Here is a 218,145-nt window from a genome sequence, read left to right as displayed (position 1 = left end):
TCCTCTCAAGTACTCATAAATACAATAAATATTATCACTTTTAACAACATCTTCACATTGTACTATCTACTTATATTTTGTGTAATTTAAATAAAAATTTTTATTAAACACGCTCGAAGAAAAAAATTAGCGAAAATTATCACTAGAACTGTGATAAATAATCAGCGCGATATTTTCTCTCTGAGTGTTGTATCGCGTTTAATATTAAAAGTGTTAAAGAAAAAGTAATCTCGTTAAAAAAAATTTTTATGACACATAATGAAACTCGAATAGTATTGATTGGAACTGTTGTTAGAAATGCTGTTTATTGTAAAAAATAAACAAAGATAAAAAGATGTATGTCGCGAATTTAGCAGAATATCTTTCCCTCTAACTCTAAAGTATTTACAGAAACACAATAAACAGCATTTCTAACAACAGTTCCAATCAACATTCAGAGAGAAAATATCGCGCTGATTATTTATCGCAGTTCTAGTGATAATTTTCGCTAATTTTTTTCTTCGAGCGTGTTTAATAAAAATTTTTATTTAAATTACACAAAATATAAGTAGATAGTACAATGTGAAGATGTTGTTAAAAGTGATAATATTTATTGTATTTATGAGTACTTGAGAGGGAAAGAGTGAGAGAGAGAGAGAGAGAGAGAGAGAGAGAGAGAGAGGAGAGAGAGAGAGAGAGAGAGAGAGCTCTTACAGAAACACGGCATATACACACATCGCGTGTAGCAATTAGCTGGTTGCATCGTCCGACGGCCAACGATCCGGAACAACTTAGAATGATTACAATGATTTTAAAAAACACGTATTTCTAACATAATTCCAAGACAATCTTTTCCTTACCAAAATTTTATTTAAAGCATAATTTTATGTTATAAGATAAAATAGTTAGCGACTTACGCGGTGGTAATCACCCATCAGCTGACGCGGATAATCAGCCGCGCCCGCGTTACGCTCGTGACGCGCCGCCCCTGCCTGCCTTCTGTACTGGACGCGTAATTCGTTAACTATTTTGGCTTATAACTCAAAAACTACACTTCAAATAAAATTTTGGTAAAGGAAAAATCGTTTTAGAATTGCGTCAGGAATACGTCATTTTACGGACCTAATGTTATTCTGAATGACCCTGTATATAGAAAGATGCATGGTGGAGCCAAAAAAATTTATGTGCCCCCTCACCATTGTCAACACCACGGATAAATCAGTGGAAATAAATACGCCACTCGTTACCGTGGAAGATATAGAAGAAAATAACATACATCAAGTCTATGTGGTTACCCCCGAGAGGGACGGCAAGAAAAAACTTCCACGGGGGTGAGCAAATCTGACAACTATTACGCACACAACATCTCAACCCGGAAGAACGACAGGCACTCAATAGGTTATGCAACGATTACCAAGATATATTTCATCTAAGCGGAGAACCTCTGACGTGCACCTCGATTGTGAAACACGAGATCAGCACGCGGGCCGACACCGCACCGGTCAATGTACGGCCGTATCGCCTCTCCACTAAGCATAAGGAGGAAGTAAACAAACAAATAAACGAAATGCTAAAGAATGGCATTATCAAAACCAGCGTAAGTCAGTGGAACGCACCATTGTTAGTTGTGCCGAAAAAAGCTGACTCGACTGGACAATCGAGACTCCAAATAGTTATTGATTTTTGGAAGTTAAATGATTTAACAATAGGCGACTCTTTTCCACTGTCAAATATTGACGAAATTTTGGACCAGCTAGGAAACGCCAAATATTTTACGACGCTCAACTTAACGTCGGGGTATCACCAGATACCAATGGCCGAAAAAGATAAGCCGAAGACAGCGTTCTCAACGCCATATGAACATTACAAGTATAATCGGATGTCATTCGGGCTTAAAAATGTGCCAGTCACATTCCAAAAACTGATAAATTCAGTGCTTACTGGAATACAAGAACTTCGATGTCTCGTATATCTAGATGATATCGTAATATATGGCTCAAGTCTAAGGGACCACAACAAGCGTTTAGAAGAAGTATTACAACGTTTACGGGACGCCAACTTAAAATTACAACCCCTTTAAGGGGTTATACTACTCAGCAAAAAATTTTTTTTCCGTTTTTTTTTTTATTGGCTTAAATGATGCATAAACTATCTAAAAATGATATTCTAGCATAATTATAAGTGGGAAACATTAAAAAAAATTTTTACAACTTATTTTCCGAAGCGCCGCCGAGCGCTTTGAAATGTTTAAAAATGTCACTCCGTTACGCGCAGCATTTTGAAGCGTTGTAGTCAATTCGGTATTTTTATATAGGTAGAAGTAATTATACTTTCTCAAATTAAGTGTTAATTAAATGCGAACAAAAGTTTGAACGCCGTCGTTTGGATAGTAGCGCCGAAATCGGTATCAAGCGGCAAAACTGTTATTGATATAGCGACTAACGTTGCTGCAATCACTTATAATGATAGTTTTCAAGAATTACTTGCTATAATGAGTACACTTGAACTGAAGATTTGCCACGAATTTTATAATTATTGTATAGAAATCGATGAACGGCGCTGCAATCGGTTCAAGCTGCAAACTGCTCAGCATTAATAAACAGAAAAACGCGCGGAAGGACCTTACATCGCTTAGAAAGGAGGCTGAAGAACAATATTTCGACTTGGAAGAAATGTTTTACGGTCCTGGGATAGCAGAGTAAAGGTAAAAAAATCAGCAAGCCGATATTTTCAATTTTTCATATAGTAAACATGTTTTGAAACTTTAAACGCGATTATTTCAGAACCATGTTTTTCAAATTGGCGTGCAGCATAACTCGGGCAATTTATATTCAATTGACTTGAAATTTGAACTGTAGCTTCTTAGATAGATTATCTATCGAAGTACCAATGATTTTTACGATTAATAAATAATTACATTTTTTATAAACGATTTAAAATAAATTTTTCATCGAAAAAAGTAATTTTTGTTTTTAAATGCATGCCAAATTTGTAAAAATCAATATTTTTAAATAATCGTTGGTACTTCCAAAGAAACACTAATATAGAATATAAAAAAAAATTTTTTATCCCTGTAGATGCTGTATGAACATTGCTACCCTGCATGCCGTTTATCTCTTCGAAAAAAAAGCGTTCCTAAGTAACTTATTGCCACGACGCCATTTTGTACTTTAAATTAAAAAAAAATTTTTTTTATATATCATAAAACTTATATAATAAACCCTGTAAACTTTAGTTTGATTGCTTTATTAGTAGTGGAGAAAAAAATTCATAAAAAAAATTTCATTTTTCAGCACGCCTGGGTAGTATAACCCCTTAATAAGGGAGAAAAATTACAAATGTGAGTTCCTACGCAAAGAGATAAATTACCTAGGCCACATAATTTCGAAAGACGGGATAACACCCGACCCCGAAAAATTAAAGGCGATAAAAGAATTTCCGAAACCACGTAAGGTCAAGGATGTTCAATCCTTTATTGAACTCGCAAGATATTATAGGAACTTTATTAGCGACTTTTCAAAGATCGCTAAACCCATGACTAAACTGACCAAGAAAGCAGAAAAATTTTTCTGGGCCGCCGAACAACAGATTTCGTTCGAAACGTTAAAAGAAAAACTGACGACAGCACCAGTGCTCCAGTATCCGGATTTCACGAAGGAATTTAACGTAACCATGGACGCCTCTGACTTTGCCATGGGAGCGGTACTATCACAGGGACCGATAGGAAATGATCGTCCCATTGCTTACGCAAGCAGAGTATTAAACCGCGCGGAGGAAAATTACAGCACCACCGAGAAGGAGCTATTAGCCATCGTGTGGGCTGTGAAGCACTTCCGACCGTATGTATACGGAACCAAATTTAAAATCGTTACTGATCATAAGTCTCTCATATGGCTATTCAGTGTCAATGACCCCGGATCACGATTGATTCGGTGGAGATTAAAATTAGAAGAGTATGACTACGAGATCATACATAAGGCCAAGCGAGCGAACGCAAACGCCGATGCCCTGAGCCGCAACGTGATTAACATTTTTGTTTACGTGGATCTATGAAAATTAAATTAAACTCGAATCTTTTAACGGGAGCGTCCGAAATGGCTATGTTCGAAATGGCCACGCGTAAATTTGACCACGTTCGAAATGGCCACGTTCGAAACGGCCACGTTTGGAATAGCCACGTTCGGAATGGCCACGGGAAATATTGCACGTGTTTCAATTTGCCCATGTTTGAAACGGCCCCGTCCGAAATGGCCACCCTTAAGAGCAAAAAGTCGACTTTATGTCGACTTGTAGTCGACTACACCGTAACTGTGACTTGACAAAAAGTCAACTTTCCGTCAACTTTAAACATCAGATTTCAGTCAACTTTCTATGCAGGGGATTTATTCTGTACTGCCTACTGACAACTATCGATATCATTGCGCAGATATTTTGTATGGCAAAAAGCTTGCACCGATAGTTGTCAGCAGCAGCCGGTACAGAATAGAGCCCCACGTCGAAAACGAGAAAATTTTGGATGGAAGTATATTTTTAAGGTTATGAGTAGATGTTTAATTCGTCCTGTCAACTATGAGGAAAAGTTTTCGGGAATTATCGAAACGTCAGAGAAATAGACGTACTTTGCTGCTTTATCATCGTGATTCTGAACCTCCTGTTTCAAACAAATCATTATGGTGGTGATATTCTTATTCCTAAGTCATCTGCGATTTACGATAACTCAAAAATATTTTGGCAGACGTTTCGTTTTCTGATGCATTAGTAACTACGTTGATCGAGTGAGGCCCGATTGCGCACATAAGCGATTGGACACAGTAGTATTTTCCGATTGGACACGGACCCAATTGGATACGGACTCAATTGGACACAGACCCGATTGGACACAGACCCGATTGCACACGGACCCGATTGCGCACCGACCCGTTTACACACCGACCCGATTGCACACGACCCGATTGCACACGACCCGTTTGCACACGGACCCGATTGAACATGGACTCGATTGGACACGGACTCGATTGGACACAGTTTCGATTGCACACCGTCCCGATCGGACACAGTCCCGATTGGACACAGACTCGATTGGACACGGACCCGATTAGACACGGACCCGATTACACACGGACCTGATTGCACACAGACCCGATTGCACACGATACGATTCCGCATCGCAGAATAATGCAAAAACAACCTGTGGATAGCACAGAAAATTTAGAATAAATTTTTATAAATATTTTACGAATTTATTTTTAAAAAACATTTTTTAAATTATATAATCGTTTTCATAAATTAATTAGAAATTATTATTAACAATATATAGAATATATTTTTAAAATGTACTAAAAAATATTCATATATATATATAAGGTATATAAGCTCGAAATATTTTTGTATTTTTGTATAATAGCATAAATATTTATTTTTAATATTTTTATAAATATTTATCAAAATTATTTTATACTTGGCAAACTCAGACATAAAAACACGTACAAAATATTTATTATAATATTTTTCTTTCTTATACATATTTTATAGTCGCAAACCTATGTGGTGCAGAAAACGCTTTGTGCGCACACACACACACACACACACACACACACACACACACACACACACACACACACACACACACACACACACACACACACACACACACACACACACACACACACACACACACACACACACACACACACACAGGGAGTGCAAGGGGGGCTTTGCCCCCCTCCCGCATCTACCCCGTCCAAGTCGCTAACCCATGTACTATCTAAAATGCGGAATCGTATCGTGTGCAATCGGGTCCGTGTGCAAACGAGTCGGTGTGCAATCGGGTCCGTGTGCAATCGGGTCCGTGTCCCATCGGGTCGTGTCCAATCGGGTCTGTGTCCAATCGAGTCCGTGTCCAATCGGGACTGTGTTCGATCGAGACGGTGTGCAATCGAGACTGTGTCCAATCAAGTCCGTGTCCAATCGGATCTGTGTCCAATCAAGTCTGTGTCCAATCGGGTCCGTGTGCAATCGGGTCGGTGCGCAATCAGGTCCGTGTGCAAACGGGTCGGTACGCAATCAGGTTCGTGTGCAAACGGGTCCGTGCGTAATCGGGTCCGTGTGCAAACGAGTCGTGTGCAATCGGGTCGGTGCGCAATCGCTTCCGTGTGCAAACGGGTCGGTGCGCAATCGGATCCGTGTGCAATCGGGTCGATGTGCAATCGGGTCTGTGTCCAATTGAGTCTGTCCAATCGGGTCCGTGTCCAATCTGGTCTGTGTCCAATCGGGAAATACTACTGTGTCCAATCGCTTATGTGCGCAATCGGGATAGTCCCACATCGATCCTCTTTTTCTTGTCGGCTCGAGATCCTTTCCTGTCGGCCCAAGCACGAAGTCTTTTACGTTTAATGAATGACACAGATAGAGCACTGATAGCATATAGGATATATGCGCTTCCCGAACGCAGCCCTAGTCGACTGATTTTCCGTCAACTTCTAGAAGTGAATTGAACAGTCTTTAGAAGACTGTTTAGAAGTCGATATTTAGTCGACTTTCTGTCAACTGTGCTCTTAGGGGCACGGTCGGAATGGCCACGTTCGAAACGGCCACGTTCGAAACGGCCACGTTCGAAACGGCCATGTTCGAAATGGCCACTTTCAAAATGGCCACGTATGTTTTACAAAATTTCCAGTACAATGCACATGGGTTAGCGATTTAGACGGGGTGGATGCGAGAGGGGAGCCAAAGGCCCCCCTGCACCTCCCGTGTGTGTGTGTGTGTGTGTCTGTGCGCGCGCAAAGTATTCTCTGCACCACATGGGTTTGCAACTTTTCACGCAAACAAGAAAAAAATCATTCCAAACATGGCCGTTTCGAACGTAGTCAATTTGAACGTGGCCATTCCGAACGTGGCCATTCCGAACGTGGTCATTTCGAACGTGGCCGTTTCAAACGTGGGCAAATTGAACTCCGTGCAATATTTCACGTGGCCATTCCGAATGTAGCCATTCCGAACGTGACCATTTCGAACGTGGCCGTTCCGAACGTAATCATTCTGAACGTGGCCATTTCGGTCATGGTCGTTTCGGACGTGGCCGTTTCGAACGTGGCCGTTTCGAACGTGAGCAAATTGAACTCCGTGCAATATTTCACGTGGCCATTCCGAACGTGGCCATTTTGAACGTGGTCAAATTTACGCGTGGCCATTTCGAACGTGGGCAAATTATATCCACTCTCTTTTAACCTCAAATTACACTACCTCAATGTTTGTTCCAACAAGATACGTAAAATAATAATTGCAACGTAAGATTCATAACATTGGTATAATTGAAACTACTTTTGTATTTAATGTCATAATTCATAATGTGTGAGTCTTATGTACATGTGTGTATTCCTCATCTTGACAGCTACCAATTAAACATTAATCCTTATGCGATGTTGTCAACAGTTTTTGTGCGTAAAGTTCCAACATTCTGGTTTTCTAAACATATAAAAAGGATTCATAAAAAATAAAAAGTTTTTATTTTGATGCTGCAAAGAACCATGTAACATTTGCAATTATGGGATAGCAAAGCTGATTTTTTTTCAAATAAAGCGCATATCTTTGGTACAATCAAACGAACAGGCTAAATCTTGTACGTATTGAAATAAACAACTTCGCTGTGTACGACGTTTTACGTGTCCAAATAAACGTGTCCTGTGTAGAAATGAACGGTGTCGAACTGAACGGTGTAGAGATGTACGGTATACAACTGAACGATGTAGAGATGCTCGGTGTAGAAATGCGCGGTGTAGATATGCACAGTGTATAACTGAACGGTGTAGAGATGCTCGGTATAGAAATGTGCGATGTAGAAAAGCACGGTATACAACTGCACGGTGTAGAGATGCACAGTGTAAAAATGCACGGTGTACATTTGTAACGTGCTCAAAATTCATGTCCTGTGTGTCGAAAAGTTACTTTGTCCAAATGAACCGTGTACATTATTTTATGTGCATTTGCAACGTGTCTATTTGCACTGTGTCCAAGTGAAAGTCACACTATCCTGATAGCGCATATCGCGACAATACACATCCCAAAAGCAAGTTGACAAGTTATAAAACCTGCCATACCGACGAAATGTAGCAACATATATAATGTGTGCGTATTTTATGACATCAACAAGGTAATAGTTCCGAGATGATACTTTGTATTGAATTATTTGTGCTTTTGTTTAAGAGAATATATTCTCAATCAAAAATAAAAACATGACAGATATCATAAGTGAATTCCAGATGCGCACTGATCAAAATACCACCAATCAAATTCTATAAATTTATTTTAACTCTAATTAACTCAGCAATCTGATTGGTGGTGTCCATTTCGATCTGTGCGCATCTGTGACTCTCTCAATATCATGACCTGACGAGTCAACTTTAACAATTATTATCTCACTTTGTGAGACACAGCGACGCTTTTTCGGCCAGATTCTTTTGTTTCGTGAAAAAACGTGTCGAATGAGCATAGTTTCATCGATATTTGCACTGGCGTAGCTAAACTGAATAATTACCATATGCTTATATGACTAATGCGTGAAATAAATGTTTATTTAAAATTTATTCACATGCATTTATCTGATTAATTAAGTAGATAGTTATGTGGATTACTTCACTGCACTTATTTGTTAATCACCTCAATTCTCTTTTCTTTAATCTCTGAAGAATTTTACACGAATTCATTTCTATCTAATTAATATTTGGCCTGTTTTTTTAGTTGCATTGTTGCACTAGTGCAACAAGTTAAAGATAAATATATTTTTTCTTAATCTAACTTACTGCACCAGTGCAGCAGTGCAGCGAAAAAGAACAGACTAACTGTGTCCGTTTCGCACTGTTTCGATCTGTGTCTGATTGCAACCATAGTGGGTCCGTTTCAGTCTGTGCCCATTTCATTCAGCCTGCTGCGTCCATTTTGATCTGTGCGCATCTGGGACTTACTCGCGCCATCAGGATTTGCGGTATCGGGATGAACGCTACTGAGCTGTGCGCTATCGGGATACGTATTGTCGTGATGTGCGCTATCGGGATAATTCGGTTTTTACTTTGTGCGCTATTGGAATAATGGGAGCGTCCCAAATGCGCACAGAAATAAACGGACACAGCAGACTGACAAGGGAAGTGCACCAAGTGATAATCGTGAATAGATATGTGTCATACATCGTTCGAAAAGTCTTGTCAAGTAGAATTTATGTGTGAAATATTTCGCTTGAATGGCGCCTTTAAAGGGCGCTATGCGTAATGTAATTTACATAACTATTTGGGTTTCTATAGAAGCTAATTGGAGTTTTTGCTTCAAAAATAATATCAAATAATAGGTGTCTATTATAATTATATATAGTATAATTAGTTACACAATTTTCATTTAGGATATTTTATTTAATTCAGGATAAATTGCATTTTCTAATTTATTTTAAAAGTATAAAAGGGTGAACTTCCATATAGGTCGAACCCTTAATTTTTTTCAAATTACTTATTCTTACATATTTTGGCACGCTGATTACGAATATGATGAGTGAAAATTGGCGCAAATTTAATTTTTATGGCGAAAACCATAAAAATCACGATTTTTCTATTTATTTTTGTAAATAATGGAAATATCAAAAAATATTTTAGATAAAAGTTGTAGATTCTCATTAAAATACACATTTTATGTTCTATTAATTTTTGCCATAAAGACAATAGTTTTTGAGAAAAATGGTGTTAAATGTTCAAAACTTTATAAAATTTATTTAACACAATTCAAATTTTATTAGTTACTTAATAATGGTTTTGTTAGTTAATAATGGAAGGGGGTACGGCAAAGCCTGTTTTTCGCCTACGTGTTTTCTGTATTACATGAGTTTGCGATTTTCCACGCGTTGCGAGGTTCACCCATACCGAGATTCCCACAAATTCGTCATTTGTTCTGTGTATTAAATTTTTTCAAGAACTATTTTCAGGTTTGTGTACTTTTCTTTTATCACTACCGAGTGCGCTACAGGAGGCATTAGTATTGTGCAGCAACACTGCTTTCAAGCTTCTCTTAGAAGAATCGATGTATAGTCTCCACTCATCAGACTTGTAACATCCCGGTTCAATTGTTCATTAATCTGAACCTCCGAGAATAAAAGAGTTAGATATAATAGAAAAAGAGAGTGAATTTTCTACGTTATTCATTCACAGAAGCTCAGACTTGTCATACGTATTGAATTTTCCCCAGGTAATGTGGTTATGCAACCCCGCACGCTCTGGATTATACATTTGTGACCCAAAATGCTTTTATAAGGTGTTTTTTTAAGTTAGGAAAAAATGAGCTAATTCAGCAATTCTAACCTTGAATTTGGATTCAACGGATCAAAATACAAAAATGAGCAATGAAGAATCTTAACATTAGCAAAAATAAATAATCGTTTCTTCCATCTGCAAACCATACCGTAACACGTCTAGCACGATAAAGAATTATTTATCTTTTAAACCCAAAGGGAAGATAACCTACGTGATAGGTCGGATCCCTTCGATAAAATTAAAGGTGGAAGGAAACAGAGAAGCTTTCGACTCAACGTATAATTGGTCAAAAAGGAAAAACTTTCTCCAATAAGAAACCTTAGAATTCACCCACTACACAATCCTGAAAAAGAGTTCTACCAGTTAGAATATTTGAACCTCGTACATATGGATCCTCCCTCTGTAAGACTCTGTATATATAATACCAAATCTTGAAGAGAGTTGGTTAGTAATCGGTAACGAAAAAAAATAGTAGTTAGTTATCAAACAGTTACTCAGTTAGTGAGTCAGTTAGTTAAAGAATATAATCATGTAAAATCAGTGCGCGAATAAACTTTAGTGCCGTTCCGGTCAAGAAATTTCTTCGATTCCGACAGATTTATTCGAGTAATGAGTAAGTCCCATAATCACAATTTTTTTCTTTTGTTTACTCATCTACTTTCTTCCGTTTTAATTTTTAAGACACGCTCCTATTATTTATAAATAATTCCCTCACGCTCACACGAACTTGAAGATCCCGCGTGCAATTCTTGAGTTCCATCACACTCACACAAACTTAAGGATTCCGCGTGCAATTCTCGAGTTCCCTCACACCCGTGTGAACTTGAGAATCCCGCGTGCGATTCTCGAGTTCCCCATTCGCCGCTTCATTTTTTCTTTCTTTTCTTTTCTCCATCGTACTCCCCGATCAGTTCCCCGAATTACTTAAGATATAATGTCACTTACAAGCAAAAAGTTGCCTAGTAGTTTTACATTTTCGAAATTTATATTAATAACCCTTGTATATTTTTAAACCTTATTAATAACCCTTTGTTAAACTTTAAAACCTTTGTAAACTCAATCGAAATCCATATTTATAATCCTTTGCGTATTTGAAAACTCTAATAAAAATCCCTTGCGTATTTTTAAAACTTTGTAAATTCTTGTAAAATTTATTTAAAACCATTCTTGTAGCTTAATCTTAGTAAACTCATAGCTAACAAATTATGTTAAACATCGACTTCAGCACCTATTTATATTCTTATAACACTTGGAAGATTTAGAATGAATAGTTCGTTATTTCTTTTAATTTATTATATGAATTTCATCATTTATTTTAATTAATAACGACCTCCCCTTATCCTAAACAAAGATTGCACCTGGTCCGATCCCGAGTTAAAGCGATTCAATTCGTTGACTCGAAACTTGGACCGACGGACGCACGACTTGAAACGGGTTATAGCGGACCTATCGGCACGTTGATCTATATTTTTAAATCACAAAAAGTGCGTTCGACCCGAGACACTTACCCTCTCTTAATTTGTGTGCCTTGTTCTCCCTGAAATATCCTTCCGACCAAATAAATTGAGTTAAATCGTTGTTACATCCAGCCTTGTGGGATTTAACTTTTTTATTCAGAGGGAAGGATATTTCAGGAAGAATGGGTAAGGCAGGGAAGGACGTAACGAGACTTACCATTCCCGAAGACACGCAAGAGAGAGCGGGTAGGTGCCTCGGGTCGAACGCACTGTTTGTAACTCGAAAATGTAGGTCAACGTGCCGATAGGGCCCGCTATAACCCGTTTCAAGTCGTCCGTCGGTCCAAGTTTTAAATCAACGAATTGAATCGCTTTAACTCGGGATCGGACCTGATGCTATCCTTGTTCGGAATGAGAAGAGGTCGTTGAAATTAAATGCACAAATGAATTACTTAAAAATTAACAATATTTATTCTAGTATTAAAATTACAAATAGAGCTGAAGTCGAAATCATTATAATTTTAACAATTTATATATCCTTGACATGTGGTCGGTTCGATTAATACTGGATAAATATAAATATATACATGTGTTGGTTTTATTTTTAAGTTAAAATTTGATTATGAACAAAATTCCTAAATGTGATTCGGAGTGAGATAAGAAAGATGATTTTCGTCATTTTAAAATATTTTATTTCTCATTTATTACTTTTTATTATGTAAGCTTTTCTAGAATAACGGTGGATGGGGGGAAGAAGTTATAAAAGAAAATCTGTGGGAACGGCAAAAGGATCATAATAATGGGGAGTGAAGACAGGGATTGGATCTGAGGGAGCAAGTGCGGGGAGGATATCTAATAGGATTTCCGGATCTATTGCGTCCGGGTTAATTGCGAAATCGCGGTAATGTTGTAGTGAGGGGTCTATTTTTAATGGAAATTGTTCTAAAAGTTCTATTAACGACGTCTGAGTACCGTCATAGTAATAAAAACGCAGCCGGGGTGAGACTCGATCTAATTCGTCTATTATTTTTATTGATGGTGCAGGAGAAGATGGAGATGGAATATTTTCTGGGGGGGGGGAGGGTTCTGGGGAACTAATCGGAGAATAAATAGGAGAGGGCGGAGAAGACGGGATATTTTGAGGATCACGCAAGGGTTTCTCAAGGTTATGGGATGGTGACTGGATATCCTGAGGATCACTCGAGGGTTCCTCAGGGTTGTGCTGATGGGATATCCTGAGAATCACACAGGGGTTCCTCAAGATGGTAAGATGACGATGGAATTCTCAAGGAATCCAGGTACTCGGAGTAGGCAGCGTCGAGTGTTTCGCGAGCCCGCCTGATTTTTTCGGCTCTCCTGCGCCGGGACCGTCTTACGTTCTAACGATTTCTCTTGTGGAAAAACTGATTTTTCACTGCAATATATATATATATATATTCTAATTGTGTTCAAAGAAAGAAAAACTACCCGAAATAAAGGTTGAATAGTTGAGACTTACTACTTGTTGAGACGGTTCTGGCTGAGGGTGATCTGAATTCCTGGCCTCAGGATTAGCGGACGGTTCTCTGCTGGCCGCAGCAAGTCAGGCTCAAGGCTAGTGGGACCGGAAAGTGGTAAGCCACGGGAGGTACCCAGGTGCACTTACTTCACTGAATGTTCAGCACAAAAATGATCGGCACTGGATCTTCAATACGTAAGATTGTAATGTTCGGCACTGACTTTAATACGCAAGATCGTAACTTGATCGGAAATGTAGCGGACATTGGTTCTAGGACCTCGAGAGCACGTAGAACTTCGTGAATCTGGTGGTCGCGATCTCTTGGATCACGGTTTTATAGATTTTTTGAAGGGAAGGATTGGAGTGTAGGCGGTCTCATTTTTGGATTGGGAGGCCTTTCCAAAGCCACCAAATTTGGAGCTTGTCTATTGGAAAATTCATTTAGGTTACTCATTGCTTAGATGACCAATTGCTGGCTCATCCTTCCTGGTCTCCGCCCGAATTACTTGTGAGTATAGAGGTGGGAGGTTTACAATTTTCATTTTCTTATCTAAGGGACAGGCGACACAAAAAAAAGGAATTTATATTTGTCTGTAAATTATTTGTAGAGAGTCGCGCCTTCGGTTGTTATTTCAACCCAAACCGCGTTTTTGCTTGAGTAATAAATTTTATAGTTCCGGAAATTCTTTGTCTGATATATTTCCAATATTTTCCTTTTCAAGTTTCGATATTTCTTTTCTTTCTGTCTTTACTTAGGTACCGATCTAAAGCATTGTTGAGCACGGTCCTGTAATAAAGATAGCTGTTACGATATTTTTTATTCTAAATTCAACATTCCTTTAGACTTTAGAAAGAACTGAATCATATCTGACGGTCGTTTTTAGAAATTATTTATGGATGGAAACTAGAGTCCTTGTTTGATGGCTGTACTTTTGATTTATGTATTTGTTTTTTAGAAATAAAATTTTAAATTATCGCTATATCTCACAAACTTGTGACAATAGCGCGATCCTATGCAAACATTCTTACTATTATCAACCGTCAGAATATAATTTCTCTTATTTAGCTATTTTTTCTTCGAAGGGTCAGCGATAGGGAAAAACGTTAAGTCCGCTGGACGTAACATCGTATAAGGCTGGACGTAACAATTAAAGTTTTTTTTGAGGTTAAAAAAAATGTGCCTATTCAGCAATTCTAACTTTGGATTTGGATTCAGCGGGTCAAAATACACAAGAATAGACTAGTCTGATCCGCCGGAACAATATTAAAAAATCTTTTTGTTAGAAATAAATAAGCCAATTCAGCAATTCTGTTCTTGGATTCGGCAAGTCAAAATACATAAAGATAAACTAATCTGATCCGCCGGATCAACATTAAATAAAAAGGTTTTTTGAGGTTAGAAAATATAAGCTAACTTTGCAATTCTGACCTTGGAATCGGATTCAGTGGGTCAAAATACATAAGGATTGACTAGTCTAGTCCGCCGGACCAACCACTTTTTTCGTGTGTCTGTGTAATTAATAAAAATGTTTCTTTATGTACTTCAGCTGCGGCGAACCCTGAGCACAAAGGACTTTCGAAAACATGCTAAAACAAGGTATATTGTTCCAAAGAAATAATAAACGGAAAAAATTTTTTGACTAAAAAAACCCCGCACAATTTATATGAAAAAAAAGCTCGGTCAATTTCCTTGAATTTTTTATATATTGTAGTACTTATAGCCCTAATGGAAAATTACAATTTGTGCGACCTTTCTATGACTAGTTTCAGAGATAAAAATTTTTTAAAATCGCTATTTCAAAGTTTACTGTGTGCGTTTGCACTTGTCAATCTGCTTGCATATGTATATATACATATATATCTGTTTAAATGTTTGTGACACTGTATGTGTGTGTGTGTGTGTGTGTGTGTGTGTGTGTGTGTGTGTGTGTGTGTGCGGGAGCGTCCCAGATGCGCACAGTAATAAACGGACACAGCAGGCTGAGTGAAACGGACACAATAACAAACGAACACAGTAACAAACGGACACAGACCAAATGCGCACAGAGCGAAACGGACACAGACCAAATGCGCACAGAGCGAAACGGACACAGTGCGAAACGGACACAGTGCGAAACGGACGCAGACCAAATGCGCACGGACCAAATGCGCACACTGCACGTGCGCACGGACCAAATGCAATCCATGTACATTGCAAGCAGAGTAAAGTCCACATAGGTTAGCGACTTAGATGGGGTGAGTGCGGGAGGGGGGCCGAAGGCCCCCCTTGCACCCCCCCGTGTATGTGTGAGTGTGTGTGTGCGTGCAAAGCATTCACTGCATCACATGGGTTTGCGACTTTCCGTGTATGCATTTGGTCCGTGCGCATGTGCAGTGTGCGCATTTGGTCTGTGTCCGTTTCGCACTGTGTCCGTTTCGCACTGTGTCCGTTTTGCTCTGTGCGCATTTGGTCTGTGTCCGTTTCGCTCTGTGCGCATTTGGTCTGTGTCCGTTTGTTACTGTGTCCGTTTCGCACTGTGTCCGTTTATTACTGTGTCCGTTTGGTCTGTGTCCGTTTCACTCAGCTTGCTGTGTCCATTTATTACTATGCGCATCTGGGACTCACTCGTGTGTGTGCGCGCGCGCGCGCGCATAAATACTATTCTTGGCGTTACTCAGAATTAACGACGTGGACGTGGCAAAAATCTGATTCCGTGTGTATGTGTGTGTGTGTGTTATAGCAGAGATAAGCAAAAACCAAACGATACTACCAAATATACTCAATAATGAATAATAACGTTGTAATACGTGAGCTATTTGAAAAGTTTCCGGCTTTTTTAAGAAAAACACATATTTCAAAGCAAAACAAAATTTATTTCTCGACGTAGTCTCCTTTCAACTCGATACATTTGGTCCAACGTTTTTCCCATCCTTTTAGACCATCAGACAAAAATTGATTGCTTAAACCTGAAAAATACTGGTTTACAGCGTCTTTCACCTCAGCATTTGACCTATATTTTTTCCCCCCGAGAAATTTTTTCAAATTAGGAAATAGGAAAAAGTCGCTGAGAGTTAGATCTGCCGAATAGGATGGGTGCAGAAGCAATTCAGTTCAAACTTCAGTTCATTCCATTTTGACACTCGCGCGACATGTCCGCCCGTTCACGCTTTTGGTCGATCGTCAACAAGCGCGGCACCCAGCGCGCGGATAATTTTCTCATATCTAAATCTTGATGTAAAACCTTGTGCACCCATTCAGACGATATTCCACAAGCCTCAGCAATATTCTTAACAGTCAATCGACGATCTTCCATCACAGTTTGATGCACTAAATCGACCATTTTGTCAGTTGTAACGGTTTTTGGGCGCCCGGCACGTTCCTCGTCTAAAATGCTCGTACGACGTTTGTACTCGGCCACCCAATATTTGACCGTTGTAAATGAAGGGGAAGCTTCACCGTATACACAGTCTAACTCATTTTTTATTTCCTTAGTCTTTTTTTTCCTTTTAAATGAAGGAATCTTATCACTGCGCGATACTCAGTTTTCTCCATTGTTGACAGACAACGTCAGCTGACAACTTTGGAGGAGTGCCATAGACAAAGTAATGATCAGAATGAAATTTTTACGGTTTACATATATCAAGGCCGTCTATCGGACGGCAAAAGAATTTTTTTCTACAATTACTTTATATCAATAAAGTCGGAAACTTTTCAAATCGCCCACGTATTAATTAACACCCCCCCTTTCACACACACACACACACACACACACACACGCACGCACGCACGCACGCACGCACGCACGCACGCACGCACGCACGCACGCACGCACGCACGCACGCACGCACGCACGCACGCACGCACGCAGCACGCACGCACGCACGCACGCATCGCACGCACGCACGCACGCACGCACGCACGCACGCACGACCACGCACGCACGCACGCACGCACGCACGCACGCACGCACGCACGCACGCACCACGCACGCACGCACCGCACGCACGCAAGCACGCACGCACGCACGCACGCACGCACCCGCACGCACGCACGCACGCACGCACGCACGCACGCACGCACCACGCACGCACGCACGCACGCACGCACGCACGCACGCCGCACGCACGCACGCACGCACGCACGCACGCACGCACGCACGCACGCACCGCACGCACGCACGCACGCACGCACGCACGCACGCACGCACGCACGCACGCACGCACGCACGCACGCACGCACGCACGCACGCACGCACGCACGCACGCACGCACGCACGCACGCACGCACGCACGCACGCACGCACGCACGCACGCACGCACGCACGCACGCACGCACGCACGCACGCACGCACGCACGCACGCACGCACGCACGCACGCACGCACGCACGCACGCACATACAAAGAAAGAAAGTGTCACAACATTCATACAGATATATGTGTATATATATACATATGTGAGCAAGTTGATAGTGCAAACGCACGCAACAAACGTTAAAATAGCAATTTTCAAAATTTTTTATCTTTAAAACTAGATATAGAAAGGTCGCACAAATTGTAATTTTTTATTAGGACTATAAGTACTACAATATAAAAAATTCAAGGAAATTGACCGGGCTTTTTTTTATATAAATTGTGCGAGTTTTTTTATGACATGTTCATTTGTTACAAAAAAATAATAAACAAAGGAAATTTTTTTACTTAAAATTAATGACAGATTCAATTGTTACAAAGAAATATTAAACAAAGGAAATTTTTTACTTAATATGTATGACAGATTCAATTGTTACAATAAACAAATAAACAACAGAAATTTTGAAAATGTGACAGATAATTACCTCCACTCCTCTCCGGTGACATCACTTCCCCAATCCATTGTGTATATCAGAAACCCGCCTAGTACATCATTTACTCGAACGAAAAGTTTATCTTCTTATTAATTAATATCTCTCTTTTCCTTTTTTTAAATTAAAATTCGTGTAAGCCGAGTGGTAACTTACGTGGATAAAATCGAAAGAAAAATTTTATTATTTTCGTTGACAAGACGTAGAAAGGCGATGTCAAATTTTGCCTATTAAGACGGTGGTCGCGTGCTCAGAGTTATAGGCCCCCGTTGGATCGCTCCTGGTATTTGATAAAATCACGCAGGGTTTCTACACATTTCCTGCAATCGTGCATGGAAACGGGTCTAGATAATTGTACACGGCAATTTATGCAATATTCGTATCAGGACCGTATTCCAATGTGTAAATAATGCCGAAACTTTAGCGTATAATTTGAGCATTTTCCGGCTGTTAGTTGTGTGTAACAAGTTTCGCATAATATATTGTTTTTCTCGACTCGGTGTACGAACAATAGAGAGGCCAAACCTTTGGCAGTGGCTATTCACTTCAGATAAACAAGGCGTGCTGGATTAGGGAAAACACGTACTTTTAGAACGTAAGGATAAATGGAGCACATGTGCACAGTCTGGGCCGAAATACTTTATGTGACTCAACACGGAAAAAGGAAAGATAACAAATTGAGTGCGCGCTCAATGTCTTACTCGGCGGCTGTAGTGACTGTTTGAGCGATGGTGATAATCGCCGGTTTAATGTGATTATACGGATCATCGCCAGTCTAAATGTCTAAATAATTTAAAAAGCCGGAGCGCGTCGATGTGCATCAATTGCACATATAATACGGGCGTTAATTAGTTAATACAACGTAGCATTCGGAGCTCTCCTCGTACCGCTCCCGCATTTTAATATGCACGTAATGGCAGTAGACGTATTCGTATTGCATTGATTCTACGCGATCTAGCACTCGTCGCAGATAATAGAATGGGTCTCTCAATGTCTGTAGAAGAACGCGACAACGCAAAGGGCGATTTTGAATCAATTTCCGTACGGCCTTAAGGGGAAAAGAGTGCAATAGTTTTCCCTGAAAAGCGGGCTCATACCGTTCGCATTTTAATGATACTGGAGGACGTGAAATTACTTGGTTCGTGGCGAATGAAGGTTCAGTAATTGAGCATGCATACGTAAAGAATTTACGCACATGGAATCGATCGTCCCTTTCCATTGATACCAAAACAAGAGTGGGACTATGGTCTGCAAATATGGCAGCGGCGTCTCCACGTGCTGACTTTAGTTGCGTTGTCGAGAAGAAAATAAATTTGAATTGGCGATGGTTCGTTTAGATGTACGTCGTTACTGATTATCAATTAAATTTTAATTTCTATCCCGAGGTAGTGAGATTTCGCGGCGCGTTCACGACGGATCTGAATTCAAAAGAGACTTGCCGCTTCAACTACTGGCTTACACTTTAGCGGCAGGCGTAGAGCCTGTACCTGGGATCGTGCTTGCCGATGTCGAGCCAAGTTTCTTTCACGTGGATCGGAATGATGCGGCAGATCGATAATTTCTCGCTGGGGAGAGGATGCCTGATTGCGTTGGTTTCACACGTCTGTGTCGCCGAGGACGTCGGTTGACGCTGGTAAGGCGTAGAGCAGCTCGCTGGGTCACTCACTTTGTTAGTGTACACTTTAGATATCGCGTCGTGATTAAAATATGGGTCGCACGGATTGTTTTTCACCGAGTACGCCCAATAAGTCGTATGGCGGCATTAACTCGTGCAGGGATTGTAAGTGGATTTTACGGATTTGGTACTTTCTCCCACCGGGTTGCCCACGTCAATATTGGCCATGGTCCTAATTGGCCACGTCAATAATAGCTACGCGTCAATATTGGTCACGTGTCAATACTGGCCACGTCAATATTGGCCACGCGTAATATTGCCCACGTTCATAATGACCACGTCAATATTGCTCACACGTCAATATTGGCCACATCACTACTGTACATGGGTTTGCGACTTGGACAAGGATGCGGGAGGGGGAGCCGAAGGCCCCATTGCTCCCTCCGTGTGTGCGCAAACCATTTTCTGCACCATATGGGTTTGCGACGCTGAACAAAAAAAATGGATTAATATTGACGTGGGCAATATTGACGCGTGGCCAATATTGACGTGGACAATATTGACATGTGGCCAATAATGAAGCATAACCAATATTGACGTGGCCAATCCGGGAGTGGTTCACTTGGACACAGTGCAAATGGACACGGTGCAAATGGACACAAAATAATGTACACGTTTCAAATGGACACGGTTTATTTCGACACAGAAATTTTGGACACAGTAATTTTGTACACAGAAAAAATAAATTCTGGACGAATTACAATTTGGACACGATGAAAATATACACCGTGCAATTGGATACGTAAAATTTGTACATCGCAAAGTTGTACACCGCCAAGTTATACACCGTAAAGTTGTACACCGTAAAATTGTACACCGTTCATTTAGACACGTAAAAGTTGTACACCGCAAAGTTGTACACCGTGTATATTGTATTGGAAATCTGCAAACACATATAAACTTTACTTTGTTTGCAATGTACAGCATGGGTTAGCGACTTCGATGGGGTGGGTGCAGGAGGGGGGTCAAAGTCCCTTTAAGAGGAGATTGGATCTAGACGACAATTTGATGAGAATTGAGCTCTGCTGTGCTAGACGCGTAATTTTACGATTTTCTCCCTCTACTCTGTCTATGCTCTTCTAGGCATTCCACCCACTACGCTGCACACATCGCTGCCTGTTGCATGCGCTGCCGCTCGTCTCTTAATCTCTTACCGTTCACGAGATATAAATTTTTTAAATGTCAAGGACGACTGCCAAAAGACCTTTATAAGTACTATAGGCCTTGAAACACAAGTCTCTCACCTTGAGAATCGTCATGGTACATGAGCACCCTTGTGAAGGTAAATGTAAAATTACTGCATCACCACCATAAAATATTATTAACAGTAGAATATTCATAAGACCATTGTAGAAGCTTAAATAATATATAAAATGGTTTAAACAGTTAAATAATTATTAATATCAATTTTAGATTATTATTCCAAACATAAATATTAATTAACAATCTTTTTGCGTAAATACTAATTAACAAATAGAATATTATATATACAAACAATAATTTAATTATAATTAAATAAATACGTGCCATCGTTCCGGGCAGGTCTGAGTTTCCATCGGAGTTGGGAGTGCGTCTAAGTTTCAGGTTGCTATAGCAACGGTTTCGTACTTATGCTATCGATCGTTCGCTATATCTTGTGTTTATGTAATGCTAACTCAGAAGCACATTAATTTCAAAGTGCATGTGCAAAAAGAATCTTTATGCATGTTATTTGGAAGCAAAAAGGAAAAGAAACATATATATATATATATATATATATATATATATATATGTATGTATGCGCGTATACATATATAAGAACACAAATTAATGTGTTTTCAGAGGAAAATTAATACTACGCTATAATCAACGAAAGAAAATTAATAAAATAAGTCGGTGGCGACGTTACAACAAAAAGAAACTCACCGCATTAAACTTTGAATTTTTAAAATCATTGGGATTTATCATAAATATCTGAAATATCAGAAATATCTGAGATGTCTTACATCTTAAACATTGAAGGCGAGCTGATCTTTAACGATAGCATCGTCAAGATCGAGACTCACGCGTACAATTCGTACGCCAACACGACGCCAACGTTTAGATACAGTTATGAAATAAGAATACCCATACAACAGGAGGTCCAGAATGGCCACATTTGGATTGACTACAGCTATTCACAGGTGACTACTGTTATAGCTTTCCTCTTGTATCTACCAATTAGAAATTGTATTTTAAATTATCCAATCAATGTATGTGGCCATTCTGGTGCCACGCGTGCTACTACTATACAAGATTCAGCTCTAATGCATGCAACTGCCAACCTCCTTGCAGATGGCCCAAACAAGGCAAAAAGGAAAACTAGTCAGATCTCAGCGCATTGAGACAACGTTGAGCATCGCTCTTCCTCAAAACCGTCTCGCCATCCTTGAGAGAAATCCGATAGTCAATTAGGCAATTAAATATAAAATCTTCTAATTGGTAGTTTAGAAGCTACACACCGACCAATATGAATGGATATGTGCTAATGAGACCCTTTCACCATACTTGATCTCAACTTTAATATTAAGGAGTGAGGCTCAATTGCGCACATAAGCGATTGGACACAGTAGTATTTCCTGATTGGACACAGTCCCGTTTGGATACGGACTCGATTGGACACAGATCCGATTGGACACGGACTCGATTGGACACAGTCCCGATTGCACACCATTCCGATCGGATACAGTCCCAATTGGACACGGACTCAATTAGAGACAGTCCCGTTTGGATATGAACTCGATTGCACACGGACTCAATTGCGCACCGACCCGTTTGCACACGGATCCGATTGGACACGGACTCGATCGTACACAGTCCCGATTGGACACGGACTCAATTGGACACAGATCCGATTGGACACGGACTCAATTGGACACAGATCCGATTGGACACGGACCCGATTGGACACGGACCCGATTGGACATCGACCCGATTGCACACCGACCCGATTATACACCGATCCAATTGCGCACCGACCCGATTGCACACAACCCGTTTGCATACGGACCCGATTGCACACCGAACCGATTGTGCACCGACCCGTTTGCACACGGACCCGATTGGACCGGACGGTCCATCGCGGACGGGAGCGTCCGGAATGGCCACGTTTGAAGTGGCCACGCGTAAATTTGATCACGTTCGGAATGGCTACAAGAAATATTGCACGGAGTTCAATTTGCCCACGTTCGAAACGGTCACGTCCAAAACGGCCACATTCGAAAATCATCATTTCGATGTCGATTCAACGTCAAATTGATGTCGAATTCATTATCGTTTTTGCTGGGTTTCTCAATTGATATTTACGCATTTTTGTGTAATATCAATAGCAACGGCTTGTGCTAGACAGAGCGCTTGTGACTAAGAAGTATGACGATATGACCGCTGCGCATGCTCAAGTAAAATATACGTGGCCATTTCGAACGTAGCTGTTTCGAACGTGGCCATTACGAACGTGGTCGTTTCGAACGTAGCCATTCCGAACGTGGCCGATTCGGACGTGGCCATTTCGAACGTGGGCTAATTATATCCATTCTTCGCGGACTGGGTGAACCGGGCTCACGGGCCCTTCACGTTTAGGCTGATACAGGTGCTCATCGGGCACGGGTGCTTCGGTGTGTACCTGCACCGTATAGCGAGAAGGGAGGTCGACGATGCCACAATTGCGGGGTGGCTAGGGACACAGCGCAGCACACCCTTGAGGTGTGTCCCGTATGGGCGGACCAGCGCCGTGTTCTAACCAACACAATAAAGAACGACCTCTTGCTGCCGGCCGTGGTGGCGGCGAGGAAGCGTGGGGGGCGATGGCCTCCTGCGAGGATGTGATCTTGCGGAAGGAGACGGCGGAGCAGGATCGGGAGTCGAGCCCAACTGCCGATCCCGTCCGCAGAGAAAGCGGCGGGCGAAGGAGGGCAGCGTATGAGAGATCTCCCTAGCTGCCGTCTTCGCCCGTCCCTTGGGGCCGACCCATAGGAGAACATGGACCGGCCCATCGAATGGCGGCCCCGAGTCGGAAGTGGGAGGACGCATGGTTGCGCCCTCTCGCTCTCTCATAGAGATGTGGTGGGATAATCGGGCGGGGCTCCGTCAGAGGCTCGGTCCGGCCTCCTTTTAGGAATGGGTTCCCCCCTGGCACTTTCCCGTTCGGGACTTGAAAAGTCGGAGGGGGGGGGGGAGAGTATTCGGGGCTTACGGCGAGCCGCGGTGTGTACTAGATTAATCCTGTGGCCCGCCGACTTGCCCCGGAGACAGGCAACCACCGACGGGTTTTGTGGGTATGCCATCTGGCCTTTGCGGTTGCTAGGCGGTGTCCCACATAACTCTTCCCCGAGGCGGGGGTATGCGTAAGGCAGCATTCCCCTCGTAAAAAAAGGTGCAGACGTCTCAGTCCTGCCAAGAAAGTATCTAGTACAACGGACTAAGCTAACCAACCTCAAAATATTTACAATAAAAAACGATCATCAACACCTACGGTGAGAAAACGGGAGCGGTGCATTTGCACGCTGTGCATTTGGACACAAAAGAAATTTTATTAAAAATGTACACCAGTTATATGTACACGTAAAATTTGACCACCGGATATTTGCACACAAAAAAATGCCCACCGTTCACTTCCCAGTGAGAAATAGTACATCGAATCGACATCGAAATGATGATTTCGATGTCGATTTGACGTCGAATTGATGTCGAATTCATTACCGTTTCTCGCTGGGTTGGACACGTAAAAGTTGCACATCATTCATTTGCACACCGCTCACTTGCACACCATTCACTTGCATACCGTTCACTTGTTAATTACTCATTTGCACACCAAGAAATGCGCACCGATCATTTGCACACGGAAAGATGCACATCGATTATTTGCACACAAAAAGATGCGCACTGATTATTTGCACACGGAAAGATGCGCACTGATCATTTGCACACGAAAAGATGCACACTGATCATTTGTACACGGAAAGATGCGCACTGATCATTTGCACACCAAAAGATACACACCGATCATTTGCATACCGTTCATTTGGACACGGTGCTTTTGGACATCGTTTATTGCACACCACTCAGTTGCATACCGTTCAATTGCACAACGTTCAATCAAACGCATATTAAATATTCATACATTATGGCTGCGTTTGCAATGTGTACATGGGTTAGCAACTTGGACGGGGTGGGTGCGGGAGGGGGGCCGAAAGCCTCCCTTGCACCCTCCCCCGTGTGTGTGTGTGTATAAAGCATTCACTGCACCACATGGGTTTGCGACTTAAATGGTGTGCAATTGCTGATAGCCAAGCGAAATTAAGCATATCAGGCAAATTAATGCACTGCATGTATGTTGTGAATTTGCCCACAATTTGCTGTCGTTATAATTTAACGTGGAACGAAGTTAACATCAGGAGAGCAAATAACCTTCATGAGTTTATAAAATTATAAGTGCATGCATTGAGGAATAATAAATTTGTCACATTGACAGCAATTGTGCATGCATGTTGATAACTTGCCGTCAGTTTGTTGAATTCTAATGTCGAATTGTGGTCAATTGGGACGTGATCAATCGGGGCGCTCCCATTACAACAATTATAACTTTTTGTTAATTAACAAATTGTAATATAAAAATGTGCAGATCTCCGATATAATACAATAAATTACGCGTATTAAAAAAAAATTTGTTGCAATCGGTTGAGAATTCAGCCGTCGAGCAATTTTTGGCCATAAAAAGCAACTTTGTGCCCACTGTGTACTATTACCGCCGGCCCTTAAGGCCACTTTAGAAAATTGTTTATATTATTAAATAACAAAAAATGCATTTTTACAGGAAAAATTCTTGTCAGAATAAACATTAAGTAATATTGATGTGACAATTATAATCTAGGGATTTTTGGGATCGCTGATTATGAATACAGCGTTACCGCAAGATGATCCTCTAGGTGAAGAACACCGAGGGCACGCCACCGGGCTGCAGACCGGGGGAGCGGCCGTATCACTACCAACCGCCCGCTACTAAAATCGGCTCGGTCGCGACCTGGCCAGCCGAACCAGCCGAAGCGGCGGGGCACGAGAGATCTCGCATTCAAATATCGACTCTAGTTCTGGAAAATTGCGAGGGGTGAAGCGGCGCTGCGAGAGATCAAGGATCCTGCGAGGCAAGCGGATCTACCTACTGGAAATCGAAGCGCGCACGCGCCTGCCGGCGTAGGACCGGGGTTTTTCACTGTTCGGCGAGCTGTGCTTCCATGCGTATCAGCGAGGATTTGCCCTGACGGAATCGTCCCAGTGGACCAGGATTTTCGTTGTAAGGCCATCACTTGGCAGCCCTTCAGGAATTGCATTATATTTGGGTAAGGCGGTCGACTCTCGTGCGAATCCGGATAAAGAATACCATTTCTTTTCGTGTTATCGATAATTCGGAATCCGCTACCGTTGCTGTTATTGCTTTTGTGAAATTCGAAATAAGGAGTACCGCATGAGAGGTGGGACCGACCGGCTCCGAATATCGATTAATTGAGTGCGTTCCTCTCGGACAAAGCCGGCACCGACAGTCACCGTTAGTTTAAGAGTAAAGTTTATTGTTATCGCGATTACTGTTTCCGTGAATTAATGTACTTGTGGTTGTTCGAGCGGAGAGTCTCGTCGGTCTCTCGCATAGTATAATAGATTTTTGAAGTTTCTGCATTTTCTCTGTTCTTAGATTCTTGTCTCCGTTTCCATCGCGTAAATCTGTGAATCTATCGTGTTCCGAGAACTTGAGTAATATGTCAATTATTTCCGATTGTTACTGTACTCTTTAATCATTCGAAATATACGTTTTCATCATTGTTACTGATTTGAAAATTATATACTAATTCTATTCTGCGATCTGTCTCGATCTGAAATCTCCACACTTTCAATTTACTTAAGAACCACGCCCTTCTACCGCTTCGGATAAAGAGCTACCGGTATATTTGTAACGCTTTTTCTTTGGCTATCGAATTATCGTAAACTATTGTGTGGCGCGGAAACCGCGCCTGGCGCCCAAAATATATAATATTTCGAAGATACCGTTTTCGCGAGTTATCGATATCGTTGAGAGAATCTTTTCAAGCAATATTTCGAAGATATCGTTTTCGCGAGTTACCGATATCGTTGAGAAAGCGTTACCAGTTAACATTAATAGTCATTATCGATTATTTGGACATAACCCCATCGGACCTGACGGTTTCCGAAGGAAAGCTACGTCGCAAACAATAATTACAAATCTTACATCAGTTTTCAACTTATTAATTTATATTATTATAAAGGAGGATATTAAAAAAGGGTCGATTTCGGCTCACACGTAACCTAAACAAACTTTACTTTTTTATTTTATGGGTTACATGTGTTATAAAAACAATGGTTATGAATGTTCATTATAGTAGGAACACTTTAGATTCAGATTTAGAGCAAAGTAACTCGTATTGAAATAAACATTCTAGTGTGTTGCGTGAAAAGCGATGACACCGCGGTTTGTCACATTACTTTACGACTCCAAACGCCTTTTTACGTATATACGAATGTCTAGGTGTTATCTAGGTTTTATTTCAAAAACTCCTAAAAACTAATATTTATTGACTTTAAAAAACGTAAAAAAATATTTAGCGTGCTACATTAGATCTACCCTTTTAAATTAAAAAATTTTTTAATCAGATTCGTAATCAGGAACCCAATAAATTCCTATACCAAATTTTAACAAACGCCGTAAACTTAAAAATCTTATGATTTGCCATGTTGAATCCATTCTTTTTAATTTTAAAATTCTGATACCAGATTCGTAATTAGCGATCCCAAAAATTTATTTACATGGTGTTTGTGTTTCATGAATGTGTCTATAAAAATTCGAATCTCAAAAAGTTAAATTATTTCGATATAAACATTTTGATTAAAAAATTAATTTTTGTTAAAAACTACGTTTTTTTTTTAAAAGGTAAGCAATATTTTTGGATATAATTTTTATGAATATTAAACGACGGATTCTGAAAGATTATAAAATTTTACGTAAGAAATGATCTTAGTCAAATTTTTTGAAAGCTGAAACATACTGAACAATCTCGATAAATAAAGTACTATAATTACGTTCGTTTGGACATTAAAGAGTTAAAATATCTTTCAGATTTCTTTAAGATGTCTTTTAGACATCGCCAGATATCTAAAAGATATCTCAAACTGTTGCATAAAACATCTTTTAGATTGTGAAGATATCTTTTCATTAAAAAATGCAAAACATCTCAAGAAATCGCAAGATGTCTTTTAGAAATCTAAAAAAACATCTTACAATCTTTCTTTGTCTACATGGATAGTTTAATATTCTTGGATACTGAATACAAATTCATAATCAATAAAAATGTTAAGAATTTTCCGTTTATAAATTAGAATTTTTGTCTGTTTATAAATTAGAATTGTAGTATTAAACAAATCGACTAATTTGGACAAAAAATTGAGTTTATTTAATAAAACTAATGTCCTATAAAATGTTTTAATTAATTGTAATTAAACAAATATAGATTCTTTAATAAAAAGAATGACAATGATTACCATTACTTACGTGCATAAAATATTGTAAAAGATTCAGGTATGACAGGCATTTTTGGGAGAGAAGGGAAAGGAGAACATGAGATAAACGTATATTTATATTGTATCCAATGCATCCTAAACAATTTATTATACGAAATATGCTGCCAATTGTGCCATTTTGTCCTTTGGTGGCTTAGGTTTGCCTCGATTACGACTCTTGGTATGACCTCGACCACGCGTGACGACTGGTTTCGAAGCTACTGCCCGATGCTTTTCTACTAACGCGACAAAAGCTGGAGTGCAAAACACGCAGCCGGACATCTCGGTCGCCTCATTAGGGAGTTTACTTTTATCCTGAAGTCAAAGAATGAAAAAAGTTTAGTTTAAAAAAAAGATGTAAAAGAAAATTTTCCATACAACATTCTTTAATTTTATATAAATTTTATTTATTAATATATTTATACAGTAGACGCTCGATAACTTTCGATCGGAACTATTTTCTCTTAACACATACGCTCACTAATACTAATATCGTGTCCCCACTACATCGTTTGTATGGAGATAGAGAGTCGCGCTGCTCGCGCCGGCGCGGCGCTGGTATTTTATAAAACACAGTGAAATCGGTTATGTAAGGTTATGTATTTGAGGTTATGTGTGTGGTGGCGCTTGTACAATGTACAATGTACAGTGCGCATGCACACATAATTTTAACGCGCCTGTGCCAGCAGAACAGAAGCCGAGGAGTAGTGGCATTCGATAACATTCGTTTTCCAAGAAATTCCGCCCCTACAGCTCCTAAACGTGAAAGTTTACGAGCGTCTACTGTATATAAAATATTAATTTTATTTAACAATCCATATTGTTTTTTATATAATTTTTCAAAATTGCAACATTTTTCATGCACATATTTATGTCGTGTTCTTAAACCTAAAAACTTCTTGGAAATTGTGTTAAAATTTTTTTTCAATTTTCCTCTTTTTAAAAGGTAATTTTCTTTATTTTTACTAAAAAATTAAGTAATTTTGGAATTTTTTAAAATAGAAATTATAAAAGCTACAAGGATTTCCGTTTCTGGTACGATAAATAGTGTTACGTTGTGTAAAGTGCAGTTTTTGTAGAGTGGAATAAAGGAGTTGAGAGAAGGTAGTGAAAGTGAGAATGCGTGAGTGAGAGAGCGAGAAAGGTAGAGAGTAAGTGAGAGTGGAGGAAAGGGTGAAAAGTGCATGTGTGGAGGTATTTAAGGAGAAAAAAGAATCGGGATCTGAGAAGGAATCTGTGAGAGAGGTCTGTAAAAGCACGAAGTATAGAGCGGAACAGTGTGCGATCTCTTGGACGAAAAGCATAGGATAAGTAGAGATAAGATAGGAAGTGGATAGGGGTCAGGAATAGCGTAGCAGGACTGAGGCCTGTTTATAAGGGGCGCAATAAGTGGTAAAGGGAAGTGGTTTTTTGGTATTGCGTTTTGGTATTGCTTTTCTTAGTCAAAGCGAAGTGGAGGCAAAGTTACAGGGAAGAATCGAGGGGGAGAGATAGGGGAAGAGTTGCGGCAGTGTAAAGGAGTGGCAGAGAAAGATGAAGAGGAAAATAGAGGATTCGAGAGGGGGAGAAGGCTGAACTGGGAGAAGGTTCGGGGGAACTGACAGGAGGTGTGGAAGAAAGGATTATGAGAGGCAATGGCGGGACTAAGGGGGATGATAAAAGAAAATATTTCGGAAATGAAGAAGAAATTGGGAAAAGAAATAAGAGAAATAAGGGAATAAGAAAGAAGAATAAAGGAGGAGATAAAAGAAATGAGGAGCGGTTTTAGGCAGGAAAAGGACAATAGGAAAACAAAGAATGGAGAAAATGGTAAACAAATTAAAGGAGGAAGTAGAGGAATTGGTGAGAGACAAAAAGTTAAGGGAACAGCAGAAAAGAGGAGAGTAAGGGAGCCGGAGGAGGTGAATGGGGAGGTTAAGGGGATGAAACGGAAGTTGGAGAGGAAAGAGAAGAGAAAAAAGAATTTAAAAGATTTATTAAAAAAATAGGAGTAGAGGCGGAAATCAAGGAGATTAGAGGAATGGGAGATGAGAGAAAGGATGGAAGAGAAATGGTAATGTGAGAATAAAGAGAAAAGATAAAAAAATTCTAAGGAAGAGAGATTGAGGGGAAGGAAAAAAAGGATAGAGAATGACTGGACGTGGAAAGATAGAAAAATGAGATGAAAACTGGAGGAGATAGCAAGAGAGAAGGAGAGTAAGGAAAACAAAGCGTGGATAAGTTATGGCAGTATCAGAATTAATGACACTTGTTAGTGGAGATAGGAAGAGCATTAAAAGTCAAATCCATTCATATATAGTAACATATGGATTCCACCATTTCCAATTATTGGAAAACAAGATGTTATAGTTATAATCCCGTGTTATAGGCGCTGCGCTAGAAATAGTGTTACGTTATTTCTTTAGTTGCGTCATATTCAGTAATTGCCTCTTCTGCGTATATTTTTATATTAAAACAAAAACGGATTAATCTTAATTACATGATACCCAACGTATTACATGATATAAAGCATATGCATACATACACTGGCGCAAAAAAAAACGAGACAAAAATTTTGACCGATTTTTAGGCAATCTTCAAAGTGATGCAACTTTGCGAAAAAACATCCAAATTACATGTACTTTTTTTTAAATTAAAGGACAAAGACTCTACTTTAAGAATCCTTAGGCCAAAGTTTGATTTGTTAAGTGCGAACCTTTTGTATCGCATGAAACCAAACATGTTTTTTTTAATTGAAAAAAGTAAAAGTTTGTTATCATTTTGCACAAGTTTCTCGTTAAAATCTGGCTAATATTAATCCAGATTCTTAAAGTTCATTTTTTTCTAAGCAATTTAAAAAAAATACATGTCGATACGATGTTTTTTGTTGATTGCACACGAGTTTGAAATTTGCACTGCATTTTAGGGTATTTTAGCAAATAAACAAGGTATTTTTTGAATATTATGAATTTTAAGTATCAATGTGATATCGCACATTGATTTTATTCGTGTTGAACTTAATCATACCGCCGCCATCAAAGTGACCCGATGTACACGACGTGGAGAATGACGGTCGGATTTTGTACATCATCGACATGTATTTTTTTTGAAAAGGTACATTGTCTGCTGGAAAATCTGTCAAGGAAAGAATTACTTGAGAGGTGTTTAGGTGGGTGGCATACACAAAATGTCAATGAAAGTTTTAATGCAATGATTTGGCGACTTGCCCCAAAACACCTTCATTACGGTAAAATCATTGAAATTGCTGCCTACATAACTGCTGGAATTTTCAATGAAGGCTATTTGTCGGTTCTAAGAATCATGTCATGCATGGAAATAGTTATTGGATCAGTATGCAGAGATGTTGCGGATAGAATAAACGAAAATCACACTAGCTAAAATCGTCGTAGCAGATCTGTTGCGCAGGAAACGCGTACTTACGACAAACAACGGCTGTTGGAGAAGAATGAATTGTATGGGGACACCGAGAACATTTTATATGGAGCAGGGATAGCAGATTAATCGAAAAGTACAGATAAACAATCATTAGCAAGCTTTTATCAACCTTTTTCTTTGATCGGAAACTTTAAATGCGTTTTTCTCGAAACTACGTGCATGATTAAAAAAAAAACTAATCGACGGATCCACTTCTTTTTTTATAATTAAACGTTATTAAATTAACTTCTGTGTAAACCTAAAATATAAATTAGAAGTCATATAAAAAAAGTTATTAAAAAAGTCAAAAATTTTTCACAAAAAACCAATTTTTTTCAAAGCGCCATTTTATAAATTTTTTATAATAAATGTATGGCTTTTTTAGATTCACTTAGAAGTATATTTATACTTATAAATCCCCCAAAAGTTTGGTATTTTTCTTTCAGCCGATTCTACTGGATGTTATCATACACACAATGTGGAAGAAATTTTTCAAGGTAGTGCATTTTTGCTTACAACTTGTAATTAAATAAATACAATTTTCTAATAAAAATTGTTTTGAGTGCCTAAAGACATGAACAATAAGTGACAAAAATTGCAAAAAAATCCATTTCTTAGTTCTATTAGAAAAAAAATTATAAAAAAGTGTTTAATTTTGACCTCTTAATGTTTACGCCCCTTAATATAAAGCAAAATATATTTTTAATATTAAAAAATACAAATATAATGTAACAAAATATCATATCAAAAGAAAAGTATAAAATATAAACTGCAATAACTATTTGCATAATTATATTATTTACATTATGTGTACATAGCACACTTTGATAATAAAAATAATATAATATAATTTAATTTAATAAGTTTGAAGTATTAATTAAAAAAAATTATGAAATAAAAATGAAAGAAAAAATAAAGGAAAAGGGAAAAGAAGTTGAAATAATTGTTACAAACATAATTTTATACAAATAAAAATTTTTATTGGGCAAAAGAATATTAATATTTGTTGAATGGGTAAAGAAAATTCCTAAAATCTTACCAGTGTTAATAATCTAAAAACACATCTTTTTTAAAGAAATCAATACAGAATTTGTTTATAAATGTCTTCCATTTATGGCACATATTCATTACAAAGATGATGTTCGTGGAAAAAATGTGTTATACAAAATGATTTTCTACATCAAGAACAAGTTATTATGGCTATTTTGTCACAAAGATCGCATTTTACTTTAAAATTCTTTTTAAAACAAAAGTCTACTAGTGTTTCAAATTCTATCGGTATAGCCTGCAGGTATTCATCGTATACATTCTGTACACGTATCCACTTTTAGTCCACACATATTTAAATACATTTTGAAATCTGGGCGACGAGAATTGATGATGTGTTAATGACTGTAATTTCAAGATATTATTTCTATTATGAAGATCTAAAACCAGATCCAACATAATAGTATCAGAAAAGTATTTAATAAAATTCTTCCACAACTGAAATTCGTATACGTCGTATGGCTGTATTTTTCCAGTTGTACCGGCCGGAATAATTAGGAAAACAATATCTGTTGCAGAATCTAATTTAGTTTCTGAAATTATGTTAGGACAATGTTCACTTTACGAATCTTACAACAATACTTATTGTGGTCCGATATTTGGAAAAAATACTTCCTTTAGCCAAGTTTTTACATGATTTGATGTTAATTTGAAGACGTAACAAAGATATTAGTCGCGTTGAATAATGTTTCTTGTACTCTCGGACCAAATGTTCTTGTAATTTCTTTTAATACTATAAAAAGAAGTGATAATAATCTACCATCAGCCGAAATAGTCGATTGAATTGTATAGCTATGCGTGGTTGCTGATATAGACTGTACTACGGATTCTACGTTTTTAATACCTTTTTAAGCTAAAGTACGACCAGAATGAAATTCTAACTGAAATCCACTCTGATCCGAATTATAAATATTTTCCACACCATATCGATTAATATAATATTTTACATTTGTAATAAACGTATCGCATTTATTTTCTAAATCAGGTTTTGATAGTAGAGACCTTTTTGTAACAAAGTTATTTTTCTAGACATAATATTATGTTTTTTTTAATCTTTGTACCCATCTCTCTGAAACTTTGAATCCTGTCGCATTTTCTTTTTCTTGTGCTTGAGAAGCCCATCGAGCGATGTCATGTCAATGTCATGAATGATGATTTTTCTTTCAAATGCTTTATTAAAATGATTTAATGTGTATTCAGAATTTTTTTTAATTTTTCTAGCCTACTACCACTTTGAACAATTTGATTTTCCCATCGTCGTATCAATGTAACTTTTTTAAATTTTTGCCTAACTTCTTGAAGCAATCTTGGTTTTGTCTTATTGCTTTTCCAGTATTCCACAGCTTGCCTTTTATAGTCAGTTGATATTGTTTCTTCAACTAAATTGCAAATCACTTCTTCTGGAAAATAGATTTTCTTTTCATCCGTCTCTAATAAATCCACTTTTTCTGCTTCTGGAACCTCATCGTGAAAATCTAAAGTTTCTTCTTTTTTCAAATTGAAATTGCTTATTATTTTTTATTTCCAATAGCATATGTTCAATTTTTATATTCATTTGTCCTTTCTGCAAAGTTATCGGAGTATTCGGATAAATCATACCATTGAAGGTTATCATAAGTAAAAATATTACATTATATGGATTAAATTGAAGCATGCTGAAATATTAAAATTAAATATATATCTCAATCATACTTATAATCTTTATAATCCTTCTTATAATCCTTCATACATGTAATATCTGAAGTATTTCAATAAACGAAAGAAGAAAACCACCAATTCGACTAACATAAAATTTAAATTTAATTTTTCATATCATTATAATGAGTAAGGATGGGCACTTTACGCGATTGCATAATTGCATAATTTCTCCAAATCCATTAAATTGATGAAATATCAATGTTTTCTGTCTTGTACCTTTGGCAATGTGTTTTTAAAGCGCATAATTTCACATAATTGGGGTTTTATTGCAGCATAACTCATATATTGCATACTACCCTGGCGGAAAAATTTTCTACAAAATTCTAAAAAACTACAAAAATTTACAAAAGTGTTCCAATTCTAGCATTTTTCTGTAGAAACTACAAAAAAATGCTAGAATTGGAACACTTTTGTAAATTTTTGTAGTTTTTTAGAATTTTGTAGAAATTTTTCCGCCAAGGTAATCGCATAATAGACTCAAACCCGCGCAAAATTCGTTTCTGTTCATTCCTTTAACGTGAAACAAACGCGTGAGATTACTTTCGAATTTCCCGCGTTTTGGTAATCCTAATCAGAGGGCTTGGAATTCAGCTCGTTGCTAGGGGGGGGGGGTAGAGAGAGGAGAAGTGGGTAACCAACCGAAATCGACCGCAGCGTTTAAACGTGTGTGTAGTATTGTCTTTGAGTATATATACATGGAGGAGGAATTGCTATGGTTTCATGTAGACCGAAAGTGTGTCCAAGATCTGTGCGAGAGAGAAAGGTATATCATGATACTCGCTTTCTCTGCGCATGCGTTAATATCATTATCTGCACCGCAGTTTCAACACTTGTGCACTTCTTGTGCACTTTTGTACTTATTTACGAATTGTATGTGTGTGTGTGAAACATACAATGCCAGCCATTGTACATATAGCGTTTGACGCATGCGCAGAGAGAGCAAGTATCATGATATACCTTTCTCTCTCGCACAGATCTTGGACACACTTTCAGTGCTGGCATTCCTTCTCCATGTATATATACTCAAAGAGTATTGTGTGGTGAGTGAAGAACACGTGATCTACATTTCAACATCTGGATTGCTGATAGGCCTTTTAGCGATGTATGTATCCAATTAGGTCTGCATCTTACCCGGCAAATTTATTTTATGAATTTATGATTTGTTTCATTGTTTAATGGAATGTTGTTATATAAATTAGTGGTGAAGAAGCAAAGCATCAACGTTATTTATATTTTATTATTATTGAAACATGAAAGGGAGACAAAAAACAACGTCGTTATCATCGTGTGTCAATAATTATGCAAAGGAAGGAATGTACATTTTTTGCAAAGAAAAGAAACTTATGGCATGCAAGCACTGTGACGTACGCGTTAATTAGGAAAGAAGGAATGTAATTGACAATCATTGTAACTCTGAAACGCACAAGAGAAGCAAAGCTCGGGGCGAAAGTGCATCTTCTAGTAAAAGACAGTCTTCCATATCTGACAGTTTCGAAAGCGCTAAAAAAACTAAAGAAGACAGAGAGACTTTCATAAAATCTACTATAACCGCTTTCATGAAAGCAAATGTTTCGTTGCACAAACTTGATCATCCTAATATGCGCAAATGGTTGAACGATTATGCACCAGACGAGTTTAAAAGCTGTTACCTTAGTTGCTTGCATAATAATTTTGTGTATAATAATATATGAGTAATTGTTTTGTTTTTGTTTTGTTCCTATAGGTAGCGGTGATTTGCCTAACGCCAAGTGGCTGAGGCAACACTATCTCCCTCAGATAAAGGAAGATTATAATAATCAACTAAAGAATACTTTAGTGTGAAAGAAAATTGCTGTATTATGTGATAAAACAACCAACATAAAAGGCGAGGCTTTTATCATTTTGTTTAAAATTCTCCCAACTGATAATCCTAAACCCCTTCTGATAGTAACTAAAGATTTTATCGGCGTGCACTAGAGACCAAACATCCAAAGCAATACTTCAGATTATTACTTTGGAGTACAATGTGTGTTATCTTATCTGAATTTATATTTTAGGCTGTTCTTTACTTTTACTAAAATATAAACATGTTTTGTTTTCATTTTTTTCTTCCAGACTCTTACAGAATTTAATATTGCCCATGACAATGTAGTAGCTTTGGTGTCAGACAGTGCAGCTTATATGAATCTTTGTGCCCGCCTCCTATGTAAACTTAGACTTACGAATATGTTTCATATCCAGTGTTGGGCGCATAAATTGGACAAAATTGCTAGTTTTCTCTGACAAACTTCTTAGACTAAATAAGTGTGTTGCAAACACCACAAGATTGTTTAAAAATACAAGGAAGAGGAAGCACAAGTAACTACAGTATTTAAAGGACACTTATTCTTTTTCTAAAGAGCCCAAATTGTTCCCTCTCCCAGTAATGACTCGGTGGGGTTCGTGGAAGAATTCTGTTGTATATTTGCGTAATTACGTCGAGGATGTTGCTGCTAAAACAATCCTTGAATCTAAATCAATTAAACCTGTAGATTATTTCAAAAAATTAAGCAAAGAAGATATAGCTATTATCGAAGCTGAGGCCACTTTTGTTGTTGAATACTGTACTCCCGTTTCAGATTTACTAGTTTGAGTAGAGGCTTCAAAGGTACCCTTGTGTCACTTATTGTATGAGAAAATAAGAGATGTACATTAGATTTTTTTCAATTGTAAAAGATGCTAAAGAAAAACTGTGTTGTTAAAACTGTGTTGCGGACACAAATTCTAGTCTCAATTCTCTGTCTGATTCTAAAAGAAGAAATTTGGAGGATAGAATAAGGTTCAAAAAATGTAATAAACTTTTCTCTAAGTACCTGTCTAATAATAGTGCTGTTTCTTTGTTTAAATCAGTATAAAATCTTTTTGATCCATTTAAAATAGTGTTGTGAGTGCATCACACTCACATACGGCATGTTGCAAGCGATAGAAGGTGTCAAATGATGCCTCGCGCGCGGACATCGCCCGGCCTACATACCGGGCGTCGCACCGGGAAATGCACCCGGTTGTTTAAGCAATAACACCCAAAATCATCTGATTTTGGGGTGGAATCCGCGTAGCCAGCACTCGCTGGCTAAGCACGTACACTGTCCAAAGGTCTGTGACCGCGGAAGTATCTTCCCCGGTCATACGCCCAAAAACGGTGTATATAAACACCGAGGTACAGACAACGAGCGGGCTTTGCTACACGTTATACAGCGACGAACGTATGTCGCTCCGTCTTGTATATTTGTCACGGGTATTATCGAATTAAGTCAGTGTAACTCAACCAATAGAGAAAATATATACACATTGATATACGACAATTGGCTACAATCTCTCAAGACACCTGATCCGAGGAGTAACGACAGCGATCCCGAAATACCGTGTCTCTTATCAATAATGGGCACAACAATAGTGATGAGATCTGTTACTGATACTGAAGTTGTGCAGGCTAAAGAAAATTGACCTCTGTTAGCAGCAATACCTCAAACTTTAGGATGTACGCTTTATTAATGCTGTATGCTTTATTAGTAGACTCTGTGAAAGAAATAGTAAAATCGAAATCTAGTGTTAAAAAGGAAAGTGATGATGATGCTATTATAAATGTTTCATTGTCTATGAAGGCCAACTACCTTATATTTGTGTCACTGTGTTTGCAAATGCTGCATTTTTCCTATGTCGAATGTTGATTGTAAACAAGGACTTTCCGCTTATAGTGATGTACTCAAGCAATGTTGAAATTATGATGTGTCTTTATTTTGGTGACAATTTAATAACAATAACAATGACTACAATAAGAATAAATAATGATAAATGAATGATTTGTTTGAATAGTCTGCTTTTCACCATGGATATGATACAAACAAGATACAAATTCTGACCAACTAATGAAACTGTAAACATCTGTGTTCTTTATTTTAAGCAACTTTTAATTTTTAAATTTGTAACTTGGCTGTTCTACTTTAGTACTTTTTAGTTTCTTAAATTATAACCTAGCTAGGCTAAGAAATTACCAAAGATTTATTAATTTCATTTAGTTTGTCATTATTAATATTATCTATAGTTTGATTGTACTGATTACAATTTATAACAATGTATAAATAAGTAAATAATATTCGATATAAAGTAAAGGGCCAAAATTAAGTCAACATTTTTCACACAAAACTGCGTAAATTTTAGTAAAAAGGCACATAATGGCCGCATAATTTTTCAATTTTGGTTGCATAATGGTCGCATAATTACACATTTTTTTTACTGCATAATTAAGGTATTTCAAAACGCATAAATCCTGCCCATTCTTAATAATGAGAAAAATGTACAATTCCTTTTTTAATGTGTAAAATACAGTTTGTACTTTGCGAAAATTATTTACTCTATCGAATATATATTCGCAGAATTTTTTAAAAGCAAAAATAAAACCAGAGAGGCACAGTAATCAAGGCTTTTACCCTAACTATTTTAATTCTTGCTCCATTCGTTTCTGTTTTCAATATATTATTATGTTGCATTATATGCATATATAGTAATAATTTGACGTATTTTTATAATTTCAATAATATTAAAGAAAGACAAAAGAATAAAAAAGTAATACAAATTAAAAACAGATACATGTTCACAAAAAAACAATACCTGTGACAATACACTATCCAATATACTTGTTCACATTACAAACTACGAGTTGGAAAAGCAGCTTCCCGTTATGTTTATATACATTTATACGAATGTACATTTTGCACACGACACGGATGTACACGCACCGGCAGAAATGGTGTCCCTCGGAGTCCAACACGGCGATCACCCACACACACGAAGCGCCGTACGTGTGCTAGGCGCGCGGTGAAGTGGAGACGTGGGGCGAAAAAAGTGCGGATCGCGCCGGTGTTACATCCTTCACCAACGCCGCACGCTCAAGAAGGATAGAGTTATGATAAGTAAGAAGACGTAATACCGATTCACCGGTGTCCAATATCTGTTTCACTCGCACTCGACACTAATGAATCTTGCTTGAGTGCGGGTGAAACAAATATTGGACACCGATGAATCGGTATCACGTCTTCTCACTCTTCATAATTCTATCTTTCTTAAGCGTGTGGCATTGGTGAAGGACGCAATACCGGCGCGATCCCCAATTTTTACGCCGAGGGATACCATTTCTGTCGATGCGTGTACATTTTGCACACGACACGGGTGAATAAATGTAACATGCAGAATACACACACAACACACACACACACACACACACACACACACACACACACACACACACACACACACACATATATACAGGGTGATTCAAAATAACTATATGTCCTTGCATAGACGTATTCTTAGTAATATTCTGAGTCAACTTTTTCTTTCGCAAAAAATTATCCAGAGCTTAGATTTCTAGATATAATAAGAAATAGTTTACGTATCCTGAATCGGATATAAGAGGTAAGCAGAGGTGGCACAACTCACCGTTGCTCGCGGGCACCACGAGCACCGCGAGGCGTCTGCTGCGCTCAATAATCGATAATCATCTCAATTATTTTTAACGATGGTATTTAATATTTTAAATCACCCGAATATTATGTAATAAAAGAAGAAATAAATAGGTGACAAAGAGAGAAAAAGAGAGAGAGAGAGAGAGAGAGAGAGAGAGAGAGAGAGGGGGAGAGAGAGAAGAGAGAGAACCTATTCGAACCTCTTTACGCACGTACCATCCTGCAATCAATTGAATGTTCTCACCATCCTTCAGTTTATCGGATTAAAAGTACTTTTTTCTTTCTTCTTACATTTGATCACTTCACTCATTCACACACACGCACGCACGCACGCACGCACACACGCACACACACACACACACACACACACACACACACACACACACACACACACACACACACACACACACACTGTTCACTCACTTGACCGAATTTATTTACACATCAAAAAAATAGTACGAAACATTTAATTATTAAACATTACTAACACTCGACGCGTCAAAATTATTCGAAGAAAAAAACACGTATTTACTCGACGAACACACAACGCGTGTTTACTAGTTACTCGATGTCAGCTGACATCGAGCTCAGCTAAGCAAGGTTTATTGGTTATTGTGTGGTAACACTGTCGAATATGTATCTGGAAACACGGCAACTTAAAAATAAAAATATTGATTAATATGATTTACTATTACAATTTGTTGAGGAATATGTTGGAAATGCATACACGGAGACACGGAGAGCAAAAAATTTTACATTCTAGCAATCAATTTGAATATTCTACGTAATTATTTAGAATATTTAAATAATAGAAAATTAATTTTAAATCTGTATTAAAGATCTGTGTTAAAGATAATTGAGATGATTATCGATTATTGAGCACAGCAGATGCCTCGTTGTGCCCGCGAGCAGCGGTGAGTTGTGCCACCCCTGCATACCTCTTGTATCCGCTTCAGGATACGTAAACTATTTCTTATTATATCTAGAAATCTAAGCTCTGGATAATTTTTTGCAAAAGAAAAAGTTGACTCAGAATATTACTAAGAATACGTCTATGCAAGGACATATAGTTATTTTGAATCACCCTGTATATTAATATGCATGTGATAAAACTATTTTCCTTTGTACTTTTAACACTGATTGAATTGATTAATCTTTGTGCAAATGCTACCTCGGAAATATTTTTTTAATGTAATTGTTCTTGCAGAAGTAAAATCATCTGTATTCTAATTATTTTAATTCTTGTAATACTGTACACATACGTACATATTACTCTTGTTATATATATGCATTTATGCTTTATATCGTGTAATACGTTGGGTATTATGTAATTAAGATTAATCCGTTTTCACGTTCTAATATAAAAATATACGCAGAAGAAGCAATTATTAAGTGCAACGCGACTAAAGAAATAATAAGGCGCAACACTATTTCTAGCGTGGCGCCTATAGCACAAAATTATTATCTCGTTTTGTCAATAATTGGGAATGGTGGAACCCATAATAACATATATATGTTATTATATATGAATAGATTCGGCTTTTAATACTCTTTCATTTTTGTCCTTAATTTTCAAAATGTTGCAAAAAAAGGTGTGGAGGTGAGAGTAAATTAAAATTTTAAAATTTTTATAAATATAAATATACCATTGTAAAGAATATAAAATGCCATAAAACTTTTGTATGAAACTTTTTTTTATAAACCTTATATTTTCGAAGATATTTGTCAGAAACGAAAAAATGCTTTATTTTAGAGGGGTGGTTTCAACCCCTAAACATCAAGATACGCCTCTAAAAAAAACATGGGTCTAATATTTTTTTATGTTCTACAACATATCCAAAGCGTATTAAAATCGGTGAGGGACACTTCCGTCAGTTCCCTTGTCAGTAGACATGAGGGTGTTAATAAAAATGATGAGAGAGAGGGAAGTGAGAGAATGGTTGATAGGGAGAGTGGAAGAAGTTCTAAAGAAAACGAGAAGTAGGGTGAAGGTAAAAAAGGAAGAGCTTTTCGACAGAAATGGTTCGGCAAGATAATAGATAAAGATAAGGAAAGGCAAAGAGAGGAAAGATGAAAAGAATCAGGGAGTCAAATTTCAATAGATGGTATAGAGAGTAAAAAAGGAAAGAGGTATACTTGGATACCTAAAGAAAGGATGAAAAGAAAGTAGGTGGATGGAAGGGTCACTAGATTAAGGCTAAGATGTGAAATGAAGGAAGGAAGATATTGAGAAAAAAAGGAAAAAAGAATGTGCAGATTGTGTGGATTGAAGAGGAAATCAGGGAGCACATATGGGAATCCTGCAGGAAATGGGAACAAAAGGGTGTTTCAACCTGACAAGAGGCGGTAGAGGGAGTGTTGGGTAAAGAGAGAGAAGGGGAGAGTTGGTTGAAAGAATTGGAGGAGGAAAGGAATAGGATAAGTGGAAGGTCTGATGTGGAGGTAAGGAAGGGAGAGGGAACGGATAAGGTGGATGGAATAAATAAAGTAAATGGGTGAGAGAAAGAGAGAGAAAGGAAGAAAGTAAATAGAGGCAGGTATGAGAAAAGCGGTATGTAGAAGGTGGTTGGAAATATTTTAGCGGGGTTAGTCAATTTAGCCTTTTTCTATTTGTTATTGAAAACAAGAAAAAACGAGCGCGCGCGTGTGTGTGTATGTGTGTGTAGATGTGAATGGAGTGACGTGAAGACGTGAACACGGTCCTCGGGACGATTCAAGATAATTAGTAAGTTAGGTTAAGCTTTAGATAAAGCTAGCGTAAGTATTTTATAATCCCAAGGGAAACAATAAAAATTTTACTACTATAATATTATAAAAGCTATAAATTGTAATTTTTGTTTTTTATTACACTTTAAAGTGTTTATAAAAACTTTTGTAAGATTTTCTTAAAAATATATCCGCAAATGCTTATATGATTATGACTCCGCGCAAAGTGCAATAAAAAACATAAAATGTACAAATTTATAGCTTTTTACCGCAATCTTATTATTAAAAAATTCTTCAAATAATCGATTTATCAGTAAAAGAAATTTCCTCTCAATTTTGCGTCTAAATATATTTTTTCATGTGTCAGTGTCTGAATACATAAAACTATTACGCTACTTTTGTTATTAAGGTATTATTGAAAAACTTAAAAAATTCATAAAACATTTGTTTTAAAATTGTAGTTAAAAATTCTCGAGTAATCAATTTCCAAACCGCCAGTAGTTTAAAAAAAAAAAAGACACATTTATTTGTTAAATTCGATCAACACTGGCAATCGTACATAACAAGTGAAGTTGTACTACGTTTCGGCCCGGGATTTCCATTAAATCTGTATAGATAAAAGAGTGATTTAACGTGGTGAGATAAAATCAATTATGTTAACACAATAATCCCTTACCTATAATTACATTATACTAAACGTCTAGTTCTTCGACCACGCATTCATTCTACGCGCTTACCAAACCACTAAAATGCTGCAAATGACGTATAATAAGAAATAGAGAACGGAAATCAATTCTGAACATATGTAAGTATACAGATGGTTGCTGAGTCAATAATAAGACAATGAATAAATAAGCAAACATTGAAATAAATATAAAATTAAAAAAAGAAATTAATGTAAACGTTAGAAGGATACTTACATGGTCAATAGAATAAAAATGAATAATAGAAAGGTATAAAAATGAATAAATAGATCAATATAAAAATGAATAAATAAATGAAAATAAATGTAAAAGTCCATAATGCTTACATGGTTGGTCAACGAAATTAAAAACGTAGAGTTAAGCTCTCTATGTCTTTTCACCAAGTCAGTAGATGTGTAATAAATCAAAATACAATTAGTCACAAAACAACAAAATATTGGTATGAGTGGATAAGCTGTAAGAAGCATCACGAACAAAGAGCTGTGTCAAACTGGTGGTTGATTGAAACATCGCAATGTCACACAAAGAAATGGCAACGAACAAAAACATTTCAAAATAGTTATCGCGCTTGTTTGATCACCTTGTCGTATATCGGATTCAAATTTTCCGTGTCGTGTTTCAAGTTGATTGTCTTATTCTGTTTTTTGATGAAATACATTTCAGCGATCTCTCTCTTCCTTGTGTTTCTCATTATGTAGTATGTCGACTCTCGACCAATCGAAATCGTATAGACACGTTGTTCTGTGGCTGCTTACAACCGAATAATTGTTCTCGTCTTTTTTAATATCATTGCGATGTTCTTTAATTCTTGTTTCGAGATGCCTCTTTGTTTGTCCTATATGATACTTTACAATCATTGCAATTTATCCTATATACTACATCTGATCTCTTCTCTTTATCTAATTTATCTTTACTCTTTTTTATAACACTGTCTAATTTTTTCGGGATCTTATATAGAACGTCGAGTCCACATCTATTATGGCGCTATTAAGCGCCTGACGAACGTTTTCGGACATTCCTTGAATGTATAATAACGGTATATATCTCTTTAAATCAAATTTCGCGGTGTCCGAAGCATTATTCGTATTGTCGAGAAATTTAAGTTCTTTCAATCTCTTCTTAATCACCTTATCGATAATATGTGTAGGAAAACAGTTATTCTGAAGGATTCTTCTTACGATTTTGATGTTAGAGACGTGAAATTTTTTGTCCAATAAAAGTATCGCTCTGTCAACTAGACCGATAATTGTATTTAATTTATATCTTAGTGGGTGATTTGACAGATAGTTAACATACCTACCCGAAAATGTAGGTTTTCGATACCAATTAGTAATTAGTTTAGTCTGATTCCTAATTACAATTGTGTCAAGAAAGGGAATCGAATCATTCTGTTCCATTTCATGTATAAATTTAAGTCTCGGGTGGTAAGAATTGAAAGTGTCAAGAATGTCTTGACATTTTCGACTCGCCTCCTCGGCACAACCGCGAAAATGTCATCGACACATCTACGATAAAAGGGGATATCAAATCCAAGGGCCTGTAAACAGTGCGACTCTAGGTCTGACATCACTGTACCTGCCAAAATCGGTGAAAGTGGAGATCCAATTGGGCTTTGTAGTTAAAAATTTTAAAGTTTTAATAAATATAGTTTATTAAAATTTTATTTCTAATAAATCTTGGAGTATAATTTCGTCTGGTATTTCATTCTCTTTATAATATAAGAAAGCGACAGTTTGTTCAATTTTTTAAGGTATTTTAACTAAAAATAATAATTAGCAGAATTGTTCCCACACAGCACGGGCAGCTCCCGAGGAGCTCACAAAATTTTTCATAAGCTTCATTTAAGCTTCCAAAAAATTCGCGCGGAGTTCCCTGGGAGCTGCTATGTCCGCTTTTGAGAGCTTCATTTGAGCTCGCAGAGAGTTTATAAATCATGTTTTAAGAGCTCCCTGCGAGCTTCAACGTAATTCCCGGGAAGCTTTTATACAAGCTTCTTAAGAGCTTCATCTAAGCTCGCAAGGAGTTCAGAAATTATGTTTTAAGAGCTCCCTGCGAGCTTCAAAATAATTCTCAGGAAATTTCTATATAAGCTTCCCGGGAGCTCTTATGTCCGCTTTTGGGAGCTCCCTGAGAGCTTAGATGAAGCTATCAGGGAGCTTAAATAGAAGCTTCACGGGAATTATTTTGAAGCTCGCAGGGAGTTCTTAAAACATTATTTCTGAACTCCCTGCGAGCTTAAATAAAGCTCTCAAAGAGCTCTCAAAAGCGGACATAGGAGCTGCCGGAAAAAATTTTATTTTTATATTTTCTCAATTTTCGGAAGCTCTCTCTGAGTTGCGAAGGCCCACGAACTCTCTTCGTGTAACAAAAACAATATACTACACTTTGCTGCTAGTGAAATACTAACTGCTAGGTAAGCCATGAGTGATGGTTTTCTTTTATAAGCCTCTTGGAGTAAATTTTCTCACGAGAAGGAGCGCCGTGCCTTCGTCTAGTGGCGATCTTACGAACTACTCGCGGCTATATGACGTGCAGTACATTAATTTACCCGATATGTTCAATCTCTGGGAGTTTGTTTCGTCGAATTTTGTAAACTTCTTGAAAACTCAGCAAAACGAACTCCCTGGGAGCTTGTTTTGTCAAATTTTGTAAACTTCTCGGGAGTTCAGCAAAATGAACTCCCTGGGAGCTTGTTTTGTCGAATTTTGTAAACTTCTCGGGAGCTCAGTAAAATGAACTCCCTGGAAGCTTGATTTGTCGAATTTTGTAAGCCCCTCGGAAGCTCAGCAAAATGAACTCTCTGGGAGCTTGTTTTGTCGAATTTTGTAAGCTCCTCGGGAGCTCAGCAAAATGAACTCCCTGGGAGCTTAATCGGAGCTTTGTGCTGTATGGGTTCCTTGTAAGAAAAAGTTATATGTAGATCTGACACATCTGTGCAAAAGAGGGCAGGTTGAAATTTCAAAAAGTGTTTAAATCGAAATGTAATAGTGCAAAAAAGTTGTTACATTTTAAGAAAATCACAATAAAAACAAATTTTTTCAAATTGGACAATATCTTCAGGTCGTGCATGATGTTCAAATTTCGAAATATTTGACCAAATTTAAGCTTTTTACGAAAATTATGAAACGTAGCTGACAATGGTCGGATTGCAATCAAATTCGATTTGTGATATTATAAACCTACCAAAAATCTGTCATGATCCAGATAGCTACTTCCAAAGTGCTGGGGATGGGGGATTGATTTTTTATACAAATGGTGGAAATCGTGAAAACATTACATGTGGTGGTGCGATGTAAGATAAGAAAAGCAGACAAATCGGAAAATATTAAACTTCTACTCTTTCACACTTTTTCTGCTTATTTTTTATATTTTATCTTCTCGTTTACAAGTGCTGTACAGCTCTTTGCCCGTTCGCACATAATTTAATTTAGTGGAAAAGATTCAGAATTCATCACGTCAAGGTGGTTGCACTTTGAATTAAAACTTACGGCCTTCTTAATTAACCAACCATACTTTGGACGTGAAAAATCGCTTTTGTGATTAAATATACACTAAGCTGCAACTTCCTTTTAAATTTGGGCATTTAAGAGCGAGAAAGCAGAGTTGCTCTAATGAAGCTGTCCCTTCTTTTTGGTTCCCACCTTGGATGCCACCTCTGTAACTAATTTTATAGTGCGTTCAACTACCTAACAAGAAACCGTTTTATATTGTAAAAGTAATATAAAAAAATTAACGTTATCAGTCGATAGATCACGTTTGAAATAGGTATTTTAGATGGTTAAATCTTGGAATCCCTTGAATTCTGTATCTGACTTGGGTATCTGAACGTATTTAGCTATTTTAACATAAACATCAAAATATCTCAAAAGCAATGTATTGTTAAAAAAAATATTTTAAGTAAAAGTTGAGAGTTAGAAGAGGGCCATGAATTACTTAAATTTTGGATCCAGGATTCATTTTGGGCCTAATAAACCCCAGGTTGATTTTTTGGTAACGCCTGTTTCATTGTAGATTCATATTTTATAGAAACATTCTTTTCAAAAATACATTGCTTTCAAGATATTTTAATGTTTATGTTAAAATGGATAAATACGTTCCGGCCTAAGTCAAGTACAGAATTAATAGAATTCCAAAATTTATACCATCTAAAATACGTACTAATTTCAAACGTGATCTTTCGACTGGTAACGTTAATTTTTTAATATCACTTTTGCAATATAAAATGGTCCCTTGACAGGTAGTTAAACGCACTGTAAAATTAATCCCAGAGGCGGCATCCAAGATGTAGGGACCAGAAAAAAAGAGACAACTTTATTAGAATACTTTCTCGCTCTCAAATTTGAAAATAAGTCGCAATTCAATATATTTTCAAGCACATTATAAAAGTGATTTTTTACGTCCAAAATATGATTTGTTGGCTGGTAAGGGCGTAGGTGGAACTTAAAATGCAGCCATTTTCACACGGTGTGTTCTAAGTCTTTTCCACTTAACTAAATTATGTGCGAACAAACAAAGAGCTGCACAGCACTAATAAACGAGAGGATAAAATATAAGAGATAAGTTAAAAAAGTGTGAAAGATTAGAAGGCTACTTTCCGATTCGTCTACTCTTCTTATTTTGTATCGCACCTCCACTATATAGTGTTTTCAAGATTTCCACCATTTCTACAGAAAATTGACCTCCCATTCTCAGCACTTTGAAAGAAGCTATTTGAATATAAATATCCAATAGATACTTCGTTTGGTAGGCTCATTACACAATGTCACAAATCGCAGTTGATTGTAATTCAACCATTTTTGGCTGACCATGTTTCATAATTTCCAGAAATAGCTCAAATTTGGTCAAATTTTTCGAACTTTGAACGCCATGCACGACTTAAAGATATTGTCCAATTACAATTTTTTTTTTATTGTAATTGTTTTGAAACGTAGCAACTTTTTTGCACTATTACGTTTTGATTTAAACACTTTTTGAAAATTCAACCCGCCCTAGTGCAAAAGTACTCGCTCGGCATTCAGGACTGCATTTATTTTTCGTAATGACTCAGAGGCCCAATTCTTGAATTCGTACAAAAAAATTTTGCATATGATAGTAACGCTGTTCATTGACTGGTATTCATTACATACCTTTTAGATATCAAATTGTATACCAATTGGTGAACGCGCAGCATTACTTTTGTTGCAAAATTTTTTCATACAAGTTCAAGAATTAAGCCTGAAGCTCTACTATGTACTTTTTCTAAGGAAAGGAATTAGGCGCGCTTGTGTTGATTTTAAAGTTTATTAACAGTTATCATTTTGCCGTAGATTCATGTTTAGGCGGAGGATTAAGATCTTTATATAAACAGTTTTATAATATTTTATCACATTTAATATTTTTAATAAGCAAATGATTTGTCAAAAAAATCTGGCTGTATTTCAAAATTCATTGCCAGTAATAAAAATCTATAATTATTATGTGTACGATATATTTTCAGTGCTGGTAGTGAATTTCGGAACACAGTTTCTGTCATTAATAGTCGTATTTCCCCTTTTTTAATAAAACAAAAGAAATTGTTTTTGTTCTCAATCTTTTTTAAAAATATTAAGAATTTTTATGCGATGACAAACGTTTAAGTTTGTGCCGGCGTAAATCTGTTTTCTTACTTGTTTGTATTCGACGGTTACCAATTGTGCGCCACAATCACATGTATCTGTATCGACTGTCACTTTATGCGCGTTCTCAAATAAATGGATAATAACGTCGCAACGATTACATCCCAATTTCCACTTAGGTGCTGCTGAAGGATCAAGAACAAGTATACCCAAATCGCATTCCAAACAGCTGGATAAACCATTTGAATTCATACCATGCGGGCATGTTGGATGTGTGCATGAATTGCAACCGCTAATTCCTTTTTTCATGTCCCTGTAAATGATAAATAAATATTTCCTTTCTTCTTTATTACTCATATTATATATTACTCATTTAGCATAGTACATTAAAAGGACACAATAATGTTAAAAATTAATGTCTAAATGTTTTATCGTTGAATCAATATTAATTTTTTAAATTAATTGTTAATGTTGTAACGGTAATGTTGTAACGATGTCAAACAAATTATTTTTGTTACACAAAAAAAATTTTTTTAATCAAATTTTTTAATAAATAAAAAAAACGTTTAATTCTTTGTTTGCAATATAAGTCATTTCTACATAAACAAAAAGACTCTCGATTGCTTTCAGCGAATAGTTTATATTTAGTTTTTTTAATTGTTTAAATGTAGTTCCTAAGTTCACTCTATTCACATAAATGCATAGTTACATAATTATATGCATAAAGAAGATTATTCAATTGTTCATACTTGTCTGAATAAGCGCTAACTGATTTTTTACTTAGAATTTTCTATTTGTAGATTTTTTCTTTTATGTAATACAATTTTAGTTAAAAAATTAGAAAGTATTTCAAATTTGTTCTATGTTGTGTGTGTGTGTGTGTGTGTGTGCGCGCGCGCATGCGTGTGTGTCTCAAGTTTATGTGAATAAAGTGAACTCTTAAAGCTGATATTAAGTTGTCTTGATTGTCCTTATATACCCTTCAGTAGTTCATTGATATACAGCGCTCTCATAATCTCTGAACCAACTTCTATGAATTGGGAATTAAAATATCTCAATCAAATCTTAGCAAAAAATGGATATAGTAAAAACATCAATCGAACAATCCAAAAATTGAAAAGCAACATTTCCAATTTCAACAACATTGAGACACCAGATAAAGAGAAAGAAAAAGAAAAAAAAGAGAAAAGGATGGCTTTCCTTCCATATCTCCAAGGTACAATGGAAGGCATTAGCAAAATTTTGCGTAGACACAATATCAAATTTTCAAATCACATTTTTTAGTTACTTCCTAATCCGAAGGATCAGAGACCTAGCACAAATAAAAGAAAATAAAATAGTGGTTAATTAAATAGAAATATTATTTTCGTGGCATCAAGTTTAGTAATTTTCCGACGGTACAATAGGAATTTCAGGTCAGAAATAAATTTCTAACAAGGGAACCTCGCGAACCCGAAAATTCTGATTTTAATGAAACTTGGCATAAATGTAGAAGAAGTAAATACATGAATTTAGAAATTAAAAGTTGGTGCTTATAAACGGTTTAAAGGGTTGAAACCACCCTTCAAAAATGTTGAGTTTTTGTCTTTTCTCGATATATCTCGTAAACTAAACAAAATATTAAAAAATGTTTTATACAAAAGTTTTACAGTATAAATACCTCTATTTAACTATGCTATTTATTTTTTCAAAAAAATTTTTTTTCAAAAACTAATTTTTTTTTGAAAAAAAAATTTTCTTGAAAAAAATAAATAGCATAGTTAAATAAAGGTATTTATGCCGTAAAACTTTTGTATGAAACATTTTTTTATATTTTATTTAGTTTACGAGATATATCGAGAAAATGCAAAAATGTCTCAACTTTGAAGTGTGGTTTCACCCCTTCAAACCGTTTTTGAACCAAAATAAAACATTTCTAAATTAATATATCTACTCCCTCTACATTTATGCCAAGTTTCATTAAAATTAGAAAATTTTTCGATTGGGCTTATAAACGGTTTGAAGGAGTGAAATTACCCTTTAAAGATTGAGATATTTTTACCTTTTCTCGCTATATCTCGTAAACTAAACAAAATAAAAAAAAATGTTTTATACAAAAGTTTTACAGCCTAAATACCTTCATTTAATTACGCTGTTCATTTTTCAAAAAAAAATTTTTTTTTAATTAAAATAAATTTTTAATAAAATTGACTTTTATGTATATAGCATTTATAAAATAATTATACTATCTTATACTACGTTCTCTTTATATCATCTATGTGTATATTATGTATGTTATATTTTATCTATGTTATAATACTATACATTTATATTATCTGCATCCCTATATGTATTAGTTTTCATCTAACAGTTGCGCAGTATTAGAGTAGTCACGTTGCTTTCACACAGTTCATTCCGTCTACGTCACATATTTCACATTCAAGTTTTATATTTGTCATATCACGGTATATATCATATATGAAATGGAAATCACGTATTAAAGTTTGATATCTTTATTAATAATGTTACGCGTCATTTTCACATCTGTATCAAGTCTAACGTGTGCTTGATCAGTACATCAGTATCACATCTAACGTGTGCTTGATTTTTCTGTTAGATTATTTAATTAAGCGAAGCATAATGTTACACGTAAATGTTGCGAATGTTCTTAATATGTTAATTATTTTATTTCAAATTATACATATTCCACCTATAAATGAAAGAGAAATACAATTACGTGATGTAATAGAGGATATTATAACAAATGATATTATAACAGTGAATGTGACTTATCATTTGATGTACACACTGATACTGCTTTAGAATTTTAAAATTATTGGGAAGTGGATTTACCTGACACAGAATATGTAACAAATGATGAGGAAGAATTTTTTTAAAATGATAATTGTGGTAGGGACTTCACCTTTCTGAAGCGACGTTGCACTCCTAAAAGAGAGTGTCGGCCTTTTATCACTTCTCCAATATTCGACGGCTTTCCTTTTATAGCTACTATTTAAAATTTCGTCTTCTGATTCACAATTATATTCATTATCAGGTTCATAATCAACATTATCATTTTCTAAAAATTCTTCCACTTTATCTGTTACATATTCTATGTCAGGTAAATCCACTTCCAAATAATTTTAAAATTTTAAAGCAAAATGAGTGTGTACATCAAATGATAAGTCATTCACTGCATTTGTTATAATATCCTTTATCACATCACGTAATTGTATTTCTCTTTCATTTATAGGCGTTGGTGGAATATGTGTAATTTGAAATTAAATAATTAACATATTAAGAACATTCGCAACATTTATGTGTAACATTATACTTCGCTTAATTAAAAACAATCTAACAAGAAAAATCAAGCACATGTTAGATGTGATACTGATGTACTGATCAAACACACGTTAGACTTGACACTGATGTGAAAATAACGCGTAACACCATTAATAAAGATACCAAACTTTTATTAATACGTGATTTCATATATGATACATACCATGACATGACGAATATAAAACTTGAATGTGAAATATGTGACGTAGAGAGAATGAACACTGTGTGAAAGCAATGTGACTACTAACATTGCGCAACTGTTAGATACAAACTAATACATACAAGGATGCAGATAATATAAATGTATAGTATTATAACGTAGGTAATATATAACATAAATAATATACACGTAGATGATATAAATAGAACGTAGTATAAGATAGTATAATTACTTTATAAATGCTATATACATAAAAGTCAATTTTATTGAAAATTTACCTTAATTAAAAAAAAAAAATTTTTTTTCCGAAAAATAAACAAGGTAGTTAAATGGAGGTATTTATGCTGTAAAACTTTTGTATAAAACATTTTTTTTTTTTGTTTAGTTTACGAGATATATCGAGAAAAGGTAAAAATATCTCAACCTTTGAAGGGTAGTTTCACTCCTTCAAACCGTTTATAAGACCAAACAGAAAATTTTCTGATTTTAATGAAGCTTGGCATAAATGTAGAGGGGGTAAATACATTAATTTAGAAATGTTTTATTTTGGTTCAAAAGCGGCTTGAAGGGGTGAAAGCACCCTTCAAAGTTGAGACGTTTTTGCATTTTCTCGATATATCTCGTAAACTAAACAAAATATAAAAAAATGTTTCATACAAAAGTTCTACAGCATAAATACCTCTATTTAACTATGCTATTTATTTTTTTCAAAAAAATTTTTTTTTCAAAGAAAAAAAATTTGTTTTTGAAAAAAAATTTTTTTGAAAAAATAAATAGCATAGTTAAATAGAGGTATTTATACTGTAAAACTTTTGTATGAAACATTTTTTAATATTTTGTTTAGTTTACGAGATATATCGAGAAAAGGCAAAAACTCAAAATTTTTGAAGAGTGGTTTCAACCCTTTAAACCGTTTATAAGCACCAACTTTTAATTTCTAAATTCATGTATTCACCCCCTCTACATTTATGCCAAGTTTCATTAAAATCAGAATTTTCGGGTTCGCGAGGTTCCCTTGTAAATAACAAAGGACGAATTTATATTCTCAAAATTATTTTTGAAAAAAAAACTCGAAAAAAAGGTCCTTTAAATTTTATCTGCTGCCCTTTGGGCCATTATGTACTTCTGTGCAACGTCAAAAAATTTTTTAATGACAAAAATACACCACTCCAAAAAAAAATAGAAAACACTTTTTGAATATCGAAAATTTAAGCTATTTTCAAACCGCTGGAACTCAGTGAAAAATCATCGTAGAAACAAAATTCAAAAAGCGTCTTAAAGCTTCAAACTTCTTCTTTCAAACGATTTTTGGCGATTTTAGTTATCTTTTTTTCACTAATGTGGCACAATGATGAGGCTTGACCCGTTAAAATAAAAATTTTTAATGCGAATTTGCCGCGCTGCATCTTGCGTGAAAAAAATCATAGAAAATTTTTATTACTTGCATCTTTGAACGGGATCTTTTTCCTTTATTTTGAGTGGTTGTTCATTGCTGCACGATTTTTTTTTTGACTGAGTTATTGAGATTTAAAAAAAAATGGTCATTTTGACTTTTATCGCTTGTTACTCGTGAACAAATCAACGTACAGCGCTCAGCAAAAAAGCGTTGGAAAGTTTGCACTTTTGAATGCTGTTATTAATTTTTCACAGATTTATTTTTTTTTTAACAACAAATTGCATTCAAAAATTACATAAAAAATCGTATATTTATGGTTTTTATTTAGTTCAATGTACTGTTGTAAAGAAAGATTCAATCACATTGCTAAAGCAAAGTTTTATAGTATAGTTTTATAACAATTACTCCCCAGTAATAAACACTAACGTTTATGGAATAAAACATATTTATTCCACATGTTTATTATTCTTGAAATTGCTAAAATTGCTCTCAACGTTTTTTTAACAACTTTTCTACACTCTTTTGACCAAGTTTCAAAGTCAATCTTACGTTTTTTTTTTAAATGACGTTTACCGTCGGCATTAGCGTTATCCAATGTGCACTACGTGGAGGATGCATATCGCGCGCGCACGCACGCGCGTATATATGTGTGTTTCACAGCAAAAATAAAGACATCACGCGCGCTTGCGGCTGTTCCTTGTGACTTCTTAAATGTCGTTTTATGTCGTTTTAAATGCGTACAAATGTTTACGCGGCATTTTGAAAATTGCGTATACAAGCTCACTCTTCGTACACAACTCTACCAAAATCGTCTGTGTGTTAAACATTTGTTTTAAAGTCTCTATACGTAAACATTACATGTAAACATTACGAGAACGCACCTACTCACATACATGCTGTAATATTTACAAATAATGTTTACGTACAAAGAGACTTTAAAATAAATATTCAGTACACGGACGACTCTCGTAGTTTATTGAGCTCGTATACAAAATTTTCAAAATGCCGCGTAGACATTTGAACTCATTTGAAATGACATAAAACGACATTTAAGAAGTCGCAAGAAACAGCTGCAAGCGCGCACGTGACGAACCGCGGGATCCTTATCTTTGCTGTGAAACACATACACACACACGCACGCGCACGCGTGCGATGTGCACAATCCAACCGGCATTCTCCACGTGGTGCACATTGGATAACACTAATGCCGGCGGTAAGCGTCATTAAAAAAAAATATGTAAGGTTGACTTTGTAACTGGTCAAAAGAGTATAGAAAAAAAACATTGTAAGCAATTTCAGCAATTCCAAGAATGATGAACACGTGGAATAAAAATGTTTTATTCCATGAACGTTAGTGTTCATTACTGGAGAATAATTGTACTATAAAACTTTGCTTTAGCGATGTGATTAAATCTTTCTTCACAACAGTACATTGAACTAAATGAAAACCGTAAAATATGCGATTTTTTACGTAATCTTTGAACGCGATTTGTTGTTAGAAAAAGAAAATCTGTGAAAAAATAATAACAGCATTTAAAAGTGCAAACTTTCAACTTTCCAACGCTTTTTTTGCTAAGCACTGTACGTTGATTTGTTCAAAAGTAACAAGCAATGAAAGTCAAAATAACCATTTTTTCTTAAAATCTCAATAACTGGGTAAAAAAAAATCGTACAGCAATAAACAACTACTCAAAATAAAGGGTATTTGCATCTTATAGCGGAAAAAGATCCCGCTATAAGATGCAAATAACAGAAATTCTCTATTATTTTTTTCACGCGAGATGCAGCGCAGCAAATTTGCATTAAAAATTTTTATTTTAACGGGTCAAGCATTTATTATGCTACGTTAGTGAAAAAGAAATAAGTGAAATCGCCAAAAAGCGTTCAAAAAAAAAGTTTCAAGCTTTAAAACGCTTTTCGGGTTTTGATTCTACAATAACTTTTCGCCGAGTTCCAGCGGTTTGAAAATAGCTTAAATTTTCGGTATACGAAAAGTGTTCCCTATTTTTTTTTTAGTAGTGTATAATAATACAATTAAATTTAATCTTAAAATTAAAAACCTTGCCGATAAGAATCTTTTATCACAAAAAAATGTGTGTATATACAGGGTGTTAATAAATAATAATGTTTATACCATGGTGTAGCCCATGAAAATTGAAGACGAAAAGCTCTCTAAATTTTTTCGATTTCATGCGTACAGCCCTTATAATTATTGTCAAAAGATAGTGAAATACGGCCAATGTACGCACGACTATAACGGAAACACCAGCACGGTGGGAAATAAGACGATCGTCGTTGCGTGAGGGAAGATATCGCAATGCCGTTCGTAGCGGTCGGCGATGGGGACTAAGAATGCTTGACGATAGCTTATAACTAAAATTTACACACAAATTCTTAAACTGCACTACATAAATTGTAAAAAAAATTAAAAGCTTAACTGTTTAATGTATAATTTGATGACATCTTTTGACAAAATTGTTTTATAATTTAAAATTATTTAACAATATTATTTGAATTACTTTAAAAATGATTAATAACTATAAAATTACTCTTAAAAAAAAAGTTACCATACCAAACTTTTTATTATTGACAATTGTATTGTCACAAATCGTAAACGTACACAAAACGTAATATTCATAAAATGTAAGTAGAAATTTTTACGAATGCCAGACTTTACAATTTTTAGAATTTATTCCAACATGCAAAATTACCAAAGCAAATAGGAAACAACTAATTGTTCACGAATTATTCGCTTTCATTTATTTAAAATTTAAGTATATCAATGAAATTAATGATATATTCTCTGGAAGCTATTAAGTGGTCTGCAAATATAAAAAATGTGGTCAAAAATATTAATTTTACATATTTAATCAATAAAGTTGGAAAATTGCGAGAAAAAAATCGGAAGCGGGAGACTTTTAACAAATTATTCGGTTTTATTAATTTAAAACTGTAGTTTATTATTGAAAATACTATGGCGCATTTTCTGAGAGCTGTAAAGCGACCTGCTAGTATAAGGATAATAACAAAATATATTAATTTTACATACAGTTCTGATAAGCTTTCAAAATTACGAGAGAGTATAAGCTGTAGTGAATTTCCAACAAATTATTTGCTTTCATTAATTTAAAATTCAAGTATATCAATGAAAATACTATGAAATAATTTTCTGAATGTTTTCAATCAACTTTTAATTTTTTTTAGCTTCGCAATTTACGTAGTACAGTTTAAAAATCTATGTAAAAAATTTTAGTTATAAGCTATCGTTGACTTTCCTTAGTCCCCATCGCTGACCGTTACGAAATGCATTGCAAATAGTAATAAATTTTGTTTGCGCTCTCCTCGCCTCATGACAAGCAACGGCACGGATATCACCACTCACGCGCAACGACGATCGTCTTGTTTCCCACCGCGCTCGTTTCCGTTATAACCGTGTGTACATGGGCCGTATTTCACTATTTTCGAACAATAATTATAAGAGCTGTACGGCCTGTACGCATAAAATCGAAAAAATTTAGAAAGCTTTTCGTCTTCGGCTTTCGTAGACTACACAATGGTATAAATATTATGCAGAACTTTATTAACACCCTGTATGTATGTATGTGTATATATATATATATATATATATATATATATATATATACAGGGTGATTCAAAATAACTATATGTCCTTGCATAGACGTATTCTTAGTAATATTCTGAGTCAATTTTTTCTTTCGCAAAAAATTATCCAGAGCTTAGATTTCTAGATATAATAAGAAATAGTTTACGTATCCTGAATCGGATGCAAGAGGTAAGCAGGGGTGGCACAACTCACCGCTGCTCGCGGGCATCACGAGCACTGCGAGGCGTCTGCTGCGCTCAATAATCGATAATCATCTCAATTATCTTTAACACAAATCTTTAATACAGATTTGAAATTAATTTTCTATCATCTAAATAATTACGTAGAATATTCAAATTGATTGCTAGAATGTCAAATTTTTTGCTCTCCGGGTCTCCGTGTATGCATTTCCAACATATTCTTCAACAAATTATAATAGTAAATCATATTAATCAATATTTTTATTGTTAAGTTGCCGCGTTTCCAGACACATATTCGACAGTGTTACCACACAATAACCAATAAAGTCAGTTGTCTGCTTGCTTAGCTGAGCTCGATGTCAGCTGACATCGAGTAACTAGTAAACACGCGTTGTGTGTTCGTCGAGTAAATACGCGTTTCTTTCTTCGAATAATTTTGACGCGCCAAGTGATTAGTAATGTTTAATAGTTAAATGTTTCGTACTATTTTTTTGATGTGTAAATAAATTCATTCAAGTGAGTGAACAGAGTGTGTGTGTGTGTGTGAATGTGTGTGTGTGTGTGTGTGTGTAAATGAGTAAACCCAGCAAACACAGAACATTGCAGTAACATTGCGGCAATGTTGTAATATTGCTGTGATGTTGCTACAATGTTATAACATTGCCGCAATGTTGCTGCTATGTTCTGTGTTTGCTGGGAAGTGATAAAATGTAAGAAGAAAAAAAAAAGACTTTTATCCGATAAACTAAAGAATGGATCGTGAGAACAATCAATTGATTGCAGGATGGTACGTGCGTAAACAGGTTCAAACAAGTTCTCTCCCCCCTCTCTCTCTCTCTCTCTCTTTGTCACCTATTCATTTCTTCCTTTATTACATAATATTCGGGTGATTCAAAATACTAAATACCATCGTTAAAGATAATTGAGATGATTATCGATTATTGAGCGCAGCAGATGCCTCGCGGTGCTCGTGGTGCCTCCGAGCAGTGGTGAGTTGTGCCACCCCTGCTTACCTCTTGTATCCGATTCAGGATACGTAAACTATTTCTTATTATATCTAGAAATCTAAGCTCTGGATAATTTTTTGCGAAAAAAAAAGTTGACTCAGAATATTACTAAGAATACGTCTATGCAAGGACATATAGTTATTTTGAATCACCCTGTATATAATATATATATATATATATATATATATACACATATACATATACACACTTTACAAAATAAAATGCTTAAAACTATAAAATGCATAATATTCAAACAAAATTATCTTTAAAAAAAGGTAAAAGTTTTAAAAAATGTGTGTTGTGTGTTTATGTTTCTTTAAAGAAAACGCTATTATATTACATAAATATAAGTAATAACTTTTTTATTTTACATTGCGTGTTTTCATTTTTTTACAAGATAAATGTAAATGTGTGAAATCACAAGAAATCATATTTTTAAATAAAAGAACAAAAATTTATGTTCTCTGCAAAAGTAATATCAAATAATAGAAAAAGAATACCAATTATATAAATTATTTAAAAATTATTTATTATTTAGCTATCGGCACACGATGCTTGTTTTTGTGCAAAATGGAAATGTTCTGTTTTAGTGTATTTTTATTTATCTTTAGAAATATATCAATTAGAAAAGAGCATTTCCATCCAGCAAACAATCCTGTATAATTTATCCATTATTTTTTAATATTAAAATGTTATGCTCAATATGGTTCTGTACATAGTAAAGTATTTTAAGCGTATTAATTAAGCGTACATTCTTGTGTAAATTTTCGAAGAAACGATTTTTGTATTATATATTTTGAACTTAATTATCATTTTATTTAAGAAAAAAACGTGTTTTTCTCGAAACGCTTTTTTTGACGGTTGACACGATTTCAGAAAAATTAATTATTCGTAGATTGATTCGCTATTGTCTAAACTAGAATAAACCGGTTTCACTAAAAATTAATTTTTTATCAAACCTTTTTGAGCGAAAAAAGGCGTTTTTTCGTTCTCAAAAACACATGTCAACTCTCAAATTTTCAACATTTTTCAAAAATTCTAGTTTATGCGATAAACACGCAAATAAATTTTAAGAAAAAAAATTGTTTTTTAATTTCAGGCTATTGGTTCTTGAGATATCGTATCAATCTTTTGGTCATCTCATTTTTTTAACGCTGCGCCTCTTAACTAATTTCTTGGAATTTTTGAATAAAATATTGCTGTAAATTTTTTTCGTATCTGTATATTAATGGTGTATATTAATAAGTGTGTAAAAAATTAGAATCGTATGCCTTATAGTTTTTTTAATTCCGAAAGGTCTAATTTTTTGTGCGGTTATACGAGAATGTACTCTTAAGCCGTTAACGCAAATGACCATTTCATTTTCCTTCCCTATTTTCAAGATCAATTTTTCAGAATAAAAGAGTAGAATATTTCAATAAAAATACAGTTTCCTACAATTCTTGGCGTCGTTCTTCAAAGTGCCGTTGTCAAAATTTTATTTTGTCAACAAGGAAGTCCAATATGGCGCCTCAAATGGAAAAACTGCCAAAAAAATCAGTATTTCTTTATAAAAATATTAATTTTACATTAAAATATATTCTCGTAACACTTCCGGAAATATTTAATCGGTGTGTTTAATAGTTGTACTTCCTGAAGCATTTTTCAATTTTTAATAACAAGGAGTCAACTTCACGCATTCTCCGTCACTGACTTTCTCTTGTACCTCCGCGCTTATTGACTTATTACAATGATGAATTAAGGCGAAACTATTTACCGGATCGAAAAATATTAGACATTTCTTCTTGGATTTTCATTCTCTATCGCATGGTGCTAAACAAATCGGATGCTTTTGTAACACCCTGTATATATGTATTGTACATACAATATATATACAGGGTGTTCCAGATTAACCGGAGGAGCCGGTATGTACGTATTCCTCATGAAAAACTGAGTCGAAATGTCAATAGCAAAATTTGAGTAGTTAATAGTTTTCAAATGGTGCGCACTTGAAATGTTCCAACCACAGGCCGTGAAGCTCGCGCTGTTAGGCGCGGTGCAACTAAGCGGCCGGCCGGGCGCCGCTTTAACGAGTATCGCTAAACGGCATGGTGCCGAATGACTATAGCACCGTATAAATCTGTGAAATCTCTATTAACATTTATTGCTGTATTCTTAAATCGAGTCCAATTTAATTGACAAAAAGTAATATCAGTTGCAAATTCGATAAATCATCATTTATATCAATAAAAAATATGTTTCTAAAATACTTTTTATGTATAAATAAATTAATAAATAAAATCAATATTAATTAAATTATTCAATCATATAATGTTAAAAACATTAGTCAAACATTTCCAAAACTTCTTTTTAAAAAGTTCTGTCACAAACAATATTAGAAAACATTTACATTTGAAATTCGCATTTGATGTAAATAAATATTTTAGATTTAGGAAATGAAATAAATGAAATTCCAAATTATTATATGAAAGGAAAAGAAAGTAATACTGTGAAGGAATCAACATAAGCTAATAATAAATATTATTACTACAAATTACATTTTGAATAATATTTTAGAAACTCTTAGAATTAGACGTGCTCAGCTTTGTATTGAAATGGGTGGTGGCCATTTTGAACATCTACTCTAAGAGTTTCTAAAATTATTCAAAATGTAATTTGTAGTAATAATATTTATTATTAGCTGCACCAGTAATATACTAGTACATATACTATTATAAAGAAGGAGCGGCTTATCATTTCTACATGACAGTGAAACTAAGAAGGGGGTGTTAGAGCCCAAAGTGGCTTCTTATACTCTTTCTTGAAAAGAATAAAAATCGCTACTTATTATTTGCTTACGTTGATTCCTTCACAGTATTACTTCCTTTTTCTCTCATACCATAATTCGGAATTTCGTTCATTTCATTTCCTAAATATTTAATTACATTAAATGCTAATTTCAAATGTAAATGTTTTTTAATATTGTTTGTGACAGAACTTTTTGAAAAAAATTTTTGGAAATGTTTGTCAACTGATGTTTTTAATATTATTTGATCGAATAATTTAATTAATATTGATTTTATTTATTAATTTATTTACACATAAAAGGTATTTCAGAAACACATATTTTTTATTGATATACATGATGCTTTATCAAATTTGCAACTGATATTACTTTTTGTTAATTAAATTGGACTCGATTTAAGAATACAGCAATAAATGTTGATAGATATTTCACAGATTTATACGGTGCTATAGTCATTCGGCACCATGCTGTTTAGCGATACTCATCAAAACGCCCGGCCGGCAGCTTAGTTGCACCGCGCCTGACAGCGCGAGCTTCACGGCCTGTGGTTGGAACATTTCAAGTGCGCACCATTTGAAAACTATTAACTCCTCAAAATTTTGCTATTGACATTTCGACTCAGTTTTTCAGAGGAATACGTACATGTCGGCTCCTCCGGTTGTAACGAACCGTTTTCCCCAGATCAGTCTCGTCGAAATTTCGATGGGAAAGGTTCTGAGACAGCAGAACGGTTACTTGTTTTTCTATCTAGTGTCTATATTTTATTCAACAGGTACTTACAGAGTATTTACATGCTATTTAAATTAAGCGGCGCGTATCGTTCGGAGATCAGCTGTTTCGATCGCGTGTGGTGTTCGGAGATGCTTGCAAGCGCGCGGTGTGTCGGCGGTAATATCAGGCGGCGTTCGCGTGCGTGTGACGGTGGACCGTGTGCGCGGCGCGGTGGGTTTATTTTCTGCCGAGCTCGCGGGCTCCTCGATTTTGCTGACGTGAGGCTTGCGCGGCACGAGACGTCGCGGATCGTTTCCTAGATTTGTATGGGCGGTTCGGAGAATTCTCTCCGCGGCTCCTATATATATATATATATATATATATATATATATATATATATATATATATTTTCCACCCTCTCCCCGTATAATAATATTTATATGTGTATATTATATATATATGTATATTATATACACATATAAATATTATTATACGGGGAGAGGGTGGAAAATAGAAGCAGAGGGAGAGGAAGAGCGAGGAAGGAGAAAAGAAGGCAGAAAGAGAAAAGGCGGAAAGCGGACAACAAAAAGAGAAGTCAAAAGAAGCAAAGGAAAAGGGAGGAGTTAAAGATGGTACGAAGGAGAAAGAAAAATGTATGAAAAGGGAAGAAAGAAGAGACGGCGGAAAGAGGACGGAGGAGATGAGGAATAGCGCGGAGAAGCAAGTGAGCAAGAGAAAAGCAGAAGTGGAAAAGTTGGAAACGGAGATAGTGACGGACGGCAAGGGACAAAAACGGAGGGAGAAAATGGAGGAGGAAGTGGCAGAAAGAAGAGAGAGGTGCTGCGAGAAGGAACAGATAAACAGATGGTTAGGGAGGAAAGCAGAGATAGTCAGGTGGCAGGTAGAAGAAACGAAAGAAGCAGAAAGAGAAAGAGAAAGAGCAAGAAGAGGAACAAAGAAAGAAAAGAGGAAAAAGAAAAAAAAAGAAAAATGGATGATAGAGCACAGGAGGGAAAGCAGGAGGAATCAAAAGAAAAGAAAGAAAGCAAAAAAGAAGCGGAGGAGGGATGAGTAGAAAAAGTCTGGCAGAAAAGAGGCGGATAAAAAAAGGGGGCAGTGAAAAGAGAAAACAGGAAGGAGATAGAAAACAAGCAATACACAAAGGAACAAAAGAGTGGGTGATAGCTAAAGAAGACAACGAGGAGAGAGTCGGGCAGAAAGGATGGAAAGCAAAAAGAAGAGCAGGAGAATCAGGAAAAGGAAGCAGAGAAAATATGTAAGAAGTTGAAGAAGTTGAAGAAGTTAAAGAAGGAAGGGAAGCGTAAGGAGAAAAGAAGGGGTGAAAAGAGAGGAGAGGGAGGTGAAAAAAGAGTGGCAGAGCATGATGAAAGAGGAGGATAAAGGTAAGTGGGAGAAGAAACAGAGGGAAAAGATCAGACGGAGGAGGGAGATGGAGATAAAAGCTAGAAAAAGGATAGAGAGAGCAGAGAGGTTAAAAAGAGAAAGGGGGAGAAAAGCGACAAAAAGGGAGAGGAAGCTGCAGGAGGAGAAGAAGAGAGAAAAGAGAAGATTTTGAAGGAGAGACGATGCTTGAGAGAGTGATAGAGAAGGGAGTGAGAATAAGAGGAATAAAGGAAAAAATAGGCGAAGCGGGAAAATGGGTAATAATTACAGAGTTGGAGAATGTGGTAAACAAAGAAGAGATCTTCGGGAGAAAAGAAGTGAAAAGAAATCTGGAGCATTTGGGTAGATGAGAATTTTAGTATGAAGAAAAGAAGGAACAGGTGGAGAATGATGGAAGCAGTCAAGGTAGAGAGCTAAGCGGAAAAAAGTGGTATTAACCAATAGAGAGTTATGGGTTAAAAGAAGAAGGTAGAGTTGGAACAAGGGAGAAAATGATGGAAGAAAGAAGAGGAAGAAAATAAGGGGGATTAGCAGCAATATCACTCAACTACGAGTAAATGTCTCACGTTTCCACAGCCTTTTTTTATTATAGATAGATTAAGATTACTATTTTTTATTATTTTCTATAGCAACGCCAAGTTTTTTGTAATAAAACGTTTATCTTTACTATATGCTTTTTTTTTCGTTTTTTTATATTAATAATTAAAACGCTTAAAACACTTTATTACATACATAACCATATTATCAAATGTAACATTTAAATATTAAGAAGTAATAAATAAATTTTCTAGATTGCATAAATATCCATTCTTATAATTTGCGTAGTTTTTTAATACCATTACCTTTGTACAGAAAATAAATTTCTTTTCTTTTAAAGTTTCTTGTAATTTTACAGATTTACATTTATCTTGTAAAAAAATAAAAACTATGTAAAATAAAATATTACCAAATTTATATAACACAATGACGTTTTCGTTAAAAAAGAACACGCATGCACGCATACAATTGGCACCTTTTTTACTTTTTCGAAAATGGTAATTCTGTTTGGATTGCATATATTGAATAAATGTTGAATCAATATTGAACAATGCTTTTAACCCATTAATGTCCAAGCGGATGTATTTTAAACATAATTTTCAGCAACTTTATTTGCAATGTTATAGGTCTATAAAAAATTTACAAAGTATTATTTCTTACGTAAAATTTTACTTTTTTTCAGAATATATCGTCAAAATTTGTATAAAATAAAGTCCAAAAAAGTTATGATGACTTTTAAATACAAAAATGCGAAAAAATTGCAACAACTTTTTTAAAATACTTTTTTCACATCAAAATAATGTGAAACTTCAACTCTTTCCGCAACCATTGATACACAAAATAGTTGTACTCTAGGGTATATTTTTTTAAATTGTCAAAATTGTCTTTTTTATTGAAAATAGCAGCTAAATCGCAAAAATTTACGAATTGTATTTTTTTACAATAATTCATAAATTTCGGATAACTAACAGCTTTATTCACATATATCACTAAAAATAATGGGATTGATATTCATAGTTTAGTTTTTGTTCAAATACACAATTTTTAATATAGCAGATTTAATATGGTGACCAAAAAAGTACAAAAATCGTCAATTTTTTTCTACATTTTTCCTAAATTTCTCCATGAATTTTTTCTCAAAAGCTGTTTTAGATCTATCATCAGTTTATGAATTTACTTATTAGTATATTAAAAGACACGGTAGTGTCTCGCGCCAAGTGAACGCACAGCGCGAGACCACCGTACATTTACGCAAGTACGCGACTTGCGAGCACCTGAGATTATCAGATCTCAATAACGATTTAACCGATCGAGTTCTAACTAGGTTCAATCAAAAGCTTTGGTTTGATTTATAAAAAAAATGTTTTCATTTTTTTTCTGCGTGCTCTACGAGCGGAGATATAGCGACACAAAGTCCAAAATGTAAATTTTTCATTTAAGATACGTCGTCGGTCTTTGTCGAGTACACAAATTCAACACGAGAAGGCTCTTCTAAGATTTACCTCTGACAGTTTCTTATAAAATATATACTGCATATTGATATGATGATAAATCGCTGTCATTCGTGATATGATCGTTTTGTGAGAGTAAAGAATAAATATTAAGTGATATATCTGTAAATCGTACGGTTAATAATTTCTTATAAAAAAAGTCTCGTAGATCCGATGAGAAGTGCGCGTTCGTAATCGAATATACTTTGACGTTAGCAGACGAGTCCGCGGCGAATTTCACGGCGATAATGTGACAGTTCGGGATTAATGATGTGACGTGCGCGAGGTTAATGGCAAGTTTTTATTTAGTTTCTGTACGCATATTACATTGCGAAAGGAGATTATAGTATAACGTACTATCCGTTATACAATCAGATAAGTATATTATATAAAATTTTTATTTTTTTTAATGAAAATAATTCTTTTGAGGTAAGTCAATATACTTTGTGCCATGTTTTATTTTTAGTTATATTAAAAGAAAGAGAGGAAGAAACACTGTATTTGAAGGTAAAGTAGAATAGAAGAAGAATAGATAAAAGAAAGAGTCGGTAAGGAGAGAGAGAAAAAAAAATTTTAATAATTAGAAAAAATTAAGAAGGAAAAGTAAGAATAAAATAAAGTAAGTCACATATATACACATATAAATAAATATAATTAATGTATGTTAAAAAGAGTGTTATTGTCAAATTGAGAGAAAGAGAGAGAAAGAGAGAGAAGAAGAAAGAAAAGAATAACATTGTGTAATAATATATATATATGTATGTAGTAGGTATATAAATTTAAGTATGTATATGTGTACATATATACATACATACATACATACATACATACATACATACATATATATATATGTATTGTATATGTGTATTTTATTCTTCTTTCTCTTTTTTTGTGTAAGTCATGTTTTTCCCTGAATATTATAAAATATTGTTTTTATCTTTTAATAGTGAAAACAAAGAATATTTTAAAGATAAATTTGCCTAGAAATATCAAGAGAAATAAGAGTGAGAAAGAATGAATACGAAAAGAAAATTGATACAGTAAATAGAAACAAGAAAAACTGAAAAATATAAGAGAGAGGAAGAGAGAGAGAGAAGGAATAAGGAAGAATATTAGGTACGTGTAACAACAAAATAGAGAATAACCTTGCTAATAATGTGTTTATATGTTTATATGTATTTATTTTTATATGTATGTATGTATGTACATATAAGGATGTACGTATCCACATGCGTGCGCGCGCGCGCGCTTGTGTGTGTATTTTTTATCTCTTTTTCTCTTTTTTTCTTTATATAAATAATGCTTTCCTTTTTTTTCCTTATGTTATACATAGTTCTAATAATTATTCGTTATTACTCGTATACTATATTTATTACGAGTAATTATTTAAATTATTAAAACTATGTATAACATAAGGAAAAAAAGAAGAAAAGCATTACTTACACAAAGAAAAAAGGGAGAGATAAATAAAATTTACAAATAACACACACACACAGACACACATACACACACATATGTAGATATGTACATCCTTCTATATACATACGACATATGAAAATACATACTTATATATATAAACATACTTATATATATAATTTAGACAATTAAAGACATTATTTTTTCCATAAATTAGTATGTAGAAATATAATAAGTATATATGTATACGTATTTTTTTTTTTGTAGAAAAGAACTTTCGAATTATTGTGGCTATTTCTCGATTATCTGTTGAAAGAGAAGAAAAAAGAAAGAGAAAAAGAGAATAATAAGCACAGCCATAAAAAACCTTTTTTTTTTAATATATAGCAACAAAAAATTGACAAATTACAAACAGAAGTTGACAAAAGTAATATAGAGAATGAAGCTCTACAGGAAATTACAAAGCATGCAGTATTAGGTAGTTATATAGTAACAAATGCTTGTTGCTGCAGTTATAAATATTTAGAGTCTATGTATAAAACAATATAAAGTTATAAGTGTTGAACAATTACAAAAATTTGATCTATCTGGCAAAAGTAATAATATAGAAATACTTTTGTTTCTCTATTTTTAAAAAATAATTTTGCAAAGTGCCATCAAAGTTTGTGAGGAATTCAAGAAGCTACGCATATATCAAGCCAATATATCATTGTTAGACATTTAGGAAGACAAAAATTTGGTACATTATTTACTACCGCATTTTACTCTCTAAATCTTAATCAGTGGATATTCACTGATTCGCAGTGGCATACTTATAACTGTGATAATCAGTGAATATTCACTGACGCGGCCTAAATAAGATGCTTAATACTACAAAATGCGTGATATCCGAACAAAATTACCTTTCTTAAAAAAAGGTAAAAAAAGGCGCCAAGTGTGGGTATGTGCACCCTTAAAAAAAAAAAATTATATTAGGTAAATTGTCTTACTGTCCTATTGTTTTATTGTCTTTTCTACACAAATAATAATATAAAGTAAATGCGCCAATTATAAAAATATTTGTACAAAATTTATTAATTATAACTTTTTATTACAATATTTAATAATAAACGGGCTTGATGATCAAATAATTAAATGATTAAAATCAACCAACGGGATTATAGTAAAGCAAAAACTTGGCGTGCCCGGCTCGTTGAAACGCAGTGACCCATCAATGTTATACAATATGGAAATTATTTATAAAAATAAAATAATGAAAAAATAATAACCTACTAAAAACTTTACCAAGATAAAAAAGATATGTCAAGTACACAAACGTATTCAAAAATAATACGAATACAATTAGCCAAGTATATTTAAAAAAAGATTTAGAAAAATTCTATAAAGTCTATTAAAAAATTATTTTAAAAATGGAAATTAATAACAAATAATGAAGCAAAAACTGATAGATAGTAAAACAATACTTAAGCCACATTAATTTCATTCTTGTGTATATATTTATTGATATCAATAACATAGAGTCTTCGAAATATAGAAAAAATGCGAGCCGGGTACGCCAAGTTTTTGCTTTACTATAATCCCGTTGGTTGATTTTAATCATTTAATTATTTGATCATCAAGCCCGTTTATTATTAAATATTTTAATAAAAAGTTATAATTAATAAATAAATTTTGTACAAATATTTTTATAATTGGCGCATTTACTTTATATTATTATTTGTGTAGAAAAGACAATAAAACAATAGGACAGTAAGACAATTTACCTAATACCCACATAGCACATGATATTATACGAATATTATATACTCATACTGAAAGTACTGTAGTCGTACGTACCATTCCTAACATTCTAAGTATATTCGTATAACATCTTGATCAGTATATCATTTTTCATATGTTCTTAAGTTCATACTCAGAATGTACGAACAAACTACGATGCTTATACTGATTATCCGTACACTGTGATTATCCGTAATATATGAGAACATAAATAAGAACCTTGCGGTTATCTCATGTATAAAAATTTACATCGATCGCGCACATCGATTCACACCCAAAGCGCTATCATTACCTTATTCTCCCTTGTAAACATTAATCTGAGCGTAAAACTGTCAACGTATATTCTGCAGAACATACTCAGTTTAAGCGCTACCTACGGCAGTGTCGGCGGTTCCCACAGTGTCCCTAGCTGTTTTGTCTTTCCGATGAGTTTACGTTTGCTGGGTTGCACGATTTCGCAAGAGATTCTTTATCCAAGGTAATCTTTCCCTTATGTCACGCAATATTGATATTTATATTGAATACATTACTACAAATACTTACAAAACTAAATTATGTAATATTTTTTTATATATGTAATGATTTTCTATAAGTCTTGTTAATAAATTTGAGGTTATCTTGGTTGCTGCTGAGATCTCAGAAAGAACTTATACGATGAATAATATTGTCATTACCTACTAACAAATATTGATAACATAAATCGTAAGCGGTTAATGTTTGTGCATTAATGAACAACAGGGCTGACAAAGCATGTCTTGCAAATTAATTATTTCTATATCTTATAATCAAAGATGGGGTGAGGAGGGAAAGAGAGATAAAGAGAAAAGGTTGCGAGCCACGCTCCATCAGCTCTGTTGTTTATTAATGCACAAACATTAACCGCTTACGATTTATGTTATCAATATTTGTTAGTTATGACAATATTATTCACCATATAAGTTCTTTCTGAGATCTCAGCGGCAACAAAGATAATCTCGAATTTATTAACAAGACTTATGAAAAATTATTACATAATTTAGTTTTATAAGTATTCTAACTGTACGTTATCAGAATTATGTTCTATTATTCGTAGGAAGCAGCCGAAGAACTGCCGAGGTGTCTCAAATTAGTTTTATATCCGGACGATGTAAAACCGGATAAAAATATTAAGGACCAGTTAAGGAAATATTTAATTTTTTCAGCGTAATTGATTGTAATATTGTTTTGTAATATGGTTGGTTGCAATATTGTTTTGTAGATTAAAATGAAATAATAAATTTATTTCAAAATTGCATAAAAAAATTCTTTTTTAATAAAATTCCACGGATACGCCTATCTAACCTATAAATCTGATTCGATGTGAGCGCGCGCGCATAGGCGTGTAAATGTATGCGTGCATATACATGATCGACCATTCCCTGACGATTCACATACTATACAGATACTGCGGGATATTCGCAGGTACGTACTATGCCGTAGGAGAAGCGAGACATAGGAAGATACTTAGTTTGTACTGTAGTATATCTCAGTACGTATCTCGATTGTTCCCAGTATCTACGCAATCTACTGTTCCGATATCCTGCGGAACGTTCTCAGAATCCACGTGTGCTATGTGGGTATAATATTTTTTTTCTTAAGGGTGTACATACCCATACTTGGCGCCTTTTTTTACCTTTTTTTAAGAAAGGTAATTTTGTTTGGTACCAATGAATATACATTTTTATAAAATTATAAGGCAGCAAACTTAAAATAATAGAAATTGTTGGTTATTAATTCTTTGAAGTATACATTTTTTCTTACATGCGTTTTTTTATGAAATATTATATACATATGTTTTGGGGGTCACTGATTACGAATCTCAAGTTAGAATTGGAAAATTTTCCAAATTAAAAATGGCGGATCCAATATGGAGGAAATAAATAAATAAAAGGCCAATTAATTTCAATTTGAGTATTTAAGAGGTTTCGAGGTTCATAAACTGATAATAGATCGTGCATAAAACAGTTTTTAAGAAAGGATTCATGGAAAAATTTAGAAAAAATGTAGAAAAATTGACAATTTTTGCATTTTTTTGATCGCCATATTAAATCCGCCATATTAAAAATTGTGTATTTGATCAAAAATAAACTGCGAATACCAATCCAATTATTTTCAGTGATAATAAGGTGTTAGTTATCCAAAATTTATAAATTATTGTGGAAAAAATACAACAGTTCGTAAATTTTTACGATTTAACCGCCATTTTTCAATAAAAATGACCATTTTTGACATTGGTCAAATTAAGTCTAGTTGTTCATCAATAAAATCTGATAAAAATTAAATTTTATGTAACGGATAGTAAAAGATTAATAATAATATTAGCATTTCCTAAAATAACTTGGACTTAACATATCTAGAGTCGTTGAGAAAGACAAAAAGATGGATTATATTGGTACTGACAATAATATAATCGCTTGTATATGCAGTCATAATATTAGATACAGTTTTTGGCCATTGCATCATATGAAAAAGATTAGTAGATGAGTAGTTCACATAATAAAAAGACTATCCTGGTGCACAAAACACTAAATGCTAAAATACGTTTAGAATTTTATTTCTCAAGTATTGCCAACAATAAGTCATTTTGGGAAATGTTAACATACTTTCTATTACCCATCACATAAATTTAATATTTATTAGATTTCATTGATAGACTGGAGCCGATGTATTTTTGGTTAATGTCCTTTAATTGATAAACATAAATTTTCTGCAATGATATTTCAACGTTAAATCTGTATTTAAACGTTAATATTAACAATGTTATAATTCAACGTTTTTAAACTATTAATTCAATGTTTGTGTTAAATGATAACAGAATCCATTTAATACGATCATGACATACCTGAATGGAGGATTGTTGTAACAGTACGGACAAAATGTATAACTTTTTCCTCGCGTTCCAGTTGACCATGAAAGCAGTTCAAAATCGTCTAATGGACATTTCAATTCTTTGTATATTCGTATGTTTCCGTTTTGAGGTAAATTGTATGTTTCGTTACAATGGGCACAATGCATTCTAGACGGTTTGGTTTGTATGTATTTCATGTATCGACGACATTTACCGCATCTGTAACAGATACACGCAATAAAAAAGTAGAGTAAATAAATATAGAGAGTTTATATAAAGATTTCGCGGATTTTTATTTTATAATTGTGCGGATACCTAGAGTGTGCCTTGCCAGATGCCGATAATGGTGAAAACGAGACTTCAAATAACTGATCCATAGCTTCTATACTTTGTACAAAATAATGAAATTTTTGTTTAAAAATTTCTACGGTATGATGTAATACGGCATGAAAGTCAGCTCGACCTAATGCTATTAGATTTAATTGTTCTTCTACTGCAGATCTCATTGTGGGCAAAACTAATTCAGGATCTATCTAATAAGAAAGAAATGTATTATATATGTGATAAAAAGAGTATGTTTTATAGAAAACATTGTTATTTGTATTGCATCAAGAAATTGAAATCAAAGATACCTTCTGATATCCGTGGACCAAAACAATACCAAGAGAAGTAGGTATTAATTTTCTACCTGCTGCAACAGTAACATAATTTCTAATGCAGATATTATTTATATGCACAGGAATTGAAGCGTCTGTTCCGATGCCGTGTTTTTCCATGAGAGATATTAATTCTGCCTCTGTTAAATAATCCGGCGGTTGTGTATAACATTCCACTAATTTCGCCTGTAAGTGAAATAAAACATTCAACTGTATATTGTCGCATATTTTTTTTTAAGAAAGTATTCGCTTTCGGTATCATTTGTATACTCTTTTTTTAGGAATTTTAGAGGAAACAGATATTAAAATGTACATTTAAAACTTAGTACATTTAGTCTTTGAAATTTAAATGGATAAATATTTCAATAAAAAATGTCAGCTCTGATAGTCTTGATATATATTAGCAAGGTTACCCTCCTGAGCAATGTTTGAAAGATTTTAGCTGTCATTCTTTATTAAACAAACACTACAATTAAAATCCAAATAACAAAAATTTTGTTTTGTTTATAAAACATTCTTTTAAATAATTTTTTTAACGGATAATGAGTGACAACTAAAATTTTTTAAACAATACTGAAAAGTGTGACCTTGATAATAATGCTAAGATTAAAATTATTAACAAAAAGTAACTCCTCTTATGGAAATATTATATTAAATGTTCTTTATAAGTTTTTTAATCATTAGAAAATATATTTTGGGCATTTATATACAAATCCATAAGCATGCCAAAAAAATATCAACTGTTGCCAAGATTCAAAATGCATAATATAAAACAAGAAATTAATAAAAATTTTTTATTAATATAAATATAGTTCTTTATAAATATAGTTCTGGCCTAAACTAAAAAGAAGACGCCAATATCTGCTAACTCTACTTTTGAATGAGCCATAGTGCATTCAAAATAAAAGGTAAAAAAACCCGTGCTTTGACCTTTGGGTGAATGGAACTTAGTTTCTGAAAAAAATTGCATCTAAATATGCGTATTTTCATTCGGTAAGGTAAGTATAATGAAAAGTCACTTCTCGGCATAAAGCGCGGTGGCCGCTGGTGCCAAGTGCGCGCCTATTGTTTTGCTACCCTGCAAGATGGATTGGAGATCAGTTGTAACAATTTTTTTGAAAGTTTGTCATTTTTCGAAGTTTATCATTTAATTCTTCGATGTTCTCAGGAGGCCGTTTGTAAATTATTTCCTTGTAGTAGCTCCACAAGAAAAAAACCCAATGGATTAAAGTCTAGAGATCTTGCAAGCCAATCATATCGGACCATATCGGTCCATCCAACGTTCGGGAAATGACTGATTAAAAAAATTTGTGACAATTTTAGCGTTAAGTGGACCGTCTTGTTAAAATATAATTTTATCTCTATTTAATAATAATATTTCTTTCAAGAAATCAAGCAAATTTTCCGCAAAAAATTGCATTTACGATGGATCAGTTAGTTTTTCCGAAAGAATAACTGAGCCCAATGTTTTTGTATTCGTTAAATTTACAGTCTCCTGAAAACATAAATGATAAACTTTATCATGCCATTTTTTCACTTAAAGACGAAATTATGGAGAAAGTTCAAGAAAATTTGTTGAGACGTATGAGAACTCATTATAATGAACATCGGACACTTCAAACATGTATTACAAAAACAAAATTAATCTTCCCTTTTCAGGGTAACCAAATATTTTATCTACAAGGAACATTCTTTTTGAGTTCGCAATAAATTATTCTTAAAAATCACCTTCGATGTATAGGCAGACGCTTGATATTTTAACATTATCTATTTATTAACTTATATTATTTTAAATTTAAGCGAGATTTGTCTTTCTTTTTTAAACTAAAGACTGATACACATTTAAGTCTTGCTTAAGGGGATGCTGGACTGCCTGGACGATCAAACTTGATCAAGGTCGATAATGTAGAGTCATTCGTGCACATCATTAATGAGATTTCGTATATATTTCTTCTATAGATTTAGAAATTCTTTTCCAGAATTAAAATACATATATTAATATTAATTTGTGAATTAAACTAGTGCTCTATTTCTATCCTCGGACCGCCTCGGACCGATTCCTCACTCACACATATATACGAAATTTTCTCTGAGGCTTTCTTCTTATACCAAAGCTTTTAGCTCATTTCTGCAAGCATTTTATTATTCTTTCATGTAATAAGATTAGTGCGTACTAATTATTTGTATGTACAGAATCTTTAAAACTTATGTGTTACAGATGTAAGACACGACACGATTGCACAAAAGTATAACTTTTTAACTTTTTTCGTTTTTTACATGAAATTGTAGGCAGGCATTATTTGTTATTGTCTATACTTTAATTCTAGAGAAGGATTTTTAATTCTATGAAATCAGTAAAAAAATAGGCCTAATTAAAAATAATAACGTTTAATCGGTAAAACAGATGACCAGCATCCCCTTAAAGATCAAATAAAATTGGCGCAATCGAACGTTAGCAATACGTATAATGCTGTGAAGCGTTCCACTGCCGATTAATAAATACTCTACATTATCATGGTATCAGAGTGATTGATTTATCGACTGCAGTTATTGATAAATTTACACTTAATGCTCTTCAAGAAACATTAACCTCTCGTTCTGTTGACATTGAGTCTCCGCGTCGGGTTACGTGCGTTGTGTAAACGCGTTTTCTTTGAATAATTTTCGGTCGCTAAATAATTAACCGGTAGTAATTAATAACAACAAACAGACAAATTTGTTCCTGTGTGTAAATTTGTAAAAGTATTGATACGTGATACATTTTGTAAAAGACAACAATTTTCTGATTAATTACTGTAATCTAAATTTTTTCTTAATAAAAATAAGCCGCGGAATTATTTACTCGGTAGTGCTTAATGTGTAATAAATCGACAGATTTATAAATCACTTGATCAAGTGTGAGTAAATTCGATGCGTATTGTGACTAGAAAGAAAAAACTTATGACTTAAAGGTATTTCTGGATTTGTTACATGTGAAGTATTACATGTACAGTGTTGTTCATTCTCGGTAAAATTATTTATTCATCAAGCAGTATAAAAATATCGCATTTTTAAGCACCCGTGTTGGATGAATTGTGCCGCTCCTGCCCACCTTCTCTATGCCTCCCGTGATTCTCGGTAACTATTTCAATAATTGATATTGAAAATATCAATAATAATAAATTGTCCTAGCTTGCTTAGAAGCCAAGATAATTTTTTAAAAATCACTATTGCTACAGTTATGAATATTAAGAGCTAAAATTTTGACATCGTTTTATTAAATAGTTAAAGTAACCCTTCCCAAAAGTTTGAAGCAATTCATGAAGATTGGCCACTGTAAACGTGCCTTAATAATTGTGCGCGCAAATGCATTGCCGACGGTGTACGTTCGCGCTGAATGCCGGAACCGCTCAGAGTTGAGCGCGGAGGGCTTGTTGCGCGAATCCGGAGACTCGCTGGAAAAAAGGATGAGCACAAAAAATGTAGACCACTCAGAAGTTGTTTCGTTTAATTCACAGTCACTCTTTTTATTAGTAATAACACACACAAAAAATGTCAATGTACAGTAGTGCTATAGAGACCGGGTCACGGATCGCGATAACGCTCGGGAGCGACAGATCGTTTCGGATAGCCGAAAATCTTCTAGTCGAATGCTCGGTTCCTGCCTATCGTCGTCGCGACGGAAATCTTGCCGGGCGCGTGTCAAAACGCCCTAACGGGATGAAAATCTTGAGCGCAAACGAGACGGAAGAATTGATCATGAGGCAGATGTTCGATCGCGAACGCTCAATGTCGCTTCTCGCAAAGTTAGCACTATGCACTTCGCACGCGCGATTCGCGACAAATCTACAATACAAAAGAAGGAAATCTTAAATTCAAAATGAGTTGAGTTCGAGTTTGATACTTGAGACGAGGAATACCGCCGAGTAGCGGATGTTAGAGTTTTAGAGAAGGCAAAAAGCCGAAAAAAAATTGTGTGTTGCTTGGCGGGCAAGAGCAGGCGCAAGACTGACGATCGGTGATCGCGCCGAAACGTAGTGCGATCCGTAAACGAGAAAAATCATGTGGTCCTCGGATGATACGCACGGACTAACAGAGTCTCGGTTCATGCCGGGAGCAAGTGATCGCTGTGTTACCGTTCGCTCATCGCCGAAAGCTGTTGACACGGCACGTTGACAATGCGCGAGATAAAGCAGCGAAAACTCATGTTTAGAGCTCGAGCTCTAAACAATGATAATAATTTATTACAGACAATTAAGATGTGCGCTATCGGAATAATGAGCTTTTTACTTTGTGCATTACTGGGCTAATATGCCTTTTTTACTGTGCAATATCAGGACGTGTGCTATCGAAAATTTACTAAATCTTTGTGTGCAATCGGGATATGTGCTATCGAGTGAAGTCCGATTGTGCACATAAGCAATTGGACACAGTAGTATTTCCCAATTAAACACAGTTCCGATTGGACACGGACTCGATTGGACACAGTCCCGATTGCACACGGACCCAATTGAACACGAACCCCGATTGGACACGGACCCGATTGCACACGGACCAGATTGCATACCGACCCGATTACACACAAACCCAGTTGAGCACCCATCTGTTTGCACACGGATCCGATTGCACACCGACCTGATTGCGCACCGAACCGTTTGCATACGGACTTTTCTTATACATATTTTACAGTCGCAAACCCATGTGGTGCAGAAATTGCTTTGTACACACACACGCACGCACGCACGCACGCACACACACACACGGGAGGGTGCAAGGGAGGCTTCGCCCCCCTCCCGCACCCACCCCGTCCAAGTCGCTAACCTATGTACTATCTGCAATGCGGAATCGTATCGTGTGCAATCGGGTCCGTGTGCAAACGGGTCGGTGAGCAATTGGGTCGGTGCGCGCTCTCTCTCTCCCCCCCTACCCCCCCTCTCTCTCTCTCCCCTTTCTCTTCCTGACCTTTTCTTCATTTTTCCTTCTTTAATCAAACCAGAGCCATCACTCCACCTGCCACCTAACTACGGCGCCATTTTTCAATTATATGTATAATTGTATAAAACATAAAATGTGTCAACGCGTCATCGCGTCAACGCATGGCAAGGCAATTTTTCGAGAATCTCAAGGTTCGGGCTTCGGGTCGCAAGCTTTCGAGTCTCCGACAACCGGGCGATTAGCGCTAAACGCAAACAGTATGTGCATCGTCTCACACTTTATCGTACTCTACTTCTTTCCACTATCCGGCCTGCGTAGATGCAATCAAGTCGGATCTGGAAGCACTACACTAACTCGCTTCAAAGTGTCATTAGCTTTCGAGCAGTACAGACATAAAGTGAGAGTAGGATAACGTTTGTGTCCCTCAGTTTGCCATTCGTGTTCACATTTTGTTCAAATATTGCCATACAAAGCACGGTTTTCTCGCATCAAAGCAAATTTTTTCATGCATCTTAAAATAATGAATAAGTTTACATATATTGACTTCGTATTATTAGTAGCATCATTGGTTAACTATTGAAATAAAAAACTTTTTTTTAATTTAACGTATTTTCTCTGCGCTAAATTAAAAGAAATATTTTTCACTATTTTATAGCAAAATAAAAAACATTATCCTTTATTTACACCTAGGGGTTTATCAGACCCCAGTAAGATTTCGGGTTCAATTATCTTTAAGGTGCTAATCGAAAATTGAACTTAGCGCAACATGTATTAGTAGTTCGAAGTGCCCTTGACAAGTTAAAGCTATAAGCTTGTCCTGCCCGCGTTAACAACGTCAGTATAATAATGCATGTAACGGACCGTTCTCCTCGCGGACTTAGCTCGCCGAGATGCGGATGGGAAAGAATCCGAGATAGCAGACAGATCGTCGGTTTTATCAAAGATGTCTTATATTTTATTAACTATTGAATTTGTACACTATTTACATGAGTAAACCGTTGGTTCTTACGGCAATTTGTTTTTTTACAATTCGTAGCGTGTGACGCGTTGCGATCAGCTGGCCTGCGTCAGGCGATACGGAGCGTCGAAAGTGCTCGCGGGAGTTGCGCGGTGCCGGAAACGCAGCCCGGTGGTGAAGCGATCAAGATTTCGTAGGTGTGGCGGAAGCGCGACGCGGTGCACGGTAATTGTTCGGTCTCGAGAATGTGGTAGCGTGCGCGGTATGAGACAGTATTTTTCCCCGAATTTCATCCGTGTTTTTCGGAAAGTTTAGCGGTTGTTGCGACGGCCGTGTTTCGTGGAGACCTTATGACGGACCGGTGCCCGTAATACGGCCCGACGGCTGGTCGGTCGGGCCGGTCGCGGTTGGTGGTCGCTAGGACGAGAGTTCGTTACATGCAAAGTAGACGGTCTCGAAGCTTGGGGTATATCAGACTTCCTAGGATAAATTTGGAAGTTTTTTTAAACAAAGTGTGATATTGCTTCCAATAGAAAAGGCTTCCGGATTATTCCGCGTCCTGGTACAGCGTTGCGTTGACGTTTCGCAAATGTTGCAGTTTGCAGCAGGGCTAAGAGCTCCGATACTAAGCTCTCTTAGATTGTAACCGTTCTTATATACCCAATGTCCTGGTAGTATAGGGTAGGGATAGGGGTGAGGAGAGAGGACGGATTATTCGTCCAATAGCAGCACAATTTACTGGCCTACCATTGGCCAATCTTAATACAATATTTGTTTACTATTTGCCAATTAATATGTGCAGTTCAAAAATGTTTTTAATTGATCAATTAAAAAATCAGGAGGACAGTGTGCCAAATCGGGCTTATCTGATAACCTTTATCACGATTAAGGTTATCGGGATGTTTCAAAATTTCTAGACTTTCACGATGTGGCAAAGTAATCTTGAAAAAGTTAGCATTGTAGCTTTTTCGTATTGCACCGAGTGTCCAGTATTCCATCCAGTGTTCGGCTAAGACTGATTGAGAAAAATGGGCGTATTTGGTACACCGTTGATGTTCTTTTATGTGTACTAATCTTACTCCCGGTTTCTCCTACACATTTCCGCAAGAGCAAGGAATTTTGTATACAAATGATAATACTAAGCGTGGTTTCTGATCCTTTGGATTAGGAAGTAACTGAAAAATCTTCCTTTGTAGTTGTTTGAAGATTACTTTTATTATTGTGTCTGCGCAAAATTTTGCTAATGCGTTCTATCATACCTTGAAGATACGGAAGAAAAGCTATCTTGTTCTGTTCTCTTTCTTTTTCTTCTTCTTCATTCGGCGTCCCAATGTTGAGACTGGAATTTTTGTTCTTTGGACTGTTTGACTGATGTTTCTATTACTATATCAATTTTTTGTTAAAACTTGATTAAGATGTTCTAATTCCCCATTCAAAGAAGTAAAGCTCAATTGCGCATATAAACAATCGGACACAATCCCGATTGGACACAGACTCGATTGGACACAGATCCTATTGGACATAACAGCGATCGGACACATAACGTTTGAATTGGACACAGAATCAATTGCGCACAAACCCGTTTGCACACGGAACCGATTGTACATGACCCGTTTGCACACGGACCCGATTGCGCACCGACCCGTTTGCACACGGACCTGATTGATACGATTCCACATCGCAAAATAATGCAAAAACAACCGAGATAACAGAAAATTTATCATAAATTTTTATAAATATTTTACAAATTAAAAAAAAAATTTTTTTTTTCAAAGATTATATAATTATTTTTCATAAGCCATTTAAAAATGATACAAAAATTATTATTAACAATATATAAAATATCTTTTTAATGTACTGAAAAATATTTATGGTATATAAACTCGAAATATTTTTTATAATTTTTGATAATAATAGCATAAATATTTATTTTAAATATTTTCATAAATATTTATAATTTTTTTATACCTGGCAAACTCAGACATAAAAATATATACAAAATATTTATCTTAAATATTTTTCCTTCTTATAAATATTTTATAGTTGCAAACCCATGTAGTGCAGTGTTTTGCACGCACGCACGCACACACACACGAGGGGAGGGGAGTGCAAGGAGAGCCTTCAGCCCCCCTCCCGCACCAACGCCGTCCAAGTCGTTAACCCATGTGCTACCTGCAATGCAGAATCGTGTGCAATCGAGTTCGTGTGCAAACGGGTCGGTGCGCAATCGGGTCTGTGTACAATCGGGTTCGTGTGCAAATGGGTCGGTGCGCAATCGGGTTCATGTGCAATCGAGTTCGTGTGCAAACGGGTCGGTTCGCAATCGAGTCCGTATGCAAACGGGTCGATGCGCAATCGAGTCCGTATGCAATTAATTCTGTGTCTGATTCAAACGCTGTGTCCGATCGCTGTTGTGTCCAATAGAGTTTGTATCCGATAGGGATTGTGTCCGATTAGGATTGTGTCTGATTAAGACTGTGTCCGATCGGGGCGATGCGCAATCGGGTCTGTGTTCAATCGGGACTGTTTCCGATTGGGAAATACTACTGTGTTCAATCGTTTTTGTGCGCAATCGGGACAGTCCCCTTCAATGAGGTTGGTTCAGAAATTTTAAGGACTCTATATACCAATGAACTAATGACTGAATTCTTTTGCAAAGAATGATGATGAGGGATAACGTGAAGATATCGATCTGTGTGTGGTTTTCGATAGATCTGATGGCTTAAAGTACCATCTCCGTTCCTTCTAATCAATACATCTAGAAAAGGAATTTGGTTGTTTTATTCTACTTTTATTGTAAACTAAATGTTAAGATGCTGAGAGTTTAGGAAAGCAAAAAATTAAGAAAGGGTATCTCTACTATGGCTCCAAAAGTATCATCAACATATCGGAACTATATAGATAGTTTGAGAGGTGCGTTTTTTAGAATTTGATTTTCAAAATGTTCCATTAAGATATTTGCGATAATGGATGAGATAGGAGAGCCCATTGCTGTTTCAGAAGTTTATTCAAAGAATTCTCCTTGAAATTAAAAATAAGTTGACGTTAAACAGTGTTCTATTAATGGAAGGAGGTTCGTAGATATTCTGTCGGATTTCCTGATAATGTTCAAAGTGTCCTGGACTGGAACATTTGTTAATAATGAGACTATATAAAAACATACAAGGATATTATTAGTTTTTGTTTTAATTTTAGTCATTTCGTTCACAAAATCTATTGAATTCTTAATATTAAAATTATTGGGTCCAGTAAGTTCTTGGAGAGGTTGAGATAGCGGACTAAATTATAGGTAGGTCTACCTATGCTGCTAACAATGGGGCGTAATGGCACTAATTTTTTATAAATCTTAGGAAGGCCGTAGAGTCTAGGAGTCGAAGATTCTTTGGAGATTAAATTTATAAGAGGAGAGATTGAGGAGGAAAATCTGCATTTCTAAGAAGAGAGATCGTTTTCTTCTCTGTAGTAAAAGTCGGGTTGCGTTTAAGTTTTTTATAAACTTTGTGATCCGAGAGCATGGCCTTGATTTTATTGCAGTAGTCTTCCTTATCCATAACCACCGTGGTGTTCCTTTTGTCTGCTGGTAAAATTAAAATAGTTGTTTTTTTTTCAGATTTCTAAGTGCTAAGCGTTCTTCTCTGCTTATTTTGGCTGGGGAGTTTTGCCTTGTAAAGGATATTGGCCGTCCATCTTCTAATGTCGTTGCTTTCTTCAGGAAAGAGATAAAAAATAGTCGTTTCAATTTGGCTGATGATTTCTTCCCCAGAAATGCTAGTAGAGGTGACTGCGAAATTAAATCCTTTAGAAAGGACAGAAATTTCAGATGGAGATAGAGCTTGACTGCTAAGATTCTTTACTGTATGTGTGGAAGTTTGCACTTGAGAACTGATCTTATCATACTTACTTGTTTGTTTCCGTGTTCTTGTCTCAGCGGCACTGTTGGCTTGTTCGTATGTTATCTTATCCAGTGTTTGCCACGATTCCGAGTCTAAAGAATTGGAGAGAAAAAGATGTAATTCAAATAATTTCCGAGAAGTCTCAGATACATCTTTTTTAGTTGCTAGGATTCTCTCTTTAACTAGCTTCAACGATGCTTGTCGAAGAATGCCTTTCGCCCAGTTTGAAGATGTCACAAGGTTATTTAATCGAAAGCATTTTGGTACCACTTGATGGTCACGGCACCATTTTAGAAATGCTAATAAGCACAGTTGTAGGTGCAAGAACATCTTGAATTTAATTGTAAATTGATTAATTGACCCTAGAATAGTCTCTCTTTGTAATTAAAAACATTTCCAAACAGCACATATTAATTGGCAAATAGTAAGCCAATATTGTATTAAAATTAGCCAATGGTTGACCAATGGTAGGCCAATGAACTGTGCTACTATTGGACGAATAACTCCGTCCCCTCCCCTCAACCCTATCCTTACTAGGGCACAAAGGGTACATAAAAACAGTTACAATTCAAGAGAGCTCAGTATCGGAGCTCCTAGCCCTGATGATGCAAACTGCAACGTTTGCGAAACGTCGGCGTAACGCTGTACCAAGACGCAGCATGTATTCCGAAGCCCTTTCTATTGGAAGCAACGTCAATAGCCGTGAAAGTTTGAAGTCTAAATAAACATGTAATATTTATTTTTTATCCATATCAGAGACAAACAAAAAGTGGTTTGTGCATCTATCTAGGAGCCACATCTCGGAAACAGTCTCGAATCTACTACAATTAAGTAGTAATTTTTGCCTTCCTCCTCGATTCAATAAAAAAAGTACCGTCCACGAGGTCATAAAGGATATAGAATATTTTAACAAATATATGGACCTAGAAGCAATAACCAAAATGAGAAGTGCGGTCATTCCACAACTATACAGTTTTCTAACAAAGGATCATATAGTCAACAATATTAATAAAGAGCTGCTAAAATTACGTAAAACAACCTTTGAATTTTGCAAGGAGAATCCTAATGTTATTTTTACTAGAGCGGACAAAGGTAACGTCACTGTCGCTTTGAATAAACAGAAATATATTACAAGGATGGAAGAAATTCTGCAAGATGAAAACACTTACACGGTTAAAAAAGATCCGAGTTGCATGTTGGAAAGAAATTTAAACAATATGTTAAGGGAGTGGTTACGTAAAGGGTTTGTTCAGAAAGAAATCTATTGGTCGCTTCATTCAAGCGACTCCAATTTACCTAAGGCTTATGGCCTTCCTAAAATTCACAAACCAAACACACCTTTAGGAATTATTGTATCATTGGTAAACACTGCCTTATACTCACTTACGAATTACATACATAAAATCATTAAAAATAGCCTACCCATTTACAATAGGTACGCCATGGACAGTTTCAGATTGTACGACGCTCTCTCGGGTAAAACTACACCGTCAACACATATTTTAATATCGCTGGATGCAACTTCATTATTTACAAATATACCTCGAGATCTTGCGATAAAGAGTATTAAAAATAGGTAGACATTTATTAAAAATAATACCTTCATTCCGTTAGACAATCTTATACATGCTATTAATTTCATTCTTTCCTCAATTTTTTTCACGTTTAACAATAAAATAAGCAAATATTTGGAACTCCGATGGGCTCACCTCTGTCACCTATTATGGCTGACCTAGTGTTGCAGGACCTCAAGGACAAAGCGTTGAAAGCATTAAAATTCGAAATTCTGATTTATTATCGATATGTAGATGACATCCTATTATCTATACCCCTGACAAAAACCACCGAAACTGTCAACATGTTCAACAGCTTCCATGTGAGACTTCAGTTTACTTTAGAACCTGAAAAAGACCGTTGTCTTTTTGGATCTTTTGTTGAGAGTAGAGAACAACAAGATCATAATTGATTGGTTCCATAAAAATACGTTTTTGAGAAAATATTTGTCGTTTTTCTCGCATCATCCTCATTGTCACAAAATAGGAACAATCAATATATCTAATAGATAAAGATGTTATGTTGTCAGATCCATTTTTTTGGCAAAAAAATCTAAAATTTTGCATCAATATATTACTGGACAACGGTTATCAACTGGATTTTTTTTATGAAATTAATAACAGACTTAAGAAACATTTCAATAATAAAAGTGAACTCACAGACTCTCAAACTAATCAGGTTAAAACTGAAAATCAACGCATAAAGAAAAAGTATTTTGTATTACCTTATATCAGACACATATCTGAAACAGCCTCATCTTTTATTAACAAAGATTTGTTCATGGTTGGCTTTCGATGCCTCAATAAATTGAACATGTTCATCAGGGTGCAGAAAGATATAACCGATATAAATCTAATAAATAATATTGTCTACAAAATATATTGTAAAAATTGTAACGCGTCATATGTAGAACAGACAAAAAGACATTTAAGTACCAGGATTAAAGAACATGCGAATAATTTTTAATTAAAATCGTCGACACTCCGTGGTAACAGAACACATGCTAAAAAATAACCACGTGTTTGATTGGAATAACGTTAAAATATTAGATCTTGAATCAAAATACCAAAAAAGATTAATTTCAGAAATGATTCATATTAAGAAGCAAGTTAATGGCATCAATTTACAGAAGGACACGGAGTGTCTTGACAATTCTTATTATTGTTTGTTTGACATTTTGTCAAAAATGACTAACGGAAAATAAGTCTCGCTCATTCTGCCTTTGACTATCGAACATTTGTCTCTAGCGCTTTGTCGAATACTGTGTTGTTGCTTTTTTTAATATTGTGTTTTAAGATCTGCAGTTTTCTACAATACGCATACCAATTTATGTTATTCATAACACGGTTTCTATCTTTTTTGATCTTATAAATGTATTTTAATATGAAAACCGACTTACAAAAAAATTTCATTATTTTTCATTTTATTATTCATTTAATTGTATTATTGATTGGTTTACGTTTTTATTTATTATGACACAATTTGATACGCAATAAGCTGTTTTATGATTGTTCAATAGTCATCATTTTTAACCGTTTAATTATATTTTCGTGTCCATCATTTCATTCATGTTTAAGTTCATACATATTGGTAATTCATTATGACTGAAGAGGACTAAAAATAGTCAAAACGTTTCAACAATCTTTAACACAGTGTTATTAGTCGCGTTTATAATTATATAATGTTTATCTAATTAATTATAATGTATTAAGAAAATTTGTCTTGGCTCGATACATTAACCTGTTTATCATATTATTTTTGCTTAGCATTAACAAGCCCTTTATAATTGTTTGTATTGTTATTTATTTTTTGTTATTTTTGGTTGCAAATTTTTCTAAATAACTAAGTATTATTAGGTGATTTTTGGCGATCGTTTAGTACATGTACCAAAGCGTACCAAACTGTACCAGAACCAATAAGATATAGGTAAACTTTTATCTTATTGGTTCTGGTACAGTTTAGTACATGTACCGAACGATCGCCAAAAATCGCCTATTGTAAAAAAAAAAAAAAAAAAAAAAATTAATAATCCACATATGTGTATTTTGCATATGTTTTGCATCAGAGTTGCAATAATAATTTAATAATAATGTATTGTTCATTGAAAAAATAATGAAAGATGAATTTAAAAGCATTGTTGACTTAATCCATTACTAAAGTAATGAATAATGCAACATGGGGACAATTACTGATTACTAAAGTAATTCATTGAAAAGTGTCATGCATTACTTCGGTAATAAAATCCAATATTCTCAGCAATTGTTTCTGTAATAGATCCTAATTGACTGGCTCATTATTTATCGATGCCCAGCCTAGACCCCTAAAGCTAGAAACATAAAATTTCGTGAGAATATTCCTTTAATGACGTAAGCATCCTCTAAAAAAGATTATTTTATTGTTCAATTCTTAAAGGGGGTAAAAAGAAATTTACTCAAAGGTTAACAATCACACTTGATCAATTTGACCCCAGAAAAAATTATTAGTAACTTGTAATCGCGTTATATAGAAAACAAATGGGAAGAAGGCATTTAAAGAAATAATCAACATCCAAATTTGTCTAGAAATGTTTATAAAAGATTTATTAAAGGTAAATGTTTAATTAAATAATATTACAAATATTAACATAATATCGCATTATTTAATATTATACAAAAAATAGCCATTTTTATTGCAATTTAAAGAAAGAAAAAACCATAAAAATAAATATAATTTAATTTTAATAGTACAGAAAATTAATTCTATCAACAAACTAAAGAAAAGAATCGATTGTAATATTTTTACAATTAACCTTCGTCGGTCCACTAATCCCAAAAGGTAACGAACGAAAATGTTCACTTGTTTAGCCACAAGACTGGTGATAGACGAAGCTTGGCAAAACACCTCTATTGCGGCCGCAAAATGATTGAAATTGCTGCCTACATAGCTGCTGAAATTTTCAATAAAGGCTATTTGTCGATTCTAAGAATCATGTCATGCATGAAAATAGTTGGATCAGAATGCAGAGATGTTGCGGATAAAATAAACGAAAATCACACGACTAACCAAAATCGTCGTAGTAGTTCTGTTGTGCAGAAAACGCGTACTTACAACAAACAACGGCTGTCGGAGAAGAATTGTATGAGGACACAGAGGACATTTTATACAGAGCAGGGATAACAGATTAATCGAAAAGTACGGATATACAATCATTAGCAAACTTTTATCAATCTTTTTCTTTGATCGGAAATTTTAAACACATTTTTATCAAAATAACTTTCTTCAAAACTGCGTGCATAATTTAAAAAAAAACTAATCGACGAATCCATTTTTTTTTAATTAAAGGTTATTAAATTATGTTCTGTGTGAACCTAAAATATAAATTAAAAGTTATGTAAAAAAGTTATTTAAAAAAAGTCAAAGATTTTTCAAAAAACCGATTTTTTTTTTCAAAGCGTCATTTTATAAATTTTTTATAATAAATGTATGGCTTTCTTAGGTTCACTTAGAAACTATACTCATAAACTTTACAAAAAACTTTGCGTTTTTTCTTTTCAGTCGATTCTACTAGATGTTATCACGCACGTAGTGTGGAAGGAATTTTTCAAGGCAGTTGTGCATTTTTGCTTACAACTTATAATTAAATGAATGAAATTTTGTAATAAAAATTGTTTTAAGTACCTAAAGACATGAACAATAACTGATAAAAATCGCAAAAAGATTCATTGCTTAGTTTCACTAAAAAAAATCATAAAAAAGTGGTTAATTTATCCGAGATAGTTTCCAGAAAAATGTGAAATATTCTGACAAATTGGAAAAAATACTCCACTTTATCGCATTATATCTCGTAAACTATTGATCTGAGAAAAAAAAATGTTATAACATAAAATGTGGAAAATTTTATGCTTTACATTTTTTATAATAATTATTTTTTACGTATCTCACACCGGAGACGAAATATTCGTGAAAGTGATTTTTTACTTCATTTTTTTAATATGGCGGCGCGAGCGGCAACGTTTCAAGGTCAAAAACTCAGAGTATTAATATGCTAAACCTAAGAACTATGCCAAGTATAAAGTTTCCTTAACCTTTTGCAAGATAAAACTACCTATTGCCTGGACTAATATGGCGTGGAAAATATGTGTTCCCCAGGGGGCATTCATGCCATATGGCGCACATCGTTTATTTTTTAATTGACTGGATCGATTTGCATTAAAATTAATATCCAAAGATTTTTTTGTGTCGCTGAATATGAATCCAAGGTCCAAACTCCAAAATTCAAAATGGCGAACCCAAAATAATCAAAATTTTCCAATTATTATGAAAGCTAGTATCTAAAGGTTTTTTGGGTCGCTGAGTACGAATCCAAAATCAAAACTCCAAAATTCAAAATGGCGGACCCAAAATAACCAAAATGTTCCAATTCTTATGAAAGCTGGTATCTAGGGGTTTTTTGGGTTGCTGAATACGAATCCAAAATCAAAATTCCAAAATTCAAAATGTGGACCCAAAATGAACCCAAATTTAGCAATTCAAAAACTCCTGTATTATAAATTTTATCCAAATAAATTAAATTAAAATATTTTCGGTCCGCCATATTAGATCCGCCATTTTGAATTTAAAAATTCTGATGTCTGATTCGTAATCAGCGACCCCAAAAGCTTTTAGATACAAAATATCTTTGCGACCCCAAAAGCTTTTAGATACAAATTACTTTTTTTTCTTGCCCACAGGGGCACGAACAGTGAAATTTCGCCTGCCGACGAAGTGGTTAATAAAATTGACAATTTATTACCAAAGTAAATTTTTTTAACACTGTTTTGCGTGTTAAGAGCATGTTAGAGTCGTCTGTTTTACCAATTAAACGCTAATTAGTTTCGGATACGCTTTGCTCTTAATTGATTTCATAGAATTGTAAATTCTTTTCCAGAATTAAAATATAGATAATAACAAAGAGTGGGTAATTACAATTTTATGTGAAAAACAAAAAATTAGAAAATTATACTTTTGTGCAGTCGTCTCGTGACTTTAATCTGCAGCACCAAGTTTTAAAGTACGCCTTTACACGTACAAAATAACTGTTATGCACTCTTGTCATTACAGAAAAGAATAATAATGTGCTTTCAGAAATAATCTAGAAGCTTTTGGTATAAAAAAATAATGTATCTGAACATTTCATATGTATGTGAGTACGGAATCGTGCGAGTGCAGTCCGAGGATAAAAACAGAGCACTAGTTTAGTTGCAGAGTAGCATAATAGGTGATGTGTACGTTCGGTGAAAAGCATTATTGGATCATAGGATAATATCGACCTAATTAGACTTGTAGCCAGTTTACATTTTTTGGTCGATTTTCACGAATATCCCTCTCATTTCGTAGCTTTCTGACTACTTGTGGAAACAAAAGGTAAAATGAAAGCGGGTGTTTGGCTAGCGAGCTGAGTTTGAATCGGTTTGAAATATACACTCGAGCACACGCACACATCCACACGCGCGCATGATTTTGAAAATTTTAACAGAACTGCAAAAATCGATAACAAAAGTATGTTCTAATTTTTTTCGTTTTTCAAATGAAATTGTAATTACCCGTTTTTTATTGTTTAGACTTTAATTTTGGAAAAGGATATACAATTCTGTAAACTCAAGAAAAAGATCTGAAAATTTTTCTTACGTCTTCTGTTACGTGCAAGATACAATAAAATTTTCTTTTAAAATATTTGCGACTAATCATCACGTACTAACACTATGTCATAAAATTATCACAATACATCACCCTAGATTCTTACTCGTTGATAACCACCTTTTTTTATCTACGGCCTTTTTAAACATAACATTTCTCTGTTACCTCGTCCTGTAAACATCCCTGCATTCCATCCAAACTATTCTTTACGACATATCAATTGTCAAATTCTTTCCTTTTCTAAGAAATCAACCAATAAATATTTCCGCTGTGAGAACACTTCCAATAATTGGACGATGCTTTACTTGTTCCGATTTCAATATAAAGAGTCTTGATTAGAGTCAGTCTCTGTCTCAAGCAACTAACAGTTAGTCTAAAGTCTGTTGCTGTAAAACATTGAATAAAATACGTTGAAATACAAATTACGATCACTTCTTCAACATTACGTGCATTTCACACGTAACACTTCGCAAGTCCTGGAAGTAAGACTGCCATGTAGGATCGTCTGTGCAATGTAGGACCGCTTCAGCGCCATGGACACAATATGTGTGGCATACGATGCATACTCGGGCGCCAGAATTGGCAGTTCTGAGTGAAAATTACAAAATAAGAAGAGTAGAAGTACTTGTGAAAATCAGTACAAATTGACTGCAAACGTAAATGCGATTAGGTCCTAACTAATGAAATAAAGTTATATTATTATTAAGATCAGGGTTGTGTAAATTTCAAAATTATGTATTAGGATTATTAATATTATGTTTATACAATTTTTTTTTCACGTAGACAATTTAAGCAATGTAAATTTGATAACGGTACAGAAATGGCGCCGCTAAACTGAATTATTTTAATATATAAATTAATTTGTAAAAAAACGATTTTGTATTAAAACAAATTATTCGGTTTAGCGGCGCCAAGTTTTTGTAGTAAAATATTTATTTGTAATATTTGTAATTTATTTGTATTGAAATACTTATTTACCAGTTCAATATTATGTACTTTATTTCTTGCTAATATGCTTCCTGACAATTGTTTTTTTACAGGCGCGCAGCAGTCTTGCATGGGCGCACAGCAGCCAATAATTTAATACGAAAAGTTGATATTTACAGTTTGATCTTGTATTTAAGATTTTCTTAAATTTATAATTAAATAACCTTTGTAGTTAACGAAATTGTATCTAAAGACGAACCTTAAGACAATCTTAAAGCCAGATCAGACTAAAGATTGAGATTGATATTGAATTAAAATTTGACCGTTTTCTGTTTTCCAAAAATTACCGACTTTATACATCAAAATAAATGTCATTTTTAAACACACTGTGGGACTTCCGTTTCCGATGACTGAGTGGATGACAGGCGTGAGAGAAATGTGCTGGTATGTGAAAAGAATAAAGCAGTTAAGTGAGAATGGAATGGTAAAAAGGCAGAGGAGAAAAAAGTAAACAAGAAAATACAAAGGAAGAATAAGGATGATAAAAAAGAAGCGTGGAACAAAAAAGAGAAAAAGAAGAGAAGAAAACAGAGAAAAAGTAAGAAAAAGAGAAAGCGGGAGAAGAAAAGATAGAGACGGAAAAAGGAGAAAGGAAGAATACGGAGGTAGAGAAAAAGGAATTAGAAGTGCCGAAAAAAGAGAAGTAAGAGAAAAGAAAGACGGAGGAAGAAACACAAAGAACAAAAAAGAAGAGGTAAACAAGGAGGTGCAAAGGAAAGAGGATAAAGGAAAAGATGAAAAAGAAAGAAAGAAGTAGAAGAGAAGAAAACAGAGAAGGAGAATAAGGAAAGGAGAAAACGGGAGAAGTGGAAGAAAGAGGAGGAAAAAAGAGAAGGGAAAAAGAAAACACGGAAAAAAACTGAGGCTGGAGGAAAAAGCAGTGAAAAAGATTAAGAGGCCTAGAAGAAATAGCGAATAAGCAGAAAAAGTGCAGAAAGGAAGAGAAAAAGTGCGGGCTTCGGAAAAGAAAAATAAAAGAAATCGATAAAAAAAGGAAATACATTGTATATTGTAAATATATTGTATTGCTGTAAACACATACATACTTACATACATAAACATACTGTGTTGCTAATTTTTACCTTAAAATGTAACATTTCTAGAGTATAACCACAAAAAACTTTTTTTAATTAAAAAAATACATTTTCGTAAAAATAAACAAATTTTTGAAATTTACCTTACAAAAATTCTTTTTATTAACTTACAAATAAAATTTCTTAAAAATAACTGTGCTACTTTATTTTAATAAATTCAGAAAACATTCAGTAATTTTTTAGAATTAAAATAATCAATAAATTAAGCGTATTTAAAACCGTTAGAGTTTGTCATACCGACAAGGATGTTTATAAAATTATTTGGAGATGGAGTAAATAAAGGTTAATTGTATCTATTTTCTTCTTTTATAAGCTATTATTTTTTTCAACCTTTATTTGTTAAAATAATTATACTTTTTAAACAAAAATACATTTTATCCCAGCTCTAGGTCAATCTTTCACTTTTCCAAAACTTTTTTAATTTGTTAAAAATTAACAAAAATATAGTAAATTAAAAAAACTCATTTTATAATTTCTTCAAACATTATTTTATTTAAATTAATTTTTAACCTATTTAATGTTAATATTATTGTCAATTATTGTCGCATCGTCTTCGTCATCAAAAAAATGAAGAGATTCATGAAGAAACACAGTTGTGTCACGCTAAGTAAAAGCGCAGCGCGAGCTCGACCGTGCTCTTTTACGCGAGTACGCGACTTGCACCCGGATCTCAGAAACGGCTAAACCGATCGAGTTCTAACTAGGCTCAACCGAAAGCTTGGGGTCGATTTATATAAAAAAAAAACTGTTTTTATTTTTCCTCTACGTATTCTATGAGAGGAGCATCACGACACAAAATCCAAATGTCAAAATTTTCATGTAAGATACGTCGTTGACTTCAGAACATGTCACTTTCACACTTTTAATACAAGAGGCGCTTGTGTGCTATGACTTGATGAACGCGCATTCAGGTTATTTAGGAATCTGTCATACCGACAAAATATAGTGGCATGAGCAGCGGTCACATTCGCATGCTTCTTGGGCAACGTTCCGTTTCACGCATAATGTCTAACGTTAATAATCACCTGCGTAATAAAACGGAACGCAGCCATTTGCATCGTCACTACGGCGTTTGCATCATGTATATGGATTATGTGAGTTGCCAGGGGTTTGCGCGAAGTGACGTGCAGTGTGAGATTATGTTGTTATGACAGTTTCGTGAAGTAGTTATGTCTATAACAATGACTGATGTGTCTTTTAATTGAAACAATAAGTGTTACATTTTAAGAAAGGTCCAAGTTTCGACAGGCATGATACTGATTCGCTGTAAGTGACATACGCAACGTGGGACAGTTGGAGACCAAACAGAAATCTCTTATTTGTATTAAAATACACTTCTCGCAAAAATTAAAGGAACAAAAAAATTTTCTAAATTTTTTGCCAATTTTCAACAGGCTGTATTTTAGTGAAAAATGGTCGTACAGGAAATAAAAAAACATAGCTTTTGAAGCTTGAAGACTCTAGTTTTAGAATTTTTTGGTTAAAAATTTTTTTGAGCACCGGTAGCCATGCAATTCTTGGATAAAGCACGAAGAAAAAATTTTCAAAATTTTTTACATTTTTTTTTCGCTCTACGGGCATGAAAAAAATTTTTCGAGCTAAACCAATGCATAGGTCGCATAGCCTGTTCATTCAGCTTCAATTTGCTTTTTTCGAAAGTCAGATACGACTATTTGTCTTCGAGATATCGAATTTTGAATGCAAAAGGACCCTTTTTCACTCAACTGCCGATATCTCTGAAACTACTGGTCGCCTAGCGAGCTGACGAGCGGTTTCGTTTTCTGCAGAAAATTTCCTACAAAAATCTGTCATGGTTGATTGAAAAAAAAAATTTTGTTTCACCTGAAACGGTAACGTGAAAAAAGAGCAAAAAATGCCATTTTCCCCTTTTTTGGTAAATCGACTGTGTCTTCGACAATATTGGGGCAAAAGCTTAGGTTAGAAGAAAATTTTACAGTCTAATGTACCCCAAAGACCCCCCTAAATTTTTAGATCGATCGGTTTAGCGGTTTCCCTGGACCAATTGATTGAAATTTTGAAAAAATTAAGGGAACAAGACTTTGTTCCTTAAATTTGACCTAATCTTTTTAAAATTCAATAATTTCATTTTTTTTTACTTTTTACTCAATTTTGAGTTTTTTGAAGATTGAGTAACAAAAAAAATCTAAAAAAATTTTTTCAAAAATTTCGAAAATTTCCAAAAATTTTTTTGAAAATTTAAAAAAAAATTTGAAAAAAAATTTCTTTTTTTTCGTTTTTAAGAAATTCAAACTTTCTGACGAAAATTTTGATTGATGATTGATTTACCGCCGGCATTAGCGTTATCCAAAGCATACCACGTGGAAGTTGCACGGTCGGATTTACGCTTCTTTTGTGCTTACGCACGTGTGTCAAAATTATCCGAATCTGAATAATTTGGCAGCATTAGAGAACGCTTTGATAAGAATTTGGCGTCAGATCCCTCAACAGATGATCCGAAATTGCATTTCGAATATGCGACAAAGATTGCAAGCTGTGATTAGGAGTAGAGGCGGGAACACTCGATACTGAACACGAGACACATACACTTTACACACGCACGCACGCACGCACGCACGCACGCACGCACGCACGCACGCACGCACGCACGCACGCACGCACGCACGCACGCACGCACGCACGCACGCACGCACGCACGCACGCACGCACGCACGCACGCACGCACGCACGCACGCACGCACGCACGCACGCACGCACGCACGCACGCACGCACGCACGCACGCACGCACGCACGCACGCACGCACGCACGCACGCACGCACGCACGCACGCACGCACGCACGCACGCACGCACGCACGCACGCACGCACGCACGCACGCACGCACGCACGCACGCACGCACGCACGCACGCACGCACGCACGCACGCACGCACGCACGCACGCACGCACGCACGCACGCACGCACGCACGCACGCACGCACGCACGCACGCACGCACGCACGCACGCACGCACGCACGCACGCACGCACGCACGCACGCACGCACGCACACACACTTTAGAAAATGAGTTTGGAGTCGCAAAATACTGTGGAGCTGACGAACCACGGGGTCTCATTTTTTTCGAAGAATCATTAACACACGTGCGTAAGCACAAAAGAAGCGTAAATCCGACCGTGCAACCTCCACGTGGTATGCTTTGGATAACGCTAATGCCGGCGGTAAATCAATCATCAATCAAAATTTTCGTCAGAAAGTTTGAATTTCTTAAAAACGAAAAAAAAGAAATTTTTTTTCAAATTTTTTTTTAAATTTTCAAAAAAATTTTTGGAAATTTTCGAAATTTTTGAAAAAATTTTTTTAGATTTTTTTTGTTACTCAATCTTCAAAAAACTCAAAATTGAGTAAAAAGTAAAAAAAAATGAAATTATTGAATTTTAAAAAGATTAGGTCAAATTTAAGGAACAAAGTCTTGTTCCCTTAATTTTTTCAAAATTTCAATCAATCGGTCCAGGGAAACCGCTGAACCGATCGATCTAAAAATTTAGGGGGGTCTTTGGGGTACATTAGACTGTAAAATTTTCTTCTAACCTAAGCTTTTGCCCCAATATTGTCGAAGACACAGTCGATTTACCAAAAAAGGGGAAAATGGCATTTTTTGCTCTTTTTTCACGTTACCGTTTCAGGTGGGACAAAATTTTTTTTTTCAATCAACCATGACAGATTTTTGTAGGAAATTTTCTGCAGAAAACAAAACCGCTCGTCAGCTCGCTAGCCGACCAGTAGTTTCAGAGATATCGGCAGTTGAGTGAAAAAGGGTCCTTTTGCATTCAAAATTCGATATCTCGAAGACAAATAGTCGTATCTGACTTCCGAAAAAAGCAAATTGAAGCTGAATGAACAGGCTATGCGACCTATGCATTGGTTTAGCTCGAAAAATTTTTTTCATGCCCGTAGAGCGAAAAAAAAATGTAAAAAATTTTGAAAATTTTTTCTTCGTGCTTTATCCAAGAATTGCATGGCTACCGGTGCTCAGAAAAATTTTTAACCAAAAAATTCTAAAACTAGAGTCTTCAAGCTTCAAAAGCTATGTTTTTTTATTTCCTGTACGACCATTTTTCACTAAAATACAGCCTGTTGAAAATTGGCAAAAAATTTAGAAAATTTTTTTGTTCCTTTAATTTTTGCGAGAAGTGTATTTATCTGTAATATTTCTAATTTATTTGTACTGAAATACTTATTTGTCAGCTCAATATTATGTCCTTTATTTCTTACTAATATGCTTCCCGACAATTGTTTTTTACAGGCGCGCAGCATCCTCATATCGGCGCACAGCAGTCAATAATTTAATACAAAATGCTGATATTTATAATTTAATCTTGTGTTCAAAATTTTCTTAAATTTATAATTAAATAACCTTTGTAGTTAACAAAATTGTATCTAAAAACAAACTTAAGATAATCTTAAAGCCATATCAGACTAAAGATTGAGATTGAGATTGAATTGGAATTTGACCATTCAAAGCAAAGTTAAAGAATATTAGTTTTGTTCCTAATTGGTTACATTTCAATTCAATCCCAATATAAATCTCTAGTCTGATACAAGCTTAATGAAAAATCAAACTATGAATGCCAGCCAAAAAATAAAAATCTATTTTTATAGATTGGCGCATATTTCTTCACATCATTATTTTTGTAGAGAAAAAACTTAATACTCTCATTTTGTAGTGTTTATTCTTAATTGGCGTAAAATATTTACACATCATTATTTTGTAGAAAAATTAATTTGTGTGTATAAATACAATAACTTTTTATTTAAAATAATTGTCACTTTAATAATCAAAGTTATACCATTTCGGGAATGTATATTATTTAGATTGAGTTTAATCAAGTTTTATCTTGGATTTGTGATTTTTTCGTTATAAAAAAATATCACTTAGATTGAATTTATCAAAAGTGTTCTTGAAGTTTATATATATCACTTACAATTAGTATAGTACAACATTGATTTCAGTCTATCTGTTCAATGCAGAACGCTTGGAAAAGAACGAGATACATTTATAATCCAATGTACCGTTTAAAGTAAAAAAATAAATTTATTATTCTAGAATTAAGATCAAAACCAAGTGAGTTATGTAGCAACAATTTTGAAAAATGTTTTAAAAAATAAATTTAAAAAATTAAAAAATATTTATATTAATTAAGATTTTTGCAAATCTCTTACCTTTTAAACATTTTATTTTCTGTTTAAAAGTTTAAACTATTAAAGAAATTATTATTTACAGGGTGAGTCAAAAAGATTTTTAATTACTCCTGAATATCTCAGAATTATTTGTTTTAGAGAAAAACGTTTATTACAAAAGTTGTAGGGCACAAAAAGAACTACTTGGTAATGACCTTAGCTCTTACCTTGGAGTTCACACCTGTCTCACTCACAAATGAGACAGAGTCACACTAACTCGTATATTATATTATAATATTGAAGAAAAATATAATAAAATTAGAATAGTATATTAAACTCTTCAAGGAAGGTTTCACGTTATCGCGAAGTATCAAGTGACACGTGCCTCATGCGCTGCCGGCCGGCCATCGCATCGGTTAACGCACCAGGTATCACCCGGAATTCTATCAATCTCAACTTAGCAATAATCATGTTACATTTCCAGCGAAAATGCAAGTTTGCAATTTGGTGATTGTTGCTAAGCTCGCAAATATTTCTCGCGCGCCGGAAGCGCGCGACTATGACCATATGGTCATATCAAGGGCCCATTGCCTTTCTAATATACATACTTCGCAATATTATTTAAGTGGCTGTCCATCAGGCAGCGGTTCAGTTAGTAATCATTCACGCTGTCACAAGCGTAAATATTAAGTACGGGCCGGAGATAGAATAACACGTAAAGGTGTTTCAGAGCCGGAACTTAGCAAACTCTTAAAACGCATCTTAAACAAGCAACCGAGTAGCGCAGTATAGTGCCGTGCGCCGTATCCTATCGCTACGCGTGAAACACGACGCGATATTTTTGACGATCGCGTGTGTAAAAAGTTAAACTGTATGTACGCAAATAGAAATAAACATTTTTTTTAATAAAGATAAATGTCTCAATAATTCGTGGATCTAGCCTTCACCAGCACTCCTTTCGCGAATTCCAATTCCTTGGGCAGAAACAATCCCGAAAATATATTTGTTGCACCGAAAAGTACAACACATCAAATCGCGGCCAAGTAGGGCCAGATCACAGTCCGATCTTGCCTTCACTGCCTACATGTCCTAAAAAATTTACTTTAAAATCAAGTCAAGATCATCAGATGTCACTTTTTAAGGTAAACATTAAGGTAAAAATCAAGATTACAGGACCACAAAATTTTTTTTTATTTACAAGAATCAAACAAAGTCCTCTATATAGATCTCGGGGTGCTAAACTGAAATCTATTGCCTGTTTTGATTCAACACAAGTCAAATTTGTTTGTAAATCACGGAAATATATGATTTATACATTAATCTATTAATGCCCATGGTTAAACCAACGGCAGAATTAAAAAAATAATTATTTGAACCTTCACTTTAGGTAAAAAAAGCATTTTAAGCTTGACAATTTTTTAATTTGTTTATAACAAAATTAGTTTAAACAAATAACAAAAATTAACTTTTTGAGAAAAACTGATGGCGCCATATAATTATACGGTAAAAATTACATAGAAATCATGTATTATGTTGCCAAAAATGTTTTTTATTTTGCTGTAGTAATGTTATAAACAGTTTATCTTTGTCTGTATTTGTTACTGCCCATGGCTAAATCAGCGAAGGGATCGGAAAGGTAATTATTGATTAATGTAATTTTTCCCGTACAATCGGATACATTTTTTTCATGCCTAAAATGGTCTTTTGACCTAAAGTAAAGCTTCCAATAGTTATTTTTCTGGTCCTCCCGTTGATCTAGGCGTGGGCATTAATGAATTAATGTATAAATCACGTATTTTTTTCGTGATTTACAAAAAATCTGACGTTGAAGCAAAACGGGCAACAGATTCCAGTTCAGCACTCCAAGAGCTATATGGAGGACTTTTGGTTCTTGTAAATAAAAAAAAATTTGTAATCCTATGTTATCATTAGGTGGTTCTTTTTGTGCTGTACAACTTTTGTAAACATTTTTCTTTAAAACATAAACTTTCTGAGATATTCAGAGATACGTCTTTTTAACTCACTCAGTATAATTATTTCTTTATATAATAAAATCATAATTAAATTTTTTAAACTGAAGAGCGAGAATAAAAAATTAACGTAAATAAATATAGTACAACAAAATTATCTTTTTGGGTGCATTTCATTTAATGGAATGCCGCACAGTTCAGAAATCGAATATTTCGGGACAAATTACTCTAGAGCCATCAATTTTCAACCAATCTTAATTTTTTTTTAATAAAGCTATTTGAATTCCTAAGAGATCCCTCGAGCCCAATTTTTTAATTTCTTTGCCAATTAAAACGTGCAAGCCTAAACTCGAAAACCTAATAACTTAATAATCTCTTAATAATCCATAATATCAAAACTTTTATGCCGATATCTTGTATATAACAGTAAATGTACATCTGTGAATTTTAATAATAAACTACCAACAATGTAATTAAAAATATTCTGTTGCTGATTTTCAGTTAATATTAATAAAAGCAAGGGTATAATAAAACGCCTGAGATTAGCTGTTTATAAAACACCCAAGATGCGTCACAAGGAGGCTCTTAGTACGGGGGAGGGGATGTAAAATAGTACTAAGTGCCTCCCCGTGGCGCATCTTGGGTGTTTTATAAACGAATCTTACAAGCTAATCTTAGGCGTTTTATTACACCCTTGCTTTTATTAATATTAACTGAGAATCAGCAACGGAATATCTTTAATTACATTAGTGATAGTTTATTATTAAAGTTCACAGATACATTTACTGTTATATACAAGATATCGGCATAAAAGTTTTTATATTATGGATGTAAGATTATTAAGAAATTATTAAGTTATTAGGTTTTCGAGTTTTAGGCTTGCACGTTTTAATTGGCAAAAAATTAAAAAATCGGTCTCTCAAGGGATCTCTTAGAAATTCAAATAGCTTTATTTAAAAAAAAAATTTATTAAGATTGGTTGAAATTTGATGGCTCTAGAGTAATTTGTCCCAAAATATTCGATTTCTGAACACTGTGTGCCGGAGTCAGTCTATTTTGCAGCCGATTAAACCCTATTATTTTTAAATAAGACTATCTTTGGTAATTATTTACAATTGGTACTTTTCCGAATTTTGATATTTTTTCATAACTTTCTTGGTAAACAGCTTTGTTGTGACTCCGACAACGATAATCAATCGGGGGAGCCCGAAAAATATGTAACCTACTAATTTTTTTGGCCATTTTTTAAAAATAATTTTCGTATGTTCGACGTATTTGTATGACGACACACATACGGGAGGGGGGACAAGGAGAGCCTTCAGTCATAGACAATGTTATGATTTTGTACGTCGCGTACTATCCTTCGCTCTTCTTCGAAAAAAAATAGGCGCTTCTGTTTAAAGCAGTCCTACCGGCAGAACAATGTGGAAACAAACAATTGTAGCGACTTCTACCTCAGTCTGGTACAGCAAAGAACGCATGGACGGGGGAGGGGCTCCGCCCCTTCCCCTGCACCCCCTCCCCGTAATTTTTCCTAACCTAACCCAAACATTTTAAAGTCGCTATTTGGTTAATGTAAAAACATTGGAAACGTACAGCGTGGAAATTCGCAAACCCATGTGGTGCAGTGAATGCTTTGCGCAAAGCATTCACTGCACCACATGGGTTTGCGACTTTCCACGCTAAACGGGATAACCAGTCAATCCTAGGAACGCCCGCGCAACGGGGTTTGACCATAATATATATATGGTATTTATTAAACTTTTGTGTTAATAATTTTTTGTGTATAACTCAAAAACTAAGACCAAGCGGCGGTAATATGTATAGGAAAAAGTTGTTTAGAATGATGGCCTTGACAACATATTTGAAGGTCATCAAAATCGGTGAGGAATTGCTAATATAAATAATTACAAAATTATTTCGAAAAAATGGCCAAAAAAATTAGTAGGTTACATATTTTTTGGGCTCCCCCAATTGATTATCGTTGTCAAAGTCACAACAAAGCTGTTTACTAAGAAAGTTATGAAAAACTATCAAAATTCGGAAAAGTACCAATTATAAATAATTACCCTATCTTTTTATTAATTTCATAGAATTGTAAATTGTTTTCCAAAATTAAAGTAAAGTATATACAAACAATTTTTCGTTCTCAATATAAAGTCATATTCACAGACTGATGTGTACTTTAATATGTATACTTTAATTCTGGAAAAAGGCATCTAAATTTATAAAAGAATACATATGAAATCTAATAATACGCACAAATGACTACATTATCGACCCCAATCAAGTTTGAAAAGCAGATTAGTACTCCCCCCCCCCTCATAGTCACAACAATCGCGACATTATTTTATTCTTGTTTGTTAAATATTAAACAAGAACAAATGACGTTCAAGAGCATTGTGAGTGTTAAATGGAACGCACCTCTTACTACATGTGAATCAAAAGTCGCCCTTTACGCATCCTTTTTCGTTAAAAAATTCGCCAATTTCCCACGAAATAATTTTCTTACACAAATAATTCATTAATTCATTAGCCGACTTCTGCACTTGTTTTTATTGTCCTTCCAAAAGATAGCATGGACCATGAAAAAATACTTTTCTACACACTTGCCCTTATTATTATATTCATATGCGCGCGACACACATACGAACATAAACAAATTTTCGCAGAACTACCGATGTTTCGTTGTTTTCGTAAACTTTAGTTGATCCATGTCAATTTGTGTCACTCAAAAACATTAGATTGCGATCATAGCAAGATTGTGTAAAAGAAATACTCAAAAGTGACAGCAAATTTACACCACCAAAGGTCATCCAAATTGTGAGACTACAGAGAATCTTTGCCACAAAAATAAAAAAAATATTAGAATATACAACAAAGATAAATATTACTAAATATAAAATTTTTTATTACAAAACTTTTTATTTGCGGAAGGCTTGCCTTCGATTCGTGCATTGACTCCCCGTACTTGTGAGCAATAGCTGACTTTCCGCACTTGTTACATAGTGTACTACTTACCTCTTGAATGTTTACTTTCTCGTCTGATGTAAATTTCGGCAGAATATCACTACTGCCAAGTGCCTGCCAAGTTAGAATACTCGTGTAGCCGGGACTTAACAGGCTGTGACCAGTAGTTGTAAATATTTCCGTGCCTATCTCAAACTTTATCGTTGTACTCAAATATCTACAATCCCGTGCTAACTGCGCTTTACAATAAAAAGGTAAAAAAATATATATGGAGCATTTCTTTTCAAACAATATATATATATATATATATATATATATATATATATATATATATATAGAGCATTTTTCTCAAACAAACACCCCAAGCTTCCCAAAATTTGAGTACATAAAACAACTTGTTCAAAATGGCAAAATTAGCAAAAAATGTAAAGTTTTAAATGCCGAGTGGCGTTTTTAAAAATTCAGTTAGGGCAATTCAAGACGGCCGCGAAAGTTGTAAAAAACAAGAAAACTACCCAGTGAACACAGTAATATAGCAGCAGTGTAACAGCAATGTAACCGAATATAACAGGTTACGTTACTCTGAAATTACACGTAACTTACATGTAAGTTACAATTTCCGACTCAGCAATATAACATGTTATAATTATATGTTATCTAACCGTTACACAACAGTTACAAAGAAAAATAAAATAAAATAAAAATTTCATTTTTTTAAAATTATTTTTATCAACAGTACATACTACATTTAGAATAAATTTTTATTAATTAATTAAATTTAAATTATGTAATTTTTTATTTTATTCTTATTTGCCGCTGCTAGGTTTGAACCCGGAACCTTAGGATAACGAACCTTGTACTCTACTTGCTACGCCAATTTGACTCATCGATATGGGTACTTGTTATTGTCTACATATACTTATATGTTATAAACTGACGCAACTATATTATTTTTTATAAAAGCAATTAAATTTTGCAAAACATATTAAAAATAAATAGCATTAATTTATTTACTTATTAATTTCATTGTTAAATTTATCTTTTTCCATAACCTTAATAATTAATTTGATGGAAATTGCAATCTATTTAGCACTAATCTTTGAAGCGTTCAAATGATTAATTTAAATGGTTAACTATATAGATCGTAATTCTAAGAAAAAATTGAATAGTATACATTTATTATTCTGTTTTTGTTCAGCACATGATGGATTTCGAGTTTGTGCATTTTTTGTGCGCAGTAATTGTAGACAAACCGTTATTTTTGAAAACATTATCTTTATAATAATTTTTTTTATTATTAAATAAATCTATCATTCAGGATGTTATAATGTTGTCTGATTTCTGAGTCAACTACGATGCATCGTTCCGTAATAACATTGATACGAACGTGTTATGTTACGATTATACAATTTTTGTTGAATAACTGTAACGCCAAAACGATGTATAACAGCTATATCACTTGCGTATAATAAATATTACGTAACAGGTTATTTTCATGTCATATAACACCTACATATCACAAGAATAACAATGTTAAATTATTTGTAACTTCCATGTTATATTGCCGCTATAAAATGTGTTTACTGGGTAATTTTATTGTTTTAAAAGTGTTATCCATACTTGCTTAGAAAATTTCTTTTCATTCTTAAAATGTATTACTACATGAGTACTGGAACAAATAGTAAACCATTCACAAAAATTCAATATAGCAGCCAAAGTCTGAGACAGTACAAGAGCTTCGGCAGACTAGCGCGATTTTGCGTCGCGCGACACGCGATATTCAATGAGAGCTGTTTTTTCGAAAAAGCAGAGCTGTTATTGGATATCGCATGTCGTGCGTTGCAAAATCGCGCTGGTCTGCCGAAGTGTTAAGAGAACCATTAATAAACGATAGCAAGTTAAAAATGTATTACAATACACTGCAGTCCGTCCCTAATTGAAGCTACATTTATATACTTGAATACAAGCTTCGGGAAGTAAAGAAATTCAAAATGGCGGATCCAAGATGCCAGGTCAAATTTGCAAATAAAAAAATGTACACAAACTTGTATACTTATGCGCTTATGGCGTTGCTAATGTTATAAATGCAAAACAAAATGTACAAAATTCAAAATGGCAGACACAATATGGTGGCCCTTTTGTTCTTTGTTTTTTCTCTCTTTGCTTTACTTTTCTCTATTTTTTGTTTTTCAAGTTTTCATAATTTTTTGCTTTCTTTTTACTTTCTTAAATTTTTTCTTTTTGTTATTAGCGTCCACAAACCCTCTTCTTTTTGTGCACAAGCGGACGCGCACAAGCATCGACAAAGCCTCCACCAAGTATGTAGAAAACTCCCTTCCTAAGACAGACACGAATATACGCACGCATATGTGCGTAGGCACTTACACTCACGCACGCACGCACCTGTCGGCCGCGTTTTCTGAGATTAAGTCTTTCTATCTCAAAAATGGCTCATAGGATCGGGTCATGTTAATGATAACTTTTGATCAGCATGACTTGAAGTACAAAATGGCAGTCATCGAAATTTCCATATGAGAACGGCTTACTACTCGTTCCAGTACACATGTAGTAATACATTTTAAGAGTAAAAAGAAACTTTCTAACCAAGTATAGATAACAATATTTTAAAATAATGAAATTTGTCTTCTCGTTTCTTACAACTTTCGCAACCATCTTAAATTCCTCTAACTGAATTTTCAAAAACCCCACTCGGCATTTAAAACCTCACATTTTTTCGCGAGTTTTGCCGTTTTGAACGAGTTGTTTCATGTACTCAAACTTTAAAGAGCTTGGGGTGTCCGTTTGAAAAAGGAAGCCCCATATCAATCGTTTCAAAGTTTTACAAATATTTGCAATTTTAAGCATACCGTAGCAATAAAATGTCGAGTTATGTAATCATACAATCTCCATGAATCGCCATCGAGTTCGTTTCTGGTTGCATGTTTCATAGGCGTTATAGGTGGATGATCGCCTGCGTCATGGCCTTTCTTTGGTCTGTTGATTCCAGTCGTTATTATCTTGCAAACTTCCTCGCCCCATTCTGGGCTATTTTGCTGTTGTTTAAGCGTCGAACTTAAATAAAATAGAATTATATATAAATACATATATGTCAAGTATCACGTAGTGCGTGCATCAGGTATATGCGAAATAAGTACCTATAAATAAGATTAAATAGCAACTAGTTAATAAGTTAAATAACAAAAATTTATAAATAAAAAAATAAGAAATTGATAACTCATAACTTAATTTACAAGTAGAACTTTAAACGCAAATAATCAAATTTTAATAGTTTGTATAGAGAGTACACATAATAAATTGTTGGTAAATAATCAATTATTCAGCAATTAATTAATAAAAAATGTTATTGCTTATTATAAACCTTTATAAACCAATGTATATAATAAAGCCAAACTTCAAGAAAATGCATAGTAACATGATAACGTTTATCTGCTTATTAAATTGTTGCTCAAGTTCAAATCATGGGTTTGGTGTTTTCTTCTTTTATAAAATAAAAAATATTTGCAAAATTAGTAAGAAGTTAGTATTAATTCATTTTTTATAAAATTATGTTAAAAAATAGAATACAATTCTATAAAAAAAATTAACTATTTAACTATTAATTACTTAAAAATGTATTAATTTTTTAATGCATTTGTCGCACTTTAACAAAGTAATACTTTCTATTTTATTTAAGGGGTAACACTAGTATAATCTCCTCAAAACCATACGTGTTTTTATAAATTTTTGGGATGAAAATAAAATAAAATGTAACAAATTAAAGTCATAGGTTATATAGGTTATGTATCAAAATATTTAAAAAAATTTCTTAATTAATTAAAAACAAAATGGCTGTACGGAGTGTCAAAATTGAGACCTCTTTTTTAGGCTTGCAGTATAATTGCCGTAAAAATGCACCTGAAGCAAAAAAACAAAAAAAAATCTTAAAGTAGATGATATTGATTAGTGAAGTACCTGAAATTATTAAGAAATATTAATTTTTAAAGAAATGACATTTTGAAAAAAATTCTCATTTTTCGCTAAAAAATCGGCTGAAAGTTTAATTACAGAAAAACTGCTTAATGTATCCAAAAAAATTCTGGTACTTTACTAGATCATGGCATTGTGAAGCTACATCAGTTAACATTTCAAGTCGTTCGAATAAAAATTGTTGGCGTTCTGCTGCAAGCCGATTTAAAAACATAGTTTTAAAGAAAACGCGTTTAAAGTTTTGAGTTACGATTTAGCTATAACAATTCAAAATTACCTCTAATCTGCAATATCTGGCCCTTATAATTGTTTTTCTAAACTGTCTTTCTACTTTTCATAAAGTTTAATGCCTTGGTATTCAATACTAGAGAGCATAAAAGTGCGCAGAGCGCTCAGCGCTTATTTTACCTGTTTAGCGGCACTGAAACAGGTCTCGAAATAATTGCATTTGAAGCACTTAAAAAAGTTTTCCTCACATAAGACTGATGTGGTATCATTCTTGGGATGTTAAAGAAAACTTTTAGCAAAAAAAATTTGCCATTTTTCGAAACAGTCGCACTAGTGTTACCCCTTAATCAATGGCTTGATAATTGAATGTCTTTTTGTTACATAGGCATAGAAAGTCGTCCATTACGCGTTCCTTTTTTCGGTTGAAAATTATCCGTATAGATAAATGCATTCGTAGACACAATAACCGACGTCTCGCACTTGTTACACAATATACTATTCTATGCTTCCTTTACACTTTACTTCAAAATTTTCTTACTGCATTCATTTATACTGGAAACTACAATCTTTTTTTTCTTAAAAAAGAGAAGATGATTGTGGACTAAATATAAAGTTATAGAATTCATAATATCTCTTATACTTTGTGTTGATCCTGGGGATAACTGTCCAAATTACTTTATATGATATCAAGCATTATAATGACCACTGATCAGTAATGTTAACTATGTTATTGTAACGAGCGCGCCGCGGAAATGAAAGACACTTCTGAACTTAAAAACCAAGCAGCTTTATTAATGCGTCCGACAAGGCTCGAGACCAAGATAAGACTCGTTGTTGACAAACGTTGCCAAAAGCGTGACAATTGACAACGCTCTCGATAAAATCAATGTATCGATCGGCTTCGGAACAGCTGAGTCGCAGTCGCGGAGTATACCGGGCGACGCTCGTAACACTGCTCCCAAAAATGTAACGAGCGCGCCGCGGAAATGAAAGACACTTCTGAACTTAAAAACCAAGCAGCTTTATTAATGCGTCCGACAAGGCTCGAGACCGAGATAAGACTCGTTGTTGACAAACGTTGCCAAGAGCGTGACAATTGACAACGCTCTCGGTAAAATCAATGTATCGATCGGCTTCGGAACAGCTGAGTCGCAGTCGCGGAGTATACCGGGCGACGCTCGTAACATTATCATAAAAGCTGCATTTTAGTATTGTTTAACTTTAGTGTAATTTGAAAAAGTTGAATATGGCTTTCAAATAACGTAATTGATTTAATGTTTGACGTAACATACGCATGCATTTGACTATACGCACGTATAGTTATATTGCCTGCCTTTAGGGACTATTTGTGTATGTCGCGAGTTTGACTCTCTTTTAATCTTCTCGCATGTAATTTGATTATACTTCTACGATACTTTAGCTATAATACTTATAATGTTGTTTGTTATAACACTTTTATAATACTTTTACAATGCACAAAACCTTAAAAGACAAAGAGATGTTTTCATATATACTTTTGTGATACTAATGTGCAAAATCCAAAGAACGATAATTTTTTTATAAAAAATAATTTTGAGAATATTTGTAGGTAGTGTTCTATCGTATCTTTTTACAAATTCTATAAGTGCAATCTTTTTTCGTCTTCAGTAAATTGTTAATTATGTTCGTCAAGTACATCCGAAAAACTTCTGTTTATAATATAGTTGGTAGAATTTTATTGATAACAAAGTTGTACCAAAAAGAATTGTCATAAATATTTAATGAGTTACTTAAATAAAACAAAATGGTGATTCAGGTTCATGACCGTCTTCTCTCTTTTAATTATTATTCAATGATTGGTCATTTACACTTAATAATTTACTCGACAGACCTCCATCTACAAACTATTAAACTTATAATTTGTTTCTTATTTGTTTAACAAATCTTCTTTCTTAGTTAACTTCAAAAGAATTATAATTTTTAACTTTTAACAAGTTATTTTTAAAACACAAATTTATTCACTTTTTTAAATTTTGAATTTAAAATCTGTAATTAAAAAAAATGGTAAAAGATGAAAATATGTACATTTTTATGTATAAAAAATAAATTTCTTTATTATATCTTATATAAATTTAATTTATCAATAAAAATTTATTTAATAATTCATATTATAATACTTTTGAATAATCTAACTTTAAAAATAACTTTCTCATTTAATATAAATTATCTTTTTCAAAGTAAAATTCAAGTTTGACTTCACAGTTAATTCGATCTTTATGCAATTTTTTAATTAACGTAAGTTCTCTTATTCATGTAACTTGGAATAAAATTTTAATGTAATTTTATAAATAATTTTATTAACTTTAGTATAAAGTTTTTTTTAATTTTGTAATTACTTAATTAATCTGTATAATTCTTACAGAAGATCAAAATTTTCAGGATACGACGTTGTCTCCGTTCGAGGATAACTTATATATCCTTGTGTATAAAGTCTTTCTGCAATTTGCATAGCGTGATGCGGACCCATTCCCAAACCAGAACTCGCTACTCGCATCAACTCCACTGTATTTAATGCTATAGGTCGTGATTTAGATTTTTCCATACTTTGTATGCTCATTACGCTGTACAGAGATTTATTTCGTATAATGTCTTTCCAATTATTTTAAGAATAAATATATAAGACATAACTCACATTGCTTGATCATGCTCTTTAATATGGCTTAAAAACATGTTTGCAACTTCTTTGTCAAAAGAACGTACCCGATTCCAACTTAATACAATATCTTGACCATCGCAAGATTTAATAGTTACCTTAAAAATAATAAAAAAACTATTATTTACCATCATATAGATAATCTAAACAAAATCAAATTAAAATGTTGTTACACAGGTACATTTCAAAATATAATGCATTAAAGTTGAATAAATTAATATTTTTAAAAATTAAATAAATGAAGTTAAAATTAAATGAAATTAATAATTTATAAAATTTCATTGCATGAACTAATTTAAATATAATAATAAATAATAAATAATAATAATTAATAATAAATAATTGCATGAACTAATTTAAATATAATAATAAATTAAATTAAATAATTTAAAGACTGAACAAATAAAAAATCAACTCTGTTAAAAGTTAAAATTAAATTAAGGCTCGAATTTATAGTTGTCAGACTTGGCACTCAGTTGCCGCCATCTTGTTGCTTTTCGTACATTAATTTACGTTCCGTAAAACAAAGCAACAAGGGAATTGTCACAAGTATCCGACGCCAATTTAATTATTAAAAACAATTTTTTCTTTCGGAGCGAATATCAAAAGTATAAAAAATAAAAAAAATTTTTTAAATAAAAGTTGTACAGTTTCAAGAATGCTTTTTGAGATGGTAAAGAAAAAAAAATTTATTTTTTTTGTTTAACAACACACCCCAATTTTTTCAAATTAAAATTTTTTTTGCCAAATTAAAAAATCTTTTTTCTAAATTCAACTATGTATATTAAAGTTATGTTATGAAATATCATTTTCAAGAATTGATTATAAATGTTTCCATATATACGCTATTCGTGTTCATGTGTGTAAATAATTATCGTCTAAACAAGAAAATATATAATAAAAATCAATATAATTGATTCCAGCATCACAAATTACTAATGATATTAAGAATTATAATAGTTTTTATTATTTTTCTTTAAAACTTGTAAAATGTTTTATTTTATTTATTTCTGTACATTATTTCTGTATAATATCTTATAAATATTTTCTTAAAACTATTTTCGTTTTTTTGCTTTTACATTTTGTTTATTTAATAAGATTGTAATTTGACATAATGATTTAAAACAATGATTTCTAAACATTTATTAATAAAATAATTTTTTAATATATATACAATAAATTTATATATTTTGTATCATTTATTCATTATACTCATTACAATAATAATACACAACGAAGAAATATTTTAAACATAATGACTTCTTGTACTACAAACATTTTACTACATCTACATTATTGCAACTTCACATTCCAATAATAAAATAATATCTGAAAATCTTTTAGCACAATTTTTCCAAATTTTAAATCCGTAAACATCTAATGGTTGTATTTTCCCTATAGTACCTTTCGGTATAATTATAGTAGTAATAGGTTTATCTAGAGGTGTTAAATCCGAAATGATATTGGGACAATGTCCGGTTCTTGAATCGATAAGGACGCTATTAGAATCAATGTTTGGAAAATAAGCTCCTTTAACCACATTTTAAAATAATCTGTAAAAAAATAATTGTATATAAATTAATTTAATAACTTTCTTATGGTTGTTATTAAATTTTTAAGTTAAATATAAAATTTCACAAGGATGATAATTGATTATGTATCAGAGATTGATTTCATTATATAATTTTATTATGTAATTGCTTATAAAAATTTTTTTTTAATTATTAATATTTAAAAATCTGAAATCTTATAAAAAAAAATTTATTTAATTACCTGATGTTATTTTACCAGATTTCGATGGTTTTACAATAACATTTGTAGGCTTAAATAAAGTGTATTTTATATATTGTCGCGCTAATCACGTTCCGCCGCACGGAAACGCGACGCGGAGCAAAAACGGTACGAGAGGGAAGGGAGGATGGGCGTTCCTTCAAACACCCCTTAAATCATTGCCAAATGATTGCGGGAAGCAACATCAATGTTGGGCGCCAGACGCGCGCTTCCGTCGCGTCGAATCACCAACCGAGGCCTCACAAAATTAGTCCCCAAGCTCTAACATTTCGCTTCACACTCAAATAATATAAATACCCGGCCGCTCCAAAATTGGGTAGAGGGACGGAGTGGTAGGCCACAACCAAAATCGTTTCACGCAAAATAACGCAAAACCAGAAAAGTTAGCAATTGACACTCAAAGCTTCTGACAAAAAGAGTATAATATTTATTGGAAAAGGTAAGTTAACATAACTTATAAATAAAAGTAAAATTAATTGAAATAGGAAGAGACGGTGAAAATAACGGAAGTCCATGCAAACGTGAAACTAACTCCAGATAACACAGAGATGAACAGAAATTCCTAAAGAAGTCATTTTAATGAATGCTTGGAAAAGAAGAAAAATAAATACATAAAGAATTCTTGAGGAATTAGCCACAATGAGTTCACATTGAAGTATTCCTTAAGAGTTCATTACAATGAATACCTCGCGATTTATTATTTAAAATACTTTAAATATTTATCAAAAATTATTCGAGTGTTTGGATAATCTCAATTACATTTTTATAATTATATATCGCTTAATAAATGCTAATTTATACTTTCATATACGAAATGCGCTATATATAATTAACAAAACAATTAATTTACAACTTAAGAGCGTGCTGATTTGCAACGACAGAGTGTCGCGTTCCGCATGATGCAACGTTTATCCTCGTTTGTGTTAACTATACCCATACAGCACAGAAACTTTCAGCAACAGTGCTGTAACGTTACAATATTACGAGTTGCAATGTAATATTGCAGAGACGCTTCAGAAACATGCAATATCAATATTACGCCGGAACGTTCCAGTAATGTTGCAGAAATATTATAAAATTCCAAAAATATACATATTAAAAAATATGCATCAAGTGTTCCAATATACGTGCAAATTCGTGTAAGAAGACATTTGTGACACTTTTAAATAGTTTTGTGAGATTTACATATTTGGATTTGTGTGCAATATTTATACCAAAGATTATAATCTTTTTGAGGTTTATAATAAAACAATAAATTTAACAATTTTTTAAATAAAAAATAAAATATCATACATGATAATTTTATTCCTTTATTTGAAAAATTATTTAATTTACTATTCTATTATAAATCTCAAAAAGTGCAATTAATCGGCTATAAATATTAATGCTAAAAATTTCATATGTATTCATTAATATTATTGCTTTTGACAATAACTAAAATAATGCTACTTAATAAAAATAATACTACTTCGATAATAAAATATTGTTTAAGTTTTTATTCTTATATAAAATGTAATAATAATTTTCTAATTTTCTACTATGCTTCTAATATATTTTAGATTTTAATAGGTAAACTTTGAGAATGTATAAAAATATTTAAGAGAAATTTAAAAAAATTCATTGCAATTGCCTAAATTCACAATTTTTTATCCGAATTTTGGATGGAAAGATTATAATAATAATAATAATAATAATAATGAGTTCGGGGGGCAGTCCTCAAATGGGTCCCGCCTCTGACACTCAGACAGAGTCCATTGTATCTCCCCGTTGTCAGCTGTCCTTAGCGGGGCCCCGCTTCCTTCCAGAAGCGGAGAAGATCCTCTAAGGGCAGCTGTCCCACCTGATCCGGTTCCAGAATGCCTGAGCCCAGCAGGCGTGCTCTTGGTCCGACCAATACTGGGCAGTTCCCAAGAATATGGAGACTAGTCTCCTCTTCTTCGCCACACCACCTGCAGTCGGGCGTATCGCTACTGCCCAGCTTATACAGGTGATAATTAAGGTCGCCATGGCCCGTGAGCAATTGCGTCGCCAGCCTGGCGTCCCTCCTATTTAGGGATCTCATGCTTCTGGCCAGGTCCTCACCGGGACAGTCTCCCAGCAAGGCTCCGGCCTGTCTGCATTTGACCCCCGTAACTTTCCTCCAGTGCTCAAGGTGCTGGTCCCGGAGCCAGCTCCCGATCCTCCTCCTGCCCAGGCAGAAGGAGATCCCAACAGCCGGCTCCGGTCCCACCAACCTTGTTTCTGCTGCCTCCTTGGCAAGCAAGTCGGCTATTTCGTTGCCCTCGATCCCCGAATGCCCGGGGACCCATACTAGGCCAACGTCATTATTCTTCGCCAGTTCGTCTAGTACAATTTTACAATCCCAGACCAACCGCGAGTTAAATCTCGGACCTTCCAGCGCTTTGAGCGCTGCCTGACTGTCCGAGCAAATTCTGATGCGCCCTCCTACCCTACCGAGCTCCAGTAGGTTCTGGGCACATCTCATGATAGCTACCACTTCCGCCTGAAATACCGTTGCGTGTTCGCCAAGCGGAACGATCATTCTTGCTCCATCGCGCTGGCAGTAGAGCCCAGCTCCAGAGCCCGTGCTCGTTCCGGAGCCGTCCGTGAACCAGACGTCCCCATCCCGAGGAACCGGTCCCTTGGAGCCGTCCCACTCCCAGCGCTTGGGAAAGCTTATCTTGTACCTTCTTTCGAAGGTACGAATTACTGGCCTTCTATCTTGCCCCATCGCAAAAATGGGGCCCGATAGAATTCCTTCAGGGAATCTTGTGTGCAGGGCTCCCGCCCTCCACCTTGATTCGCACCTCAGGCGGTAGGCCGCCGCTGCCGCCGCCGCCACTACTACCCGATCGAGGGGCTCGATGCCCAGCAGCATGCCCATCGCCGCCACCGGCGTGGTCCGCATAGCTCCCAAGGCCCCTCTCAAAACCAGAGCCCTGATATGCTCCAGCGCTGACGCGGCGGTTTTCTTCAGCACCCTCGGCCACCACACGACAGATGCGTATAGCAGCCTGGGTCTGAGTATCGCCGTGTAAATCCAGTGGACTATCCTCGGTTTCAGACCCCATGTCTGTCCGAATGTCCTCCTGCATATCCAGAAGTAAGAGCATACACTCTTACATCGGTTCTCAAGATGTTCCCTCCAAGCCAGCTTCCTATCTAGAATTACTCCCAGATATTTAGCCGTCCCGGTTGGGACTAATCTCGTCCCTCCAAGGACTGGCCCTTCCACCGGACCTACCTTGTACTTGCGAGTGAATACCACAAGCCCGGTCTTCAGTGGGTTTACCGACAAACCGGTCCTGCCACACCACTCCTCGACTACCTCCAATGCTCCCTGCGTGAGCTCCAGGAGTGTTTCCAAGAAGGGGCCTCGTACTAGGATAGCCAGGTCATCCGCATATCCCAATGTAAGAATCCCCCTCTCGTTCAGTGTTCCGAGCAGACTATCTGCCACCAGACACCACAAGAGTGGAGAAAGAACCCCTCCCTGAGGGCACCCTCTCTCCACCCAGCCACTGACACTCACCGTTCCCAGTGAGGCCGTTACCTGTCGCTTGAGCATGCCTTTGATCCACTCCACAATCTTCTCCGGCACACCTCTGCGAGCAGCCTCTTCACATACCACCTCATGCGGTGTGTTGTTAAAAGCACCTTCAATATCTAGGAAGGTGCCCACCGCGTAACCCTTCTTCTCCAATTGCTCCTCGATGAACGATACAGCAGAGTGAAGCGCCGTTTCGGTGGAATACCCCGTACGATACGCATGCTGGTTCGCATGCAGCGGATGCCGCAGCAGAACCACATCCCGTATGTAAATATCCACCAGCCTTTCCAACGTCTTTAGAAGAAAGGACGTCAGGCTGATTGGACGAAAATCCTTGGCGGAGCTGTATCCCGTTCTTCCCGCCTTGGGGATGAACACAACTCTCGCCTGTCTCCAAGCTCTGGGCGTATAGCCCAGGGCCAAACAAGCCCTCATTGTCCGCGTGAGCGGCCCCGTGATCTGTTCCAGCCCCTCCTGAAGAAGGGCCGGGAAGACCCGGTCCGGTCCAGCCGACTTGAAGGGCTTGAAACCTCCTACAGCCCTTTTGACCCTGTCGGGCCTCACAATTTTGGCTGCAAGAGACCAGTCATTCCCTCGTGCCCTGCATGGGTCCAAGGTTCCCTGCTGGATGTCTGCTCCCGGGTCTCTACAGAAGCCCGGAAAATTCGATTCCAGCAGGTAGGTCAGGCAACGTTCCCCGGAAACCATCGTCCCGTCATCGAGCCGGATGGCCTCCAAGGCCGCGTCCTGACTTCTAGCCAAGATCCTGCCTAGTCTGGCGGCTTCGGGTATCCCCTCCACCGACTCGCAGAATCTTCTCCAGCTCTCCTTCTTTGCCCTTACCACAGAGTCTCTGTAGACCTTCTGAGCCCTTCGGTGAAGGTCCCAGTCAGTCTGGCGGCCCGTGTTCCTGGCTCTATTCCAGGCCCGACGTGCCGCACCCCTGAGATCCTGCAGCTTTGGGCTCCACCAGGAAACCTTTCTGTCATTCCTTACCGTCCTCTCCGGACAGTTGCTTTCAAAGCTGTTGATGAGCGCCCTTTGCAGGTGCTCGACACACAGCTCGATCTCTTGTGAGGTCCCGTGTCTCTTGGGGAACTCCCTGAGACCGACAGCCAGGTCCTCACGGAATGAATCCCAGTCCGTCTTCCTTGGGTCCCTCACAGTCCTCACCTTCGCCTTGGCCTTTGCCAGTCTGAAGGTGATCTGTCTGTGATCCGACAATGAGGGTTCATCGGAGACCCTCCAGCCGGTCATCTCCCGTACCAACTGCCTAGAACAGACAGTTAGATCCAGCACCTCCCTTCTCACCGCAGTGACAAAGGTGGGCTCGTTACCTCTATTGAGAATTTCCAGGTCGGTAGACACCAGAAATTCCAATAGCTTCTCTCCTCTCCTGTTGGTGTCCGTGCTTCCCCACACCGTATGGTGCGCGTTCGCATCGCACCCCAAAATGAGGGAAAGCTGCTCCTTTTGGCAGTACTCCACCAGGCGAACCACCAGGTCCGATGGTAGTGGGTCGTCCTCTTCGTGTGGAAAGTAACCCGACACCACCACCACCCTCCTTCTAGTCCTAGTCTCACTGATGGCCTCGATCACAACCGCCACCAGGTCTCTGGAACAGAAATTCGGCAGCAGTTGGGCTTCTAACCCCTTGACAGCCACACAGGCCCTGGGTCGTTCATCTTGCGGAGACTTGAATAGTCTTCCGCACCCCGCCAGACCCCTAATACCCCCCCGGACTAGCCAGGGTTCTTGTATTAGTGATATGGCTGTGTGCACCCTAGCTTGGCGCCTGGCCAAAGCAGCCGAGGCTCCCTTGCTGTGGTGCAAGTTAATCTGGGTGAAGCCCACCCCGGTCCCGTCTACTGTGAAGACGAGGCCTTTGGGTCGGGCCCTCCCTTGCCCTTATCCTTCCCATCCTGGGGTGCCCCGGTCACCTTGAAGGTAACCCGGTCCATCCCGAGATGAGGCCTGAAATCCAGTGCCTTCAGCTTGAGGACACTGGACTCGGGAATGCCGAGAACGAGGTTTCTACCCTCGCAGGTAGCCCCCACGTTCTCCGCATGTACACGCCAGCCCGAAGTACTGATCCCCGGGTTCTGCCGCTCCAGCAGCCCCAGGACAGCGGCCGCGCCCACAGGTGGACCCGGGACCCATACCACTGCCCTGCACTGCCTTTGCAGCATCTCCAGTCCCACCACCCTGAGCCTGGCGCCCTCCCACGGTACGATGCCGCTGATTCGACTTTCTAGCCAACTCAGCGACTCCGCATCCGCGCATCTGACGACCGCAGCCCCTGCCCGCAAAGAGGTGCCGTCGAATCTGGGCAGGGGACCCTCCTGGATCCCCTGGATCTCCTTAAAGACCGCACCCCTTAGTTGCGCCACCCGCTCAACGGTTAGCGCTTCCTCGGGGTACCCCTCCGCGACAATCACCCTCGTTAGGGGGTCCGCGGCATCTGCGTAAGCCTGGGTCCCTTGGACCTTCGGCTTCTTTGTCGCCCCTTCCACCGAAGGCGGGGTCTCGGCGGGGCCCCTCCGGCGCTTACCGGCGGCTCCCCCCCGAACCCCCCCAACCGGTGTCCGGGGGTCGGTCAAGGTCGAGGTCCCCGGAGCGGCCGGCAGAGGCCCCTCCCGGGTTTGCGCCCGGGCCTGAGCCTCCACCTTTCGCTCCCGAGCCCTCTTCCTTTTCGCGGCTCCGGAGAGTTTCCTCTTACCGAGGTCCCCTTCCTTTTCCGCCCTAGCATCCGTAGCTTCGGTGCCTCCCGTGCCCCTTGGGGCCCGTTCGGCTCCCGAAACCACTCCTCTCTCCGCGGTCTCGGTGCTTCCCGTGCCCATAGGGGTCCGTTCGGCTCCCGATCCCGCTTCTGCTACCCTTCCGGAGTCCTCTGTCGAAGCCTCCATCGGGGTGTCTTCCGTGAGTTTTGTTTTTATTAGTGTTGAATTTAAGCTCTCCATTTTGTTCCCACGAGCAGCTAGGGAAATAAACGGTCCACCCACGCAGAGCCCCGCATGCGTGGGTAAGGCTAAATACTCTGGGGTTTCGCCCGGTTCCCCAGAGGCATCGTTCAAGACACTGCTCCCCCAGTGCCACGCAGCCCTCGCCACGATGGCTTCCAGCTTGGCTTGGGGAGTTGGTCCGCGGTAACGGCTTTCCCCCCCCCCTGGGCAGGGTTTTACGCCCGCCGGGGCAGGTTATAACCGCTACTACCCGGGCGGTCCACCCGGGCACGCGGGGGTTTAGACCCGGGCCAGAGTTTCCCACCCGGGCGTCCTCCTATCCGCCGCCCGGAGACGCGCCCGATAGGCACTCAACCCACGGGATGGAAAGATTATAAAGTTATACAAATTGCAACGAATTTCTTTTTATCTCTTTTGTCTTTATATATTATATTCTCAAAGTTTATCTATTAAATTTAAAGCGTTATGCATATTTATAGCAACGCGTTTTAATGCATCAAATACATTGCACCGTAACATTGCAGTAGTCTTACATCGTAATATTTCTCAGGACATTTCAGCGTTGCCGAAAGCTTGCAGTAGCATTGCAGAAACATTTCGCAACGTCCATACAATATTACAATATTTCAATGTAAGGTTTCTGCAATGTTTTTGTAATCTTTCGGTGCTGTATGGGTACATATGTTTCATCCTTCTGACAACATCTATTGTAATAATCTATAACAAATATGTATGCATAAACAAGAAGTGTTCATGGATCATCACGGGGCGTTAGGATGCGTACGGTCTTCAAAGTCAAGCAACGTTGGCAATGGTTAACACTTGGATGGGTGACCGTTTTTTTTCAGGTACAGAAATTAAACATGCTTTAACAGATATGACTTGGCTAAAACATGGTAAACATCTTCCTCTTACAAAATTAATCAAAATTTTTTATTTTTCAAATTTTTCTGAGAAACGTCCCAATATTATAAAAATCGGAACATTTATCAGAAATTTTGAAAATAAATTTTTTAATTGCGTTTGAGATATCTACTTGGAGAAGTCCTAATGAATACTTTAAGAAGTTCTAAAGAATTCCAACAAGTAATTCTATATGAATACTTTAAGAAGTTCTGAGGAATTCTAACAAGCAATTCTATATAAATACTTTAAGAAGTCCTGAGAAATTCGAATCATGGTGCATGTAACTTCCTACGTTATTCTTAAAGTATTCTTCTATGAATTCCTCAGGAATTACTGTTCAGAAAGGAAGACTACTTTATGAATTCTTTAAGAAAACACTGTGTTATCTGGGACGAAAATAGGAAGGAGACGCAAGAGTAACAAAAATAAGAAAAATAAATAAAATTAACAGTAATAATAAGACGCAAAATTAATCAAAATGATAAGAATCGGGAAATAATCGACGGGACATGGAATAATATACGCCTTGCAAACATGCTAATAGATACGTTTATCCGACGATACGCAACTTATTTCGCTCCGCCAATTACGCTGATTTCACACGACATTTCCGCGCTAACTACTTCATACGCTACCTATTCAGCCGGAGTGACAGACGCGATAGAATCAAAAATACAGAAAGGGCCGAAGCCCAGTGCAATAATCATAACGGACCATAGACATAATAGACGGAGAATACTGCTAAAAAACCTGAGCGAGTAATCGATTGCGACAGTAATGGGGAGTGTACCAGCGTTCTCTCTCTCTCTCTCTCTCTCTCTTTCTCTTGCTTCGCGCATACGTACATTGTTAGTTTGATAATTATTCAGTTTAAGGAAGGCAGCTCCGATAATCTTGACCTTGACATGTTATCAAGATCAGCCTTCTGAATAACCTTGATAACATATGTCCTTTAAAAGAGTTTATTCATCGCTCGTATTTCGTTAAAAAATTATTAACAAAAAAAAAATTTCATAAATACGACACATAATTATTTAGTATAGAAGTACATCACATGGGTTTGCGACTTTCCACGCGTAGCGAGGTCCACTCACACCCCTCCCTCCTGCTTACAGAGCAAAACGACACGTCCACGCTTGTACTCTATCACTAAGGTTTGCAACTACAGATTTAAAATTGTGGCCTAATAGCAACTTTAAAATGCTTGGGTTAGGTTAGGAAAAAATACGGAAAGGGGGTGCAGGAGGAGGGATGGAGCTCCTCCCCCACCCACACTTTCCCTGCATCACACTTCGCATATGGATTAGCAAACATGCAAATCACGCATTTCATAATATTAAATGATATATTCTGGAAATTAAGATAAATAACAGTGATTGTGCAATCTCCTATACTGAATAATTATCATGTGTTGTATTTATGTGTCGTGTTATTGACGTCGTTCGATATTGACAATCTCAAACCATTTTTTAGTCACCCGTCAACAAAAAAAATGTTTACATACTTTTAGATGCTTGTCATATGCTCAAATTAATTAGAAATTGTTTAGCTTTTAAAGGTATACTCATTGATGGTGACAATAATGTTATTAATTGGTTATATATTATTACGTTCACCTACAAAAAAGAGGGTTTGCATTTAGGCACAAAAATACAAAAACGTCATATGTGGCAGCAAGAAAAAATGAAAGTTGCACTTGCTGCCCAAACATTAAGTCTAAGTTTAAATACATCTTGCAGCAAAACATTAAAATATCCAGACCTTTTAGAATCCGCTGCAACATCCCGTTTTTGTATTTACATAATATGTATTTATATAAATAATATTTTTAACTTATTAAACAGCAGACATTTATTTTGTAAAACTTCTACAAAACAATGCATCACATGAGAAAATCTTAATAACATCTAAATACAAGTTAACGGACTGTGATAGAAATAGGGATTATGACTGTGATAGAAATAGGGATGAGCGATTACTCGCTCAGGACACGTTTTTCTTAGAAAAAGGTAGGCAATGCTCCGTCTATTATGTCAATGCGACGGACCTTGGCCAAACGGTACGGAACTCCTCATTCCAGAGTCGCCACTCGGCCTCTCAATAACGCAACTTAGCGCCAAATTCACGGCGCTAAACTCACGCAATTCGCGCCTTCACTACCGCGCACGGAGTCAGCTCGCCAAGATTCGCTCCCGAAATCGCAACGAACGCACTCTCGGACTTGCCAGTCGGAAATTGCCTCGCAAAGCAGGATATCCCGCGCGTATATCGCATGTACACTTACGCAAAACACGGCACGCACCAAGATTTGAGAAGCACGCGCCACGGGCGTGCAACAAAATGGCGGACACACTATCGGCCTTCACTCGGGACTGAATGCTCTTCCTCGTCATCACCGAGGGTAGTGTTGCTGATCGGGCAGGGTTTCTTGCGCGCATGCGTAGTATTACCTTCTTTTCTTTTAAAGTTATTTTATTTATAACATTTATATATATATTTATTTGAATATTTAACATTTTGTAAACATATTTTTAACAATTATTAAATATTTTTATTAGGGCGACTAATTGGTACTTCTTTTTATTCAAATAAAATGTAACATTTCAACACTGACCGAGGGCAGGCTCGTCAAACTCCCACGTTATTTTTTGTTTAATAGTCCAGTGTTATCCAAATTATGTCCCTGTAACTAAATAGCAATTTATCGGTAAAAATGTACGGTACAAATCAATAAAAATGTTTATTTTCTATCCTTTTTTATAATTAAGTTTTTAATGTTTTTAATGTTTTGTTATTTTAAACTACAACACACACACACGCACGCACGCACGCACGCACGCACGCACGCACACACACACACACACACACACATGTACAACGTTTAATTGGGTAGTGTAACACAGGCGTGTTTGGCTGTAATGTGCCAGATCTGACAGAGTGCATTGAAGAAGCATATCTGATACATAATTTCTACAACGTACAATCTCCAGTTGTACAGTAATGTAAGTCCCGAATTTATGTAAGGCTTAAATACTATGTACGTATCATGTGTACAATACGTATACACAAACATAGTATTTAGGCCTTACATTAATGCACAACTGGAGATCTTACGTTGTAGAAAATATGTATCAGACATATGCTTCTTCAATGCACTCGGCCAGACCCGGCACACCACGGCCAAACACGCCTGTACACCACTACAAAATTAAAAGTCATTGAATGAGAAACGTACTAAAACACGCTTCAATGTACTTCAATGTAACGCACTCGACCTGCTCGGCCAAACCTGGCAAACCACAGCCATGCTGCAGACAGTGAAGATCACGTGAGCTGACGTCATATTGAATTTTGGCTACATAGTTCCTGATAAGAGGTACATAAATAAGGAGGCGTTTGTGTACTAGACAAAATTTCGCCATAAAAGTTTGACAAGCCTGACCGAGAGCCACGATCCTCAACGGGCGCGTCCTGCTCACGCAGCAGTCCGATACGCGAAATTTAGCCCGCGCGAACTCTTGGCGGCTGGCCGCGCTTAGGCCTCGATCACTCACGTCACTCCACACTAATAAGCGCATCCACGCCATCGGAGATCTTCTCCAAGGCCCTCGCTTACCTCCAGACACAATCCTTTTTCCTCTCGCAACACTTTCAAGGACGGCCGAGCTGCCGATACATGATATGTCGCGACACTCGCGACTGGTATGGAAAATCGCACAGAACATAAGAGAAGCGCAAGTTCCATGTTAAATGAAGAAAACAAAAATCGATCGCGCGCTCCAAGTGGCTTGGCCTAGTACTAGATAGTGCTAGATATACCTAGGTATAGCAGAATAGCAGAATAACAAAATAGCAGAATTGCATTCTCAGACATTTATTTCAATACTGATGTATGCAGATATGTATTAATATATATTTGTATGTATAAAAGTTTTGAAACAAATTTCTGAGAATGCTGCCAGCATTATTTAAATCTATTTTTATAAACATAATTTTTACGAGTTTTAAAAGTTTTAATTACTTTAAATTGTGCTTGCAGTAATGACAAATAAATAAATATATAAAAAAGTAAAATCCTTATGTCATAAATTACATGTAAAATTAGAAATAAAAAAGACAATAAATATGTAATCACATAAAATATTTATTAGTCATTGTAATATACAATTACAAAGTAATATAAAGAAAAAACCAGAAAATAAATTATTTCTCTTTTATAACTAACAAGTTTCTTATATCCTAGTTTAAAAAATCTAAGTTGAAAACATTTTTAAAATATATATAATACAAAACTCAAACAAATATATCTTTATTACTAAATTTTATCAAATATATTAATCTACATCTATACTATATATATATATTAATCTATTAAATTAATATTAATCTATTAAAAATATTAATACTAAACAAATAAAAAAGAATCGTAGTATTCATTACTTAAAGAGATAGCAATAAAGAATACAACTTCACCTGAAAGTAATTAGCCTATTTTTAAATATCAAAAAAAGTATTAGAAAAATGTCAAAGACCTAATGTTGGTTACAAAAAATTCAAAGCAACAGATTTAAAAAGTTATAGACGCCGTATGAAATAAAATACCACAATGTTTTTAAAAGTATGGATACAAAAATCAAACAAATGTTACATCTTAATATTATATTAATTTGTATCAAAAGGCACGGTAGTGCCTCGCGCCAAGTGTATGTGCGCGAGCCACTGCCGTGCGTCTATTTACGCGAGACGCCGTTTGCGAGATTCCGTAGATTATCGGATCTTAATAATGGCTGAATTGATTTCTAAATAAACTTAATGGATAGCTTGTATCCGATTTATATTGTTGCGCGCCGCGCGTCGCCCGATACATCCCTGAAGCGCCAGTCAGCTGACGGACCGATCGATATTTTCAATCGGCCGGTTGCCGGGAAAGATTTGTTATAAAATAATTAAATTGAACGGCTGGTTGCCGGAAAATATTTGTAAATAAGATTTGAAGACAGTTTAGCGTCGGACTCCTGCCGAGAAGGACGTGTCACGCGCTTACTCTGTTTTGAACTTGTTCGTTAATAAAGTTATTGAAAAGCACATTACGGTTTAGTTTCTCTTCGGCGCGAGCGTGTGCGTGAGTGCGTGAGTGTTCCTACGGTGACTCGACGCAACATTTTGGTGGTTCGTCCGAGATCGGACGAGCGAGCGAGCCGACGAAAGTTTTCCGACGTCGAGAGAAATCCAAATGTCGACGACTCACTCGCCGAGGAAAACTCGCTCTCAGCAGCAGGCGGCAAACCCAGCGGAGACGAGCGCGATGGAGACTGTCCCCCTCGAGTTACAACAGATGTGCGAGGAGCGGCAGAAGCAACAAAATTTCCGCGCCAAAATGGAGGCTCGTTTCGTGGAGCGTGAGGCAGCTTTCCGACGGATGGAGGGGCGACTCATCGACACCCAGCTAAGTCGTCCCAATAATATTTCCGCAAGCAAAGCTCCGACAAACGCGGTGCGTGTAGATTCTTTGAGCGGGAGGGGAAACGCGAACGGGAATCGAGCGTCGTCTTTCGCTTTAAAAGTGAAAACCGACACTTACGACGGGACGATGCCGCTGCGCGAGTTTCTCTCTTTCATTCTCTTTCATTTCGCGCGCGAACGCCTGGGACGAGGCCGCCCAAACGGGAGAAAGCGCGTTCAATTCTGGATGGGTTGAGCGCAGAAAAAAAACGAATTAACGTTCTCGGAGTTAAAATCTGAATTGGAGTTGCGCTTCGGTGAGAGTGAATTAGCGCAAAATTTTTATTTGCAATTCACCAATCGTAAACTTCTCCCAGGAGAAGATTATGCCGCATTGAGCGCGGATCTCGAGCGCCTTTCTCGAAAAGTCTATCCGAACTGTCCTCATAAATGCGCGATAAAGTTGCTTGCGTTCAATTCGTGGCTGTTCTGTCGGACAGTTTCGTTAAGCGGACCCTCCAATTAGAGGGGATATCTTCACTCAGAATAGCGATTGACCGGGCCAGAACATTAAAATTTATAAATGAAAATAGTTTCGCGCGAAAGCCGGAGAGGCAAGGGGACGGAAATTCGGGGAGACAGGGGAGCGGGGATCGAATTTCCGTTCGGGTGTTAAAGAAAACAAGAGCGCGGGGGAGAAGCGAAGAGAGGGAAATGAAAAAAAGAATAAGAACGGGAAAAGCAAGGGACCGAAAAAGGGGGAATGCTGGTTGTGCGGAAATTCGGGGCACTTTCGTACGGAGTGTCCTTCCCAGCGAAAGGAAAACTAAATTTTGTCGAGCTTCGCGGGGCCGGCTCGGCGGGGAAAAGACGGGCCTCGGAACGCGACGGTGCCGGCGCGTCTCGGAAACTTTTTCTGGGAAGTTTTAAAGCGGGGGACCCTGAACGTTTGTTTTCGGGGAAAATTAAATGAAAAGTCTTGTTGTGTTAAGATTGATACGGGCTCAGACGTGTCGGTGTTGAGCGCCAATTTGGCGGCTTCTTTTGAGTAAGAACGAATAAAGTTTTGTAATTTAAAGTATCCCACTGGCGAGAGAGTGCCGGTGACATCTCGAGTCACGGCCACGGTGCACCTGGAAAATTTTTGTGTCATTTTGCGATTTTATGTTGCGGAAATCGACGAAGACTGTATTCTCAAAGCGGATTTTTCTTTCCAAAACAGGAATTTTCGTTGGACTTTATGAGGACGCTCTCGGTTTGACGAAGAACGAGGCGGGGAGCGCGGACTAGTTTGTTCCCGTATTGAGAACTGCCCTGCTGGTCTCCCAGATTTTCTTAAAGAGACTTATAAACAAAGCTCTGTTGATTTAGAAATTACTCAAAAAAAATTTTTCTCTGACTTGTACAAATTTTGCGATGTTTTTACTGAAAATATTGTTGCCGGAAACTGTGATATTCTTTACCATGACATAAAACTTTGTGATTCTTCCCCAATTAAGCAGGTACCCCGTCGTGTTACAATTCATTTACAGGCAGAAGTTAATAAAATCCTGGAAGAAATGAAAGTCCAAAAAGTAATTGAGAAATCAAATAGTCCTTGGATGTCTCCAGTAGTTTTGGCAAAAAACAAGGATGGTACAATCCGTTTTTGTGTGGATTTTCGGAAATTAAACGAGATTACGATAAAAGATTCCTATCCTCTTCCAAGGATTGACAGTATTTTGGACTGCCTTGCAGGAAACTTTTGGTTTTGTACTAGACTTAAGGAGTGGATATTGGCGGGTAAGATTGAATCCTAAAAATCGTGAGAAAACTGCCTTCTCTTTGGGTAACGGTTTGTAGCATTACGGTAATGCCCTTCGGTCTGTACAACGCCCCTGCAACTTTTGAACGGTTGATGGAAAAAACTTAAAAAAAATTGATTTCTAGAATTTGTTTTGTTTATCTGGATGATGTGATTGTTTTCGGTAAAAATTTTAAAGAAATGATGGAAAATTAAAAAAAAGTCTTTTCTCGTTTTCAAAGCGCTAATCTCAAGGTTAATCCGAAAAAGTTGTATTTTTGAAAAAAAAAGTAAAATGTCTTGGACATGTAATTTCTGCAGAGAGGGTTGCAACTGACCCTAATAAAATTTCGTCCGTAAAACTGTGATTCCTAAAACTCGTAAGCAAGCGTAGTTTTCTTGGCTTTTGTTCCTATTACAAGAGATTTGTTAGAAATTTTTCTCGAATTGCTAAACCTTTATATAAGTTAACAGAAGAAAATTGTAAATTTTTCTGGTCTAAAGAATGCCAGGGCGCGTTTGAAAAATTAAAATCTATTTTGACCTCCCCATCAATTTTATCTTTTCCGGTGGGGGAGGTCCAATTTGTTTTGGATACCGATACCTCGAACCACGGTATCGGAGCAGTTCTTTCTCAATTTTAGGGTGAAGAGGAAAAAGTGATCGCTTATTTTAGCCGAGTATTAAGCAAGACTGAACGGAATTATTGTGTGACTCGGCGGGAGCTGTTGGCCGTGGTGGATTCTATTAAATCTTTTCACCATTATTTATACGGGCAAAAATTTTTATTGAGGACGGATCGTGCTTCGTTGCGATAGCTGTCTTTCCGGAATTTGGAGGGGCAACTGGCAAGATGGTTGGAACGCCTGCAACAATACGATTTCGTCATTTCTTATCGAAGTGGAAAAGGACATGGGAATGCCGATAGTTTGTCCAGACTTCCGTGTTCCGAAGTTTCCTGCCAGTATTGTGTCAAGGTCGAGCAAAGAGAGGAAATCTGTAGCCAGAAAGTTTTTGGACGATTGGTTTTTGCTCAAGGAGATATTCAGGAGTGGCGGTCCGCACAGCTGCAGGATCCTAACGTTTCCGAGCTGATACGAAGCAAAGAGATTGAAAGACGGCCGGAATAGCAGGAAATTGCTTCCGGAGAAGCCTCCCTAAAGATCTATTGGAGTTATTGGGAAATGTTAAAGTTGAAAGAGGGAGTTTTATACAAGAAATGGATTTCTCCGAGTTTGCAGAAGAACGTTTATCAAATTGTGGTGCCACGACAGAAAATGCAGGAGATTTTGAAAGAGGCACATAATTCTCCTACAGGTGGGCATTTCGGTATAAATAAAACTTTGCAGAAAATTCGGAAGATTTTAGTGGGCAACGTGCAAAAAAGATATTGAGGAATGGTGTGCGACCTGCAAGATTTGCGTGGCAAGAAAAGGTCCATTCGGCAAAGGAACGTTGGCGCTCCCTTCGAGAAAATACAAGTCGATATTCTGGGCCCTCTGCCGATTTCTTCGCAGAAAAACAAATATCTTCTTGTGGTTGTTGACTGCTTTACAAAATGGCCTGAAGCCATCCCCCTAAAGAACAAGAAGGCAGGTACAGTAGCTAGATTTTTAATTGAACAGGTGTTTTCTCGACGTGGAATTCCTTCGGAAGTGCATTCGGATCAGGGTAGGAACTTCGAATTTCAACTTTTTCAAGAGATAACTACGCTTTTGGGAATTAAAAAAACTCGAACCACTCCTCTTCACCCACAGTCTGACGGACAGGTTGAACGCCAGCATCGAACCATATTAGATTTTTTAGCGAAATTTATTTGCGAAACTCAGAAGGATTGGGATCGCTGAATCCCATTATATTTGTTGGCTTATCGTTCTTTTAAACACGAAGCTACGGGGTTGTGTCCAGCAGAAATGTATTTAGGGCAAGACTTGCGTTTACCCCTTGATCTTTTAAGAGGAAGTCCCCATTCTACCGAGGAAAAGAAAGAGGTGGATTACGTGTCTCGGTTGAGAAGTAAATTGAATCTAATTCACCAGTCCGCTAAACAACATCTTCAGATTAAATCCAAGAATGTAAAATCTTGATATGACCGACGAACCAAGCAGGTACGTTTTGAACCTGAACAGAAAATTTGGTTCTTCAATCCTCGTCGTGAAGTAGGAAAAACGCCGAAATTGCACAGTTTTTGGGAGGGACCATGGGTTGTAGTGAAGAGACTCGGAGAGGTGGTTTATTGTATTCGGAAGCCTCTTTGTAAAAAGAATAAAATAGTACATGCAGATCGTTTGGCTCCTTTTCTTGAGTTCCCTTAAAAAAAAAACCGACAGAAAGCCTGAGTACTTTTTTTTAGAGGGGAAGATCTTGAATCTTTTAAATTTATTTTAGTTCAAAAGTTTGTGTTCTGTTTTGTGTTTTTGACCGTAGTTTTCCCGTGAGACTTGGGCGAATGCCGAGGCAGGGAACGGGGAGCTCTTTGAGCGTTGAGTCCACGGAAGATATCCCCCCCCCCCCGATCCCGAAGAAAAAAGAAGGAAGCGCACAAGACTCGGCGAAAGAGGAGCTCGGAGACGACCGAAGGAATTCGGACTCAGAAATTCTTTGTGGAAGCCTGGCCAGCTTCACGAAGAAGGAAGCCCGTGGAGAACCTCCCTAGAAGAAGAGGACTTTGGTGGCCGTGACCCGGTAACTCGCTGCAGAAACGCGAGAAGGGCAAGAAATCGTCCTGGAACCAGAGAAGGTTCTTTTCCAGAAGTGTCACAAGCTGCTTTTCGGATTGCCGGAACGACAATCCAAAAGAAAGGGAGCAGTGTTGCGCGCCGCGCGTCGCCCGATATATCCCTAAAGCGCCAGTCAGCTGACGGACCGATCGATATTTTCGATCGGCCGGTTGCCGGGAAAAATTTATTATAAAATAATTGAATTAAACAGCTGGTTGCCAAAAAATATTTGTAAATAAGATTTGAAGACAGTTTAGCGTCGGACTCCTGCCGAGGAGGACGTGTCACGCGCTTACTATGTTTTGAGCTTATTTGTTAATAAAGTTATTGAAAAGCACATTACGGTTTAGTTTTCCTTCGGCGCGAGCGTGTGCGTGAGTGCGTGAGTGTTCCTATGGTGACTTGACGCAACAATATAATAAAAATGTTTTTATTTTTCCGCTACGTGACTTACGAGCGAAGATATCGCGATTTAAAGTTTTGCATCAAGAGTAAAATTTTTAAGAAACGTCGTCATTATTGTCATCGCCTGAGACAGATGCTGGGGATACTTTTGCTTTTCGCGCAATAGATGATTACGAACGTGACAGGGGCACGAGAATTAACAAAAAGTTCATGTTTGTGTCCGCGGAAGAACAGAACGAGGTGTCTTGATTGGCGGTCGAGTCCAGTCGAGTCTGCCTGTCGAGGCAATGGTTAATCCGCGGCGAGTAATGTGACAGTTCGAGATTAGTGACGTGTTGACGTGCGCGAGGTTAGTTGTGATTTTAGTTTTATGCATAATTTGCATATTACATCGTGGATTACATCGTAAAAAAAAATACAACTGTGCCTAATTTGAAGATTAGTATAACACTACGTTGTATAATCAGATAAGTTATACTAAATTTTTATTTTTTGTATAGAATAAGTATTCTGAGATAAAAGTAATACTTTGTTATGTTTTATATTTAATTATTTTAAAAGATAAAGAAAAAGAATCACTATTGAAAATTAAAGTAAAAAAAGAATGGATAAAAGAAAAGAGTGAATGGTGAAAAGAAAAATATAATTACTCTCAGTACTTAGAATTTACAGAGTGCTCGACAAAATATGTGGACCATGAAAGTATGAAATAACGTAATTTTTCCCCAAATAATGATAGGATGAAGTTAACGGTTTATTTTTTGTGTCGGAAAGTATTTGTAGTTATAATTTTATTCTAAAAAATACTAGTGTGTGACTTTTAAATTAAGATATTGTACAATATTTTTTTTTTTAGATTATTGAAATAGGTAAAAAGCGTGAAATCTTGTCTGAAATAACAAAATTACAACAAAGTTACAGATTATAAAGTCACCTAGCTGGTCTTCCGATGATGTGGTTACAGGCTGTAATATCGGAAACATGTTTATAAATATATTATAATACCAAGGATTATCTGTATCTCTTATTAGTCTATTTAGTAACTGCTATGGATTCTATGCAAATCGAATATGGATAAGGTATAGAAATATACTGATAAGGCATCTTATCAGTCAAATCAAAAACTAAAAAGTAAGTATTTCAATACTTACTTTTTAGTTTTTTATTTGACTGATAAGATGCCTTATCAGTATATTTCTATACCTTACCCATATTCGACTCGCATAGAATCGTTGTTCCCAAAACAATTTATTATAAGTAATACAATTTTCTTCATACATTTACAAAGATCATATTCAACATTTTTAACCATTCAACTTTTATTTATATTTTTGATTCCCTAACTTATTTTATTGTAAATTGTAAATTATGAGGCATACATGAGACAAAAGACTACAAAATGATTACGAGTCAACTTCTCAAAAATGGAACGACACGTCATATTTTACTTTTCATTCTTCTTGCATTAATATAGCATTATATTTAATTATATTTATTTTATTTTACAGTTAAATTTGTAGTTAAAGAGTGGCCTTCACTTGGGCACAGTACAATTAGACACAGTACAAATAGACACGGTGCAAATGGACACAAAATAATGTACACGTTTTAAATAGACACGGTTCATTTTGACAAAGAAATTTTGGCCACATAATTTTATACACAAGAAAAATTAATTCTGGACAAATTTAATTTGGACACGATAAAAATGTACACCGTGCAATTGGACACGTAAAATTTGTACACCGCAAAAAGTTGTACACCGCAAACTTGTACACCGCAAAGTTGTACACCACAAAGTTTTGCATGGAAAGTCGCAAACCCATGTGGTGCAGAGAATGGTTTGCGCGCAAACGCACGCACGCGCGCGCACACACACGCACGCACGCACACACACAGGGGGAGGCGCAAGAGGGGGCCTTCGGCCCGCCTCCCGCACCCACCCCGTCAAAGTCGCTAACCCATGTTGCATATTGCACACAAAGTAAAGTTTATATGTATTAGCATATTTCCAATACAATATACACGGTGTACAACTTTACGGTGTACAACTTTGCGGTGTACAAATTTTACGTATCCAATTGCGCGGTGTACATTTTTATCGAGTCCAAATTGTAATTTGTCCAGAATTTATTTTTTCTGTGTACAAAATTACTGTGTCCAAAATTCCCGTGTCAAAATGAATCGTGTCCGTTTGAAACGTGTATTTTATTTTGTGTCCATTTGCACCGTGTCCATTTGCACTGTGTCCAATTGTACTGTGTCCAAGTGAACCACTCCCGTAGTTATAAATTGTAATTGTACATTTATAATTATATTTATTGTTATTTACAGTTATTGATAATAAATCTATTCTGCCCGTGTTTTAATTAATGCTTTTAGAACATATAATCATGTGTTGGCTTGTAACAGGAAAGAAAAGCGTGGCTTTTACGGAAATTTCTCAAACTTGCCAACTTTGCAGGTTACTTAAAGGCCATAAATCACATTTACAATTTCTGTAAAAGTCACGTTTTTGTTTTCCATTATAAGCCGGCACATGATTATATGTTCCAAAAGCATTAAGTAAAACATGGGCAAAATAGGTTCATTATCAATAACTGTAAAAGGACAATAAACATAATTATAAAACTACAATTACGATTTAACTATAAATAAAAAATTTTTTGTCTATGTGATTTTTGTAAATGTATAAAGAGAATTGTATTATATATTGTTTTGGGAACAACAAAGTATTTAAATACTTACTTTTTAGTTTTTTAATTTAACTAAAAGCTGTATCGGTAAATTTATGTGCCTTATTCGTATATCAGACTTGCATAAAATGCATGACAGTTACTAAATACACGCAGAAAAATTCTACAGCCAAGAAAAGTAATTACTTTTTTATTTTATTTCGTTCAAGTAATAGTCTTCTTCAACCAATAATATTTTCTTAATATTAATGCTTGTTACAAGTATTAAAAAATTTCAACATTTTTTGCTTAAAATAAAAATGTATTCTTGTTTCAAGAATATTATAAAGCTTGATTAAAGAAGAATTACGTAGAACTCTGGATAGTAATATCTGTTTGAAGCAAATATTCTTGTTTGAAGTATTAAACTTACTAAAAGTTAGAACATGTTTTAAGTAAATGTGATATTTGTAACAAGTTTACCATAGATTTGCAGATGTAGCAAAAAACCAATTCCTTAGAACAAATAATATTTACTTGGAAATAGTAATTATTTTTCTGTGTGTAGACTAAAAACGTACAAATGATCTTTGGGCATACATATAAACATATTACCCATATTGCAGCCTATGACACGTCATCGGCAAGCCAGCTGAGTGGCATTATAGTGTATATTTTGTTGTAATTGTTTCAGACAAGATTTCATGCTTTTTAAATATTTCAATAGATTGCAAAAGAATAAACTGTCCATTTTATTCTAAAAACATTTATTTATTTTTAAAAAACTATGTTATAGTTAGTACCTTTAAGTAGACATATTCTGTCGGTCATACTATTAATTTCAAGCTTTGACGTTAATTATATTATATATTCAGGAGAAAGAATTATATTTATAAAGAATTATTATTATTTACACAAAAAAGGGAGAGAAGAGAGAAAAATTTAATTAAATTACAGTTTATATTATTTAAATAATAAATACATCTTCGAAAAATTACTTCCATTTCATAAAAATAATTAAATGTTTTATGTTTTAAATGTTTTTTTGTTTTGTGGCCTTACTTATTTATAAGTTAAAACTTATTTATGACTTCAAACGTTCAATCGCAATCACAATTACAATCGGTATATACGCAGTATCAGTGTTGGGTAGTATCTCTATACATGTATCTAGATACATGTATAGAGATACATTTTGTGTATCTGAACCTGTATCTGAGATACATTTGAATTAGAGTATTTGTATCTGTATCTAGATACAAAACACAGTATCTGAACTGCTTTTCAGATACATTTTCAGATACATTTTCAAATACATTTTCACGTACTTTTTGTCTTTATTGGGAAAAAAATGTTTTTTTAAGGTCATTTTTGATTTGCTATTACTGTCGATAGCGTCATTTAGATTTGTGCAAATAGTACTTATGTATAAAATAACTTTGCTATCTAGTCTATGGAATCATTAGATTTTGTGCATATTACATACATTATTAATATTATTATTATTACAATAAAATATAATTTAAAAGACGAGAAACGCAAGTTTACTCAACAACTCAACAAACAAATAAAAAATTCGGAAAAGACAGTAAGAGTTCAGCGACAGGTATTTATGCGCAACACAAAAATGTAATTATTTATTTTATAATGCGCTTTTCGTGTTGCGCACAAACATTTAAATTTTTCAGATTTTTTTATTTGAATAATTTAAAAGTATCTGATACGTATCTGAGATACTTTTAAAGTATCTAAGTATCTGTATCTATATACATTTTGATTTGTGTATCTGTATCTAAATACATTTTAAAAGTATCTTACCCAACACTGCGCAGTATGTATATACGCAGTTTGCTGTATACATCGTCGCCATTTTGTTTCAGAATTCAGAATTGTCACGTCTCTTAGCAAAGAGTCTCTAATACAAATTAGAACATCTACTTTTACAAATACTTATTTGTACAAATATTACAAATAAATATTTTAATACAAATAAATATTTTACTACAAAAACTTGGCGCCGCTAAACTGAATAATTTACTAGCTCTCTTTCTTTTTCTTTTGTGCGTGCATCGGAATGTGCGCGCGCGCACAAATTTAATATACATGGTTGAATTAAAAGAAAAACTCTTTAATTTGGCGCAATAAAATTTAAAAAAAATAGAGAAAGTGTCCTGTAAATAAAAAAAATTTTTTTAATTTATTTTCCTTTACAATTTTAAAGTGTGTATACTCTTTAAACTGTACAACTTTTATTTAAAATTATTTTTAAATCTTTTATACTTAGGACGAGATTCGTTCCAAAAAAATTATTCTTTCAAACAGATGTTTCAACCTCTAAACATAAAATGTCGCACATAAAAAATTACGTATTTTTAAGATTTGTGTGTTTGACAACATATTTCAAGGAGAATCAAATTGGCGTTGGATACTTTTGACACTTCCCTTGTGAGTGCCAAGTGCCAAGTACCGACTATAAATTCGAGCATAATCCATTAACGCCTACAGACACGCAATTTTGTGTTCATTTTTGAGCTTTATTCATAATTAACTACATTCATACATAATTTCTCAATAAAAAAATGTAAAATGTTTTGGACTAAAATCATGTATCTTATTACTTTTTGGTGTGCTTTTTTTATCTCCGGGATTAAAACATTTTCATGCCTCAGAAAACCAGTATGGCAAATTTTAAATGAAAAAGTACCAAAAAATTAGAAAAAAAATTCTTTAATATTCTTTTTGAATAAAAAAAGTATTAACATCCATTTTTAACCATGTTGAATTTTAACAAAAAATTTTTTTTCAATCCCAATTTACTGTAACCTTTTTGAAATGGCAGAAATTGCAAAAAATTTAGTGAAATATAAATTTTTTCTTTATAATCCTATAAAAATCAAGCATTGTCATGCTTTTCTCCTTCATAGTATAAATTTTGAATAAATCCAACATCACTACTCATGTTTCATCGGTATGTGGAAGTGATTTGGAGAGCTCCGGGTTTAGTGATTAAAAGTGGAGGATGAAAGAGTGAAGGGAAGTTAAAAGGTGGAATTATGGAGAAAAAGTCGAGGGATACAAGAGGAATTGGAGGGAAGTAGCGGAAAGGAGAGAAAGTGCTGTAGAAATGTAAGAATAAAGAGCCAGACAGAAGATGAGTAGACAAAAAATGGAGCGATCGAGGAGAGGGGATAGTAAAGAAAATGGTAGAGATATGTTGAGAGAAAAGTTGAAGTATAAAACGGAGATGTTAAAGACAGTGGATCGTGGGATCGAGGTAGCGTTATGAGTTGATAACAGAGCTGGAGCCAATGACAAACGAGACGAACGGTTAATTGCGTGGCGGTATAAGAAGGTTGACAATAATGAGAGAAGAGACGGCGGTAACGTGTCTTTGGGAACGCAGATGTTTACATGCACGTGGTCCGCCAGTAAAGGCTAGAAATAAGAGTGAGAAAGAGCGAGAGATGAAATAGAAGATTTGAAGGAAATTGAGAAGGAACTGACAGAGATAAAGAGAGAAATAAAAAGAATAAATAAGATGACGAAAGAGATAAGGCAGATGATGAGAGAGGCAAAAAGATTGAGAGGCCACGGAGGAGTTGTCAAGCTTGGTAAGAGGAACAAGTGTGGAAGAAAACAGAAGATGTGTAGGAGAAAGAAGAGAAAGCTCCAGGGAGGCGTCGGAGATGGAGAGAGGTGTGAAGAAGGCCGAACGGTGAAGGAAACAAACGGAGAAGACGGAGATGGAGTATAGAAGTAACAGGTTGGAAAATGAGAAGGAGCAGGTAGATAGGAAAAAAGCGGGGGCAGCGGAAAAGAAGAGCGTTGGGGGCAGGAAGGAAAGAAAAGGGAAGGTGCAAAAAGAGAGAATAAAGGAGAGCAGAGAGGATGAACAGAGAGAGAAGAGTCAAGGGGTGGAAGGAGATATTAGAAAAAGTGGAGAGCGAAGAGAGACGGAAGAGAATAGAAGGGGAAGAAAGAGATAAAGTTATAAAAGAATATGAAGAAATGACAATGGAAGAGAGAGGAAAAAGGAAAAGAGAAAAAACGAAGGCGGGGAAATGAGAGGAGGGGGTGCAACAGAGCAGAAGGACAACGGAGGAAGTGAGACAGGAGAAGCAGAGGGAGAAGGAGGAGGAAAAGAAAAGGCAAGCGGAGAAGGCACTGGCAAGAAAGGAGGATAAAAAGGAGGAGAGGAAAGAGAAAGATGGTGTTTGGCAGAAAGAGAGAAGTATGGGTGGCAGAAGGAAAGGAAAGGGGCGATACGGAAACGGAAGGATGTAAAAAAAAAGTCCAAAAGAAGATTGAACAAGAAGGCGCAGATAAAAAGAAAGAGAAGGATGGAAGCAATAAAGAGGAAAAAAAGACTGGAGGAGAGAAAAAAGAGGGAGAAAAGACTGGTGTAAAGAGGCGTGGAAAACGACAAGGAAAAAAGATGTTATGTGGAAAATAATTAAGAAGATACTAGGCAAAAGGGTGAGGTTAAGGAGGATGGAAGAAAGGCGAAAAGAAGCGGGGAGGTGTGTAATAATTACAGAAATGAAACAAATAAGGAGATTTTTTGGAGGAGAGGTAAAGTGGGAAGAACCTAGGGAGTTAAGTATGGGTAAATAAAGATTTATGCATGGAAAACATTTAAGTGGAAAATATTGAGGAGGGCAAAGGCAGAGCGAGCAAAAGGAAAAAGAGTGACGGTTTTCAACAGGAAGCTTTGGGTGAAGAGAAAGAGGTAGAGCTAGGATGAGGAAATAAGAATTGGAAAGAAAAAAATGAGGAAAAAGATGGCGGGGGAATTGGGAAGGACTAAAAGATTAAAAGTGGAGAGGAGTGGAGGGGGAAACAGAAAATATGTAAATACTGTAGGCTGAAAAGAGGAGAGGGTTGTGTAAGTGAGATCATAAAACCGGATTGGATGAAACTAGGAAAAAGAGGCAGGTGGGGGAGATGAACAAGTGAGGAAGAAAACAGACAGAAGGGAGACGAAAAGGAGTAAGGGTGAGCGGTTTATAGAAAGGTGTGGAGAAAAGAATGTGTAAACATTTGTTAGGTCGCACAATGGCCAGGGCGCAAGGGAAATTAAAAGAAGTTTATACGTATATGTTATGTATATATTGTAAAAAAGTGTAGAGAAAAGAGGAGAATGTAAAGAGTTTCGATGGTCCTCTTTAAGAAAAAAAAAAACACTCCGCCGTGGGAGCGCGGAATAAATTCTATTCAATTCTGTTCATGTTTTATCAGAATTTACTGTCTTAATAACAACGTATCCAATATGGCGATTAAAGAATTTAAAAAATAATAAATTTTTTCGTAATTATTAGCAACAGGAGTCATGAAACCATAAAATTTGTACGTTTTTTATGTTTTAAATACTGCAAAATGTGATAGATCTAATATAGCAAATGGAATATAAAAAATGTTAAAATATCTAAATAAAAAAAAATATCGTAATTTACAAAAAATTTCTTGTCAATTTCTTCATTAAATGCGTTGTTTAAAAAAAAATAAAATCAAAATTGTGAAATAATAATCAGTGCAACACATATTCTTGAGCTATCAGGCCAAAGAGAACTATCCTTTCCCAGATAGCACAAAAAATTTATAATAAATATTCAGAAATATTTTACAAATTTTTTTCAAAAAATATTTTTTTTTAATTATATAATTATTTTTCATAAATCATTTAGAAACGATATAAAAATTATCATCAATAATATATAAAATATATTTTTAAATGTACTGAAAGATATTTATGGTAGATAAACTCAAAATATTTTTTATATTCTTTGATGATAATACTATATTTATTTTCATAAATATTCATAATAATTTTTTTATACCTGGCAAACTCGGATAAAAATATGTACAAAATATTTAAATAACATAAATAGGTTTCCTTATAAATATTTTGTGCTATCTAGATTTGTACGTTTCTATTATAAACTATTTTAAAGATTTGTGAGGTTGCTGAGTTTGAAAATCTGATGAGATTTTCAAAATTCAAAATGGCGGACCAATATGGTGGATGGTATATAAAAAATGGCAAGATTCTCAATTTAAAAAAATAGTCGCGCAACATTAGTATTCTGAATAAGTAATAATAATAAACCCACATAGCACAAAAATTGCAATTACATTGTAGTAATATTGCTGCAAGATTACAATGTTGTTGCAACATTGCTGTGATGTAACTGCAATTTTTGTGTTACGTGGGAATGTACTTGAAGCTTCCGTCCGTTAGCCGTCACTCGTGAATGTTTTCCAACTCTTACCACGTAGAGGTGGTAACGATTGAATCTTTGTTTTTTAGGGAGAATTTTTTAAATGTTCTTAATTTTTAATTTTTACATTTTTAATATTCCATCCATCATATTGGTCCATTTTGAACTTTAAAAATCTGTCGCCAAATTCGGACCCAACAACTTCAGAAACCCTTAGAATAGTTTATACAAGAACCAAAGAATACTTCTTTTTGGTCTAATAGCTAAAGAATAAGTGTTAATAATTATAATTTTAAAACTTTATTTCATTTTCTCAAAAACAATAAATCCAATAAAGAAATTGACAAAAATACTTTCAAAAAATTTTTTGTAGAATATATTTTTTCATTTAAAATTTTGATATTTTTTATATTCCATTCATCATATTAAATCCGCCATTTTGCGGTATCCATAACATAAAAAAACGTACAAAACGTACAATTTATGGTTTCAAAACTTTTGCTGCTAATAATCACAAAAAAATTATTTTTTTAGTTCTTTGACCGCCATATTGAATCCGCTATTATTCAAAAAAGAACGGACAGAACTGTCTCTCACCAATTTTAATGAGCTTTGGATATATTGTAGAACATAAAAAAATATTACACCCATATTTTTTTTATCTGCGTATCTCGACGTTTAAGGGTTGAAATCACCTCTCGAATATAACGTATTTTTTCGTTTTTGGCGAATATCGTTGAAAATATAAGGGTTATAAAAAAATGTTTTATACAAAAGTTTTATGGCATTTTATACTCTTTACAATAGTATATTTAAATTTTTCAAAAATTTTAAACTTATTAATTTACCCCCACCCCTTTTTTCAACATTTTGAAAATTTTGTAAGGACAAAAATTAAAGAGCATTAAAAGCCGAATCAATCCATATATGATATATGGGTTTCATCATTCTCAATTATTGGTAAAACGAGATGATAATCTCGTGCTATATGTAGGCGCCGCGCTAGAAGTCGCGTTATTTCTTTAGACGCGTCACATTCAATAACTGCCTCTCCTGAGTATATTTTCATATTAGAACATAAAAACGGATTAATCTTAATTACATAATACCCTACGTATTACACGATATAAAGCATAAATGGATAACAAAAGTAGCATATACATATATACGTATGCGCGTACATACATTCTCATTGTTATGTTGTGCGCCGTAAGTTTCGAAACGCAGTATTGGGGATCGCTGCCGTACTCCTCGGGTCAAGTTCCACAAAGATATCGCCAATAGTAGATTAACCCTATATATTTTCTCTCAACTTTGTTACAACGATTCGTTAATAAACCTGTACAAAAAATATTATGTCGAGCAACATAGGTTTGTCGCTGTATGGTATCGCAAGTAGGCTCGCTCGTTATCTTTACAGCGGTGTTTATATACACCGATTTTTGGCGTATAATCGGGGAGGGTACTTCCGCGGTCACTGGCATTCGGTCAGTGCATTTGCTTAGTCAGCAATTGCTGGCTACGCAAAATCCACTCAAAATCAGGAGATTTTGGGTGTTGTTTATTAGGCAACCGGGTGCATTGCCCAGTGCGACGTTCGGTATGTAAGTCGGACGATGTTGCATGCGCGAGGTGTCACTTGACACCTTTATCACTTGCGACATTCTTGGTGTGAGTGCATCACATTCACAAGAGTTACAAATGCAAATATATATTAATATAAAGCAAAATATTTTTTTAATATTTAAAATGCAAATACAACATAACAAAATATATAATATCAAGAGAAAAGTATAAAATATAAACTGCAATAACTATTTGCATAATTATATTGTTTACACTATATGCACATAACACACTATGATAATAAAAATAATATAATTATATAATTTAATAAGTTTGAAATATTAATTAAAATATATTATAAAGTAAAAACGAAAGAAAGAATAAAGAAAAAGGGAAAAGGGGTTGAAATATTTGTTACAAACATAATTTTATACAAATTAAAATTTTTATTAGGCAGAAATAAAACAATACCAGTATTTATTGCACGGGTAAGGAAAACTGCTAAAATAATTTTACCAATGTTAATAATCTAAAAACATCATTTTTAAAGAAATCAAAACAGAATTTGTTTATAAATATCTTACATTTATGGCATATATTCATCACAAAGATGATGTTCATGGAAAAAATGTGTTATACAAAGCAATTTTCTACACCAAAAATAAGTTACAATGGCTATTTTGTCACAAAAATCGCATTTTATTTTAAAATTCTTTTTAAAACAAAAATCTATTGGTATTTCAAATTCTATCAGTATAGCCCGCAGGTATCATTGTATGCATTCTCTACGTATCCACTTTTAGTCCACGCATATTTAAATATATTTTAAAACCTGAGTGACGGGAATTGATGGTATGTTAATGACTGTAATTTCAAGATATTATTTCTATTATAAAGATCTAAAGACAGATCTAACAACATAATAGTATCAGAAAAGTATTTAATAAAATTCTTCCACAATCAAAATTCATATACGTCTAATGGCTGTATTTTTCCTGTTGTACCAGCTGGAATAGTTAAGAAAACAATATCTGTTGCAAAATCTAATTTAGTTTCTAAAACTATGTTAGAACAAAGTCCACTCCACGAATCTAACAACAATACTGATTGTGGCCCGACATTTGAAAAAAATACTTCCTTTAACCAAATTTTTACATAATTTGATGTTACAATAATTTGCCTGACTTTGAAGCCGTAACAAAGATATTAGGCGCGTTAAATAATGTTTCTTGTACTCTCAGACCAAATGTTCCTGTAATTTCTTTTAATACTATGAAGAGGCGATAATAATCTATCATCAGCCGAAATAGTCGGTTGAATTGTATAGCTATACGTGGCTGCTGATATAGACTGTACTACAAATTCTTTTTAATACCTTTTGGAGCTAAAGTACGACCAAAATAAAATTCTAACTAAAATCCACTCTAATCCGAATTATAAATATTTTCCACACCAAATTGATTAATATAATATTTTACATTTACCTGATTTAAAAACATTAAACGTTAATAAATGTATCGCATTTAGTTTTTAAATCAGGTTTTGATAATGAAGACTTTTTTGTAACAAATTTTGTTATTATTCTGGACACAATATTGTCTTTTTTTAAATCTTTGTACCCATTTCTCTAAAGCTTTGAGTCCTGCCACATTTTCTTCATTTTGTGCTCGAGAAGCCCATCGAGTGATGTCAATGTCATGAATGATGATTTTTCTTTCAAGTGCTTCATTAAAATGGTCTAATGTGTATTTAGATATTTTTTTAATTTTTCTGGCCTACTACCATCTTGGATGAAATAGTTTTTCCATCGTTGTAATTGTCGTATCGATGTAATTTTTCTAAATTTTTGCTTAACTCCTTCGATCTTGGTTTTGTCTTACCACTTTTCCAGTATTCCACAGCTTGCCTCTTATAGTCAGTTGTTTCTTCAACTAAATCACAAATAAGTTCTTTTGGAAAATGTTTCTTTTTCATCTGCCTCTAATAAATCAACTTTTTCTGCTTCTGGGATCTTATACTCATCATAAAAATCTAAAGTTTCTTTCTCTTCTAATTGACATTGTTCTTCATTTCTTATTTCTAATAGCATACGTTCGATTTTTACATTCACTCGTCTTTCCTGCAAACTTATCGAAGTATTCGGATAATCCAAACCATTGAAAGTTATAGCGAGTAAAAAATCACATTATATAGATTAAATTACAGCATTCTGAAATATTAAAATGAAATATATATTTCAATCTTTTATTATATATAAAAAATAATACCCTTCATAATTAATAGAATTGTCTTTTTATGTTAGTTATGTCGTCTCTAACTTTCTTAATAAAAAAATAAATCAAAATGAATTAAGCCATCAAAATCGAGTAATAATTGTAAGAAGACCACAGTACAGGACATTAAAATATTTTGAAATTTAAAGTAATTAAAAAATAATTTGGTGAACAAAATAGTTGTGCTAATACAGATGATTACAAAAAATTTGTTGAATCAATCACAACATCGATTGCAACATTTATTGCAATCAATGATATAGAAAATTGCTCTAAAAAATGATTTTTTTAGAAATATGAAATCGGAGAATAATATGAAAGATAATAAATGATGATGACAGAATAAACGGCACACATTTTTTTAATTATTAATATAATACAAAATCCGGCTCAATTTAAATGAAAAAAAATAGCTCGATCAATTTCCTTGAATTTTTTATATATTGTAGTACTTACAGCCTTAATAAAAAAATTACAATTTGTGACCTTTCTATGTCTATTTTCGGCGATAAAAATTTTTGAAAATTGCTATTTTATGTTTTATTGCGTATGTTTGCACTTGTAAACCTTAAAATAGCAATTTCCAAAAATTTTTATCTCCAAGACTAGCTATAGAAAGGTCGCACAAATTGTAATTTTTTATTAGAGCTATAAGTACTACAATATATAAAATATTCAAGGAAATTGACCAAGCTTTTTTTTATATAAATTGTGCTGGGTGGTCGTTTTTAAGATTAAAGAATTGATCTATTTTAATATATATATATATATATATATATATATATATATATATATATAACTGATATTTTAATTCTTGCTCTATTTGTTTCTGTTTTCCATATATTATTATGTTGCATTTATCATTATATGCATATACAGTAATAATTTAACGTATTTTTATAATTTCAATATTATTAAAGTAAAAAAACACAAGAGAGTAAAAAGTAATAAATTAAAAGCAGATACTTACATGTTCACAAAAGAAATACTTGTGACAATACACTATCCAATATACTTGTTCACATTACCAACTACGAATTAAAAAGGCAGCTTCTCGTTTATAAACGTTTATACGGATGTATATATGCAATATATTTTGCACACGACATGGGCGAATAAATTTAGCATCAGTGTTGATAAACGGATCGGTTATTCTCGCGCAGGCGTGTCATGTAAGGCTTCAATAAAGTATACATTACTAATAGAAGATCTTTGGTCCCCATACAATTTTTTTTGCAAATTTATAAAAACGTTAACACATTTTATGCTTAAACACACATTTATATTTTCTTGCATTAAATAGAATACTTTATAAATATCGTAATTTTTGGCGGTTTTCCCTTAGCCTTGTGACAAATGTCGGTATTCTGTGTGAGTTCCGTCAAATAAAATATTTTATTTCAATTTAAATATAGGTTTTATTCCATAAATTTACTTTTTTTCGTTTTTTAGTTGATTTTTATTATTAAATGCAAATTATTTTTAATTCCTTAATTTATGTTGAATATATACCATATACACAAATATACATGCAAACAATATGCAAATATATGCGTGCGTGTTAAATATATAAAGTGTGTTAACGTTTTTATAAATTTGCAAAAAAATTTGTATGGGGATCAAAGATCTCCTTCCTATTACTAATGAATATTTTACTGAAGCCTCACGTGATGCGCCTGCGCGAGAACAACCGGCCCGTCTATCAACACTAATATTAAACTTATTCGCTCGTGTCGTGTGCAAAATGTATATACATCCGTATAAATGTGTTTTCAAACTCATTAAATTAAATTATATAGTATATTGGAATGCTAGTAGAGCCAAAGCCAATTGGTGTTTGCTATAAAGTATATTTCTTCTACAGAGCTTTTCAGTTTCCAATATACTAACTAGTGTTAAGTTAATACAAAGAGCCGTGATACACACTATTATTATTTAAATTTCAAATTATATAATTATATTATCTTTATTATCAGAGTGTGTTGTAGTGTGCATATGGTGTAAATAATATAATCATGCAAATAGTTATTGCAGTTTATATTTTATACTTTTCTCTTGATATTATATATTTTGTTATATTGCAGTTTTAAATATTAAAAAAATATTTTGCTTTATATTAATCTATATTCGCATTTGTAACAATAAAAATGTACGTACGCGCATACGTATATATATGCTACTTTTGTTATACATATGCATTTATGCTTTATATCGTGTAATACGTAGGGTATTATGTAATTAAGATTAATCCGTTTTTATGTTCTAATATAAAAATATACTCAGAAGAGGCAGTTATTGAATGTGACGCGTCTAAAGAAATAACGCGACTTCTAGCGCGGCGCCTACATATAGCACGAGATTATCATCTCGTTTTGCCAATGATTAAGAATGATGTAACCCATATATTATTATATATGGATGGATTCAGTTTTTAATGCTCTTTAATTTTTATCCTTAAAAATTTTCAAAATATTAAAAAAAGGGGTAGGAATGGGATAAATTAATAAGTTTAAAATTTTTGAAAAATTTAAATATACTATTGTAAAGAGTATAAAATGCCATAAAACTTTTGTATAAAACATTTTTTCATAAACCTTATATTTTCAAAGATATTCGTCAAAAACGAAAAAATGCGTTATATTCAAGAGGTGGTTTCAACCCCTAAACTTCGAAATACACAGATAAAAAAAATATGGGTCTAATATTTTTTTATGTTCTACAACATATCCAAAGCTCATTAAAATCGGTGAGGAAGAGTTCTATCCGTTCCCTTGTAAGTAAACTCTGATAAAACAACATGAACAGTGATGTTAGATTTATCCGAAGTTCATACTGTAAAAAAAAAAGCTTGACGATGCTTGATTTTCATAGATTTATTAATAAAAAAACCCATATTTCACTAAATTTCTTGCAATTTTAGCCATTTTGAAAAAATTATAATGAATTAGATTGAATAAAAATTTCTCGTTAACTTCAACTATTTTATCCACCTTTAAACGCAGTTAAAAATTTTAATACTTTTTCATAAAAAAATATCAAAAAATTTTCCAATTTTTCGGTATTTTTCCACTTAAAATCCATCATACCGGTTTTCTAAGACAATTTTGATCCCGGAAATCAAAAGAGCACACCAAAAAATAGTAAGATACATGATTTTGGTCAAAACATTTCCCATTTTTCCTATTGAGAATAAAGTTAAAAAATAAACAAGAAATTACGTGTCTATGGGCATTAATTAAATATTCTATTAGTAAATTAAATTTATACATTATTCATAAAACAAAAAAATATTTTTTGTATACAAGAGGAGAAGTATAAAATTTTTTTACATTAAAGAACATTTAAGTAAAAGAAAAATTAATCAGTTAAAAAAAATAATTAAAGTGAAAAATTAACTAATTTGAAATTAATCATCCGCAAACTGTAATTATTTGAAACCTAGTTTTCCTGTTTTGCTCGTTCTACCTTTAAATTCAAATATGTACAAAAAAAAAGTTTAAGTTATACACTCCGGAACAAAATTAAGGAAACACCTAATTTTTTCGGAAAAAAAAAAAAAGTAAAATTCAAACCATAATTTTGAGAATAATGGTCACAAAAAAAAAATCAAAAACTAAATTGAAGAGCAAAAGTCTATTTTTCGATGGTTATGTCAAAATTTTTAATTCTTTTTAAATCTTAAAAAATTTTGAATTAAAAAAAATTAGAAATAGTACTTTGTTGGAAACTTTTTGTCACTAGTAATAAATTAATAAATAGATATAATTTGAATGTAGTCGACCAAACTGACAAATTTTTATTGCAAAAACTACGATGTTTCGGTCCTTGTTTTGGACCCTTATCAAGTAGAATAGTTAGTGCTCGTAATTACACTGTCGATAAAAAATACAATAATAATAAATGAGAACAATAAGCGCAGTAAAGAAAAGAACATAATAAGTATTAAATATTACCGTTATCAGTGTGTAAAAATATATAAAATCAAGTCACGAAATAAAATACACTATAGTCAAGAATAAGATGTTGTTATTCGTGGACAGTTCAAGCACAACTGACGGTCGGAGTGTGAGAATATCAAGGCGAAGTGAGAAACGCAAATCAACCCAAATCGATAACATTATTATATACTCAAATTATCGGTGTCCTTTTGTAAATTTATGCAATTTATTTTGTAAATTTTTTAATGTAGAACATTTCGGCTATCGATCTTTTGACAGGATGTTTGTCAGTATGCAGCACATGCGGATTAAGCCAATCGAAGTCATGATTGTTGCTGACTTTATGTTTACTAATAACCGAATGGCATAATTCGTGTTTTTTAATAAAAAATGGTAAAAAAAGCGCGTTAAGTGTGTGGTTTTCTTTAAGGAAAAAATCACAAATTCCAAGAATACTTTTGATAAATTCAACCTAAGTAATATTTTTTATGACGAAAAAATCACAAATCCAAGATAAAACTTTTGATTAAATTCAACCTAAATAATATACATACCTAAAATGGTATAACTTTGATTATTAAAGTAACAATTATTTTAATTAAAAAATTATTGTATTCACACACAAATTAATTTTTCCACAAAAATAATGATATGTAAATATTTTGCGCCAATTAAGAGTAAACACTACAAAATGAGTTAAGTTTTTTCTCTACAAAAATAATGATATGAAGAAATATGCGCCAATCTAAAAAATAGATGTTTATTCTTTGGCTGGCATTCATAGTTTAATTTAGTTTTTCATTAAGCCTGTATCAGAATAGAGATTGATATTGGGATTGAATTGAATGTAATTAATTAGGAACAAAACCAATATTCTTTAACTTTGCTTTGAATGGCTTTAATTACATTAACTTTGCTTTGAATGCTTTAATTATATTTCAATTCAATCTTAATATCTATCTCTACTCTGATACAGGCTTAATGAAAAATCGACTATAAATTCCAGCCAAAGAATAAACATCTATTTTTATAGATTGGTGCATATTTCTTCATTATTTTTGTAGAGAAAAAACTTAAAACTCATTTTGTAATGTTCACTCTTAATTGGCGCAAAATATTTACATATCATTATTTTTGTAGAAAAATTAATTTGTGTAAATACAATAATTTTTTATTTAAAATAATTGTTACTTTAATAATCAAAGTTATACTATATTTTAGAAATGTATATTACTTAGGTTAAATTTGATCGAAAGTTTTATCTCGGATTTGTGATTTTTTCGTTATAAAAAAATATCACTTAAGGTGAATTTATCAAAAGTATTCTTGGAATTTGTGATTTTTTCCTTAAAGAAAAACCACACACTTGGCGCGCTTTTTTTACATTTTTTAAAAAGGTAATTTTGTTTGGATATCGTGCATTTTGTAGTATTTATAAATTATATATTACTTAGGTTGAATTTGATATGAGCAAATGTATTATCTTGGGGATTTTGTAATTTTTTTTATATATTACTAGTAAAGTAAAGAATAAAAATTAGTATTATTAAAAACGTTTATTTAAAGTTTTATTCAAACTAATTAATAATTGTAAATATTAATTGACATTTACAGTAATATTTAACTGATTCACAATTCTGTATATCACACAATGTCTCATCTATCTCATCGACACCAGTGTAAAATCTGAATTATGTTGCTCTATGATTAATTAATTTTCATTGATGTTGATCATTAAATAGATGATGTGTGACGTAGAGTTGTGCATTGGTTAAATATTGATAACGTTGTAAAGATAAGAACCATCTTTTACCAAAATACCAGCATTATATATGTTACTAAACAACCAAAGAATAAAAATTAATATTATCAAAAACGTTTATTTAAAGTTTTATTCAAGCTAATTAATAGTTGTGAATATTGATTGACAATTGCAGCAATATTTAATTGATTTACAATTCTATATATCACACAACATCTCATTTATCTCATCGACAGTGTAAAATCTGAGTTATGTTGCTCTTTGATTAATTAATTTTACATTGATGTTGATGATTAAATAGATGAGGTGTGACGTAAAGTTGTGCGTTAGTTAAATATTAATAACATTGTAAGGATAAAAATCATCTTTTGTCACCAAGATACCGGTATTGTATATGTTACTAACATATTAAGCATATTAAAGAATAAAAATTAGTATTATTAAAAATGTTTATTTAAAGTTTTATTCAAACTAATTGTATTGGGCAAGGAGAAGGTGATAAACGAAATAAATTCAAATTCAAACGGTAATATTTTACTAGTAACAATAACGACTGGGTACAATACTCAACGCTAGAATACTTCGCACCTTTCTCTCACGGCGGTCCCTGAGCTTCTGTCTCAAAAACGAAAACGTCCCACGCTTGGACATGTCTCGACTTGCCAGCCCTTTTTTCCTTCTCTTTGGCCCACACACTTGCATATTGGTCATTGGGGTAAGCGTGGGGGAAGCCACTCGGCATTCGTTCCCGAATTTTCTCCATCCTTCCATCATTTCCCTATTGCGTCACCAGCGTCTCGGTAGCCTGAATGGCCCCGGGTCCTCCATACGAAGTCCCCACGCTATCGACCTTCACAACCGAGTTTTTCAACCCACGAGGTCGTTGATTACAAGGGCTTGACGGCCACGAGTCCATGCGACTCGTGCCATGAGACACCGGGTAGTTTGCGTACCTTTCAAATCTCCTTCGTAATTATCATAATCAAGAACAATGAAATTATTAAAGGAAAGATAATTCATCGGTGACTGCCTCATGCCCCCTCCCCCACGCTTTCACAATGTATAATTATATTATTTCGTTTACGTCCACAATCCGGACGTTCTTCCGTAACACTAATTAATAGTTGTAAATATTGATTGACAATTGCAGCAATATTTAACTAATTCACAATTCTATATCACACAACATCTCATCTATCTCATCAACACCAGTGTAATGCAAGGTCTACAATGTCAGCAGGAGTAATGCAGTAGGAGTAAGAATAAGAAATATAAAATGAGATTTGCCCATTTCGTTTACTCCCGGTTTTTAATTGGTTAATTGTTACTCTTACTCCTTAATCCATTATTCCTGCTGACATTGTAGACCTTGCATAAAATCTGAGCTTCTTACTCACTGATTATTTAATTTTACATTGGTTAAATTGTGCATGTGGTTAAATATTAAAAAGTTTAAGTATAAGAAGCATCTTTTGTCACTAATGTATGGGCAATTATTATCAATTAAAAACCGGAAGTAAACTAAATGGGCAAATATCATTTCATATTTCTTACTTCTTATTCCTACTCCATTACTCCTGTTGACGGTGTAAACCTTGCATTAAACATAACGGTATAATATGCATTATTACTTCACGAACTGTCATAATAACATAACCTCACACTGCACGTCACTTCACGTGAACCCCTGGCGAGTTGGCGACCCACATAATCTTTTACACACGATGCAAACGCCGTAGTGACGATCGAATTGCTGCGTTCCGTTTTATTACGCACATAATTAACGTTAGACATTATTACGCGTAAAACAAAACGTTGTCCAAGTAGCATGCAAATGTGACCGCTGCTCATGCCACTATATTTCATCGGTATGACAGATTCTTAAATAACCTGATGCGCGTTCATAGCACACAAGCGTCTCTTGTATCAAAAGTGTGAAAGTGACTTTTTCTGATCTAAGAGGTCGATGACGACGACAATGACAACGACAATGACGACGTTTCTTACTTAAAAATTTTGACATTTGGACTTTGCGTCATGATATCTCCTCTCATAGGGTACGTAGAGGAAAAATAAAAATAGTTTTCTTATACAAACTGACCCCAAGCTTTCGATTGAGCCTAGTTAGAACTCAATCCGTTTAGCCGTTTCTGAGATTCAATAATCTCGGGTGCTCACGTAAAGAGCACGACCGGGCTCGCGCTGTGCGTTTACTTGGCGCGAGCCACTACCGTCTCTTAATTTTTTTTATGTTCATTTATGCGCATTTTTAAATATCGCTTTGTTTGGCCAATGTATAATACATTACATTGCAATTCTTACAATCAATGCGATAAACAAATGTTAGCCTTTTGCATGTGTTAAAGACTGTCTTTTCTCTTTTTTATTACAGAGTTTAATTTTTTAGAAACTGTGAGCAGTATTTAAGAACAGTATTTAATCCTATTTTATTTATGTGGCGTTTTAAATTATTGCTGACTCTCGAAATAAAAGGCAAAACAAAGCATTTTTTAAATATCAAATTTGCTGTTTTTGTTTTTATTATGTAAATTACTGTTTTTATCGAGTGTAATTACGAGCAATAACTTATTCTACTTGATAAGGATCCAAAACAAGGACCAAAACGTCGTAGTTTCTGCAATAAAAATTTGCCAGTTTGGTCGACTACATTTAAATCATCTCTATTCATAAAAATTAAGAAATTTCAAAATTTTTTCTTCATATTTGTTTAACTGCATGGGCAAAGATAAATTTTTTTCTTAAATGAAACCAATTGATCTCGAAAGTTCAATTCTTAAGCTTTAATTTCATTTTTATACGATTTTTTTGTATCAAATTATTGACACTTTTTGAAAAAATGTCATTTTTTAATTCAAAGGCTCACATCTCCGCAACCAATCATATTGTAATAAAAAAAAGTAAATTAAAGGACAAACATACAACTTGAACAATAAATTTTCAATCTAAAAAATAATTATTACTTTTTTTTTTCATCTTCTCATGTCATAAAAATGTCAAAAAATTTCATGTATAGAGAAAGGTATGTGGAACATGTGAAACGTAGAATCCAGATGGCGCAACTTGGCCCTTTGAAGTTAACATATTACTCTTTAAAACTCATTTTGGTTTCTTTAATTTCATTATTTTGGCGTCAAAATATTGCATTTTAAATTTGAAATTAAAAAAATAATTTGATTGTAAATTAATCAATTTTTCTCTAATAAAAACCAAAGAATAAAACTTTTATATATGGAAAAATAAAATGTCTGATAAAAAAAAATTATAGTCTCGCGATTCAGAAATCCGCGCATAAAAATGATTACTGTCGGTATCAGCATTACCTGATAGAAACCGCGAGATGGTTGCTCAATCAAAATGTGAACATCCTGTGGCCCTAAAAATTCAGTGTGTATAAAATGTATTCAATAAAATTTATGTAATTTTATTAATAAATTCGGACTTCCGTTTCCGGTACGATATGATTGACACCGAGTAAAGTGCGATTTTTGTAAATTGGAATAAAGGAGTCAATAAAGGAATCAAAAGAGTAATAAAGAAAGTGCGTGAATAAAAAAGCGAGAGAGGTCGAGAATGAGTGAAAAGGGAAGGAAAGATGAGAAGTGCAGGTGTGGAGGTATCTAAGGAGAAAAAAAGGTCAGGATTAAAAGTCTGTAAAAAAAAAATCTGTGAAAACGTTAAGTATAAAGAGGAATAATGTGCAATTTCTTGTGCGGAAAGCATAAAATACGTAGAGACAAGATAAAAAGGGATCAGGGATAGCGTGGCAGGAATAAGGCCCGTTTATACGGGACACAATAAATGATAAAGGGAAGTGTTTGTACTAGAGATGTTACGATTAATGGTGCGGCGGTTCTCGGTTCTGGTTTTTTTGGTATTGCTTTTCTTAGGCAAAGAGGAGTAGAAGGGTGGAGACAGAATTACAGGCAAGAAGCGAGAGAGAAAAAAAAGGAAGGAAAAATAAAGGGGAGTTGCGACAGTATGGAGGAATGACTAAAAAGGATAAAGAGGAAAAAGGGAATTCAAGAGAGAGGGAGGGGGGCTGAGAAGGTTCGAAAGAGCTGATGGGGACTGGAAAAAAAAAATTATAAAAGATAATGGGGAGACTAAAGGAATACACTAAAAGAGAATATTTCGAAAATGAAGAAATTGGATAAAAAATGAGAGAAATAAAGGAACAAGAAAGGAGAATAAAGGAGATAGAAAAAATAAGAAGCGATTTTAGGCGGAGAAAGGAGTGAGAAAAAAAAGTGGAAAGATTGTAAAAAAATTAAAGCAGAAGGTAGAGGAATTAGTGAGAGAGAAAGGGTTAAAGGGGCAAGAGAAATATACAAAGATTAATAAAAAAAGTAGATTATTAGTAAATTTTATAGAGAAAAAAGATTGGATATTTAATGAAAAAAATTATATTTAAAAGTTGATATTTAATGGAAACACCGAGAGAAATAAAGAGGGGGAATTAACATTCACAGGAAGAAAAAGGGGCAGTAGACTGTGTAATAAAAAACAAAAAAACAAAAGATAAGGTAATGGAAACGGAGATGGAGAATAAGGTGAACTCGGATCATCAATCGATAGAGGTTAGAATATGGAGGGGGCAAAAGAGAGGTAGGCAAAAAAGAAAAATAAGGTATAGAGGAGGATATGGGACGAATAAGAATGCAAGAGCTTTAAAGAAAAAATAGAGGGGATAAGAAAGGAAGAAAAAAAACTAAAGGAAAAAAAGAGGAAAATGGAGGGAAAGATAAAAACCAGAAAGATAACAACCCTAAACGCAAAAAATCATGAGTTGGTCCTGACCAACCATTAATGTCGACGCCAAAACGGAATATCCATGGTTACAAAGCCATACTGTGTATCTGGTGGGATATGAAGAGTGTAGTGCTGTATGAGCTTTTAAAACCCAATCAAACAATTATTGCCAAATGTCATCAACAACAGGAGCGTGTCGTGCAATAATTTAATGGAAAAAAGGCGTCAGTAGCATTAAATCGCCGAAAGGTGATTCTGCTTTACGACAACGCTCGACCCTACGTTGCATTGGCGGTGAAAGAAACACTGATGAAACTGGAATAGGAGGTCCTCCCCTCACCAATCGCATTCTCCGGACCTTGCCCCAAGTGATTATCATTTGTTCCAATCAATGCAACACGCCTTCGAAGATACACACTTCCGTAATTATGAGGAAATATAAACATGAATAGATGAGTGGATAGCGTTAAAAGACAGGGCATTCTTTCGACATGAAATTCAGCTTTTTCGAGATAGGTGGAAAAAAGTAGTAACATATAAGAGAAAATACTTTAATTAGTATAAGCTAACAAGTTTTTACAAAATAAATGCTTAAAAAAACGAAAAAAAAAACAACGGTTTCAATGCAACCACCTAATAACACAGGCACACAAAAAAGTGATTGATCCGGTAAACCAGATTAGTCTTATGCATTTTGACCCGCTAAATCCGAATCCAAGGTCAGAATTGCAAAGTTAACTCGTATTTTCTAATCTTAAAAAAAATTTTTTTTTTAATGTTGGTCCGGCAGACCAGACTAGTCAATGCTTATGCATTTTGACCCGCTAAATCCGAATCCAAGGTCAGAATTGCAAAGTTAACTCGTATTTTCTAATCTCAAAAAAAATTTTTTTTAATGTTGGTCCGGCGGACTAAACTATTCTATTCTTATGTATTTTGACCTACTAAATCCAAATCCAAGATCAGAATTGCTGAATTGGCTCATTTTTTTCTAACCTTAAAAAAAATTTTTAATGTTGATCTGGCAGACCAGACTAATCTATTTTTATGTATTGTGACCCGCTGAATCCAAATTCAAGGTCAGATGTTCTGAATTGGCTCATTTTTTCTAACCTAAAAAAACACCTTGCAAAAGCAGTTTGGGTCACAAATGTATAATCCAGACCGTGCAGGCTTTCGTAACTACATTACCCGGGGAACATTCAATACGAATGACAAATCTGAGCTTCTGTGAATGAATAGCGTAGAAAATTCACTCCCCTTTTCTATTATATCTAACTCTTTTGTTCTCGAAGGTTCTGTGTAATGGCTTTCTCTTACGTTTCTTCCCTTTTACAAAGACATCTCATTTAAGCGTTCAGCAGAAATCAGCCATCATGTTCACATCCCACTTCCCTTGATATCGATGCTCCATCTCCTTAATGTTCTGATAAAATTTTTCTCCCTGTTCTTCACTATAATCACCTAGACTTTTTTGGGAAGTAGTCGATATGAGAATCCAAGAAATGCAACTTAAGATTTATTAAGCAATCTTGACTTTTGTGGTTTCCTAGAAAATTTTCTGTAACACCTTTGAAACTCAGCCATGCTGTTCTTTCGTCTTTATTCATTTTGGTGACAAAATTGTCGTCTCTCAACATTTTACGTATTTGAGGGTCATCGAAAATTCCTTCCCGCAATTTTGCATTAGAGATGTTGGAAAATTTTTTTTGTAAATACTGATAGCATTCACCTTTTTTATACAAAGCTTTCATCCATTGTTTCATAAATCCTAATTTAATATAAAAAGATCGAAGAACTTTTAAAGGCTCAACTAACGGTTCATTTATAATGTTTTTAGATCCAGGTTGCAGAGACGTTCTTGTCGGCCATTCTTTTCTTATGTAATGGTTCGTTCGATCTCTACTATCCCATTCACATAGAAAGCATGGATTTTTTGTGTAACCTGGTTGTTGACCCAATTATATGGTGAGAATTTGCAAATCCTCACAAATTTGTCATCTATGTTCTGTGTATTTAATTTTTTCAAGAACTGTTTTCAGGTTTGTGTACTCTTCTTTTATCACTACCAAGTGCGTTACAGAAATGGATGACTTGTACATTAGTATTGTGCAGCAACACTGCTTTCAAGCTTCTCTTAGAAAAATCGATGAATAGTCTCCAGTCACCAGACTTGTAACATCCAGGTTTCAGTTTGTTCATTAATCCAATAACATCGTGACAATAGAGTCTATCGGCAATATTTCTCTGCAGATAAAGAACATTCATTAGTCTATTGAATAGTTCTTTATCTGCAGAGAAATATTGCCGATATTCTCTTTCTCTGTCACAATAATAGAAAGTTTTCACATTTTTCGCCTCCCTAACACTGTGTTTCAACCAGGACGCCAGAAACTCTGCTCCATCCTTGGGCAAACTCAAATCTCGAACGAGATCGTTCACCTTCTCTTGTGTTATTTTTCCTGACTTTTTTGAAATATTATACAAAACATAGTCACCATCAATTGATTTACTTTCACTCTCAGTCTCGCTTTCACTTTCACTCTCAGACTCTTCCAAACTTCTATCAATTTCCATTCGATTGAGTTCAGAAGTAATACTTGTATCTATGACTTCATCGTTTGTTTCGTCGGATGCTGATACATATATAGGTTTTGTTAAACTCGAAACATTGGCGTAGCATAATGCCGATTTTTTGTGTTGTTTATTCCATTCAGACTTGTCATACAGAAATAGCAATCTTCTCTGGTCATCGGTTTCTTCCATATGGCAGGTACTCTTATTCTCAGTTTTGTCTTGTTCTTTTCACAACTTTGCAACATTTTATAACAAAAACTATATATTTTCTTGGGAACCCAATCAGATTCTTGGTTCGCGATTTCAATACAAAAGGAATTTTTGTAGACATCTTTGTTTTTGTCATTAATGTTTCTCCGGTTTTGTGGTATCTCATATCAAAGGTTAGAAAAAAATAAGCCAATTAAGCAATTCTGACTTTGAATTTGGATTCAGCGGATCAAAATACATAAAAATAAACTACCCATACAGCACAACATCTTTCAGAAAGGTTTCTGAAAGATATCTGACAGAAGATATCTTTCCGATATCTTTCAGAAAGCTTTCTGAAAGATGTGTGCTGTGTGAGTGATCTGGTCCACCAGACTAACATTAAAAAAAAATTATTTTTGAGGTTAAAGAAAAATAAGCAAATTCAGTAATTCTGACCTTGAATTTTGATTCAGCGGGTGAAAATACATAAGGATTGACTAGTCTTGTCCGCCGGACCACTTTTTTGTGCCTGTGTAATTAATTTACAATAAAATTGCCTTTTCAATATTTATGACAAAAAATAAAAAAAATCTCAGTATTTTTAGATTAAAAATTTATTGTTAAAGTTGAGTGTTTGCCATTCAATTTGCTTTTTTTATTACTATATGATAATTAATTGGTTGTCAAGATAACTCTTCGAATTAAAAAATGATCTTCTTTCGAAAAATGTTGGTAACTTAGTAAACAAAATCGTAGAAGGTCTTATAAAAAACAAACTTAAAACTTAAGAATTAAGCTTTTAACTAATTGATTTCATTTACGCAAAAAATTATCTTCGCTCATACCCAAATAGCTAAATGAAGGCAACGTGTTGTCATTTTGTTATCACTTATTCCCTATTAATTTCATCAAACTAAAGCCAAGGTGTTTCCTCAAACTGTGTGTTGTTCTAATATTATGTAAAATTCTTCGTTAGGATTTAACAAACTAACGACAAATTGTCAACATGCATGCACAATTGCTGTCAATGTGATAAGTTTATTATTGCTCAATGCATGCACTTACAATTTCATAAACTCATGAAGGTTATTTGCCCTCCTGATGCTAACTTTGTTCCATGTTAAGTTACAATGACAGCAAATTGTGGGCAAGTTCACAACATACATGCAGTGTATTAATTTGCCCGATATGCTCAATCTCGCTTGACTATCTGGATACAGTTAAACAAACACAAAGAAAGATTTACAATTTTCCCCATTTTTTTACTCAAATTTTAAAATTTTTAATTTTGACATAACCGTCAAAAAACAGACATTTTTGCCCTCAATTTGCTTTTTAATATTTTTTTCTATAATCATTATCACAAAGCTATGGCAGTTTGAACTTTATACTTTTCTTCCAGAAAAATTTGATGTTCTTTTAATTTTGTTCCGGAGTATAATATAATTCTACCGTTTTACTCTTAAATGTTAAAAAAGTATACTAAAAATTTTTAAGACTTTTTAAAGCCTAAAAACCTTTCAAAAATACAATCATTTATCAATAATCCAGTTAGTCTAACTAAATAGTGAAAAACAAATTGGTTTGAGAGAAATGTTAAGAGTTACTAACCTTTAACTTTATTATTTGACTTTTAAACTTGTAATTATTGTTCAAACATGCTAGTACGTACTTGTAATACCCAATATGGATCTGGTTTAAAGGTTTGAATTTCGTCGTGTCTCTGCACACAGAATCCTAACGTGGGCGTTTGGCATGGGCCATAAGAAATAAGAGATACATCTAAATCACCATATTTACCCTAAAAGTATAACATTCATATTTTAAGATGTTTCGTAATATAACACAAAAATAGTCATACTTGAAAAAATTTAGTTTGATATCTCGTAAATGCACAGCCTATCCGCAAATCCAACTCCTGACGCGCATCAACGCTTTTGGCTTCATTTTCATTGGGCTTTACTAAATTGGCTAAAGCAGATTTAATATCTTTTTCTGTAATGGCAGAGAATCGCGCTCGCCATATATCCTATTAAAAAGAGAGCAATGTTAATGCACATGTTTAATGAAAACATGTTTAACACTCTATTTAACGTATGTTAAACAATAGTTTTCAAATAATTTTTATTACTTTTAAAAATATAAAAATATTAGTTTTCTCTTGCATATACTTTATTATTTCTAAAAAAAATATTTATATGGTTGTAAATATTTTTAGTTTAAATAAATCGTAAATATAATAACATTAACTGCTTAACATTTTTTAAAATTATAAAACAAAATTGTCAAATTGTATATACAGAATATTCCTATATATTAATATTAAGGCCAAGTGGATGCATTTTTAACATAACTTCCAACGACTTTATTTGCAACGTTTAAGGTTTTAAAAAAATTAAAAATTATTATTTATTCCGTAAAATTTTACGTTCTTTCAGAATCCATCACCAAAATTTATGTAAAATAAAGTTCAAAAAAGTTATGGCGGGTTTTAAATTAAAAAATGCGAAAAAATCACAAAAAAAACTTTTCAATATTTTTTTACATCAAAATAGTATAAAACCAACTCTTCCCGCAACCATCAGTGCACATATAGTTTAATTGGTATATTTTTTAAATAGGCCAGTAACTGGAGGGTTTAATTAGCAACTAATTCCTTCAAGCCTATTTTATTGATTGTTATGGTATATTAAACCAAAAAAGTGGAAAAGCCGTAAAATGCTATTAAATTCAGAGGTGCATTTTCGAGATATAAAGAAAAAGGATAACTTTTACTAAATTCGAAATATCTCGAAAACGAAGGCAAATACAAAAAAATTGCTATAAAATATTTTTGTAGAAAATTAAATTTCTTATCAGATATGTATTTTTTTTTAATTTTTACAATTTTTTAAATAAAAAAATATGCAAAAAACGGTGACAAAAAATAACGAAAATTTGCAAAAAATTCCAATTTTTACATTTTTGTTTATAAATAATATTTGCCTTAATAGGATTGACTATACGCTTACAAAAACTTAAAGTATACATTGTAACGAACAAAATGAGCACTCGTTAAAATATTTTCCATTAATAGTCCACCGAGATATCGTTGACGAAAGTTAGGCATTTTTACTTAGTTTTTTGCTTTTGCTGTTAGATTTGAACGGAAAGTATTTTTTTATATTGCATATATTTCAACTATGCATTTTATTAAAAAAGTACAAGATACCTTCTTTGTTGCAAATTAAATTTCCTATGGAATGCACATATGAAAAAAGCAAATGCACAAAAAAGTATTCATATGTAAGACCACTGCTACCGCTGACTTCCCTAGTCTAGTAAGCACGCTACCGCTGGTTGTTAGTTTGCGTGCGCAGTGACGTCACGGCGACATCAACTCATGTGATTGGCCAATGCAAGACACGTGGCCGGAACACGCGCTGCGTGGAGAAGTCCTTGGTGAAGAGACGAAGAACAAGAGACTCGTGCCCCGAAAGTCCTAACGAGTGGTCATGCGTCTCGGACGCTCTTAAGTTCGCGAACTGTCTACGGACTCGACTTTGAGATTGCGAGCGCATATACACGTCGGGTTAGCACTTAGTCCGGTAAACCGCGTCACTGTAACGGAACGCAGTAATAAACCCAATTTTTATAAACTAAAAGACAGTGCGTCGTCATTTTTCTGATCGCCGGTGAACGATCCCCTTTTCTCCACGTCCCTGAAATCCTGACCAACCTAAGAGTTTCCGGTACTTGAGATAACCTCTAACAAGGCTCTTACACATAAAATAAAAAGGATAAAATTACGGAATTTTAACCATAAAAAATGTAGTTTTTTGGTTATAACTTTTTTTTTAATTATTACCTATATTGTTTTACTTAAAAAACATAAAGTATACGTTATAACGAACAAAATGAGCACTCGTGAAAGTATTTTCCTTTAATAGTTACCGAGATATCGTTGATGGAAGTTAGGCATTTTTACTCAGTTTTTCGCTTTTACAGTTTAAACAATAAGTATTTTATTATATTATATATATCTCGAAAGCTATGCATTTTATGGAAAAAGTACAAAACACCTTTTTTGTTGCAAATTAAATTTCCTATCAAATGCACATATGGAAATAGCAATTTAGCAATTTCATAAAAAATACCGGCAAAAAATAATACATCAACTATACGTTTTGACTTACTTATAAATATTACATACATGTAAAATAAATTAAAACATTACAAATAAAATATTAATATTAGTTAAAATTTTTTCTATATTAATCTTCTATAAAAAATGCCGTATTATCTAATATTATATCTATTTCCTCGTCAACTTCTACAGTTAAATCTTGGACTGGTTCTATTATTTTTGCATTATCGCAATTGATACCTTGACACTTTTTACAGAATACTGTGCATTGCAGCCCCAATTTCTTGCAACTACAATTTCCTTTGCAATTTTTAATGCACTTGCATGATCTTGATGTCAGTAACGAGTGTGGTGTAGGGTCTTTTGTCATACAAACAAGCATTTTTTGTGGCCTTCCGACCCCACTGCAACGGATTCAAATTTTTACTGTACAACTGTTGGATTTGAAAGTATGCTCGTCTTCCATGTAATTTCCCGGCTTCAGCAGTTGGAGGCAGACATGAAGGAGTAAAAAATTTTCTTGATTGACGAGCGAAACACATAAAACGACGATTTGTTAAATTTGTATCATTACTTTTCGATCCGTATAGTAAAGCTATAATTTTTTCGGACGCTGCATCTATTTCTTCTATGGTTGCTTCCTTCTTTAAAAATAATGTAATTTCTTTCCGTAAGTTTTAAATGTTTTTCAAAACAAATTTCATAATTTTATTTTTCCCAATATTGTAAAATGACAATGTTGTATCGCACCCGCTGAAAGTGTGTATGAAACCAATTAGATGCTTACACAAATTTATGAAACTGTCTGCGTTGTATAATTTGTCAAAAACAGACTCGTTTTAAGTGTTTCGCTCGTCAATCAAGAAAATCTTCTTTCACTCCTTCATGTCTGCCTCCAACTGCTGACGCCGGGAAATTATATGGAAGACGAGCATACTTTCAAATCCAACAGTGATACGGTGAATATATAAATCCGTTGCAGTGGGGCGGGAAAGCAACAAAAAATGAACTATTACCTGTTCGTATGACAAAAGACCCTGCACCACACTCGTTACTGACATTAATATCATGCAAGTGCATTAAAAATTGCAAAGGAAATTGTAGTTGCAAGTAATTGGGGTTGCAATGCACAGTATTCTGTAAAAAGTGTCAAGGTATCAATTGCGATAATGCAAAAATAATAGAACCGTTCCAAGAAGATTTTACTGTAGAAGTTGACGGCATTTTTTATAAAAGATTAATATAGAAAAATTTTAACTAACATATATAAATATTAATATTTTATATGTAATGTGTTAATTTACTTTACATGTATGTAATATTGATAAGTAAGTCGAAACGTATAGTTAATGTATTATTTTTTGCCAGTATTTTTATGAAATTGCTAAATTGCTGTTTCCATATGTGCATTCCATAGGAAATTTAATTTGCAACAAAAAAGGTATCTTGTACTTTTTTAATAAAATGCATAGTTTTCGAAATATATGCAATAAAAAAAAATACTTTCCGTTCAAATCTAACAGCAAAAGCAAAAAACTAAGTAAAAATGCCTAACTTCCGTCAACGATATCCCAGTGACTATTAATGGAAAATACTTTAACGAGTGCTCATTTTGTTCGTTACAATGTATACTTTAAGTTTTTGTAAGCGTATAGTCAATCCTATTAAAGCAAATATTAGTTATAAACAAAAATGTAAAAATTGGAATTTTTTGCAAATTTTCGTTATTTTTTGCCACCGTTTTTTGCTTACTTTTTGATTTTAAAAAATTGTAAAAATTTTTAAAAAATACATATCCGATAGGAAATGTAATTTCTTACAAAAATGTTCCGTAGCAATTTTTTTGTACTTGCCTTCATTTTCGACATATTTCGAATTTAGTGAAAACCTATCCTTTTTCTCTATATCTCGAAAACACACCTCTGAATTTAATAGCATTTTGCGGCTTTTCCACTTTTTTGGTCCAATATACCATAACAATCAATAAAATTGTTTGAAGAAATTAGTTGCTAATTAGGCCCGATTTTGAGCTCCAGCTACTAGCCTAAAAAAATATTAGGTAAAAAGGGCCGATTTTAGCCCACCGTGGCAAACGGACAAAACACATCATTTCCAGAGAATTTTGATCCGCTGAACACGATGCCGCAGTTAGTTTTCGTCTAAAGCCCGGGGAACATGTTTTTATCCGGGGATTTATCATCCAATAATTTAAACCCGCGAAGCCTTTGCGTAAACATTGAAGCTATTGCAAACTTGTGTATTCGTCAATAAATGACTCACGGTGAAAAATATTAGTAGAATAAACACGAGGAAATCATCAGTTGTCGTCTCCAACCCTAAGAGCGTCCAAGGCTCAATAATCCTAAGTCCAAGCACTTTAAACCTATGACATAATTAGTTCACACCCAGCGAACGATTTATTCACAATCCGACTCATCTGTTGTAATATTTTCGCCGTCAGGATTCTGAAACAACCGTGAAAGATGAGAAGCCGGTGCTCGTATAGATGTGAGATGACGTGCATAACCAAAGTACCATATGAGCACTATTACATGTGAACAGCATCCAACAATTCTGCGTCCAACTTTACATCCGCAATAAGGTTAAATAACACTCTCAATGCCTTGCACACTCGTATTAATCAATAAGTAAACAAAATATTTATCCGAATTGGAACGTCGTAAACTTATTTTTGCTTTAAGCAAATAGCAACTCAATTGATCTACAACAATGCCATACTTTGCATAATTTATTGGAGAAGATTCAACAGCAATCTCAACATTGAAATCTCCATGCTGATTTATATGTTCAGCTGCTTATCATTCAAAGCTGATATCACAAATCTAAAGGGATAGCTGTTCCAAATCAAGTTTTGGAAATCGTTCTAGCTGCATTTCTTCAATATTTTTGAATATGGCTGTTTTTCTATTGAGGTTTTCTTCTACAATGAAGTCAACTAAGAGATTGGATTTTTTCACTTTTTGCAACATTCTATTAATGATGTCAGAAGTCTTGTTGGTAATCGCAGTATTGCAAAAAGTAAATGAACCCAATCTCTTAGTTTTAGAATCTTTAGGCGAAAGTTTGATTTGTTAAATGTAAACTTCTTGTATCGCATGAAAATCAAACATGTTTTTTTTAATTAAAAAAAGTAAAAGTTTCTCATTTTTCACACGTTTCTCGTTAAAATCTTGCTAATAATCCAGATTCTTATAATTCATTCTTTTCTAACCAATTAAAAAAATAACGTCGATACAATGTTTTTTGTTAAATGCACACAAGTTTGAAATTTGCACTACATTTTAGAGTATTTTAGCGAATAAATACGGTATTTTTTTAATATCGTAAATTTTGAGTATTAATATGATATTGTACATTGATTTTATTCGTGTTTAACTCAATCATACCGCCGTCATCAGAGTGACCTAATGTGCACCACGTAAAAGTTGACGATCGAATTTTACACATCATATAAAATAGGCCAATTTTTTAAATAAAATTTAAATTTTTATTTTTTATGTATTAGTATGTGTATATGTATGTATGATCTGAGCAGGCTGCTAAAATGGCGAACCTTCTGTTGACTTCAGTAAAATTGGCGCGTCAGCAATCCGTTATATTTAGATCAGTAAGTGCAAATTTCCATCGATGAATTATAAAGCCACATAATGTGCAAAATCCGACCGCCAATCTCCACGTGGTACACATCGGGTCACTTTGAAGACGACTATGATTGAGTTAAACACAAATAAAATCAATGTGCAATATCATATTAATATTCAAAATTCATGATATTCAAAAAATATCGTACTTATTCAGTAAAATACCTTAAAATGTAGTGCAAATTTCAAACTCGTGTGCAATCAACAAAAAACATCATATCGACATGTTTTTTTAAAATTGCTTAGAAAAAAATAAACTTTAAGAATCTGGATTAATATTAGCAAGATTTTAACAAAAAACTTGTAAAAAATTATAACAAACTTTTACTTTTTTCAATTAAAAAAATGGGTTTAGTTTTCATGCGATACAAAAGGTTCACACTTAACAAATCAAACTTTCGTCTAGGGACTATCAAAGTAGAGTCTTTGCCTTTTAATTTAAAAAAAAAGTACATGCAATTTGGATGATTTTTCGCAAAGTTGCATTACTTTAAAGATTGCCTAAAAATTCGGTCAAAATTTTTGCTTCTTTTTTTTGCACCATTAGGCTTGTAAACATTTCATGATAAAAATGTAAGTATATACTCTAAATGTATTCTAAATCATATAGAAAATGATAAATATTGGAGGAAAAGTATCAAAAAGTTATGGAGGAATTAGCGACACTCGATAAAAATCATTTTTTCGATAATTCAAGAAATTAGAAATATAAATTTTTATATATTTTATCAATTTATTATTTTTACTTGATTGTTATAGGCGTTAATCTTAAGAGTCGCATATTGTAGTTTCCGCATAGTGACCGTTATGTAGCGCTGACATCAGTAGACTCTTCCGGCCAGCATATGTCCGAGTCAGTCACGGAACGGCCCCGGCTAAGTAGTAATATTGTAATACTCAATAAAGTCCATCAGTAATATATGTTAGTAGAGCATTACAGTCCACTATACCAAGAGAGGAACCAGAACGCAGTAGCCTTCGAGAGCAGCTACCATTTGGTCCTTCGAGATCACAAAATCGGAGGTGACCGAGCGTAGAGAGATCACGCCAGCCGTAGCACTGTCGGTAGAGTTGAGGCTGCAAAGCATTCAGCGGCGTCATTTATTGAATCACTGAAAATAAGCAAAGTGTGTGCTCGAAGCGCGTCGCAGGTCTCGCTCAATCGCAAGGTCATTGATAAGTGCAAGTAAGGGCGATATCATGCCATTGTGGTGCATAGCCGGTCGGAAAGCAGCCATTACGGACACTGGCCGTGACTCTCGAAAAGAAAGGCTCGCAGCGCCACCATAGACGTACCAGAATAGACTGCTTATGAAGGTAGTAGAGGTATCCGTCACTGAGATAAGGATAACTGTCATTAATATGGGAGCGTCCCAGATGCGCACAGTAATAAACGGACACAGCAGGCTGAATGAAACGGACACAGACCAAATGCGCACAGACCAAATGCGCACGGACCAGATGCACACGGACCAAATGCGCACGGACCAAATGCGCACAGACCAAACGGACACAGTAACCAACAAACTTACCACATGGGTTGCGACTTTTCGGGCACCTCTACCGACAGGGTGAGTGCGGGAGGAGGAGGGCCAAAGCCCCTCTTGCATCTTCCCGTGTGTGTGTGTGTGTGCGCGCGCGTGCGTGTACGTGTATATGTGTGTGCGTGCAAAGCATTCTCTGCACCACATAAGTTTGCGACTGTGCGCATTTGGTCCGTGCGCATCTGGGACTCACTCATTAATATGAAGTTCTATCTCTTTCTAATGCAGAATAGTGGGAAAGCATAGCGACTGTGTCTGAGCGTTATATTAATAACGGTGTCAGAGCGTGAGCGTGTTGTCATAGGGTGCGTTCGGGAAGACACTATTAGCGCTATCAGCATCAGTCTATCTTCATTACTCATTAAAAGTAGAACAAGAATAGACTGATGCTGATAGCGCTAATAGCGTCTTCCCGAATGCACCCATAGTATGCGTGTTGTCAATGTGAACTTCATATGAGATCGAATGATCAAAACGGATATTTTGGGGTTAATGAGTCTAATGTGTAAATAATTTTATTGAAACAATTGAAATAATGGTGTTGAGTTGCTGCGTATGCAAAGTAAAATATAAAAAGGACCTTCCTCGCTGCTACAAAGTTACACCCACTAAAAAAAGATAGCAACCTATATTAACAACAGTTATCCTTTTCTCAGTGACGGATACATCACCACCGTTTTTTCACCTCATAAGCAGTCTATTCTAGTGTCTATGAGCGCCACAAGCATAGACGAGCGATCTGTGGAATTGACAGCGTATTGGATCGATAATTCGATCGATAATGGTATCACGAGTCGATAAGGTGGTGCGCGTTGTAACAAGAAAACTGGTTACACGCAGTAAAAGCTACAATGTCTCTGTGGGGCAGCGGCGGTGCAAAGGAAGGAGCCGCGCAATTAAAGTCATTAAAAGCAAGGCGCGCGCAAGTAAAGGCGAAATGCGAGATTTACGTCAGCTGCTGCAGCGATTCAGCAAGACATAAGACAGTTTTAATGAGATACAAGCATTAATCGAGGAGATTCAAGAGAAATCGAAAGGGTGATCGAAGAAGAAAGAAGCTTGTTCAAAGAAAAATACTTTGCGATTTCGTCGCGATTGGAGACATTAATCAAAGGAAAGTCAGGAGCGATTCACATACCTAACATCAACGGGACTCCTCGGACAGGCAGAGAAGAAACCTCGGCTACTTTCGCGAGCAATCCATCCAATAAACATTTAAAATTATCTCATGTTAATCTACCTACGTTTTCAGGTATGTTCGAGGAATGGACTCCGTTTCAAAATATATTCCAAAGCATGATTAATCACAACGTTGCATTACCAAATATTCAAAAAGTGCAGTATTTGCTATCGGTACTAAAGGGCAAAGCTCGGGACGTGATTGGCTCGCTGGAGGTGTCAGAGAATTACACGGAAGCATGGAAAGAGCTTAAAAAAAGATACGATGATTCAGGCTTAATAATACAAAAACACATCAAAGCGCTGTTCGAAATCCCGGTTATAACCAAAAAAACCACGTGCTATTGAAATGATTACTAGATATGGTTTTAAAACATCTACGGGCGTTGAAAGCGACCTACGGAATATTGGGATGACTTAATAGTTCATTTAATATCAGGTCGGTTAAATCAAAGAACAAATAAAGCTTGAGAGGTTAAATAAAAAGGGGACAAGTACCGACTCTCAAGTAATTAACAGATTTCTTAACTCAACACATCAAAGCATTAGAAGCATCGTCACATAATGTGGAATTCGGATTCTCTGTCGCGAGTAAAAAAAAATGTAATCAAGTTAAGAGGCCAATGTAGCAACTACAAGCGGTAATTCGCGTATTGCGGAAAAAATCAGCACACGATATATAAATGCGACAGTTATTTACAGTTAGAAATTGACAAGCGTATTAAGGAAACACTAACCCGCAAGTTATGTCTTAATTATTTAAAAAATACTTCACATTTAGTTCGACAGTGCACTATGAAACCATGCCAAAAGTGTAACAAGCCACATAACACACTGCTTCATTTTGAACAAGCGAGTGCTACAAAGCCGTAACAAAAAAAGCAGACAACGCGGAGAAGGATAAAGTGGTAGCCACTAGTGTGAGTCACGTCGCAGTGAAAGCAAGCAAACAAGTTCTTTTAGCAACCGCAATAGTCAAAGTAATCGATGTACAAGGCAGCAAAGTTGAGCATTGTTGGATAGCAGATCTCAATCTTGTTTTATTACTGCTAATTGCGTCAAGAGACTAGGTCTCAAACAAGTTGATTCGCACATACCGGTTTGTGAATTGGAAGCAATGACTACACAAACGCGGAAAAGAGTAAAAATAACACTACTGTCCAGAATCAATAATTTTAAAGCTAACCTCGATTTTTTGGTTATTGACAGGATCACTCAAACATTGCGTAACGATAGAATTGAAGCGAGTGAAATAAAAGTGCTGGACAATGTACAGTTGGCCGATTCGGAATTTTACAAATCATCACAAGTGGATCTGCTGTTGGGCGCAGAAATATTCTTCGATCTCATGTGCAAAGAAAGAATGAGAATATCGAACACACAACCCATATGGCAAAGGACTGTATTGGGTTGGATTGTAGCAGGTAATCTGATAGCCAGAAAGGAATCGAGGAGCGCAATGTGCGGCTTGATAGTGAATGAGCAGCTAAAGGCGGATTTAACAAGATTCTGGCGAATTGAAAGTAATGAGCGTCAAACGACTCAAACTCCAGAAGAGCGCATATGCAAAGAGCAGTTTAAGCAGACCTACAAACGCCACAAAAAAGGAAGATTCATCGTGGTTTTACCAACCAAAAAAGAGCAGCTTAGTAGATTAGGAGAATCACAAAAGCTGGCAATCCAATCTGAAAAGATTGGAGAAGAGATTTGAGAAACAACCGCGATTGAAAAAGTACGGAAAGTTTATGCGCGAGTACGAGGAATTAAAGCATTTGTAGCACGCAGCTTAGTAGTCCCTTTGTTAACATACGTAACAACAGAAAGATGGCACGGAGAACGGATTGCAAGAGTTATCGACGACGGGACGGAGGGGCATCAGACTGTAACCTAAACCAAACGAATAAAGGACGATTTTTCTAGAATACTACGATTATTACAACACGCCCTACAAATTTCAAAAGTGGGATTACCAAATTAATTGTTCAGGATCTGAAGGGCGGAGACAAATAGAATCAACAGAAGTACACAAGATAATTGCCAACGTATTGAGATAGACGCAAACACAGTGAGCGTGCAGCAATTGAAGCACATTCTAAGACAATATCAATTACCGTTAACGGGACGTAAAGCGGAATTGATTTCGAGGATGCGACAGGCTGATCCATCAGGCGCATGGATTCAAGAGGCGGCTCAGGACGTTCCGAATGAAGATAACCTAGAAGGGAGCGATCAGGAAAGTGGCATCGCCCAGATAAGGTTAGAGGGCCAAGATACATTACCGGAAGAGGAAGATCGACTAACTCGACGAGAAAACAAACCGACAGCCAAGAAAAATAACCTAAAAATAACCTAATAAGAAAAGAACTTCAGCTGTTGCGCCGGGAAAACAAACTGTTGAGGATGTCCCCAGAAAGTATGCTGTCTAAAGTATCTTGCACAACGTTGAGTATCAAAAATGTCTGCGACCTCTTATGCGAATATAACAAAAGTGGCGACTACTTCAAACGATAAAAGGCCCAGGTAAATTTACTGAGAAATATGTACGACCTTGATAAAAACGCAGCCAAGGTGTTAGTGGGTTCCAGGCTGCGAGGGAATGCAGCCGACTGGTATTACTCTCTGGTCGATCATTTATCAATGAATGTGGATCGACTTCTAGAACGAATAGACGCCATGTTTAACCAGCCTATGAGTCGGTTGAAAAGGAGACGATTGTTTGAAAATCGAACATGGAAAAAAGACGAAACATTCGATAGCTACTGTCACGATAAGGTAATTCTAGGAAACAAAGTCCCTGTAGATGACAAAGAGATAATTGAATGCATTATCGGTAAGATACCGGTGGTGTCCTTAAGAAATCGGGCAAAAATGTATTCTTTCGTCACGGTAACACAGCTGACAAAGGCTTTTAGAAGAATCAGCTTAGCAATACCGGATTCACAGACGGGTCGCTGAAAACACTCAGGCACTAAAGGCGAAGTTTTTCCAGAAAGCAAACTCAAAAAACAGCCCCAAGCTGCAAATCAAGAGAGCTGTAAGATGCTATCAATGCGACAAAGAGAGGCACTATGCAAAAGACTGTCCTGCTAAAAAGGTGCAAGTAAAGAAGCCGAACGTTCCTAAAAAGACTAGACCCAACGAGGAAAAAGCCCAAGAGTAAATCAACCTGGTCGACGAGGCCGACAATGGAAGCGTACGATGAATGCGATGGCGATGATCGTTCAGAGGAAGAGAACAAAGTTCACCTGGTGGACACACAAGAGAAGCCCCGGCACGAGTTCCAGAGAAACATAAAATTACAGATCCGGGGAAGCGAGCCATTCTCATGCGTAGCCAGGGTCAACACCGGGTGCCCAGTGACGCTCATCAAAGAAAGCGTGATCGGCGGGGGACCAAGGTGCAAACTCAAGGGAAAAAGTGGAGCCAATATCGCGGTATCAATAGCTCAAAGCTTCAGGTAAAAAGCACGGTTACAATTAAGGTTGGAATGGACAGTGATCATAGGTCAATAACTTTCGGTGTGGTGCCAGATAGCACGACGTCAGTTCCGCTATTAATAGGTAGGAATGCGTTAAAATTGTTTAATTACCTCTTAACTAAAAGCCCAGAATTCGACAAAACGATCAGCGAGATAATTCATATTAGCGTGATACAAAACGGTAATGTCAATATAAATCCGGAAATGCCGCTAGGCATTCGTGAATTGTTCGAAGCCATTTTCAATGATTACTATGTAAAACCAAGTCACCCTGATTTCCCTAGGGTACAGATGGAAGCCACCTTGATCGTAAAAAATGACAAACCAATACAGTTCCGACCAAGAAAATTAGATTTTGCAGAAAAAGAAATGTCGAACATATACTGACTGATCTGCTAGAAAGAAGAATTAGTTAAAAAAGCACGTCGGAATACGCTTCTCCAGTAGTACTGACACGAAAGAAAACCGGTGACATTAGGATATGCATCGACTATCGGTCATTAAACAGAATCTTGGTACGCGATAATTATCCTCTCCCCCTCATAGAGGATCAACTTAACAAGTTACGAGGAAAGCGGTTCTATAGTTCACTAGACCTTAAGGACGGCTTCTATCATATCGCAATGGCGCCTGAATCGGTAAAGTATACGTCATTTGTAACTCCACTGGGTCAGTTCGAGTATTTACGAATGCCCTTTGGCTTAAAGATCGGTCCTCAGTTGTTTCAACAATTTCTCAATGAGGACATGAGTAAATTAATTAAAACAGATGCAGTAGTTGTTTATATGGTTGACATCTTAGTCGCAACAGAAACGATAGAGTCTCACCTTAACGTACTAAGAAAAGTTTTCTCAACCCTGGTAGAAAACAAGCTCGAACTGAAACTGAAAAAATGCGCATTTCTACATACCAAAGTAGAATACTTAAGGTATCGAGTGTCCGAGAAGGAAATACAACCTACAGATAGAAGCATCACGGCAGTACAAAATTTCCCCGAGCCCAAAACAACTAAGGAGGTGCAGTCCTTTGTAGGATTAGTTTCATATTTCTGGAAATTTATTAAGGACTTCTTCATTACGGCTCGTCCATTGTATCACCTACGGAAAGATGTTAATTTTGAATTCGGAACTCGTGAAAAGAATGCATTTACGACACTTAAAAACAAACTAATAGAAGCACCCGTTTTAGCCGTGTTTAATCCAAAAAAACACTGAATTACATTGCAATGCCAGCGTTCATGGGTTCGGGGCTGCCCTAATGCAAAAACAAAATAACGCTAAAATGCACCCCGTATTTTACTTTAGTCGGCGTATTACTGAGAACGAGACCCGATACCACAGTTTCAAATTAGAAACCTTAGCTATATCGTATACGCTGTACGCTGTACCCAAATTTCGTATTTATTTGCAAGACATACATTTGTCATCGTTTGTGATTGTAGCGCCGTCACTCAGACACTGGAGAAGTGTAATATCAATGCCCGTATAGCGAGATAAAGTCTGGAGTTGCAACATTTCGATTTTAGGACCAGGCTACAAGATGAACCACGTCGATGCTCTAAGTAGAAACTTCGGAATCTTAGTAATTGAGGATAACCCATTCGAGTGGAACCTAATTGTCTTACAAGAAAGAGATCCAGTAATCAAAAAAATCGCATCAAATCTGGAATCAACAAAGAATCCGCAATACGAATTACGAAATAGTCTGGTTTACAAAAAAACAGCGAAAAACTTTTATTCTTTGTACCCGAACAAATGGAAAAGTACGTACTATTCCGTTATCACAACGAGACGGGTCATGTAGGTTCTGGTAAAATGATAGACTCCATTCGACATACTTATTGGTTCCCGCGAATCCGCGAGAAGTGTAAGGAACGTGCGCTGCTGCTTAAAATGCATATCGTTTTTCCCGACCAGCGGCAAGAAAGAGGGCTATCTGTACCCGGTTCCGAAAAAAAACATCCCATTTGAAACGATCCATATCGATCATTTCGGGCCGGTAGACAAACAAGTACTGTTGAAAGAATACGTTTCATTAGTCATCGATTCGTTTTCTAAGTTTGTCCGACTATTCACCACCAAAACCACCAATTCAAAGGAAACCATTTGTTGCCTACGACAGTTTTTTCAGAGTTATAATAAGCCCAAAATAATAATTTCCGACCAAAGCAGTGCGTTTACCTCACAACAATTCCGAGACTTCTTGAAAGAACAAAACATTCAACACATCAAAATCGTGGTGGGATCACCCCCTGTAGCCGACAATCAGGCAAACGGTCAAGCCGAGCGTATAAATAAAATTATCGCTCCTTGTATAGCCAAACTAACGAGTAACAAGGACGGCCGACAGTGGTACAAAGTCCTCCCCAAAATCGAGTATTCGATTAATAATACCGTTAACCGGTCTACCGGAATGAGTTCGTGCCAGATAATCTTCGGCATGAGCCAGCGTGGTCCTCACACCAATCGTCTACGAGATATATTAAGAACACTCAACGACGTGCCCGACAGAAATCTTTCTACTATTCGCGAACAAACTGTCCAAAACATTTGTCAAGCCCAGCAACGTCAAAAAAAAGATTATGATAACCAACGCAAGTCACCTAGGCAGTACGCCAGAGGCGACCTGGTCATGGTTAAAAATTTTGACAGCACACCGGTGTCAGTCAAAAAATGATTCCACAGTTCCGCGGTCCTTACAAAATTTCAAAGATATTGAAAAACAAGATATGTAGTGTCAGACCCTCCAAGTTTCCAAAACACGCAATGTCCGTATTCTGGTGTCTGGGACGTTACTAATATACGTCCCTGGATGCACTCCAGCGCTTCAATTGCCCAGAGGCCTTGCCTTACGCCACAATAACCGCATTATACAATATACATATGTTAATCCAAAAGTATAACCCGCACAATTTAATTTCATTTATTTATGATCATTCGGTAACTCCTGATTTATTTGATTTGTATCCATTTTAACTCAACTCCGAAACAATGCATACGACATTGTAATCTCGTGCGTCTTAACATAATCATATTTCTAACCACCGGCCGCCCATCCAGTAAAAAAAAACTTATAAAACCTACTCTTGTTTGAGGGAACAAACCCTTATCAGAATGGCCAAAATGTAGCGCGCAGCTTAGTAGTCCTTTTGTTAACATACGCGACAACAGAGAGATGGCGCGGAGAACGGATTGCGAGCGCTATCGGCGACGGGACGGAGGGGCGTCAGACTGTAACCTGAACCGAACGAATAAAAACGATTTTTCTAAAACACTACGATTATTACAACACGCCCTACACATTGGAGCAAAGGATTAAAACAAATTGAAGAAGATAGTTCGACATAAAACGTTCAACCTTAATATTATTTACCGCACCATTGTATCGTAAAAAAGGAAAGCATCACCATCAAATTAAGAGTGATGTTTGATACTTCCGCCAAGGGTTCAAAGGGAGTCGCTGAACGACGCCCTGATGATTAACCCTGTATTGCAAGATCTGTTCTCGATCCTATTAAGATTCAGAAGATTTAAATACATAATAACAACTGACATTGCCAAGATGTATAAGCAAATATTCGTAGCCGACAGCACTGCAGCGCATAGTCTGGAGGGACAACCGCTCCAAAGAGGTGAAAACTTACAAGTTAGTGACGTTTAATATACGGGACAGCTCCGGCTTCATTTCTGGCTACAAAGACGATAATCAATAGCGGATTTAAAAGCTCAATTTCCCAAAAGTGCTATGATTATGCGACGAGACTTTTATTTGGATAATCTCAGGTCATCACAGGTGCAAACTCGATAAACGAAGCTTCAATAGTTAGTGTCGACACTGGTTCAAAACGGGAAATTCCTGTTAAGAAAATGGGCCTCTAATTTCAAAAATGTCCTAAGAAATGTTCCAGAACACGTGATGGGCAAAACTATGTTGGATCTTGACAAGGAGAGTACTGCAAAGACGTTAGGTGTTAAATGGTGTCATGTAGAAAATGTCTTTCGACATTCAATAAGGATAAAGGTCCCGACATCTTGCACTAAGAGAGCAATGGTATTCAGCATTGCAAAAATTTTCGATTCACTCAAACTGTTAGCACCCGTAATCTCAGCAGCGAAAATGTGGATACAAGAATTATGGAAACTCCAAGTGGACTGAGATGAAGTCTTACCAAAAGACATAACCGGTAAATGGATAAACTATATCAAGGATATGCAATAGGTGGGCGAATTCTGCGTACCGCGTCAAGTGACAGGAAATAATTTAGATTCAAAAGTGCAGCTTCATGGATTCAGCGAACGAGCCTACGAAGCGTGCGTCTACATGCGGAGTTTTAACAAAAACGGCTCAATACAAATTCATCTGTTATGCGCGCAGTCGAAAGTCGCGCCAATTAAGACGGTTACAATTCCAAGACTGGAATTATGTGGAGCTCAATTATTAGCTCAACTAGTAAACAGAGTGAAGACCTCGTTAGAAATGAAGATTAAAAAAATTTACTATTGGACAGATTCGTTAATAATTTTGCATTGGATTAAAGCTATGAACAAAAAATTACCAATATTTGTCGCCCACAGAGTGGAGGAAATACAGGAATTAACAACACCTAAAGCTTGGAACCACGTAAAAACAAAAGAGAATCCAGCGAATTTGGTCTCTCGAAGGTGTACCCCGAAGAAGCTGCATGACACGCGGTTATAGTGGGACGGCCTCATATGGTTAAAAGATCAAGCGCAGATAGACGAGCATTTAGAAAGCCGGTATACAAAAGATATCGCATCATCGCAATCAAAAAAACAAATTTCATTAGCGATAGCAAAAATACAAAGGAATAATTTCATAGATTTTCGAAGCTCACACAATTAATTAGAGTTACAGCAACGTGCATAAGATTTATTTAGATTTGCAGCAAAAGGGATGGAATAAAAGCATCACAAGACTTCACATTAAAAGAACTGAAGCAAGCTGAACGACGTTTAATCTGGATGGAGCGATCTGTCTTTGAAGTCAAAAGTGCCTTACAAGCTAAAAGGCTCGTACCAAGAAACAGCAGTTTGAAGCATCTCAATCCTTGGTTGGATTCAAGACGGTTTTATATCTGTGGGTGGAAGATTAAGGCACGCCGACCTGCAGCACGATACTAAATATCCATTAGTATTGTCTCAGCGATCAAAACTCACCAAATTAATCATCTTACGCGAGCATACAAGGCACTGTCACGCAGGAGCGGAAGCCATATTAGCAACTGTTCGACAATTATATTGGCCAATCAGAGCGCGCGAAACAGTCAAGAAATTAATCTATCAATGCATCAAATGTTTCAGGTCAAAACTACGCACATCGGATCAAATTATAGGAGATCTGCCAGTGAGCTGGGTAACTTCAGCAAAACTATTTAATAGCACAGGAATCGATTTTGCAGCTCTATATATATAAAAGAAGGCCAAAGAAGACAAGCTAAAAGAATCAAGACTTACGCGACGGTCTTCGTATGCATGGCGGTTAAAGCGATGCACTTAGAAGTCGTGTCAGACATGACGACTGATGCGTTCCTGAATGCCTTCAACAGATTTATCAGCCGGAGAGGGAGGCCGGCAAATATGTATTCGGATAATGGTATCAACTTTAAGAGAGCCAATCGCAAAGTAGAAAAATGCAAAGAGCTTTTTTCCTCGAAGCACTTAAAGCGCAATATCATCGCTCACTCGTTTTCGAAAAAGATCAAATGGCATTTCATCCCGGCTCGTGCCCCACATTTTGATGGATTGTGGGAGGCAATAGTAAAATGTTTCAAGAATCACTTTTCCAAGGCAATCGCCGAATCAGCAATGACGTTCAAAGAGGCTTCCACATTAGTATTCCAGATCGAGGCTATTTTAAATTCTCGACTTTTAACAAATTTATCAGAAGACCCTAACAATTTACAATTTTTGTTCTCAGGGTACCTTCTTATAGGTAACACGACTTCCTATCCAGACTTAGACTTGACGGAAAAAAAATTCAATAAATTGACACGCTGGCAAATGTTAAAGAAAATGCGTCAACAATTTTGAAAGCGGTGGTCCTCTGAGTGCTTGCTGGCCTTGTAAAAACAAAACGAGAGTATCCCGTTTGGACACGTAACGATTGGACAAGCACGCACGCACGCACGCACGCACGCACGCACGCACGCACACACACGAGGTGTAAATCCGACCGAGCAATCTCCACGTGATACACCTTGGGTAATGCTAATGCCGGCGGTCCTGTAACTTTCAAGCCCTAGAACTCAAAAAATAATTGAGCGAAACACTTTTAATTATAGTGTTTTGAAAAGCTCTTGAAATGAGCTATAAGAATATGTAATAAAAAGTAGAGGATTTTATTTTAAAAATTAAGTTGACCTTTAACTCTTCGAGGTCACACTGGGTGGTTACCACCCATCGCTTAAATTCAACACATTATATTTTTCCGATTTAAGAAAAAATGATACTAGTAACGCCATTTAATGGTAATTCAAAGTTTCATCTATGCTCTTGTACTATTCTATAACTGAAAGTTGCGTTGGTTTGTTTTTGGCAGACGTTTAAAGACAAGGTAGAGTGGTAGCCACCCCATGTGTGACCTCCGTGTAAATTTTTTGTTTTTTAGTGGTTCGAATTTTTGTGTTTTTTGTGGTCTAAAAAGTGTAAAAGTATGATATAATACAGATTCTTATGCCTAAAATTTTTTAAAAATCTTTATGTTAATTTATTCTTCGAAAACATGCAGCCTAATAACCTATAATTTAAGGCAACAACCGATGTAAGATATTTTACAAAATGATGGACGTAATGATTTCAACGATGTTAATTCGGATGTCGAGGAAAATCATGTTCAAAGAATCATATTCAAGCGATTCAGAACAATCTGTGGACAGTGATCTTGAAAATGTAACGTTAGATTAACGCATTCTAACATTGCGTGCACGCGGTAGACCGCAATCTATTTTGCGAAGAAAAAAGGGTTTTGCGTGACATACAAAAAAGTGACGCTCAAATAAATAGTATCGTAATATGACTTTTCTATAAAAATACCTGTTTTTCAGTATACTAAAATACTCCATGTTCAGTATGCAAAATACTCTTTTTGAAAAAATGGTCAGACATATTTTTTCCCTTGAAGTACAAAACTTGAACAATAAAAGTCTAAATTTTTTGGTTAAAAATATTGAAAATTAAAAAAGTTATGATTTATTTTGTAAAAACTTTTTTCTAATGTTGGAAAATTAAAAAATTTTTTTAGGTACTAACGGTTTTAGATTTTTGCTTAAATAATATCAGAATACATTTTCCAAACATTTAAATTTATCTATGAATTTTTTTGTTAGCATATTTTTAATAATTTCATAAATACAGCATTTTAAAAATAACGATGGGTGGTAACCACTTAGTGTGACCTCGAAGGATTAAATGACCTTCAAATTTGCTTCCAAGGTCAAGGCCAAGGTCACCATCTTATGTCCCCTTAAAGCCATACAACTGTTGTCTGAAACATTTGTCTATACAATCGCTCCTTGCAAAGTTAAAAGGTGTAATAGATTAAAATGGGACACCTTGTATATACGTGTATATATATATATATATATATATATATATACACACATGTGTATATATACGTATATATATATGTGTGTGTACATATGGGGCGTTTTTTGTAAAAACGTCCCTTTCCTGCACATTTTATTTCTTGAGATAAATAAATGTTAAAGTGCTAAAAATTTTCGTTGATTGTTTTACTTTAGAATGCCGTGTGACAAATCTGGAAATGCAAAATGGCGGATCCAAAATTTCGGCCAAAACAAAGAAGCCATTATTTATATAATAATATAAAATAACATTTGCACATTATTGAACGCTGAAAAGGGCCAATTCAGGTATGTCCTGATTTTAGACAGTGTTGTTAACCCTTAAAATATACTCTGGCTTAAAACAACCTAAAAAGAAATTTATAAAACTAAAATTAAAATTAAAATTTATTGATATCTATTTTAAAATAAATGGATTAACCTTAATCTTAAATGTTTAAAAAATTTACCTAATTTTTAGTTTAAAATAATTTATTTTTTCGTCGCAGTAACCATTAAAAGTGACTTTGGGTCATTTTGACCCAGTACCTATGTCTCATACAGGAAGTATTTTAAGAGTTAAAAGTAGCATAATTTTTCGAATCTGTAGCTTACAAGATGTATTTCATATTTCATAAAATGAAAAAATATTTTGTTCTTAACAACTCTGCTTTGAGGTTACGTATATGGTATACTTATTACTTGTATCAATATGACCACCATTGTTTTTATCATTAGAATACCCCTTTTCATAAGTATCTTAATAATAAAATCAATCACAAATCCGTAATTTTATAGAATAGTGCTCAACGTTAGTTGCCCTTTTCGAGCAGATTTCAGAGGCGACGCCTACCGTTCCAAAAGGGCAACTAATGTTGAGCACTGTTATAGAATATGTGGTAACCTCAAAGCAAAGTTGTTAAAAACAAAATATTTTTTTCATTTCATAAAATATAAAATACTACATCTTATAGGCTACAGATTAGAAAAATTATGCTACTTTTAACTCTTAAAATACACACTTCCTGTATAAAACATAGATATAATACATATTGAGTCAAAATAATCCAAAGCCATGTTGTGAGTGCGCGACACTCACACAAACTTTACTTGTAATAACGAGAAGGGTGTCGAGTGACACCTCGCGCGACGACACCGTCCGGCCTTGCTACCGGGCATCGCACCGGCCTTCACACCGGACATCACACCGAGCTACATATCCGGTTACTCATTTTGCCACCCAAAATCTCCTGATTTCCGGTGGAATGCGCCTAGCTAGCAATTGCTGGCTAAGCTAGTGCACGGGCCAAAGGCCCGTGACCGCGAGTGACACCCCTTGGTAACAAGCCGAAAGGCTGAGTATATAAAGACCACGGAAAGAGAACGAGGGGGCTCATAATCAATAATAATAGCGACGAGTATATGTCGCTCGTCGAAACTACAAACTAGACGTAGTAACACATCTTTCGGGTTCGCTAACGAAAACTGTACAGGAAGAATAAATAAATATCTCTTGTTATTAACTCTCGGCGTTATCTCTCGGAAACCTGATCCCGAGGAGTCATCGGCAGCGGTCCCGCACTGTATCCCGAGACCAAGGATACAACAGCCATTTCAATAGTTACTGCGACGAGAAAATAAATTATTTTGAACTAAAAATTAAGTGTTTTTTTTTTAACATTCAAGGTTAAAGTTAATCCAATTATTACAAAATAAATATCAATAAATTTTAATTTTAAGTTTAATTGTATTTTATTTTCGGGTTATTTTAACTCAGAGTATATTTTAAAAGTTAACAACACTGCCTAAAATCAGGACATACATGAATCGGACCTTTTCAGAGTCCAATAATGTGCAAATGTTTTTTTATATTATTGTTGTGAGTACGATTTGGGATCGCTGCCAGAGATCTCGCGAGAAAGGTATTTGGTCACTCACACCGTTAGTTGTATTGAACACTTTTATTCTTGTATTCAGTTACAGTGAATAGATCGCGACCCTGCAAGGCAGAGTGTCGCGTCTATGAGCTCGTTGTCCACGACCCCGCAAAGCAGAGCGTCGTGGTTGTGTATTTACAATAAGTTATCTCGGCGATACACGACCCCGCAAAGCAGAGTGTCGTGTGTTGTCTTAGTTTGTCTACTTCGGATTGACCCGTTCCTCACCTTCTTTCGCCGGTTTATATATCCAATAATTCGGTAGTTGGATCAAAAGAAGGGGAGGATTGCGTGAGAGCGTAAATCGGTCAGTATTTCAAATTATTGCTTAGACAGCAAGTGCTGTCTAAGGAGCATTGCGCTAATTATCGAACGGTTTGCGCGAAACCTCGCGCGATGCGCTCGATGCTGACTGCTGCAGCTGACCGACTTAAGTCATCGTGCTACTAACAATGTACGATAAGCTTTTATTAATTTGTTGTTCACAATTACGATAAAAATTAATTAGATTTTTGCAGATCCCGTACTCTAATATCTCGATTATTAGTGGATCTAACCCAAGACAATATTGGGCTTTTATGTTCTTCTCAATTCCTTTTACCTTTTTACGAGCGTTGACCAACATGTTCAGGGACACTCTCTCTCTCTCTCTCTCTCTCTCTCTCTCTCTCTCTCTCTATATATATATATATATATATATATATATATATATATATTGTGACGTGACAACCGCAGGCTGCTGTCCGTCACAAGGGCCTTATCGGCCCTTACGCGTTAACATCACGCGGGTCTTGCGTCCTCCCGCTTGGAAACGAACGCGAAAGCGTAATAAGTCGTGTTTTCTGTGTGTGTCGTCTCGTGTGTTGTCCCTTCGCTAATTGTAAGCTTCTTACCAGCCCTGCATTGCGAGTGCGGCGGGAATCGGTGGCCACAGCAATCTATTTGGTAATTTTTAGACGTCTCGTCTCGACGGAGAACCTTCACGGAGGTCGCAGAGTGAGCGGACATCGAGGGAATAACGAAAACCCTTTTCAAGCGAGGGTCCGCAGGTAATACCGCCCTTATCTTGCCTACAATTACCTATCGTACGAGAATTTCGATACTGCCACCAAATCACGCTTTCAGGATCCAGCGAAGGCACGCGAGGCCGGTGTTCCGATGGGGCGACTTCAAATCCGATCCCGCACAAGTTCCGACGGAGATCACGACAGCTTGCAATCAGTAAACGCCCTCGTCGAGGAGGAGATAACGTCCCGGTGGCGGAGAATGCGCCCGGCAAGGAGAAAGGAATCTGCCGCAAAGGAAAGCGCCAAAAATTCCCGTGCACGGGACCCAACAATATCGACCAGCGCGCTTGGATTGATCAGCAAGCAACGGCGTGCACATTGCGAGTCGCGCGCAAGTCGATTTTGGAAAATCGCGGCCAATAAGAGCCCGGCTTATTAGAGGCAAGGTGAGGCGCGTCGCCGAGCGGCCCCCGCAGGATCCAGGATCCCTCACTCGAGCTGCGGACGTTGTATTGTATTGTGTGTGCGAACCAGATCCCAAGCTGAGATATCGTGTAAGAGCCGCAGAAGCCGGAAACCTCCCGATCCGGACGAGGCCGAGAAGGAGAACCGGCTTGGTGAGACGAGCATCGTATTAGAATTGTAAAGCCACCGATTTCACGATTGAGCAACTCACAAAAGAGTCACGAATTTATTACGATCTTGTAGTCATTAGATTAGAGTCACGAATTTATTAGAGTACCGTTGCTTCGCCCGATCGCGTGAATTCGCTCCGTGCTGTTCGTTCTGTATTATCATTACGTTGCGTATGCATCCCGATCCGCAGCCGAGTCACCTGTATTTTCGTAGCGTGATCGTATCGTGAGTTACTGTCGTTAATTCTATTGTAGACCGTCGCGCATTTATAATTTCGTAAACTCTAATTTACTTTGTCGCATTTGTATCGCGAATCACTTTGTAATTGCGCTCTCGTCCGATTTAATGTCAATGTCTTGTACCGCCTCGTTGGCGAGCTCATATTTGCGCTCATAATTATTGCGCATCTTACTCGCAGAATCTTGTAACGTATGGAAAAGCACGAGTCCGTCGCGTGCCGCGCGGACTCGGAACTACTGTTCGTCCCGATCGCCCTTGACAAAACCGTTATCCTATCGGGAGTTTGGCGTTCACCAACGACGCAGGATAAAGCGTAGACAAGTCGGAGAATTCCCGCGTACGTAAAATAATCCGCTCGTTAATTGTCCCATATTCGCGAAATTTAATTTCAAGCGGTCGTCAGCTTGTAACGCGCGCAAGTCACCATTGCCGCTCAACAGAACCGTATAATTTTGTATTGGTTACTGTTAAATATATTTGTCAATTCTATTGTTAAATTTATGTTGCCTTAATAGTTTTCTCACCTTGCCTATTCCACTCGCCCGCACCGAACCTCTCCCTCTGCCATTTTAGGGCTGAGTAGCTGGCTATCAGAGCCGTTAACGTCCCGGTCCCCTAACGAGCGCCGTCTTTTCCGCGATCTCAATAGCGTAACGCTACTTTGTGGTTTGGCGTAGACAGAGTGGTACGCTTAACGTACTTGACGCCCAATTACGTATTGCATCGAAAAATTACAAGAAACGGTTGCCCCGACACCCGGGCGGCGCGGCGCAGGGCCGTAACCAGGGGGTCAGGGTGACGCAGACGCAAAGTTGGCCGTTGCTCGCGAGCGCGGTTACAATATATATATATATATATATATATATATATATTAAGTGTACAACTTTGCTTCCGCCGTTTTCCAATAGATGGCTGTAGCAGTAAGTGGTGTCGAAATAAATAAATCGTAGACATTATTATACAATAAGCTTAGGCATTGGTAAACATAACGCCACTGAAATATTAGTCGATTTGTGTCTGCATCATAAAATTATTTTCGATTGAAAATGTCAGCCAAATTCTCATTATTTGCAGGTTTTTAATTTTTTGCTTCAATATGAAGAAAGCTGCGGCTGAGGCTCATCGAATGCTCTCAAATATGTATGGTGAGGCCGCTATTAGTGAAAGAACGTGCCGAGAGTGATTTCAACGCTTCAAGAACGGTGATTTTGACGTCGAAAACCGGCATAGCGGTGAAAGAGAGGTTTTAGAAAATGTAGAATTAAAGGCATTACTTGATCAAGACTCGTCAAACGCAAGAAGAATTGGCAGGATCATTAGGAGTGACTCAACCATTTCAAAATGCCTGAAGGTCATGGAAATGATTCAGAAGCAAAGAAATTGGGTGCCGTATGAGTTGAAGCCGAGAGATGTTGAACGGCGTTTGTTTGCTTGTGAACAGCTGCTTGCAAGGCAAAGACGGAAGGGATTTCTGCATCGTATTGTGATTGGAGATGAAAAATGAGTTCATTACGATAACCCCAAGCGCAGAAAATCATAAGAACTTTCCGCTCATGCTTCCACGTCGATGGCCAAACCGAATATTCACGGCTACGAGGTCATGATTTGTATTTGGTGGGACCAGCTCAACGTAGTGTATGAGCTACTAAAACTGACTGAAACAATTACAGGCGATCGGTATTGAAAGCAATTGATGCGTTTGAGCCGAGCATTGAAAGACAAACGGCCGCAATACAACGATAGACACGATAAAGTGATTTTGCAGCATGACAATGCTCGACCCTATGTCGCAAAGCCCGTCAAAACATACTTGGAAATGTTGAAATGGAATGCGATGGACAATACGTTAAATCGTAAATGTATAACCAGTTTTTCACAATAAAGCCTCGAATTTCGAAAAAAAAAACGGCGGAAACAAAGTTGTACACCTAATATATATATTATATAGGAGAGTCCTACTCCATCCGCCATATTCTCCGGACATTGCTTCTTCTGACTATCACTTGTTTCGATCAATGACACACGGCCTGGCTAACCAACACTTCCGTTCTTATAAAGAAGTGAAAAATTGGATCACTTCGTGGATCGTCTCAAAAGATGACCAGTTTTTTCGACGCGGGATTCGTATACTCCCAGAAAGATAATAGTAAGTGGCCAGCGATGGACAATAATTATACATTTACTTTAAATCGTAAATGTATAACCAGTTTTTCACAATAAAGCCTCAAATTTCGAAAAAAAACGGCGGAAACAAAGTTGTACACCTAATATACAGGGTGTTAATAAACCTTCGCATTATATTTATACTATCGTGTTGCCCACGAAAATCAAAAACAAAAAGCTCTCTAAATTTTTCCATTCCATGCGTACAGTTCTTATAATTATTGTCGGAAAATAGTGAAATATTACACGGCTATGTACGCACGGCTATAACGAAAACACGAGCGCGGTGGGAAACAAGACGATCGTCATCGCTCGCCGCGAGACGAGGAAAGCGCAAACAAAATTCATTGCTATTCGCAACGTTGTTCGTAGCGATAAGCGATGGGAACTAAGGATGGTTAGTCCCCATAGCTCGACTATGAGACGATAGCTCATAACTAAAATTTTTCACATAAATTTTTTAACTGTACTACATAAATTGCAAAGCTAAAAAAATTAAAAGTTGATTGAAAACATTAAGAGAATCATTTCATAGTATTTTCATTGATATACTTGAATTTTAAATCCATAAAAGAGAATAATTCGTTGAAAATCCACTACAACTTATCTTTCGTAATTTTGCAAGCTTATCAGAACTGTACGTAAAATTAATATTTTTTGTTATTATCTTTATACTAGCAGGTCACTTTACAACTTTCAGAAAATGCGCCATAGTATTTTTAATGATAAACTACAGTTTTAAATTAATAAAACCGAATAATTCATTAAGTCTGCCGCATCCGATTTTTTCTCGCAATTAACCTTACATACTTGATCGTGATGTACATACACAATCGATAAAGTTAGAAAATTGCGAGAAAAAATCGGATGCGGCAGACTTTTAATGAATTATTCAGTATTACTTCAGTTAAATTTGATGAAAAGTATTTTATCTTGAATTTATTTAATATATAAATAAATGTAATTTTTTCCAACCATAAAAGTATACATCACTTAGGTTGAATGTGATCAAAAGTTGTATCTAGAATTTGTAATTTTTTTCCTTAAAAAAAAAATCACAAATCCATACACTTGGCACTTTTTTTTACCGTTAAAAAAATTTTTTTTTTTATATAATGTATATACAGAATGTATGAGGCCCACGATGCCCGTCCATTGCGCGTTTATTTGCACATCTATTTAGCAATTTTTCTCAAAACTTTATGTAGTTGAGCCTAATTGTTTCCCGTTTGTTGTACTTATCTCGATGTTTTTTATTTTTTTATAAGGTTTATAGCCAACGTTTATAGCCAACCACCCAGTATATATATTTAATAATATATACGTATACATTATGTATATATGTTAATGAATAATGAAATATTATTAATTATATATATATATATATATATTTAAGTTTATATATGTAGTACCCTTCCGATCATTTTAAAACTTAAATATGTCATACTAAAGAAGTCATAGATTTTTTCACAAAAAAATGGTGATAGTATCTCATCTGGATCCCATAAAAAAAAATTCAAAAAAATTTGACAATTTTTTTGACCCATATTTTTTTTAAAATTACATAATTTTTTTATAACATTGTGAAATTAAAACTCATAACATTTTTTTTTAATCAAAATCTGTTCAGCCGTTTTCAAGAAAATTTCTTTTTCGATTTTTCTCCTATTCCCTGTAACTCCCATAAAAAATTATTTTTCAGATATAATACTTGAGGAAATTTAATCTCACAACAATGCCAACTTTTTGTAAAAATCTCAATCAAATTCGTGCACGGGCAGCATATACATGCTTATCCTGCTATGCCCTTAAAAAATATATTCTTAAAGTTCAACTATTTTGTGCACCAATGATTACGGTAAGAATTAAAGTTTCATACCATTTTGATATTTAAAAATTAAAATAAAATTTTTGCAATTTTTTCCTTAAAATTTTTTCTTTAAAATTTTTCCTTAAAATCTATTTTTTGACTTAAAAACCGCCATAACTTTTTGAGTTTTATTTTACACAAACTCTGATAATAAATTCTGAAAGAGCGTATATTTTATGTAAAAAAAAAATTTTTTTTTTCATTTTTTTAAACCTTTAAGATTGAATACAAGGTCACTATAAATTGTGTTAAAAATGCGTCCACTTGAGCGTTAATGGGTTAAGCAATCTATTGCATAAAAATATTTAGTATCTTTAATACAAACATAATATAGAAATAACTTGCATTTATATGTAATTTTCTGTGCATTCCCTGCTGCACTGAATTGATAACTTCAAAGCAAATATTTTCACCCTCTTTGTCGCAATCAAGCCATAATACTAAATAATCACATTGTGCTCCTTCTTTGGCCAAAAAGTATGGTATTTTTAATTTTGGTACTGCTTCCTTTTTCTCAGTTGAACAAGAAAACAATTCTGCCTAAAAAAATCCAGTTCATTATTTGATACACAATAAAATAATAAATCTTGATAAAAGTATTTTACTAAAATTGTAATAAATAATGAATTGTGTCAACGTAAATTAATGTCAATCTCGATTTAACTTACTGTTTATCTTTTTCTAAGTTTTTGAATCAAAATAAGATAACAAGTTAAACCGAGATTAAAGTTAATCTATGTTAGCAGAAACAGGCCTTAAAAAGTTACTGTAGCGCAGAAATAAAGTACATATTCAATTCTTTTTTCGTGTCAAAAAAATTTTTAATATTAAAATACTTAAGTAAATGTAATCTTTGACCCATTAATCCTTTCAGGGGCACATTTTTTCTAACAATTACGTCGAATAAGTCCTGTCGTTTCAGAATGTTCTGGATTATCCTAAAACTGAATCCAAAGTCAAAATTTAAAAATTCAAAATTCGACGTTTAAAAAATTATAGCCGTATTGTACACAAAATTTGTAAAAAAAAGGTCCCTTTCGATTTTTCGCTAAAATGCATAGTTTTCGAGAAAAAAAATTCCTAGAATGATGTTCTTAAAATCCTTTCATTCGATATTTTGTAGCCACCATTTTGAATTTTACATTTTTCAAATTATTTTCATAATCAGCAATCCATTTAACCATTAAGTACAAAATTCGACACAATTGACTTATATATTAAGTGAATAAATCATTTTATATGTCAAAAATAGCATTTTACAGTATATTTTGTTGAATAAAAAATAACATACTTTCTGTAACTTTAACTTAATATGACTTAGTTCGTCATCTCTAGAATCTAAAATTATGATCTAGAAGTTTATTTACATTAAAGGAGCTTCTAGAACAAATTTATCGTCAAAAAAGAGCATTTTTCGTCATTGTTTATTTGTTAATAATTGCAAAATGCATGATTGATGCAAAACTAATATAGTAGTGCATAGTTCTAACATTAACAAATATAGAACAGTTTATTTCACGATCATACGATGTAACAGAATTATCGATCATACGATGTAACTCAATTATATTTAAAAAACCGAAGAAAATAAAGTGGGAAGCAGTGGCGCCGACTTGAAAAACTTTTTTTGGGGGGGGGCAAGAGGAAAATTTCTAACGACCTTTTTTTTAGGCTAGAGAGATAAAAGTTAAAAACATTTTCACATATTACATTATATCATTTCTTATCAAAAATTGGAAAGTTCCCTAGCATTTTACAAACAGCCCGCAAGAATAATGCCGCAGGTTCTAAAATAGCTTCAAATATAAGTATGCTTCATATATAAGTATGCAAGCTTTAATATCTTATACACTTACATATATTTTTATTTACATTGCACAAAATTAAGAAAGTTTATTTCAAATATTCAAGAAAGAAAGCTTATTTTCCTTATTTTTAATTGGTAGTCTGATACGAGCTTAAGCTGTGCGCGCGGTTTCTTAAAAAAAAAACTTTCAAAAAGATAAAAATTATTGGGGGGAGGGGCCAAAAGTGCTCTGCCCTCCCTAAGTCGGCGCCAGTGGTGGGAAGTATTCCCACCGGGGTTGCCACCCATCTTGATTTTGCCGGAATTATCTCGATTTTTCAATCTTTGTCCCGCGTCCCGACACAATAGCGGCCGGGACGCTAAAAGTCCTGATTTTCAGGAATTGATAAAATTTGTAAGCCAAATGCAGTATCCAAAGAGAGCTTCAAAGACTTTAGAACCCTGTTTTAGCATCTGGAATAAATAGATGCCTCTGATATTGAATATAATCATCGTCTGCAATAAATAGGTGTCTCTGATATCAGATAACTGATATTTGATTGTTATTATTATGTAGTACATAATTTTAAGCTACGTACATATTTTGTGCTGTAAGTATGTTTAAATTTAAACTGTATTTCCTGATATATCTATTGCTAATTGAAAGTGCGTAATGTGATATGTGAGTAATGTGACAGATGACGTGAACTACATACAATGGCTGTGTTGCAATATTCACTGCCAGACTATCACGAGTGTCAGTGTGTACCAATATTTGTGGTACAAATCGAATATCGGAATGCAGTCTTATACTACATGTAACCATTCTATACCATAGTGTCCACTTTTATCAATGAAAATTACTATAATCGGCTTAACTTACTTTTTCAGTTCTAAAAATTAGAAAATGATGAAAAGCAAGTTAAACCAAAATTAAAATTAATCCACGTTCGTAGAAATGGACATAAGTGTCTAATCTAAGCTGGGTTTGCTTTGAATGTTTTCATGCTAAAAGCATTATTCTATTTTTTTCAATATGCATTGAGTAATGAAGATAGAGAATATTTTTAGCACAAAAGCGTTCAAAGACGCAGCCTTAATCTAATTAAAATAAAAATGTTATGCAACCAGTTCTGTTTATATGTTTTTTTCGCATTACGTCACGCATTACACACTAAATATGAATATGTCTGATATGAATGACTCTAACTTATCAAAAGACCAGGAACCTGAACCAGGAGTATTAAAGTCGTTAAAAAAAATAAAGCGTACGTACAAATTTCGTGTTGAATGGTTGAAAACTTTTCCTTGGTTAAGTGATAATTTTATGGAATTTTATGAAAAATATAAAAAATGAAACAAAAATTTATCGATTTCACATGGCGGTATTAATGATGTAAAATATCATGCCAATAAAATAGGACATAAAAAGATATCAATAATTGAAAAAACTTCATATAAAATGAGTAATTTTTATACGAAGCCAGACTCTTATAAATCAGACAAAATTTTTTTTACTGAATTAATTAATGTTTTTCACTATGTTAAACATAGTATATCTTATAATTAACTAAACTGTAAAATTAAACTATTACCACAGTTTTTTTCTGATTCTGTTATTGCAAACTTTCATGTGGAAGAACAAAGTCTGAAAGTAATGTCAAAGAAGTTCTTAGCTCTGAAGCTGAAAAAATAGTTATAAGAGCGTTAAAAAATCTTGAAACAGTTTCAGAAATTCCAATACATTGTAATAAAGTTTATGACAGATATTTCAAACAAAGGAAATAAAAAAATGTATCCGATTTGTATGCAATACTTTTCATTTGAGAAAGGATATCAAAGTTACCAGATTTTTTTTAATGCTTTTGAAACATCTAATGCAATAACTAATAATATATTAGATGTACTACATAAATTTAATTTGGATATAATTACATTTCTATACTAAGTGCAAATAACACAAATGTTAATTTTGATAAACATAAATTACCTATACACTATTAAAAGAAAAAAAATCCAAATTTATTAAAAGCTAATTGTCTTGCTCATTATTAATAACATATTCAAATATGCTTTAAATAAGTTAGATATAGATGTAGAAAGTGTAGTTCTCAAAATTTATTCTCATTTTTAATCATAATCTTTAAAAAGAGAAAACTTGAGAGTTTGTAGAATTTGCGGATCTTGAATGGCTGTAACTAAACAAACATGTACCTACAAGATGGCTCTCTCTCGGGCAAGCCATTGAAAATATATTAAAATTTTATTCCGTTTTAATGCATTATTTTTTATCTCTTAAAGAAGATTGTCCAAATGCTCTCAAGATAGTTCTGTTAATAAATTTGAAAATAATATAAAAAAACATCAATAAATATCACTGTACTTACATTTTTGCGCAAATATATGCTGTTTCAGAAGACTAGCTTACAATTACAAAACACACACACAAAGACTACATCAACAAAACTACTTAATATTATGGAAAACTTACTTAAATGTATTAAATTAAGAATTAAAGAACAATATTTTGGCTCACATATTCGGATCAAAAAAATTGCAGATGAAACAATTTTAAAACAAGCAGAAATTGATTTTAATATTTTTTATAAAAATGTATGTGATTATCTTATTGATCATTTTAATTTTAATGATACAAATCCACTTAAACAGATTCAGCCTTTGTCCTTAAAACAAAATCTTTGTTATAATAATATCGTTAAAGCTGCTATAGTATTAAGACTTGATAATAAAATATCAATGGACAAATTATTTAATGATTACTATAGCAAAACCATTGATAATGAATTCTCTTACCGAAGATATCAGTGTAGATAAAAAATGATAAATATTCAAGAAAGTAAAGGATGAAAAACTAAATAAATTATCAATTTATTGTATCTTATGCATTGAACATTCCACCATCCAGCGCATTTATAGAGCATTTTCGTACATAACGTTAAAGTGGACAGATATTAGATATCGATGTTCAGTAGAATTAATTAGATCTGAACTTCTAATATCTATAAATTTTGATGTCTTGTAATGAATTTATACAACAACTTAAAAATGACAAAAAGCTTATTAATGCTACTCAAAATAACAAAAAAATACGTGTGGAACCAAAAATAAATTTTAAAATTATTTTATTATTATTTTAAAGCTATGATATGCTTTTGTTTAACTAATATTACTAACTGATATTTTTTAACTGATAGAATTAATGTTGTTAATTTTGTTTTATTTAATTTTATTTCAAAGTTTTCATTTTTATGTTTAAATCTTTTCTATGATGTGTAATAATATGAAAATAGACTTATAAAAAAAATGTACTATGTAAATAAACTTGTAAATATTTCACCCCCCCTCCCCCGCTAATTGGAAAGCTAGTTTTTATTCAAAGAAAAGTGACAACCCTGTTTCCCACCACCCCTGAAAGAATTAAGCCCAAACGAACCAAATTGTTAACAATTTTCAGTAATTTAATTTGTAATGTTAAAGGTCTATAAAAAATTTGAAGAGTTTTTTTCTACGTAAAAGCTTACGCTCTTTCAGAATCTACAGAATCTATTATCAAAATTTGTGTAAAATAAAGCTAAAAAAAGTTATGGTGACTTTTAAGTAAAAAAATGCAAAAAATCGCCAAAACTTTTTTTTCAATATATTCTTTCATATTAAAATAGTATAAAACTCCAACTTTTTTTGCAATTATCGGTGCACAAAATAATTGTACTTTAAGGGTATATTTTTCAAATTTGCCAGAATTGTCATTTTCATTGAAAAATGACTAAATCGCAAAAATTTCCGAATTGTATTTTTTCCAATAACACAAGCATACAAAAAAAACTGGTTGGTCCGGTAGACCAGACTATGTCCGTATGTATTTTAACCCGCTGAATCCGAATCCAAGGTCAGAATTGTTGAATTGCCTTATTTTTTCCTAACCGCAAAAAAAAACAAGAATTAGATATAATAGAATAAGGGAGTGAATTTTCTACGCTATTCACTCATAGAAGCTCAGATTTGTCATACGTATTGTATTTTCCTCGGGTAATGTAGTTACGCAAGCTTACACACTTTATTATACAGGTTAATCCTCTGCCTACACACCTTATTTTTCTCCCGATTCCTATACACAGAGTTTACGCTAACCCCAAAATTTCGTTGACTTATATCTCCAAATGTATTTAATCAATTTTAATTTTTTTTTTAATCGAAAGGAAAAAATCTCAGAATTATGATGATCTTGGCTGAAAAGTCAAAAATATTAAAAGAAAAGAGATTTTTTTAAAAGAATGAGAAAAGAACGAAAAATTTTTGTAAAAATTTGCCTTTTTTTCAAACGCCTGTATTTATTAGAAAAAAATAAATAAAGTAATTAAAATGGTGATCAATGGAAAGGGGAAAAGTTGTACTTTAAGAATCTATCGTCAGTTTTTTTATTCTGTTCAAAAAATATATTTATTTTGTAATGTAAATTTAGTAAAAAATGAATGCAGTTTAAACCCAATAGTAAAAATAGTAATATTTATTTAAAAAACATAATTATTAATACAAAAAATATTTATTAAAAATAATTTTTTTTTGTTATAGAAAAAATTTTTAATTTGTAATGCTACAATTGCAGCATATTTTCGAAAAGTGATCGCGACATTGGTAATATATATAAGTACTGTATGCGTAAATGAGATACGTAATGAACAAAAAAATAACTTTACTTACCCTTCAAATTTGAAACTACCATTTTTTTTTACGTTCCCTACACATGTGGTAACTGTAACCCCAACACACACTTTCGATGCTCCTACTTCTGTTGTTTTCAGAACATTCACAACGCCCAAAGAGGAATAAGTAGAGCACAGTTCAAACCCCCCCCCCTGGTTCTAGCGTCCTCTTGCTAAATATTTTTCAGTAGCGAACATTTCAAAATCGACTGGGATTACCGTAACCCCATGTGTAGGCAGAGGGTTAAGAAAAAATAAGCCAATTCAGCAATTCTGACCTTGAATTCGGATTCAGCGAGTCAAAATACATAAGGATTGACTAGTCTGGTTCGTTGGATCAACCATTTTTCTTTTTTTGCGTGCTTGTGTAATTCATAAATTTCAAATAACTAACAGCTTATTATTATCACTAAAAATAATGTGATTAATATTCGCAATTTCGATCAAATACGCAATTTTTAATATGGCGGATTCAATATGGTGACTAAAAAGATGCTAAAATCGTCGATTTTTTTACATTTTTTCTATTTCTCCATGAATCCTTTTTTAAAAACTGTTTTATGCATGATCTATTATCAATTTATAAATTTATTTATTAGTATATATCAATAGACATAAAGGGCATAGCGGAATAAGCAGGTGAAATCTGCCCCCGCACTAATCGAGCTCAAATTGATATCATTAGTTGACACCCTTGAGATGTAAAACTTCTTCAAAAATTAGCTACAAAATTGCATTTTTTGGGGAGTTATGGAGGGGGAATGAAAAATAAAGTGGTTTTTTCGAAAATGATTGGACCTATTTTAATGAAAAAAATATATGTTGTAAACATCGTTTAGACAAGTTTAAGGAAATTTTAAGTAATTTTTGTGATAAAAAAAACCCGATAAAAAATTTTTGAATTCTTTATCAATTTTTTTGGAAGTGATAGTTCCCTCACTCACAGATACCCAACTCACAGATACCCAAATTGAAATAAATTAACCCACTTTTCGAAAACTTATCTACCAAATTGGGTCCGCCATATTAAATTTTTTAATTTGGATTTCAAATTTATAATTAACAATCCTAAAAACCCCCAGACACTCAAATTAAAATAAACTAACTTATTATTCATTAATTTCGTCCATCATACCCATCTTAAATTTTGAAAATTTTCAAATTCTGACTCCAGACTTGAATTCAGCGATCTGAAAAACTCATGTATACGAAATTTCATAAAAAACGCATGTAACAAAATGTATGCTTAAGGTTAATAATCAACAATTTCTATTTTAAATTTACTACCTCATAACTTTATAAATTTATGTCCACTGATATATACTAATAAATAAATTTATAAACTAATAATAGTTTGTGTATAAAAGTATATAAAAGTGTATAAAAGTTTTCGAGAAAAGATTTATAGAAAAATTTAAGAAAAACGTAAAAATCGATGATTAACTTTTTGGTCGCCATATTAAATCCGCCATGTTAAAAAAGTGTATTTGATCGAAAATAAGCTAAAAATATCATTATTTTCTATAATACTAAACGGTTAGTTATCCAAAATGTATAAATTATTGTGGAAAAAATATGATAATTCGTAAATTTTTGCGATTTAACCGCTAGCAATATAAATAATAATGACAATGTTAACAAATTTAAAAAATATACCCTTAGAGTACAACTATTTTGTGCACCGATGGTTGCAAAAAGAGTTAGAGTTTCATACCATTTCAATGTAAAAAAATATTTAAAAAAGTTTTTACGATTTTTTCGCATTTTTCTACTTAAAAATCGCTATAACTTTTTTGGTCGCTATAACATTTTATTTTATACAAATTTTGACGATAGATCCTAAAAAAGCGTAAAATTTTATGTAAGAAATGATACTTTTCAAATTTTTTATAGATTTTTAACATTGCAAATAAAGTCGCTGAAAATTATGAAAAAAGCGTCCGCTTGGGCGTTAATAAATTAATATACATATTAAACTTCAAAATTTTTTTATTGCGTTTAAAACTGGCGGCGCAAAAATTATTATAAAAAACATCTTTTTTTAAAGGTGCTCTAGGGCTTGCAGACTAGCAATATTATTAGTTAACCTATCACTAACAAAAAATTTCTTTTAATCTACATTACCTAGTAAAACACGTACAGAATTAAAAAAATTTTGTTTTCTTGAAAAAATAGCAACCATTTAAAGTCAGAGTAGTGTTTTTAAGTAAAAATTAACGTAAAAAAACTGACGGTTCAGAACTTAGTTTTCAATTAATCGAATTCCGTACGTGTTACCTCGCGGAATTGTTTTAAAAATACTATTAAAATTTCAAGTAAACCAAACCAAAATTGTTGAAGTTATGCTGCAAGCCAATTAAAAAAATGTTTCGAGAAAAACGCGTTTAAAGGTTTCCAAACCAATTTTACATGTAAAAATTGTTAGGTTTCAAATTTATCTTTATTTCGCGATGTCAGAACCACACTGAGAAAAAAATTCTTTAAATACATTTAAGAAACTCGGTTTCTTATTACAAACAAATATTTTTTTACAGCAACAAAACAATGTATGCTAGCAAATAAATATTTTATTTTTTTAAATAAATCATTTCGTACATTTTTGATTTTGTTCCTCTAAGTAATGATTTAATGACATCAATAGTATCATTATTAAACTGAAAAAAATCATTTCTTTGTAATAAGAAAACCGAGTTTCTTAAATGTATTTAAAGAAATTTTTTTCTCAGTGCATATAGTTGCCCTTCTACGGTGATATTTTTCTCTTTGTCTTTGTGAGATAAAGATCTAGACAAGCGCGCCTCTTTTGCGGCGTCCATGAGCGAGCGTTCAATCTGCTTTAAGGTACCGCACAAACTTGCATAAGCGCATAAACACTATGCAAGTTTATGTGGATATATCTTTACATGCATCTCGTTAGCCTCTACACAATTATTGTAGCAAAGTTGGTCCAATAACGATATCTAGCAGCTCCATAATTTTTATAATACTCCATAAGTCGTCATTAAACATACAAACTGCAATATCAGCAACTACGTCACTCTTCAAGGTGCGATTAAGAGGATCCTGGAGTGCCTTTAAAATTTGATCGAGGTCGATAATGTAAAGTCATTCATGCATATCATTAATGAGATTTGATATACATTTCTCTTACAGATTTGGAAATCTTTTTCCAGAATTAAAGTATACATATTAATATCTGTGAATTGGATTTTATATCGAGAAAACAACTTTTTTTTCATATTGCTCTACTTATCAACTTTTTACGCGTATAGAACCTAAATTTTCGCTTTTTTATTTTCCAATTTGCGGAATGCGAATCTTTTTTTCTAGGCTTCTAATCTTATCTCTAATTGCACGATATTGTTCCTAAAAGTTTTTTTCTAGGGAACGACGAGATCATTTTAGGTATATAAACTGTAAATTTTTCGTACAAATTTTGTATAAAAAGCAAATATTGTCATTAGGAGACTAACAAATAACAATTTTTTTATTTATCAGAACAAATCGTACGTTGCCCTCTTTATTTTTGTGCGTACTTTAATCGTATAAAAGGATTTTGGATTGTTATTACAATTTGAAAATCCAAGTTCGCAAAAAAATGTCGGTAACTATGTCACTCCAGGATCCCCTTAACAAACTCAGTAAAGATCATATCAGTTTTATACTTTCTGCATCCAACTGCTTGAGAAATGGCACTTATTACAGATACAAAATTAACAAATCGATAATTAAAAGTTATTTACTTTTACATCATATTTGTCTTGAGATTATTTTAATTTTTTCGCGGACACACTCAAATCTTCAGAACTCAATTCCGCTTCAAAACAAATTAACAATCATACTGTCTAATAGAAAACTCACCACTTTGACTTTCCATATCTCTGAAACTAATCATATGCTCATCTTAAAAGAGTGACCGCAAAAATCGCTCCTTTTGCGGCCTACGATTTCGGAGTTAAATTGTATGCCAAACAATATAATAGCTTATGAGACTTTAATCACACAAAAGTTTTAAAGGGATAGACCACCTTGCAGGACTTACGGAAAATCATATGTAAATTAGTGCATTAAAAAAAACAGTAATGTTTTTTTTTAATGCACTAATATACATACTAAAATTTTGTTGCAAGGCCTTTATTCTACTACTTTTAAAGAATAAAAAAAAAGTATTTTTTTAAATTTCATTATTAAAAAATAGCAGATCTATTGCCGTTCTACTAAAACGCCTTTTATCCAACTAGCGTTGCGGGGTTGTCAAACACTCTTTGAACAAAAAACAAAAATTTCTCATTTTTTACATATTAAAAACTAACGAAGTACATATAAATTTTAAGGTAAATTAAAAAATATTTTTTATAGCCATTTTTTGTTATTCATTTTTCGATCAAAAATAAAATTCTTTTTTAAAAAGTTGCCATTTTCTTTCAAATATATATTTTGAAATTTCCGTATCTATTATATTAGTTTTTAGTACATAAAAAATGAGAAATTTTGGTTTTGTTTTCTAGGTCAAAGAGTGTCTGAAAATTCCGCAACGCCAGTTAGTCGTCGTAAATAAAAGGCGTTCCAGTAAAACAGCATAGGTTCGCCATTTTTTAATAAAAAAATTTTTTTATAGTTTCTTATTATTTTTGCAAAGTAGTAGAATAAAGGCCTTACAACAAAATTTTATTAACATTCACTATTTTCTTTATAAAAATTCACTGATTGTTACGCGCGCGCTCGCGGAAATGAGGAAACACTCTTTTAATTCTCAAAACAAACGATTTTATTAGAAGCGTTTACAACGACTGAATTGGCTCGATGCCTCTTAACAACAGTTTGTTGATTCCCGTCAATTCCGTTGCCCGGCTCCAGACAGCTGACCGCCGCCACCGAACGACATCGCCGATTTGACAGCTGACTCGTGGCCGGAGAGTATACCGGGCAGCGCGTAACAATACATATAATTTTCAGTCCTCCAAGGTGGTCTGCCTCCATAACTTTAGGTAACAGTTAGTTTTGAAGATATGAGGGGTCAAAAATCACCAGTGTATTAATTAAATTACGTAAAAGCATGATTTTTATAAAACTTAAAAATTTTTAAACCCTTTTTCCTGACGTTTTTTAGTCGCTAAAAAGGAATCTAAAATCAGATTTTCAACATTTAAAATGGCTTGATAAAAAATGGCGGCTAAACTTAAAAATGCTGCAGTTTTTTGAAACTCAGTTTCAAAATCATTTAACTTAAGGTTTTCTGGGTCGCTGAAAATAAATGTAAAGTCAGATTTTCGAAAATCAAAATGGCAGATTCAATATAGCAAACTACATTTAAAAAGTTATAATTACAATAACTCTTGGTCTAGTAACTTAAGGTTTGCTGCTGCAAGTTTTTTGAACTGCTAAAACTAATTGTTGAAGAATTATATACTAAGATCATTATCAGTATATACTAAAGTACAAAAACATTAAAAAAAAATTTTTTAGTGTAGTCTGCCATATTGAGTCCATTTGATTTTCGAAAATCTGGCTTTACATTTATTTTCAGCGACCCAGAAAACCCCAAAATAAATGGTTTTCAAACTGAGTTTAAAAAAACTGTAGTAATTTTTAAGTGTATCCACCAGTTTAGATCAATCATTTTAAGTGTTAAAAATCTGATTCGTTTTTAGCAACCCAAAAATCATTAAGAAAAACGATTTTAAATTTTTTAAGTCGCATAAAAATCATGCTTTCATGTAATTTAGTTAATATACTGGTGACCACTCATTATCGAAACCAACTGTCACCTCAAATTAAAACTTTTATATAATTAATGTTATCATAAGGCATTGTTGGGATACAATTTAACTAACACTAAAATCGGCCACAAAAGGGACAAAAAAACAATCTATTTTGCGGTCGCTCTTTTCTCTGGATCATCAATACTAATCATTTAGCATAAAATTTAATTCAAAATGCAATTGTTCCAAAATGGGCAATTTTTTAAGTAGTCTGTCAAATTTAATAAGTTTAAAAAATTAAAAAATATCATAAAACTCATGTGTTATTTTTAAGAAAGTCAGAAATAAAGAAATAAATACGAGCCTTAGCTATATAAGTTGCGTTCATCTTATTAAATTTAATGTGCAGTGTTATATAATTAGAGATAACTGTATAACTGACAAACGCAATCAAGGAACAATAAATAAATACAAAATAAACAAATAAATAATAAATGAACAATAAATAAATACAAACACAATGTGACAACAAGTCAAACAAACCTATCTTTTGAATTAATATTGTATGCACTCAATAACCCTATCATAAATAACATTTAAATTTCGATATCTTTCTATAAATTTATCACATTTGTATTTTTTTTATAAAGTACATTTCCGCTATAAAATTAACACTATCAAAAACCTTGTTGATTGTGCTTCTATCTAATAACAAATTCCATAAAACTAACATAAAATTAGAGATATTGATTTATAATTGTTTCTCAAAAGAATTAATGAACATATTTTAAAAAAATTAAAGAATTAAAAAATCGGCTCAAAAATCCCAATAGTGTGAATAAAAAATTTAATATTAAGAGATGCGTAGCCTTGCCGTTTTTTGACAAATTTTGTGTAAATATTAAGACATTTAAACAAATATGGATTAGATACTGTTTTCAAAATCCCACCAAAACTTGACGTTTTAATAAAAAAAGGAAAAGATATGCTAAAGATGACAAAAAAAACTAGAATTATTGTACTATACTTGAAAAGGATCAGAATTTTGATCAAAACATTGTGTTAATAACATTGTAATTTTTTACTAATAAAAAAATTACTAATTCAATCAATTTTTAAGTTTAATATTCTTCATAGTAAATCTTAAACTGGACATGGGCTTCAACAAGTTTTAAGGATGTATCGGACATACAATCTTAGACAAAAGTGCATGAAAGTTGAAATACTTAAATCTCTACACCTAACGCATAGTAAATCTAAATGTAAGAAACTTGAATAATAGTTGGAGTCTTATTTTTACTCTTACAAAGATATTTTTCACGTATTTGCGATTTTTTCACTTATGAGTTTAAACTTTTGACAGTGAAAATGAACAATTATCTCAAGTTATATTTTATTTCTTTAAAACGGTGTAGTGAAGACAATTGAAACTTGGTTATTTTCATCCATTTATATACTAGATGTACAAAAAAATTCAAAACACTGGTACTATTTCTTCTATATTTTTTTAGCTGTTTTATCCATCAAGATTGTCTTTTTCCATAAGATAGAAAAAGATTTTACCATGTAAAATCAATAAAAATTAAAATAGTTATAACTCAGCAACCATTTAGTGGATGCTGAGTTTTTTGCAGTACATTAGGAAAACTAAAAGAATAATTTCACAAATTTTTAGCAACTTTGTACCACTTTAAACTTCAGTCCGATACATCCTTAATTTATAATGTATCTCAAAAACTATAGATTTTTTTGAAAAAAAAATGTTAAAACATTTTTTGTAATAAATATATTCAATTTTAAACTCGCACAATTAAATTTAAAAAAATTTAAATAAAAGAATATAGATTAAATATGTGAAAACACAACTCACAGAATACATCTTACTCTGTTACAGCTAGATCTTCATGCTGATGTTTACTTGTAATTTTATACATCTTTTAATGTTCACTAAATTGTGTATTAAATAAAATCTTCAATCTTTATTACCATAATAAATACCACAGCTATAAAATAAACTAGATTAGTAATATTGCGATATTAAATTAACAATCAATTTACTAATGATATTAATAAACATCAATTTCTCTGTTTCCCCCAGAATGTAAATAATTTCATTATGAAAACATCAGTCAGGGATCAAACTTGGGACCTGCAACTTTCTAGGGCAAGTGTCTTAGGGACCCAGACCAAAATAAAATTATGGTTCGGTTTCAGTTAGGGTTTAATAAAATATTTAAAAACGAATTCAATTTCAGTATAACAGGTTCTAATTTTTTGACAAATAAAGAAAACTAAAAACCGTTTACATTACAATTTTTTTGGTTGTGGTTCTTCATTTTTCAATTCTTAATAAATAATAATAGTAGTTAATGGTATTTAATATTTATTAATTTAAATAATTGAGTGTGTAAAAGAAACAAATACTGAATTGAATTGTCCTCATAAGTCATTGCACAACAGAAAAGAAAAAAAGAACTAAGAACCAATTGGTCCAGATCCCCAATTTCAATAAGAGAATATGAATCAAAGTAGTATAAATGCATATAGAATATGCCTTACTCAGTCATAGCTAGATCTTCATATTGATATTTACTTGTATTTTATATACCTTTTAAAACAATTTTATCAAAAAATAAGTTCAAAGTTAAAGATGCATAAAAAAATAAAAATAAATTTTTTAAATAAAAAAATAACTTGCCAAGTGTTTACAATTAACACACAAATGTATGATTAAACAATAAATAAGTAAATCAAATCGACTTCCTGGCAAATTAGTTTATTAGATAAACAATGTTTCGATCATTGATTCTGGTTCTTTTCAGATATAAATAAAATATAATTAAACAATTACTACAATTATAATCCATATATATTTATGTGAATTATTTTTAACTGTATTCATAGTAAAAAATGTTGACAAATGCAAGACGATATGCATTCAGTACTATAGATAAATTATATATTCACGAACTAAATTGATTAGCCTCATCTAGGATTACTTTCCTAAATTTCCTCTTTAAACAAAATTTTTATTAAAAATCTAGTTTATGTTACAGATACTGTAAGCTTTTTTAATATTTTTCTCAAAAAATGTTTCTGAATCAGACCTAAGTTGATCAGATAAATGAACATATGTTGGGCTGATATGCCACGACATTGTATGTATGTGATAAATTAGAAATATTAAAACTTTCAATTTAAAAATTACTTTTTATTTATTTTTCAATCATTACTTTTCTTTTTAATAATTATCTTTAGAATTCATAGAATTTTAGCATATTTTAAAGTGTTCTTTTATTAATTTATATTAAAATATACTTTGCATTATTTTTTTCTTAGAATAAAATTACTTTTTTAACCTCAAACATAATATTGGATTACAAATATACTGCAAGTTGTTTCCTTCCTAGGTATTCTGCAAGCAGTCCATTTTTAAAGATGGACTGAAATCGCTATTATATTATATGAATCTCTTCATTTTTTTCATGACAAAGATTATATAATCCACATTTGAGATTAAAAAAATGTTTACTGTTTTAGGGTTAATATTTTTAGAATTTAATCATATTTTAGCATTTTTCAATGTTCAACTTCTGTTAATAAATCTACAAAATGTCTTGCATTTCATTACTTTCTTATAATGTGTAGTTAATTATCTTTAGAATTCCTTAAAATTAATTTTGCACTATTGTAAGTGCAATGTAAGTGCTGAATAATTTTTATTTCTAGTTTCAACAATTTCAGAGTTATTAATATCAGTAATTCAATTTCATCAGGAAATACAATAAAATAAATAAATACAATAACGAATAAAATGTCATATTTAGTCTTACTGGATCCACTTTGTCCCAATTGTTGTATTTCCCAATAAAATCCAATGTCATAACATGTCCACATACAGAAGTCATTTTAAAATTTACGGTCTCGGATCTAAATTGACCTATCCATTCATGAACGGAACAGGAGCCGTTTAGCCCTAAAGAAAAATATATATGAAGAAAATATTAAGAAAGTGGAAAGAGGATAAGTAATTCGAATTATCAACATACCTTTTCTGGTACTACATCGTCCACTGCTCAATATATTAGCCAGCGATGCTGCTAAAGAAGGTTTTTCGGCCACCATCAAAGCGGTCTTCATTTTGCCACAATATTTTTATTCACACAACGTTGCAAATAAGGAATTACTTTGCAACTGAACAGATATTAAGATCTAAACGAAGGCAATTTACTTGTTTGGGTCGGGTCTTCAATAAGCCGGGTGATGGCCGAATGTACAATAGGGCCAGTATTCATAGATCGATCTAATGGCCGGTATTCATTAGAGACCTTTGAGTATATATACATGGAAGAAGAATGCCAGCCACAGGCCGGTATTCATAGGCCGGTATTCATAGTCGGATCTTATATTTAAGATCATCTTAAGTACTGTCTTAAGATGTCATCAGCCAATCACAGAGCCGTATTAGCATTTTAAGACATTGCTTGAGACGATCTTTAAATAAGATTCGACTATGAATACCGGCCATAGTCAAATCTTATTTCAAGATCGTCTCAAGCAATGTCTTAAGATGCTAATACGGCTCTGTGATTGGTTGATGGCATCTTAAGACAGTACTTAAGATGATCTTAAATATAAGACCCGACTATGAATACCGGCCACAGACTTCTATAATATACTAGACTGCTAACCTTGATTCCCTAGGCGTACCAGTATATGGCCGGAATTCATAGGCCGGTATTCATAGTTGGATCTTATATTTATAATAAGATCATCTTAAGGGAATGCTGGAGTCGTCTGTTTTACCGATTGAACGTTATTATTTTTAATTAGGCCTATTTTTTTACTGATTTCATAGAATTAAAAATCCTTTTCTAGAATTAAAGTATAGACAATAACAAATAGTGCCTCCCTATAATTTCATGTAAAAAACAAAAAAGTTAGTAAATTATACTTTTGTGCAGTCGTCTCGTATCTTTCATTTGCAACACATAAGTTTTAAAAACTTTGTAAGTACAAATAACTAGTACGCACTAATCTTATTATATGAAAAAATAATAAAATGCTTGCAGAAATAAGCTAGAAGCTTTAGTATAAGAAAAAAGCCTCAGAGAAAATTTCGTATATATGTGTGAGTGAGGAATCGATACGAGGCGGTTCGAGGATAAAAACAGAGCACTAGTTTAATTCACAGATTAATATTAATACGTGTATTTTAATTCTAGAAAAGAATTTTTTAATCTATGAAAGAAATATATACGAAATCTCATTAATAATGTGCACGAATGACTCTACATTATCGACCTCGATCAAGTTTGAGAGGCAGTCCAGCATCCCCACTGTCTTAAGATGCCATCAGCCAATCACAGAGCCGTATTAGCGGTAACCCGACAATTTCCTCAAAAAATGAAGGAGTGATGTTGGTACTAACAAAAGTCCGTAGGCACTAAATTTTAATTTTTGTGATTAGTAAAACTGCATCAGTAATAAATCTGTCAGCGCGAAAACATATGCGCGGTGCAAATACAAATAATAAATGAATCTACAATATAATGTCAAATAACCTGCTAATACACAAAAATTAAAATTTAGTGTTTAGGGACTTTCCTTAGTACCAACATCACTCCTCCATTTTTTGAGGAAATTGTCGGATTACCGTATTAGCATCTTAAGACATTGCTTGAGACGATCTTTAAATAAGATTCGATTATGGCTGGTATTCATAGTCGAATCTTATTTCAAGATCGTCTCAAGCAATATCTTAAGATGCTAATACAGCTCTGTGATTGGCTGATGGCATCTTAAGACAGTACTTAAGATGATCTTAAATATAAGATCCGACTATGAATACTGGCCTATGAATACCGGCCATAGTCGAATCTTAAGCCAGAGATACACGATGCTTGTTTTCGTGCTGGTTTGTTTGCTAAATGGAAATACTCTGTCCTGATTGGTGCATTTCTGAAGATAGATGTATATGCACCAATCAAGACAGAGTATTTCCATCCAGCAAACAAACCAGCACGAAAACAAGCATCGTGTATCTCTGGCTTTATTCAAGTTCCAGGTTAAGCACGATCTTGAGACGTCAATGCTGTTACTTCATTGGTTAAGTAAGTCTCAAGTCGGCTCAAAGCTAGATTTAAGACAATGCTTGAGCTTAAGATCGGTCTATGGCCGGTATTCATAGTCAAATCTTATTTCAAGATCGTCTCAAGCAATGTCTTAAGATGCTAATACGGCTCTGTGATTGATGGCATCTTAAGACAATACTTAAGATGATCTTAAATATAAGATTCGACTATGAATACCGGCCTATGAATCCCGTTCTATAATGTACATGTTGTACATGACTGAATAAAGGTACCTTTTCATTTGACGCTCTAACGCTGGATTTGAGCGTCAAAATAGATCACGTGATCAAAGTTGACGCTGGATAGTGAGAAGTGCATGAAAAGAATGCAGCGTTGAATTTCAAGCGTTAAATGGCTGTCTAAGCCCTTAAATTTAAGTGACGTTGTACAATTATTTCAAGTTTTAATATCAGAAATCTTAAAATTTTTTTTTAATTGGCTTGCCCGAAAAGACCCTTACGGAAAAAACATTCTAATTTTGAGAGTTTATACTCGATTTTGGGAGTTTACTTCAAAATTTAGGTGTATACGCTCAAATCTTTAGTATTTACACTAAAGATTGAGTGTTTATACTCGAACATTGAGTGTGTATACCCAATGATTGAGTGTACCAAAATTTGGATTTAAATACTGAATATTTGAAAATATGCTGTCAACATTTGGATATGACACTCAATAAATGAGTGTATACTTCCAACATAAAATGTAAACACTGAAACGTTGAGGATGTACACTCAACATCTATCGGTTGAAAGTATACACTTAATATTGAATGTGCACTCTCAAACGTTAGATTAGAAAATGTTAAATAAAAACAAAAACAAGAAAAGCAAGTTCAACCAAGATTAAAATTAATCTGCATTGGTAGAAATGGACATAAAACGAATATCTAAAATAAACATTCAACTGTAGAGTGTTCAGCTGGCTTTGAGTATTAATTTGAATATTACTTTCAACTTGGATGTTTGCCATCTAATTGAGTATTAATTTCAGTGTTATTGTTAAATTTAGAATTAACATTGAAATTAACACTCAATTAGATGGCGAACATTCAAGTTGAAAGTAATACTCAAATTAATACTCAAAGCCAGTTGAACACTCTATAGTTGAATGTTTATTTTAGATATTCGTTTTGTGTCCATTTCTACCAATGCAGATTAATTTTAATCTCGGTTGAATTTGCTTTTCTTGCTTTTGTTTTTATTTAACATTTTCTAATCCAATGTTTGAGAGTGCACACTCAATATTGAGTGTATACCTTCAACCGATAGATGTTGAGTGTACGTTTCAGTGTTCACACTTTATATTGGAAGTATACTCATTTATTGAGTGTCATATCCAAATGTTGAGAGTATACTTTCAAATATTCAATATTTAAATCTAAACTTTGATATGAACACTCAATCATTGGGTGTACACACTCAACCCACACAGCACACTTTATCCTGAGGATATCCCAAATTATCCCAGACAGACGAAGGCGATCCCACGGATATCTCAATGAGTAGCTCCCGGGATATCCTACAAAAATATCTTAAAATATCGTAAATTATCTTAAGATATATGATATCTTATTAATATATTTCGATATCCCCAAAAAATATCTTAAAATATTATAAGATATTGTAAGATATTCATTAATATCTTACGATATCCTATTACATCCAAATAATATCCCATCATATCTTTTTTATCTCTACAATTAATGAAGCATAAATCAAGTGTAAAGGGAAAGTTAATTATAATGTAACAAAAGAGTGACAGAAGTGTAAATTAAATCTTTAAGAAACGTAGATTAAAACGTCAGAACATAAAAAAAATACGCTTATAGAAACAATGTGGCATATTAATAATATGCCACATATACTAAAAAATTATAAAAAATGACATTAAAAAAATTTTTTTATTTTATACAAACAGAACAAAAACAGATTTTTTAATAAGTTAGTCTACATATATACTATTTTGCGCGCATATATAAAAATAGTAAAAAAAGTAAAAAAAATGGTAAAACTTCATATTTATTTATAAAAATATAAGTTAACTATACATGTTTTATCCTTCTGACAACATCTATTGTAATGATCTATAACAAATATAAATCCATAAACAAGAAGTGTTTATGGATCACCACGAAGCGTTAGAATGCGTACGGTCTTCAAAGTCAAGCGATATCGGCGAGGGTTGACACTTGGATGGGTGACCGTTTTTTTAGGTATAGAGATATTAAACTATCAAACATGCTTTAACAGGTACGACGGCTTGGCTGAAACATGTTATATTATAGTCTTCTTTCTCTTACAAAATTGCCGTAAAAATAATTAGAATTTTTTATTTTTTGTTCAAGTTTTTTTCAATTCTTAGAAAATCTCAAAAATACTTAGAAATATTCAAAAATTTTTTTAATTAATCAAATTTTTTTATTTTTAAAATTTTTCCGAAAAACGTTTCAATTATAAAAAATTGAAACATTTATCAGAAATCCTGAAAAAAATTTTTTTAATTCTGACAAATTTTTTTACTAGGGTATATTACGATATCTCAGAAAATCCCTTGGACATCCTCTGGATATCGTTTGAGATATCTACAGGATATCAAATCGGTGGACATTTGTGCATCCCTTGGATATTCTTCGGATATCGCAGACGATCCATGGATATCCAACGATATTGCGATATCCCAAAATGACATCCCAGGGACATCCCTAGGATAAAGTGTGCTGTGTGGGTTATTATTAAGGTTATGGAAAAAGATAAATTTAACAATAAAATTAATATGTAAATAAATTAATGCTATTTATTTTTAATGTTTTGCAAAATTTAATTGCTTTTATAAAAAATAATATGATTGCGTCAGTTTATAACATATAGGTATATGTAGACAATAACAAGTACCCATATCGATGAGTCAAATTGGCGTAGCAGCTAGAGTACATGGTTCATAATCCTAAGGTCCCGGGTTCAAACTTACCAGCGGCAAGTAAGAATAAAATAAAATAATATAATTTAAATTTAATTAATTAATAAAAATTTGTCCTAAATTTAGTATGTGCTGTTGATAAAAATAATTTTAAAAAAATGTAATTTTTATTTTTTTTTATTTTTCTTTAGTTGCAGTTTAAAGATATCCAATTTAAGAAATCTTTTGGATATCTGCTTGATTTCTGCTGCCAATCTGCTGTCAGGTTATGTCAGCAAATCCTGCTCGGTTTCTGCAATCAATCTGCTGGCATGCCATGCCAGCAGGCTTTGTCCTGACAAATCCTGAGCTTAATGCGGACACAGAATGCTATGGATCTGCAATGGGTATCTGATTGAATTTGCTGCCAATCTGCTCGCAATCTGCTAGCATTTTGCTATTAGGGTAATCTTGTTGCGCAGTGTATTAATTATTTATCATTTATATATATGTAATTTAAAATCATTCTACATATCCCAGTTAACAATACGTTGTCAAAAAGATCTCTAAAAGATATCTTGTTTCTGAAAATGTTAACATAAAGAGACTTCTAAAAGATAACATAATGATGTCAGAATGTTAACCAATGCGCCGTTTTTTGAGAACAGAAAGATATCATAAAACTGATATCTGAAAGATTTCTTAAATCGGATATCTAAAAAATTTCTTAAATCGGATATCTAAAAAATTTCTTAAATCGGATATCTAAAAGGTTTCTTAAATCAGATATTTTTAAACTGCAACTAAAGATAAAAAAATAAAATAAAAATTCATTTTTTAAAAATTATTTTTACCAACAGTAACATACTAAATTTAGGACAAATTTTTATTGATTAATTAAATTTAAATTAAATTATTTTATTCTTACTTGTCGCTGGTAGGTTTGAACCCGGAACCTTAGGATGACGAACCTTGTACTCTATCTGCTACGCCAATTTGACTTATCGATATGGATACTTGTTATTGTCTTATACATATAATACCAATATGTTATAAACTGACGCAATTATATTATTTTTTATAAAAGCAATTAAATTTTGCAAAACATTAGAAATAAATAGCATTAATTTATTTACTTATTAATTTCATATTGTTAAATTTATCTTTTTCCATAGCCTTAATAATTTGATGGAAATTGCGATCTATTTTTAGCATTAATAGTTTAAAGCGTTCAAATGGTTAATTAGATGGTTCTTCCCTTAAGGAAAAAACACTAAAAATAACACTTAAAAAAATACTCAAGTTGAGTGTAATTTGGGACAAGGGGTAAACACTCAATTCAGTGTAAACACTCAACTTGAGTGTTCGCTCTTTAATTTACTTTTAATTAGAGTGTTATTACTCTTAACTTGAATGTTCGCCATTTAATTAAGTGTTAATTTCAATGTTAATCCTAAATTTAAGAATAACACTGAAATTAACACTTAATTAGGTGGCAAACATCCAAGTTGAAAGTAATACTCAAATTAATACTCAAAGCCAGCTGAACACTCTAATTGAATGTTTATTTTAGATATTCGTTTTATGTCCATTTTTACCAATGCAGATTAATTTTAATCTTGGTTGAACTTGCTTTTCTTGTTTTTGTTTTTATTTAACATTTTCTAATCTAACGTTTGAGAGTGCACATTCAATATTAAGTGTATACTTTCAACCGATAGATGTTGAGTGTACATCCTCAACGTTTCAGTGTTTACACTTTATGTTGGAAGTATACACTCATTTATTGTGTTATATCCAAATGTTGAGAGTATACTTTTAAATATTCAGTATTTAAATCCAAACTTTAGTATGAACACTCAATCATTGGGTGTACACAGTCAATGTTCGAGTATAAACACTCAATCTTTAGTGTAATACTCAAGATTTGAGCGTATACACCTAAATTTGAGAGTAAACTCCCAAAATCGAGTATTAACACTCAATTTTGAGTGTAAACTCTCAAAATTAGAGTGTTTTTTCCGTAAGGGTTATTATTCTGTTTTTGTTTAGTATATGATAAATTTAGATTTTGTGCATTTTTTGTGCACAGTAATTGTAGGCAAACCGTTATTTTTGAAAACATTATCTTTATAATAATTTTTAAATAATATCAAATGGATTTCTCATTTAAGATATTATAATGTTATCTAATTTATGAGTCAACTACAACGCGCATGGACGGCTCAAAAATCGGACAGCATTGTGATATCTTTTATGAGACATCAAGCTGATATCATTTAGCTAATGTTATAAAGATAACATTTTCAAGAAACTTAAATGAGACTCTTCAATTAGATATCTCAAAGACCTCTTAGTGTTGTCTGATTTCTGAGTCAACTACGACGCGCATGGACGGCTCAAAAATCGGACAGCATTGTGATATCTTTTATGAGACATCAAGCTGATATCATTTAGCTGATGCTATAAAGATAACATTTTCAAGAAACTTAAATGAGACTCTTCAATTAGATATCTCAAAGACTTCTTAGTGTTGTCTGATTTCTGAGTCAACTACGACGCGCATGGACGGCTCAAAAATCGGACAGCATTGTGATATCTTTTATGAGATACCAAGCTGATATCATTTAACTGATGTCATAAGGATAACATTTTCAAGAAACTTAAGTAAGACTCTTCAATGAGATATCTTAAAGACCTCTCTTAGTAGACGTTTCTGGTAAATGTTACCATTTTGACATCATTTCCAAGATATCTAAATGTTTTCTTAAAAAAGTTCTCTTAAAGTTTTCATTCTGACAAGCGTGTTGTCTGGGATATTTCAAATATTTAGCTTCTGGTGATTCTATGACGTCTATACCCAGTGAACAGTAATATAGCAGCAGTGTAACAGCAATGTAACCGAATATAACAGCTGCCATGTCATATAGCACCTACATATCACAAGAATAACAATGTTAAATTACTTGTAATTTCCATGTTATATTGCCGCTATAAAATGTGTTCACTGGGTACATTTTCAATATTTAATTGGATTAACCACTGTCAGTAATATTATATCAGAAACGTGTGAAGCAATATGGAATTATCTTCAGCCCAAAGTTTTGCCATCAAGTATTGATACACATGGATGATTACATATTGCAAAAGAATTCAAGGATTTGTGGAATTTTGATCACTGTATAGGGGCAATTGATGGAAAGCATGTAGTAATTCAGGTATATAAAGAATTTTATTTATATATATTTTTTTGTTGTGAAACAAATATTTCTAATTCTTTATTTTTTTAGTGTCCTTCTAATGCTGGCTCCTCTTATTATAATTATAAAAACAGCCATAGCATTGTGCTTTTAGCTATTTGTGACGCTAAATATAGATTTACTTTTATCGATATTGGTGCATATGGACGACGAAGTGATGGTGGAATATTTAGAGATTCTTTAATGGGACAAAAATTTGTAAGAAAAGAGATGAATTTGTCAGAATGGGAACCTTTGTCATTTGAAGGAATTGCTCTACCTTATGTATTGGTAGGAGATGAAGCTTTCCCTTTAACGGAATATTTAATGCGACCTTATCCAGGGAAAAATGGTCTCGATAAAGACTTCTTGTCACTTCTTGTGTACTTCTTATAGGTACGAAAAGGTTAGAAATGACCACGCATGCTTGTGTGTGTGTGTGTTCGATACGGCGAAGTGTGGCTCTTATGTCCCATGGAGCGGATTACGCGGAAGCAGAATCAGCGGATCACTAATCACGGGATCGTTCTAATAGAACCTTTTCAAAAATTCCGTTGAAATAGTCCCATGATTGGTGATCCGCTCGTCCCGCTTCCGCGTAATCCGCTTCATGGGACTAAGGGTGCAGTCCCATTAAGCACGGATCGGAATGACGGAACGGATTCTGCTAGAGATTTCTAGTGAATTCTTGACCCGGCTGTTCCGTCCGATCGGAACGTGTATATTTTCTCAATTCCGGACGGATCGGGCGAGTGTTTCTGACCGCACAAGTTTTAAAACATCATTGTATTGGAAAAACATCATTAGTAGACCTATTCTGTAACTCTTAACAACAGTTCGGTATCGTTTTATATTGTTATAACGATACAAATACGATACAATACGATACGTATCGTTATATTGTTATGTTGAATACAGCTTTCGCACTCTCTCGAACACCGATACAGCATGTTAAGTTGACAAATTCTTCGCCGTTTGCAGTTTTTTAAACATAATTAATAAGATTGTTTTTTCATTCATCGTTTTATGTGTTTCAAAATATATTTTCATACAAGCTCCAGTAAGCTGATGTTCGGCAATATCCAGATATAAATGTAAAATTATCCAAACAATACGACTTCGCCAAAAATATGTAGTTGAAATCATAAACTTTGGGTCCAAAGAGCACGCACTCCCACGTTAAAATTAAACCTGTCTAATAATACAAAGTATTGTTTACGTTTCTTACAATTTCTTATCTCATGTTCCGTTCACGCATGTTCCGTTCCGTAAAAAATTTCTCTACCCGTCCCATATAGCAAAAACGGAACGGAATCTGGTTATAAAATATATTTTATTCTTACAATTCAGTATTTTAGAGTACTCACATTAATGTTATTGGCAAGATAATTAAACAAATTATGTATGTGATCGCTTCAGTCGCATCAAAATAACAAAATATCGGTGAATTATGCATATTAACCTGCGACCGATGTGACATTCCGTTCCGTTTTGGCTACATGGGACTGGTAGAGCAAACTTTTACGGAACGGAACTGGAACGGATCGCTCAATTCCAGTGAGAAATCCGATCCGTCATTCCGATCCGTGCTTAATGGGACTGCACCCTAAGGCACTATAAAAGTGAGTATTCTCACGTCCGCCATTTTTCTTCTAACTAGCATGAAAAATTAGGTATGTTTTGTATATATATATACGTCAATAATCTTTGGAAACACCAAACTTTATGTGACAATGAAACGAAGACACGATATTTATGATTTTGAGACTGTAAAGGTTATTGCGATGTATTATATATGTAAAACATTATGCTAGTTACTTGCTATAATATATTACATTAGGTGAATATTCAGAACAAAATAACGCAATGATTAAATTTTACGATCTCTCTCTCTCTCTTTTGCTCGCTCGTTCGAAAAATGTTTATTATTTTTATTATCTTATCATTTAACACTCAAAGCTCATATTGCTCGGACGCGTGAGTGCCGCATGTAAGCGAGCGATATGAGTCTCAATTAAAACACTCACATGAGGCTCCTATCACCCGCACGCGTGCGACACTCACATGTGCGAGAGATGACTCTCAAAGGAGGACGCATCTGCATGGTGCTGTGCAGTCACACTGTGACGATTATTAAGCACGCGTGCACGCACTGTGCAGACATTTTGTTATCTGGGTGCGATCCGCTCGATTATGAATTTCCGCGGATGAATTTTGTCAGCGTATCAAAAACGGCGGATCGTCTGTCATTGGTCGAAATTTAATACGCCCGATACGTGCGTATTACCATGGAACATCACCCTAAGAATCTGTAGAGAAAACAAAATAACCAATAAGATGCTAGAAAAAAAGACAAACATAGGCCTCCTAACATTGACAACACAACTCTCGGCGTAGTCAAAATATTGCATCCTTAGCAAGAAAAGAAAATAAAGTTTGGCAAAGGATACCATTCCTGCCAATACCTGCTATGTAATACCCATCTTTCTACACCGCGCACCAGTCTGTCTATTGTGATGCTCAGTATATTGTTTGTGTCGATGATTTTTATGGATTCCCTCAATCTCCGCAATGGGATCGGGCAATATGGTCGATTGTTAGGTATTCTTAGGATTTATTATAGATATGTAAAGGTTAACCCGTAAATAATTAATAAAATTAACCAAATTATATTTCATTACATTTATCTTTACATTAAACAATAATCAATTTCTTACGACTTACAATTAGTACACCTATTATAGTTATAGCTTTATCGTACTAAGTAAGACCTTTTTTCTTAACAGCACTGGTTTCTTTCAAGATGTAAGATTACTAGCAATATATCAGATTAAATTTTTTAATAGAAACTATATCCATTATGCTGACCTGTAATTTCTAACAACTTGTATGATTAATTCACAAGAAAACTGTTACATCAAATTGCTCACAATTTTTGGAAGCAATAAAAGTCGTCAATACAGTAACAAAATCAGCTGCTTTCTTCGATACTGTAACTGTGTAACTTAAGCAAAACAGTAGGCAAGCAAACTAACAGCAACTTACTATCTAGGACCTAGGAGATCACATGAAAAACTCATTAACACCCAAATAGCCATTTTGTTTTCTTTGTTTTCAAGGTCAGTTTTAACATAAAACGATAGAATATTTATACTGATTTTTTCCATGAGTTTTTCCGTTCGAGGCGTCATATTAAATTTCCTCGTTGACGAAATGAAATTCTGACAACATCTTGAAAAGCGACCTCAAAAGGACTTCGTACTCTACCAATGAATTTTGGTTCTCGACCAAATTTGCTGCGAGTGCAGCATGTTATTCGTTATGACCTTCTAATCAAAAGACTCAATAGGCAAGATCTAAAAACCAATGATTTACGAGATGTTGAGCTTTAAAAGTCCGATTTTTGAAAACGTCCCACCAAACACCAAGTTACATGTAACGTACCTGTTGATTGTAATTTCCCACTCAACAATGTAATTGTAATATAACACGTGTTATATTGCAATTATATTATTGAGTGGGAAATTACAACTAACAAGCACGTTACATGTAACTTTGTGTTTGCTGGGGTAGGTATAAGAATTATGAACTTTAATAAACTTTTTAAATCAATTTTTAAGAATATTCAGGCAGAGTAGGCATAACAATATTGAGGATAAGTTTGTGTGCTTGTATGTGCTTTGTGTGTGTATGTGCGTGCGCAAAAGTGTTCAATTTTTTAGATTACATTTTATTTTAAATGCCGAAACTCACATATACCCCCCCGCCCCCTCCACATACACACACACACATGCACGCACGTACAATAATTCAGAGATTTCATTATTCGAACTATCATTTGGAGTTTGGACTCAAACCTGTCCAAATTCAGCTCGCGAGTCAAACAAGCGCGCGTGCGCGCGCGTGTGTGTAGATGTACATGTGCAAGTTTTAGCATTTTAAATAAATACGTGGGTCGTTCAAGTCAAACCAGGACTTTCGAATTTACAAAATAAAAGAACAAATATCGAAAAACGGAAACTTGCATTTATCCTTCGACACACTCATCTGCTACACCCACACATCCATCCCAGCGCCCAACCAATGCCTGATAAGTCTCGACATAGAAAGATCCGCCATCACGTCTGAACCATTTTAGAGCAGACCGCTTCACTTCGTCATCAATGCTGAAATGGGAACAAAAACAAATGCAGCTTCCATTTTGTGTTTCGACGTACTCCTTTGTTCATTTGTATATTTATCCCAATGTTTAGCTGGTGCCTGGAAGGCTTTGACATGGAGAGGTTTGTCATTGCGTCCAAGCCGTTCTAGGACAGCCTGCTTCACTTCGTTATCGGTGCTGAAAACCTCTGAGGAACTTCTTTCCGAGTGATTTCCACCTATTTAAATTTGTAAAGGGGTTCCTCGAAGGTCACCATTTCAGCACTAATGACGAAGTGAAGCGAGCTCTCCTAAAATGATGATTTAGACGTGATGGTGGATCTTTCTATGCCAGGGCTTTCCAGGCATTAGTTGGACGTTGGAATGGATGTGTGGGTGTAGCAGGGGAGTATGTTGAAGGATAAATGCAGTTTCCGCTCTTTGATATTTGTTCTTTTATTTTGTAAACTCAAAAGTTCCAGTTTGACTTACACAACCTAATATAATCTAAAAAAGTAAATATTTTCGCGCGCGCGCACACACATGTATACACACACATACACACAAAGCACATACAAGCACAAACTCATCCTCAATATTGTTATGCTTACTCTGCATAAATATTCTTAAAAGTTGATTTAGAAAGGTACACTAAAGTTCGTAGTTCCCATATCTACATTTTCAAAAATTGGACTTTTAAAGCTCAGCATCTCGAAAACCATTGATTTTTAAACTTTGTGGCTTTTGATCAGGCCATAATGAATAACATGTTGCACTCGCAGCAACTTTTGGTCGAGAACCAAAATTCATTGGTTAAGTGGGGGGTCCTTTATAGGAAACTGTATTCTTATTGAAATATTTCATCCTTTCATGTTTAAAACCTAATCTTAAAAACAAAGAAAATGAAATAGCCATTTAGGCGTTAATAAGTTAACAGAAACTTTATTTTTTAAAACTAATATGAAGTTTATTTGCACATTATGTGTGAGCGGGATACAGAGAGATAGACGGAGAGTCTCTTATAAAAAACTATATATTCTATTTTATTATCGAGCATCTAACAAAGTGGAAACAAAAAATGTAAACATTGTGTCCGACTGCAACCATCATATCCGACTCTATCCAATTCTTCCTGTGTCCAATTCATTTAACTTGCTGTGTGCACATCTAAATTTACTCTATGTACATCTAAAATGCTCTCTCTCCATGTAATAACGTATTATTGCAAATGCATTGCACTATGTTGTAATGTTGCATTACAATCTCTCTGGCGTACATTTGAGCGCTGTTGCAAGTTTTAATCCACGCTGCATATTGCAATCTTGCAACGTAACATTTCTGCAATGTTTCTGTAATCTTTCGGTGTTGTGTGGGTATAAATTAGAAGTTGTGGACTCCAATAAAAAAAAATTTTATGAAATAATTATTCACTTCACATTATCCTTATAATAATAATAATAATAATAATAATTTTATCCTTATAATAATAAGAAACTAAATATTAAAATATTTTTTTAATGTTGCTAAAACGTTACTGCAACATTACTAGTAAAAGTTAATAAAGTTATGACAATGCAATCTGCAACTTTGCACTGCAATCTGCAAAATTGTAACGTTACTGCAATGTTGTTGCATATTCCCAGATAAAAAAAATCTTGTTGCTTTCTTTGTTTTAACATTAAATTATACGTAATTTTAAAAGACTAATAAATAATTATAAATCGTAAATAATTATAAAGACTAATAAATAATTATAAATAATTATTAATCATAAATCACTTACATAACGTGATATAAGACGTAAGATTATTAAATAAGTTAAATTGGTAAATTTCACAAATATTGTAAAATAAATTTAGATTTTATTTCAATTACAAAAATACATGTAATAAGTTAAAAGATATTAGATCCAATTCTTGTCTCAATTTTTCTTCTTGTTGGATATTATCGAACCATCTCGATACGTGAATATATCGTGCTTTCTGCTGATGACTTAGTTCAGCCTGTAAAAAGATAATAAAATATAAGATTATACATGTATTATGCACATAAGCTTACAACAATGGAATTACCATTATGGAATGTAGAACGTAGTACAATACAATGTCCGCGATAGTCTTCTTTGTACCACCTATATATGTCAGGTTTTTTAATACTGTATTCAGTTCCTATAATAAAAAAATATTGATATATTTTCCGTAAGGAAATATATGTAAAAACATTTAGGAGCGTCCAAAATGGCCACGTTCGGATTAACCACAGCCATTTACAGGTGACTGCTGCTATAGTTTTGTATTCACCAATTAAAACATTGTATTTTAAATAATCCAATTGATGGACATTCTGGTGCCACCCAAACATTTATATACAAAATATTCTGCTAAGAAACCAACAAACTTCTAGAATGTTTTAGAAGGTATATTAAGGGAATCCTAAAATGCCCATCAAACTTGATTGGAGTCGATAATGTAGAGTCATTCGTGCATATCATTAACAAGATTTCGTACGTATTTCTTTTACAGATTCAGAAATCCTTTTCCAGAATTGAAGTATACGTATTAGTATCATCACATGAACTGGATTTTATACTGAGAATAAACAAAATGTTTTTCAGACTGCTCTTTTGCTAACCTATATCTGAATTTGCAGTTATAAAAAGTTCATAAAACTAATTTTTTTTTAGACTTTTAATCTTAGGTTGGTATTCATAGTCGAATCTTATTTAAAGATCGTCTCAAGCAATATCTTAAGATGCTAATACGGCTTTGTGATTGACTGATGGCATCTTAAGACAGTACTTAAGATAATCTTAAATATAAGATCCAACTATAAATACCAGCCTTAGTTTAAATTGCACGATATTGTTCGTATATGTCATCCCTAAAGAAATACAGTTTTATTTTGTACATATATATCGTAGATTTTGTATACTAAGCTTGTATACTATACTCTCTGCGTCCGACCAAAACCATTTTTTTTGTTTCGGCCGAAACCAAAAACGAATATTCGGTCTTCTCTGAATTTCGGCCAAAACCGAAAACCAAAACTTTTGAAAAAATTTATAAAATATTATATATATAACTTAAGAGATTGTTGAAAAAATGTATATTTAATATTTAAGTACTCTGTTATCGAATAAGCTCTTTATCAGTTATTAAATAAGCTTTTATTTAATAATGTATTAATACTTTATTATTTATTATATTTTATTACAATATAAATGTATTTTTTACAAAAAACAAAAACATCTCTTAAAAAGTCAACTTTTTAATAGAAATTATTATATTAGATACATTGCATAGTATAACAATAAAGTTATACATCACAGTTTTATTATTTAACATTATATTAAAACTTAATAATCAAAGTTAAATAATTTTATGTTGTAACATAAAAATAAAAGTTTCTCAGCATTTTTTCCCAATAAATTACTGCGTCTATATGCATAAATCTGTCCAGCAGAGCTAAATAGTTGTTCGCTTGCTACAGAAGTCGGCGGAGCTGATAAATATTTATTTGCAGCTTTTTGTAATTGTTTGAATGAAAACGGATAAGAGATAAGAGATGGTGCAACCGCTGGCGGTGCTGGCGTCGATGTCAGCCAACAGTTCGGCTGACACCAAAATTTACTATTTTTCGGCCGAAACCGAAATCAAGCCGAAATCTTGATTTTTGGCCGAAACTAGCCATAACCGAAACCAAAACCGAAATTTCGGTCGGACTTTAATACTAAGCAAATATTTTCATCAAGTGACAGCTCTACGTACCAAAAATAAAAATTTTTTTCGTTTTTGATATTAAATCGACCATGTTCCCTTAGATTTTGGTGCGTACTTTAATTCTGTAAGAGTTTCGGGATTCTTGAAAGCCAATTGAAAGATTAGTTTAATGAAAAAATATCGGTAAAACAGACTTTAAGATCTCCTTAAACATAAAATTCGGGTTCACGTACAATCGGATCCTTGTATAATCAAGTCAAACAGATCGTGTGCAATGGGAAATATTGCACGTGGTTCAATTTGCCCACGTTCGAAACGGCCACGTTCGGAATGGCCACCTTCAAACGACCACGTTCGAAACGGCCACGTTCGGAATAGCCACGTTCGAAATGGGTACGAGAAATATTGCACGGAGTTCAATTTGCCCACGTTCGAAACGACCACGTCCGAAACGGCCACGTCCGAAATGGCCACGTTCGAAACGGCCACGTTCGGAATGGCCACGTTCGAAATGGGCACGAGAAATATTGCACGGAGTTCAATTTGCCCACGTTCGAAACGACCACGTCCGAAATGGCCACGTTTGGAACGGTCACGTTCGGAACGGCCACGTTCAAAACGGCCACGTTCGGAACGACCACGTTCAAAATGGCCACGTATGTTTTACAAAATTTCCAGTATAATGCACATGGGTTAGCGACTTAGACGGGGTGGGTGCGGGAGAGGGCCGAAGGCCTCCCTTGCACCCCCCATGTGTGTGTGCGTGTGTGTATGTGTGTGTTTAGTATATAATTTCATTTATAAGGAAGCAATGTTTAATATTTCAGTCTCTACAGAATACTATTACGATTTTGATTATAAAAAATTATAATTTTAAGTAATTATTATTTTAATATGGTACCTGTACCCAATATGCCCACCATCTGTCCCGGGCGACGATAATAACGACGTTTCTTAAAATATTTTACTTTTGATGCAAAACTTTAAATCGCGATATCTTCGCTCGTAAGTCATGTAGCGGAAAAATAAAAACATGTTTATTATACAAATCGGATCCAAGCTGTATCCATTAAGCCATTAAAAAATTAATCAATTCAACGGTTATTGAGATCCGATAATCAACAGAAACTCGCAGACGGTGTCTTGCATAAATAAAAGACCATGCCTCTTGATTATAAAAATATGTAAAATATTTGATTACTTAAAAGAAAATATTTGGAGAATAGATGATGCCCTGGTGGCATCACTGATGCAAAGGGTTAATAAGGTATACAATTTTCAACCATAAATTTAATTGTTTTTTTTTTACAGTCATAAATTTATGATATTTCTACTTACCAATATAAAAACTTTGAAATTAAAAAAAAACCTTGGTGACAATTTTCCTTTTTACAATTGGGAAAAATTCTATGTATAAAATACACAAAATCTTATAAAGTTAGAGAAAAATTAAAAAGAAAAGAGAGTGTTATATTGCATATTTACACTCAAATTTAACATAAATCAACATAAATACTGACACAACCAGGATTATCACTTTTCTTTGAATAAGAACTGAGACTTTTTAATTAGCGGAGGAGAGAGTAAAATATTTACAAGTTTATTTACGTAATACATTTTTCTTTTTTATTAATCTATTTTCATATCATTACACAATCATAGAAAAAATTTAAACATAAAAATATAAATTTTGAAATAAAATTAAATAAAGCAAAATTAACAACATTAATTCTACCAGTTAAACAATATCAGTTAATAATATCAGGTTAAACAAAAGCATATCATAGCTTTAAAATAATAATAAAATAATAAAAATTAAAAAAAAATTTATTTTTGCTTCCACACGTATTTTTTGTTATTTTGAGTAGCATTAATAAACTTTTTGTCATTTTTAAATCGTTGTATGAATTCATTACAAGACATATCTAAATTTATAGATATTAGAAGTTCAGATCTAATTAATTCTACTAAACATCGATTTCTAATATCTGTCCACTTTAACGTTATGTACGAAAATACTCGCTCTATAAATGCATTGGATAATGGAATGCTCAGTGCATAAGATACAATAATTGATAATTCATTTAGTTTTTCATCCTTTACACTCTTATTTACCACTTTTCATCTACAATGATATCTTAGGTAAGAGAAGTCATTATCAATGGTTTTGCTATAAAACAATCATTAAATAATTTGTCCATTGATATTTTATTATCAAGTACTAATGCTACAACAGCTTTAACGATATCATCATAACAAAGATTTTGTTTTAAGGACAAAGGCTAAATCTGTTTAAGGATGAAGTTCAAAATGGTACAAAGTTGCTAAAAATTTGTGAAATTGTTCTTTTAGTTTCTCTAATGTACTGCAAAAAATTGAAAACGCATCCACTAAACAGTTGCTGAGTTATAACTATTTTAATTTTCATTGATTTTACATGGTATCCTTTTCTATCTTATGGAAAAAGACGATCTTGACGGATAAAACAGCTAAAAAAATATAGAAGAAATGGTACCAATGT

General features: G+C 34.5%; 2 protein-coding genes and 1 long non-coding RNA gene across 6 annotated transcripts in view; all 3 read right to left on the bottom strand.

The window, feature by feature from the left end:
• Nucleotides 1-27,047: 27,047 nt before the first annotated feature.
• Nucleotides 27,048-199,797, bottom strand: LOC105832135 (DNA topoisomerase 3-beta-1). 4 transcript variants are annotated; one of them, XM_036291384.1, is made up of 14 exons: nucleotides 199,544-199,797; nucleotides 199,328-199,470; nucleotides 183,631-183,825; nucleotides 155,723-155,890; nucleotides 155,534-155,662; nucleotides 108,310-108,428; nucleotides 108,038-108,238; nucleotides 104,291-104,495; nucleotides 101,475-101,657; nucleotides 72,248-72,457; nucleotides 71,931-72,148; nucleotides 71,610-71,834; nucleotides 48,991-49,252; nucleotides 28,194-28,611 (listed from the first exon to the last, which is right to left on the bottom strand). In XM_036291384.1, exons 1-14 carry the CDS (start codon nucleotides 199,632-199,634, stop codon nucleotides 28,405-28,407), a joined length of 2,556 nt encoding a protein of 851 aa, XP_036147277.1. In that variant the 5' UTR covers nucleotides 199,635-199,797; the 3' UTR covers nucleotides 28,194-28,404. The 4 variants fall into 4 exon arrangements, with proteins under 4 accessions (XP_036147278.1, XP_036147277.1, XP_036147279.1 ...); XM_036291385.1 differs by lacking the exon at nucleotides 101,475-101,657 and having other exon boundaries at nucleotides 27,048-28,611; XM_036291386.1 differs by lacking the exon at nucleotides 183,631-183,825.
• On the bottom strand, nucleotides 128,734-129,639 carry LOC118647135. The gene is made up of 2 exons (XR_004964449.1): nucleotides 129,094-129,639; nucleotides 128,734-128,994 (listed from the first exon to the last, which is right to left on the bottom strand). It is a non-coding gene; the product is annotated as an uncharacterized LOC118647135 (long non-coding RNA).
• A 13,948-nt stretch (nucleotides 199,798-213,745) lies between the features above and the next one.
• LOC105833994 (eukaryotic translation elongation factor 1 epsilon-1) overlaps nucleotides 213,746-218,145 on the bottom strand; it is a 28,296-nt gene continuing 23,896 nt past the window's right edge. The window contains exons 2-3 of the mRNA XM_036291013.1: nucleotides 213,978-214,073; nucleotides 213,746-213,908 (exon numbers count right to left, since the gene is read on the bottom strand). Of these exons, the coding sequence (XP_036146906.1) occupies nucleotides 213,777-213,908; nucleotides 213,978-214,073 (228 nt within the window). The 3' untranslated portion in view covers nucleotides 213,746-213,776. The remainder of the gene's footprint in view (nucleotides 213,909-213,977; nucleotides 214,074-218,145) is intronic.

This window comes from Monomorium pharaonis, chromosome 8, assembly GCF_013373865.1.
Source record: "Monomorium pharaonis isolate MP-MQ-018 chromosome 8, ASM1337386v2, whole genome shotgun sequence".
Lineage (NCBI taxonomy): Eukaryota > Metazoa > Arthropoda > Insecta > Hymenoptera > Formicidae > Monomorium > Monomorium pharaonis.
The sequence above is the reverse complement of the archived record's forward strand: the minus strand, read 5'-3'. Positions and strand labels throughout refer to the sequence as shown.

Coding starts and splice junctions, on each gene's coding strand:
- LOC105832135 (XM_036291384.1), bottom strand. CDS start 199,634: ATGAAGACCGCTTTGATGGTGGCCGAAAAACCTTCTTTAGCAGCATCG. Junction 155,663..155,722: donor ATCAAACTAAATTTTTTCAA/GTATGACTATTT, acceptor TTATACTTTTAG/GGTAAATATGGTGATTTAGA. Junction 71,835..71,930: donor TCTGGCAAGGCACACTCTAG/GTATCCGCACAA, acceptor TATCTGTTACAG/ATGCGGTAAATGTCGTCGAT.